Consider the following 287740-nt stretch of genomic DNA (forward strand, 5'->3'; position numbering starts at 1 on the left):
AACTTACCGTTGGCTTAAATCGGTGCTTCGATTTTCCCACATTTGCTCTTGTCTAGCAAAGTTCAAGGACAGCCCCCACATGCTTCGCCTCTCGCTTTAGAAACTGTCCTTGGCTATGTTATTGTAGGTGACGCTCCAGTACGCGTTGATAGTAAGTCGACTGTATCGTATTGTTGTACCACGGACCCGTTGGACTCCGCTGTCCGTAAATTCTGGGAATTAGAGGAGGTGGATGTTCCCTCCATACTAAGCCCGGACACATTGTGTGAGGAGTTTTATACCCGCACTACCACTCGGGATAGTGACGTACGTTACGTAGTTGCTTTACCTTTCAAGGGTGAAGTCGAATCCCTTGGGAACTCGCGTCAAGTAAGTGAACGTCGGTTTTACTGCTTGGAAAGAAAAATGCAGGCTTCTCCACGATTGAAGGTTGCGTATGACAGTGTCATCCTCGAATATTTAGAAAAAGGTTACATCTCACCTACAGATTCTGTGTCTTCGGAAGTTTCGTACTTCATTCCGCATCATGGTGTGATCCGCGATGACAAGATCACTACCAAGCTTCGTGTCGTTCTCGATGGTAGTTGCAAGACTTCTACCCGCGTTTCGCTTAATGATCTCTTGTATGGTGGTCAAAACCTACAAGGGAACTTGTTTAACATTATCGTTAATTTTCGTTTGTTTTTGATCGCTCTTTCCGCAGATATTCGTCAAATGTTTCTCAGCATCGGAATCCGAGAATCGGATCGTCGTTTCCAACGCATTTTGTATCGTTTTTCGCCGAAAGAACCTTTAAAGGTTTATGAGTTCAATCGTGTCGTTTTTGGACTTAAGTCTAGTCCTTTTCATGCTCTGCGCACTATAAAGCAGTTGGCGGAGGATGAGGGTGATTCTTACCCTCAAGCTAAGGAAATTGTAGCTACAGGTCTGTATATGGACGATTTTGTCTATTCCGTTTCCTCGGAAGACCAAGGCATTTCCACCGCCTCAGAAATGATAGGTCTCATGAAAGCTGGTCAATTTGAATTAGTCAAATGGACCAGTAATTCTCAAGTTGTACTAGATTCGATTCCTCCTTCTCATCGCCTACCGGCTGTCAAAGAATTTGACGAGTCTGACCAACATAAAGTACTCGGCTTGTGTTGGTCACCTACTTCAGACCATTTCAGCATGAAGGTGAATACTCCAGCTAAACATTGTACCAAGCGCACAATACTGTCGTGTGTCGCTAAAATATGGGATGTCATGGGATTCGTCGCGCCTGTCGTCCTGTATGCTAAACTTCTCATCACACAGCTCTGGCTGTGTGATTGTGACTGGGATGATACCCCACCTGAAGATATCGTCAGGCTGTGGACTCGCTTTAAAGAAGAGCTACCAGTGCTCAGTCGTATAAAAATCCCACATCACCTAGGTATTGTCGCCGATAGTGTCGTCACTATCTTAGCTTTCGCGGACGCTAGTGAAAAGGCATATGGTGGAGTTATTTACTTCCATGTTCAAAATAGCGATGGTAATACTGTCAACTTCTTAACTGCTAAATCGAAAGTTTCTCCTAAGAAAGTAGTTTCTCTCGCTCGTCTTGAGCTATGTGCTATACTTGTGCTAGCTCAACTCATAAAAAATGTCGTTGTCGCTTGTCAAAACCGCGTTGTTATTCGTAATATATTTGCATTTTCGGATTCTACGGTCGCACTCTGTTGGGTACATTCGTCGCCCCATCGGTGGAACACCTTTGTGGCTAACAGAGTATCTAAAATACATAATGACTTATCTCCACAAAATTTGTATCACGTGTCCGGTACAGACAATCCCGCTGATTGTCTCTCACGCGGACTCACACCTTCTCAAATTATTGATCATCCACTTTGGTTCACTGGTCCTCGGTAGGCTCACTTGGATGTCTCACAGTGGCATGTCGTTCCCTTCAATCCCTCTTCAGTGTCCGAAGCACCTGAAGAGAAGAAACATTCGTTGTTTGCCACACCAAATTTCGTCTTGGAGTAAATTACATCGTGTGGTAATTTACATTTGTCGTTTTACTAAATTGTTACCTCTTAGATATCGCATGTCAGCGTCGGATTACGACTTCGCTGAATTACTCGTTCTTCGCCAACTTCAAACCCATTATTTCTCCGCTGAGATCGTCAGACTCGGGGAAGGCAAGGATTGTAGTCCTTTTATTCGACACTTGAAACCGTTCCTCAAAGACGGACTCATTAGAGTCGGAGGCCGTCTAAGTAACTCTGATTTGAATTATGATAGGAAGTATCCCATCTTGCTTCCAAGTAAGGATCCAATTTTAAATTTGCTTGTCGAATACCATCATAAGGTTAATTGCCACGCAGGTCCTGATTTGCTGATGTCACTCTTACGTCAAAGGTATTGGATACTTTCTGCTAGAAACTTAATTAGAAGTAGAGTACACAAGTGTCTTCCTTGCTTTCGGCTCAGACCAAAGCCAAACTTTCCTGAGATGGCAGATCATCGTTCTTGCCGTGTTGTTCAATCTGCTAAACCGTTCGTCCACACGGGCACGGATTATGCTGGTCCGTTTAAAGTTACCATGTCTCGCGGTCGAGGTGTTCGTTCCACCAAGGCTTACGTGTGTCTGTTCGTCTGCATGACTACACGCGCGGTGCACATAGAACTGGCTGGTGATCTCAGCACAGCTAGTTTTATGGACGCTTTTAAACGGTTTCTTTCCAGGCGTGGCCCGGTTAGTAGAATTTATTCAGACAACGGGACTAACTACATAGGCGCTAAACGCGAACTGTCGGAACTTCATAGATTTCTTTGCTTGAAACATCATAATACTGAATTTGGTCATATGTTAGCTGAAAATCGTATAGATTGGTCGCTCAATGTCCCCACTGCCAGTCATTTCGGCGGCAACTGGGAGGCTAATATCAAAAGTTTAAAGTCGCATTTATATCGTACCATAGGGGATATTGTTCTTTCGTTTGAAGAATTAAGTACCGTGCTTACCCAAGTCGAGTCTGTAATGAATACGAGACCTTTGTGCAGGACACTCTCTAGTGATCCTTCGGAACCACTTGCTTTAACTCCAGCACACTTTTTGAATCTTACGCCTTTAAAATACTTACCGGCGCAAGAAGTAGAGACAAAATCTATCGTGACTAGACACCAGTTGTTAGACAAATTAGTACAATCGTTTTGGAAGCGCTGGAGAAATGGATACCTTCACACATTGCAATCGCGTCGTAAATGGAACACGCCGGTGGATCCAGTCGTTGTCGGCACGGTCGTCGTTCTTAAAACTGATAATTCCCCTCCACTACACTGGCCTTTGGGTGTCGTTGAGGAGGTTTTCCCTGACTCCACCGGAGTGACTCGTGTCGTTCGGGTAAAGACAGCGACTGGATCCTACTTGCGTCCCGTCGTGCGTCTATGCCCGTTGCCCAATCAATAAATTTCAAGCTCGTTATTCAAAATTTTATTAGTATTTAGGTAGATTAGGCAAAATAGGTACTTAGTTTTCATTTTGTTATTTCGTTTCGTATACTTACGTAGTACAATTATCGTATAAATAATTTAGTTTCGTAAATTGCTTCAACTCTTGAAGGCATCCCTTCAACCCCGGGGGGAATGGTTGCGCGGTAATTTTCATACTCATAATTTCTCAATTAGTCGCCACTCGCAAATATTTATATTTATTGATCTCTGGCTCTTACCTTGGGTGTAGCCCTTGAAAATATTGCGTTCTTAATAAGTTTAAGAACACACTTAAGCACATAAATTCTTAATACACTCCACATACTCGCATTTCCTAACACACACAACATAAACAACACTCATTACATAACGCATAATATTCAATTACGTAATATTAGACGTTGAGCGCCGCCATGATTTTGGTTCATTCTTTACATCATAACCTCAACCAACGATTTTGACAACAGCGCATAGACAAGGAACGAATGAGCCAAATGAATGTTGCCAATGTTATCACTACTTAACTTATTTATTTATTTTAATTCATAATTTTATTGTATTTATTTTAATAATATTATTGTTTTATTTTTAATATATATTATTTAAATTGCCGGCGGACGTTAACACGTCAGCTTTCGGCTTTTGCTGAAAACCAGCGCTGAGACTCTGTCCAACAGAGTGACAGCAACATGCTGAGCAAGGGCCTTTTCGCGTGGATGTGACGCATATTTCCCCCACTATTGTGTATTGTCTTCTGTAGTTCTATGTTATTATTAATTCGTTTTTGTTTGTATTATTGTTTGTATTTGTCTATGCGTTATGTCCATGTGAATAAATGTATTTTCTTTCTTTCTTTTCTTTCTTATATTGGTAATTTCACTGGTGTTTGCAATCCTATTCCCTTCCTTTTCCCGCACATACCTCAACGCATTCGTTGGAGCGAGAGGCGACACTAGCGCCCTTGAGTCGTGTGTGCAACATAAAAAATGAAAAAAAAATGACTGACAATCGATATTGAGTGGAAAATTGGTGTGATTTGTGTTGAACTTTATTTGTGGCAGTGCTCCTCGTACAAGAAATCGCCGTAGAAGACAACAGGTACTGTGCTCCTTTCCTTTATACTTTCTTGTTTTGTGTCGCCCGCAGTATGCCGATTTTCCCGTCGCATTTGCAATCACCAGTTTTTTTAAAAATTTCGCATCTTTTTGAACCATATTGCGTTTCCCGCGTAACCACTCTACAAAGATAACAATATAATTAATAAACTTCACATAAACAATCTACTAAATAGTTCGAACAAAGCCTAAACATTTGGTTTAGATAGGTAAACCATTCTTGAGTTATATAATTAACTAACAGTGCAATAGCATTCAGTTTTATACATATATAAATTAAATCTCCTATGTATTTATACTGTTGTTGTCTTTGTCCGCCATATTTTTTGCAAGCAGATGACACAAATATATCACGTGCTTGACACAGATAAATGCTGGAATGATGGCTCCCGGCTGCTGGGAACAGCGACTGATATTTATTGAAGGAACCTGACCAGCTCTTGTTGTGTATGTAGTCCTGGTACTCTCAAATTAAATAGGTGCTTATATTTTAAATGCGGAATTTAATCTCTATTTGTTACGCAATTATTTTAAACAGCTAAACCGATTGTAATTGCACCCTGAAGATGGATATAGGCTATTTATCCGGAAGATGGGAGTAAGATTCGGGACGCAGGTGAAACCGCGACCGCAAGCTAGTTTTCCTATTATTCCAAAGGTATTTATGATCGACTCAAAGATTCCGACGAATCGAGAACCATCTTTTAGGAAGTCAGTTAAAAATAGTCGCCGTAAAATTGTATTACCTACATTAAAAATAATAATCAAACGACTTCTATTAAAATGTCTTCTGCTTTAATTTCAAATCTTATTTAAACTAGGTCACCATAACCCAATTACCAGCAAAACCTATTTAAATCTCAGTGTTGCCACATAAAGAATATCTTCCTAGCGAAGTGGGGAAGTAACCAAGAAATTAGTTTTTAATCCGTAGCTCTAGTTTCACAAACTTGGGGCGGAGACCGCCGTTGCAGTTATCGCAAAAACTGTCATCTAACGTGCACTCATCTATTATGGTCATTTCAGGTTTTTATGATGACTCGGATTTATGGGGGAAACTAATTAATTGCTTTTTAGTAGTATTGTTATAGTTTTGCTAATTATTACCTGTATTTTAAGAAAGAGATTGGATAATCCTACTAATATTGTACACGCTAAATTAATATTATAAGTTTGGATGTTTGGCCCTCTTTTATGCAAAAACTACTTAATGGATTTTGATGAAACTTGGCAGTCATATAGCTTATTTATCAGACTAAAAGTCGAGTTACTTTTTATTCACGTGCGGGCAGTAATTCCTTTGGAATGCGAATGAAACCGCAGGCAGAACCTAGTACACAGCATAAATAGAAATCTGCTCGCCAGACAGCAAGACAAAAGACATTCAAAGGGCTCCTTTCGCATTTTATTTTCAAGCAATTTGTACTCCGAAACACGAGAACAAGACCTCGAGAATCACAACGTAAATCGTCCGACACATTCCACTGATTACATTATTTATCACAATTTATCAACACTCGTACATATATCAAAAAACTTGGGAACTTGTTACGTCGACTTTCAGTAAAACCATATTTTTGATATATTTTTGTAACGCGATATATTTCTGCAAGCATCGCTAACGATATGACTTTTTAAACCTTCAATAAATCAGGTAAATAGGCTAGGGAAAGTTGCTCTACTTGCATTTTTGGAATGTGTATGAAAAGGTGAAATAATACTTCACGCGTCATTTTGTATCGCGTAAAAAGTCTTGAGCACAATAAATGTTTCTTTAATGCGAAAAGAGAATAAATATAGAATTATAATGAAATTATGACAAGCTGTTATTTCTTGTGAAATTGGGGATAACACTGTACCTATTTAGTGAGTAGGTAGACTACCAAAAAAAAACCTTATGGGCGGTCGACTAAAATATTTATTGTATTTCATTACACAGCAATTAAATTGGAAAGTAAGAGAGAAAATAGGTTTATTTGCATGAGAAAGAGAATCAAACAAATTAATATATAAAAATAAATAAACATGAATTGGCAAATATGCTTCACAAACACTAACTAGCCCTCGTTCAGTATTAATTTATTTAATACACAGCAGACCTAACTTTTTATTTTTCCAACCCGATAAGTAGAGCAACTTACCCTCACGTCCGTGGTCGCCGCGGTAGCCATACAGCCAGCGAGTTCTATACTCAACATGTTCTGAATAGCTCTCTCAGGCTATCAGAGCATTCAGAGCAATTATTTCGCGTTTTATATCAAGAGAGTGCTTTTAACCGTGAAAGCATGAACCATGCGAGCGGTTTCTACGCATTATTTAGCTTGTGCATGCTTTTATGTGTGCATGCTTATTGGTTAGGGAGTAGTATTTGTATTTACGAGTACCTAAATAACGTTAGGACTGCTGTAGGTAAATTAGGTACTTGCCTGTTTGTTGTTGTGGCTATTGTATTCAGCATAACATACGGAATCCATGTGTGGTTTTGCGATTAGAGATTGGATATAATGTATATGTAGCTAATGTCAAAATTCAATCTGAAACAACGAAGGGATCTTTTATTGAAATCCGCAGTTACAGTCAGTTTTGACTTACCAGTTACACTAAGAATTTGGAGGTATTATATCAGGCAATGATAGACGAGACACCGTCACCGTGCCCAATTGAATTAGTGAGAACTTCTTTCACAGAAGAAAGGAATCAAATCATGTAAAAATCTACGAAAACCCAAAAAAACTAATTATAAAAACAGTACGCTTTCATTACTTTAAAATTTGATATTTTTCTTAAACAAACTGTTCACCCATTCTTGAAGAACAATCAACAGTTTAGAGCCATCTTCCACTAATTATAATCAATGGAATTTGTTCTCGACAGTACTGAGCGCACCGTAATGAATTCTGAACTCATCAATTCTGCAAATTTCCAATTTGAAGGCGCTGTTGATTGAAAACCCACCTTCCAGTCCTCGGGGAGGGTATTAAGGCTACAGAGCGCGAGAGAAATCAACGACTTGATACCAGTACATTACTTAATAATTTTTAGAAGAAATTTAAGGTTTTATTTTTGAGTGTACAGTTAGTTGTTTTGAGTAGAAGTGTACTGGTGAATTTTCTTGATTAATTGTGGTAGTTTTGAGTTAATTTAAACCCGCGTATTAGCTTGAGATGCAGACATCTTGACCTCTACTGTCACAGTAACTGAATGGTTTCCATAATGAGTTTACATTAATCAAAACTTTTATTTCAAGAAATGTAATTTATATCATTACTTATGTTTTCTTTTAACCGCATTATCCATGCCCTATAAAAAGTATAACCTATACTCATAATAATTATAATATGGAGGATTTTTCTTTTGATTTTTTTGTACTCTAAAGACCCCGAAACTACAGAACCGATTTGAAAAATTCTTTCTCTGTTGGAAAGCTACACTCTTTTCGAGTAACACAGGGTATATATTTTGAGGGCAGTAGTTCCCACGGGATGCAGGTGAAACCGCAGGAAAACGGCTAATAATGTATAACTAGCTTGTATCTTTCATACTTCCACGGGACCCCATAGCCCCCCCCTACCCGGGTGGTCACGAATTAATTCAGTCGCGATAGCAGACTGTCTCAGTCCGTGCTTTTTGTGCCAGCAATTAGACAGCGAACGTCTGACGCTAGTGTTCTGACGTCAGACGCTCTGCGGTCTGTTGCTGAACGAGTCAGAACGTTACGCAAATTAACGGGCTTTAGTGTCAAGTTCAGATGAATTATTTTAGTTGTTAATGGGGGCACTGATATATTGGGATGATTTGTTACTTTAATGTATGTGTTGACGTGAAAACTTAGGTTTTTCTCATGCATTTATCTCTGAAATTAACAAGCACGAAATCATCTGTCTTACCTCTGATCCTTTATAACATTAAAAATGCGAAAGTAACTTGGTATCTATCATGCTTTCAAGCTCAAACTACTGGACTAAACTAAATTTTTGGCACACAGATGGCCCCTCTCCATAAATGAGCTATCTAGCACTGAAAGAATTTTCAAATCGGCCAGTAGTTCCTGAGATTAGGTAAGCGAGTTCAAGCAAACAAACAGATTCTTCAGCTCCATTGTAAAATAGAGATTTCAGATTACAAAATTACTTAAACATTAAATAAAAGTGTTGTGTATGAGTAATTGTACAGTGTCGCTCGCGACTCGGATTGCGAAGGATTAACATTTATTTTCAGATAAAACATAAATACTATTAAAATAAACTCGAGTTCGTTGTTAATCTTGCTGCAGTTAAACGCTTTTTGTTAAGTGTTTTTTATTTTTGATAACAAGCTGAAGTTGTTCTTTTAAATAAAGTATTTAGTTTCGATTCGTTGTTATAAATGCTTTCTCGCCAAACCTACTGAAACGGACCGATATAGGCTATATTTAATAATTTTATCTGGTTACGGTAAGGAGTTCCGAAAACGTGAGAAACAGATAGTATATTATAATTAATTGTAAATTAACAGAAAACTTTACTTCTCCTAATTTGGGAATTGAAAAGACACGATAAACTGAGAATATTTAAACATCAGATTCCTTTGTTTCCTAATACGAAAAACAGTGAAATAACAGCTCTCCACTAAGAATCCTTTCAACTGGCATACAGACACACTTCCTATTTATAACAGGATTATATTATTCATGCATATTTATCATATTTTCGTCTTGTTTCGTATATTCGTCAAAGAGCCACAAACATATTTTGGATATGGCAAACAAAATCTTAAAACGAAGGAATGGGTAACTAGGTTTCAATGGCGTTAAGCGTATTTGATAAAAACCTACATACAAAGGTACTTTACTAGGCAAACCTTTTTTTTGAAGAATGCATGTGCATTTTTTAATAAGAATTAAAAGATTTAAATTAGATAAATTGCTTGTTGTACTGGATAAATAGCCTGAGTTAAATAAGCTATTTAATCTTACATTACATGACATAGGACTCCTAAATCCTCTCATTTTAACACGTCCATTATTTCATAGCTCTCAGTATTGGCATTACGCCAACTGAGTTAGGGGTCCGACAGACTTAATAAATAATGTTTTTCCGACCAGATATTATCAGGATTTCCACTTGGAACTCAACAGTTAAGGATACGACAATTCTCTATGCATGAACTACTTTTATGTTTCCATATACGTATTACTTTTTGAGACTTCTTTTATGAGATAAATGTAAAGGATTGAGGATCGGTTTCTTGGTAAACTGTTGCCTATTTTGTTGTAAATGTTATGAGCATAAATTTGGTTCATTTGGCCAGCCTTTCGATAGTTTACTAAGAACTGTAAGTATAGTTTCGGTAGTATGACAATATTTGTCACAAGTGCATGTAGAAAATCGGTATTGGACGGAATAGTTTAGAATTTTGGGCTCTTATTAAATGGCCTGTATTTAAGAGTCGGTTAAGGCTTTATCTTAGTACAAAAATGTTTGCGATAACCATGCTCAGAGTCTTACCTCTACGTTGAGTGCAGTCAGGCAGAAATACATAATTTAACAGTATACTGCACAATTCTATAGCTAAAATACTTATGAATTTTACCGCTCAAAATATAGTAAAATATCTAGAAGAGGTATGACCGCGGTGTGGGCGTCGGATTAGACAAATACACACCATCTCATCCCCCGGCGCGTCACGAGAAATCAAATCTTACCCCTACTTGTAGTCTGTATGTCGAATACTACCTAAGTCTACAATATGTAAATTCTATAGAAAATAATGATATATTTAAGACTGGCCTTATTGAGGAATGTGTGAGATTTTTCTGGACCATTTGTTTGATGGTTTTGTAATCACATTACCTATCAAGTAGCTATAACTATTTCTGTATGTTTAACGAGCAGGACATACTGAATGATTAGGCATATAATAAGACCTTTGTGAAGTATGATCACAGAATAAAGAGCTTGGGAAATTTCTTCAGAGACTTAAGTTAGACTACATTTCCAATACATTATATAATATTATATTCCCAAAAAACGATTCAACTAATATGTTTCCATATTTTCATATATATATGCCTCAAACAGCTTCAACTAATAATGAAAATTTCTACCAAATCTACCAAACATTTTCGACCAGTGACTTAGCATCAATAGTAAGGCTTCCTCCTACGAGGTCGAGGTTCGTACTGGCAATGTCCCAATATCTCCGGAGCTGAGATGAGGAGCAGCTCAACTGGACAGGATTAAGATCTGAAGAGATATATGTTGTGGAATACTGATGCACTTTGCAGGGTTTTGTAGTTTGGACGGGGGGTTGATGTCATCGGAGATAATTTGAAGATCATATGAAGCTGAGTAACAAAACTTAAACATAATACTTACCCTATTATGTTTTAGTTTTTTACGGATATGCGTTCTTGTACGAGTAATTATGTTAAGTGAACGATTACCGATCCTCAATCCTTCTTTGTGTAATTCACTTAACACATACGCCCGTAGTGTCAGAGTTTTCTCAAATTCCTAATTGTAACAACGGCTGCTACTGAGTAGCTTTACGTGCTCTCTCGGGCACGGGGGTCTAACACCATTAACTTCCGCTTCGACTCACGAATCAAACTCAGGACACTGTGCGCGGCAGTTGCACTAGCTACCATTGTACTCAAAGGGGCAGTTTTTAGCAAGTAGTACCCATTTATTGATCCACGATTTCAATAACGACACTGAAAATAATAATCCGCATATTCATATCAAATTCCAAAACATATTGAAAAAGTATAATGAAAAACTTATTTTTTGGTCCATTCACTGTGTTTTCATGAAAATGGAAATAAAAGTCATATAGTTCGCGAGTTGCAACATACATTTTTCGCATTCCGAAATTTAATATGTTTTAAATTAAAATTCCGTTGAGCTGCATGAAAAGCTGGCCTTTATGAACTAAGATGTGCAAACGTGTGTTATATTTTATTTACTTTACAATGCTTTTTATGAAACTATGTTACTGTCTAGTTACCTACAAATAACATTAACTTTAAAGTTGCTGATAAATTAAGGATGCATCTCTGACGTGCCTAAATCAATTAGTGTTCGCTCATACCAATCTCAATCTGTTCAGTAGTTTTATTATTAAACGGTTTTATTTAGCTTACCCTGTTTGTTTTATTTATTCTTGGGTCAAATTTAGTAATTCAAATTTAAGTACCTTGCTGTTGTCAGATTGATCTGAAATTTGGTACACACCTTTAATTCCGATGACAATACAATATACTAATATCAATAACATTATAAATCCAAGATGGCCGCCGGTACAAAATGGCGGATTACATATTTTTTCCACAGCCCCCTCAATATGGGTATCAAATGAAAGGGCTACTCAAGTAGAATACTGTCAGCAACCCCAGCGGGGCCCAACAGGGCCAAGGCCTGCCTGGGCTGCGGGATTGTCCTAGTACATAAAAGGCCTACGACGAAACACAACGGTTTTTAGTCAGTAAGAGTCTGGCACTCCCTCACCGCTGCTGACCCATATATAGAATGAGGAATATTCGGTAGGCATTTTCATTAAATACTAAAAACTAGAAAATAAAAAATCGGTAAAAAAACTTTTAAGTTAAACGGTTTTATCTTACGTGCACTGAAAACTAGAAAATAAAAAAAAAAACTGTTACTTACCTATAAACCTACATAGGTGGTCCCGGTCATATTAGACTAAAATAAAAACGTGGGGCCCATTACCTAACTATTGCTGTAATACTTTCTTCTAGAGGTTCTACTTACTATATTTCCACTTACTATAATCGTAACTGGAGATTTTGACAATCAATAATCAGCCGTAGCGGCTTCACCAGCGAACGCCGAGCTCACGATCTACCAAAGTATAAAGATATGCTTTGCCATAGGTAGGATTTCAGAGGGCCCCCACGTTTTTATTTTAGTCTAATATGACCGGGACCACCTATGTAGGTTTATAGGTAAGTAACAGTTTTTTTTTTATTTTCTAGTTTTCAGTGCACGTAAGATAAAACCGTTTAACTTAAAAGTTTTTTTACCGATTTTTTTTATGAAAAAACAAATCCAATTATCAACTCCTAATTACAAACATAATAAGATCTCTCTCTTTTCTTTAATTTTTCCCTCATTCTCACTTTCCATTTCATTCTAAAAGAGTAAAGTAATCAACAAAACTTCGGTTAAGTTATTCGACACCTTCAAAAGACGTTCAACTTCGAGGATCGGTCAATTAAAAGTTTAACTTAACCCGATAGTACTTCACTTAACTTATATACGTCTAATTACTTTTTACTTTTTCTGCGTAAACTTGTGTTTTGAGACTTTGTGCGGTTTTTAGATCAATGTAAAGTCTTAATTTGAGTTTTGATTAATTTACAATGAATAATGATAGAAGAAGATGTGTTAAAATAAACTTAAACTTAGTAAAATTAAAGCGAGATAGCGCACAATGTTCGAAATGTGAGATGTTCAAAAACTGTGTCTTGATACAGTATATCTTTTGTGATGTGAATTGTGTGTTTGTATGGAGCAGTAATCTGGAAAATAATCCTGGTCAGTGATAACTGACGGTTAACCTCAGTATAATGCAATATAAAAGTTCTACATCTTGCATTGAAGAGACGACCTGATGATAAAACACTAGTAGGTTTCCAACTCTTTCCTTTGGATGATCATATTTAATGACCAAACCACAAGTTTATCTTCATTTCCAGCCAAACATTTTCTAGAAAAATCTCAACCAACGACTTCCGGGGACACCTAACAGGGGAGATAAAAGCTACGTTCTTAAATAAAATAGATATTTCTGTGTGTGGTGCCGTGTAAACTTGTATTTAAGTCCGTTCAGACAGTAACGAGGACACTATGAGGGTCTGAGGACATTGGGGGGAGAGGGATGAAGGGGGGAGGTCTTGGGACACATTGACAGCTGCAAGCAGGGGGAAGTGGGAAATATGTGCAAGGAAGTGGATGTGGTATTTTGGAACGTATGATTTTATGCTTGTGCAAAAAGTGTTACTTGGAAGATCATTTTAGATCGAAAGGTAGTTATGGAAGAAGAAGACACGCTGCATCGTATAGCAAAATGAGATAAGAACATGGGAATATAAGTGTCAACGTTATATTTAACCACTTATATTGAAAATTACAACGAGGTAAATTGGTATTTAGGTATCCCTATGTACGCTATAAAGTTTAGCAATTGCAGATTCATAATTGAAGCAAGAAAAATCGTTTCAAAGCGCAATAAAAGTCAAACACAAAATAACAAATTGCTTGCTTGCGTTTTTTACACCGAGAAGTAAAATAATCTGAAAGTAGAGGCTAAAAAACTACAAATCCCTAAGGTTTGTTCAAGGCAGTGGGAACCATTTTCTATATTAATGCAGGTTTTCCAGCTAACAGCTTCTTGGCATAAAATATTTAAAGAACACGTAACACATAAATCTGGGCCTCATTCGTAAAAGTAATCTGACCAAAGTACACTCTTCTTTTTGGTGAGTAACTAAGACAACAAAATTTTGTTCAAATATATTTTCCTCGTAGTTTTTTTTTTTTTCAAAAGACGTAAAATATATAAACCTGACACAAGAACGAAAATTAATTTAATTCAAGACAATACTTTTGACTGTCAATAGACAGCTCCCAAAAACGCCCCCCCTTCACCACTTCCTATGTGTTTTCGCTCAGAGGACAAAGTGGCGCAACAAAATCCCCAGCAACATATGAAAATTGTTTAAAATAATTACAGAAACCCAACAATTTGTAAAATTAAGTATCCACACACAGAAATATGAAACAGTGAAATTATAACTTAGAGAAAAATTATTAATGACTGAAAAAGAGAACCGTTCTCGGTAGCTCAGTAAAAGGACCTAAGAGCAGCCGGTTAACGATGCAAAATTTCTTACTTAAAGAATTTTATAAAATATCCTAAGTAGAAGCTAATTAGGTATCCTTTTATAAAGAGATTTCATATTCTGAGTGTTCTCCCCTAATTGGTAATACCTTTGGGGTTACAGAGTCTGCAAGCAAAAAGCTTAAGCTTGCAAACCTTGCTAATAAAGTAGAAATAGATATTTTACAGCTGTTCTATTAATTATTGCTTTGAATATAACGAAAAAAGATAATATTGTAGAGGTTAACTTACCTGTTGACTCTGTTATACTCGTAAATATATCATTTGAGCATAAAGCAATCCGAGCATAACACTTTTGGGTTCTCTCTCTGATCTATTACTAATCAGGCAGGTGTATGATATTCACATTGCCACAAGAGCAAAAGTTCGAATAAGTAGGTCTGGAGAAGAATACGCAAGAAATTCCAAGGAAGATTTTTAATTGTCGAAGCTTTTACAATGTTCGTATAATAACTAACTATAGAGATCCCACCATAACTGTGTAAAAAGTTAAATACATACAAAGTTCGCAATTATGATTTGCGTACCTCACACCGCCGCTCACAATCTCCCCTTTACAATAAAACTTAACTTTGACAAAATTACATGTTACAAGTAACCATCCAACGCCTTATCTCCCATTCTTCCTACCTCTGGAATCTATAACAATCCTGTGAACAGGTACAGTGAGATATGCCACTACGCTCAGGCGCCGCATTGGTGGCTGTGATTGGATGGGACAGCCTGCTCGTGGCCTCTATATGGCTAACACTTATTTTTGTACTTATACATATTATATTTGTTTGGATAGTTAACTACAAACTAACATTAACTTATATAATATGTACTTGCTTCCCCGTGTTTTCTTAAAGTGCCGAAGATTCTTTCTTAAAAGCGGTGCAACACAATAGGATTAATTTTCTGAATCATGGGTGTATTTCCAAGCTTCCACAACATATAAAAATAACACCCCTACTCGGATATATTTAAGGTGTCTTGTATAGGAATCAAAACCACGACATACCTGCCTATCTTTGAAATAATGAAGTAAGAATCCGACTTAAGGATTCTATTATTCTTTATGCCAAATTTTATTCCTACTAAACTAGCCGTTTTACCGGAAAATCGTAACAAACAAGACCTTTCTGGTACGTATTCTATCTGAGCGAATGAAGTCCCTAAGGATGTGGCTGCAACCACAGGAGGTAGTCGTGCTACATACCTAGTTAGCACTAGAATTTATCTAGGTATATGTAAAACCTTCGGAAGGGCTTGTAGAAAAGAGGGGTCAATTTATAGAGAATTTATAGATAAGAGGATGTCCTTTGTGCAGTGAGCTGTAATGAGGGGCAGTAATGTGCCCTGATTAATTAAAAGACTAATTAGCTATCCTATCAAATAATTATTTATATCGGCTTCTAATATTATCTATACTTCTTAACTAACTACCCTACCCTACCATGTAGGTACCTTAAGGCTCCGAAACTACTGAATCGATTTAAAAAATCCTTTCACTGTTAGAAAGCTACATTCTTCCGGTTTACATAGGCTATACCTCAGAACGAGCAGTAGTTTCTGTAGGACGCGGGTGTCGCCGCTGGAAAACGGCTAGTCACTCACCAACCACGTAGATGACCAGATAAAATATTTAAAAAAATTCTAAAATGCTGTTTTGAAGCATTCAAAAAAGGGATGCTCCTATATAGCAATCAACTTTAATCCTTTTACAGAACAACTCGGAAATATTTACCAAGGCATTGTAATGGCATATTCGCATAACACCCCATGTCTAAATATTCGGGAAAACAACATTTATGTCGGCTCGCGACATATATCGTTGGAAGTGGGACGCGGAACGGTAACAAGGGAGAAACACCATAGTTAGGCATGTCGCCAGTTCAATATTCGAGATTTATGGACAATTTCATTAGAGCTATTCTTGGCTGGATGTTGCACCGAACTGTAATTATTATCTTTGTTATTTTCTGACTGTAAATATTCAGTCTGTTTATCTGACTTCAATAAATGAGTAGGTCTTTTTTATATTTACGTGCGACCAGAAACGCACCCTTTTCTCTCGTTGTAAACAGTCCAATACACGGTACAATGACTTTTCTCTGACATATTCACTCTCCTCCGATTACTATGACGTTTTTTCGTGTAAGTTATGAAAAGTGAAAAGAATAAATATCTCAGACACTACTGAACTTTGTCCATAAAGTATACATAGACTGAGGGCTCTTTATTTCTTCTATCCTGGATCCTTCTACCAGCTTCTGCGACAGTATGTAAATACTTCGAAATGTAACTATCCCCATATACTGCTGAGAAATGATAATAATTTTTTTGTTGCAATTTTTTATGGTGCCGTCGGATAGTAAATAAAATTAATTATTAATTTCTGATAGTTTTTGGATACTATAGATTACTTTCCAAAATGTTCGTATTCTTGTGTTCTAGTTCGGTGTGATAGGCAGCCGCGTTTAGCCGACGCACCGAAGTGAATGCATAATGCATGACGCTACATTTTTACTGTTCGAATGCTGCCACTGTTCCGACCGTTCCGACGGTTCAGACCATTCCGACTTAATGTCAGAATCGCTTAGTTTGTGCTGACGCGAAGTTTTTGTATGAAGGTAGTTTGAAGTTTAATTTGAAGATGCTATAATGAGTTATGTTGGGAGAAAGATGGCGGCTGTTTTTGTATTTGGAACGTTTGGATTTCGGGTGTTTTCGTTGTGAAGTTTTTTTATGTTGTGGGATGTTTTCAGGAGTGTGAATGCTGTTTTTATAGCTTCACGTCCTTTTTCGTCTGATGGTGTATATGTATCCACAAACACCTTTATGTTGATTATGTTTTGAGTGGGTAGGAGGTGAGCTTAGTTGCTTAGTTATATGTACCAAGCCTACGTAAGCCGTCACCTATGCGTTTGCCAAAGTGTATTCAAAAGTTGGATGACATATAAAACTTCCTGTTTTTGTTGTTAATGTTAATTGATAAACCGTCATCATCCAGAGTATAATTAGTAGAGTTACCTACCCAAAAAGTGCTAAGTAAGAAGACACAGAAAAAAGCGATAATACCTCCTTGTACCAACACGGGTATCGAACGGTTTACCAATAGTCACTGAACCAAACATAACAGACAGTACTCCAGTAACTTCCAAACACATTACTATAGTAATTCCTACTGCACAAAACAGGCACACTCTCGTACATACATATACATACACATACATATAACATGTAATATTCAAAGTCCAAGTCCCATATGGCCAGCGGAGTTCGTTACCCCCCCGCGCCTCGTCTCGTACCCCTCGGACACCCGGGCTCTGTACTCGGTATGTTTAATTCTCTTTTTGGAGACTTGCTTTATTGAAAAGTGTTTTTTTTTATGTTTGGGGGTTGGCTATGTTATATTGGTAGATATTTAGTTGTCTGTTCTCATCCATTTTCATCTTTATTTTCAGAATAAATAAAATTCAGTTATATTTTATTCAGACATTTAATTTTCAGTAGTAGCCAGATCAATTATAATGTCCTTGGCTTTTTATAACTTCTTTGCTTTTGTAGATGAGCCTAGTAGATAAGCCTCATTGTTGGACTATCCTTCATCAGAACTTCTTCTGACTACATAAGCTGAGCATTTCATATACAGCACAGAAATTTTTCCCTATAATTTTTAAGTACAATTTTCAATACAGTATTGTGACCACTATTACTATCTACGAAACAATGATCAGTGCTGCTTTACACAGATCATCGTAAACTCCATGCTGTTATGAGCCCCATTCAATCTCCATTGAAATGCACAAAGGGTAAGAAAAGCCATGGAAAAAGATAAACACAGAAGTTTAGTTTTGAACAAGAAATATAAGAAGGTTTACATTCTTAGGTTTTCTCTGCGTAAAATATTGTTTTAAACTACTTAGGCCAAAAATACACATAAGTACCTACTAAAAAGAGGGAATTTATGTAAATCTTACTTCTTGTCATACTAATTTTAGTTTTAATTGATTTAAAGCAGCGGTTTTGATTAATCGGACATTTATCATTATTCAGGTAATTAAACTGAAGCCAGTAGTAACACAACGTTAATATAATTAAACTTTGCCAATAAAATTAATTACACATAGATTTATCAATAACGCCGACTTGTTAATTAGTTTTCAATAGTTTATTGTTATGGTGAAATTAAGTCTATTGTTTTTGTAATTTCAATTCCATTGTTAAAAGTAATTAGCGGGAAAGCGTAAAGTTTAATTAATATAACGATTGATATTATGAATACTTGTAAATAAATATCATTTGTATGGGTTTTCTAATTAACCTGCATAGTGGCACGTGCCTCAAAACGCCATCTAAAATATTCACCTATTATTCTTTGTTGTAGTGCTGGCCACATCAATTATTCCAGCCCGGGACCGCTTCCCGGGATCCCGTGAATGTTTCATACACGCCCCGTGATTGTCCGGACACGGGAACGTAGATTTTGGCATTTTTAACAGTTAATATGGCCATGAAAGGGAAATGTTATGAAATTCTTCGGAACTTTGCCACTGATGAAACACTGAGGCAAAACTTCGGAACATTTTGGACAGTTTTACTCGTAAATGAAAAACTTTGTTGAACACATTAAGTTAAATGGTGACGGGTATTTTTGGAATACGTACATACATAAGTAATGTAAAGGGAGTGAATGACACATTGAGCTATTATACGTAGAATTGTTTCAAGGTCAAAGGTTTCAGTGTTTTATTAAGAAGAAAAAGTACATACTGAGGTAAAAACGACAATAAATGAAGTTTATATTTGTCCCAGATAGGGAAATATTCATGTTATTTTGAGATTACTGATTAGTTTGCAGTCTGTGAGCTCGTAAAAGGTAGTGGGTCAAAATAATGAGAGCTCAGATATTTTTAAAACAAACCGTGCTGTTTTCTTCGCCATATAAAAACTGTATATTTAGATGTTTTGTTACCGCGTGAGTTTAGTGCGTATAAACAACGGCAGGAGATACATGTGCACATCACGCTGGATTCCTAAATCCTATGAATACGGTATGACAGCGCGGAAACGAGGCGCGGGATTGTGAGGTGGGGTCCGAGTGATGGAGGGCAATAGATAGATAGATTCTTTATAATGTACACCAATTTAATGTAAAAAAATAATGTGTCAATGGGCGGTCTTGTCGCTGCTTTTATGGAAGGATTGAGAAGAATTTATAGTTTGAAATAATTACTGTTTGCAGATTTTACTTCAATAACGTAATTGTCTAACTATTCCTCTAGAGAAGTAAAACCAGTTGGTACACTTTAGGTCGTTTATGTTTACTGTTTCCGCAACTTTTTTTAGCCGGTAAGTAACAGACAGATAAAAGAAAGGTCCCTTTTCATTGAAGCTTTGTTAGGGTTATACATATATTGTGGTTGCATATTTAAAACTCATAATAGTTTCAATAAACAAAATAATGCTGATGGAGCAGATAATAAATGGTGTTTTTTTCATTACATATTAATTTTTGTAACCAGATGACATAAAACCCCGCTGTCACAGTCACCCCACCCCACATAACGCAGAGATTTGCGGCAACAAGGGGGGATCACTCGTAAACTAGTTGATACGTCACTCATAAAATATTGAACGACATTTAAATTACGCAGCGCCGCGATATTTTATCGCTAGCGCTGCTGTGGTAGGACAACGGACTTGCTTATGTGGATTGATATATTTTTGAGGATAACATGTGTTTTTGGTATCAAATGGGTCGTATAAATAGATAGCGAAAATATTGTTTTTGGCGCTAAGGACATAAAATTATATGAATACGTGAATTTGGTAAACATCTGAGTTGGCTGTTTATATAAAGGTATTTTTTTAAGATATGCTGAAACATGCTTTGAAATAATTGCTTAATATTAACGACAATGGTAAGACTGCTAATACAGATTGCGAAAGATATTAAGATGACACCCTACATTGGATGTGCTTTTCGATACAGACTCGTAATGACATAGGCGGTCACCCATCTATGTACCAACTTCTATGTGCATTGCTTAACCTTCTGATCGATCGAGACGTGCGGCAAATACTTACCATAAAGCTCGCCTCTTACTAGTTTCTACTTTCTACTGTATTTTAATTTAAAGTGCTTTTTATTGGATGCCAAGAGATGTTTCTGCGGTAGGTACTAGATAAATAACACACATACTTTAAGACACATTTTAGCCACCAAAAAAGGCCACATTGCAACACAAAACCTCAACCATTTCTTTCCAAAATGAGGGACGAGATAGCGGTACATGTTTCGCGTTAATGAGCACAAAAACTGACAAACAGACATAGACAAACTGTTGCTAATACGTTTGGACTTCGCGTGAAGGAAAAAGTATTTTTTTCCGTCCAGGTAAACATTATGGTATTTGATGGAGTATTTTGTTTCTTGTGGACGAATGTCACTTGACATTAAGAATATAAAAATGGAGAAAAAAAAAACAAAATTAATGGAAAACCTACTCATGGAATAATTTTCAGTTTTGAGTACATGAATGCATTTTACATACAAACATTAATTACACTCATTATTTAAAAAATAATGATTAACTTTAATATTATCAGTCGATAATAAATATAAAATGTTCTATAGTTGCATTTATCCAGATTTACTTGTATATTAATTTTATTTCTTGAAATTCATTTATTAAAAATTAATATCAGTAGTTGTTTTATTCAAACAAAAAGGATAACAGGTTTATCTCAGTTTTGCTGGAAAACAGAAATACAACAACAATAATAAAATTGCTCCCTGTTTATCTAGAAAATGAAAATAGTAATTAATTTGATAGCAATTCAAGTAGATTTCCCGTAGCTCAGGATAATTCAATTGTTTTATCTGTATGCAATGATAATTAAAATCAACAAATCCAATACTAAGAAAAAACATTACCCTCCTTCTTTGGCAGTCGGGTAAAAAGGAGTTCTTCGAAAAAATAAATGGGAAAACTTTGTACATACATATATTGCGCTTTCACACGTAAGCTGCTAAACTAATTTAGATGAAACTTAAGGTACGTTTTGAATGCTAGTTGTCGACTGCAACTGCTGCCTGCGACAGCATGAAATCGGTCGCAGCTGCACAACTGGTTTGTATGTAATTACATGAAACCGTTTTGGATCGAAGCGGCAGCAGCACGTGCAGTCGCCCTCAGATATCGACCGATTTCAAGCAGTCACTGCAAGTGCGGTCGGCAGTTGCAGTCGATAGCTAGTTTTCAAAACGCACCTTAAGAGACAAACTGAAACCTGCAAAACAAAATAAAAAACCAAAAACAGCTATTTACACTCAACCCTTAACTTTTACGATCGAAATACAAATAAAAATACATATATAAATCCCGAACAACATGTCATTTACGAAAACTTATAATAAAGAGAGAATATATAACGTCTAGTATACGCAGTGACGTCTTCACTATGCAAATAGGGCACGTTCATATATTATGTAGCGGCCGAGTAATATGACGTGCCCAAATGTATTAGATGAGCCCCTAGCGCTTATGGTGCCCTGGTACTTGGCACTGAATTGCATGCTTGTTATGGCAACCGTTACTTCTGTTAATAAGGAGTGATGGGTGTATGGAAATTCTTGATGTACCCCCTTGAGTGTGTTTAGTGTTTCATGTTTTGTTTAGGGTTTGAAGGGGTTAGGGTGTAGCGCAAAATGCAAAAGCGGTATTCTGGTGACTATCAGTAATGTATCATGAACGAAACTATTACCACAATAAAACAGCAGCAAGCAGCAAGAATAGGAAATCTAATCCAATACATATATATAATCTCAAGCATTCAATACTTGCAATTTTAATCTGTTTTGACGTTATGAGTCACCAGCCTCCACCAGCGGTTTCAACCTCGGTCCGTATGAACTATTCATAGGACCTTCACGCACCTGGCTAAGTAGTACCCTAGATCTTCCTTCGATTCATGGGCACACAACACTGAAAGAATTTTTCAAATCGGACCAGTAGTTCCTAGGATCTTTATCCATATCTAGCCTGGACTCTTGTTTTGTCCTTCTGGATATTTTATTCTAGTTTAATTAATAAATCAATTAGTTGTCCTTCCGCAACTTCAACAGAACATCGCTATATCTATCTGGTCACTATGACACACAGCTTGTGTATGTTGTGTATGTCAGTTTGTCAGTGGAGCAGACAAGATGACGGATAGTCCTGTAGCTATTGATAGCAACTCAAAGCGCTGCCGGCGACGAACTATATAAGCGGAAAAATCAGGTGTAGATGCATGTAAGAATAGAAAGGGTACATTATAAACTTAAATAAAATATTTTTGGAAATATATTTTAGCATAGCTTGTAAAAATTTTTCATCAGTCAGTCTGTATGTCTGGAAACTATGCATTTACACGAAAATATCCGCACCTATTGACCTTTTTATGTGGAAACCCTGATTATATTATACGTTTTTATTACGTGAAGTTGTAGTTCAGAGACCTGGTTTATACAAATCGTTAAGTATATTTATTTCACCTAAAAACTTACATTTATTTCTTACGTTTAAAACCAGAGGTAATCTCCACTACCTATCTTATAAACCACATTTCTTCCAAAATCTTAAACTCCAAAGATAACACACATCCTCACTAAATTACCCAACAACGAACATACAAACTCACAAACAAACAAGCAAGTTTATTACAATACAACAGTCCCGTTATTGATACATTGTAGTCTGCACGACGTGACTTTGCGAAAGCGGCACGATTCACTTAGTTAGCACGGAGTAACAAGTTGTCGCAAGTTGTCACTCGCTCGGGAACAATGGATGTAACTTGCAACTTGCAGTTATTGTAATTAACGTGGTAAGTAGGCGTTCACTTCATACATAACGTTTATAAGTTTCTGTAAGCACAAAACAGTGTTTTTGAATCATAGCAAAACTGATTTTTATGCATTCATATGGCTAATGCACAGAGATATTTTTTTTCTATAGTTTTGTAAGAAATTCGATATTAATAGGAACTATTTATATGAAACTTTTCATTCTCAAAATGTATTAGCACTTCTGCCGGACTACAAGAAACATATCTACTTAGTATTACTTTTTTTTCATAATTTCTACAATTTTCTTTTTACCATTTTAGCGCACAAAATAAGGCCAGTCTCACACTGTCCAACTTGTCTCTAGATATTGATGCATTAGTTGTTCGTAGACTTTGTGAACATACACTTAAATAGAGTGTTTTTATAAACTTTCTACGTAAGAAAATTACTTAAGTTTTATGCACTAATATGAAATACAGAATGTATGTACAATTTTTCAAGAAGGTACAGTAGTGTATTGTAGAACTATTGCACTAACTTTTTAAGAGGCCAAACTTACACTGTTCATTCTCAAAGAAAGTTATCGACTTTCTAACATGGCACTAAAATGTTGCATCAAAACTTCAGTACAATAAAAAAATGTACTTAATTATAAAACTATTTTTAATGTCATTCTTAAAAACCTGTCTAAACATTAACAACTCTACACTTTATCGGCACAGTATCGCATTCGGCATTAGCATCTGTGTGTACGGAACCCGTGTGTAGCCGGCAGAGTGCGAGGGTGCAGGGTGCAGGGTGCAGGGTGCGGGGGACAGGGGGTGCACCTTGCGGGAAATGGAATCTCGTGTGAAGATGGCTTAAGATGCCGTGCTGCTGATGTTGCTGTGTATCGTGTGTTGTGTTGCATTTGGGTGTGTTATGTGGTCTTTTAAAGTAAATATACACACTTACTGTTTTTAATGTGATATTTAAATTGAGAGTGAGATCGCTAGATAGTCTTTATAGTTTGACCAGTGAATCCGGTGTAACTAATGGGCTAGTGTTAATTTTGACAACACCTAGTGCAGAAACTGAACAACAGTATGCTTTATAACTGCTCAATCCTCACCTTACGTACAAACAGGTCATCAAACACATAGAAAATGTCAGACATTCATCAAAGCCCGTCTCAAGTGTAAAATAAATACCTAAACACAGCCTCCGTAAGTCGGCAAAAACTTCCCATAAATATTAACTTTACATTTAGAAATAATAAATTAGAAATAGTCGATACATTCACTCTACTAGGCCTAAACATTGACACACACATAAATTGGAAGTCACACGTCCAGAAAATAAGAGCAAAATTATCCAAATTTTCTTACGCCCTCCGCGAAATCAAAAAAACCACAGACCTCAAAACCGCACTAACAACATATTACGCATATGCTTACGCTTGGCTCAAATATGGTGTTATCCTATGGGGAAACAGTACAGACGCGCCCACGCTATTCACCCTACAAAAAAAACTAATTAGAATATTAGTAAATATTGAAGACACCGACAGTTGCAAACCTTACTTTCAGGAACTCAAAATCTTATCCCTACCCTGCCTCTATATATTTGAAATTTGTAAGTTCGTGCGTATGTACCCGGAATTCTTCACAAAAAGAGAGGACATACAAACAAAAATTTCTTTAAGGCATAAAAATAGGCTAAATTTACCAACGTCGCGTCTAAAAATGCACTCTGATAGTACTTTTGTCATGTCCATTAAAATATATAATAAACTACCGGAAAAAATAAGAAATTTAAATAAAAATACCATTTTTACCAATAAACTAAAAGATTTCCTTATACGCAAATGCTACTATAGTATAAACGAATATCTAAATGAGAAATAAAAACTATACACTATTACACATCTACATACATACTTATATAAACAAATAAAAAAAAAAAAAATGTAAACCGTCCCATTAGAAAACCTAATAATTATATATATATATACACCGCGACTTTTTAGTCGTCTTACAAAGGTGGTCCACTGAATGTATCCGACATAAAATACCACTAGACATGATTATTAATTTTATAGCATTAATTAAGATATTAGGTGCAAAGAAAAATAAATAATACATTAGAAATAAGAAACATCCTGTTAATAATGTTTACGTATTAAACGGTAGAAAGTAGGTACCTTCCCAGCGCTCGAGTCGAGTGATCGTTCCATCTCCATTTTTTACGAGACAAAATATCGTAAGCCAATCTAGCACAGTCCACGTGGACTGTCATCCAATGAGATTCATTCCACGAGCGGCACGACGGCACCGCCAAAGACGACGACGGCACTTTTCAAAGAGTCCACGTGGACTTTGATAAATGCCGCCTTTTACTTAAAAATAGGTTTTAAAGGTCATTCTGTGGCTCAGTTGCCGTCCGAACACCGCAAGTGGAAGTGTGCGCGCACTACCGGTAATCAAGTGTTGTTCGCGATCGCTACGAGTGAATAGGGTATACGTCTTGCATGATGAGTGATAGGAACCGTCGCTACTCGAATATCGAGTACCTACAAATGGTACGCGTGTACGCAATAGCTGGTGACAATTTAAGGGAAGCAAGAAGATTGTACGCTGCGCCTAACAATCTAATAATGTTACGGAACCGAGGAGTGATCAACCCGCACGAAATAAAAATAATAATATTGTGTTGCGCGCGGCGCGTGTGACTGTTGTGCGCCCTGAGCCGCGCGGGGCTACCGGTAACCCAGCGAGCGGTAGGCATTTATCGCGCGCGAGTACAGAGAGTGACAGAGGCCTGATAATAATAGGTACGTCATTGTCAACTTACATCACTTTGTTTTGGTTTTATTACGAAAAATGTTTCTGACGGTCCTAAGCCCGTAAAAGTATGAAGGAAGAATTGGAATTAAGTGTTACAAGTTAAGTAAGAGTGCAAGTTTACAAACTGCTACATAATGAGAACATTAAGATTGCAATAGTAAGAAACTTATTTTGCGCTAGGGTGAATGAACTTTGATAAAGACGCCGCGCCGCGCCGCGCCGCGCCGCTCCATTGATACAAGACTCGGGCCGCGCTCACTACAGGGTGTTTTTATAATCTATGTCATGCGTCATAATAATGAATTTATTTTTATTTTTGAATTATTCAAATGTCATAAATATATATATTTTTTTAATGAACGTGTTCTAGTCATTGGATACATGAAGTGGGCTGCCGTTGTAAGACGACTAAAATGTCACGGTGTATATATAAAAAAAAAAAAAAAAAAAACTTCAAACTACTAACTACATACTTAACTGATGATACTAATGATAATACATAGAATTTAAACACACAGTGCTCTTCCTCCTCTCTCCTACTATTGATTGCTTGTGCCCGACAGGGTCCATAATTGTGACTAATATCTATAACCTACCAACAACCTGTAATACATTATGGTATGCAATAAAGAATTGAGAATTGAGAAAGAATTGAGAATTGAGAATAAGTCTCAACATCTAGGCAAGTCTGAACATCTGTGAAGCGTTGCCAGTCTATTCAGAGTTTCTTTGACGAGCTCTGTGGAGCGACGATGTGTTTTAATTCATAAAGTGGCAGACGCAAAATGATCACTATTCATACTTTTTTGTTGGGTAAAAAATGGTCAGAAGTACCACTAAGTGATGAATTGATTTGTATATTGGTGAAATGAGGCGGAATGTGATGTGGATTATAGTTTTATGTGAATAATTTGTTTGTTTTCAGGAATTGATGCACTCAAATGTTTAATTGTATTTACAAATTCTAAGTTTCCTCTCTTAATGTGTTACCATTACAATCTTTGATAAATCTTTTTAAATAGCTGCATGTTATAACATTCTGAAATTCTTGCTGGAACGGGATTATCTCAGTGATTACTTAATAGCCCATTTATTGAGAACGGTCAGAAGCTACTTTTTGTTCGCGGAGTAGGTCCCACCAGATGCGTGTGAAACCGCAAAAGCCAGTCTACAAGTTTATTGGTAAGAATTCACTATCGCCATGTTCGAGTTCTAAAGGACTATTATCGTAGTCTTATTTAACTACATCGATCTGAAACTTCTGATCTCATTTATTTCGCGAAACTCCAACGAAACGACTGTTTGATATATTTTTTTATTAGTACCGATCTCCGGCGGAAAATCTTTGCGTTGCCATTTGATCTGTGGAGTGTCTGTAGAGTAGCTTATTTATCGTGATCTGTTTGATTTCCATGTATTTTGCTCTGTGGAAGAATTTCGTGAATGCCTCAGTGCGAGTGTATCGGGTTTTTTATACTGTGGTTTGTTTTTTGTAGGTTTTATTTAGTAGCTGTGTAGGTGTTTGAAAAAGGGAAATAATTTTAAATGTCTATTTTAGGACTGCGTTCTTTTTTAAACTCAATTCTAGCATATAAAAAATGCTAAATTGGGCTCCTTTTAAGCGGTTTATCTATTTTTGAAATGAACCTTCTGGAATGACGAGGGAGTTAATAATTGCTTCAAAATGGAAGGATTGCTTAAATATATAAAATATTTCAGTGAAATAATTAGTACAAACACTTTTTCACGAACATCAGTTTCAGAACGACAAAAACCTTCAAAAATACGTAAAACATATGTACTCCCACAGCGGTGAAATAAAATATTCAAAAAACTCAAATAGATTCAATAGCACTCGTGAACAAACGCGCCATCACTTACAAACGGCTATTAAAAGGCTGTCAGTAAACGAAAAACATCCATTGCTGGCTGCAGCTGAGCCCCAAACAATTTGCTAGTAAATAACCCGCAATGTATCGCTAGCACGGAGTTAGGAAAGATTAGATATGCCATAATGTAGTTAGCTCAATCGCCTTCTTGTAGATCAAATGGTGGGCATGACCAAGACGATCAGTTACGAGAAAACTAACGAGGCGTTCGGGTTTTTTATTAATTTATCAACGATTTTTGGTATTACAAAAATGATCGGGTCCAAAGAAGGCGTATAAAGGCGTAAACAGTAACGTTCCTCGTCCCCCGCACACCCGCATTTTGGCGCGCTACTTTCTCATGAGGTATCCGCTGTGGCACCTCCGCTAGTCATTTTGTTCTCCATGGACGCTATGTATAGCAATGTATAGCTATGTATTGCGCTGTGACGTCACTCGTGTATTTATTGTTACGAATCGCTGACAACAGCTATTCGTGATGCCTTGCTTTTTAGTGGATTTTATTTGTCTATGTATTGAAATACCAGCATTACTCCTTCCAGCATCTGGATCAAAACATGCTGCATTACTGCCATGTTTTATACCATGGGTACCGAGCATTTATTCCGTGAAAGATTACATACAAACGTAAAAAATACAAACATACGTTAACTATCCATACATACAAATTCATCGTTTATAATGTGAGATTTATGGCCATAAAATGTAGTAGAGATATAATAAGATACAGTTGTTGATGTTATGACTTCTGTCCCATATAATAATTGAGCGAATAATTGTCATTAAATTGAGTCGGTGTCAAATGAGTTTCTTGGTGGAAACCCCATTAATGTTTTATTTATATACGAGCCTGAAATCAAATACAGGATCAAATGTTTGTGAATTATATTTTGACTAACTTTCTCAAGCAGCATTACTCGATAAACGGGCTATTTAACACTATACTGCAAGAATCTCTCAAATCTGTCCAGTCATCATCTCCCGATGATAAAGGTATTAAATATTACTTCTACAAATAACATACCTGTAAAGTGTAAAGTACCTGTGCCAGAATAAAAAGGAGTAACCGGAATTTCATACTCTCAAATTAGGGCTAATTACTTTTTCCTATCACTTTAAATTTCACCTGATACAGATCAGATACTCAGCCACCAACTATACCCAATACTTCAAACCCTATCTCATATAGTAGAATGTACAGCTCAGAACTTTTCAATTAGTTGTTAATCTTGAAAGTTTGCGACGGATAAAAACTTCGGTCGGCCATTAATGCAAGTTGCTGTCCGGCACGATGCTAAGTTTCTGATAACCAGAGCACACAATGGTATACAATGTACATTGCTCTTATGTACGTGTTGCGGATGAAGTTTGTATTTGGGAGGTTTTGAAATTGACTGGTTTGTATTTTTTTCGAATTTTGTATGTATTTGTATTTTTTTTTGTTTTTTATTTTTTGCGTTTCTAGGGAAACCAAACACCAAATGAAAAAAGTCACATTTGGTATCACTCAATTAACTATTTTGTTTGATAATAATTACAACAACAAAAAAACTTTGAATACGTTTTTTATCAACTTCCCAAAAAGGCGAAATAAACATAGTTGCATCCACAAGTCACCGATTTCTTAAAGAAGTTTTTTTTGCTATTAGTGTTGTAAGATATCGATTTTTATTTCATTCACTCAATTTTATCTCAAAAGAAATACCGATAACTGAGAAATCTAATATATTTTCTATGAACCAAGTCCAAGCCAGCGGTGCTTATCACAAATATTCCGTTGGACGCAACAATTGTTTATATCGTACTGCCCATTCCCTCTGCCTATTACCGACAACGGACCGTTTCCGAGCAATTCCGCGTATTTATATAGTATAGTTAGCGACAGGTTATTGCCCCATTGCCTCCAAGTGCCATTCGGACTTCTTTCGTTAAAGTTAACCCTTGTGTGACGGTTAAGTGAATTTGATAGTTGTTGCTCCATAAGTTTTGGTAATGTGGTATTTCCTGATTGAAATAAGCAGCTGTTATTTCCAAACTACTGTGATTATAAGTCTTTTCTATGTTATACACATAAAATACTTCTACTTTATTCATTTCTTACTAGTCAATGGTAAAACAGTTTCCTTCCATGCTCTCACCCGTTTCCTGTTAGAACCACGTTATCCGCAATCGGAAAAAAATGCCTAGAACTTTCCCCGATAAATAAGGTATCTAACACAAAAATATTTTTTCCTAAAGGATCAGTAAGTAAGTCTTTAGCTTAAAACCCTTAAGCAAATAAACTCGCCAAATAATTTCCAAACATTATCAAAAAAAGGTAACGATTTTCTCAAATCCCTAAATTGTGAGTTTATCTACAACATAGTAGATACAACATGCACACAACAGCGTTGTGTGGCGAGTTGCTCGCGGTAATCCGGTGTAATAGCGACGATACACTCGCGGTCATTATATTGATGTTCAAAGTACCTACTTACTGATTAAGCTGCAACATTGCGAATTAAAATAAGATGTTAAACTGTATATTTCTGTTCGTCAGGGAAAAAACTTGGAACAAAGATAAAGGGTAGGTCATTAAACGAGGTAAATGCTTCGTTAGAATTCTACTTATTAAGTTTATACTAATCATCTTGATCGGATCAGTCTATTCCTGAAAAGCAAGATACTTTTTTATTTTGTGATTTCATTTATGAACATATGGAAAAGCCTATTTTGTACAAAATAATCTATAAAACCTACTTATTTATTTGGGCTGTAAATAACTACATATTATCAAAAAATGCCATAACGTCATATCTATAACTTTTTAACAATCTGAATCATACACTCCTTCACAAAATAAAACCATTCTCCTAAAATTACGTTCCAATACAAATTCAAAAATAGAATAAAAACCTACACCGCTAAACACAAAAATGTTTTTTTTATTGCAACCTTATCATTCTTGCATAAAAATGGAATTAATTGTGAAATAAAATGTTTGCAGGGTAAAATTATTTCTGTGTGGGAAGTGGGTCGTCGGGTGACGTCTATTAGCGCCCAATAAATATTAATTGGCTTGTCTAGACGCTGGAGGGGGAAGGGAAGGGAGGGGAGGGGAAGCTGACATACGGTCGGGGAGGCTGGAGAAAGAATAGGTATGTTCGGAGGATTGGAAAGAAATTGATTGATACCGAAGTAGATAGGCTAAATCTAGGCATTTGTCTAGAAGTGGATGTTATTGATTGTAACGTTAACGATGACAAAGTTTTTTAGTTGCAACATTATTGAGGTATGTATGTATTATGTCAAAGTCAAAGTTTATTGCAAACATAGGTAATAAGTACATAAAGCACTTCTTGCTTCTCATCCCACTTGTCATTGGCAGAATCGTCGAAATTGACATCGACACGGATTGCCATATACAAAAATAGAATAGAATAGAAGACATGATGAAGTATTCTTAATAAAGTGTGCTATGTTTCGCCTGTCAGCATGTAATTCAGGAATAAATGTCAAACAGAGAAATCCAAAACACTATACTTGACACACTATAATCACCTTTTTATATTTTATGTCACAGGTCACATAACTCTTACTTTCATAGTTTCTTTGACAACTTAAATATTGAGATGAGGTTTTTCGTTCAAGCGACGATTTTTGTAGTTTCACTGCAACGCCAGTTTCTCTTATCCGCAATTATTTAAATGAGGCGTGTAAATTCATCTTTCACGTTTAATTATTTATTCGTAATAATGCCTTAATTTATACTCCGATATCAATTAACAAAAATGAATAATGTAAACGTAAATAAGATTGTATTTTAAAATTGTTGTTAAATTTGTTTGTCCGTATATCACATTAATACCACCATTCATTCAATGGACTGCGTAAAAATGAACTTAACAAGTCCTTACGGAGGCGAACGCGTGTGTTTAACAGTTCCAATGGGTTCGCTACAATCTGCGGAGGCACTTGTGAGAGCGGGTGTACGTTGTTATTTTATATAGAAATACGTTTTGAGGTTTAATTGTCTGTGAAGTTGGGTTGGAGTGAGGTAAGAGGGTTTGTGACATGGAGAACAAAGTGACTAGCGGAGGTGCCATAACTGAAAATCGCACATATGTGCGGGGGACGAGGAACGTTATTGTCTTCGCCCTTATAAGCTTTCTTTGTTCCCGACCATTTTTTGTAATACCAGAAATCGTTGACAGCAGCTGTCTCAAAGCCCCGAACGCCTCTTAATTCACTCGTAACTTATCGTTTTGGTATTTCCCAACGTACTAATTCGATCTAGAAAAGGCGCCTGACCTACCTGCATTATAGCATCTCCGCTCATGTTTCCTTACTCCATGGCTTGTGAGGACTGAGGACCGCGGTGGGAGGGGGAGTGCAGGTATTAGGTTGTAAGCGATTGTGACGGTCCGTTATGACGATTTAAGGATTTTATTTTTGGGATATGGGTTTTGGTTGTTACTTATAGCTTTTGTATACGCTTTGTGAATCATATTTATTGATTTTTGCCAAATATATTTTAACACACAAAACAGATTATCCATCACTGTCAAAATGTATTTTTAATTCTCATTCAGGGCCGAATCGGGCGGTACCTTTTATCGCATTAAGCTTAGCTGTATTTTTCTTATTTCCTACATATTTACATATATCCTCTCTAGATACAGGGCTACTCAAAACAGGGTAAAATTAATTATTATCAAGATCTACCATAACTTAGAATCTAACCCATTAATCATTCACGACAGAGTTCAGGATAGTTTAGTCTTGAACTCTCAACCTTTACAGTACCTCAGGGACCAAACAAGACAGCGAACAAACATACAAACATACAAGCCCAAATATGTACACAGCTCATGGTAGTGTTTCAATCGGGTGCAATTACTAGCAAGTTGGGTGTAAACCAAGTTATAATAACTATCAAGGCGGCAGTTTCGACGTAAGTTAAAACGAAGATAAAACTTTAACTATTAAGAAGTTAGTGTTGTGCCACATTGGTACATTGTTGTGAGTCACTGGTTCTAATGTACGTGTGTTTTGTCATATTTACTAATTATCTCATACGTAATAATTATTAAACAAAGTTGCTTTAAAACTTATTTGGTACCTTATTTATAGTGATTATGTATTTGGTCTACATGATATGTTGATTTGATTGGGATTCATAATTACAATATAGTTATCTATTATTTACTTTAGGTACCTTATAATTACATTCAAACTCAATAATTCATTGTTATATTCAATTTTTTTCTATGGCAAATATAACTTTTTTGTTTTTACTTTTTACTTCTTAGTAGCCAATAGTTTTAAGCTTCCGTTCTACTTTCTACCTAATCAAACGAAGAGCAAAGTTCCAAAAAATGTGTTCAATAAAATATCGGTCTGAATATCAGGTACAGTCTCAGACAAAGTCTTGTAGTATTAAGAGAACAGGCAAGTCCCGCGGTGTCAGCGAGTTGCTAACTGCAGCAAGTTGCCGTCGATAATCTGAGAACTGATGCCAGTTGTGTACTTGTGTATTGTTTGTTCGACGGTCGTCAATTGAGGGTTAAACTGTTTGGAGTTTTGAAGATAAAAGGATTGGTTTTGGTATTTCTTAAGCTTAAAGTACTAGCAAATTAGCAATTCAATAAGTAAGTATTTTAAAATGATATCATAGTTTCAATGTTCAAGTGTCCATATTTTCAAACACTGATACGAAGCAATTCTTAAACGTGGTCACCACATTACAACAATAAAACTATTCAGAGAAATCAGAACAATCCAGTTTAAATTCAGCAAACGTAAACAGCATATCCATTCCATTCAAGTGACCATATTTTATTTAAAACAGGAACCTTCCTTTAACCCCAAAACTCCACTTAATCAAAGATATTGAAGATTCCTGGTCACGGTCCAACTCACTTGCCAAAGTATCTGATTACGTTTCAATTCAACCCTGTGAGTGCTCGCGTCGGTCTCGGCGACCACTCGGGAGGCCGACAGCCGACAATGTCGCCGAATGTAGTAGGAATTAGCATTTGTATCGGCGACCGCTAATCCGACGCCGCGACCGATGTCTGTAGCCTAAGTCCTTTAGTTGTCGGCGACGAATGAGAGCTTAATACTGTCGGATGTTACTGTTCTCGGCTTTATTCCTCTGTTACGTAATCGAGTGATTTCAACCGTTTTATTTCCGTAATTAATGATTGTGTTAGTTTTAAAGCAAACATCCCGTCCCATGTAATTAAGCGATTATTGTTCCCAATGAACACAAACACTGGATTTAAATAATCGTTTTGGTGATTGTAATTACCTAGTTGTATACAAAATTGTGCTCTTGTGTTGATTTTGGTCGTTTTCCGTTAATCACTTTAACTATTTCATCATTAAAATTAATACGGATTAAAACTAAAGCAAGCTTTATGTTGTAATCATTATTTACTCGCTTTTTAGTCAACTGCACTTATTACATTTTTCGTTGAGTTTTTACAGTATTTTTCAACAATACACAAAAATACATTTCTACCAAACTTATTCTTGAAACAAAACAAAACCCCATCACTAGATTAAAAAGCCGAAACCCGAAGTCCTCGTTAACCCTCCACTGCAGCGGGTCTGTGAGACCGACACAATGCAATACATTAAAACTTGTCGGCAGTTCGTGTCGGCGTGTCGGAGTGTCGGCAACTTCGAGCTGTAAATAGCTGATTAATATTATAGTTTTCTTTTGTTACAATATCGATATCGTGTTTTCTTTTGTTCGGTGAGACAAAGGAGTTTCTAGTCGAGTGTATTTCGTCGACACTTTATTTAATAAATGGAACTAAAATACAGTTTGTGTATTTGTTTTATGGCAATATTTATATTGATCATTCTGTGGACCAATTAACTTATTGTTTGATGTTAAATGATGAAACTCTCGTGTTGTTATCTCGGAGGCTTTTCAACGTGTTTTTTACTGACGATATATTTACTTTTACTTACTATTTCACCTGATAGTAAGCGATTACAATTATGTTGTAAAATGGAGCACACTTGCTTATCAATCTGTCAACTGGATCCTGGGCTGTAAGAAACACCGATTTTGACAGGGATTTCCACTCCGTCTGTTTGTAGTTTGCAAAATAACTGCACCGATTTAAATGAAATAATTATGCTATGTATAGCTAATAGGTAACTTTTAAAATAAAGCTATGAGATCAACACCTCTTATAAAATAAAAATAAATTATTTAAATTCTTCTAACACTTTAACAAACTAAATTCACCAAACCATTTATACATCAAAGTTAGGGTTATGCTCGCCAATCTGACAGGCAGCAGTGTGAGCCAATTAGCCAGCTATGACGTCACTGTTGATTGATGGCTCAATCCCCCGCAGTGTTGCCACACTCCCGCTGTTTCGCTATCACTATCAAGTGGTATTGCCATGTGAATTGGTTACACTGATTTTTTATTTGCTGAGCCGCGAGTAGCTTTGTATTTTTTTTTATTTGACCACTTTTTTTTGTTTTTGATGGTGAATAGTATTGAGATTTTTTTGGTTAAATACTATAGCTGCACGGATCAATTATTCATTAGGTTAAGCAACGCTTGGTGCGGTTGGTCTGTAGATGGGAAACCATTTGTCATGACGAGTTTTACAGTGTTTCAGAAGCCGGTTTAAATTGGTAGTCATACATAAGGAAATCTGTTATTTACTTTAAAAATTTCTCGTCTTCATATTTTGAGTCGGTTTTACATATGAACATATGAATGATGATGTCCTCCTAGCCGATTATCGGCTACGGCGGCTGTTCTCATGTAAGGAGATTAGCCAACTACGCAGGACATATTAAAGTGCACGAGCATTTGCGCAGACACAGGTGCACTCACTATTCCTTAACTCTCATAGCCCGATGGGACGGTAATCCGACACGACCGGAGAGAGATCAGGCGCAGGACCGACATTTACGTGCTCTCCGATGCACGGGTGTATCAATCACCAGCTTCCAGGCTCCGGGCTGCTTTGTGAAAGTCTTCTAAAACCCACAAAGCGATTTCGGCCCGACTCGGGAATCGAACCCGAGACCTCGTGCTCAGCAGCCGCACTTGCGACAGCTAGACCAACGAGGCAGTCGTACATGAACATATGATATGTATGAAGGAACTACATACATATGTAGCTTTACATCATAGTTCGATAGCAAAGAGCTGTCTCGTCTAGATTGTCACTGGTTCGACACCCGGAATAGGCAACTGTTATAGGCTTTCAATTAGAAATTTCTCAGTAGAATACCCGTGTATATAGAGTGGACAGAGAATGTAGGCGGAAGATATATTCCCAGAATTCGTAACCATGTTTCTATCTGACGTTTTGGGGAAATTCCCCATGCCACACATACTACATATTGGGACAGCTATTTCGAGAATGAAAGCGGATGAAAAATATTGTATTGTTATCGTTTTATACGTACATATGATTCCTTTAAATGTTACTAAAACAGCTAAAGTTTCCTCGTATTGGAATCAAACCCAAACTAAAGTCGAACCCATTATCTAGCTTAATGTATTCTACTACTACAATTATACTATTATCCGATATCTTTATTTCTGTACTAATATGGTAAAGAAAAGACATGTTTTTGTTTGTTTCTACCCTAAAGACTTCGAATCTACTGAACCAATTTTAGAAAAATTCCTTCACTGTTCGAAAGCTACACTTCTTCCGAGTAATTCAGACTATATTTTATCCCGGTACGTGAATAAATTCCTCCAAGACACGACTAAAACCACAAGAAACAGCCATAGTCATTCATATATTCTTGTGTAATTCTCAAGTGGTTTAACTATCACTATGTACAATTCCACCATAGAAATAGTTCCTCATTTATAATAGAAAACAATACGAAGCTGGAGAAATCATCAAAGAGTATAATGAACGGTAGCGATGCGATGTTAATGAGCCCCGCGCTTGTAATGCAGCTGCTAATTGTCAGGAGGGGTCCGCGGGGTGTCAGTAGGGTGTCACGGGGGTGTCAGTGGGGGTACTGGCTTAACAAGTCAATACGGTGTGAGAATTGCTTGTTGCTGCGACTGTTTTGAAGATTTATTTACATTTTATTTAAATGAGTGTTTTGTGGTGCGATCACAGTCGAAAACATTTCAGTAGAGTAGACAATAATCGATAAGATGTACATTATTTCTGCTGCTTTATAATATTCTCACATAGAACGCTGAGGGCTAGTTATTGATAAAGCAATCCCTCACACAAAATTTTATTTTAGAATACCCTGCGGTACATTAGGTATTTGAAGTTTAAATATTTATATGAACTCTTTTTTCTCTGGGGAGCCTCCAAATTTTAACTTCATGAGAAGAATAAAAAATATGAGACTATCAGCGTCTACTCTCGAACTTATATAATAGTACCTAAAAGGTTATTTATTTCATACAAATATTAATCTGAGAGCTATTTAAAAAAAAAACTACTTTTACGGCTTTTATCGCGGTTATATTAATATTACTTAATCCGACAGTTACATTCTATATCACAATAACACTAAAAACCATCATTATATTTGTCAACTCATTAACTAATCCACCTTCAATTAGCACAGTGTCCAACAGTAACTCAATACTAGAGATTACTGGCTCCTAGTCGCCAAGCCCCCAAGCCCCCGAGACCCCCAAGACTCCAAGCCCCCGTGAGTCGGACAGACTCACAACATCGCTAATAAAGCCAGTTCATACAAGTTTATTTCCGTGCTTACTGATCCCGTTAATCCTATTCGCTCCCCCTTGTATGTGCGGGTATTTATGAGATGTAGAGCAATATTTATTATTTACTTTATTGCACTGAGCATACATTATGTTAAAAAGTCGAGCTCAGCCTAGATGGCTTCTCTATCAGGAAACCTTAGAGTGATGAAGAGATTTGGCAGCGAAGGAAACTTCTTCAATAACTATTTTTTTTTGGTGTATTATGTATAATTTGATATAAACCTGGGGATTGGCAGTACCTATAACTTAAAGTAGGTAGATTTAGGCATGGGTTCAGATAGTACTATAACTTTGTCAAAGTAAATATTATTTCGATTTTAATGACAGCTTTTGGCTGCAAGGTCAATGTATCACATTAATATTAAAACAAAATTTTACTTGACTTACTTTTTTCATAGTTTACAAACTTTTATGGCATTCCAGTCAGCTGATCTACTATGAACATAAAATGATCTACCATTTAACTTGTGCCTCTTTAATACACTGTCTAATACATACTTCAACATGTAACAGTTAGAGAAAAAATGAAAAAACTTGTGCAGTAGCAAGTTTGTCGCCAATCGGGGGGTTTTATTTGTTCGCTGAAGAGTCGTTCACTGATATACAGACAAACAGACAGACAGACGGACGGATGGAGGCTGTTTCATTGTAGTGTAGTGGTGGAAATCGAGACTTTTATGTTTGTGGGTTGGACTATAGGGAACACAATAATTATCTTGATTAAAGAACTAAAGATGGATAAGAACGTTAAAAGAGTTTTTTTGTTTAATATTTCATAAGTAACATCATTGTGGTATGTAAAGTATTTAGGTAATATTATAATAAGCATACTCTTAGCGGCACCTTGTACCTACAGCAAAGTTTCACAATATTAAGATTTCCATTTTAGGTATTCCAGTCTTAATGTTAAAACAAAACAAATGTAGCATTGTCTACAATGTTAAAATAATATGCTTTTGCACTAAGCTTCCTTTAAAGAGGAACGAAAATCACCTTACCTTGAGTAGCTCCTGTAAGTTTTCAGGACCAAAATAGTCGTTAACTTTACAACGACGACATTCTCAAAACAATATCAACAGAATGAAACTATTTAACCAAAAGCCTTTGTCGTAGACTCCACTTAGCTACGCTCTCCGCTACGCCGTAGCTTCGTAGAATTTGCTACGGCGCTACGACGCTACGCTGCTACGACGCTACGGTGCTACGGAGCTACGTATAGATAGTTCAACTCAGATTTGCGCGCGGCCCTATGTGTGCGTCGGCTTGTAAATATACAACTTTCATTCGTGTGACAGTGACGTCGTCCGAGCATGACGTGTTCTTATCGCTTTTTGTTATGGGTACAGTCGTTTACGAAAATACTAGTTATTCGCGGAGAAATTATTAAGGAGTCAGATAAAGCGTTTCAAAAAATAAAACGACATTCAAAGCTTCTTATTATTAAATATAGTTTTTCATTATTTTTTCATACGTCTTTTCAAATTGACATTGACAGTATCTAAGAATTGAATACTCCTTAAGTACATATTTTCTAGCTCGGGGTACGTGGACAATAAATAAAAGTGTGGACTAAGAATGTAAAAAGAGGTATAATCTAGTATAATAATGTAAACAAAATGTGTGGGGAATTTTAAAAAGTTATATTGCTTCGCATTATGTCGACCAAAATAACAAAATAATGAAACTCATAAATGAACGTTTAAGTCAAATTGATGAAGGGATGTGGCGTAATACTTGTCGACATGTAGAAAAGAAAAAAGAAGTACACTATAGACATTTTGACATTGGAGTCAGAATTTATAATTATCCTTGGAGAGTAGCGAATCCGAAAATTCATCATTTGATTTTTCAAATAGCGATTCATAATCATTATAAATAAATAAACATTAAATTACGTAATAACTGTTTTTCTTTAAACCCCCGTATACAACACCTAAATAACTGTATTGTACCCGACTGTACCTCTTGTCACGCACACAAAGTTACTGTATATGTACAAGGGTTACCCACACATAAGGCCGCGCGCACAACTGAGTTGAACTTACTATAACTACGTTACCCGTAGCGCTAAGGTTACGAGGTAATTCAATGTGATTTTAGTCTATCGTCTTTCATGAGTATGAAGGTAAATTGTAATTTTGTTATGTTTTGTGTTTAGAACAATAATAGTCGCGTTTTCTTTGATAGGTAAATGTTTGGCTTCTGGATTTTTTTTTTCAAACAAAGTCAAAGTCAAAAACGTTTATTGAAAATAGGCTAGTTTTTAGCACTTTTTCACGTCAAATAATACAAAAAGACAGCACCCCAAAACGCCCCCTTTCAAAATTACTAATATAACGTATTCTGATGTATGAGATACTAAAACTTTTGTAATAATGCAAATTATTTTTGTTACCAAATTCTTTATATTACTAAGGCTACCAAGAAATGGAAAGACTTTCTAAAACTATTGTTTAGCAAATCGCTAGTGATATCCTATAGACTTCTTATCCAGTTGCGCGAAGTAGTTGCTACGGATTGTAATAAAAATATACACGAGCTCAAACCAGTTTCTAAGAACTGGTTTCCGTAAGGGATATATTAGTGTTATTCGGCAGTATATTAAAAATATAACATTTATAGTTGGCGCGCAATATTTCATACTTCAGAGCTCAAGTATTTCACAGGACCAGTTTTATTGTTAACGACTGCAAATATAATAAATTGATAATCATGTTACGATTTAAATACTTGAATTGTCTTGTTTAGAGTAATTTCATTTGTTTTACTCGACTTTTGAAAAGTGCTAGCACCGTCAAATTAAATTTATATGGCTTATCATGTTCAGCTTCATTTAGAATTAGTTTAAATTAATGGCTCCGGTTGAATGATTTAGGTTTTTAAATGCGTATTTGAACATTCGTATACACAAAATTAAGGATTAAATAAGACGAAGAACTGAGTATGACACAACTTACAACACGCATAATAATATTGCATTTTTATAGGGATCATAATATTTATTTAAAATATAGTTCAGTATATTGTTTCTTCCATACATTTAACATCTAATATCTTTTCCAATTTGTGGCCACATCGTCGCGTCGGTCACGTGATCGTATCGTCATCGTATCGTCCCCGCAACATATAAAACTACCCTCCAAGCTCGCTAAGTTCACCTGCAGGAAGCGTGCGTCGTGACGTCACATCCGCCAGATATTTATCATCCGCCGCATTTCTGCGCGAAAGCCTCATAAATATGCAATTTGTTGCAATATGTCCCATAATATAAATAGTCCAAAAAAATAACTATGTATGTGGAAGATTTTTTTAGTCCTTTTTTAAGAAATGAAAAGAGCTTTGTCGGTTGTAATATAATAAAGAAGAATCTTTTTTTTTGGTTTGTTCGTTTGTCTGTGTCTTAAAGGCTCGTACGTACCCTTTTAGGGTACGTACGAGCCTTCGAGCCTTCGAGCTCGGGAATTACTGAATTGATTCGAAAACTTATTTTTTACAATTTGAAAGCTACACCCTTCCCAAGTAACATAGTGTATATTTTGTCGCGGTACAGCCAGTAGACCTTGGGACGCGGGTGAAACCGCAGGAAAACGGCTAGTAGTTTCTAAAAATAAAGTAAAATAGCTTTTGGTTTCGCAATTTTTTTGTAAAAGAGAAATTTGTATGAAACTGGATTTCGTTTCTGAGAATCGAGTGTTTTTGGTCCTATTCTAGTTTTGGGTAACATAGTTATGTCGGATTTTTTTAGCTTATATTTTTCAGAGAAATAAATATTTTTATAGTTTCGCTTTACACTTCATTTAATCTGTTCAAACGTGAATATTACATTAATTTTGTCATGTCTACAAAACTGACTGTTCTAGATATTTAACTGATTTACTTTCGAAGTTATCAAATATGGGACCCCTTTTTAGCTATCTTTAAGAGTATGTTTAAACCACGCGAAATAAAAAAATACAACTACACAAAATAGCAGATCTGACACTTTTGAATTGACAGTTTTGCTATACACCTAAGGCCATTTTCTCTCGCACATAAATCCAACTTATCAAACAGACGTACATACAGAAGCATAATACAAAATTTCACCCAAACACCATCCAGACGAAAATCAGGAAATAATTAAGCACCTTCCCTTTAGTCATGAAAACTGTAACACTTTCGCAAAGTTAGCGAATAAATGATGCAACGTAACGCAGTGATGTCTCATGAACTAGCGCATCCCCCGGCGACGCCTGAATAATTACCAGCTGAATCGTAAAATACAAGGTACGGTTCCGTGGGGTTCTGGTTACAGAGGAAGGAACGGTAACAGAGATGCTATATAGGAAGGTAGGTCAAGCGACTTCTTGTAGGCCAAAGTATGGTAGGCGTGATCAGTTACTTGAGGTAACAGTTGAAAGTTTCTTCTAATCTACAGACAGACATGTGTTGCTGGGGAGTTTGTTGCGCCACTTCTTCCCAGTAAAAACACATAGGAAGTGGTGAAGGTTGAGCGTTTGAGGGCTGTCTTTTGTAAATTTTTGACGTTCAAAAAATGCTGCTTGCATTCCTGTTCCTTCTCAAATCAAAATCAACTAACCTGTCAAAGATAGGTCTTGACTGATTGGGGATTTTATTTTGACCATAATAAACGGATCCCATAGAATTCGTATAAGGGCTTAGCTAGTAACGTTTTCGTCCCCGGAACACCCGCATTTTGTCGCTGTACTTTTTTAAGAGATTTTGCGTTATGACATCTCTGCACATTTTATTCTCCATGGCTATGTCAGAAAGATTCAATTATTCAGAGTGAACGGTTCTCAGTGCAGCTGAGATTTGAGCCTTTATAATATTTTAACAGCTGTTTGGATCGCAGTTCCTGAACGTTTTGTGATCGCTTGATAGTTCACTGTTAGTCTAGTCAGTTATTTCATGTACGAGTATGTTGTGGTTCTCAGTTTTGTTATATCTGACAGCTGGATGTATTGGATTGACGGATAGTATTCATTTAACATTGGCGTACTTTTGTTTTATGACTACAGGGCACTTTCTTTTATTTTATATAGAATGGGCATTGATTAAAGATACTTAAAACAGATTAGCAGATAATTTTGGAAGTTCAAAAAACAGCTTTTCGGACGATGTTTCTCTTATTGTGTTAAAAGTGTCTTCTTCCATGCCTACATTAAAAGAGCCATGCCACAAAAGAGATGCCACATTTAAAGAGTACTTAAAGAACAGTATTTTTACGACCACCAACATTTTCCTCACTAAAGCAACATTATTCGTAAATTAAAACATTCTCCCAGTTAAAATATCAATTCCATTAAAATTGTCAATAGCTCCTTCTCATTCCGCTGCACCACGAAGTTGAATCAAACTTATTTCATTCATTCATTCACTCGTTCATCGTTATCAGTTCATTCGGTGAACTCTTCACAATTGTTCGCTGAATAATTATCATTGAAGTTATGTAATTATTTCGTGTTTTGTGTTATACTAGATTTTTCTCGCGGTTTCAATTGCGTGTTAATGGAACTTTTTCCCGCACCTATATAAAATATAGTCTAATTAACCCGGTGATAGTGTAGTTTCCAGGTAATGATTATTTTTTTTCGGAATAGGTTCAGTAGTTTCGGAGTCTTTTTATATATTTTTTTAATCATGAGTCCCTGTTAGTCCGGGTTAAAAATAATAAATTATGAAACAATATGACAGTGGTATAACAACTAACCCTTAAAAATAACGAGCCTTCTATTATAATGTGTAGCAATATTTTATAGTACTAATCATAAATTGTGGTTTTGATCGTTTGAGTCAATAATTTATATGAATTTACGCGATAATTCATACGAATGTCAATGGATTTGTTGTGCTTTAATTGAATAATGTGAAATACTCAATTGATTAATTTATAAATAATTTATTAGTAATATTTAAGTGTAATAAGTTAATGTTTGTAACATTATTGTAATCTGTTTTATGTTTGGCTTTAAAAATTATTTATATGCAAAGCTTTATTTAAAACCGTTTTCGAATGTCACGTTAATTCACCTTAACTTAGAGAGACCTTTTCCATTCATAAATATTGTTTGCTAAGCTCAAAAAATTTCGTTTCAATGAAAAGAGATACATTTAAAAATCTTCCAAAATACCAGGAAAAAAAGTGACAAATAAATCGGATAACATAGAGCAAGGTAACGCTTTAAATAGAGTCAAAGAGGCTTTGTGAGTCTCTACATTATGTAGAGATGTCTGATATGCTAGAGTTCCCGAGACTTATATTAAAAATGTCTCTACATCTCTATTTGTAGAGTTAGGGGCGCTGTTTGTATAGTTCCGCTGATATTAAAAGGAAATTTGGTCCTTTTGTGAGGACGTTGTGTGAGATTTTTAGCTTTTTATGTATAGTTGTGTTGTAGTGGAGAAGTTTATGGTTGTGTGACTATTATTATGTAATAGGTTACTTGGAATTCTGTTATTGTTGTGACATTTATAATTCTGATAATATAAAACTATGTATCTATAAAACAGCGCTCAATCGATTCTGATGGAACGTATAAGTTAAAAAAAACATATCCCAATTGAGGCCGTATTATAGACAGACAGACAGAAAAACACGCATACTGGTCATAATTTGATTTAATTTTAACACTCGCTTTCAACCTATTTTTTGCATCAACTTTAAAAATGGACCACCTAAACCGTGCATGCAAGATTAAACATCCACTACTTAGTAAATGTCAGTGCTCCTTTACAATTCAAAAGGAAGCAGAAACCTTCAGACGTACAAACATACATACATATGTATGTCAGCACATTATGTTAATATTGGACTACACACGGGTGAGGAGGACACAAAGCTACGCATACGGAATTGTGATTCTACGGACCATGGAGAACTAAATGACGAGAACGGAGATGTCATAATGCAAACAAAATGCGGGTGTTTAGGTGACTAGGATCGTTACTGTCCACGCTGTTATACACCTTCTATTGAACCGGCCGATTATTTTCAAAATAAAATCATCAATCAATCTAAACCAATCTTTGATAAGTTAGTCATTATTTGCCAAGGAATCCGAACGTCTCGTTAGTTTTTATAACTGACTAGAAGTTTTCCAGCGATTTCACCCGCGTCCCATGGGAGCTACTGCCCGCACCGGGATAAAATATAGCCTATGTTACTCGCAGATAATATAGTTTTCTAATGGTGAAAGAATATTTAAAATCGGTCCAGTAGTTTTTGAGTTTATCCATTACAACCAAACAAACAAACAAACAAGGTTTTCCTCTTTATAATATTAGTATAGATCACGCCTAGTGTATGTTGCTTGACCTACAAGAAGGCGCCTGACCTACCTGTCTTATGCCATCTCCACTATCTTTCTTTCTTCCTTGTTACGGACATATTAAGTTCAAGTGACATACGGGCTGGTAGGATAGTGGATGTATAAACCTGTACAACTATATGTGAGTATCGATACCTTATCATGATATTTATTTACAATAAGTCCAATTAATAAAATAACCCTTATATTACATCCAAAATATTTCTGAATGTTCATAGTTCACAAAAAAATTTCGTATCTTAGAATAGTAGACCTAAAATAAAGCTATTCACTCAAAAATAGATGATAATTATTTGTAGTCTTTGTCCCAAATTCAATACCCCTAACGATACAAGAGCGAATATTCCAGAAAGTGTTAGTAAAAAGTAATAATCTCGCATTGTAGTTGGTTTGTATTACAAAAACGGGTCATGGTGTATCTATGTTACAAGTCCCATAAGACGCCACACGCTTTCCATGGCGGTTCATGGTGGTTTGCCGGATTATACTGTCGAATTTTTTGTAGCTGTTTTTGTGTTTGGTTTTTAAGGCGGAGAAATAAATTGTGAATAGTATATTTTTTAAGAATCAATTAGCTGCTAAGTGATCGGACTTGCAACTTATAGTTCTGTATTGTTTCAACTAGACGTGTTCTCGTGGTTTCACCCATGTCCCGTGGGAACTGCTGCTCGTACCGAGATAAATCTAGCCTCTTACTTGGGAAGAGTATGTATAGCTCCTCAACAGTGAAATTTTTTTTTAATCGGTTCCGTAGTTTTAGAGATAAACCATTACAAAAAAAAACATTTTTTTAATCTTTTTCATAAAATCTATATATAGATCACTGTGTCTAGGGCACTATGTTATGTACAGACTCTTGGGCACAGACAAGTAGTGTGACCAACCTCATCACATACATCAATTTAAATTCTCACAAAGTAATAGTAGAATAGTAGATAATACGAGTAACTTCTGAAGGTACCACACTTCCATAAATTGTCAGTAACATAGCAACCTTCTTGCTCAAGTACCCACAAAACCGGCTTCGGCAAACTTTTTATTACATAAAACTTTGGTTCCCTCAGCCTCAGTTGAACAACAGGCCAGCAACATCACTAGCTGTTCAGAATCAAAGAGCATTTCACTCACTTTTGTTATTCAAATCGACCTAAGATTTATTCTTCTTACCATACCGCATTTAAAAACACATGCTGTCATACCCACCCTTATGGCAGTCTCAATAAGGTTGGTTTTTGATTAGCTGGGGTGTGAAGTTAAGTTGGTGAATTCCCTTTTATGAGAAAAAATAGAGATTATATTAATTTCATCTCTTTTGCTGACGAAGGGTCCTATATCCCCAAACATGGCTCTTTTCATACTATCATAGTGGAAATGGATTTGGTAAATTATATTTTTTCGACTGTATACGTTGAGTTTTTACACTGTTTTTCCTGTTGAGATGTTTTTTTGTGTTTCGTTGGTTTTTGGTCTGGATTAGAGTGGGTGCTATTGTTGCTAGGGACTCATGTTTTATAAGAACTCGGTGTGAATGGAATTATTAATATCAGTAAGTGATCTTTGTGGCTTTTGAGCTTTTTATAGCTTGATATTTGAATGATAAAAGTTCTTATAAAAAGGCTAGGTACGTGGTTGAATCTTTTATATCTTCTTGGCACATTTAATTCACAGTGAGTGTAAATAAACAAACGACCCCGTCTGGTATTATAAGGATATTTAAAACCCTATCGAATGAAGTAAAAAATAATATACGAACAACACGTTCCTATTCACGCAGACTCGATCTCATTGAGTTGTAATTTGACATCGGTGCGCAATAGACCGCGGACAGACAGACGGACTGTCCAATATGTGTGTGAGTGCACACTGACCCTCCTCAGACCTCCTCACGAGACCTCAAGGAGGTCCCGATGTATTGACAGAGTAGATAAGCTATAGGCCGTTGTATGTACATCATAGGTTTAAAATTGCGTAATTTAGGTGAAATAAAAAACCTGATTTATATTTCTTTTAATTTATACTTGTATTATGATTTATTCCTGTTATAATGTTGTAAACATGGTGGTGTGCAAGTGTATATAATTCTGTTTTTAATCGGTAGTTTTGAGTGTTACTTGTATGAGTATAAACAATGAGTAAGTATAGGTATGTTCTACATCTACAACCTTCTTGTGTTCCAATTTTTTTCGTTCATAATAAATTCATTTTATAAAGAGAATCTTCAATAGCTTTTATTGACGTGGTACATAGAGTACTTCATAATAAATAATTTTTCTGCGATTTTACATGAAAAATCTAATCTCTTTCATAACATTATAAATGAGTACGTTCGATAATATAGTTCAATATTATTTATTCCACATAATTTCTATCTGAATTTCATAAATCCAAAATATTTTCTAAAATATTCAGTTTCTACGAAATACACTTCAATCGAGTATTTAATAAATTCAGTTTTCTAGAAATGACATAGAATAAATACCAAAATTGTTTAAATTCTTGTAAATATGTAGATTTAATTACTAATACTTTTAAATTACAATGATATTGTACTTCTAGGGTGAGTTGCACCATTTAACTATAACGATAAATCGGCAATTTGACGACTGAAAATGATTCGATTATTGTTATAAGTCAATAGTGCAACTCACCATAAGACTAAATAATGTTACTTTAAAACAATATACGGAAAACAATCCATTGTCATATTTTAAAACACTACTTAGGCATTATATTCCTTTCACTGAAGTACATATAGGTACATACATAAGTCAAACTGTAGTACACAAAGGTATACATACTGAACAAACATACGTACAAACAAGCAGTCGATTTATTCGTGAATACGGAGGAAACACAAAGAAATAGTTCCTACTTTCTGAGCAATTTACCTAATGCTATATGGACAACGCTGACTCTATTCTGACATATTTAACAGAGATGAGACAGAAGGACCATTATTTAACAGTAATTTTTCCACTACAGTATTAACTTTTGTCTTATGTAGCAGTAGGTTTGTCAAGCAGTATTTTATTATTTAACTTTCAATTATCAGGATACGCCTTCCATTATAAATGGAATGATAACTGAGACAAGTAAGTATCTACGACAGACAGACATTCGATGAAAAATTCAGGACCTCAGTACCTCTTTTGAATCATTGCAGCAGTAGTTTATTGCATTAGCATTGTGCAACTTGTTACAAACTATTAAACACATCGGCCTCTAGAGCTCAAACCAATATTTAAATACCAAGAAACCTGGACAATTCTAATACGTTCTCTCATAAATCCTTTCCCCTTGAAGCTAAGACAGATATACCAATCAGAGGAGCTGCACTTAAGTCTTGTTCCTCCTGTCTCCACTCCGTCAGTCCCCAGGGTGCTATGAAGCAGAGGACTGTTCTAGATAATTAATGGCAACGCTGTGGAGACATTAATTTCAGTAAAACACCGCCATTTTGTTAACATCAAAAATATTAATTTTTGTAATGGGTGCTATTGATTTTTTGTTCTGATGTTGCTAGGGAATTTAAGGTTGATATCTAGTGAAAAATGGTGTGCCGGATTTTTTTATTTTGAGTTTTTGTCAGTATTTGTCCTGTATTATTGAAAGGCAACTCCATCCCATATTACCTTCGATAAGTGATCTTTGTAATGTCATAATAATTCATCTTCATACTGAATTATGAGAACAAACAAATTATCCAAGAATGTTGGAAGATAACAGGATAATTTTAAAATAAACTGTTCGAAATAAATCGCTAGATAGATCGATGTTAGGTTTCTGATAATATAATATGTAGTTAGATTGTCGCAAAACTATACTTCTATCTCTCATTTATATCTTCATCCCCTCTCCCCTCGCCCTCCCCCAACAGTTATTACCATAAAGACTGATAAATATCCACATACACGAGCAGATCTGTCGATATTCCTCCCCACTTTGCGTTACATTGCCGCTTGCCAACCGCGCTCCATTCCATATTGTTAGCACGACCAGCAATGTATGCCAATATTTATTATTAGGGAGAAAGGTGCTATTAATATTGTCGGAGTTTGTTTGTGCATCTGAATGATGGGAAATATTAATATACGATGTGTTTTGGGGCTAAGCTGCTATGGATTTATTAGCTCTATGGAGATAATAAGAAAAAATATCTCTATACATATGTATGGTGGGTGTTTGTGTGAACTGCATGATATTAGTGTGACCCACTTCGTAGTGTTGATTATTATCTTTTTTATGATTGTATCAAGTAGTTTTCGTTCGCGGTTTCACTCGCATAACGGAGAAACTTTTCCGATCACGGGGATAAAAAGTTGCTTGTACCTATCTGTCTCAAGGGTACTTATCTGTTTCGGTGCCAAATTCTATCTGGATCAAGGCAGCCATTTAAGCGTGATTGCTTAAAACACAAACAGTTTACACTTTACGGTAAGGACATGACATTAAAATAAAATTGGCACATATTTAAATTTAAATCTGTTGGGAAGATATTCGTACATTGGGTATGATTGTGAACCTTTTCACAGAATGGTAATGTCACAGTACATTAGTGTCGATCTCGGGACAGTTGTGAATACACTCGATGCTGTTGTGATAGATTGGTTTAGTGTCGTCAAACGATTTTTGATGTTGTCCATTTTGGATATCAGGTGATTTAGGGCATTTTAGAATAACATAGTGGGCTTTAAGTCAGTGTTACTTCTGCTAAATCAAACCGACCCAGAACAGATTCTCTAAAATACTTTTCCGAAATATTTATTCACTTTACGATCAGTAATACATAACATGGAATTCCATGTATTGGTAAACTGATTACTACTTCAATATTCAGATTTGTAGACAGATAAAATTACAACCTGAATATCATTAATGACACATAACGATTTCCATCATACAACCACCCCAAAAACGACAGGTTTAGATCGCACCAAACTTTGTCGATAAAACTTCAATCCGATTAAAGGAAACGTCACGATAACACGAGGGGCGCCGGGTGAACAGCTAGTATGTCATAAATACAGACAGCTTATGAATTCGTATCGCGGGTGAACATAGTTCTGACAGTTTTTATGGGTTTATGGCGACGTAGAATGCTGATGTGTGTGTAGAATCACGCAGGAAGGAAAAATCAGCGGAGGTGCTGTTGTAGGTCAAGCTCCTTCTTCTAGGTCAAATTCGTTGTTGACATGACCAAAAAGATCAGCTACGAGTGAACTAACAAGGTTTTTGAGTTCTTTAGGTAGGTACTACAAAAATGGTCGAGTTTAAAGAAAGCGAAGGTAAAAGGGCCAAAACAGAACGTTTCTCGTCCCCCGCTCACCCATATTTTGGCGCGTTACTTAGGCGATTTTTCGCTATGGCAACTCCGCGTGTAATTTTGTTCTCCATGTGTAGGATCGTTTATAGCAAGCCTTGATGGAATGCCATATAAGTTATGGCGTGCATGGTGAATTGTATTAGTGTTAGTGTTTTGTTTTTGCCGGGTTTTGATACAAATGAGTCATTTGATTCAAAAGAAATAAACATTCTGACTGTTGCCTCTCAATATATTTTTGAAAATTTAATGTACGTTCGTAAAAACATTTCTAACTTTGTTCAAATGTCTGATGTTCATAGCATAAATACTAGGAATAAACATAATCTCGCTGTACATGCTACTCGCCTCCACAGAGTAAGCAACTCGTTCATGGGTCAATGTATACGCTTTTACAATAAACTTCCCAAAGCGGTTCGTGACTTACCTATCAGGAAATTTAAAAATCATATAAAATCCAAACTCTTGAAAAAAGGATATTACAAAATATCTGATTATTTAAATGATAAAGAAGCTTGGGAATGAGCTGCTCGCTTAGTGAGTGATATCTTTTTAAATGCCTGTGTATTGTTACTTTTGACATTTAAATATTATTATCATCAGATAACTTTTATTAATGACATTCTTTTTATTGACATTTATATGTTATAATTGTATTTTTTTTTTTTTTAATTTATTATTATTATTGTGAATGTGAGTATCGTGTATGCGAGCAACATTATATATCCTTATAACATAAATACTGTCTGGCGGGTTTGAGTATTTTTAAATGGCCTACGCAAATGTTCTGCAGATCTGGTATCGTCGTGTGACAGGTCGTTGAGCTCCCTAAGATATGGTTGAGCTACACGACGACTGATGCATGCGTGCCGTCTGTTGGGACTGGTCAGCTCCAGCCTGATGTGGCTCTTTCCTCAAAAGGCTATTCCAGACCGCGTACATGGTGACACTCACACATAATTATTTCATTTATAACATGTTTGGACTTTAAAAGAGACTATGACCCTTGAGTTTGTTTCGGCGTTTCTTCTCAGGGATCAGTCAGTTAGGAAATGCCGGCCTCAGCGTTCTTAAAATGACGTGTAAAAGTGATGTAATGTCCAACTTGCAAAATAAACAATTTCATTTCATTTCATTTCATTTCATTTCATTTCATTTGAATCACGGAAGAAATAAAATAAAGTGTCTTTCATATTTGGAAGAATTTTAACAAACTTTAAAATATGGGGTATATGCAATTCAAAGTAACAGACATAGTCCTTAACTACTGAAATCTTATAAAACAAAGCTAAGCAAAGTCTTACAGCTCCTCTGTCTGTCTGTCCACGACAAACCGAAAAACTACTGCACGGATTTTCATTCAGTTTTCACCTATAGCTCGAGTGATGTGTGAATTGGCCGCATATCTGGAGTAAAATGTAATAATGTGTAACCTTACTTTAAACAAACCATATCATTCACACACCATCGTCACAAATAACATAATCTCCAAACCCCAAACCAAATGCAATCAACCGTAAAAAAACCCAGCGTTCTTCCATCAGAACCGCGCAGACAGACATACAAACATACAAACTTACAAACACACTCACGCGATATGTAGGAACATAATGAGTTGGCGCGAACACGCCGCCTCTAATGTAAATTGTCTGCCGTCAATAGCTTGTGACTTTGAGTTTAGTGAGGCAAATGCTTAAGGTGGGAACACACTTGAATGTCTTGGTTTAAACAAATTTAACGTTTTAAAATTATTTGTAGATTTAATTAAAATTAAATGTAATTGCAAGTAGCCAGGATAATGCTTAATTTTTTATGGTTTTGTCTCTCTGTCTCATTTATTAAAATGATTAAGTTGGGAAAGGATATTAAAACAAGATTCTTTCTAACTCATTTTAACCATGACCTGAATAATAGATTGATCAAAAGGTTCACACGAAACCTCAAAAGTTTAAATACGCATTTCCAAGGAGCGGGCCAGTCTTTATTGTTATGGGAAATCATCAAATGACCCCTCCTCCTGTGCATTAGCAGCGTGAGAGAGTGTCAGACTCTTACCGACTAAAACCCGTCATGTTCCTTCTCTCTTGCTCTTTACGTACCAGCGCCGCGGTAGCTCTTTCGAACAATACCGTAGCCCCAGCAGGCTTTGGCCCTGGTAGGCCCCTCCGGGGAAGGGATGGGCCTTATAGAGAACCAGCTTCCACCCGCGGCTTCGCCCGCGTAGAGTTCGGTTATATCGCATTTATAATATTAGTAGGGATCATTGGCACAAGAAACTACAAAGGAAGATTTAGATATTAGTCTTACATGATCAAGGTTATAGACAGACTTCAGTACAAGTATGTAACCATCTTACACCGCCCTTACGAACATAACTTCGTCTAACAAAGGCTACACTTCTCTATAGAAGTGTTCGGAATTAATATTAATTTGCTATTGTGATACGTCGCTGTAAGTTTGTTGTGTCCTAGTTTTCAGTTCAGGATTTTGTTTATTGATTGCGTTTGATTGATATTGTTTCCTTGTCGTTATGAGAATAGATTGATTTGAGCTGTTTTATAGAAGTTTCTAATTGAATCCATGGTGTAGTTTTCGCTTCCTATTTCAATTCATAAGTGTTCCTTAAACATGATTTATATTTTATACTGTAGTCACTTGGTCAGTCAGTTTTGCTTAGTTACCAGTTGTCACGACATTTACCAGGTTTTACACAGACAGTCTAGTATATATCTGTTTTTGACAGCATATTTATAGATTTTTTTAAAGATTGCTATTCCAAATAAACCTCAGATCTCAGTCCGTTTCTGTTTAGTTTTACATGAGCGTAAACTGAAATCAAAACAACAGTGGTATAAACTGAGCTCATTACGCCTTCACATATAAAAAGCACTACAGAGCACCTACCTCGCCTAATTTCCATTGGAAGCGAAGGAAAATACTCCAAATTCTCCTCAGATAACTAAACCAACTGGAGACGCTTATACCGTGCCTTCCCTTACGCCAAAAGAACGAGACTGCTGCACGGATCATACACGTATGTAATTACATAGTTATGTGCATCAAGCATCTGCTTGTGTTTGTAAATTTCATCTTTTGCGTTCGCTTTGATGTGATCGAAAATACCAGAGTGAACTATCACTATTCTTTACGTCGCTGGGGAGTTTGTTGCACCACTTCTTCTTCTGAGCAAAAGCACATAAGGAGGGGTGAAGGCTGGGCGCTTTGAGGTTCAAAAAGTGCTGTTTTGTGGCTAAGTTTGAATCAATGATTATTAGTTTTGAATTGTCTTGACCTATACGCTTACATTTAGATTGAACAAGAGAACAACTTTTCCACATACAGATTGGTGCTTATTGCGTATCCGGTTAATTGAATGCTCCAAGAAATTCCCTCTCTCATGACAGGTGCAGTAACGAGCACTATTGTTTGAGTTGTGCGCGACTCTGCTTACCCCCTTTGAGTATGTTCGCGGATTTACTTGATTCACATTTAAATTTATTTGCCAGGAAAAAATAGCTTCGTGGTTGGTGCTACTGCTTTATGCTGTAGTTTCTTTTGGAATCAGTGAAATAGATTAGGGAGTTGGGTATAAAATTATCAATAAACAAATTGCTATTGTAAGTAATTAGGTATAGTTAGTTTTCATGGGAAAAGTAATTTAGTCAATCGCAGTCTTAAACTGAAGCATTAATAACCTATGAAAACCATTGTTTGAAATAATGAACGTTCCTAACAAAACAATTCAAAATTCACCACAACCCAAAAACCAAGACATTTCCTCTTATTTATTCAAACTCAAACTCAAACTCAAACTCAAAATTTTTTATTTCAAATAGGCCTATGAAAGCTCTTTCGAAACGTCAAAGTTAGGTGCACGGTTCCAAAGAGTTGGTCTCATGGAGAAGAACCGGCAAGAAACTCCATGGACACTCTTTTTAAAAGAAAATAAAAATAATTACAAACATACAGTTTTCTATCTAGTCCTGAGAATGTTATACAATCCAAATTGAGCTAAAAATGTAATAATAAATTATACAAAATAATTTTAGTGCAATCGTTACTGGAAAAATAATTTATACAATTCAAAGAAAAAATATATTGGAAAACCAAGATATTATATAATACAATTTGGGGTCTTGCTGGCTTGGGCTTGGCTGGTCTGGGCGGAGGCACTCCCGTGCCCGTGGTCGCCGGGGAAGCCACATGTGCAGAGAAAAAGAAAAAACAATATTAATTTAACGCCAGGCATCACTGTCATTAATGTAATCCTGAATTTTATAATACGCCTTTTTAATCAAAATGTTTTTAACTACATTCTTAAACTTTTTATCAGTGAGATCAAGGATACATTTAGGTAGCTTGTTATAAAAACGTACACAATTCCCTAAGAACGACTTATTTGTTTTTGTTAGCCTAAACTTGGGAACCACTAATTTATGTTTGTTACGTGTATTTATCTGGTGAATGTCACTTTTAACTGTGAATTTATGGATGTTTTGCGAACAAACATAATATTTTCAAAAATATACAAGGAAGGTAATGTAAGTATATTAATTTCCTTAAAGAATTCTCTAAGAGATTCGCGAGAGCCCATGCCATAGATCGCTCGGATCGCCCTTTTTGCAAAACAAAATTGATTGGACATCAGCCGCTGCCCCCCATAGCAAAATGCCATATGACATCACGCAATGGAAATAGGCGAAGTATACAAGCCTGGCCGTAGCTACATCGGTCAGTTGTCTGATTTTTCTGACTGCAAAAGCAGCAGAACCAAGTCGCCCTGATAGGGAGGATATATGGGGACCCCATTGCAATTTACTGTCAATGGTAATGCCCAGAAATACTGTACTGTTAATTAACTCTAATTTGCTCTTATCGAGCATTATATTTGTTTCAACCGCAGTGACGTTAGGCAAACAGAACTTAAGACATTTAGTCTTGGAAGCGTTTAATAATAAATTGTTGGCTGCGAACCATTTGGAGAGAATTTCTAGGCTTTCATTAATGTGACTAACATTGGGGTTCTTACGCTTAACTTTAAAGACAAGGGAAGTGTCATCCGCAAACAAAATAACATCCGAAATATCAGACAACACAAATGGAAGGTCATTTATATAAGCTAGGAACAGAAATGGACCCAGTATAGAGCCTTGAGGCACGCCCATTTTTACAACTGTCCCCGAAGATGTTGAGCCGCAGACATCCACTTTTTGCTGTCTGTTGGATAAATAAGACCGGACAAGTTCAAGAGATTTCCCACGAATGCCGTAGTGTCGCAGCTTAGAAATGAGTGTATCGTGGTCCACACAATCAAACGCCTTGGAGAGATCACAGAATATACCGACGGCATCCTGCGAACTCTCCCAGGCTTCCAAAATCTGAGTGACTAACCGCGCACTTGCGTCCGTAGTGGACCTACCCTTTGTAAAGCCGAATTGACGGTCGTGCAGTATATCGTTTAAGTTGAAATGGTTTAACATTTGATCAAGCATGATCCTTTCGAATATTTTACTTAGAGCCGGGAGAATAGAAATGGGTCTGTAGTTTGACGGATTTTTCTTACAACCTGACTTAAATATTGGAATTACCTTACTGTGTTTCATCAAGTCAGGAAAGGTGCCTTCATCTATACATGAGTTAAAGATTTGACTGAGTATTGGTGCAATATTGTCAATCACGGAGCTCAGGGCTTTAACAGAGATGCCCCATAAGTCTTCCGTTTTTTTTAAATTAAGGTTTTTGAAAGCTTTTTTTACTGTATTAAAAGTTATGTAATGGAATCCGAAATCCGGTACTTCTTTAGTAAAATTTTGTTTTAGTAATGACTCTGCAAGTGTAGAGGACGAGTTAAGTGATTTAGTAACCTCTACTGGTACATTAGAGAAAAAATTATCAAACGCGTTAGCAACCTGCACATTATCCGACACAGTTGCATCATTAATCGTTAATGATAGTTCAGTATCCCGGACTTTAATTTGACCCGTTTCCGCATTTATTATTTTCCAAACGGTTTTTATTTTATTATCCGATTTAGTTATTCTGTCACTAATTGATTTAGACTTTGCAAGAATACATACACTTTTGAATACCTTAGAGTAGTTCCGTACATGATCATGAAAAGATTTATCAGATGTCATTGATTTTTCTCGATACAGGTTATACAATACATCTCTGCTTATCCTAATCCCTTTTGTACACCATTCGTTGAATTTTAATTTATTGTCGATTTTTAGTTTCTTAATAGGACATGATTTATTAAATTCTAGACAAAGTGTGTTAAATAACTTATTAAATTTAGTATTCGAGTCCTCTGATTTAAAACTACTGCATAATTTATTGACAACATTATTTTTAAAGGTTTCTAAGGTTCTGTCTGTTAATTGTCTGTATTTTATTACTATGTTTGACGGAGTGTTTTTATTAGCAGGAAAGCTAACAAGCTGCCCCAAGTGATCCGATCTCACACCAGCAATAATGGAAGAATGCTGAACCACACAATTTGTAAAAATATTGTCTAAACATGAACTTGAAGATGGTGTAATTCTAGTGGGTTCATTAAACAAATGTTTTAAATTAAATGATTGAAATAGAGACAACAGTTGATATTTATCAGAAGATTCAGAAGATATATCTATGTTAAAGTCACCGCAAATGAAAACTAGTTTATTAGACTTAAAAATCTTCCTAAGTATTTCCTCCATATTTGTAAGAAATAATGAAAAGTTACTTGCTGGTGGTCTATATACACATAAGAATAAATGACTTCCTATTTCTGCACATGCTACCTCGCACAGGCGATCAACAGAGCTCGAAGTAATGTCGCTTCTATCCTTAAATTTTAAATTATTTTTACACAATATCAATGTACCCCCACCCTCTGCAGTTACCCTATTAAATACACTAGCAACCTTGAAATTATTAATATTAAATAACATTTTCTCAGGCTTGAGCCATGTCTCACAAAGACAAAGTATATCTATAGAAAACTTATCAGTTAAAAGTTCAATGTCTAATATTTTGCCAGAAAAACGGTTTACATTCTGATGAAATAGGATGAGGTTATCGCTACGCTTTTCTATTGTCTTAGAATCTAGTTTAAACAATCAATCACAGTATTGTTAGAATAACTAGTCAATACTGGCTCGTCGCTTATCCTACATTTTGTCATATTGTTGGCTATGACAATGTTAATATTATATGCTATCAATGTAGCTATATTATCTTTATATTTATTAGGGAAAAACATACTTTCCCTACTCAAATGAAAACATTTTTCGTCCATTCAAGTCCTGAAAAATATCAACGTCTGGACCTAAAATGGTTCACGCAAGTCCACTCGAGTCCTCGCGAAATACAAGCAGTTTTACTGGAAATGTGTCGCGGGTACAAGCAAGCTATTTGCTGGCACCCCCCGGACCCCGTTCTTCACCCCCCGCCACCCCTTAGTGGCACAGAATAAAGCTGTACAGTTGTGAAGCTACCTCATCATCTCCAGAACCTTTTCCCAACTATGTTACAAGGAGCGCCTGCTATCTGACGGCCTCAACCCAGTTACTTGGGCAACCCGATACCCCTTGGTAACTCGGAAGCCATGTCTGACAACGAGTCACTTACTCTGTCTGTCTCTCTTACTTGTCTGACGCTTCTTCCCGTAACGGCTGCCGAAGAGGTTCACTGTTAGCCAGGACCTACAGTTTAACTTGCCATCCGAAACACAGTACTTGCCTGACCTGGAATCGAACGAACGCCCTCATACTTGAGAGGTTGGTTCTTTACCCACTGTGCCACCACGACGGATGCACACACAAGCATGTGCATCGATGAGCTTTTACCGGCGCTACCGGTGCTGTCAGTACTGAGTGTCGTGCATCGAGCACATACGTGTGTGAGTGACATTGTTACGAACGTTAGTATGAAGCTTCACAACTGTTTACAAGAGAATATATTTAAACTGTGCTAGTGGTGTGACGCTGAAGGAATCGGAATTCCTTTTCCTAGTATTGGTGTATGTGTGTGTGTATGTGCCTATTAAGTTGAAACTTTTGACTTGTCTTCATTGGTGGTTAATTAAAAGTAAGAATTAACTAGTACCTAAGTTTGTTAGAGACAGAGACGGAAGAAGTATTTGCTAGATAATAATGAATTCAATTTAGTTTAATTTGTCGCTTGTGTTCAGTTTCATTAAATAAAGTCGGCTTCTCTCAAATTCTGTCAATATCCTGAGGCTTTTCCAAGCTGAATTGCCGATTGCATAAGATTTAATTTAATGAAAGTCGTAAACAGAGTTTTCGTCAATCAGTACCGTCTTGTGAGAGCTAATAAATCAAATGAGATAATAGTAGAAGAGAGCGGTTGTCAATATCTATACTTCAATACCGATTTGAAAAATATGTTCACTGTTGGAACGTTTCACTATTCCCAAGTAACATAGGCTACATTTTAGCCCAGTATAGGCAATAGCTTCCACAAGATGCGGGTGGAACCACGGGAAAACGGCTAGTAGATAACTATGTTTTCGCACATAGTTATTACCTAAAGGCATGATGGTTGCAATTTAGAATTAATGAATTTATCCCGCCTTAGATACTTACACATGCCTGTACCTGGAAATTTTGTCACGTGCCGTGCATATATTATTATGCCATCTCAACCTTTTCGCGGAAGTCAGCATAATTTACATACATTAAGTCCCCTTATAACAACATTCTAGACTATTCTATACTAATGTAGAACAAACAAGTTAATTTACTATGAATAATAACTATTTCTAATGAACTAAGTTCAGTCAATTGTCTATAACTAAAGTATTTGAAGAGATTTTCTGATTTTAGTTCATAATCTAATAGATTTAGAATAAAGTCTGCGAAATAATTTCTGTATTGTGATAAGTTTTCAAGCTTTTGAAAATTATCGGAGGATTTTGGTTCTTTATAAAACTATTAACGATTTGGTTTTATACAATTGAGATTTTTGAAATTGTATTTTTTGGTACGAATTTTCAATATTTCGCTGAAATAATGAGAGCTTAAATGTTTTATTTGTATAAGCCAAATATTTTAGTAAAACTTATTAATTTATTTCTTCATTTTTATTGTTAATCTGCTGATACAAGTAGTACCTTTTTTATGCTGATATAATAAAGTGGAAATGTTTTTTTCTTGTCTGATTTTAAAATAAATTATCAGAAAGCTAAATTATTCTGGAGTTACATTGGTTACTATGTTATCCGGGTGCGGGCAGTAGTTCTCAGAGGACGTAGCTTATACCGCCAAATCAATAAATACTTACAAATCAATCACAACATTAAATAAATAGGCTATTACACCCACTGTGTTTCGGATGGCACGTTAAACTGTAAGTCCCGGCTGTCATTGAACATTTGACAGTCGTTACGGGTAGTCAGAAGCCAGTTAGTCTGACGCCAGTCAAACCAAGGGGTATTGGGTTGCCCGGGTAACTGGGTTGAGGAGGTCAGATAGGCAGTCGCTTCTTGTAAAGCACTGGTACTCAGCTGAATCCGGTTGGACTGGAAGCCGACCCCAACATAGTTAGGAAAAAGGCTCGAAGGATGATGACACCCACGTCAAGAGTCTCAGTAGAGACAGCCAATAAAATGAGCGTCTCAAGATATCTGCAGTCCTGCACCCGATCTGTTTATTTCCTCAAAACTATAAGAAACATTGAAAAACTTATTCACAAGCTTCTAGCTAGATTTCGTTAAAAACGTGACCTGAATATATATTTTTTTTCTATCGAAATAGGGAGAGGTTAGTATTCAAAGAGTATTTCTGTTATTTCTATTTTGTTCTAGGCTCCATTCGATTCCGATTGGCGGTCCGCAAATATGGTGGCTATTTGAACAAAAATGTGTTATTTGTTTACATAATTGAATATACAATTTTTATTGAATGGGAGAATAGCTTTTTTTGGGGTTTTGTTTGGTAATTTTGCCTAAATAATTTCTGAGGAGAAAATGGTGAAAAAATATTTTTAAGCGAGTCTGTGGTTGTCAGAATATTGAGCATACAAATAATTAAAATATATCCTAAAGACACAAAATAACTATAAGTAGTGAGTAATTTTAGCATAGCGTGATTCGAACAATCCAATACTGACAGTATTGATACTTCACAAAAGCGCTTTTGGTACCAACTTTGACTTCAAAGCAAAACTGCCAGTACTTATCATAATGTTACATTCACACTGCACATTCTTGCACTTCAGTAACCAGATACCATAAAATCAGTAATACACATCCACAGATACCCTCAGAAGCTGTCATAACCCCCAGCTTTCACATAAAAATAACGCAAACGTTAGCAACTTTGTCACTTCCAGTAGAAAACATTGAACTCTGTAGTTTATATAGACCATGGAGAACAAGGTGACAAGAGATGTCATATCGCAAAATCTCCTTAGAAAGTAGCGCGATAACATGCGGATGTTCGGGGGACCAGTAACGTTACTAGCTTCGCCCTTGCATACCTTCTGTGGAATCCGCCCATCAAACAAAAAAAAAACAGATCATTCAAGAAATCAAAATTTAAATCATTCATACAAAAAAATTTACAAAGGACAGCCCTCAAAACACCCAACCTTCACCACTTCTTATGTGTTTTTGCTAGAAAGATGAAGTGGTGCAACAAACTCCCCAGGAACTTTGACAGATTAGTTTTGATTTGATAATGTCTCGTTAGTTCTCGTTAGATCACGCCTACCATACGCTACTTGACCTACAAGAAGACGCCTGACCTACCTTCCGTATGGCATCTCCGCTACCTTTCCATCCTCCTTGATACGTGACAACGATGACTGCTTATGATAATGAGAACCGAACCGGTGACCGGTTAACGATAATTTACGATTTTTCGCTCTTTTGCAGACGGTTTTTGACGAGCTTGTTAGAGTGGAAATGAAATGGTGGAAAATAAAATAGTACTTCATATTTATGTAGTTCGATAGTATTTATTTATTCCAGTTTTGACAAGTTATAGTGAATTGTGAAATCCTATGTTTTTTAAGCCCCTTGTGTTTTAATCGCTGGGATTAAATACAAACAAAACATGCTACGTGATTAATACTTGAGCGGTCTGTTTTGACGAAAAATATTTTAAAATTAAAAAAAAGTACTTCATGTCATAATAATTCAATATAAACGATACTTATTTTGTTTACGTATACGAATAATAGTAGAAATACCAGTTCCTTTCAATAAATATTGCCTGACTAAAACTTCACTTTTTTAATTGCTATAATTTTTTAAAGTATTACATAACAAAGCTACATAATTACAATTCTCATATGAAAAATAACATTTACTTCTACAATTATAGAGCCTTTATATACTTTAAAAATAGGTTGTTCCCCCACATCCCGCCTTATGACCACGCCAATATATCTGGGAACGTATCGAGTTTCAAATTAAAAGCTCAGGTATTAATTACTTTGAGTAATTTATCGTTTTTAATGAGCGCTTCGTTACCTACGGGTGTTCTCTTACGTTGTTAGTTCTTAGTGTTGCCAGCTTTTGTTACATCAGCTGCCGGTAAAATGTTGCCAGGAATATATTTTTAGCATAAATACTGTTGGATGTAAAAATAATATGGTTTAGAGTAGGTTTTACGTGTTCGTTTTTGTTTGTGAGCTGGTATTATCTAAATGGTGGGTTGTTTCTATACGAATATTAAAATTACTTTTGTGGAGATAAAGATTTTTTAAACCAACGTACGGAAGGAAAATTGCTATTTTTAGTTTTTAGTTCATAATGAAGGTATAGGTATTTTTAAGGTTTCACTGTAATATGTAGTCTGTGCCCACAAAGTTTTCAATTGCTAAATAATACAGTAGTCAAAATAACTTGTGTTTTTTTTAACGTACTCACAAACAATAACTTCCAATAACCATAAAAAATAATTTCAAAAAAAGAACAACGCCATTACGTCTAGACGTTTAATCAAAATGGCCGGACAAGATGGCCGCCGCAATTGGCGGGAAGCCGCCATATCTCCCGCTTATTCGAATGTATGTGCGTCTTGTCCCACTTTAGGCATTATTTATGGGCCATGGTACTCCTCAGATTGGCCAATCACATTAGGAACCATCCCTCAAGGACGCTATCACTACGAGTGTGTGTGAATTTTTAACAACGAACAAAAAACCAGGTCAGGTGCAGTGGCTTGCTTTTAGTTATTTAGTTAGAGGAATGGGCTGCTATTTATTTGTTGGTTTTTGTTATTTATTTTTTGGACAAAAGAGGTATGTTTTCGGAGTAGACGTGTGTTGTTTATGGTATGGTCTGTCATACCTAATGACATTAAATCCTATCACATACCTATTAAGTTATGTTATAACGAATGCCACAAAAAATGCAAAATCCTTTCAGTGGCTTATCCACAGGAATTATTTTTAGTTTTAATAGTTTAGTAATCATGTGTAGGTAAAGCACAGATAAAATATATAAGTGTCAATAGCCCCAGCTAGCAATCAAAATAAAGGTTGCTGTTTTTAGCAAAACCTTTAATTGAAAAAGAAAGAATATTTGACAAGGCAAAATGAACCTTATTTTAATCGCAACAAGGTCCATAGATCTTTTTGGTAATCTACGTACATAAGCCAGTATTGATTTTAATGTAATAAGGTTTGACAGACTTTGTATAATATATTTTTTTACATAATCAACTTTGTTCTTAGCGTACCTATATGCAATCGTAACGAGTAAAAATAAACGGTGGGCAACAATTTACACTTTTGAGTATTATAGGTACTCAGAAACGTTCCGTTTTACTATAAAGATATGTGAAATAACAGTGTTATTTAAATTTTATTGTACACTTTCAGTAAAAGTTGTAACCCGGTTTATAGATTTGTTTGTCTGTCTTTTACACGGTGCTCTTAAACCAAGAATACTAAAACGAAGTTTTGTAATATTCGAAAAGAAGTTTGTTACTTTTTGTATGGTTCTTCCGATTTTTAGGGGTAAAGTAAATTGTAAGGAACATTTTAGTATATGTAAAGCCATAAGCCTGTGTCAATGCAGGTTTCCATTTTTTTTGTGAATGCAAAAATTGGCCTCTGTTGGGGCGTAATGCGTAAACAATTAATTTAGAGAGGTTTAGGATAAATTCATAACACACTGTGGTAAGAAACGCAAAACGAAAAAATAATATTCAAGTAAATAATGAAGAACTGTTTTAGGTGAAGTTACTAAATTACACGTGTAATGAATTTACGTAGAAAAATAAACTTGAATTTTAAATCTTAAATTCTGGTAGATTAAAAAATTCGTAAATAACTACTTGTACAACAATATGTCTACAAACAAAACAATAATTATATAAAATCAAAGATAACCTAAGGCACATTACACACGCCGACACAACAAATTGATCCCATTACAACACATTTTCAAAAATAAAATACAAATACAAAAAAATATATATAAGTAATCCGTTTTATTTCACAGCTTCGATTGAGTAATGACTGAGTAAAATAGCGAAAACAACGATGTATTGAAGTATTTTTAAAATAAAATTGGATGCCATTACCATATGTTTTTCTGAGTTGATTGTGAAGCAGTGTTTCAGTCTTTATTTTATTTATCGTCGTGTACAAATATCGTTGGAACACGTTGTGTTGGGAAAGTCGTGTAAAGGTTGAAACGTACAGTTTATCTTCAGTTGTGCTGGTACAATGGCACTTAATTTTGTTAAGCGAGTGGTGAAACATTTGGTGAAGAGTAATGCTATTTTAGGTAACAAAATAGATAGATTATAATTGATTCTTGTGTATTTTACTATGGCTCGCGTGTTAAGACCTGTAAGAAATTAAATAATTTCAAATCTCATACATTTCTTTATAAAGTCTTACCATTAAATCAAAATCAGCAGAAATAGTATTTTCCTTGATATCTGATCATTCATCTTTTCTATAGGAACGAGTTTTGGAGTAAAAGATTTCCCTACTATTAGTAGTATCGCCTAATGTGCATAAGATATCAAGCAGTAGTTAACTAAATTACCACGAAAATTAATATTCTTCGTCTCTACCCTGGCACTAAACTTTGCCCCTAAACCTATGACATTATAACGAGTTCTCCAGAGATAGCAACAGCTCAGACTGACAAACAGAGACACAACAGTAACGCTCCTATTTATGATATCTATGTAATGCGAATGCAAATCTCGTAATTTTTTTACAAAGCCACACAATCATAAACGCAGCGGTTAACTAAGTTATAAAGAAAACAAAATCCTTCTCTAGAAGCTTACTTACAGCCTCTAAATCTATACCGTTAACACGAGTCAACACAGTGATAGGATCAGCACAGACACACAGACAGACAGACTCACAACAGTGACGCGATATATTTATGATATCTGTATAATGGCGGGTGATTGATGGCGCCGATGTCGGCCGAGTCTCGATGATTTAAGGACGTGGCACATTGCAGCAGCACCGCAACAGCACGGCTCCACACCAGCATTTAAGTTGTCATTCAATTTAGGGCATTAAATCGTGTATATTATAATATATTTCGTAATGTCAATATGAAAAAGCCAACGGCGAGCAATCAGCGTGCTTGCCGCTTCCACACAACTCGACTCGCCGCCCGCGTGCTGCAAGCGAGCGGTCCTCATGCTTACAGCGCGCCGACGGCGTGCTAATTGCGCGCCGACTCCGAGCCGGCAGCGAAACAACGTCATTACGTCGTGTTTAATCATAACATCAATCATAATCGTCTTAAAATAATATTGAGTTTGCGGTGACAGCAAGCTTACACCTCGCGGCCGGCGCGCGACCGGCGCGCCAACGGCGAGCGGACGGCGCGCTGACGGCGAGCGGACAGCGCGTGGTTGGCGCGCTGGCAGCTAGCCGTAGTCTTAATTCGAGGCGACGCCGTGCTGCTGCCGTGCTGTTGCCGTGCTGCTATAATGTGCCACAAGCTTTATTCCGCACAGCCAATCGCGGTTTGTTGCAGACCGGAGACTTTTTATCCACTTTCTAGATCTTTTTTGTTTATATTTGATTTCAAATGTGTGAAGGTAAATATACCTACATAAGTAAATGGAGTGGAGTGAATAGGATGGTGTGTTAAAAATAATGACCTTATTTGCCGGATGCGAAAAGTAGGTTATTAAGAACCCAAGCAAAACCGCAAGACCCGTCTAGTTAGTAAATGTCTGTTTTCTATAGCAAAGATAAATAAGAATCTTAATAGTTTAGTATTATTGCAACTGTGTCCATTTTTCAACAGCAGCATCAAAAAAGCGTCTACTAAAATTAAGTACACAATAATGGATGTTATCACGCACAAATCCAATCTGGCCTTAAACATTTTGTATTTATTCAATTTTTATTTCTTATTAGTCGTACCTGATACCAGATTCTCAAAGAAATCACGTAAAAACACTCTTCCTGGACAATATAATTTTATCGCAAACCGTTTTTATTTTGGCCACGTTTCATGCAGATTCTAAATAAACACTGGAAATTACACTCTGGGCTCTCAAGAGAATACTTTAAGAAGTCAATTAAGTTGGATTTCGTTCAAAAATGAGACGTTTCTGCCTTAATCCGTGGTCCCCGAGGGGAGCGTGTCGTGCGTCTGGACACGGCCTTAGGTAATCGCATTTATTGCTGTTTGCTCGCTTTTTGTGTCTAAATGTCTTTAGTCTGTGGATTTTGGGATATTTTGAATGTTTTATGCGGGATTGGACGTGAAAGGTGAAGGAACCTTTAGTGTCGGAATGAAAGAAGGGATCTTTAAGATATTTTGCTTTAGTTATTTTTATATTTTGTTGGTTTGATGTAAATGACAGATATCGTTATTATTGTATATCAACGATCTTTTTAAGGAAGCTTTGAAATAAAGGTAATTTTGTCCTTTTTATTTCAGGACGACTAAAAATGTCACGAACTGAAAGCCTGTCTAAATCTTTTATTACTTCAACAAACTAGGGTCATTTCGCCTGTTCGCGACCATCGCCCAGTTCGCGTCCATTTTGCCGATCTCCTTTAAAAAAACTTCGAAAACAAGATAATTAACACACCAATCAAACGAAAGATCATTACCGCTAATACGTTAATGTATAAGAGGCACGCACAGATAGACAAAAGTTCTGTGCGTCCAACCAATCCTTTTAGAAAAAATAATTAGTCTAGGCTCTTCAACAAGAAAGCGCAAACACGTTGAATTTTAGATAAAAATTAGTGTGCAGCGGCGTGTTTGATGGTAAGTTTTATATTGTTTTATGTGAATTTTAGGATAGATAGCTATTTCTACAGTTTAATGATGAATAAAGGTATAATGTTTTTTATGAATTTGGTAATGTTTTTTATATTTAACGAATAAAATAAGGTGGACGCGAATTACTACATCGAATTTTACAAAACTTCCACTTTGCGTCCACAATGGACGCGAACTAAAACTATCCGCTATACTAATAAACCAAATTGCGTCCACTGTTTTCGTTAAATACTTGCTTATAAAAAATAATTAAAACATGGGTACTGTTTAATATATTAAGATTAAACAGTAAATTTTTTAATTTTTTTTTGTTATTTTAAATTAAAAATCAACATTATCATCATTTAAAATTCACTTTAAAAAAATAAAAATATTTTTTCTCAACATTGGTTTAAGTAACTTAAAATTAGGCAATTAATTTTGCAACTTGAAAAATAAACAGTAATCAGTTCTGTTAATTTTACCCTAAAATCACAGGGAAAGACCCGCGTTGATTATATAGTAAGTTTTTGGCCATATTAAATTAACAAAACAATATAACAATTTTGTCTAAACATACAACTAAAAGAATTGTTGAGTCAATAAATAATCAGACAAGGCATATTCTTTGAATATTTTTTTATCGATTTATTCTTCTCTCGGATATCATTTAATGCTTTCTTTAAGTCTTCTTCTGTGTATGTTGTCTTTTCCTTCTTTTTTCCTGTATCCGAAGAACTTATCTTAAATGAAATTTACTTAACATATTAAGATTAAACAGTAAATTTTTTTATTAAGATATATACGTGGTTATAATTAAATTATAATTTTTCTATTTTTTATTAAGATATATATATATATATATACGTGGTTATAATTAAATTATAATTAAATATTTAAATTATAATTTAATTATAACCACGTATATATCTTAATAAAAAAATTACTGTTTAATCTTATTTTAAGTTACTTAAACCAATGTTGAGAAGAATTATTTTTACTTTTTAAAGTGAATTTTAAATGATGATAATGTTGACTTTTAATAATTAAGTTTATTGTTAAATAAAGAAATTGATCTAATACAATCTTTCTTTATTAATTCTTAAAAAATCACCCCTATATTCCTTTTCTAAGCTACTGGACGCGAACTGGACCATGGGTGGACGCGAATTGGATTTTGTGGACGCAAACTGGGTAAAACGCCTAATTTTGAGGTTTATCGATTTAAATAGAAAACGTAAGATATTTCTAATACAACTGAAAGTTAATCTTAAAATAGAGTATATAAGGAATACATTACACAAATTTGACATGGAAATGAGTGCTGGAGCATTTTTATTATCGCCGTCAAACTTGCCAACTGCACTAAATGGTCGCCAACAGGCGAAATGACCCTACGATTTTTTAGTCGCAAAGTAGCAGATCTACTCACCCCAACTACTAACATAATCGCATTTACATCTATTTGTTAATTCTGTATGTATGTATATATACATATATCTGTGCGATTCGTCTTCCTCGAGGCGATTTGTTCCCATCGCCCTCCCTTCCCGATGTATACAGTATACAGTTTATATCTATTGTGTATTGGCAGATCAATATTACAGCTTCGAAGATATTGAGAACATCTTATAGTTTAGGGAATGGTTAGCAGTCACTTTGTTAACTTGTAACTGGGTTGTGAATTGAGGTGTATAGTAAAGCAAGGTTTCGTCTGTTAATTAGTTTGAATGTGGTAATATGAGTAATTCGATTTCAAGAAATATTTTACTGTTGGATAGACCTTATATAGGGTAGGAATATTTTTTTTTCATTTCCTCGAAGTAGTGGGGATGTCGGTGAAATAGCTGGCGGGTCGTATACTTATTAGAACTGATAGTATCAAACAATTCAAGAAATATTTGCTGAAAGAAGTGTTGATAGATTCTGGGTGAAACAATAATATAGTGTAACGTAGCTGAAGGAATTATTATTGAGAGCAGATTCCCACAAAATATATATTCTGTACTTCAAATACATACACAGATGTCACATTAACTGTGTTAAAAACACCCAAAACAATCAAACTACAGCTCACCATCCCGTCAGCCGTCACCTCATCACCCCGTCACCCGTCACCCGTCACCCGTCACATCAGGATGTCTAATTTCCAGTCCACGAGTTAACTTGCGAGGGAAATCACTAACGATCAGAGAACGGATATTAAACCGAACAATACTCCGGCAGGCATACATCGCGGCTTTTGTACGTGCGTGTCGTGTTACAAGCTGATTCCGACCAGCGATGGGTGACGAAGATTGGAGAACTTACGTAATGAGTAGAGAGGTGATATAAGGGAGAACGTTTGGGGTAGTTATGTTGCGTTTTTTTTTAGGAATTGTTATTTTGATGACTATCTCTCTAACAATCGTGTAACAAATTGATACTATAATAAAGTATGATTTGTGATTACAATCTAGTTGCATGGTCAAAAAACTTTTTCCAATTATGTTCACACACGCTAGGCAGTTAAACGTGACACCCAAAGAACATCAACAGCAAAATATCCTTCATATTTCACAAGAAAACTCCTATTAATTTACCTGAATACCTCATAACGAAGCCCAATTACTTAGAAACATAACAATATATTGCTGAAATGGCTACTAAAGAGCAACAAGACATGGATAGCGTGCCCGGACACGATATCTGCCCGTGAGAACACAAGGTTTATAAATCTTAGTTGTCGTCACGATCTTCTTAATGGTGTAGCATCTGCTAGAAATGATTGCAAATTTTTATTTAGTAGTAAGAAGCTCGGAATACTAACGATTATCATTAAGCTGTAGTCCTGAGGGGCAGCGGGGACAAATGAACAGCGTTTAGTGAAACAGGTGGGTTTAAGATATTTAATAGCACGCTTTTGTTTTTTTTTTCGTTTTAAATGCTGGTTAAGGGGTGGTTTAGTTGTTAGGTTAGACTGTTTGTAAAAATATTTAGAGAAACAGTTGGAAGGGAATGCTTAAAGCCGAAATAACCAAATTAAAGACACTTAGGACTTTCAGCAGCTAATTGATCCGTAAAAAAGATAATTTTGCAATGTAAGTTTCTTTTCATTCCATCACATGACTTATTAACCATCAGGCTTAAATTCAAACACATGTTTCATTCGAGTTTTTGCTTAGTTATTCATCCACGAATTACTGAAAACCGAATTCCACATACAAAAGTCCGTATTTTTTAGTTTTTCTCAGGACAACAAAGCTTTTTCTTGAAGAGCTAAAGATCCATGTCAAAACCGTGCAATGGAGCGGTTATCAAGTTGTAGATAAAATTAAAGTTTTTAAAAGTACTAGGTTTAAAATTGAAAATTGTTTTACACAATAGAACCTACCCTTACAAGCTCTTTACAGGAGTCCTATTTTTCGTTCGCGACGTTCGGGGAGGTAGTTTGTCAGTTAATGGGTTCCGTGAAAGCCGGCGTTTGTCTCATTACGCGATCTGTTTCTGTTGCTAATTGATACATTTGTTTAGACAAATATACTGTTAAGAGGATTGGACGAAAAAACTAGTGTTTTAGATTGTTGCTTATATGTTACTAGCTTAAGAACGCAGTTTCAACCATTAGTGACAAAAACTCCTATTTATGTCTAGTGTCTTCTTCTTATGGCTCCCAGGTCTAAGCTACCTTCCCGTTAATCTTCAGCTAAAACGGTTCAGCTATTTTTAAGTTATAGTGTTACTAAGACGCCTTTCTTAGATTGATGAAAAGTAACCTAGCCTTCCTCAATAAATGGGCTATCTTACCCTGAAAGATTTTTCGAAACATTTCAGTAGTTCCTGAGATTACCGGGTTAAAGCAAACTTACAGTTCAGCTTTATAACATTAGTCAGTAGGTATATGTAAACAAAATAGATCAACTAAATAAACGAAATATTGCATAGTTAACACAATGGCTGAACAGTAAGCTGATTACATGTTTAAATAGAAATTATCTCACGAAGGAGCTAAAATTGTGGCGAATTTAGCTTTTAGTACATAACTAGTTAAATACCACCACGATGGATTCTTAGAATATTACGATTTATTAAATCCCAACAGTAAGCTTGCTGTAGTTGTAAAGTGTAACTACCTATAATGAAAATCCTGCCTAGCCTTTTAAAATAAAGATAAAGATAAATTTATTTGCTTTCCCAATATTCCCGCGACTGCCTATCTGACCTCCTCAACCCAGTTATCCGGGCAACTCGATATTTAACTCGATATTGGTATCTACCTAAGTGTGTCACATTTCCTGGCTTCTAACTACCCGTAACAACAACTGATGAAGTTTAAATGACAACCGGGACCCACCAATTGAACGTGCCTTCCGAAACACTGAGGAACTCATCCAGCGACGAATCTATACTTAATATTATAAAGCTAAAGAGTTTGTTTGTTTGCTTGAACGCAATAATCTCAGGAAGTACTGGTCCGATTTGAAAAATCTTTTCAGTATTAGATAGCCCATTTATCGAGGAAAGCTATAGGCTACTTTCTATCCCGGTTCGTGCAGAGATTCCCACGGGATGGCAGAAGCTAGTGATTAATATGTAGACTCGTCAATCTGCTACTTAACCACGAACTATAAACCTGATTCTAAATAGATTCAAAATGAACCTGCTGTCTCCATTATCCTAGTCTGGCTATTTTTTACTGTAAAATGAGCGAGTGTTCGTGTCGACTCGACAGGAGAAGAATGATACAATCTATCATGCATCCAAGCCGTGATTTGAAGCACTTGTGAAGAAAAATCGGTCACTCAGAATATCATTTTATCTTTTACTGGTCTATATCGAGATGTCCTTGAGAAAATTCTAGAATTTTAGGTCCATTTCATCGTTTTTTTTTGAGATTCTATTCTTGGATGAAAAATACGTTAATGTGTGCGGACAAATTCGCTATTTTTATTCGAAATTATGTGTAATTATACAAGGCAAAAGCGTGCGTCTAAAACCCTAAACATTTTTCAAATCGATCCAGTAGGTACTGCGAGTAACGCGTTCAAACAAAGTCTACAGTTTTATAAAAAGAAGAACCTACATAGACGTATTTTAACACTGTGAAAAGCCACGTGTAACCTTTATTACAATAAAAACGAAACAAATTTTCATACGTTAAAATATTCCATATAAAATCAGCACACATTTTTCTAAAATATTCACTTCACACTCGTGTCTGTACTCAAGGGGTCATCGCCCTGTAATCTTCTGTGCTTACATTAGGATGAGAGTTCAAGGTCATTGACCCTTGCTCGTGAATCTAAGCCTCTAAGTAAGGCTGTATTGCAAACGACGGTAGTGGACAAATGTAAACAGTTTAGATAAAGAATTTCCTTTGGGTTTAAGGGATCAACTATCAGTACATAGTTTGTCTGGTAGGTACTGAAATTGATTCTAAGAAATCTTTTGTCTATTTGGATTGTAGATAATCGTACTTAATCTTAATAACGGTAACTTTAAAATGTAGAAAAATGTCAATTAGTCTATAATTATTTTTTTCAAAATAGTCGATTATTTCACGTTCATAAGGACTGCAAATTGAAAACTTCTGTGACACATTTTCTCAAATCACGTCTTCTTTTGTATCTTCATCTTTTGTATCACATCAAATACCTTATACCTACCACCTACTCCTTTAAAACGAAGTCCAAAGATACACCTAATTACCTCAAAATCCTCACATATTAATTGATAGACATATTACTTGCGCTACTTAGTGTAAACCCTGGCATTCCCTGGAGGGCTGCCAGGACTCAGACTACACTTAGGCTAACTAGCTCTAACGTCTACTGAATACCTTTATTCATTAACGCGGTGTCCTGCGTGAGCGACGAACGCGACGCGACGCGACGCAACACGACGCGACGTAATGCGACGCGATGCTATACGCGACAGATGTCCTACGTGATTTTGGTCATTACTTCTCAAATCATGGAGAAGTTGTGTTACAATTTTGCTTGAAAGTTCATATTTAAAGTACAGACAGCAACAATCTTCCAACTTGTTTGTACTAATAAACGATTTCTTTAATATTTATGTTTTTTTTGTCCCACAACAATCAACGCTTCTGAATAGTTCGCGGTGTCGCGTCTGGTCGCCCTCAAAACAAGTACGCGTTACGTCGCGTCTCGCCGCAGACTGTCACATAGGCCGCATGTAGAGAATTCCTTTGAGTTGATCGCGTTCGTCGCGTTCGCAGCGTCGCGTCGCGTCGCGTTCGTCGCTCACGCAGGACACCGCGTAAGTCTTTGAGTTATCTTTTACACAAAATATGGTCAAATATTGAGTTTTTGAACTTGTGATAACATTAAATAGGTTATGGTTTACCAAAAGAATATAAGATAACATGAGATTTTTCTGAATCTCTCATTTACTCTTTCATGAATTTAAACGAAATTAAAAGCTCTTTTTGTCATTTATCATAGCAATAATTACATGCTAAAAGCAATCTCGAAAAATATTATAAAAAAGAAATATGTTAGATATGTTTGTGTATAACATAAAGGCTCCAAAACTACTGAAACTTTTGGAAAGCTACACTTTATCTAGGTGACATATTTTATCCGGAACGGAAAAGCGGACCACGGAGTGCGGGTCTAACCATTTGTACTTAAACTACACATTTAAAGCCACAACCAATTCACTACAAAATATAATAAAAATAAAAATCTTCACTCATTTGAGATTTCCAACACGTATAAGTTCCTCTTAAGCCCGCAGTCAGCATTGGTAGCTTGCACGGCAATCGTCCGGCTATTAAGCCGGTCCGGTTTAATATCTCCGGCCGTGTCACCGGAGCCGGGCCGGACGGCCGTATGAAGTGCCAATTGGTTTTTAATTCAATCATGATTGATGTACCGGGTGATGCGTTTGTGTGTCTGCGAAGAATAATTACTGGTGATTGATTGGAGATCGGTGATTTGTTTTGTTTGATTCGTGATTTTTTTAATGGCGATAATTTTTCTGACGTTTTATTTTACACATCATCATCTGGCTAGCCATTTCCCAGCCCTTTGGTTAGACTACCCGTGACGACTGCCAAAGATGTTCATAAGACAGCCTGCCCACCAGTTTATCGTGCCTATCGATCCTGATCCGATAGGCTGAAATTAGATCTTTGATTTGGATGTCCGTATAATATTGTTTTATATTATTATTTTCATATTCATTTGGGTCTGGTTACGCGTGTAAATTAATTCTTCATTAGCAACACGAAATCACGCCATGTTGATTTCTGAAAACTTATAAATATTACTTAGCTATTAACACAAGTATTTCAACTAAAGTCTTTCCAAGACAGTTTTATGTGAAAGGTATCGTCGACGAGTTACTAAGTCATTAATAAGTACATAAGCTGCCTACATACTCTTTTGTTTATTAATTGAAGAGGAACTAATACTATTGAAAAGGTTATTATATGTTCATTATATATGTATGAGCATAATCTGTGATCAATAATACCTAATTAGTACATCATATTAAATGGCCAATAATTCACTAAGAATATTATACTGTCGAGCAAATAATCCGAAGCTTGTAAATAATTAGTTTTTCGCGTAATGAGGAAATTGGACGGTTTGATAATAAGTTTCTGGGGCCAATTATAACAACCTTACTTAAGCCAAAACTTAGGTATATAAGTAGAATAATGGGAAAGTTATTATTTTTTTTTGTGGATTTTTAAACTTACCGAAAAATGATACCTATGCACATACTAGGTACACTATACATAAACAATTAGTACATAGTGTATAAAGGATACTTTTTTATAATTTTTTTATCAACTCAAATATCTACTGACCACATTTTATCCTCTACACACTATTTGATAGATTTAAAGCCCTTAAAAATCCCCCAAAATGTACCACAACACATTTCACGTCAATTTACTCTGATACGTAACCCTAAATTGTAGCCCACATAAAGATAAATCCATCTAAAAGCGAATTACTTTGAAGCATCGCATAGATCGCCTCTGAAAACCTTTTTATTTTATTTAAAGGTTAAAAGCTGGTGCGTGCCTCAAATATTAAGAGTACACGCAGATAGAAAACTTTTAGTCGGCCGATAGTTTGCTCGGGTTGAAGCACCCGAGCCGGTATGGAGATGCGTAGTAATATCTGATCGACATAACTTAGTAAAATACGTTCCTATCATAATTTTCTCATATTAATTCCTAGTACATCTTGCATTGTATAATTTTCTCGGATACCTACAACCTACACACATAATATTGTTAAAAGCTTTTTTTTAAAGAATGTCTGTGGAGTGTCTTACCGGTTTTTCTCCATAAAACCTACTCTTTGGAACCGTTCACCTAGCTATCGTCGTTTTTTCAGCACCTGTAATAGGTCTATTGTGAAATAAAAACCTTTGACTAAAAATTATTGAATTCACGATTTTTTAGAAGAAAATTATTAGTTCAACTATCGGAGCAACTATCGGCCGACTGTTTAGTCGTACGTGTGCTACGGTAAGGGGGTGCTTATTGGTGCTGATTGTACATGAAGGTTGCTTATTAAATAGTGAGTAGAATACTTGCGTGAAAATGTGTTAGCCTTTTTCTTTTGGGCGCTCTATTGGTATTTGTAAAGCAATACGGTTATTGAACTAAGTTTTTCAGTGAATATATTCTTTATTTTTATTTATAGTTTTCTGTTATGTAATAATAATGAGGGAAAAATCGTGGCAATTATCCAATAGATAATGTATTTTGACGACGACGGTTAAGATAGTTCAATTAATAATTAATTAGTAAGTGATAAAGCAATCTCATAAACGCTACGATTACAAAATTATTCAATAACCCAATCATGGGCTGTTTGTTTATTAAACGAAAGCAATATATTCGTAATATTGCTGCCTTTAAAACCATTATAAAGTGAAACCTACGTATTTTGTAATATAACATGAAAACGTGGACAAATACAACCAGCGTGTTTATTTATACTACAAAACGTGAATTTGTATTTTATGCTAGAATTCTTGTTTTCGGGAAATTCGTACATTTTGTTCCCTTTATAATTACTGCGAGTGTAGAATAACCAAGTACTCGCATTATGTGTAGTATCGAATATTTCTTGTTTGAACACACAAAATGGCAGTTGCAGTGATTTATCATTTTGAACTTTATTTCAGCTACATAAGTTAACGTTGAATTTTCTGTAACTGTATGTGTTCCTAAAAATCTGTGTATTTACGTAAAATTCTATTTAGGTATTTTTTGTACATTTTTAACAAAATAAAACCATTTTAATGGTAATAATAAACAATGTATCAAATTCAGTAACTGATCAAAAAGAGCAAATTCTATTATATTCTAACAAATATAGCAACAATTTAATGGAATTGTTCAAAGCTAACAATTATTTATTTTATCAATTTCCCGGTAATTAGTTTCAATTGAAATTAAACTAAACTCCTATTATACTTGTATTTCTAATTGCTATATTGCTAGTTTTAATGTCCTGTATATTGTTAGGTATTTTTGTTACACTCTGTATATATTAGCGAAGCCGAAGCCATTCTGAAAATAAGCATATAGTCAAATGATGTACGCGTATATTACTTTGTGATTTGTATTTTACTCTGTAATTAAAACATGTTCTAATAATGTTTAGCAGGAAAATGTTGCCATAACTGAAAACGTTATCAGCTTTTTAGCGAGTTAGGAATGATATCGCCTATCCCTGTCAAAAGGCTTTCAAATCTATATGAGGAATTATAATGTTGATTAATTGAATTACTGTACAATTATTTTGTTCTAGCAGATAACCGCAGTTCCAGCCACATCTCGTAGAGGAACTAGGTACTAGGGAATGCAAATCTCGCGAGATTGGGGCTCCAGCGAGATCTCGCAAGATCATGAATACAATACCGCGAGATCTCGCGAGATTGGTAGATTTGTGTGTGTTTTTTTTTTTCAAATAATCTCTGTGAATATAGCAAGTAGAAAAATAAAAAAAGGAACAAACAAATAAAACAGTTTAATCTTTCTTTTAAAAAGATTAGTTAGCGTCGAAGTATAATAGATTGGTTGTGAAATATTGTCAATACATTGTCCCAAAAAAGCCTTCAATCTACATCTTCTGTCCAAACAGTTAACATTGACCGACAATAATAAAAGAAGTTGTATCATACAATAAAAGCGACTAATTAAATGAGTAGAGCTCTCAACAGTGGAGACGGCTCTGCGCTGGCGCCGCGCCAACACTTCGAGACGAGACCTAATGGAGCTCACTCCATGATATCAACGAATTACGGGATTTAAATGTTAGCAAGGCTTAAACAGTTTTTTGAGTTTGATATAATGAACGATTAAATCCTTGTTGTAAATGGGGAAATAACTCTGCGTGTCACATGGTGGGCACGTGTAGTTTAATCTGCGAAAGGACAGTAGCACATTTTTATCCAGCTGCGGGAAGTAGTTCCCTTGGGCTTGATGAGAGTGGAAATATGGAGAGTGTTAATATAAGTGGTGGTGTTATTACAGTTACAGCCTTTTTATCGTCCCACTACTCCTCTCACACGGAGAAGGATTGAGCGTTAATCACCACCGGTGGTGTTATTAGGTATGAAAAAATCTTCGGTTTTTAATTCAGGATTGAAGGTTGTATTAGAAGATAATCATTTCTGCTGCAAAACAATGTATTTTGATTCACATATATCTACATATTTCCTTACAGAAGATACTAAAATATACTTAAGAGGAATGAACAGCATTTCCTATCACTAAAAATGTACGTCAACAACTTGCTTCAATCAATAAATTAAAAACCAATTCACAGTTATTCTATCTTAACTCTAAAAAGTACTGCCAGGATTTAAAAACTTTTGGCTATCTCACTCCAGGGAAGCGTAGACAATGTCGCTCCATTTTAAAAGGAAATCTTTAAAGATTTCACATTTTCTTACACATACATATAATAAGTATGTTAGTTCGTCCGTGTTTCTGTCACCATTCATTTCTCTTAGAAACGATAAAAGTAATGAGAATGGATTTTGGCACTAATTCAAAAATATACTTTCGTTTTATTTCGTGTTTGGTAAAGAGAAATATATGGAGTAAGTCAGGTGTTATTAAATTGATGACTTGAAGTAGGATTAAAATCTATTTAGACAAAACTAAGATATTTTTTCGTTGGATTTTGAAGAAAATGTACCAAATAAGGGGTGTTCTAGACTTCATACTTTTCTCACTGAGGTTTTCAATAATCACTTTGTAAAACAACGGTTTAGATATTGAATCATGTATATCTTCAACTCCCTTTTTAAAAGTCATAGGTATTGCAAAATAAGCTTTCTTTAGTTCCCAGTTCACTTCGTATAAATGTCATAGGCTCTATCTACATCACAAATATCCAAAATATATTATTTAACTAAAACAAATTCAGTAGGAAACGAGCTCATACAAAATACATGTCTAATAGAAATTTCTTCCCAAAAATCTACTATCCGATATCGTTACAGACATGATATATATAGAGGGTCCCAATTTTGTTCGGATTTCAATATTTCCAATGAATACGTTAGTAGGTACTGAAGTAAATGTTCCACATACTGTGGAAATAATGTCGATTGCTTCAAGTGTATCGACTGGAGACCAGAGACAACTGGGAAAGTAGACTTGTCTGTCGTTACTGGAGATTTAGTTACCTATATCTGTATTTCAAGTCGGAGCGGAGATAAGATTGGATAAAATTGTTGGAGATTTGAAATGATTTGAATTTAGTAACTTAGTCGCTGATATTGTGTTAATTGAGTTAGCTATCCAGTAAATAGTGCTCATTATTTATGACGGACATTATTAAAAACCACTATAGTTTCATGCTTTATAAGAGGCCGTCCCGTATTCTTGAGAAAGATATGGTCACTAGAGCTTGTCTCAAGTTGCTGAAAATGCAGTAAAATACAATGGAGGCAAAGAAAGAAATGGTAACTTAAAGTTATTTTAATGGTCGATACATAATTGGTAATTGTTTTATAACTTTCTTATTTTAACACCAGGTACATAATATGCCAATAAGACAATTAAATACACTCAACTAAATAATACTAAAACCACATTAAAATACACACACAATTTAACAAACCAAAGCGTTAAGTGAAAAAAGTTTAATTTAACCAAGACCCCACAGCCTCCGCGTCTCTGTAACCTCAGATAAATCATCGTCGACTTCATCTAAGTTTAACAATAAAACTCGGGTTATCGCGACATACCGACCGCGGTCACGACTGGTCATTTCAGATTGTTTCAACAGATACTCAAATATTTCGAGGAACGGTGTAAATTGAAATTAGGGGGTCGCAAGCGGTTATTTTGCGCAGTAACTTTGTCTGTTTGGCTTTCACATCGAAAGTGCTGAACCGATTTTAATGCTACCAAATAGGCCAAGAGCCTGAGAAACGATACAGTACATGATTTAATCATCATTATTGTACAAGGAATCCCTTTTTCCAATCTGAGGTAGAGAACCCTCAAATGAATCAGCTTTATTAATTTGCTCTTACAATCTCACAGATTGAATTGTGTTTATTGTTTACCGCAAGAAAACAAATAAACTGTAACACAAGAAAGCTTACCTCATCCAAACAAACTCATTGGATGTAAAAGTTCAGTAAATACATTGAATTCACAGACAATATATTTACAAACAACTTATCCCTCGATTCAGGATAGACTTTTATCGCTTAAACGATATCAATTTGTCACCAAAAGTGTACTCTCCGCACTAAAATAGAACACAATCCCAAATAACTCAACGAACATCCAATACTATTCAATTTTAAAAACTCGCAATACACAACCTTCACCCTTAAGCCCCTAAAAACAAAGTCTGGAATAGATTGTAGGAACTGCAGGTATAAATTTGGCAATTGCGTTCTCTAGACTTTTCTCTTAATAGACTTTATTGCTAAGGTGGTAAGGTTGACAATCGCGCTGATATTTAGGGTCCAGTAGAAATTTGAAGTGCTCGTTATTCGTAGGCGGTGAGCAGTGAAGGGTCCTAGATACTCCCAGTTTGGACGGCAGCCAGGCTCCGGGATGCTCTCGAGATGCCAGTGGCAGCATTACGAGTCACTCTGGTCTGAGTATTGCTACATTTGATGGTCATTTCGACAAACAATGTCGTAATACTGTGGAGTTAGTCCGACTGTGATTGCATTGGCTGAAGATATTACCCGAGGGTTCAGAGTTGGAATACAATTTCGTCTGTTTGTCAAGTTATTGGCTAAATGGCTCTTTGTAGCTTTGTGAAGTGAAGCATAGGTTGTTTGTAACATGTTAATAATTTAATATTGGCCAGGTGAAATCAAATATTACTATATATGGTTCCTAAGGCACTGAAGAGTTAACAAAAATTACCTTAAAATAATATGAAAATAAATTTTAGATCACTTAAAAACTGGCCATTATAGTCGATGTTAAAGTCAAATCATTTACAAGGTTTTACAGACACCTATAAAGGTAAAAAAATAATATGTAGTATTTGGTTGCTCGTAGTCGAATATTGTACCTATGGATTCAGTATAGTTTGTGTAACCATGTATCAAGTTTTAGTTACAAATCCATCACACTCGATGTTTCAATCATCGGTCAATATATCGCTCGGATATGTTGTCTGACTGTATTGCTAGTTAGGTTCTGATAGATATAATAAACAAACGAACAAACATACGGAACGTTGGAGTGATTCAATAAATTCTTTACTAATGTTATTAAAAAAAAACCTTTACTGATTGAATACAAAAAATATAAGTGCTGAACAGTGTAAGCTTATTTCCTTCACTAGTGTTAAAATCTTGGCAGATTAAAGAAAATTGGCTAATAAATTAATTAATTCTTATGAATATCTTAAACTCGGAAACTCCCACTAAGAGTATTCACAAGTAGTATCTAAAAAGTTAGAAAGCCCACAAGCGCCGCTTCCATCGTAACTGCAATATGAAATGTTTTCAACTTAACAACTTGGCAAACAAGTTTTGAACTTAAACTTAGAAGCGAGGATTTATTAAGATTTTTCTGTCGTTCCTACAAGTACTAAGTATGTATTTTTTTGTGAGGAATACGAAAATATAACTTGGTTTCAACTACTTTTTAGAGAAAAATATGTATGTCATTCAAGATTTCTAAAATGTTTTTGCTTTAAAAAATAGAATAGTCAATCATTTTTACAAGTGTATCATCCTCAAACCGTTATCAGTCATACCTGCCGGAATAAATAAATTCTTTATCCATTTGTATAAAATAATACAATAAAGGCAGCAACTGAAAATAATTTTTCATACTGCCTCAGTTCCTGGAAACTCGCATGGCTTTAGTTGACCCGTCATGAATATTTGTGCATATCGAAATTGACGGACGAAAAAATCGCTACAAAAAATCCCAGGGCTCCATAGACAACAACAGAATAATATATTTCTGATACAACGCCTTTTGATCTGAAGTAAGAATAGAATAAATCTATTTTAATGGAGTCTTCAATAGCAGGATTTGAGAAGGTCCCGGAAATTAAAAGGATCATTAATCATGTTTCGCCGCGGCTTGAGAACAAACGCTTTGCTTGAATTGTGAGGACTTCGCTAAGTATCACTTCATTTCAGAAAGATGGCTGTACCTTTGCCGACTGTACCGAGGATATTTTGGGAAATATCAAGAAGGAACCTTTAGTACTTGGGATAATGACCTGTGCTGGCATTACGACTTAAAATTTCTAGACGTGTACATACTTTGATCTTTTTAATTCATGCCACAATACATCTACATAGATCAACTATCAACAAAATAATGACGTAAAGTTTCCAGAGTAGAACAACAAATATCCTCTTTGTATTTTATGCCGCTTATGTAAAAGTTAGTCTGTCTCTTCATAACTAACTATAAAAGTTTATCTTGTTATTTAAAATATACTTGCCACTGCCACCATTATTATTTTTTAAAGAGCCAGCTCACATTATAAAGTCCAATACTTCAATCCAATAACTCCCAAATTACTCGGAAACACAGATATATTTTCACAGCACCACGTTCATCCGCAGGTGACAACTGGCAATACGATGCAATAAAACGAACGCTCGATCACGGAGTAAGGAAAGATAGCGGAGATGCAGTAAGGAAGGTAGGTTAGACGCCATCTTGTAGGTCAATGTAACGTACAGTAAACTGCACATCAGTGGTAACTGTCATGCACCTTAACGCAATAGTAATAAGTACGATTTTCCTATAAAACTGTTACCACTGACCTGAAGTTGACTGTACGACAGGCGTGATCGGTTACTAGAACTAACCAGGTGTTCGTGTTCCTTGTCAAATCAAGACCGAACTGTCAAAGATTAGTCCTGATTGATTGCTGACTTTATATTGAAAATAAGTGTCGGGTTACATAGAAGGCATGTATGGAGCTAGTTCTCGCCCCCGAACACCCGTATTTTGGCGCGCTACTTCCTTAAGAGATTTTGCATTAAGACATCTCCGCTGATCATTTTGTTCTCCCTGCTCCCGATGTTTACGATGCATTTGATGACAGATGTACTGACAGTTGCTACTGTCGTAAACTCGCTAGCAGTTATATTGAACCAGTTAATGCTAGATTTCTGCTTTATGGTGTGAACAGATCTCAAACTGACGTGCTTGAGTATGTGGCCAGACATTTTTACTGACTTCGATAACTGGTCTGGACGCCATCATTGTAGGTACTTAAATGAAGCTAAAAAGTTTGTTTATTTTAATTAGTCTTTCAGTGTTAGATAGCCTATTAATCGAGTAAAGCTAAATTATACTTTTTTTCTGGCGGGTGTAGGTACTAGTTTCCAGTACCGTGTAGTGATACCGTTGGCAGAAGCTAGTTATAAAATGAACCCTAATGTCAGACAAACAGACAGATGAGTGAACTGTACAAATTCAATTTCAATTTCGTGACTATGCTTTGGGAACAGTTAGTCTAGAATGTCATTTAGGCATACTAGTTAGAAACGTGTGGAATTGATTTATTATTCAAGTTCTGTTACACAAATATAGGTCAGTGCTCCAGCCACGGTTTGACTCATAGAATATTTAGACTGCCTGTAGTGGGAAACTAAATATGTTTGTTACCAACTGGTGGCAATTTAGTTTGCTAGTCCGTTTGTACGTATTTACCACTAGAAACTCACCTGTTTTTTTTTTCTTAAGAAAATCTTTAAGTTTTCAATCGGTCTGATGCTAATGCCTGATCTTTGTAATGTGCGTACTACCATTCATACTGATTTATGAGCTCTAACAAACTATCGGCCGACTAAAAGTTTGCAGTGTCTGGTAGAAGTTAGATTGCTACAAAATAAAACCACAAACATCAGTAACTAATGAATTTATTTACATATTCACATATAATTAAATCTGCAACATTGAAATAAGTATAATATACAATATTTCTTACTCACTAGTACAAATATTAGCTTCATTACGAGTCTATCACAACATTCAGTTTCCTTACGTAACGGTTACTGCGCGCGGTCCTTCTTACTCTTATGGCTTTATACATGTGAGTGAGCGAGACGAGAATACTCCTTTCCTGAATTGAACTAAATGGGGCTGCCAATCTGCCGTCTTAGTTATTCCATAATTAAATATACTTTAATGAAGGTATAGCTTTAAGTATTCGTATATTTATAATCTTTCGCTGAATTTATAAGCTCACCTTTGTACATTAAATATTCTACTAATTATATTTTCTTATAATTTACATTTACTATCCCACCAAATTATTGACAGCCAGAATTCCCAAATGTAACTAAATCATTTACTAACCTCCATCATAACGACAATATAAAAAACGCGTCAAAAAGCGTTCACTTCAATTGACGTCACACACTCTCTCATCTTAACCTTATTACCTAACATACGTCCCAATATTCTATCCCCAAATCAGAGATAGAAATTTAACATTAGCTCTATACAAGAAGCGTCAAATTCCTATCTCCAGTAACCAAACCACAGATAGACAAAATATTGGGAACGTATAAATAAACCATAGTAATCGTTGTACCCACTTGTGTGGGTGTTCCGCGCGCAGTGCGTATTAGCGAGTTTAATTGAGTGTGTGCGGCGTCGCGTGCGCCGATCATAACGTGTGCAGCAGCACTGCGCTCGCGCACAGCGATGTTAGCGCGAAGTTGTACGACACTGGAGCACCTGGAAAGAGGCGGTGGTTTAGTGTAGAAGTGATTTATACATGTAGGTAGAGTTTGGTTTAGGTTGACTGTTTTTGGCAATAAAAGCTTAACCTCAATTTTGTTGTAAGAATCTTTGAGAAAAAAGGACATTACGGTGGAACACCCGTTTGGTTAGTTCTTGGGTGTTGATTGGCACATAGGCAATAGTTTTATTGCTTAAATGACTTCACGAGGCGAGCAACTAATGGAAGGTAGTAATTAGGTAGCAACTCTCTATATTTATTTCGAGGGGATCGGTGAGGAGTGATAGCGATTCTGATGGTATCACCAAAAGAAGCTGAGACTGCTGCGAGAGATTTTAAAGACATTATAATATTATGTAGGGCAGTCCACTTCTACTTCAAAGTTACCTGATGAGTCCTCCCCAGTGACGGAGGCAGGATGAGGAGCGTCTTCTCTGATGAGGATGGAGTCCCCCTTCCGCGCGTAGATGTCGTAGATAGTGGCCACGCAGCTCAGAGAGAACTGCCCTGACGGCGGAGGGATCAGCGTGTATCTAGAGAGTGAACAGAAAATTTATTGATAGTGTCAAATAGTGTAAAAGCGTGTTTCACGAAGACACTGGACCCTTTATTGCAAAACTTTCCAAATGAAGATGATGATTATAAATCCTTTGAAAAGGCAGCTGATTGAGACTTTCAAGATATTATTAGCCAGGTTCACATTCAGATGATCAAATTCTTTCTTGACTACAGAAAGCATCTGAAGGCTTTAACGTCCAAATTCACACTATTACTTAGCAAATAGTAGAAAAATAACTTTCCAAGACATGGGGTACAAACCTCAACACCTCCTTATCCTCCTTCTCAGGCTGCTTCTCATACCCGTAGTAGTTGTCCTGGTAGGCCCTGCTGAGGCTGGCGCTGGTGTACGTCAGCCCCATCTTGTAGTGCTCCGCCTCCAGGATCGAGATCTCCAGCCGGCTGAACGCTCCTCGCTCCTTGAAATCCAGATCTGATGTCCTGAACGATACCGTCTCTGCTATCTATTTGGGGAGAAGAAGTGAGGATTCCAAAATTAAAAATCGTTTATTCAAACTTGGCTGCAAAACAGCACTTTTTGAACGTCATGAATTTACAAAATACAGCCCCCAAAATGCCCACCCTTCACCACTTCCTATGTGTTTTGCTGGGAAGAAGAAGTGGCGCAACAAACTCCCCAGCAACACATGTCTGTATGTAGGTTAAAAGATCCTTAAACAATGTTTGATACACAAGCTGTTGAGATGATGACCTATTAAGCCTATATTTCCATATTTATGATGTTACCAGGTCAATCAATTTATATCATAAACTGGAATTTAAATGCATCAGAAAGCTAACTTTGATATAACTTAAAAGATGCCATTAGTAACAGTTGCAAAAACTGTTCATTCACTGTTTGCTTCCACCGTAATGATTTTGATTTTTCGCATTCCATTTCCCCAACTAAGAATCTCAATACAAAACCATTCTCCTTTGTAAACATTTCCGAGCAGAAACGTTGAAAATACCTCCAACTAAAGCCAACATTAATAGGTATCTCGGTGTCCGTAGTTTTTCCACGTAGAAACTTTTATTTTTGTTTCAGTTCGTTGCAAGTTCTAAAACTATTTAGCGTGGTGTGCGGGTGGAGTGTCGCAGCCCGAGGTTTTCGCTGGAGACCACTTTAAAGCCTGGCTTTAAGGCTTAGGGAGTTAGTGCGCATGTGAAGCTTGCCTTCAAGGGTGGCTTATCTGTGTGTCAGTTATTATAGCGGCTACTGCTACTGGATCAACTAATGGAATTTCCAGCTAACTTATGGCCGGCTATTTTGGTGCTGTCAGCTGTCATGGTTGATTAATTTTGATGGTTCTTTCAAGAAACAAATGAACATCATCTAATTGACCAATTTCATCATTAGGTTTCTTTAGAAGTGCACCAAAATGAAACTAGACGTAAAAACTTTTGTTCAATCTCGTTAAAGAAATATTCTAAAAATCTTTTAACAAAAAAACTGTCCGAGAAGCTCTGTAAAAATCTTTTCGCACGTCTGAATTGGTACAAAGATAAAAGTGTAGAAAAAGCAAGTCACTGTCACATATTTCATTCTTCCGTCCGTAATCTAGCTGAAGCCACAGATTTATTTCTGAGAGAAGTGTCTGTATGACATATTGCGAACATTGTCAAGTTACTGATACCACATCTAGAAAGCTTTAGTCTCAACAAAAATAATACAAGTAGGTAGAAAATCTTCGGTCTTTACAAACGAGAGGCATAAGTACGATTACCAAGAAACGCAGCATTAAAGAATACTTGAAATCTCTCCAGATTTTTTCTGTTTGATGTTTTCTGGTAATAATACAGATTTTCAGATTTGTTGAAGTCTGAAATATTTTCAAGCTCCACTTAAGAGCTCAGCGAGGCATTTGTAAAGGTGAAAGAAATTTATTGTTGCGTGATACAAACGAATAAAGAATTATAAAGTTTTCAACGATATTTTAGAACTCTTTGAGTTATTGTTTGGCTAAACTATTTGGTTTATTTTATTGTTTAACATTAGTGAAATAATTTCTATGTATATTTTTTCGCAAAAATACACACATGACCTTTATTTCTACGTCTATTTCCATAGCAACATTATGTAAAGTCCACACAACATAAAGACACAAACAAACATACGGAACATTACGAGATCGTCCCGATACCTGACCGACGGAAGGACACAACAACATCCTTTCTTATTAATGAATAGCAACCCATGAATAATACTCCATTGTTTTTCCTCCATTTTGAATAAAAATACAAGAGGCCAGGGCCCAGGAGCCCGGGGCCCCGTCTCGTTTCACTAAGAGATTTTTTTAATATCCGAAATATGAAGGGTTGGGAGATGGAAGATATTAATGAAATTCCGACCTTGTTTACAGAAGTTTTTTCTAAGAACTGCTCCGTTTCTGGTGTGGAAATGAATCAGTCCACGTGAAATATAGGATATAAAAAGATCATGAATGAATTCCCAAAACATATCGTGCGGGTTTATTTTGTAAAACTATTTATTTTTAACTCGCGTCCCGATGAAATTACTTCCCGCAACTGGATAAAAGGTAGTTTATACGCTTTTCCGATGTTATGAGTTATAGTTATAGCAAAATCAGGTCATCTGTTTCCGCGTGAAAAGTAACAAACACACAAACATGAATATCCAGTCACAATCACCTTTCCTTATAAAAATACTGTGATTAAGAAAAAAAAATTGTTTTGTTTTTACATATCGCTTTGGAATTACACCCATTCCCTGTCACTTTTCAAACCTAGAACGTTCTAGAAGGTCTTACCTTATGATCATCCAAGATCCAGGTGATGTTGGGAGCAGGGTAGGCCTCGTCTACTGAACAGTTCGCTTTCAGTATGTCTCCGCGCGCGTAACTGCCGCGAGAGATGGATAGGTGAGGCGCTCTGAAGGGCGGGTCTGAGTAGGAAAACAAATATATATTATCGCTTCATTATACGTCGTGGTGGTCTAGTGGGTAAGGCCTGTGTCCAGCAGTGGGACGATTAAAAAAGGTGATGGCTCTTCAGTAGGAACTAAAGCACATACATTTACAGTCACTCACACAGTCACATAGTCACATTTAATTTAAAAGACTGTCATTGTCTATTTCAAACCATTAAAAGGGACAACATAACGTTTTGAGTCTATCTAGCGACGATTTATTACTGTGTTTAGTGAATAGTTATGCCAAATTGTTTCGCAGTCATCATTTGCCTTGATACCAATAATAGTACATAATTGGGGATTGACATTGGCATAAATATTTCCTTCAAAATATAAAAAAGAGTCTCTTACCAAAGAAAATATAAAAGTAAAAGTTCTTATATTGAAATCGAATAAACATTTAGAAAAGTATTTTGGCATTTATTTCTAGTAACTAATAAGACTTTAACGACATTCACAAAGTCATGAAATAATTCCCTCTGAAATAATTTTGACGAAACAAAATACGGGCGTAATGTCCTCTCGGCCTTTTCAATATTCCATTTGCGTGAGATTAGAATGAATGATGACAATAATACTACTGTCGGAACTAAAATAGATCGATCAGGAAGCTATCGACTTCACTCCAATACTCGTCAATAATATCTAGAGTTTCTTGTCCTTCAAAGGCTGTATAAACTTATTTAGCTGAAAACAGCTTTGTGTCTCAAAATAATATTATATTACAGTTTAACCGTCAAATCCGTAGCGGACCCCAATCGGGGTCTGAACATCAATGTCACCGTAAGCTCGGTTTAGACCCCAATTGGGGTCTGCGAATCAGTCATATGCTTTCCTAATTATTTACGCTCATATTTATTTTCTTTCCAATCAAACCACATTTGTGAGTACTAAATAAAATAACTAAATAAATTTAAATTATTTTTACGCATTCAAACCTTTCATATTTAGCATCCCGTTAGAAATATACCTTTTTAAAATCCAATCGTAATTACCGGGAATTCTGATCGAACTCGCCATGTTTGTTTACATTAGTTGTTTTTTTAAATTTGAAGACGCATAGACAAGATGGCGACGGTGATAGAAGTTTTGCATCGAATGATCCGATTCGTTAAAATAAAGAATCGATTTAATAATTTTATATTATTTGATATTATAATATTACTAAATTGCACTTTTGTATACTTACCATAATCTGAAAATAAATTAGGAAAAGTAAATTTATTTTGAAAAAAAATGCTAGAAAATCAGTGGTAGAAAATACGTTGTAGCCGGAATAAAATAATCTTCGGTTTTTAGGGTTTCTGAAGACGGCAAATGAAGACTTATTTATTTCTTCGGGTGTTTTATGTGCAGGATGCCTGTAGACCTGCCAAACTTAATGGCGATTCGTTACTTCCAACTTTTTAACTGAGCGGCAAAGCAATTTGACGAGAGCCGTAGTTAGGTGTAGTTATCGCAAAATTTTATGACGATTTTATTGTTTGAAAGGGCAAATAGTTCGTTGTTCATCGAAAGCTGGTCCAAGAAGGAAAGATGGCCGCCGCCGACTTATTTTTAACCGACTTCCCAAAAAGCGGAGGTTCTCAATTCGACCATTTTTTCGTATGTTTGTTACTCAGCCATTTATTTATCGATTTTGATGATTCTTTTTTTGTTTGATAGCGTATACTTCCGAGGTGGTCTCATTATCATCAGGTCAGGATCTGATGATGGAGCCTTGAGAAATCGAGGGCGACTTTCGAAAGTTGCAGAAATACATAGGTTGAAATCTTATCACTCAGGTGTTTGCCTGGTAGCACTATTCAACAGTGAAGGCTTTGAGCTGACCTGATGATGGAGACCAGTGAAGGTCGAGGGAACTCGACAACTGAATATTTAAACTTTCTCGTGTTTGTGCTTATATTATTCGTATTTACGAGGCCTCTGCAACAGTGAAGGAGATGTAGACGAGAGAAGTTCGGTGGTCTCCATCATCAGGTCAGCTCCAAACCTTTACTGTTTCATAGTGTTATCAGACATACATCTGAGTGTCAAGTTATAACCTTATCTATGCTTACAATTTTCGAGAGTTGCCCTCGATTTCTCAAGGTTTCCATCATCAGATCCTGGACCTAATAACAAATATGGGGAATATACCCTTTCGACCAAAAACAAACATCCAAATTGAGAACCACCTCCTTTTTGGGATTCGGTTAAAAATATTTGGTGACTTTAAAATCAATCAATTATTATTATTGTTTCTTATCATCAAATAAGTACATTACTTTGGTAGTTACAAATTGCATTATATTTCAGAACACCAGGCTTACCCTCCGCCGAAACAAAAATCTTAGAATTGTTGAGAAATAATATAAGAATAAATTAAAATTCCGTAATAGGTAATAAAAATTCAATTAAAGTTAAAAATCATTACAAATGACGCAACACCAAAATAAATAAGACATATAAAAATTTAATGCTAAAAACTTTCATAAAACTTAAATATCTTTTTTCTTAACAACAAAAACAAATTGAACCTATAATTTAAAATTAATAAATAAAATTGAAATAAGTTGCTATTAAAAAATAGGTATGTATCTATATATAAAATTGGTATTCGATTATTTATAATAAATATCCGATTTAGGTATCGAATGCACACCGCTGATTGAAAAAAAAAAATACATACTCCATTCCAAAGTCTACTTCTCTTTGATCTTGGAAATTGTTCATTTTTATTGTGTATTTTATGTGCTGATTTTTTAGTTATTGAACATAAATAAGTGCACGAAATGTATTGCAACGGATTGAAAATGTTATAAATATGACGTTTGTGTTGTGTTTGAGAAAGTGATGCGATTATTTATTGGTAAGTTTTCACCAAATTTGAAATGCCTAACTTTTCGATAGACTTAAAAACACCGTAATTATTATCTTTTTCTGAATTAACTGACCCATTTGACCTTTGCACGTTGTTGTCAAATAAGTGAGCTCTAAAGTTATAGTTAAAATACTTCTGATCAGGCATTACGGACTTAGAATTCATGTGTTGAAAGTTAGTACAAATTTTTGACTTCCATGTCGCGATTCAAAATATCCCGCCGAATCAACGGTAAAGTCATATGTCAAAATCTTGTCGAGCAGAGGGGTTAAATAATGTTCTTGTTGGAGGAATTAGGTTTGCAGCAATACTTAATTGTGGACAAAAATATACATAACTTTTAAGTATCTTTGAGTTGAAATAAACCTTAAAAGTTTAAGCTCCGTGAAGCCATTAACCTTCAGCATATCGAACCAAAAAGCCTTCATATTTTTTTTTTAATACATAAAACGAATTATGTCAAACAAATAATAATCTAAATCTTACCAACAACAGTGAGCGGCGCAGACCGTATGTCTGTATGGAAGAGCGGCGCGTCTGCCGACACCTCGCACTGGTAGTCGCCGCTCAGTCGTCTGTTCAGGTTCACTATGCGCACCTGCTGGTGGTCCGACTGCGTCAACTGGGGGAGGACATTGGGGTTTAATAAGGGGCAGTAAGAAACGAGGAGCAAATAAGGTCTACAGACGAGTTATCGGAGGGAGGGTCCAACGATATAAGCAATATGTCTTCCAGGTGGGTAATTAATAGGTAGTAAGGCTCTTCGTTGGTCTTACGCTCAATAGACAAGGCAATAGACGCACAATAAACTATAAAACTTGGTATCAACTTTAAACTGTAGCTAAAACTATAGGTAACAACAAAACTGCATTCTAACACATCGTTATTGATAATAAACCAATACACAATATTGGCTATCTAGATCGCCTTAAAAATGTAATTTGATGAAAGCAAAAGAGCTATGACTTAAGCGAGATTCCTTGAATATGGAAAATAATTTGAATTAAATATGAATTCGAGCTGAAGACAGAAATATTCTGAATGTAAATTTAAATTTGAATGCAAATTCAAAACGCTTTTATATTGCTACTTTTGAAGACTGTTTATCAGACTTTAGTAAATGCCGTAATATTTGAAGGATAGCGCAGAAATAAGCATACCAGAGATATTAAGTTATCACAGTTATTCGACAAGAGATCATTATTTTCAACTTAAAACTTCATAACTACGAACATTACGTGGAATATGATAAATACTGTGAAATGAAATCTACTCTTTTATGTCGGCATTAAGAGTTTCGAATTACTTGAAAATCTTGAAACTTGAAAACCTTTTGATGTAAGTAAGTACAATAGATTTATCGAGCATTGAGTAGTTATTTCAAGTTATAGAATGAAACAATAAAAATCTTTCTTTAAAAGAACGAGCTAAATTCTGTGTATTTTTCTTATCAATCAACAAAAATTCGTTGAAGACAAACATGCAATCTAAGACACTTTGTTGCAATTTGCAACAAATTATTCACACCACAACAATGTCATCTACATACACGTACAAATTATAATCTTCAACTTCACTTACATCAACAGACGCCCCAGGCAATGGAAAGACCATAGTCGGCGGCATCTCTCTTGGCACATATCTATAGAACTCCGTCTCCGCTCGGTACCACCTGATGGAGTACAGAGCTGCATCCTCCAGGTCATAGGAACACCTCAGGATGGCTGACTGCCCCTCGCCGGAAAGGACGGCGCGGGGCACCGAGATGGACAGGTTTCTTAGGGACCACACTCCACCTGCGAAAGAAATTGGGAGTTAGGTTAACTGTGTTTTGGAAAGATAGGTGTTTTTGACCGGATTTTCAAAGGAATGGTTCGTTTTCTGCAATGTAGACACAATAGTTAAATTATTGATATGAACCAGGAAAACTGATACTAAAGTTATTGTTGGAAAAAAATATAAATTGCATCAATATTTTTTTTGACATTGATGGTAACATAAAGTGCTTCGTTGACAAAATTTGTGTGGTTGTGATTTGTATCGGTATTTTTATTTGTGTTATTCCAAAAGGCAACTATAAAAGTGCCATGCTTCCACATCCAATTTGTGATGAAAGGGAACCCGAGCGGCAACTAACTGAGATCAATCACAATTTGCAAGTAACGTTTATTGAAACACACAACGTATTCCTTTCATACGAAAAATATATAAAATGTGTGCCTACTTAATTCTACTTCCTTTCACAAAATTTTGGGTACAGTCGGTACAAAGGAAATATCAGGTTTATAGGTCATAATGTAGCTCGGTTCTGCTGGGACTGGCCTAAAATATTATCGATAAGTAAGCAAGTAATTCTCCACTGAATTCAATTCCAAATACATTTTGTTCTTCATGAAATACATTATTTCATTCTAATAGTACTTCTAGAGAATATATTGTTCTTTACGATATGTTACGAAGATTTAGTAATTGCTAGTTAGTTTTTCTATTATACTTGAAATTAGTCTATTTGTTCGCTAAATGGGTCGAATAAAAACATGTTCTAAGAATGTAAGTAATACAGCTAAGTGGACCATTGTTGTTATTTTAGTATAACAGTAAAACAGAATGGAAAACAATTGGTTTTCATTTTCATTACGGTGTAGTATTTATATAGAACTGATTGGTTGATGGCCAAACTTGGCGCATTAAAGATATTGATAAGATGAGCAGTATTGTTTTATGTCTCGAACAAATCAATATTAATATCTTGGACAGAGCGAATCATAGCTTAGTAGTCTTTAAAGATTGGAAAAATGTTTATAGTTAAATCAACAACCTGAAATATAAAATAAGGACAATTTATTTTAACAAAAAATACCTATCGTTCCATATTCCATGTAGCGGCAGACATTTTTATTTACATTTATCAATGTCATTGCTCAAAAAACCTAAATCCTGATACAAGATCAATTCTTAAATCGTTCAGAATTGCGTACTTGTGAAAGTTAGAGATCTGTTGTCCCAGGAGTGATTCGGAAACAATATGTCTGCGGCGTGGTGGCGTGTGAACATCTCCCTAAGGACTGGTCCAGGAGAATCCCAGGGTTGACAGGAGTCTAGGGCCTCTTGTTTAAGGAGCTATTGAAATACTTGTTGGGGATGAAGCTATTAAGGTGTTAGAACTTTACTGCCAAGTTTGAAACAATTTGTCAAATGTTATGAAGACAAACTATCCGAATCTAAAATAGACCGCTCTAATAAATAACAAACAATAACTCTTGTTACTTTCCGTGAAAAGGGATTAAGAATACACGTACAAGAGCTTCCGTATTTAAATTTTGATAGGCTTGAAATCTGAATAACCAACAAAAATAATTATTTCAAACCCTTATTAAGGTCCACACAGGCACGCGACGAGATCAAATTTGTGACAACCCAGCTTTTTACCCGATACGTTTACCGCAGTTCCTTTAATCCGGACCCTAAAGGTACCTTTTAAAACAATTTTGGCTGGCGTCATATTTCTGGCAACCCTATAAGGGTGGGGACTCAGCTGGGCGGGTGTGGTCACTAATCAGTGGTACCAAGGAATAAGGGAATACAGAAGGCCTGCTAACGAGGAGACAAAAGGGCTTTATCAATCTTGACTGAACGCATTTTTTTAATGTATTTATTTTAAAACATATAACGTATAGCTCAAAATACTTATGTATTTTTCACAAGAAGACCTTAATGGTGCTGGTAAAAATTCTCTCGCTAGACCAACCGACATTCTTGCATGTTTTACGTAAAATGAAAATTCCATTTAACCGGCCACGAAGATCAGGCCTGAGCTTGTGGCGTTGGCAGTTTTGTTTTATATTTTTAGGGTCGGTATTAACTACAGCCAGAGGTCAACACTTGACTTCTTAAGTGAGGTCTAAGGGAAGAGTGGCTCTTCTGTCCCTACCCTCACAGCGGCGTACACCTGTGTCAGGAGGCCATCTCCTTCACCCTTTGAGCAAGATAACACATTGTTTGTGTGTTAGCCGCGATTGTTTTGATTTATGCCTGATACATTGCCGGCATTGTTCGGTGATTGCATTGTGGACAGCCTGCCGACGGAGTAATGGAGTTACGGCTCAATTGAATGCGATGAGCGCGTTATGCAGATTTATTGAATTACGCCCGGGTGGATTAGACAATTTTCATGCTGATTCTGTTACGAATGAGGAATTGGTTTACTTTGGTGTTCTTGTCGACGAAGGAGTCGAATTTGTGACGTTTGATGTTAGAAATTTGTCAATATACGGTAACTAACCCGGAACAACTTAAGGTGATCAAAACGTCATTCTTCATGGTTGATGTTATTACTTATGTTTATCTAATAGCCAAACTTAACAACATATTTGGAACATGGATCAATTAATATTAGTCGCAAAGTATGAACACTAAACCCTTCCCATTTATCATCCTGCCTAAAGTTCCCTCATCAAAAATTCAAATGAGGCTACAAGTCTAGCTTATCGCCTGCCAGAAAAACCATCATATCACCCAAACTAATTACGAACTACCCTCCATTACTTCAAAACAAATACAATTACAGAAGTTTGTCGCTTGCCCTGGATAATTTCCCAAACAATCAATTAAGGTGTGAGCATGCATAATCCTACGGTCATTAGAGGTTGTGTGTTCACAGCTGGGGAAACAGCCGCGTTGTGGTGAGACCCACCCTTAAGGGATGCGGTATTATCTCCGGAGAGTCCGATTGCTTCATTCGATAGGTTTTGTTTGGATATGATTTAAATGGATCCGATGTTAATTTTATCGATTTCGTTGTAAAAGAGCAGAGTATTTTTAATGTGTCCGGAATTATGTTTACTATTAATTTTTAGCGTCTTTTATTTTCTATTACCTTCAAAATGTTGTGTTCCTTATCGTACAACCGCTCGTACATCATTTTTGCTCTTATACTATTTATATACAAATTAGTAAGCCTAATGTATTTATGCGCCTACCAAGAACTAAGTACCTACTCCTTTATTACATCACTCAATATGTCATCGAGATGTCATCAAGAAGGTCACAGTTTATATACTTTCCGTTATCTTACATCATGTCTTTCGAACATTCTGGAACATTCCGAAGGGAGGCAATCATTCCAATGATAAATCAATTCAATAAGGAGGTACTCGGAACAAGGCTGACGGAGTTTTTGCCCGTCTTTGAGAAAGATAGAAAACCTTTTGTAGAACAGAACCAATGTAATCAATCAAGTAGGATTAGAAGAAAATTAAAATTAGTCTATGATCATACTAGCCGATTTCCCGCAATTTCACAGTTGTCCCGTGTCTCGTGGTAACTGCGGGTACTACCGAGATAAAATATAACCTACTCTGAAAAAGTGTACCTTTCCAACACTTAAAGATTTTTTACAAACAAACAAACAAAAAAGATTTCCTCATTATTATACTAGTACATAATTAAGCATATAATACAAAAAAACTTCGTACCTATAGGAAACTAGGTCATATAAAATTCACTAACACACTCAAAGGCATTTCCTTCCATAAAATACCAAAACATAAACCCAAAAACGGTAAAGTTTAACCTCATAATGAAGCCTAGATATTAATAAACCCTAAATGTGTTTCATGCCAACTCCTGAATGCGAGTCGACAGAAACTCCGCCATTTGAACGGACAAACTTTTCGCCTCCGTATTAATGACAGATATAACCGTATGCTTAAATGTAATAGGCAGGGAAATTGTTGTTGATACCTTACTTACAGATAAGGAGTTAGCTAAAAGTTTAGTTAACTTTACATTCAATGTGGAAGAGAATTTAAACGATGAGGGTTTTAAGCAGATTATTAAACGAAGCTAAAGCTAAAAAGTAAGTATTAGTAAAGTCATACAAAACTCTTAAAACTTTGACGTCAAAAAGAAACGTTAGCAAAACACGTAAACATCACACAAAAGGGTACAAAGATCCCTTTAACGCACCACAACGGCTTCATCATAAACATTTATTATTAGCACCAAGAGACACACACCCACACATACTCCATCAATTAGACGCTATTACGTAAATAACGCACCATTTCCAATTAAAATTGCATTAGGAAGCCCATAAAAATCCCATCACACTTCGAGAGCACAAGAAGCCTTTTAAAAAACAGTCCCCTTTCCAGATGTTCCGTCAAATTAACCCACCATGCGCGAAGCTCGTCAAATTGCGCTTTCAGTTGAAGCTAATGAATGTAATAAATGTTGGAGAGTGTTCGTGCGAGCGTCGATGTATAGCGAACATTGAGATAATGACCGCGCCTCCTCGGCAATAACTGGATGGCTTGGTAATAGTCCTATATGTCTCGCTCGCAGGATTGACACGGGGATATTTCAGTAGGAAATGTTCCCCCACTAGTTGGAGGAACAATGAAACGCTTCCATATATATTGTTCACTTTATTTACGTAGTTTATCGATAGGAAATGGCAAAACATTTCTTTTTGTAATTGGTTCAGATAGGGATAAAGAGGAATAACTATTTTTGCGTCAGGAAATGAGACTTCGTTACGCCAATTTGTGATTATAATCATATGTTTTGATACGAATCTAGGAAGAATAAAAAAACCGTCGACAGGCTTGATTTTTTCAAATAAAGAATCACCTTAAACACTTCCATTGACAAGAATTACACCCTCAATCTCCTCTTAGATCTAAACAAATGATGAACACGGTCTCCGCGTTCAATAAGACCGTTTTACGCGTCCGTGTAAACTGCGAGTATCTCGGCTCTCGGAAATGAATGCTCGCGCTCAGCCGTGGGGCCGGGGCTGGGGCTGGGGCTGGGGCCGGGGCCTGGGGCCGGGGGCACGTGAGCCTCTCCGCGACGATTAGACTTACACGCCTGTTAAGTCCTCCTTACTATGTTTTCGAGAGAGTTCCGCTTCATTTGCCGCTTCAAACGATGTTTTGGAGCTCAATTCTGTGAATGTTGGGTGGGATATGATACTCTTGGAGTTGGGAAAAATGATTCAAGGCTTGATTGGGACTTTAATAATGATAGAAACGTTTAGAACGGTTCACAAAAAGGTGATTTTGAAAATAGGACCAAAAAAAACTAAATTGTAGGCACAGTAAAATTTTTTGATTGTAACGCTACATTGAAATATTGTTGGAGTTCATAACAATGGCAACAGAGGCAGTTAGTAGCCAAACTTCTAAAAACAAAACGTTATTCTATTAATTATTCCGGTGGAAATATACGAAGCCAAACATAATTGTAATTGAAACAATGTTACACAAAAACTGACTTCTGTTTGTATCCGGGTCGGTAACTAATTGGGTCGCGGAGAGAAACTTGTCGCTATGGAAAATACTGAGATAACATGTCCTTTGTTTAGATCAACAGATAACTACAATGTACACAAACATGGAAATAATAGACCAATTAGTAACACAGAGCTATTTTTGTCCACCCAATGATGGTAGCTTTAAAAATAGTATCTCGGATGTTTGGGTGCTCGAATGCATCTTTTCTAATTAGGATGTCATTACTATCTATTTTTTTCTATGGACTTAAGTAATTTTTGTTTGACATAGCATAATAAGGTAAATTCGTCATCGTCCATTTAACAGTCCCATGAGCTGTTTTCTCGCGTCTCGTGGGAGCTATTGCCCGTACCGGGATAAAATATAGCCTATGTTATTCGGGAAGAGTGTAGCTTTCCAACAGTGAAAGAATTTTGTAAATAGGTTCAGCAATTTTAGAGTTTATCCATTACAAACAATGATTCATTTTTTTCCTCTTTCTAATATTAGAGGTAGTATATATAGACTTCAGAGCACAGGCCTTTTCTAAAGAAAGAAAGAGCATAATAAGCCTATTATCTGTATAAAACCTGGCAGTAGCTGTAACAATTAGTCCACCCGGTCCATACGGTTGAACCACCCGGGTGTATCCCATTGTCGCCATTCTCCGGACTAATTAGAGCCCGGAGTCCCGGCCCGGGATTTGTTACCGTCACTTGTAATGATGTTGTCAACTTGTTCTTATTTGTTTTGCTGTCACTGTGGATAGTGATTTTAACGTTCTAGTGATTCTTAGTACCATGGCAATATGTTAAATTCTTGTGCAACAGTCAGTTTTTTCCACGGTATAAATTGTCGAATTAATTTAGATTTTGGCATGGAGATAGGTCTGTAGATAGTATCACTAATACGGAGATATGTTTGCGAAGCCATGTTTTATACGGGAAATGTTTCAGGGGATCTACCCTGGGAGAATGTACGATGTCTTCAACAGTACCTTAATAACACGTTGAATGGCAAATCAAGATCAGCAAGCAATTATTTTAAAACTCTTTTAAATTATTTTTTATACATATTGTTTACATGATTGTAATGTGTATTTTTTTCAAGAGAAGAATGAAGCAGTTCTTTACAAATATTTTTTTTATTTATAGAACGTGTACATTTCATCAGGTTCCGCGGTATTACAGCAGATCTGAAAAGGTATTCACGTAAAAATACTACCTACGATGGAAAAAATAATCGGAAAAATTCATTCATTCATTCATATTCTCAAAAGCGAACTTGTATCTCATAATTTGAATTTGGAACTATCGAATGTTCCAGATATTCGAGCTTGCATCGGCTTTTTGCGCTTTTATTTATAAAAAGTGGAATTTTTCCGGCTTTTGAAAATAATGGTACCGTTAGCAATGCAAAATCTGTATTTTAATTAAAATAATTTTTCATCAATCCTGTTCGACATATTTATTATATTCAATTTAGCGTTTATTCTTTACAATTTTGCAGACAATATTTAATTTAACAATATGCTAAATAATAAAACATGGCTTTATGATGTTCAACAATCTGTTCGAGCATTTTCGGTTATATTGTTTTTCAGTTTTTGTATGTATTTTAAATGATCTATCATAAAAGTAAAAGTATTTTTCTATAGAACACTGTAGGTAGGTACCTATTACGCTTAATTTTCATTGTTTTTCAAATTGTTGAACTAATTCGATTATATTTCAGATTTAAACTTTTTGCTAAGGAAACCAAATGACTTTATAAAAGTGTGAAATCAATAACTTGATTATAACAAAAGTCTTTTCAATAAAGAAAGTTAAAATAACTTTCGATTCCAGCAAAAACTCCGACATTAATATGACAAGCCTAACTTACGATATCATGTAAATATTATATTCAAACAGCCAACAATAAAAATAAGCAAATTGTCGTTCAGTATTCAGCAGTCACCACAAAACTGTGATATTTGCTCAAACAATTCCACCAAATCACTTGTTAGGAAAACACGACGAATATACATATTTTTTGTACATATTTTATATGTTTACATAACTTGGTAATGTTATATTTATTCCTTTGGGCAAAGATTATTGATAATATATGAATGCTCGTCTAACCGATGTAACGTAAATATGTGAAAAGGCCACAATACCCGCGGGTAACAAAGAATGTGCCAATCTTTATGTACCCTTTAAGTGTCAAAATCTAGAAGAAAAGATTGTTATAAGAATATTTATATTTAAAGACTGACTGGACCACAATACTGGACGTCTTCAGAAAAGGATATCATTCTATTAGCAGTAGATTTTTTTATACTTTTAAAGGCTCATATCTAGTAGTTTTGCTCGTCAACATTTGAGTACAAAGAATATACTTCATGATAATCAACAAAGCATGAATATATTATCACTCTTAGATTTTTAAACTCACATTAAGAGAGCAAATTCTCTAAAACAATTATTTTTACCACCAATCTCTTTACAAAAATAAAATCACACACACACAAGTATTTATCAGGCATGATCCGCACGTAGATGAAACAGCAAACATGCAAGAACAACATGAACTGAAACACGTGCCAGCAAGACTTCCTCATTCCTGCTAATTAATTTAATTATCCAAGCTAAATTGTGAACAAACTCCACTATGCAGGTGGAATACACCTACACGGAGATACGAGAAAACATCTACTACATTAGCATGAGTAAGATTCATTTAACTTGTGACTTTATGACAGTTTTCTGTATAGGATAAGATGTAAATCTTTCTCACAGACACAAAGTTTACATAAAATACACTGTATTCTAAGTAAGCTGTAACAGAAAACAGATATGATTGTCTAGACAATAATATCAATTTATGTTCAGAACAATATCTGAATTGGCGAACTAATAATAGAACAATTAACACACCACAAACATCTGTTATCACAATGATCGGTAATTAATTTATCTCTCGACAAACTTCCTCTCCACACGAAATTTCCATCAGGTCATCTCAATCATATTTTATTGTTACACCATTAAAATCAACCTTATTGCTAAAACGATTAAGTTCGAATTCTATCGACCTTTGCCTAATTATGTAGGACTCGCTCGTCGTGTGACGTATAGTTAGCAGATTTCAGAAGTTTGCTCATAACATTAATGAACTGTTTAACTTTGGCTAATCTGACCATTGATCTGAAACTGTGTTAGTTTTAACCCTTCGGTTAAAATTTAGGCTAAATTAAACGTTAGTTTAATGAGGATCAGTGAGGGTGGGATTAAGGGTGGTCCTAGGATAGGCCCTTGTGGAACGTATGGATAATATTTGGGAACATTTGTTTAATCTGACAGGATTTAGGTCATTGTTATTTTATTAGGTAGGTACTAGCTTTTGCCCGCAACTTCGTTCGCGTGGAATAGTGACTACCAGCAGATTTTTGATTTGACCAATAGATGGCGCTATATGTCCGGAATAATTTTATTTTTTTTGAAATAAAAACTATCCTATGTCCTTTCTCAAGTTTCAAACTATGTCTGTACCAAATTTCACACAAATCGGTTCAGTAGTTTAGGCGTGAAGAAAAGACAGACAGAAAGACAGAGTTACTTTCGCATTTATAATATTAGGTTGGATATCAACTTCAACGGATCCGGATCTCTATGTAACTAGTTGAATTTTGAAATAAGTTTTACATTACATACAATTTAGCTAGAACAGTTCATCGCTTTATTTCGTTGTTGAATTTATAAGAAACAAAATAACATCGACAGCCAACATAAGAAGAGTCGAAACATGAAAAATACAATAGAAAAAATAAAAATAAGAACACAAATAGCCAAAAACAAATTAAAGAGAATTACAAAACAATAGATTAACATCCAATTACTAACGAAAGAGCAGACGTAAAACAAAACGTTATATTGTGAGGAGATTATTAGACTATTAACGCTTAAGAGCCTTTGTTTAGTAGCAGACATACAGACAAACATACCGATTCTTTTAACAAATTGATTCAGGTATTGTAATCAGATTACTGTATCGATAGAAGGCTTATTGAGCATGAGGAGCTAATCTCGGATAATAATATGTTAGATTGGAGATAATTATAGTAAGGGTAATTTGAGTGATGTAGTATACGGGTTCGATTTAAATTGAAAGATGAGCTAGAGGATTATGGAACATCTCAGTTTAAAAGTTAGGCATATTACGAGTTGCAATAGACTCGTATCTTAGTCTATTGCAACTTGTGTTTCAAAAACTTAATCAAGTATTTCATAGTCTGTAGATGTGGTTTTAATTTTATTTACCTACGGTTAGCTTAGGTTCTCAGTTTGGCCTGTATTTGGCCTGTAATATTTACCGCTCGCAGTTGGCTTTCCTGACAGAAACACTGCCGTAGACAAAAATTTGTTTGGATGCCATTACTTCGTTTACCAAATTTTGATATACAATGAAACCAAGCCTATCTCAGAGAAGATATGTAGATACTCAATGCACTGGTGAGAATTCTATTAATGATAACGTGCAATAGTTAATACTATAATAACACTTGAAACACTCCAGTGCTTTGAAGTATTAAGCATTAATATCAGAGAACTCCACCCAATCATACACAAAGTAATCGATGGGTTTCTCAAAGCCATCGACTTGCTATAGACAGCTAAGCTTGGCTTCAAATTGTACGCATTAGTGCATCTCGTGGCAGATTAACGCTCTATTCAATAGATCTTAAGATCTCGAGATGCTGTGATTGAGAGCCTGTTTAGATGACGGCTTTATGCCTGTTTGATTCGGGATTAGTAACTGCTGAACCCTGTTTGGTTTGTCAAAGGTTTAATATTGAAGCTTGTTGAAACCTATTCAGCGTTCTATTTGTGGTGTTATTCAAATAAATGACTTTGACCTTTCACTTTTAATGTCGTTGGAATGAAGAAATTTTCCTCAACTTTTTTTGTGAGCTGTTTGTGGTGGATTATTTTTGATCAGATTTTGTTTTATGTTTTTAGTGAAGAATTTAGGAGGCTCAAAACAAACATGTTTACATAGTCCATATATTGTTCTGTATTTCGTTCGTTATTCACTTCTACACACATCTCTAAAAATAGTTCTTGTACTATTAAATATTATACGTTAAGATAACATCTGTTTACTAGCTGCATTTTATAGTTTTTACTCTTTTCATACCAAAATTAAAATATGGAATTCTCACTCACATCATAGCTTAGCCACCATAAAAGACTCAACTAAGCACACTAATAGGCATACCTCGTATTAAATAACATTTACAAATAAATGGCACCAAACACAACCCATAAATAATCCTCAAATACAATTACAGTTGGATCCAACAAGGATCCATCTATGCAAACATTCTCCGTCGGCTCGCGTGACGTCACAGTGACGTCATTGCGGTGACGTATCAACAGCGTGTAATTGTAAGCTGCGGGTAACACAGGTGTCATCTTAGTTACTTAATTGGATCTCGTGTTTGACCAGTCTAGTGATGATTGATTGCTGTTTGGGAATTTAATTGATGTTGGCTCATTATGGGTTTGAAATGTTCGTATCTGTTAGGGCAGTTATCTTTTAAATGTGATAGTAGTAAAGTAGATAAATGTGATGTGTGTATTTAGAAACTTTCATAAAACAGTCCCGGGACTGGAAGTTGACGATTGATACACCCGTGAAAGTACGTTAATGTAGGTCCTGCTTGTGATCTCTCTCCGGTCGTGTCGGATCTCCCTCTCATCGGACTATGAGAGTGAAGAAATAGTGAGTGCACCTGTGTCCAAGCAAATGCTTGTGCACTGTAGCCGCAGCAGACGATCGGCTTTTCTACCATCATATCATCTTATTACGTATAAAATCGGCTAAAAAACCCATGAGTATGTTTGCAATGAATAATTTTGACTCATCACCACTTAAAGGATTACTCAATATAAATAACAGCATGCTCAAAAAAATCACTGAACACTTAAAACAATTCCCAGCATGATATATTTCCATACACACGAGTATCAAACACCATGTCCCAGATTCATACACACAGATACATCAAAAGCTTTACGTGAAATACCCTCGAGTGATACAAAACGAAAAATATTAAAACCTATATTTCAAATGGACCGAAAGTCTAGAATTTTGTTTAGTAACCCTGAGTGATGGGATTGCAGGCTCTCCAGATATTACAAACTGTATGTTATGTGCATTGCTGTGTATAGAGGTAGATTCTACTATGTAATGTAAGATCTTGGTTTGAAATGAAATATGAAATGTTCTACAAAGGAGTCTAAGAAATGATACTAGCTCCAAAATTATATTAGTCAAGACTTTTTAACATAGAAATATTCCTAAAATGTTGAGGAAAGGCTGTAATACATTCAGGTACGGATTATGGTCAAATGAAAGCAATGATTATGGTCTTAAAAAATGATTAGGTATTTTGTGCTACTGCTAAGAACCTTTCCAATAAAATTTACAATTAAATCAGTCAATCTAGAAACAATAAATATGTATATTTACATAACTTAGAACTTAAACTTTGCTCAACCCAAGACATTCACACAAAACACTACGCTCAACAGACACACTAACCACTATACCCAAGCCAATCCTGATGTATAACAATAACACTTTCACCCACTCACTCCCACCCATAACTTCCAAAATCCACCAGTTTTTTTTATTGGAGTAGACGTTATAGTAACACTTTAAAAGTAGAACTGCGTACACGTCGGCATCACGCCTTTAATTGCGTCAGTAACGGCCAGTTTTCCAGTATGGCCGGCAGTGGGCCATTGCGAGCCATTCCCGTATTGTTCCCAAACTATGGAATTGCCAATTTCTATTGATGATGCTAACGTAGCTCCTGTCTCTTTCATCGGTTTATAGTAATTCTAGCGACCCGCCCCGGCTTCGCACGGGATAACAAGTTTTTACCCACTATTTAATGTATGTTAGATATAAACCTTTCTCTATAATCACTCTATCTATTTAAAAAATCCGCATGAAAATCGGTTGCGTAGTTTTAAAGATTTAAGCGTACAAAGGGACATAGTAATGTAGGGACATAGGGACGGAAAAAGCGACTATTGTATACTATGCCTATGTAGTGATTTGAATTCGTCTTTTTAAGTGCGTAGCTGTCTGTAGGTCCCTTTGATTGGTTCGTGATAATATATTTTTGGTGGTCTTTAGAAGTGTTTTGTTTGGGTACATCAAAGTGTATGGAGTTTCAAATGTCTCACTTGTACTTCTGTTTTATGCTATCCTGGTGTTATGTGTGATACACTATACCATGGGCGGGCATTTTGGGGGCTGTTTTTTGTTTTTGACATTCAAAAAGTAATGATTTCTCAGCCTAATTTGAATAAACGTTTTTGAGTTTGAGTCATGTAGAATATTTGTCTTTCTATCAGATGTAAAATACATATGTACATCTGTCATGTACGATATTAGTACTTTGTATTGTAAGCTAGCTAAAATAGCAGAACCCATACATTTATAGTTTTCTATGCAATACCGAGAAAAATGTAAGTAAATTAAAACATGCAATGGACTTTTATTGGATTATCCAGTATTGTATTTTTCACCAACTTTCGATGGATTCAATGGAAAAGCGAGTTGTACAGTTTTTTAAATTTTTGGAATCTATTCTGTGTTAGAGCAAGTCAATATGATTTTAAGTCCTTTTGGAAAACAGAAATAGATAGCAGATTTCGATTGGATTACACATATGTTTGATGCAAAAATCAACAGTATTTTCGCCGTTGAACTTTTAATAGCTCAAATGTAAACTGAGTATTATCCGTCAAAATTCCGATTTATCAAAGGGAGTTCGAAATTAGCCAAATTTTAATCCGTCGGCGGAATACTAACAAGGTGGTTAGCAAACAGCCGTGTCGGCAGCTGCTAGTGACGTACCATCCCGGGATTCTGATTTACAAGATTGATAGTTGCGATGTTATCCCGGCCCCGGAGATAGAGGAGTGATTATTTTGCGCTTCAAGTTTGCAATAGATTTATCTTGTTACAGATGATGATGATGTATGTATTATTTATTAGCGAAATAACTATAAACTAGTATTACAAAATCCCAAATAAGAAAACTAAAGACTTTAAAATCGCAACTATGTAAAATTGAAGCCAACTCTACTGCAAAATCGTAATGCAAAAATAAAATAATTAGTGTAGTTACTATAACTATTATAGATAAACATGAATATTCAGTATTGCACACTAAATAGCTAAGATAAGCAACATAGCGAGTGCGGTATAATGGACGGTCTTATCGCGATCACCGATTTATACCAGACAACCTCAGTGTATGCTTGCATTCTGATTCAATTTCCACTATGATAAGAAATTCTTGCGGTTTTCGAGAAAGATTTTTATGCATAATACAGTCATCTCTCTTAAGCTAGAGAGCTCGGCTAGCACGGAGCTGAAGTCAGTTTAATATGGAGTTATGCTGAAAAATGACGTGAGATATATAATACGTACTCTTATAAATTATTTTGAGAAGAGCTTGAAAATAAACTTAGATACTAAAATAGCTTAATTTTAACTTGAATGTTTAAATTAATGTGAGTCGTAAATTAGAAACTCAATAATTCATTAGAAGGTCCATAAATTACTGTTAGACAAACAATTGCGTTAAAATTGTTTTAAAAACATATGAGAAAATAATTATGATATATGGCTGCAAAACAATCCAATGTAAATACAAAACTAAGTACACAACCAAAATGACTTATCAGCACAAACGCGTAAAACAAAGAAACCATACCGTATAATAAACACCCCGCATCCCGGGACAGCCGCCATCCCTACCCGATAGCCATCCAACAATTATCGAACCACTGACGCCTCCCCGGGGACCTAATTCATTGGCGTCTCCGTGATCTGCTGAGCTGTGCCCCAAGATCCCGAGATACGGACCCCGGACCGCGGGATTGCGTTAAGATTGTGGCAGACCTTAATGTGATAGTAACGGATCGACTTTTTTATTTCCACCTTTTATTTTACGAAGGATAGAAGAGGTATTTTGTTTTGGAAGAGTAATGGCGAGGGAGTGTCTGACCCTTTGTTCTTGGTGGCTGAATTTTATACTTGAATCTATTTCGAGTGTAATCTATTATATAAAAATAATAACCAAGTTAAGTGTTGCTTAGTGAAAAATCGGCGTTGAACGTGAAGCAACGAAAGGCATGATATACATAAAATATGTATTTCTTGATACGCTTTCGTGCCACTCATTGAATATGAATTTTAAGATTGTTCTCTATTCGCAAATGAGTAAAGATTATAAAAGAACGCAGATGGCAGACTTTATAGAAAAATTCTTCTGCTCAAAAAATATAATGCAGTCACTACAGAGATTTGTCATCTTAGAAAGAAAGTGGAAATAAATCTATTTGGCTGTTTATCCGCCATACTAATTCATTTGAACCACTCGAGCTGCGACTCACGGCAGCTTTGTATTTGTTCCAAGATTATTGCGTAAGAAAGCAGTAAATCAAGATTCATTATGATAATGCACGTCTATTTGCATAGTAGCAACCCTTCATACAAACCTGGCATTGTCTTTTATTTGAGACAAAGTACACAATTGTCTTGACGCCGACTTTATGGAAGCTAGAGAAGGATCAATTTTATCTTTCTTTGTGATGCAAATCTTCTCATTAGTGGAGAAGCCCGGAATTTGTGGCTTTTGGAACAATTTTAGGTTAAATCTAAAAGAAAATTGGTATTTTTAGGACACAATTTTCTGAATCTGAATAAAGTTTAAAGTAAAGTATTGGAGTCGGGACATTCATCACTTCCTCTTAATGGTAAAATGGATTGCATACATCCGACTGGTGCATTCGATACAATAGGAATTTTGAAAGATTGAAAGCATGAGATCAAAGTCGAAAAACATTATGTTAGAAGACTTAAAGACAATAGACTTAGGACCTAATTTGAAGACGATAAGTTTTATTTTTTCCCATAACAATACATTTTGATATCTTCTATAATTGTTCAACCACCATTACCTTAGCTCTCGCAATACTGATGGAACGTGAAGCACTAAATGCCAAATGAATTCGCCATCAAACGCAAAGCGCGCGCCATTCACAATTTCTATTTCGTCCATAATAAATCCAATTTCTCGGTAGTAGATCCCGGTGAAATTCGACCTAGGCGGAAGATTACGGAACTCCGATTTCTCTAAGCCCTAACGTATTAAGGTTCTGCATAGATTTATAGAGAGCACCTTTCATTTATGGGGCTGTCTACCCTTCCAATGATAAATGTGTTATATTATATGGAGGGTCCTTCGGGAGCTCTATTTGTCGTCTTGCTGTTTGATTAGCCATGAAATTGAAGGTTAAAATCTGTGTGAGCAGAGGCAATATATCGACGAGCGAGCGATCTGCATACGTGCCGAAGTGAAGAGGTGCGCTCATCCGTGTGTGCGTGTGTAACGACACGTGTTGCATGTGTGCGCACGTATTTTATATCGCGTACGAGCGTTTTATACAAATTCTTTAAGGTATTGTGTTGTTACAAAGAGGAAAATTCATTTTGGCGTTCACGATTGCCGAATCGAATTTTCAATCGCATTTGTGTTTGTTTAGGTTGTATCGTTTATTTTCGTTATGCTACGGCTTGTGATCAATCAAGTGATTATAATATCGATGTTTATTAAACATTCCTTAGTATTGACGTAAAGTACCATGACTTTAATCTTACACAACATCAATACATTCCTTCTATAGCAACACCTCTAAAAACCACATCATAGTTATGACAATGATCATCAACAGTAACACAACCATCAGCTTCAAGATAACAACCAGTTAATCCTGGCAGTAGAAACAGAGGTAATCTGTAAAAATCTTAATTTTACAAGGTTTTAGGAGCTAATCCGGCTCCCGTGTAACTGCAGGTACATTATTAATAGCGAAGCGAGGCAGCTCGGCGAGGTCAAGGCTTAATTTATGTATCTTCACGCTTTGTGTACCAGGGGATTAGCAGGAATGCTGGTGTGGTACTGTATTTGTGGACTGGAAGTTTTTGTTGGCATAGGAGTGACGTATAAAAGAAGTAGGCTATACAGTAGGACTCTTCAATAGAATTACCATGTCCCTACAGAAGAACATTATTTTTATCCCTCCGACAGATTAGAAGTTAAACTCTCCGACATTTATTTTTACTGCTACTTATTACATTGTACCCGAATAATTCTTCTTCTTTTCTTTTTTTTCTCATTTTAACATGGGGTAAATGACAGCCATCTATGTCATCCATGTAAAATAAACTAGAAGAACTATACCGCACTCTCGAAATCAGTTTCTCATCTCCAATTAGATTTCCTGCAGCAACTCTTATCTCTTCCCAAGAATCAAACTGCACCACGTCTTCTACCAGACCTGCTTCCAATCCCCAGGGCATATAATGAATAACCGGCGTGTCTCCGGGAGGTCACTGTTGATTTATGTCGCCATTACCCGGACCCTCACCGGCCGGATTATTGAAATGAGAGATTAACGCACCAGTCCACTGCCAGATTTATTGCCAATGTATATTCAATATCTTGGTGATGCATCATTGTATTTGGTTGAGACAAGACGGTTCTGTTGCTAGGCAACGTGGTCGAAGAATCCTGCTTTCAATGGCTTTAGTAGGAAAAGTACCCATTAACTAGCAAAATTACCTATTCATTTTATCTCAAAAGTATGTAGCATTTATAACTGGACTTTGTCCATACATTTTTATCAGTCACCTTTATATTGATTGTTTCATTATTTTATCCATTCTATCTATTGCCGTTTAAGCATTTATTGTAATGAACAAAACTAAATAATCTTAAATTACAACATGAAAATTGTAAAAAAGCCACAAACAACATCTAAAAGAGTAGTCGATACAAATTATTATTCATTGAACACCAAGAAACAGTCGACATTTTTAAAGTCACGTCCAATTTACAGTAGGAAGTGCATTGGACGCCTTCAAGCTTCAGTAGCTCAGTCTATTGCGCGTTACTTTTTAATCAATATATAACAATACTCCGGCATCGCCTTCGGAATTTAATCTCTTCTTTGTGTTCAAGAAAGTGGCCTGAACAACATTTAATAAAAAAAGAAAATGTTAAAGACTCCACTTGAAAATTGGTTACAGAAGTTCCATTACATATAAACTTTATTTAGCTACATTGATCGTTAAATCTGTTCAATAACTAAGATAAGACTCCTTTTAAAAGTCAGGTAACTCGTTTGCCTCAGGAAAGCCTAGGAAAAAAGGTAGATTTTTCATGTACTGTTTAGTCGGAATCAGCCAAAAAGTCAATAAGCCAATAAGTAATCGTAAACTCTTCTTCTTTGAAAAGAGTGTCTGTGGATATTTTTGCCGAGTCTTCTCCATAAGACCAAGATTTTAAAATAAAAATCTTTGACTTTGATATCAGAATTAACAAATCAAGTAAAAAAGCTCATAAATAACGAAGACCAATTGAAATTCCATCAAAAATGCACAGCAAAGATATTCAAATTACAAACTCCGAACTTATGAAGCGCGAAACAGATGAATATGTGAAACGGAACGACAAACTTGGGCTCAAGTGGAGTTGGTCTGCGAGAGTTCGCGTTCTATCAAATATTAAACTCATATTGTAACAAGTTCCTCAGTTCCTCAGGTGGATCGCGTCTGTAGCTTGAGGTTCACTCTTTGTGAATATGTCTTATGCATGTAACATAAGGTATCCTCGTATTGATAAATATGAATGTCAGTTTGTGCATTCGTTTGTGTAAGGCAATTAAAAAGAGTTATAGAAAATATAACTATGTAACTTTTCTAAGTTTCTATGTACTTTCTAAGTATATCTTGGACACCAATGGCTGATAAAAAGGTGAAGGAAAACATCTTGAGGAAACCTGGACTACAAAAGTCTGAAATCACTAACCCGCATTGAGCAAGCGTCATGATCAATGCTCAATCCTTCTCCGTGTGAGAGGATTCCTGTGCCCAGCAGTGGGACGATAAAAATTCTGTAACAGTGTATAGAAAATATAATGGCATAGGTATTAGAAATAATTGTAAGTTATTTTTTAATCAAAGGCTTAAATATATACTTCACAATATAGGCACTAATAGGCAGCTATTTTTTATCTAAACGATTTGAAATTTTGACCCATTCAGCATGATACAGCCTACAATAATGAACCAACGTACAAAACGAGTGGTCCTTCCGCAGAGCTTATTTGTCTTGTCCTCAATATTGGTCGGACGTCGAATCAATCACGCTTGGTCCTTTGAGAGCTGGCAGAGAACTGGCACACCAATCTCTATGAAAAGCCTCTTCTGAAAGGATTTTATGAATGCAGTCATTCATACTGTATTTAAATAGAGGAATTCGATAATTGATATTCATTTTGGGTGGACTACTAAAGTTGTTAAAAAATATAATATAATAAATCTTGCTGAGTTATATAAAATAGAATCGATAACAAAAAAATCCCAATTGAATGAATCAAAAGCCCTTTGTAGTATATAATGTTTTGTGGGACTAATAATTTGTGTGTGGGCTGGAACAAATTGTAAATACTAAAGTACTCATGTAAGCCTTGTTACTCTTTTGAGTTTTTTGGGGATAAATAACTGTATTCTAAAAAATGTTTCAGAATTTTCTGCACACAATAATTTGAACAAAAAATTATATGAACCTTAATAATTTTCCCACATAACTTAAGAGTTATGAATCGATAGAACGAAAGCCCAACTTGAGATACTAAGCCTGCCAATGGAGAAAGTAAGAAAGATCATACGAAATCACCTGATCCCCCACCATCAGAAGATAAATGCAAAACTATTACATTCCCTTCCTAGATCAGAATAGTATCATTTTTCTAAGCCGCACTACGTTATGTTATTTTATCCGCTCTCATAAATAACCTGAGAGCCAACTCACAAAGGTAAAACAGAAAGTATCTTATCTTTGGGGTTATAACCTAGGATGTGTTTTATTACACTTTTGTTGGGAACTTCGTTATCTTTTCCTTTTGTAATAAGATCTTCTAGTTTTAGTTGTTCGTCTTTATCTAGACTTTCGGTAAGTGAATTAGGGTCTGGCTCATAAGAATGGCCTTTTGGACAAATGCCACTTTCAGCTTTCACTATTGTCTTATTTTCATTTAGTCTTGAATCAGTCTTGTGAGCTATTTTATTTTATGATTGTCATTGTAGTGTCCTTCGTAGAATCTCCAAAAAAATATACTTATATCGTACATGACACTTAATATGGAAGACTTCAACCAAACTACGGATTAATAAACTTAACTTGACGCTGAATAAAAAATGAAAACAGATAAAGGAAATAAAACAGACCCACAATCAAATCATTGACATAATATTATTTGTTTACATGTTAAGCTGAAAGTTAAACCACCACCAACAATGACTAACTGACAACCAAATAAAGTTATTCATGTTGTCGACTTAGCAGTTGTTCGACAGCATCCCGAATTCCCAGAGATTGGGGACCAGTATCAGACGCGAATCTCGAACAATTACGATGACAAAATGTTTCACAAGTTTTTTCTTCTGTATTATAAGGGAGGCGTTTAGGGGAACATCGATTCTGTTGGAAAGTTTTTAATGTATGTAAGCTTCGGGATTGTTCGCTTCTTTTATGGGGTGAATGTTTTCTTTGTGTTTAGTTAGAAGCCCATTAGCCTCTGATTTTTCGTGACATGAACTCGGTTTTACGTTGAGTGAATTTTTTATTTCAAAGTTTGTGTATTTTTTGCTTCTTTCTCAGCTAGAAATAGCACGATATTTGAGTAGGTGTTAAAGTATATCATATTAATTTGGCATTCATATTCCCTTTGAACAAAATACTGTAACATCTTTATCAAATCTACATTCCAAGTTAGTCTGTCAAATTAGCATAATAACAAATCAGTATAATAATACTTGGAGCATTAATATTCAATGTATCGAAGTTGGCGTTATCCCCCGACAGATGGCGTGTGATAGTACATGAGCATACCGCGCGGTATTGAGCACTCTTTGAGAAACTTCGAGTACTCTTACATGTTATACTTCGAAACAACTGAGTCGAGCATGTTCGAGATATTGTTCCGAATTGTTTCCAATATCAAATTAGATGTTACTTAGTAAGTCACTTCTTATTGGCTTTAGTACACTCATACACTGCTACTATTTTTAGTACACTCCACATAGTTGTGATAAAAGAATTGATTCAGAAATAGACTTCAAAATATCTATCCTCTATCCTCTAATCAAGGTCTAAACAGTTTAACATTTCAATTAGACCGCTAACCTCCAATAGTTTGGCGGTTTGCCAGACAATTACTGGCTAAGTTGCACATTCCAAACCTTTGAATCAACAATTTACAGAGTGTTTGCGGTGAAAGTCAGCCAAAATTGATAGATGTATTCTACTAAGTAAAAAGAGAACGTTTCAAAATCGTTTTGTGTAATATTGATGACTTTTCAAATAGATCGATATGGTTTATTATTATGGGGCAATTCAACTTTAATAAACGAAGTTTTCTTGGCACAGAAACGTTGCTTAAGAGCAATATGTAATGCTGGTCCCCTTGATTCGTGTAAACCCCTATTTCAGGAAACTAAAATACTTACAATTTTTTCCCTATATATTATCGAGATTGGTCTTTTCGTTAGAAAGCACCCACAATTATTTCAAAAAGTCTCAGAAAACAGTATATTTAGCAAAAGAGATCCTAGTAAGATTCTTGTACCTAAATGCAGAACTACTCTGTACCACAGAAATTGTATGTTCATGTGTGTAAAAATATATAATAAAATACCCCGAACTATTAGAGAACTTCCATTAAGATTATTTAAAGTAAAAATGAAGCAATGGTTGGCACAAAAATGTTATTATACTATTAAGGATTTTTTAGAAAATAAGTAATTAGTTTGTAATTTATATAATTTTGTAATAAATAATAATGTACCTGCCCGAATGGGCCTTAATTATTGTATGCCCAAACGGGCTGATTGTTGTACTGTATGTATATCATTATATCTAACACCTGTAACCAACACAATCAACACAATAAAGATTACTTTACTTTACTTTACTTTACTTCAAATATCTTCTACCTATAATAAAGGCGACTTCATCAAAATCTAGTGAGAAGCTAACGCATATTGATGAATGGCCAACCCAAGTGCCTCCCCGTCGGTACGCTCTATACAAATCCTCAGGCACGACACTCAGCCACTCCATCCATTATAGCCCACCACAGGTGCATAATCTATCACAGTACTTGTTCAATATTAACGGAGTTTTCCCTCACAAGTTTACCTCTGAAAAGGTTCCTCTCTGAACAGTTTACCCAGACCTCCCCAAGGAGGGCAAAATTGAAACTTGTTGTAGTTTGTTAATACGCTCCGCGGAGCTAATAATTTTAGTTGGGGGTGAAAAATTGTGAATAATTTAACAGGGAGGTGGATGAATACGTTTGGTGGAAGTGAAATTTATTCGCTGTGTTAAATTGGCAGCTGAGCTTCTCATTTATTCTTTGTTGAAGATGAAAGGAAGTGCAAGTTTTAGGAAGGTTTAAAATTAGGGAAACTACAAATGCTTACTTGTTGTACTTTATAAAATGGCTATCTGAAAAGGAACAAATCATGAGAAATCAGACGCCCTTAGGTAAAATTGTTGATAAAAAAAAGGCTGATGATGATAATATCTTCACAAAATCAAATCCAAAAATAACGCCTACACCACTAGAGGACAACTTAGCTTCCTAATTACATTACTAACTTCCCATACACGACAGAATGATGGCTTGAACGCAAATATAGAAGCAACACTTGACGCGGGACTGTAAGGAGGGCCCTCGACTTCCCCTCCGTGAAGGTTCAGAGATAACACTCTATTTGTGGAAGTGCTCTCGTGGTTGCACTTTTTATATCCATAGTGTGTTTTACCAAAATAAATCCCTAACTACTTCCTGGTTCTTTGAAGGTTTTTTTTTAATATGTTGCTCTCCTTATGTCATATTCTACATGTTTTGATGACAATTATATACCCACTAGTTTGCGCCAGTGGTGTTATCAAAAGCATCATGTTGGAAGTAGTTTATGCAGCCAAAAAATTAGCTACCTGTAGACCTGTAGACTTTGTCAATTTAGGAGCTATCTAGCACTAAGAAGAATTTATCACATCTGACCAGTAGTACCACCTAAAATTTGGACACAAATTCGGTATTACAATAATACTACAGATTGTATTAAATTTCTGCAAACTGTATCCATGTCCAGCATCTCCCAGTATTGTATGGATTGACCCCTCAATCTTGTTACTGCAAACTACATCGGTAACTGCGGTTTGCCAATTATTCTCCCTGATATCGGAGTTAGATAGCCTGCAATTTGGCACCGATATAGCACCTCTATGTGGCCAGGCCTTATTTGAGGTCTGTATTCAAATTACTATTGCCAAGATCGATCCCATCGACAAGCAACAGTTGAAAATTTGCAGATAACATTTTAGAACAAGGCCTTATTTATGAAGACCTTCAAAATCACAAAAAAATATCAACAAATGTGTAATACTGAATAATTAACTTTCGGATTGACCTTAATGGCTACTCCACGATTGAATCTAAATACAAATCAAATAGACAAAGTACCCAAAACAGACCACGAAACATCAAATTAACTCTCAACGTAGTCAAACCTTTAAACACATACTAACCACGTTTAACCCAGGTTTGGCTGCAAACGGTTAACAAAATTACATTCCCGAACTTTTCGAATCACCGAGTCGTTTTGTAATTGCTTCCAGTTCAGAGCAACGGCTTAACAACCAATTGTATTAATTTGAGGAGATGCTTGCTTCGGCATTCTCATAAAGGCTTTTCGGCAGTTTCGGCTTCCGGGTTTAGAAAGCCTCTTCGATGGTTAACTAAGGATAACGTGGAGTGAGCGCTGGTTTTATATTGACTGTTTTAATTTAGTGAAAGACCTTCTGTCAGCGAAGTTATTCTTGATAAATGCCCGTTAATGACCAGTCGGAAATATCATAGCTAGTATAATATCATAATATCATAACTATAAGTGACAAAATTTCACCCAAATCACGCATCGCTTAAATATTACCTATGTGTAATGTCATAATTGCAGACAATGTACATCTTTAAAACAATTACGTATCAATCTGGTAGAAAAATGTCGTATCCATTTACGTTTTTCGTATCCGTCATATCCATACCAAGGACTTAGAACATTACTGTATATATTTTGATGTTTATCTCACTAAAACTTTCAACCAAGAAATGCTTATTATTAACTTCTGAACTGAACAAAAGAGTACCTACACTGATCCAACTTAACAGATATGTCTCGTTATATCAATCATTACGTCACGAAGTGTAACTAATAATAAGTTACAAACAGACAAAACTAATGACAATCAAAAACTTGAGTAGTTACCATTAAGACAAAGATCAAAGTTACAGTTTATGCATATGTCTGTAATTACCACGAAATCTATAGTTCCTTCACAAAGCAAGATAATATACAACAACGCATTTCTATAGAAATACTCGGTTATGTTGTTACCCTCCTTTACATAGCGAAGTGGAAAACTTCGTCAGGGCAAAGTTATGAACAATAACATCACACAAAACCTGCTCTCCCCTTGAGGCTAAGTACAGGAAAATGAAAACTTCTTTAATATAAAGGTAAACGATAATTAACCATGTTACTCCCGCAAAGATCTTATTGTCATCTGTAAGACGCGAATTCTGAATAGTTCTACTGCAACATACTTAACGACTTGGTAATTAAAATTCAGAACTTCAGGCACGCTTACCTATTCCTGTGCGTTTTTCAACTATTCTGGGATCAGCAGCTAAATACATAGTTACCTACGTAGAGTAAATGCTTATCTGATCTCCTCATCCCAGTTATCTGGGCAACCCAAAGCCCTTTTTATTAAACTCCGGTTGTCAAACCAATCAATGAGAATCAATGGCATAAGATTTGGCTACCCATAGCAACTACTACTAAAGATTTTCCAAAAACAGCCGAGACCGATAATATTATTGGCCGAAAGAATCGCCTACACACAAGAAAAAATGTTATCATCATAATCAATCTCCCATCTTTCTTCAATAAAGCTATTTCCATCAAGGTGTTCATTGTAAACAGCTCAGCAATACTGGGCGCCAACCAAACAGTCATTAGCACACTCGTTAGCGCACACATGATTGTGAGGCTAATCGTCAAATGATCGCAGAAACCAACTCATGGGATAATCATTGGGAATCCTGTATTCATTTGTTAATTTATTACTTAGATGTGGTTATAAGTGTGTGGCTATAAAGCTTAGTAATGATCTAGATACGACTAGCTAGCTCTTTTTTTCGGTTTCGCCCGTTTACCAACATAAAATATATCCATTAGCTGTCACCAGTTATCCAAACCTGGTTTAATTTTTATTGATTCCGACATTAAACCGTAAAGTAAACAAAACCATATTATTATTAGTATATGGTTTTATCTCCTGTGTATAATGTCGCTTTTTTCTATATGAAAAAAACAAGTCACAAATTCAATATCCTATAAGTGAAAAATATTTTGATCGAACAGTTTCCAAATACCCATTACATACACCCACATTCTCTTTATTTTTACTGGCTCGTATGGCAGACATCTTAAATATAAAAATAAATGGTAACCACAACAAATAAGATGAGATTCCCTCACATTCGGTCCGATCGATGTGGCTCATGACCCTGATGCCTCGTTTGTACATTCTCGCAGCTCATTTGTTTTGTGAAAAATGGCCGCCGCCCGCGCCACGTGTTCAACCACAAAATCGAGTTTCCCGTATCTTGTGTGGCGTGACAGACTTTATTAATATGTGTAAGACGTGTTCGCGTTAGATCATTTCTTTTCGTTTTTATTCGTTCTAATTCTATTGGAACCTTTTTTTTGCTTGCTTTGATATTTTTTTAATCTCAAGGCTCATTTTCGGACATAATAAACTAGGGTTCATTTCAAAATCTTAGTTGAACAGGCAGAAAAACGAATGTCACAGTATTGTGTTTAAATCCATTAGGATGACGAGTACAATATTACTTTCCTTACACAGAAACAAAAATCCTGAATTTTTCGTTAAGCTCGGAATCCAATATGGCGTCACCGACACAAGCCACTGTTTTATCCCTTTGTTGAGAAATCAACTATCACATCCATTGTTTCACCTTTTCGTCACGTTTCTATTCAGTGTTGACATGCAATAACAACGAGCCAATCATTTCTATTCAAATACAAGTTGTAATTGCCACAACGTCACGAAGGGTTACTTCGTCATCATTATATATTACTTGGAGTAGCAAGTGAAGCCGGGTCAAATGCTAAATTAATAATTGTAATTGATACGGTATCACTGACTTCAGCCCAATTTTCTAAGAAATACTTTTTGTTATTCCAAAAGAATTTTTCACCGTGTCTCAGTGGAAATACAACTCTGTAGCTATCACGTTAAAGTTCTGTTTCCTGTGCAGAGATGCTGAGACTTATGAATTACATTTTCTGAGTACTTACCTACATTGTGCCGATTTCAAAGTCATTCGCCATTTTATAGGTTGTTTTCAATGGAAGATATTTCCGACGTTTCATTGCCTTTGGTAAATTTGAAATATCATGCTTTTAAGCAAAATCTGCTGAACTTGGGCTTTGAGCTTTATTCATCAATTTTGTTTTGAGGGTGATCGATGCATTAAAGTTGATTATCATTTCAAGGCATTTGCAGTTTGGTTCTTCCGCCAAATTGTTTATTTCAATCCAGAGTTTTACCACAATCTCTTTCTGTTTAATCAAATCAGATCAAAGGACGTATTCAAATGAATTGCATGGGCGATGCTCAAGTGATTTCGCCTCCAATCCAATCCTAGATTGATGGCTAGATATGTAAGGCGTTGGAGACAATGGCTCAAAGAGCCTATTAGCCTTTACCCCTATCTTTACGAGACATATCAAAATAGAATCAGAAGACCAAGTACAGATGGGATTTGCGGTTGGATGGATTGGATTTTGTCAGAATGTATTAGTTGGTTTACACTGTTATCGACCTGTATAAGCCTTAAAAGCTACTTGATCTAAAATATCATTCTCTTAAAAAAATAGTAAAGCTTCATCAGATTTAAATACCGTCTATTATGTGGATGTGCCATTATCGGAACATGTAGAGGTCTTAAGATAGCTAAATAATATTGTTAGTAAAATCCCATGAACAGCTCCCAGGTCGAGCCAAGTGTTATTGGATCTAGAAAATTCTTAATGGGAGTCTTAACTTCAGTAGACGCAGGTAAATGGCTAATAGTCTTTATCAGCATTAGATGAGAAAGCATGGTTTGCAAAAACGAGAAAGTAGTTTTAGAAACTCTTCGAATCTAATATATGTAGGTACTGAGATAGTTTTTGAAATACCTCTTTTAAATATAGTCGTGGACTTTCTGTTAGATAATCTCAGGGTATATGCTTAGCTATTGACATTGATTACAGTGTTGATTGATGTTCAGGTAATGAATCGATGGCGACATGCATAATGCCAACTGTTTACATAGACAGCTCGGCGTCAATGATAGATTTCAACAATTTGCGATGATATACTAACTTAATGAAGAAGATTTATTTCGTTAAATCGAAACGTCACATATGTAAGTCACAATACTGTATCAGAGTATTTGACCATTCTCATATGTTTGTTAACTATTTGGCAATGATGACGTCACAACATTAAGGACCCTTACCTCAAGAAGGTGAGGTAAGCACAAATCCAGTCGTAATAACACTTTCATCTAATTACCAAGTTTCTTAGTTGAAGGAAACTAGATCAGTTTGCACCCTTCCAATTAACCCAATCGCTTCCCGGTCGGTTTAATTTTACCCGTGACAAGCCGATCATTGACGATTATTGCCGAACTGTGACGAATGCTTCTAATTAGTTTTGATGGCTTTCCATTTCTGTTTTTAATTGCATCTTTTGATCGTTTTCTTTGATCTTGATTCCATCTTATTCATCTTTGAATATTTATGTTTCTTATTCTTTTTAAATTGTGTCTACTCTTCCTTATATACCAAGTTTAATTAATAGAAGATCGGAAGTCGGCTACCTACATAGGAGTCGCACTTAAAATGACTCGAATCGACAAAAGTGATCATAAACTCGTTAGTGAAGGAACTTTCAATACCAAGAAATATGCATTCATCTTTGAATTGATCTGTCGATGGCTATAAATATAAACCCAGTCAATATCAACATAATGACGAATCCTTAATTAATTCTCGTTACTATAGCTATCATAACTAAATGAGTTTAATTACAATATTGGTACAAAGCATTCCTGCAATTAGTGGTCTCCTACGAAGTTATTAGCCGATTAGTTACCTCAGGATTCTGCCGTCATTACCTATGTACTTGCTAATTAGACCTATGATAACGCTAATCCGATTCGCTTATTTGCTAATTACTGTGCTTTGAATATAAGGGTTATTAATCTGGTATATAGAGAAGGCTTGACAGATAAAATGATGATGGAGAAGGATTTGGTTGTTTCGGAGAATATTGAGTATCGTCTGTTTATCGATCATGATATACTAGTAGTAGCTGTAAAGCGTTGTATCGAAGTACACAGAAATGTAATCTTTGATCTTTGCAACAAAGTGGAAGTTTAGTGGTAATGCTGTTGGTCTGTTTACTTACTAATATCGGTTTCTGGATTTCGGTTTATTGATCTACATATATGATCAATATGTGCTGCAGCAAAATCTGTTCTAAATTGTATTATGTATTCAGGTATTATAAATACCCATACATTTGTGTTTTATTCTACCCAATTTCACACAAATATAATATTCACTTCACACTTCTTTTGTAAAAAGCCAAAAAGCCGTCTGACCCCATTTTTCAGTTCCAATCTGTCTTTAAAATAAAGAGTGATAATGAAGTTTACGAGCCAACTTTATTCACTCACATAAAATTAATTTTAGGCGTTACAAATTTTGCCAATCTAAGAGAAAGTTGAAAAACAAAAGGAAAAAATTATCTTTTTATAACATAATTAAAAGTTCTCGTGAAAATAAAAGGGGCTCATTACTGTAGTCTTAAAGGGAATGATATAAAAAAACTCAAGTAAGCACTTCAGTGTTTAGATGCCTATTCTTTACAACTTTCGACTCTATATCTACCACAGTAAAGTCCAAAATCGACTTTTCTTTTTGTGAACGTGATTATCGAATGTGTAGCCATACATTGGCTCTTTAGCAGGGGTATCAAAGTTGTCTGTCGGTAGTTACCGCTCGTTGGTGCGCGTGACGAGCGGCTGCTCCTACCGACTACGGCTCGTTGAATGGTAGTCACGTTAGGGAACGATATCATTTGCATGTCTGCACTCGACGCTTTTTATGGGAAACCTTTTTTCTTTTGATTTGTTAACGCTGATCTATCTTTTGTGAGATTTTGTAATTTATGTGATTTCGAGATCTACCTTTATTTAAAAGGTGTGGGGTATTTCAATCCTGTTGCTTCTTTTTTATTGTTAGGAGGAATTCTTTTTACTTTAGACACCTTTCGTTGATTTGGATATTTTACTTTATTCATAGCCAGATCGAGATATTGAATTTTTTATCGTTATTTTTAAAAGGCAATCCATTTAAGCACTGCATATTACGTCAGTAAATAACATAAACGTAAACTGTAACCGTACATTTATCGATACACTTAACTGGCTTAATCAAAAATAACTCTCCGAAACAAAGGACAGAAACCCAAACCCGGTTACAAATAAACCCAATACAATTACGCTATCTATTTCCCTTCAGTGGGGAGCTTATAAGGGCCAATTACTGCCCAATTAATGCTGATACTACAAGCGTTTAGTTAGCCCTATACATCTCGGCCTTTGTTCTAGCGTGTTTTATTGGCGCCCAACGTGGGACCCGATCGGTGTTCACTAATAGTGAAGGTATTTTTCGATTGTTTAGATTTGTTGGGGTTGAGGGTAGTTGTTCATTATGTGTAATGGATGTAGGGTCGCTTTTTATGTTTGTTTTGAAATATTGGTGGTTGGTTTTTTATTTACGTTTTGTAATATACGTAGATACACAGAAAGTACATAAAAGCATAAGAGAGTTTACAAAATTTCACTGAAATTATTGTCAGAAGTATTTTCGTTTATTTTTGTCACTTTTACCGAGACTACAGAACAAATGCTAAACTAACACCAAAAATCTCGCGACTTTATTAATTAGCAAAAGCGCTGAATTACATACATGTAGTTTCAAAAATGAAACATGACAACAATCCAGGACAGAGTACAAAAGATACACAAACAAACAAAACATCCTTACATGACTCTTCTCATACAAGTTAAAATTTTATTTGCCCTTTATTGTAAACTAGAGAAATATTCTCAAAGGCAACTTTATGAGGCTTCGTCGCAAAAGTTTGGTTTGTCAGTAATAGGACACGATGTTCTAAGAAGCGTGTAACTTGAGAGACTGAAAGTTACAAAGGTCACAATTAGGTAAATAATATTACTCTATAATTGACCTTGACATGGTAAAGGTCCCTTCGCAAAAGGGATAAGCGTTGGTGACGTAGATGTACCTATAGATGGTTTACGGATCATTGTAACAAGTTTGTTTTAGCTGACTCTTTAACTATTGTTCATCAGTCTGTATCATTACCATTATTAACTAATTTTTCTACTGCTTACTACACTTCCATCAATCATCTCATTGTTTATGATATAATAATTAGCTACATTCAAGATGAAGACTGTATAAGCAAATTATTTGATAAAACACATCTACTGCTACCCCAAGTGCTACTTCATTAAATCCAAATGACTCTCTTTGAACACCGCAACACGGAACAACAACATCATTAATTTGCACTAAACCCTCAGTCTTAAACAACAAACGAAATAAAAAGCAAACTTCCCTAAATCATAGTTTACGAGCCATCAATCATGTAATTGTAAATGCAGTAAGTTTATACCAACACTTTACGGCTTATAAACTTTAGTATGTTCGTCTTTATAGGCCTGTCGGTTACAGCCCCTAGCGGCCCTTTTAAGGGCCCTGACTTTTGTGGAGCCCTTCGCTCTACGGTTAAGAGTTTCCAATGATAGGAGGAACTTTTTTCGATTGCCGTACTTTCCGGTTTTTTGGTGTCGTTTTAAGGAATTGGTGCGATTTGGGTTGCTGGTGAAAAACTTTTGCGTTTTTGTTTCTAATGTTGAAGGTTTTCCAGTGATAACTATGTTGAGTCTGTTGTTCAGTTACTAGTTATATTGGAAAAGCATAACAATCATATAAATTGCAACATCATTTTTTCAAATAAACTTGCAGCATTCAGAACACGTAAAGAAAAATCTTACTTTCCAAAACGAGCGTACGCAAAAACAATCAAATCCCAAGTTTTAAGCTACACCCGGACCTCCCTCGGACAGTTATCGTTCATAAAACCATTGCATATTCCGTTTCTTTTCAAACCCGACCCAATTTCTCCTCAAAATTCCGTCTAACATTTTTACGTTCATATTGTTCTTCATATCTTCGAAACGTCCGAGTAAAATTATTCTGATCAATGGAGATCAAACGGTTGGTATGGAAATATTTCTGTTCTGCAGTTTGTAGGAAATCAGGCAAATTGAATGCCTCGACTGTACTCTATTTGAAGATGTTTGTTATTCCGATTGGGTCAAATAGTTTGTTATCTAAACAGTTGTGTGTTTTTTCTTTCAACTTGATATCTGAATAATGTAACAGTCTCTCGTTATTACTTTCAGTCGAGACTTCCTTTTGAAAGCTGTATTTTATGTTCAAAGTAAGTTAGGTACAGTATTCGCTTTATGTTACTATTTCTAATTGAATTCTGCTTCTGTTCTTATTAAGTTCTTTGATGTCAAAACAGAACGTTTATCAAACGTTATCTTACCAATTAAAATTCAATAGTAATGCCCTACTTTCCCAACAAAGAAATAAAAATCTATTTCAGAAGCCATAATCTCACATAAGTCAAACAATACAAAGGCTACGAAAATAATCCATTATATTTTGAAAATAAACCACCACGTACTACAAGTATTTCGGAAATAAAGCGATCCATTCACAAGGCGTTTCTATTTGAATGCTCCCGCAAAATAAAAAGTCGAAATAAAGAAATAGTGCCACTAAAAGGATTTACGCGTACAATATTACCAACACGAACGGTAAATTATTATCAAAATAATCCTCTTTAGCCACACAAAAAGAGCGTTGCGAAAGAAATCTGCTTTTATAGCAGAAATGCCTGAGAACGTCTAGGTATGGAGGAATTATTGCGGATCATGATGGCTCGCTTTGATAACGTTGCCTGAATGAGGTTTTTTGGCTTATCTCATTGTAGGTTTTCTTCATTAGATATTATCTTTTTTTTCGATGAAATGTGATTATGACGCGTTGTTATTCAAGATCACCAGCCTCGGACACCACGGCCTGTCGTGCAGCCGCAGTGCGGGCCGTATTGCCCGGCATGCAAACATCAATGACATTATACGTCGGGCTCTTGTTGCCGTCGGGGTACCAGCTGTATTAGAACCAAACGGCTTGGCACGCGACGACGGTAAGAGACCAGACGGCATGTCGTTATTCCCTTGGAAGATGGGTAGGCCTTTAGTATGGGACGCAACCTGTGTCGATACTCTTGCGCCATCACACCTTCCAAGTTCTGCGTGCTGTGCTGCTGCTGCCGCTGCGGCTGCGGAGAACCTCAAGCGGCGGAAATATAGTGGCCTTGTCGGAAACTATATTTTCGAACCGTTTGGGGTTGAAACCCTCGGGTCGTGGGGTCCGAATGCCCACATTCTATTTAAAGATCTCTCAAGGCGGCTGGTTGACGCTTCTCGTGACCAGAAGGCTGGCTATTACCTCGGACAAAGAATCAGCATGGCGATCCAACGAGGTAATGCTGTCAGCCTCTTGGGCACGCTCCCAGTTGACAGCGATGGGGACGAATTTTTTGACGCTTTTTAGTTGTTTGTTTTACTAGGATAGTTTTTGATTTTTATTGTAAATATGTATTGTAAATATCTGTGTAAATAAATAAAACACTTATTTGTAAGTTTTTAATTACAATTTAAAAAAAAAGATCATTTAAATATTTTATTGAGTGAAAGGTCAAATATTCCTCTATAAAATGCATAGGAAGTAAAAAGTTAAAGAGCTAAAAGGAATTGATTGAATTCTGTTCATATTTATATTTATTGAATTCTGTTCATATCTTCATGACCATATTCGAAAATAAAAACCTTAGAATAATAGCCTAAAGCCTATTTATTGAATTCTGTTCATATCTCCATGACCATATTCGAAAATAAAAACCTTAGAATAATAGCCTAAAGCCTATTTATTGAATTCTGTTCATATCTCCATGACCATATTCGAAAATAAAAACCTTAGAATAGTAGCCTAAAATGTGAAGCTACTTTCTAAGGTCAGTTTCACGCTACTCACAATGAGTAAATGGTACGCTATAATTACACATTATTATATAAAGAATAATGGTTATACGGAAGAACCCTATAATCAAACGCCGTTATTTTCCCAAAACATGAAAAAACATACGCCAACAGTATCATGTGTCATAATTACGATTTTCTTTTATGGGGTTAATTAGTGGCATAAAAACAGAATGAGCGAGTATTTCTATTACAATCACATCGTATTTGTGTGTTTACGTTACACCAATTAGTAACGAATACCGGATGAGTCTTGATTTATTCATACACACATAATATTATTATAAAAACCTTTATTATGATGGACCGCAAATATTAAAAATTCTGTGAATTTTAATTTAAAATCTATGTCCGAGCAAAAAGTTATATCATAACAGAAACAGAATGTTCCCAACAAAAAAAATGTTCCTATCAATCACAATCGCGCATAATTTTATTACCCTCCCCACAGTGGAACCCTAAGGGCCATTCGACATTGCGGTCACAGATTTACAATAAAATGAGGAGTATTGCGAGTGAATTCACAAGCGTTTCTTTGTGTAGGTGTTGGGGACAATTCGGCTCGGCACCGGGACGGAATAACAATGGCCAGTCGCCGGCTCCCGAGCGTTATCTCACAAAATTAAAGGGAGTGCCGCAAGGAGCTACACTCGGTCCGCTACTTTTTAAGATTCGCGAAAATAGACTTTTGTTTAAATTTTGAGATCTAAACTTGAGATTGGGTGTTGGTGTTTTTACTTAGTTTGTTTTAATTCAATTGCAAGTTGTTTCTGTGCTGTTGTCTTTTAAGTTTCTAGTATATTGTTCAGTGTTTAATAGTCTTTTTATAAAGCATGACAAAGCTTTGTAAGTTTGATGAAGGTTCTCAAAACAAAAAGTTTTTTAATTGAAACAAAAACGGCTTCAAAAGTTTTACGAATGTTCGATAATCCATCAATACTTTCTGTAAGTGTTATTTTAGTCCTAGAAAGACTAACTATGTTGATGTAATGTTACTACAGTAGTTACATATTTATTAATCACTGAGGGAAAATTTATTATAAATAATCGTGTATGTATAACTTAGCTATCCTAGTCCACTTACTGCATAACGTTGTCACAACAGAAATATGTACAGCTACATACCTGTAAAAATAAGAAAGTCTATTAATTTCATGTTCAACAATTTGTTTTATAATAAAGTTTATCGTAAATCGCTAGTTCACAACAATAAGAGTGAGTCCTGGATTCGTTCACATATTCGCTACAAAATCTCGTATTATATGTATAAAAAAACGAAATAATCTTACAAATAGAAGAAACCAGTGCAAAACAAACATATATAAGTAAAGCGACGAAATTCATCATAAAGACGATATTAACACTCGTGTCGTTTTCATGCTACAGTCGTTCTCGAGAATACCCCTCGACTAGGACAAGAGAAATTACACAAACAATGTGCAGCTTTTACAAAAAATAAGGCTTTGCTCATACAAGGCGGTGTTATTACGTAGATATTATAGTGTAGTTTCTGCAACCTTTAGTAAACTTAGCTTTGAGTTAGCATGTCTCTTTATTTTAGATACGAACAAAACTTAATAACTTGCTTGGTAGAAGTTTGTGAAATGGCGTGCAAAAAATCTTTTGGATTTCGCAGTGTCAGATCAGGTGCTAATGGGCAATTGTAAGAAAAATCACAAACAGACATATGATACTACTATTCCCAATTATTAACTACATAACGTTGAAGCAGTTTCTTCTATTACAATAGTGTCAATTTATTTTCTGAAAAGCAACTATTCTCTCTAGAGTCATCCTTACTTGTTAACATTTTTCTAAACCAAAAAACCGTACATTAACACAAAATATTTTAACAAAAACCTCTAGAAAGACAGAAAAAAGTGCAAGAATTTTCAAGGACCCGTAAAAGGCAGTGCGGAGCAAGAAAAATAGGATAATAATGGTCGGCAGAAGGGCTCTTAAAATCGGTGCGGCGTGAGGCGACTCGCAAAGCCTTCATTTCAGTTTGCTAAGATATAGAACAAGTCCCACTGCCGCGCACCGGGGTATAAACATGTTAATGTTTGTGAGATGATCGCGAGATACGAAATACGTAAATACGCGTGAGTTCTTAACTGAGTTCCATATTACATACGAGTTTATAAATCACTACAAAGAAAATCCTCTTCCGTGTTTCTTTAGGTCTATTTTACTGTTTGTTTTCGGGAAATTCAAAAACGAACAGACAGATTCTGTGTTTTTCCATAGGAATTCATGAGGAAGTTTTTGGTAAAATACCCAAACAAAACCGAGACGGGTCGATAGTATAGTATAACTTACATAGTTCGGTCCAAATGCCGAACTAAAGAGTAATTTTCCTGATGATAACTTTCTGCATTCTCGGGGAAATCAGTCATGCGTGTACCAGGGTAGCATATTAAAGAGGGCTTATTTATGCTACCAAATTATTTTCTTTTCTTTGAACACCTAATATATACTGGTATATTACAACATCATTTGAAAAAGCAGTAGAGAACAAATAAAAAATATTGATTTAAGAGGCAGGCAGATGTCGGAATATTTTTACAGAATATTTCGTTTCAGTAGGTTCAATAATGTTTATAATCCGGCTTTGCTTAGCGCAGTTGTTTGATCGAGAGCGTTTTGTTCCGTAGGGGAGTGGGTTCGAGACCCCGGTCGAGTTCTTTTATGACCTTCTTTTGCGTTTTATAATATCTGTTTTTGTAGAGGTCCTGTACTGTAGGTATTTTTTATTTATGCTCCTAACTACATCTATACCAGACATGATGGTGTTTGTTCAATATATTTTCTGAATAAAATGTGTAAAGTACTTTAACAAAATAGCCTTAAATGCAATAACCATAAATTAAGCGAACCTATCACTTTATTCAGTGACCGCGGTACTTTATCATTAGCTGTTAAATCTATGTTCGTTCCCAAATCAGGGCTCGCAGCCATATTGTTATTTACGTTTATGTGCTTGTCATTTACATCATAATACACATAAAAACCATTGAGAGTAATCCCGGGATCACAGTGAATGCGATCAACATAAACGACCCCGTTACAAAAGCCTGTAAACATTTTATACTGTGGCCACGGAAATTAAGTAATTAATGCGTCCGGCGGCTATCGAGCGACAATAAACGAATATTTCTCAACAATATAAAAATGATATTTCCTGTTCTGGAAATGAGTTTGAGTTGAAACAATGTTCAGTTGAATTTGCTTCCAATAATGGCTGCAATGGATGGTGGCTGAGGAAATTATCAACGTTTAATGTTTGACGGCGAATTTTCAGTTTTTTGTCCCATTTCTGAGTTTTAAACGATGTTAAGTTGAGAATATAAATGAGAAATTTTATCTTCATTCACTGTTAATGATAAATATTGGTTGATAAAGTTATTATTTTATTTGTACAGCAAACCGAACAACAATTCTATTATTAATGAATTTAAAGCAAATTAAATTAGAATAGCCACTCCAGCCTAACCACGTTCAAACTAAATTCAATTGAGAACAAACTTAAATACTAAATAAGTGGCGCAAATACCAATACTTTGCAAACTTCCAGTAATTAAACTTTAACTAGTAAACTCATTAATTTGAGTTCAAATGCCGAGTTACGTTTAACTTTACGTATTGACATACTTAACGAATTTAATTATTAATTTGTGGTTGTGCCCGGCTGATATTTGGGTGGGATGAAACTTGACCAATAATTGAATACTACACGGTTTTGAGAAGTCGAATGGGTAGAGGGTCCAGTCTATTTCAATACAACCCAGTTAATGTTGATCGTTGAAGTTTATTCGTAAATAAGTAACTATCTGCCACACTCAGAGTCAGTTAATGGTTACTTAAGTGGCTCCTTAGTATAGATTTAAAAAAGCTCACTCTCAGAGACACTTAATGATCCGTTACCATCCCTTAATGACAATTAAAGTTAAGTAAAGCAAAACCTTTACTTAACTTTCTAATGATTGATTTTGACATTTATGTTTAAGGTTATAAAAGTAAATAAAATATTTTAAAAAGTCTCAGGAATAGGAATGTTTTAACAATAAAGTAAAGATGAGTGATTTGCTTGACTTTATTGATTTTGTAGACTATACCAGAAGGTTTAGAATAGTGGGGCCAAATAAGAAGCCCAGGAGGAGTAACATTAGAAGTCTATAGGAATATAAAAGGGTATTTTTCTATCAGTGTTCAAGCAGTCACTGGGACAAACTTGGAATGTTATGATCTAGTAGCCCGGTGGCCTGGCAATACCCATGATAGTTTTATTTATAACAGCAGTGCAAGTAAACAAAGACTGAATACTGGTGTGTTAAAAGGGATAATTTTAGGGGACAGCGGGTATGCAGTTAGCAATGTGCTACTGACACCGTTTTTATCGCCAAATTCAACTGCAGAAGAAAACTACAACAGAAGCCAAATAAAATATAATGTGGAATACTGTGGAAAGATGCTTTGGCATTTGGAAAAGAAGGTTTCCTTGTCTCCAACATGGCATGGGCATTAAGATGGATACAGTTGTGGCTGTTATATGTGCTTGTGCGACATTGCATAATATTTCTTTACAGGTTGATGATTTGGTTCCAAAGAACTGGGAATCTCCTCATATTGAGAATGATGATGTTGTCCTGAGTGAAAGGCGTGAAAGCACAACCAACAGCAATGGATTTTTGGTGCGACAATCTATAGTTGATAGATTTTTCTCATAATATAATTTTTAATAAATAAAAATCCATAAAATAAGAGGAATACTTTTTTAATTGTTGAACAAGAGGCTAATTATGTAGTACACAGTTTATTTGACTTCCTCGTTGATCTAGTGGTCGCAAGCGCGGCTGCTGTGCAAGAGGTCTCGGCCGGTCGGAAGTCGGGCCGAAATCGCTTTTTGAGTTTTCTTAAACTTTCACAAAGCAGCCCGTAGTCTGGAAGTTGGTGATTGATTCCTGATTGAACTCCTGTGTTATACTATCTCATGCTGCTTGTTTCTTGGCGACTGACTTGCCATCTGTTATTTAAGATTCCACGATTGGTCTCTTTTTAACTAATTGTGCTAACAAAGCTTTTTCGCCCGCCGTGAAATTAGCCACACGTTTGCGTGGGGCTCTTGTTCCTGAAGACTCCTAAAATGAAACAAGCACAAGTTAAATTCTTCAAATAATATGTGCAGCTACTAATTTACATAGAAACGAAACTTACCATGATAATATGTTAAGATAAAGCTATTTATTTCAGAGCTTATCACACTTTTCCACACACTTTTCTTTCCTGACGGTTAACGGAACAAGAATTTTAAACGTAACTTTGACACTGACAGTACAATATTGACAGTGATAACAGAAAAAAGTTTCCATGTACTTTATATAATTTACATGAAAATAGGTGTTTTTACGTAAAAACGATCCCGAAATTAACAAATTCTTATTTCTATTGTTGATATACAAGGTTTTAATGTATTTAAATAACAGTTTTTGCTACTTAATAATTTCACATTTTAAGGTGCGGCTACACCTTTCGTTTATCGATAAGCATTATCAAAGACAATTTGACGATACTCTGCCCTACGGATACTTAAATCTGTCATTAACTAATGAACCCTTAAATTTCGTCTCTGAGATGTATCGTTCATTAACAGATTTAATGATAATTTGTTAAGGACTCGTTAGGACTAATTTAAGTATCCATTCTGAGTGTGGCAGTATGTGATTTATAATTAAGATTTTTATCTCTGGAAGTTAATATGACTTTTTTGAATTCAAAGGAAAATTTAATTTTGACCTACATCTTTGAACAATATTTATTAAGTAAAAGAACGAGGAATAATTCAGTCAGTATATGTATGTTATTCTGATAATCGTTTGCAATAAACTTTTGCTGCAAAAGGTTAATTGGCTAAAATTACAATCTTTGTTTTTAAATTGTTTCTTGATCATAAAATTCTATGAATTATACAACAATAAAGTAAATAGGTCATTTCTAGAATGCCCACTGGTTTAAGCTATCTAAAACAGTTTTTGAATATTTTTTGAAACTCATCATGGGTGAACACAGTTTTGGCTTGTCTAAGAAAATAAAATTTTCACATTTTGTATCTGAAAATCTATTTTTGTCTATTGTACTCCGAATTTATAATTATGTAACTTTCATATATTAACTTCGTGTGTAAAATAAAACTGGGCTTTCACGATTTTGAAAACTGTTCGTCATGAAACTATAAAAAAAACTAACTCGTGTAAAAAATCGATATCCAATAACAGAAGAACGCGATCATTGAAAGATATTCGATTAACTCGTAAGAAAAGTATTTCGTTATTAATCTCAGGCCGGTTATTAAATTCCTCTAGTTATACAGAACTGTGCTATATAATAATATAGATGTCTAGTGAAGTTGCTTCACTTTCCATTAGCCACTACTTCACTGAAAATTGTGAAGTTTTTCAAAAAGATTATTAAACACTGGCCGTTTTGCGCTGTTTCGCTCGCGTAGCAAGGAAACTACATTTTTATAATATTAGTTTAATGTGATAATTATGACATGGTCATAGCTAAGTACTACCTATACAAAATGTATGTATGTAATACCTATTACAAAACAAAAGTAATTCAAATTATTTTTAAGTATATTCCGCAAAATAGTATTACTTTTAGAAGTTATAAACGCAACATTAATACTTTGTCAGCCTATACGTTTTCTTTTCTAAGGCTAAAGCTATTGTAGAAGAGAAAAATTGATTAACTATGAATGTTCCCCCAAACTACATTAAATGCATTTAAACAAACAAAACTAAAAACGTATAAAACTTATCACATTACGTAGGTAAGTACAAAGTAACGCTACAACAGTTCGGCTTATACATGGTGTTCACAAACGCAGCCCGGGGCTTCACAGGGCGAGTTTATTTGGTCCGGCACGTTATTCAAATTTAATTTTATCGTGACTGGAGTAACAATTAGTAGTGAACTCCGTGGCTTTGTGTGGCAAATTGAAATGTTAGTTAGTGGACATTTAATCACTAGCAGAACGGCAACGGTTTATTTCATTCCAATGAAGAAATTGTCGCTTTTATTGCGTGTTTTCTTTTGAGTGAACTGTTTTTTGAGTCGATCGATTGTGTAAGCAGTCGGTATGTAGTTGTACATATCTACGAGCTACTCTGTGATTTTGAAGGCACGTTGGACAGTGGGTCCTGGCTGTAATTTGTAGGTACAGAGATCATAGACGGTCATTGTGGTCAGAAGCCAGTAAGTCTGTCAACCAGTCTTAACAAGGGAATCAGATTGCCCAGCTAACTATGTAGAGAAAATCATAGGCAGTCACACCACACTGACATTTTTGTGAAAAGGCTGGGCAGATAATGATGTTTTTACGTATTTTAAAAAATATCTCTCTCCATACCTATATTTCGTTATTGAATGTTATGAAGAAGCTAACAGACTCGGGGCCTCTGGGACTAAGATCCTTCCTCGAAATGCCATTTGTAATATAAAATCATTGAGCGTATAACATTGCGTCTAATAATAAAATAATACCGGTATTGGAAACTTCAGATATAGATAATAGCCCTGGGAACCATGAACATATATTTTCAACAAGCAACTAGGTATGCATACTTATATTTATTTGAGCTAAATTAAATAGCTTAATTATCTATATAATAACTGATAAAACGAGATATAAATCTGTCTCATGTAATAATTCTTGTTTATCATGAAATTATATCGACATGTTATGTACCTTAAAATATTGACAGAATTATGGCACACGTATTTAAAATACACCCAAAAATCAAGTAATTTACCGTCAACGTTAAAGCGACGTAACGTCAGTTTGTCATTTACGTCAATTTAATGTTCAATATTAACATATTTGACGTTGTGACGCGGCGTGTGACGTCACGATATCGCAGTAACAAATGGCGGCGATAAATAAATGTATTGTGTTTGTGTGTTTATGTTAATTTGTGTTCGCTTCAGATATTTGGAAGCAAAATCGGGGAAGAATAAATAAGAGTAATCTGAAATATCAGGAAAGTGTCTGTTGTTGCGTAACGATCGACGTAACTGCATTGTTGATGTTTAAATGATTACTTTTGGGAATCGAACCTGTACTACCGATTACTGAAATTGTTTTCAACTGATTTCATTCTGCTTGAAAAAGAAGAGGCCCCTTGTATTCTCCCGTGACATGGCACACAGAAATCAACTTCAAGCAATTTCGTTTGTTCAATAATACTTACATAACATCATCATTATATACTCAGGAATATAACAATAGGTAAATTGCTTATTTGTAAGTCATTACTAAAGTACATAATTAGTTGAACTGGTTTTGATGGAACTTGACAGTACCTAATGTAGCTTATGCCTTACTACATTACTGTCAAGTTTACTTCTTATCCAGATTTTAGAACTGGTTCTTTCCAAAAACCAGTAAAATAACTGGCGGAAGCTAGTTAAAAATAATTAACATCTGCATAGCCTAACTCAAGTATTAATTACACAAGGTTTAGTGCATAAAATCCCAATAACAAAGCTCATACGTCGTTCACAGTACACAGTACGAGCACTCGGCATAATGGCGGCTCTCGCATTATACCGACACGTTCATAAAAATGCAAATTGACTGAATTCTGTTAAAACAACCACTTCAATATATTAATGAGTAGATCAAAATAAAATGTTCGACCAATGTGAGAAAGTTAAGTGATTTTATTAATTGATTTTAGTTTTAATTTAATTGAACGTGGGTTAGGAAGTAATAAAGCATAGTTTTGTGATTAAACTACTCGTATATAGATAATTAAACTGATCATCACAGTTTAGTTATAGTTTGGGGATATAACTTGTTGATATTTGGAGTATTTTGATTAGGAAGGATTCAAAATATTTATTAATCTATGGTTTACTTCAAAAAGTAAATAGAAATGTTTTCCTTTACCTAAGCAAATATTGAAATGTAGAAGAAAGCAGCAAATCAAAAGGAAAATAATCTCAAAATAAAAACAAAAATGCAACTAATTACCGAACATTTTGATGTTACAACGATTTACCGTTCAAAGTTCAAAAACAATTAAAAACGTAAACAACAGAGAGAGAACATTAACTCAAAACTGAAGCAAATTAACAAAGAAAAGTTACAATCTCATATTTTTACCTGCGTTCGCGTAAATTGGAATTCTTAAGAGTTCGCGTACACTGAAAACTTTTAGTCGGCCGATAGTTTTTTGGGGCTCATTCAGACTTACCGCGGCCCTGGCACATAAAAGGCCTACGACGGAACACGACAGTTTTTAGCCAGTAAGAGTCTGACACTCCCTCACCGCTGCTAACCCACAGCGGGAGAGGTAATTTGATGATTTTTGGCGTCGTTAAAAAAGGCTCCTTAATCAGTATGAAGATATTGCAGTATTGCATTAGAAAGATCAGGTACCTATTTAACCGGTATCAGACCGGCTGAAAACTGTGATTGGAATCAAGATTTTCTTTAAAAAAAATGTCAAACGTCGGGTCTACTATCGGTTGACTGTTTAGTCTGCAGTGTACTATTATAGTAATTAAGTTGGAATGTGGTCGATATTCACGCTAATTGATTTGACGATCAATTCTGTTAACTGATGTTATTAACTCGCCTTGTGTTTTGCCTTTTGATTGATCTTTTATTATGTAAATAATGAGTTCATTGAAAACTAGTTTGGCTGGTTTTATTTTGCTAATGTTGCTATAATTAGTTAATAAAGTTGTGTCCATAAGTGAGCAAATACAAACATAGTGAATAATACGCATAGCAATTTACAGTATTTTCATACAATCATTTTTTTTAATACAGAAAATTAGCTTCTATGAGCTGATTTGAGCTACGATTTTTCAGAGTTGACGCATATTCTAGCTCGTGTGAACCTATCATCATTTTATTAAATAACAGCATAATCGAGAACAAACCAGACTTAGCCACATCAATTAAATAAACAACACCATTACGACCTTACAAATACAAGACAATTACTTCAGCCATCACAAAACCATAAAGAAACAATCTCTAGAACTACAAACGGTTTACCAAACGATAGAATTTGTATGAACCTACCGTTGATAGTTTGCGATGAGCCGTAAAACTGAGCTCGGCGAGATAAGACCTGCCCTACCTGATGCAGGATCGATCAACCCAAGCATGTTGAGGATAATCATGTAAAGGTGGATGCAGATTTGTTTGGCCAAATGTGCTGAACGAGCCTAATAAAATTAATTTTAGAAATATATATATTTTTTTTATGAACACAGTTACCTCATCAAATCGTTTGAATCTGAAAGACACGGCGGAAGGAAAGAAAGCCCAGATGGCATTAAGAAGGTAGGTCAGACGCCTTCTTGTAGGCCAAGCGATGTAAGATAGGCGGGATCAGTTACTAGAACTGACGAGGCGTTCGGGATCCTTGTTAAATCAAAACCCATCTCTCAAAGATTGGTCTTGATTGGTTAATGATTTAATTTTGAAAATAATGGGCAAGTGCCATAGAAGGCTTGTAAGGGCGGAGCTAGTAAAAGATTTCTGCGGTGGTTCGGATTCTTCTCAGATATATGTGTATTCACCTTTATAGTGTTATCTGTTTCACGGAAGGAAGTTCATTGATTAGTGCTATCTTTTTGTTGATAGTTCTTTTCTTCCTATCTGGTATTGTTTTGTTTTTTGTTAATTGATGCGCTGCATAAAAGTTTTTTTTTATCATTGTGATCCGTTTGTTTTACGTTATTAGATCGAAAGTCATCTAGTGTGTTTTTTGACAAAAAATGCACATGATTTTATAAAAATATAGGTATTACGTTGTTAAGTAAATTAAGTGATTTTTTTTTCTTACAAAAGAAATGAGGTTGAGTACTTACCGAAACACCTCTCACTGTCATAAAAAATGTTTCTCAAATGAAGTAATTACGAGCGTGAAAGAACCTTTTCCTAGAACTAAACCTCACGGAGCTTAAATATTTAATTACAGTGACTGAAAGGCAATATGTAAATTACTTTCATTTTAAGCTTGTAGAAGCGATTTTGAGATTTTCACAAAAATTTCGCGATCATAATAGTATTATCTTACAGCATGGAAAACAAAATATATGACACGGATTAGGTCTCAGTTCATATTAGGTATAGGTACATTATAATATTATTGGTATATCATGATATGTAGGTACTACGCTGTTACTTAGTAATTACTTATTTAATACATCATTAGCAAAAGGACTACTAATATAGAAAATAATGTTCCAAATAAATAAAAACCCAGTATTATTATCACAAACAGTAGCTCCATATGATATTAAATAATTCGGCGCGGCTAACAGCCGAGCCCGGGCCTATCGGAGCATGTTCTAACGAGAGCGGATCCTCTTACCATCTTATGTATTTATTATATTTTCGGCCGCAAATCCTCCGACGCCACCAAAACAAATATTTTGCTTACATACGCTAATGTACGAGAAATGTTTTAATATGTTATGAATTATATTTCAGCAAACAATGCCGTTTGGGAAAACAGATGATGTTTATTTTAATTATTATGTTTTTGTACGGCTAGATTCATTTCCATGGCTTGGTTCTAGGAATTTCATCATTAGTTCAGTATTTCAGGCCATCTATTATTGCCTTAATAGATAAATACTTAAGATATACAACACATTACATTCACAGTAAAACAGATGTCTGTAAAATATGATACACTAATCCCATTCTTTACGACTCCAAAAACATTAATGATAATGTTTTAACAAAACCATTAAGTATATTTTTTTAAACCGTTTTCTGTTTACACAACATAATTAATGTAACTTATGCAAATTGACCTTTGTGTAATACTAATTAAAGCTTGAACGTTAACCGGCTCGTGTTCACGTGACCGGGAGTTTTTCATTATTACTGGCTTCTGCCTAATCGCGGATTACGTGCTGTTCACTGTTTGTTGTTATGTTAACGGACAAATCTTATTGTTTTATATGTTTGCTGTTTTTATTATAGCTGTGTTGGGATAAGGTATTCGAGTAATGTTTTGTCCTAAGAGAGATAACGGCGAACATATTCACGTTACAAATACCTACTTACATACATAATTATTAGGAGTAGGTACATAATCAATATGATAAATAAATAATAAAAGCTTTATATCTACGTAATAATCCTGTAAGAATCACTGAAAACATAACTCAGCATTCAAATTGATTCAAAGTGACCTTTGATTCAACCATCCCCGCCTACTTTACACAAAACGCTCTTAACAATTGCTTTCTTACCGAAATTCAAGTAAAAAATACATTCCGCAAACGTCTAATTTCAACAATAATAAGTCTTTTGATAAATTACAATCTGGTGTCCCCCACCAAGACGTTGTTATTCCGACAAAAATACAGAAACGCTGGAGAAAAGCCAATTTGTACTGTAACGAACTGTTTCAGCCCCCCTGAGGCCTGCGGGGCGAGGTGGGGCGACGAGGGAAGCCGCGGGGCGGGTGGGGAGGGTGTGTAAAATATACGCTCGCAGTAATGGCAATATGTTGGTGATAATTAGGTCGAGAATAAGCTCCTGTTGTGTCATATTTTAGCTGCAAATAGCGGATGAAATATTTAAAAAGTTGGATTACTGTTTTTGCACACCTGTGACTTTTTATTTTAAGTATGGGTATTAATGTTTGAGGTGATGTCGTAAATGTGTGTTATGGGGTTGAGGTTTTCCTTTTTTAATTAGGGCATGTTTTAGAAGATTGAAAAACTTTTTCTACTAATAGAATTGAGAATTCAATACCTATGAAAATGTGGTGATGAACTGTAGGTACTACATTCTGACAAATAAATTCTTTCTTCTTTCTTTCTTTCTAAGTAAAAGAAAACGCTTCCTAAATGCAAGCATAAAAATAATATTTCCAAAAGCAATATCTTTAGAACTAAAATACTCGGGGACCAGCATTTGAAAAACATCGCCATTTGAATACGCAGGTTCAACGACATTGAAGTTCCGATAAAAAGTTTTCACATCACCACGGTGTGATTCACTTACACCATGAAACTTTGTGACTTTATGCAGTTTATATTGTGGAGTTTATACTACGGTGGAAAATGGGTAAACTTGCTACTAGTTGTATGCCGCGGTTACACCAGTGTCTTGTGGGAAGTAGTTCGTGCACTCAGATGCAAGGTAGTCGTCAACCATCTCCAGGAACCATCTCTGTACTATCTCTTCCATCCTAATTAATTTTGCCACTACATAACAAAGTCACAAACAGATTAAGCATTAATATGTATAGGTATCCCAGGGTGCTTATCTATTTCAACAAATGTCTAAACATAATCTGACTAGGCTTACTCTTATTAATATATTTTTGCCAATTATCAGACAAATAAGAGACACAAAAAAACGTCAAATAAAAGTAATCTAAGTAGCTACTACATACATTCTTATCAGCCACCATATGATATTCAGTCTTTTCTAGCCATAACAATCAACACCCTCCACCTTCACATTCTGCTCACATGACCTCAATTTTTTTTATTTAATATCAGAATAGTCAGAATAGTCAGAACGTAAGATTTCCCTCCGTCTGCGGCACCGCGACTAAGTAATGTAATAGTGGACGCGCACATAAATCACATTGCTGAGACAACGCTGATGCAGTTGCAGATGCCACGCCTGCAAGATGCAATGTGCGCCAACCTTGCCAGGATACTATTAATAATACCTTGGTTGGTTTATATTTTCTATGGGGTTTATTTAAAAAGAAGGCATTGTCATTGTCAATTTTAGTTTTAACTAGCTTCTATCTGTGATGACCAATCGCATCTAAGCTACTTCCAACTATTTTACAGTGTTATACAGTAGGTGGCGTCTGTATAACACTGTAAAATCGTGTAATAACGAAATATAACCTTTTTGATTGTGATTTGACACGGCCATTGCATTGGCTGAGTCGATTTTTTTGAATGGCTCTCAGGGTACAAATGCACACCAGATTGAAATTGAGAAAGCTCAAAACATGCAAAAGTACAAAATCAAAACCCAAACCAGAAACTCATTTTCAGCAGTTGTGCATTATATGAATACTACATGTACCACAAAATAACAGCGTTCAGCACATAATATCGAAAATGATAGGCCACCAAATAAGGACAAACAAAACTAAACGGCAAACATCGCGAAAACCGAACAATGTTATTTTGAAAAGAAATTTTGCTGTAGAAGACAGCACATGTCGGAAAACGTGAGGGAACTTGAATATTTAGCAGCTGATAGTGATCGCTTACCATTGAAAACGAAACGAAAGAATTTGCTGATATCAATGTAATTGAATTGTATCTAAATGTAGAATATTTAAAGGTTACTAAGAATATACGTTTCAAATGGTTTAATAAAAGTGCCTCCAGGCAAGCTGAAAGGAAAAGTTGAGTTTGAAACACATAGGTAATCATCTAGTTAGTGATAATAATCTAGTCCATGTCCCACAAAAGCACAACAAATTAAGTATGTAGTATTACTGATAATGTAGATTTATCTGCAGTACAATCAGCAACAATACAAGTACCATCCGCAATCAAACGACTAGCGACACACAGCGAAGTCGGAACACCGCATCCTGTGCCTCAGACTGCTGACAATTACCTTTCCATTCCCACTTTATTATAGCGTTTTCCTGGTCTTTTGTAAATACAAATATAGCGCAGTTTTTGTGGCGGCAAATGGCTGTATTCAGAGCATTGGGCCATATCTCCTGAATCTTCGTTTGACCTCACATAAAAGGCTTCCTCGACTTGTTTGGCTGATCACAATATTGTATCTTTGATAGCGTTGTCACTGTATGGGGATTGAGAGAATGTCCACCTGCTAAGGATTTTTAGAGACAGGTATAAATTACCCCAACTTTTGGTGGTAATAATTTGATATTTTTTTACGATATACCACTTTAGTCAATCATAACGCAAGATAAACTTTTCTGAAATGAAACATATACAAAACCAGTTTTCGTTTATATCGTCAGTAAGTTAACCTTCTAGTATGATATTTATTGTTTCTGTTGCCAAGGAAGCATTTTTGGCATTCCAATATCGCAATTCTCCGTATTATTGTTAACAAATTAAGCGTCCGGGAGCCGAACCCGAGCCCAAGATAAATGTCGTACTGTGTCGCCCAATCGTGCAGAAGTTAAATGTAATAAGAAACTTTGATACCTTTGCACAAGTTATGGTTATAACGCCGAGGAAATAACACAAAAATAAAGGTTTTCTTTTTCGTAAATATTTTAGGGCAACATCGGGGAAACTAGAAGTTGTGGGTAAAACAAATTATAGGCGTATCGACTTAGGTAGCCGCCGGTAACTTTTTAATATGAAAGAATGGAGGGAAACACCTCTCTTGGCAAAAGCACTTATAACTATCTGACTTCATGCTCTATCAACGTTACATAGCTTTTTATTTAAAGAAACTCTCCGAGGCATTTACTTTGAAAAACAATTTTATTTTCGCTATGTAATTAGTGCAATTTTAGTTTGCTATGAAAATTATCTTTGTTACATTAATTGTACAGTACCTACACATTACATTTTCAAAAGTAAAGAGGCATTTTTCCAGCGACCACACAGGAAAGTACAGGTAGAACCGGCAAGCCACGAAAAGTGCTAAACTGTGTCGCAGCGGCAGCAAGCCAGTTAAACAACAAAAGTGAAAACAAACTTCGCCGCTGGGGTACACTCGTACCCGGGACGGGGCGATGGGGCGGACGGGGCGGACCAATACCTGTGTAATCGGGGAATTTTATTAAAACCCTAACAATCCAGGCGGGCATTTCGGGCGTTTCCTCTGCTTTTTATTAAAAACTCCAATTGCTATAAATTACGGGGCCAGCCACTTCGCGGAACGACTTTCAAACCGACTTTTGTTTGACCCGACTTCAAGTTGAAATCGTTTTAAGAGCATCAATGAAAAATCAAGTTGCTAAAGTTTTTGATTTAAATCGACGGATGTTCGAGCCCACAAAGGGTCCGATAATGTTGAGGGAGATTTTGTTCCTTTCTCTTGGGCTCGAGTACAATGCTTTGTGGAATGCATCAAATGAATCAATCATGAACTTTTCCGGTTCTATAAAGGCGGATTTTTTACAGCCGGTAAAATCCCGTAATGTGAAAAGGAATTGAGCATTTTATCTTTGTTCCCAATTGGGTCATAATCAATGTTAGTTTCTTTACCTTTCTATCACGAACATCAAAATCTAAAACTGTACACAACAGCTCATTTATGATCGAAGTTAAGTAAACGCACACATTACCGTCACTGCGGCGACAAACGACGCATCAGTCGCGTTGAGTCCACACGGTAACACAGTTACTATGATTGTGCTCTGATTGTTACCGGGTTGTTACCGAGTTGTTACCGGATTACCTGCAGGATTACCGGCTACTACTGATGACGGATATATTTACATTAACCGAATTTGAGCATGATTCGTAGGCTCATTACGTATGCTGATTTGTGTGAAAATGATCTAAATAATAATATCACTAAACGATTTTAGTCATATGCCTAATTATATGCCTCAGTGAAACATGTTTTTATAAAAATGGTATGCAATGTTTCTGGGTTAAAAATATCTATTTCCCGTAGTTGAAACTTTAGTAATATTTTTTTATTTAGTAACGATAGATAACAGCTACTATGTTACAAGTATTGTAACAAAAACTCGATCAATCTAATCTGAATCACAATCACAATACCGCAAAAGAAAGCATTACATAAGCAGACATCTGGCAACCCTACAATAGTGACGTCAGCTCGGCCGCAAATACGTCATTATCAGCCGACTAATCCTCACTAACCGGCGGATAGCGGCCGGATCGCTCGGAAAAGATTACATTTTAACGGCCGGTTAGACAGACAACGACGGATAGTTCATGTTGATGGAGATTTATTTAACTGTCGGGTGTCCAGTGTGCGGTGAAGGACCGGCTTGTTCGAAGGTCTAGTTTATGTATACTGTTTGTTTATTGGTCTGATTTGCATGAGTATCTCTTATTCATCGATGGAAAGTTCGAAAATGATGTTGATTTGATTTCTTGAAAATTATACCAGTCAGTATTCACGGCATCTTCATTGGTAGTTTTAATAGCGCCTTCATCATTTAGGTAATTACTATAGTGCGAAAGGCTGTTCCGTGGCTTCTCAAACAGTCAAGAAATAGTCACCAAAATAAACAGCAATTTTCGAACTTTGCTAGAAATAAACTTGCTACACAGGAAGCATTTCCCAAGAATTTCAAGTGATCCTTCTGCAGTTTTCACGAAGTAATAGACTCGACCAGAATTAGACGTCCGTGTAATTATATAGACGCTGTTTCACGAACCAATACCGCCCCCGCGTCTGTCCTCCCCCCCGTACCTCTCGCTCAAGTAATTTGTTTTGCGGACGCTACGGAAGATTTCAGCACGGTACAGCAGCCTTGTTTTTGTTGAAACCTTTTAACAAATATTTTTTGCAAACATTTTGTGAGGAAAAATGAGGTGGAGAGATTTAATGGAAGGGTTAATAATATGTCGTTCGGTTACTTTGCTTTTGTTGTATTTTGTTCGTTATAGATTTTTGTGTCGGATTGGTTAAAAAAAAAGTCGTGGTGGCCTAGTGGGTAAAGGACCAACCTCTCAAGTATGAGGGCGCGGGTTCGATCCCAGGTCAGGCAAGTACCAATGCAACTTTTCTAAGTTTGTATGTACTTTCTAAGTATATCTTAGATACCATTGACTGTGTTTCGGATGGCACGTTAAACTGTAGGTCCCGGCTGTCATTGAACATCCTTGGCAGTCGTTACAGGTAGTCAGAAGCCAGTAAGTCTGACACCAGTCTAACCAAGGGGTATCGGGTTGCCCGGGTAACTGGGTTGAGGAGGTCAGATAGGCAGTCGCTTCTTGTAAAGCACTGGTACTCAGCTGAATCCGGTTAGACTGGAAGCCGACCCCAACATGATTGGGAAAAGGCTCGGAGGATGATGATTGGTTAAAGTCACTGAATAAGACCATGCAAATTTTTTTAAGCTACTGCTTAAAACTAAACGCAAACTTCAATCGAGAGACTATAAAAGGTCACCCATAAAGAACTCCGTCTTCTAAATTACATGAATGAATTTAACGTTCTCAATCTACATATTCATTCGTCTTTATCTGAAGTACGTCTTACCAATAAGCGCACATCTCACTCGCAAGCTAACTTGGAGTAAATTGTCGTGACCTTTCCACAATTTTTAAATACCAGCTATTTATTTTTGTTCTGTGAGAAGCGTTCAAAAGAACTTTGTTAACGACCACATGAATATTTCATCTGAGACGGCACAGCCTCCCAACTTACCAAGTTACACTTTATTACACGGAACCCTTGACTGAACAAGTTACGCAGTTTTTTTATCTCGAATGTACTGAATTATTCATCGCTCTAGTACTTGCTAAGCACTTGATAAAAGTATGGATCTCTGGAATCTTTTGTACTTTTGTGTTATTAAATCTTCTTTTTTAAGTTATGAGGCAGTTCAACTTTCTCGTATGCTGGTTAGTATTCTTGTTCGGTCGTTATTTGAGGATTGTTTTTCTGTTCTCAGACAAACTAATCTCTGTAGTTTCTTTTTCTAAAGCTCGAGTTCTAGTAGAGTGAAAATCCACTAAAGTAAATTAAGTGCAACGTGCATTAACGCAGTGACCTACTGACCTCACAATTCTCGCAAATGACGGATTCGGAGAAATGTACCAACTGTTAACACTTGAGAAATATTTCAAACAACTCGAGTTACTCGAGAGAAATCCTTCTTAGAAGCCGATACGAAAGAAGCTCAACATTTAATTTGGCAAAAGTGGTAAGTTTAGTTCCCATGGAGATGAAATCCAAATCCCGATCCAAATGTCAGTTAATCACTTAAAAGCAGATGATGATTGTGAAGCTAACAGTGATAAGTTGTACGAGCACATTGTTATTATCGCGCTATTATGCGTATATTATTAGGATGTAGGGTAATTACAAGTCAACAGTGAGCGCAATGTTATGCCACTAATAGTGGCGCGGAGTAAATACAACACAATATAGGACAACGCCAGTGACTGTATATTATTGTGATCGTGGATTCACTTCACTATTATGTGCTAGTATATTATAATGTGGTATATTGTGTGTGTGATATAATTAATATGAATATCAGTGTCCAAAAATATGCTTTATGCATTTACAAATGAGACCTGACCATGAGAGAAAAGCGAAGTTTTTACTAATTGTTAACTGCAAGCTATGAAATTCAACATAAATGGCGTAGTAATGACCAATTAATGTTTTAGAGCAAACTATTGCAAACGCAACAGAGATTAATAGCCGCAGTCACATCTGGTCAGCTATTACTGTAGCAATATAGCAAAACAACAGAGCGAATAGCAATAGTTCTGAAAGCGCCATTACTTCCACAAACGGTGCAGCCAAAGGAAATAAAAATAAACATCCTGCCGAGATATTTAGTCGTTGCCAACAACCGAACACTGCGCAGATAGATACAGAATGTCCACTCCATCTGAATGCACGAGTGCAATCGAATTAGGATAATGTTTTCGTGAATCTATAGACGTTGTTAATAGTTAAAGCAAGACAGAAGAACAGTGATTTATTGAAGTGATGTTGTTTCGATAGTCTAGTTCATTCATTTTGAAAGAGGTTGAAATAAAATAAGCTCTACATTAAAGTCGGCTGTAGACAACATTTCTTTGTAGGTATTTAAAATAGATTCATTCACACGCAGTTGAAATTTCGTCATCAATATTTTTTTTTTAATCCCAAAGAAGGTGATGATAGTGAATGTTACATATGATTATGTAGATTTTGTACCATAAACATTTTAACCGTTATTAACTGACTTGTATCTGACGTTCTGGATCTTCTGAATCCAATCTGTTGAGGAACTGCAGTTCTAGATTTACTTGTGTTCAAAGTTACCAGTTCATTTTCATTGTTATTACTCGGTTAATTATGAAAAGTACGGAATCGTGTATTTGGACAGCATATTTTGGGAGTTCCTACATTTTACTGTTGATGTTGGCTTTTGTTTTTGTTCGCTCAAATTAATTATTATTTGAAATTCCGAATTAGTTCGAGAAATTATCAACTTACGAATCACATTTCATTGTAAGCGTTATCGTTTTCAATTTTAATAATCAAAAAACGAACACGTTTTGTTCTATTCTGATACATATATTTTGTTCATTTTCTATTTATTTATAAAGAGATACCCAGCAGGTATATTACATCAACCGTGCAAAAAATAAATGATTACTGGAAAAATCACGGGGAAATCTGCAGTTTCATATTATCAACCATTTTATTCTACCATTAGCAATATGAAAGTCCTTATCAATCTCCGTGTAGATTATAATATTACTGATCTGCATTCATCTTGATATACCTACATTCTACAGAGAGCATCCAATCACATCGGCCTATACAAACATAATAACATCTTCACGTCTATTAACCACGTAATTAATCCACAGGTTGATACGTGAGAATTAATACGATACTCTATGGACGGGCACAATGACGTCATCGATGGCTCTATTGATCACCATTACATAAAGGCTTCGTGCGAGACTGATGTGTGCCTTACTGATGGATTATGTCACATCATTGGGGAAATAATCATTTATGCCTATACTGTCACACGTAATGAATTATTATTCAGAGCTTATTAAAACCTGTAAGAAGTATGAGTCGTGGTCAATAAAAGTAATGTTCCAAAAGTGGACGAAGTGGAACAAATTAATTTGCGGCAACTTTATAATTTTTCAGCAAATATTTTGATCGCCAATTTAGATCTCATGAATTTTGTGGCAACAGGCAGAAACTTTGGACAGATTACTAATTTGGTTTGAGTAGACAATAACAGAGTAGGTACTACAGATATAGAGGTAGACTTTCATAAAGGTAAGGCAAATACTTTAGTCATGTTAATCAATTCGAATAAACGGAATAAGGACTAATTTATCTAGATACGAGACAAAATATTGTTTTCAATTTGTGTTGTTGAATTGGACAGCAAAAATAAATAAATGCAAAGTGGAACAAATATAACAAAATAGAAAATATGAACATGGAGCACTCGTTTAAAGTTAGAATAGCCTAAATATTTGAGTCAGTAGCGTTCGGCTGGTCGGGGCCGGCTGTTAATAATTAAACGCCAGTCGCAAACTGACACTTGTTGCCAACATTGACGTAAAATGCGGAAGAAGACGCTTATGAATATTTTAATGAATTTTACTAAACGTTTTTAAGCAATTTTGCAGCTCAGGTGAATGATGTAACGTCGACGCAGACGGGACTTTTAAAGTTGATTGAAATTTAGATTAAGGTAAAAAGAGCATGCAGCACGCGTATAAGGTCTCTTTGATAAACTTCAGAAACCGTGAGCACTCGACTGTAACGTATTAAAGGTTGCCAAAAGGTATCATAAGTAAAATCTTTGAACCCCTTTATAAAATACAGTCTCAATAAAACATGGTCTATTACATTATCAACGTAATCCAGGGCTAGGGGCGGGGTGCGGGGGGAGGGGACGTTAATTATGAGTGCGAAAGTTCTGGCGCCGCGAGTTGGGCAAGTTTCGCCACACTTCATAGCGACGCTTTAATTATATGGATTGAAAGGTAGCTGGCGGAGGTGAGAGCTAGGCGCTTACTTAGATGTGTTTTATACTGGAATAAGGTTGGAAAGTTTAAACTAGTGCTAACTTTCTTCCATCAAGCATTATTTATTACAAAGATTATTTTTGGATTCCGCAGCATAAAAAGCTGTATTAAGGCTATTTAAGACTTGCTATTGTATGTCTTCACAAAGATACGATTTTAAACGCGGGTATCCCCTCTTCACATTCAAAGAAAAAAGTCCAAAATTTATAAGAAAAACTCGAAGACTCCGACAAAGGAAGTAACGATGTCAAAGTCTCCGTACGGTAAGCATCGATATAATTGGTCGTTAAAATGCTCGTCCTTTGTTCAGGACACAGCCGGGTGACGCCAGGGTGACGCCCGGGTGTCGGCTGGGGTAAGCTCCTTGATGCCCAGAAGGAAAGAGACGAGGAAATGATGAAAAGGAACATGATTAGAGAGCGATTAGATTTAAAGGTATTGATGGAGATAAAGGTGTTATTGGAGGTCCTATTGATGAAGATATAGATGTAGACCTCTTGGCAAGACTCTACTCTACTGATCAGCCTGAATAAATCCATAGAAAATATACAAAATACATCCAAAAACAGAAGAGTATACTAAGAATCAACAATTCACAAAAACTTTATTGAATCCTCAACGTTATATACCTACCTATACATACAACCAGTACTTTCTTGCCAATTTAAATTCAACAGCCGTACCAAAAATAATAACTCTTTCCGAGCAAGATATTACCGCAAAATATTATCCCAACGATGTGAAGACTTAAATGAATTGAAATTCGTCAGTGAGCCGTCGCGATGATTGCCGCGGAGGCCACAGGCGCGAGTACGAAGATACACGAATGTAGTTGAGAAGCTTGCTGTAATGCCAACAAGGAATGTGGTGCAAGATGTAGGTAGAAGCGACTGTTTTGAGGGTTACCTTTTTTAGAACGTAATGGTGTTTGCGTCTGGTGTGATGAGAAGTACTTCGATAGGGTTCTATGTTTTATCATGGCTTGAAAAGTGAAACATTTTGTACACATTGCTAAATTAGTTTCAATACATAACCCATTTAAAGGAGTGAACCTCTTGATTTCAAAAGTAGTGAAATATAATGAATGCGATAAGAGAACACAAACACCTAAAGGATGATTCTTAATATTCGTGTTAGGGGAACAAACACTTCTAACACAAAACTTCCTATAAGGTGTGTGTAAATTATTGTACATGTGTGTAAATTCTTGTACATGTGTGTAGATTCTAGTACATGACGTGTGAAAATTTTCTGTAAATTAAAGTGAATCGCTGTCGCCTGTTCCTTGCACTCTGGCCTGGCAGCCGAGCTCTCCGTCGGAAATAATAACGTATATCTTTTCGATGTTAAGTTCCGACTTGTCAGCAAATTAAGTCGTCTCTTAATGTATACCTGGAGATGTTGTGTTTGTTTTACTTTCAGCTCTTTCATTAGGATTACATTTGTTTCTACAATTGTTTGCATGTTTGTTGGAGAAAGCTTTCATGTTGGTTCTAGACGAAAATCTTCGTTCTTGATTTTGGGTTTCAGGAAAATTAACATTCCTGCTTTGATCTCTGATACATTTTCCTTGTAATAAGACTCAAGTACTAACCACTTCTAAAGTAAATTAATTTGAATCGCTGGAAATGTCCAGCATAATCTGCCAGGGATTTATTCAATCAAATACCCAGACTCTAGTTCAGAAGATTCCTAGACAGTTATTGTATTATTCACAATAGTCTACACTTTGTACTACTAAACTTGAATAATATCTAAAATGGTCACATCGCAATATAACAGAACAATAACAGTGAGACAGTCTGTCAAGTTGTGCTGATTTACTGCTGTGAGGCACACGAGGCCGTCACGTCACAAGCATGACGTGGAATAGTCTCAGCAGGTGGGTCCAATCCCTTGAAGAAGGATTTATGTATTCAGATAAGCAAGTGACTGGCCTACATGTTAATTCCTAAAAGCTGTATATTTCAACAAAAGAGCTGAGTTATCCAACAAATGTCACAATATAAAACCAGAATAACAATACTCTAAAACAAAGTTAGTACTCAAACAACATCGTCTATATAATTGTGTGAGGGAGCTTGTAAACACAGTAAAACATCGGCCCTTCAGGTCGTCATTAATCGCCGCGTTAATTGACACCCGGGCTAATTGCCAGCCTTTTTATTGAAACCAGCGGACACGCCCCTGCCCGCCTTAATGCCACAGGGTCCCACCATAAACCCTGCGGAACACCATTTAGAACTTTGTCCAAATTAACTCCAATATTATTTTAGGCCACGTTTAATTGTATGTAATTGTGACTTGGAATGGACAAAGGTTGACGGTTAATTAGTTCCATTCCGTGTGTGTGTCCAAATTGCTGATAGCAGCCATCACAGGCCCTGGAGCGCTCCGGGGTGTTCCAGAACTTTCCAACGTTATGTTTTTAAACAAAAATGTTGGACAAGAGATTATTTCACGGATGACGTACCTCGAGATCAAATCAGTGTTCTGAAGACAAAGGCTAACATTGAGACAGTGGAATGTTCAGACGAATTGTCAAATTGGACGGGAAATTGATGCGCAAAATTCAGATTACGAATTAGCAAGCCAAAGATTTTATTGTTCTACTCAAAAGTCAGAAGAAGATCAAAGATAAAGCTATCTAAAAATTCAATCTGCGAATTCCACGAGCTCTTTAAATGAAAGCAAAGTTCAATCATTTTGATTGCGCACAATAAAAACTCAAATGCCAATCTTAAGTCAATGAATTTATAATCGTTTAATGGGAATGCTAAGTTGTCACAACAAACATTAAACATTGAAGCTAAATCCAATTTCAAGCAATTGGAAAAAATACTCGATGAACAATTTGTTTCTGTTTACGCTTCAACTAGACTCAAAGACGCGTGTGTACTCGTAAATAAATTAATGTTTGCGATTAAGTAATGGTTGTACTTTATTACTGTGTTTTATTGCTAAGAAGAGCTTTACATATATTTCATGTTTGTAAATATATTCTCCATGATTAAATTTTGACCGTCACAAGAGTAAATTGCTACCTCGACAGTAATAAAATGAATAATTCAAAAACTTGAAACACTAAACATGGTACAAATTAATGTTTTTATTGCTGAAATAAAAATGTGATTCGTAATAAAACACTCAATTCGAGCTTTCCAACTTTACAACGTTTCATTAAATATCAATACACACGTACTTACAACGAAACGTTAACAAAAGAACGATGACAAAAATAAACGCTGACGTAAAATACAATACCTAAGCACTGGCACACAGTGGTGAACCACACAAAAGCAATCAAAACACTAAAAGTAGTCCAAAACATTTATTCAAGTGTAAAAAAGAAAAGAAAGACGCCATTGTTGGGAAGGTACCACTGGAAGCCGATACCAGCCGTCACAGACGTTCACAAGTAAATTAAAACCGTCCATTCTGGAATCATAACTCGGTTGACAATCGAATTGACGAAAACAATCGCTTTGGTGCCATTGTCCGGTCCACAATGCACTGGCTACAAACTGCGACGGGGAAAAACGTTCTAAATGCATTTGGTCTCCCTCGCCCCCCCTCGGCCCGGGGGTGGGGCGATCCGTTCAACCCGAACGTTTACCGTCGGTTGAGAAATAGCGCTTTTAGTGGCATTCGGAGTGGATTCGCGCGTGAAGGCGACAAAAGCTGGCAATTTCGGGCGCGACACAACAATAACACGCTGGAGATGTGCCGTGGCGTGGAGGTGGCGTCATGTGAGCGTGGAGGTGGCGTGACGTGAGAATAGCGATACGACTTTGTTCTTAATTGTCGTTTTATTTCGAAAGGATTTGGTGTAAACTTTGTTTTGTTAGTCGCATGATACGAGTTCTTAAGAAATGGGAGACATTATTATTATTTCAATCTCAGTCACAATATTAAAACCAGAAGCATATACGTGTATTATATCATTAACAAATACATTTACGACACGGAGCAATAATAATTACATTATCGTCATGAATGCCCCTTTCACATCATAATAACATCCAATCTAAAGTCCGTTAATCAATTTCGCACCATTACGTCGCCATGAATAGAAAATATAGTAACAAAATTAATTTACCCCCTCTCTCCCCCCTCCCTAGCTCCCGACGCGTTCATTTTCCTATTATTTCATACTAAGAAAACAGCCGCCGCTTTGTGTTCCGACTGAGCGAGCAGACCGTCTTGTCCACAAGTAATATTGTGTGGACCACTTCAGAGTTATGTACTCCTAGTACTGAAATTATTAAATTGTTAGCTCGAGAGACAGTTACACTAGTTTAGGACTGAGATTATTTATAGGTACAATAGGGAAGGCACTATGTCTTTTTGATCAGTACATTAGATGCTTAGTATCGAAATGAACGATGAAAATATAATAGCTTATTTCTGGTGAATTGTGAAGCGATACCAGGCTGCCACAAAACGTAAGACGTAAACATTTCACTAGCTGCCAAAAATATCTGAAGGATGATTCCTTACGTCACAAGTTTCCGTCCGAATGCATCGCACTTCACGCGACACGTTATTCCGAACAAATTGATTCGGCAGGAATTATCGGCGCGAGACGCGACGGCGCGGAATTCCGGACGACACGGCATTGTAAGGATAGTCACGTAACGCACTGATTATTTGACGACACGATCTGCCGCGGCAAAACAACGCTCCTTCGCTTTAAGTAGCTCATGTTATGCTCTCGGATTACCAAGTGATATCGGGCCCCTATCGATTACGTAAACAGTGCATAAATGTGTTGCTAAGTTCTGTGCCTTCTTACTTGAATAATACAGTTGTGAGATAAGACAGGTTAACACGAAGTATCATCGTTAGAGTAAATTAAAACCGTCCCATTCCAACTTCAGATACCATTGAGCAGTGATGCCTGTCGGCAGGCTGGCAACATTAAATTTCTCGCGGCGTCCATACTGGCAACATTGTCCTTGACAAAAACTACTTAAAATTAACATCGTTCCGTTACTTTTACGACGACTTTTACAGCTCATCGTCTCGGAATACTTAATTTTCTCGTCAAAAGTTGACGGATCCATTTGGTTTCGTTACTTTTTTATATTCCCGCGGGATTACGGCGGGATCCGGGACTGTGCTTACGTCATAAAATACACACATTAAGATTAAGAAGATTGATGCTAGTTTTTCATGGTAACTGCGTGAAAAGGACCACTAGAACGTAATCTCTGTAATACAGCGTTGTTGTGAAAGGCCGTATAGAACATGATACACTACTTTTACGCTCGGCGGGTGGAAGGGTACGAAACCGTATTGTAGGCCCATAATGGTAAAAATATCAACTAGTCTAGCTTATACGCCTGCATTGTCTCGCAATTGACTCAGAGCCTCTTTTATAGCAGAGGAAAAAGTTTGGCCTAATGTTATGTATCAGGATTTTCAGCTTTAAGTTTTACAAATGTTCTGCTGAAATTGCAGCTTTATGTGTCCACGTACTTTTGTATCGTGATAAATAGTTTAAATCTGATAGCTTCGAATAACCCGAATCGCTGTGAAATTACAATGGATACAAAGAAATATACTTAATAAACGTTGGAAAACAATTTCGTTCGATAAAATAAATTATCGAGTGGCCGTATGTCCCATAATTACACAGCACAGCTGCAATAATTCCAATTCAATATGGAAACCATTTTGATGCAATGTTGATTTTCAAAATAATTGATAAAACGTTTATTTCTGTTGTGTGTTCATTTAAAATAGCGTGTTTATTAAATCGTGTTTGTTTTACGATTCTTTCAGAGAATTACATTGTTTTGTAATGGAATGAACGCGTTTATATAGAGAGGATTGTGACTGCATTTCAAAATAATGTTTTCATTACGAGTAGGATTCACTTTATTTATTAACTAGTTTCACCTGCGTCCCGTAGGAACCACTTCGCGCACCCGGTTGAAATAGTAACTATGGTACGATGCATTCAATAATATAGGTATACTGTGAATTTTGAGATTTTAAAAGAGTGCGCGGTTTCCAGAAAAGCCAGTGAAACCGCAGCGAACAGCTAGCTATTTCATACAATGATGATTAATTGTAATACAAATTAGAATTTGGTTCATGCTATTTCACACGATTGCATAACAAACCGTTAGAGTAACTTGACTAACTTTGCATTTAAAATGTATAAAATTATTTTTTATGCTGTACGTATTTTCCGTTCTCAGAATACGGAAGCGAATAGAAAGTAATATTCTAATGTTAATGAAATGTTTCTTCTTAGAATAACCGGCTACTTACAACGTATTCAGGACATACCCAGCTCAAAACAAAGACTCAGTAAAGGCTTAATTGCAAGCAATTCCTACTGTTATACATGCTAATGTAGGTTTGTGTATTTATCCGCTTTAGCTTTTTAACCGACTTCCCGAAAAGGAGGTGGTTCTCAATTCTTTGGGATATTTTTTATTGGTAAATACTGCTTAGGTGTAACTTGAATATGTATTTTTGTATGTATGACAAAACTGAGAGATGATATTATAAACTTTTTATGCTTTTGAACGTCTGAAGTTATTCCTTTCTGATGCGGATTATGATCATGCGGTTTTTGTGCTTATTATGCTAGTTTCCAAAAACATATGCTGAAATTTACCAAAATGGTATTTCCTTCATTTATTTGAAAAAAAAAAAAAAACTTTTTACAATATTTTTCATAATTAAAATCGCAATATTCTGTTACACAGATTTACCTGACGCTACAATACCTCGAGGTGCGTTCACACGCCGGCAATTAGGGCGTGCACACACGTTGTTAGCACTACGCGAACTAATTGCCTCAGCGTCTTGTTACGTGCGGTTTTCTCAAATAATGCCGTCTAACTACTTTTATGAACAGAAGTGTTATTCACTGGGAAAATTGTTTACTTAAGGTGTTTGAAAATTGAACTAATGGCACGAAAATATTTGCGGAGTTTGTGTCTTGTTAGTGATCAATTGAGTATAGTTTTCGTAGTTTATTTCGGATTATCTGACACCGAAAACTAGTATTACATACCAACTGTATAGTTTTTTCGTAAATACTCAGCTGCACATGAAATTAATCTAATAGATATTACGATATCTAAGACAGCAGAATATCCCAGTTTATAACCCAGTTTTCAAAGGAGCTTATTGTTATCTAAATTTTCGACTCATAATCCTACATAATGAAACTAAATACTTTCAACAATTAGCAGAAACTAAGACAATTAGAGCGTGTTCACACGTTGTTAGCGCCGCGAGCTAATTGTGTCGCATTCACTCAGGTTTCTTGCTGTACTAGTGCACTGGTGCAGTGTGACACAGACTCGTAATGATGTGGGGTGCGAATTTAATATCCTAATATTTAAATTCGATATGAATTAGCCTATCACTAGATACTCTTTTAATGTAAAGTCAATGAGTAGTCAGAAATTCTATGAGTTTTAATCCAGAGTCTGTCTTTTACAGGTACATAAGCAGTTTCATGAAAAGCCTAAAGGTAAGTAAGCGATACCTATCCAAAGTACATTCTCCTAACTCTAAACAGGAATATTCTACCGTTCACTTTAATGTCTCGTTATTATGTTACTTCTAGCCTGCCGTATAGTGTGAAAGTGTAAAATTCTGTCAATATTTCCGCGCGCACAATACCGACGCCACCGTAAAGCAATTTGCTGCGGTGTGCGGTACGGTACGGGTATATGCGGCACGGTACGGTACGGTGCGGTACGGTGCGTTGCGGTGCGGTTTCTACGGAGCCTAATTGACTTGTTTTCTTACTAGCTTGAGACTGTGTCTAGGGCTTTTAGAATATGTGCTCATTTGTTTATGAAACTGGGAGATTGTTGTTGTTGTTTTTAAATGACGTATATTGTGGGATTGTTCGGAGAAGTTACCACGGTCCTGTACATGAAGGAAAATTTACACAAAGGTTTTAATTAGACTTACATATCATGATTTGTCACCAAAAAAGAAGGTATATTGTGGTTATGATATAAAGTAGGTAATACATGATGAAGTAATCAATCATGAAGCTCTTTTACCGTGTCATTATAATTTTAAGCCACAGGGTATTGAAGCACCTCGTAGAAATATTTTCTCTTTAAAAAGGTATTAAGTGACGACCTAACAATCGATCGTACTTTTACTTTACACAAACACTTCCTTTGTAAAAAACTTAGTAATTACCCATAAATTGATAAACTACGTAACTGAACACTACAGTAATTGAATATTCCGCATTATTATTATGGTTTCCGTTACAAGTATCCGCCACCTTCTACAAGATACAAAATGCAAATGTGGAGCCATTTCTCTCGAGCTCGCGTCGAGTACTGGCGCGGGGACTGGCGCGAGCACTGGCGCGAGCCACTCGACTGCCGCTGGCCTGTGTGTGGCAGCCCTAAATCGCGGCTTCAAATGATCGTTAGTGTTGATGTATAACCTTAGTACAAGTGTGCAGTTGACAGTACATGCGGACTTTTATTGTGGTGTGTGGGGTTCAAAAGTACTTTTTAAATTAATATCAATTATAAATTTTGGCGATTGATTAGAACGTGTCGTAGAGGGATAGCACGGTTTTTATATAGTTGATCACTAATACATAAGTTTTCTTTATTTTATAATAGTGTTTGATTTTTCAGATGACACATTAATTTGTATGACAAAAGCTACTTATAGGTATGCTTTACATTAATATTTTCACTTGTACTAAATCTTTACAAGAATATACAAACACACATAACACACTTAAGTTTTTTTATAAGTATTGAAATATTACAACAATAAACAGTGTATCATATGATATTCTGAGCGGGTATTATTGAGCTCTCGGTGTGATGTCGGAATCAAATCTCCCGTGACAGGTCTCACACAGCCTCATCTAAAATTCTCGTCTAAAACCAGATTCAAAAAATGCATTTTCTATTTCCACGTCAGTAATCCGTTGATGCGATGTCGACACAACTCTCGGGAGTGTCGACGTGTCGCAGTGTCGCAGTGTCGGATCTCTAGAGACGACGCTTGTTAAGTTAAAATTTCAGACACCGCTAGAGTTGGGAAAAAGTGTCCTTTGTGTTTGGTTGGTTCGTGTTAATATTAGATATGTTTGCGAAAGTTTCGATAAACTTGCAGTGTTCGGTGCAAGAGGGTTTAGTTATTAATCGCGTGTTGGTCTGAGAACGGCTACTGGTGTACATAACATACATGCATAGTTCGTGAGTTTAAACTTAGGTAATTCTTGGGAAGTTTAAGTTATTAAAGAAAATTAAGACGTAGCCTTTGGTTTGGTAATATAATCAAACGACAACCAATTTACTGTTTTTCATGGACTTACTACTTACATTACGTTTAGGTTTTGTGACTTTTGTTTTCATTTGCCTCCTTCGTTGCAATATTAGTTGACCTACTTTTTGGGTCTATAAAAGTCGACAACTGTCTTGTGTGGTTAGACAAAACGAACAAAGAGCTAGAACAAGGACATAAGCATTCTTCCGCAGCTGCTTATAGTACTGAAATGTATTATTTTCAATGTGAACAAACACGTCTTTCTTTCATCTCTTTTTCCTGATACACGGGATTATAAGAAGCATCCGTTCTTTAAGTTTAACCCACCTTCAAGAAAAGACTCTTATGTATCACTCATTAAAACCAATTACACAAATGAACAGAGAGCTACAACAGGCTATTAGGATGCAGTGACTGGAAGCCGCGACCCTCAGGAATGAAATCAAGTGCATAAGCGGAGCGCTCGCCTGAAAACATCTGATTTCCCTGAAGACACACGCTTACCGACTAGTGCCGCCCCGCGGGGTTGCTCGAAGCTAAACACTCGGCAATTACTTCAGTCGGGTGGTGCAGGATCTTTGAGTTAATGTCGTTACAGATACTTAATAGGGGGAATCAGTATTTGCAGAAATTCAAATATTTTGGCCAAATTACATTATAATACATAGTTGCTAAATGGTATTGCTATTCAATAGCTTTATGCATCGTACGAAAATATAAATAATACTGAAATCTTCACCTTTTTCTCCCGCATCCCCTGTGGAATCTCTGCACGAACCTGGATAAACCTGGATATAAATGGGCTATCTGACACTGTAAGAATTGTTGAAATCGCACCAGTAGTTCCTGAGATTAGCCCGTACAAGCAAACAAACTATTCAGCTTTATAATGTTACTATAGATATACCTACCTGTGATTTTATGTAGCTAAACGTTTTTTATGCCAAGTCCGAACTCGCTCGTTTTCCCACAGTTTGTCTAGTTTTTATCTGGCATGCCAACTCAGATGTAAGTTAATCGTCTATAAATTCAAACTCGTAAAGTTTCAAGTACTTTTGTAAAAGTAACTAAATCTTAATACATTAGCAAAATGTTTTATTCAGAACTTGGAGCAGTCCATTGTGTAACTTTTATAAAGATTTTAATAAAAATTTAATGAAATAGTTTGAAGTGACAGTCTCATGGACTCGTTATTATTCAGAATTATATGCTGAGACTGTTCAAAGTTTAGCTTTCATGCTTTAGCAGATTATGAATTTTAAGCTTCTATTAAATAATTGTCTTTTACTTATCTTAATAACTACACAAACTATTTCTATTCAATTGAACCTACATGTATGAAAGTCAATGGTAAAGGCGGTTCTAGAAACATATAAAACAAACACACGTATTCGTTTCCACAGTCGCATAGAGCACATTGCACAGAGCTACAAAGTAACACAAAGGACAACAAACAACCTCCGCCTCGTTCCACAGACTATATAACACAATTTGGGAGTAGAGCCGGCAGACCGGAAGCGCGGCCAACACTACAATCCCATAAATAGGAGCGCAGGTGACTTCCGGTAGCGCCGCAATGCTCCACGTACTAATTATTTAGTCTAGAATTTAGACTTTGCGTTGTGACAAAATGCTAATGTGGCGTTGTTATGTTGTGTAGACATTCTGATAGTTGCGCGATTAATGTGATATTCGCACTGTTATTTATTATGTAGGTGAAATGCTTGCACATGATTAACAATCATAAGTATGCATATGGTGGGAAATATATAAGTAGTTAAGTAAGTGTAGAATGCACGAATAATGTGATAAGACCATAACATGTTATGTACGCCAAACTTCCAAAACACATGTTCCGAAAAACAACATCAAACAAGACATAGATAGCACCAAAAACAATTCTTAAAAATGTCCTCGAACAAACGACAAATAAAACTTAGGAATATTCCCCACAGCGCTCGCAGCTAGACTGAAACATTCAGGCACAGCCGAGAATTGATTCCGAGCGTTTGGCTCAACTTTATTCGTAACGAAGCCTTTTGAATAAGTCATGGTTAAAAATTCAAAAGTGTCAAGTGCTGCTCCGTGTGCCGATATCTGAGGAGGGGGGAAGAGGGAGGCTAGGCTTGAGAATTCTGATCGCGTTCAACCTGTTTTAGAGGAGAACAAAGTTGGGAGACATCTAAATAATGATGCAGAGGGAAATAAAGATTTTGAAGATAAAGCAGAGAGCGTGAAATGGTTGAGCGCGAAGTGGAGCAACGGAGTTGAAAATCAAATGAGTGTCGACCTGTTGCGGGTGACACTCTAATTGGAGCATAAATAATATTCATAGTGAGTTCAACTTTATAATAAATAGTTGTGTATTTGGAGATCCAAACCTCTCGATATAAATAGACTGACTACACATGACGCAATAGCTACAAATAATTTTGTTCTACACTCGATCAAACCTAACCACGACAGTAATTTAGGTCTTGTCTCAAGTTTTCTGGAACCACCTGCTCCATGTCTTGTACGTGTAGACTCCAGACTCCCGGGAATGTATTTTATTAGCCTAAAAAATCTATTTTAGGAATACCCTGGTATATAAGTCGAGACTTTGCCTTCCTTTCTTTGAGACACTTTTTTAAGTTTAGCCTTTTTTACAGCCTGATATATTTAGTTCCTATTTTTAACCGACTTCTTTGTGAACAACATATTACATACCTACATATAATTTTGCGTTACTGAAAAATGGTATTTATTACGATACCTAGGTATAAACAACGTTATTCTTCATTTACTGTGATGTGTGTTCACTACAATACTTTTCAAGTCAAGCGTTAAACTCATTAGAAATAATAATAATTGAAGCTTACATACAAAAGTCACCTTCATTGTCATTATCTTATTCCATCTCACTGCAATCACGATATTATTTATCTTACAACTTCATAGCGAGTAGATTCTCAGCCACCTGTAGCATGTTCTCACAAACAAACGTAATTGATCACTCTTTTGCACAGTTGGTATACCCCAGTAACATTTGGTCAATGAACTCAACCCACTTACCTTTCATATGCATTCGCTCTTTAATTAATAGCTGCTTCATAATTACTATGTCATCATCTGCCTATCCTTTGCCCAACTATGTTGTGGTCGGCTTCCAGTCTACATAACTCGTTGTACTAGATCATCTACCTGACCTTCTCTGTCCAGTACTCGGGTAACCCGATATCCTTTGCAAAGACAACATTTACATGCCTCCCGAATCGCGAAGGAACTCAATATTATAGGGTCACCCATCCAAACGTTGCTTAGCCCCATTATTAATTGATCTTACCATCGCCAACTTACCTACGAGCATCTGACCAGCCCTTCACATGCAATAGCCCTTTAATTAATAGTTGATGTTGCATTTGTTTAATTTATTAACTTAGTAAAATCAGTTTATATCATAATTTTCATCTCATATAACTTCCTAGTATAACTTCTATAATTTTCTCAAAGTCAACCCATAATATATTGTAAACACTTTTTTTTTAAAGAGTTTCTATGGAGTTTCTTGCGGGTTCATCTCCATGGGACCAATTCTTTGAAACCGCGCAACTAGCTTGACGTTTCTCAAGCACCTGTAATAGGTCTATATGAAACAATAACTTTTAGCTTTGACTTTGAGTTAGCCCTTAATAACGTGGTAACAATAAATGATAATTATTCTGTATTATTGGTCTATTTGTCAAAGCTTAGTCATAACCGCTTGAGACGCTAATTGATTAGCCTGAGCGTGTAGCGTGTATGTTGCACGTTCCAGCGGTCGTGTGTGCGGCGTGACAGCAAGACTAATTGCTTGCCCGACGGTAAAGTACCAGACTGCAGGACTAAACAGTCGCCCAACAGTTGACTTGATGGTTAGAAAAATACAATTTATTTAAGATTATACACATATTTACATTAAACTTAAAACAAAAAACTTATATATATGCAACTAAAAACTATAATAATAATTATGAAATGGGAGAGGAGATTGTATTTATTTATAGATAATAAGTTTGTTTATATTATGAATGTAAATATTTCAATATGTTATTAATTAATGAATAATTTAATTACATATAATAATGTAATATTTTATCAATAAAAAATACATAAAAAATAAAGAAATCCTGATTCCAATAAAAGTTTTCAATATGTCTGGTACCGGCTTAATACCTCTGACCTTTGTTATGATAACTACCATTCATCTTCATTCTGGTTTATAAGCCCAAACAAACTATCGGCCGACTAAAAGTTTTCCGTGTGTAGGTACTGTAAAGCGGTGTGTGAAGAGAGATAGAAAACTTTTATCTGAAGTGTTCTGTCTAGACGTTTGTGTGTTGTTTTCTTAATTGCTGTTTTGTTGTCGATACTGTGATAAAAACGAGTGTATTGTAAGCGATTGGAGATTGAAAGGAAATTGCTTTTAAAGAAAAAACCTTGTGCTTTATATCTGGTGTTTGTTTTTGCTATGATTTTATAATTACACTGTGTGCTTTTAGATTTTAGTATTTCTTACTTATTAACTATAACATCAATACATACTACAATACACAAAGATACTCAAAGTTTTTTGTCCTATCACCCATTAAATAAAACTAAATGAATCTGTGGTTTCGGTCATACGTCTCATATGACATCACAATCAAACTATCCTCCTGAAACATCGACACTTACATGATCAATCTGTGCATTGTGATATACAAACATAGACATTGTACACAATATAGTTCATGTCGGCTTTACCCAGTAACGTTACTGACACTCATTTGATGAGAAACTTCATTCCTAAACTCCAAGCCAGGAAATGGAGAATTGCTCGTGTACGCAACAATGACGTCAGCGTATGAAGATTTCATGTTCAGCTCAGCAATTATGTCAGTATGTCGGAGCTCGTTCGTGTAATAAGTTTCAGAGAATCAGAAGAAAACAACAGGCAAAGCGGTGCGTGGCGCGATGTATCACGGCATTAACAACATTCCCGGCATTGCCGCCATCGCTGAGCGCGCTCTGTGCCACATTGTACTGCCATTGTGCCAAATAATAACACGCCTAGCGTTTACACCTTTCAACTGAAATTATTACAAGAGCCAACGAAATGTACCAACGACAAGATTCCAAACAATTGTTCAGACTCCGTACGCGTGAACAATGCACAATGCTACATTTGCACTCTCAAACTACAATTTTCAACCTTATTTGTACAGCTGAAAGGCTTTGTTGAATGCAAATAGAGATTTATGTTGGTACAGCTCTGGAATCGAGTTTGAAATTTGAAATTGTGGACTTTATAGCTGTTAGAATAAAGCCGAGAATGGGTTTCGGCAGCGTACAGATTGTCTGCTTTGTCATAAGAATGCAGACTGAAACGAGTGAATTCTAAGTAGGGTATTATGGACTTTATGATCATTGCAATACAGCACATTACGACAAAAGGAAATAATGCTGTGGTGTATTTGCGTGCATTCCAAATTTGGAAATGTCATCTCTATTGTGTGTCATTATAAGGTTGAAAATTAATTAGTTTGAAGCGAATGCAGGCGTTGTTCCGTGCGACAGTTTGGCAAACTACCGGGTGCTAGCACTGTGGAGCACGCATTTGCATGCGTGTGCACAGAATTCGAGCAAATTGTGCTTTAATATATCGTGTGTTGTCTTATTCCGGAGATTAAGTGGTATGTGGGAATGCCGCGATTATTTATAGCGTGTTTTGGGCGTAATTTCGGTTAAAATTGTCCCAATTTTGCGTGCTAATACGGCGTTGAGGGGAAAAGTGTGTGTTTAACATATTGCCTTGTTTCCACTGAGTTATGGGACGAGGGGATGCGGCTTTTTATATGCGTTATATACGACTTGGTACATTATCATTACAGAAGCTAAGAATTTTTTTGATGTTGAATGACGGAATTAAGTAAGTCACTGTTGAAAAATCTCGAGTAACGCATTTTCTTTATTTCCACATAAAAAAACTGTAGGTACATAAGATAAATCTTACATACCCAGAAATCCTTGATCTTATATTCTCAAGGTGCGAAATATCTGAACCCCCGTAGGTGCAGGGTGCAGGATGCGAGGCTCGCAGCGTCACTCCGGCAGGAATGTTTCACATTCGTATCATAACTCACGCGAGCGAGCGACTGACAGACACGCTTACAATTTATATTGCAGTATCATTTTAGCAGTTTGGAATAAGTCATTTATTTTATACAAATATCATTAAGACATATCTATACGATGAAAATCGTATTTTTTTTATGAACGGTAGTAAACTTATTCATTTTTCTTTCTGGTTTTATTGATGTTTTATCTGTACGAACTGCGCTTCCTCTGGGTATATAAAATCACATAAGGCCTATTTACAGTACCTTATCCTCATAGTCTCACCCAAGCTCACAAACATCCACATTACACTAGTGTTAAATATTAATGTGTGGTTGTGTGCGTCAGACCGGCGGGACCACATGTCCGCTCTTATAGTGTTTACCTTTCATCCCGATCTGTGACAATACATTGCGTATACATTACGTGCCAAAACAAATAAACATATCCCTGATATATCTCAGAAACAATTACCTACGCGTAGAAAACAAAATACAAAAGTAGTAGTAGGGAGTGTGTAACTAAAATACCAAGACGACCAACACCTTAGTCTGCCCGTGACCATGGATGCTGTAAAGAATTTGAAATGTCGGGATTAAATAATATTAATATAACCGCTATAAAATCAGTAAAAGTAGTTTTATTAAGATGTCTAATATTCGCGTAAGCATCAGAAATCAGAAAACAAAAACACTTAAAGTAGAGTTCGAAGGCAAAATGGATTTTTCTTGTAAAAGAAATGGCTGGAAATCATAATTGTAATAGTAGTAATATTCTCGTGGAGTGTTCAAACGAGTTATTAGACGTTATTAGCTCTGAGAGGTAAAAAGATTACCGAGTCAACAGGTTGTGGGCGACTCCATTTACTCTCAATGTGTTCCGCTGTTCACAACGTTTATCAATGATTTCATTTTTCAAATGTTATTGAGGTTTGGATTGTTTTTCAGTTGATAAATGAACCGGTTAACGCTTTTTATTATTTTAAACTGACTTCATGTAGACACATGCTCGTCTGTATTTTGTCGGGAAATTAATATTTAAATATTATGTAAAAAAAAGTATGAAGGTTTTCCCCACATATCAGAAACCTACCGTAGTGTTAAGTTTCCCACATTTTACGTTGTTTCACAAAATAAACAGCGGAGAAATCCGATTTGTGTAAAATATCAGAGGTCGCTTCTATTCAAATATTTTTCACTCTAATTGGAATTTCATATGCGCGATTAATTTCTCTGGAGTTTTACATGAAAATACATATGTTGTTTTGGAAAAGGTTTTTTCCTTAAAGTAAAAGCTACTACTACACTTACTTGGTATTTCCATATTTCTTGGAAGTTTTTTTGTATGGCCAATGTTCAGCGGTATAGCGGGCCATGGTTATATTATTGACCATAATAACACGCACTTCACCAGAGCTAAAATATCCCCATATTATTATTGCATTCATTTTCTAAAAGCAAGTACTGAATTTTATTTCAATTCATGAGGGTTCTACAATACGCCTTACTTAACTACCCACCATGCGAGATAATCATTTGCCTTGAGTTCAAAACCGAGTTCTATCATTAATCATATACCCACTAAGATAATTTTAATTCTTGTTTCTCTAAATCCACATTTTAGTAATTCAGGCCCCACTTACAGTTAATAAGGCCCACTTAACCTCAAGAGGTACCGCGGCTTCGCTCAATTTCTCTTCATATAAATCTCAATTAAGGCGACGTGGCTACATTAGTCACTATTAGTGCCAAGTACCAGGCAGAGGCACTATTATATCATCATTGATTATTATATAACGCATCTGCTCTGAGAAGGCGGTTGTAGACCGATTTTCATATTTGACTGGCCTGTTGGTACTTACTGGCTGTTTAAGACCTGATATTTGGTCGGTTTTTTCTCGTTTTTAATTATCAAAAAGAACATCGCTTAGAAATATGATGTCTTTCACTCGCAAGCTGTTAATGAGCGTCAAATTAATTGAAGTACCTACTCACTCCGGTGATTACTTAGGACTCGAAATAAAAATCTAATGTCAACTCAACTTGAGGAAAAAGACGACAAACTTTCTTCCCATTTACTGCGACGTTCAAAATGAATCAAGTTGAGAAAATACAAGAGAATCAGATCGTTGGTACAATTCGTTACGGTATTGACGGAGCCCTTATTTTTATCCCAAACACTGCGTCGAATGCTGATCATAGTGTTGACACAAATTAAATCGCATGAGCGTTGCGCGGCGCGATGTCCGCAAACAGCATTACGCGCCTCCCCGCGCCGGGACGCGCGTGAGGGGGGGACGCGACTTATTGTGTAACTTGTCGCGCGGATTAGTCGCGGTCGCGTTACACAAGTTCGACACGCGTCATGTGTAAACGGCCTAATTTCCTTAATTATAGAAGTTTCGTGTTTGATTCGCATGCTGATGTGGATCAAAGGGTATGGATGTTTGTGTGAGTTTCAAGTTGTATGTCACTTAGGAGGTTTTTATTTAATTGTCGATATAACTACGCTATTCACTTATTTTCTATTAATTACATATGCAGTAGCAATCTATGTTACCTTGATTTTCCATCGTTAAGTAAACTTATGACAGGTACTTACTACAAACGTATATCAACATACCACCAAGTATACATCATGGAATATATGTACAATATTATTTGTGCAACTGCGAGCAGTCGCGAGTTGCACGAGGACACATCGCCTGCACTCTATACTTCGTCCGCTAATGTATCTGTGTTTGTACACAAACTCTTTTAGCGACGGTACATGCGTCCGGAATACAAGACTATCATGGAACCAATGTATTTGATGCTATATTTCTGTACTTTAGTAAAAATAAGAAGTAACTTGGTTTGGGTGTAGAAAGTTGCAGATTTTTACGTAAAGATTTTTAACTGTCCTAAGTACTACAGCATTTTTGTCTGCATATAACACAAAAAATGCCACAAACAATATGTAAAAAATATTCGTTGTCCTATTTTGTTAATTTGTAGATATTATTTTCTCTTATCACAGGATATTTTAATCATCAATACGACAAAATAAATTCTCAACAATTGGTGTAAAACAGACAACTATTAATCCAATCCCAAAACCCCAACAAGATTTAAAACAAAACAAGAACGAAAACATACAGCTGTCAACAAAAATAAACGCTCGCTCGGCGCAGCCAGGGGTTCTAAATCAGTGTCCGGAGCGTGGTAATCCTGCGATGCATCACGCGGGCCTGATGATTGATAGCCCTGGCCATCGATTAGCCATCAGTCCTCGATGCTTCAGATACCCAACGGTGTTTTGCTAACAGGGAGCTTTTGTTTTCGAAGGTTGAAAACCCCTGGATTTGAATGGAATTGGATCTTGAATGACGTTTATGTAAAAAGTCTGTTTCAACTAAATTTTCATTCTTTAATGTTTCATCTGTCAGAAGTTGATGACAAAATTGTTGAAGCTAGTTGTTGCGTACAAAAACGTCAAAATAAATAACCCGTCCTCTGAGGCGTAACTCGCACAAACAAACAAACCTCTCGGCTCAGCTATATAGGTATATATCACACGGGTACATATGATACCTGTATGTACGTATAAAACCACATTTAAAATTCAACACAAAAAGCAAAAAGGTTCAAATAACTCGTTTACAAAAATCCTTCGCTTGGGAATTAAATAGCGAATTAATTTGTCTGTGAGCAAAATCCTCTGGTGCGTGAGAAACGTAATAAAATCACCAACTTGTGGTCGGCATAGGTAACATTATTTGGTCATTTTGGTTTCGTGACGGAATAAGAGTAAGGGTTCTGCAGTCTTCACACATATCATTACTGAAATTATATTTTTTTGATACCTTAATCGTAGTAACTATTATTGTGATCTGTGCCTTAATCTAGAACATGTGTTCGTAAGTGAATCAGCTTGAAAAGCTAACATAGCTAAACACTTTTCATAACATTATGGTGTCAATATTCATAAATGGATTCTTCATACAAAGTTGTCACTTGGAATCCACAGCAAAGGTTTTTAGGTGATAGATCAGATCGTTATAGAGAGACTCGTAAAGTTAACATATAACTTGGTCCCTTAGCTGCTGATCTCTAAAACGGTACAATCTGTAAACAGAACCCTTTTAATGCAATAAAGTGGAGACTTTCCTGCAATCAACGCACTCAGCCGATTCAGAAGGACGCACACAACAACATCACGGACCCCAGGTAACGCCGTCCAAGGCCGATTGTCAGCCGCGGCGGCTGGTCTCATATAAGGAGATCAGCCAGCTGTGCAGAACATATTATATAATTTATTATTGAGAAATAAAAAATAAGTGATATCGGTACCGTAACCATATTATTTTTAATACATGTATTTATTCAGATTTGCCTTTTACAGAGCTGCGCTTGCAAATGCAAAACCTAATATGTTTAGAGCTAATACTTGAAACAAATAAATCAGATTGAAATATACGCAATTAGCAGGACTAAACTAATTAATGACATTCGACAAAATGGCTGACTATGATGAATAATTACCGCACCAGTTATGAGATATTATAATAAAATCTATTTCGATCTAATATTGAATCGCAGTGGAATATCATTGTAAATAGTGAGCAAATTGTTGCTATTTGTACACTAAGTCTAATTGTTTAAATAAAATGTTTATTAACCGTTTGAGTTCTATAACTTTATGTAAATAAGCAAAGCTTTGAATAGCTTGTTCTGCAATGTAACAAAGTAAGTTTTAGTATTCAACAATACATGCGCTTAATTAAATGTTCAATTTTAAATTTAATTAAAGAATAACACATTACATATTTACCTAAAAGATGTTAATGTATGTGTCACCGTAAGATTACAAACATCGTTAGATTACAATCTATCTCGGGAGATTGTAAACTGTCGAATTATTGTGAACCGTAACATCTGATTGCAATTTAACGCATTACTTTTCGCTATATTATAACCCACCCAAAACAATAATGTGAAAGACTGCCAAGTTCGATAACATGGAAATGCTTCGCCTATAAAATAAGTGAGATCTGAATAAGTACCAAGTTCCATAGTTACATATACCTCAGTTCAAAATAGTTACTTTTTAATGATGCTACTTGGCAAGTTTTCACAAACCTTGTTATAAACCTACTAAACGCAATGAATCAAGTATTTAATTTTCTATTAAAACTTGCCAAGTAACATCATTAAAAAGTAACTATTTTGAACTGAGGTATATGTAACTATGGAACTTGGTACTTATTCAGATCTCACTTATTTTATAGGCGAAGCATTTCCATGTTATCGAACTTGGCAGTCTTTCACATTATTGTTTTGGGTGGGATTTCATTTATTTTTGTAAGGTTGATTATTGTATTTTTTTCTTATGATTAAATTAGTTAAGGAAATGTCTCATTTATACTATCTTTCAGATTTATGCTTCTTACAAAGAAATGAACTACATTAACTAAATGGACTAGATTTACCAACTGACTGACATGACATGTTATCATATATTATGTTCGTGGATCAAAGTTACACATTCGTTATTTTCGAAACTGATGCACACTTGGTCGTTTTCAGATCAGATTTTTACTTTACTTTGACTTAATACAAACCTTTGTAACGAATTTCAGATCGGTACGACCATTCGAAGATATATTATATAAATATAGATAAATTTATTTCGTTTTAGTTCCTTAGGGGTATAAATTTACGCCGGGTATAAAACACCTTCATTATTTTGAAACCGACTCACACTTGGCCATTTTCAGATTTTTCCCTTTACCTTGACATAAAGACCTACCTCCATGCCAAATTTCAAGTCAATACGACCACTGGAAGTGGTCTAGGTTTTTGATGAGTGAGTCAGTCAGTCAGTCAGTCAGTCAGTGAGTGTATAGTAAAAATAGCGATTTTCTGACGTCAATATCTCAAGACCTACAATAGGTATATTAATGAAATTTTGTATTTTAGATAAGTGAGGGGGTCTCAACAGATACTAGAAATTTGGTATGCGTAAATAAAATAGATTTTGAGTTATAGGGGGGTCGAATTTGGCCCGAAATGGTTCGTGTAATATAACCCACGGCCGGTGTGTCGCTTTTTTTGCTCGAACTTGGCGGACACACTGCCGTGTGTCTAGATCTATCGATGAGAAATTGTCAAATTGTCAACTGTCCGAAAGCTCTCCCTGATTGGTCAGTCTTTTTGTAAGATCGACCAATAATCCGTTCTGTTCCCATTGAGTTCCCGTAGAGTTAGGAATGAAATAGAGGTGTCAGTTAAATAAAATAAATGCTCTTCAAAAATTCTTCAAGGATTTATTATTTAGTACGAGTATGTAATTAATATTCCTGACATATGGAGAGAACAAATTGTAACGAAATATTTATTCTTCAAACACAAATTTAAATTGGAAACATATTGATTTCTGACACTTACGCGAATATCAGACATTTAAATAAAACTACTTTTACGGATTTTATCGCGGTTATATTATATTATTTAATCCCGACGTTTAAAACCGACCGCGATAAAATCCGTAAAAGTAGTTTTATTTAAATGAAACTGGAAAATTATAAGAAACTTTTATAAAAAAAAAAAAACAAAACAATTAGGTAGTTTGTCTTCAAACACAAATTCATTCCTAACTCTACGGGAACTCCATGGCAACAGAACGGCTGGTCGTGATTGGTCGATCTTACAAAAAGACTGACTAATCAGGGAGAGCTTTCGGACAGTTGACAATTTGACAATTTATCATCGATAGATTATAATGTAGCAAAAAATAATGCGATAAATTGCAATCAGATGTTACGGTTCACAATAATTCGACAGTTTACAATCTCTCGAGATAGATTGTAATCTAACGATGTTTGTAATCTTACGGTGACATATATACTTACTGTCTAATGGGTTATTATTGTGGCTGCGCTTTTAACTAGCCCTATTCACTCTTGTCTAGCTTCAATAATCTTTCAATCCAATGGAGTGTATTGGAGTGATGTAGGCAAAATAAAAGAGAACTGTTCAAGTCAACAATCCGTGTAATAATGTAATAATCTAGTGTGTGCAGTTACAAATATAGGGTTAGGCGAGCTGCACACTACACCTTCCCCCTTTTCAAAAAAAAAATGATATTATTACATAATTCTTTTTTTTTTTATTTACTTAAACTCAATTAATACAATGATATTATTATTATTTTTTTTTTTTACTTAGGCTAAATTAATACAGAATATTATTAGACTTCATACTTTACAAACAAATCCAATAAAACTAAAATTAAACGACATTTTAAGTTACAAACTTTTTTGTATTATTTTTATGAATTATATATGCTTTATTATCCCTTAAAATTTTAACATTTGGTGAAACATCCTCTATGACTTTGTATGGTCCTAAATAAATCTTATCTAACTTATCTCCTACTTGATTTTTAATTAATACTAAATCTCCTTTCTTATATATTACTGAATTAATAGTTTTATCAAAATTCATTTTTCTTATTTTTTTATTAAATAACAAGTTGTTTCTTGCTTCAGCTTGTGCTCTTTGAAGTCTATACTTTAGTTCTAAAGGATAAGAATCAGGATTATATAAAGGATCAACATATGAATTTTGTTCTATGTTAGATGGTAGATTACAATGTTTACCAAATACTAATTCAAATGGAGTGTATTTTGTCTCAGAGTGGACTGTAGTATTAAATGAAAAGCACCAGAATGGAAGCCAACCGCTCCAATCTGTTTTATTATTATCACACTGAATCCTTAGATAAGCTCCTAAAACCTTATGAGTATTTTCCAAACCTCCAAGAGTCTCATGATGGTAAGCTGTTGAATGCAGTTTTGTTATATGCAATAAATTGCAAATTTCAGTAAATACTGATGACATAAATTCTGTTCCCTGGTCTGTTATTATTTCTGTAGGGATACCATATCTAAGAATAAAATTATTTACAAATGATCGTGCTACTGAAACTGTATCCTTCTTTTCTAAAGGGTAAGCTTCAACATATTTAGTCAGATCACATTGTAATGTCAAAATATATTTATAATTAAAATTGTCTACATCTAATGGACCCATTAAATCTAAACTAACTCTCTCAAAAGCAGTGGATGCCGTGGATGTGATAATCATTGGCTCTTTCGTATGTCGATTGGAATGCTTTTGAATCTGACAATTTTTACATTTCTTTACATATTCTGATACGTCATTAGTCATTCCTGGCCAATAATAATACTTCCTAATATTATTTAACATTCTGTTTACCCCCGCGTGGCCACTGGTGGGTAACAGATGGAAGTCATTTAAGATCACAGTCTTTGTATCTTTGTCAGTAATTCTTGTCACATCTTTAATAACAAGTAACTTGGGGAAACCATCCAAATGACTCATTTCCTTTATAAAATTGTTTACAAATCGTTCATATTGCTTATTTTTAATTATTACGAGTTCGTTTATTTTGATTTGCTTGCAAAGACGTTGTAATTCTCTCGTTAACACACTTACGGTAGACAACGATTGAGAAATAATAAAAATTGCTGACTTTTCAGGCACGAATTTGCAGTTACCATTATCACTATTAAAATGTTTTAATTTTTCTATCTGTTTAAGTGTATTTTGATTACAAAATAGAATCAATTCAATGCTGTCAATAGGTCGTTTGAGGATTTCCACTACTTTAGGTTGATCAGGCCTTGAAGTAGAGGATACCTCCGTAGTCATGTCATTGTTAACACAGTCAGTACGTAACCTACGAGCCTGTGCTCTTGTTATGACCGATACTACATGCTGTTGCATTTCCTTTAAACTGTTGGATGTAATAGGTATCCGGCTCAATGCATCTGCAGCTGCGTTGTGCCGTCCTGGGACATAACTGATTTCAAAATCGTACTCCTCAAGATATAATCTAAACTTAGTTAAACGGCTTGAAGGATCGGTCATATTAAATAAGTAAATCAATGGCTTGTGGTCAGTTTTTATATAAAACTTTTTCCCATATAAATAAGGTCTAAAATGTCGAACAGCCCAAACAATAGCAAGTAATTCTAACTCAATCACAGGGTATCGCGTCTCAGCTGGTTTCAAGTTACGGCTGGCATATGCAACTACCTTGCCATTACTATTAGACAGTACGGCGCCTAATCCAAGTTTTGATGCGTCAGTTTGTAACGTAAAATTATTTTTGTCACTAAAGTCTGGATAGTCAAGTACAGTCGGACTAATGAGTATATCTTTTAACTTATTAAATGCTCTCTCGCATTCATCACTCCACACAAACGGTACGTTTTTCTTACATAACGCATTCAAAGGATAGGCTATTTCCGCAAAATTTGGAATAAAACGCCTATAATAGTTAGCGAACGCAACAAACCTCTTGACTTCGTCTACATTCTGTGGGACAGGGTATTTTTGCAGGCATGATACTTTTGATGGTTCGGGAAATATACCTTCTGAAGTGATTTTGTGACCTAAATAAACTATCTCCTTACGCAAAAATTCACATTTTAATGGATTTAACTTCAAATTTACTTTTCGTAAACATTCCAAAATTTTTATGAGGTTCTTGTTATGCGTTTCAAGACAGTTACCTACAACAATACAATCGTCTTGGTAAAGGAAACATGATTTGTAATTTAACCCTGACATCGCTATAGTCATAAGACGTGCAAAGGCACTTGGAGATGTCTTTAATCCCATTGGACATCGTTTCATTTGATACTGCCTATCTGTTGTGAATGCAGTATATTTTCTAGATTTTTCATCTAATGACAGCTGATAATATCCTTGACTGAGATCTAATTTTGAAAAATAAATGTTGTTTGATAGCGAATCTAGGATCTCAGTGATGTTAGGTAACGGAAACTTATCATCTTTTATCCTATTATTGAGTTGGCGATAATCTACTACAAGTCTCCATTTCCTTTCTCCTGACCTATCTGTCTTTTAGGTACTAATAAAATAGGACTTGACCACTCTGAAATAGATTCTTCTATGATATCATTTTTAATCATTTCATCTATTTGTTTTTGTACCTCGCCTTTCAACTCTTTTGGCAATCGATAAGGCTTGACATATGATGGAGACGCGTCTTCCTTTAGTTGGATTGAATGCTCTATTAAATTAGTTGTTGTGAGCGTATCTCCTGGTAAGTGAAAACATCTGCATACTTGGCACATATTTTCTCAATGCTTATTTGCTCTTCTTTATTCAGATATGCATGTAGTTGCAAAGTAGCGAGCAAAGTTCTAACTCTATCAACAGATAAACAATCGTCATCAAACTTACAAACATAAAAGTTATCTAGACAACTATCAGTTAATTCTGAAGTGTTTATACTAACTGAACTATCTGTTGTATTTAATATCCTAACAGGAATAAATCCATTATGTGGCTTCGATATTACTCCCGCTGTGTACACTCCTTTATGAACTTCTCTTGACAAAATGACGCAATCACAATTTTGTGACGTCGGGATGTGTTTGATGACTTCGCAACGGGGTGGAATTATAAACGTATTTTTGTTAACATTAACACTAACAGACTCGTTTTGGGATTCTAAAGTCAGTGTACCATCTTTGTAATTTAATACTGCGTTATATTGTTCGAAAAAATCCTGACCGAGTATCCCCTCTGCGGCGCAAGATAAATGTTCAAAAATGTGAAATTTATGATTAAAATTCACATTGTTAATTGTAATATTTAAATAAATATATCCCATAGACTCTAAATTACCACTAATTCCTTTTATAACTATCTTATCCTGTTCTACCAAATTCAATAACTGCCTATGTCGCGACAACCATTCATACTTCAGTACACATAAGCTAGCCCCACTATCGATTAACAAACTAAGATCAATATTACTATCGTTAAGTTGACAATTAACTACACAAAAATTGTTATAACTAAAAATAGAATGAGTACACTGTTTAGGTACGAAAAAACTCTAAATTGTCATTATTATTTGCGACATCATTGCGCAAGTTGTCTTGGCCATTGGACTCTTGCGTGTTATGCTGAACACGCTGATAACGCATCGGACGGCCGCGAAAATGCTGACGCTGGCGCTGACCGCCTGAGTGTTTGCCGCGATTTACGCTATGTGAAGTTCCTTGACCTGTGCTATTTTCATAACAATTATAATTACGATTATAATTATTCTTGGTGTTATAAAAATGCCTATCTCCTCGGCCTCGGAATCCTCTGCTGTTTCCGCGTTTAACATTGTGGTTGGCTCTAAATTGCATAACCTGCTCTTGTGGGTGGAGAGACATAGACTGCTCGTCTACCGCAGCTGTAATAGCTTCAGATAAGGACGCAAACTGTCGCGAGGCAATGATAGTGCTGAGCCGTTTGTCGGTCAAACCATCGCTAAACCTTTTAATTGCAGTCCTTTCATTGAGAGGACGCAATACCTCATATGCATCGCGCTTCTCGTTAGCCTGAGCAATCGTCAAATTTACGAACAACTCCTCGATCTCAGACCCAAATTTTTCTATAGTCCTGCGACCTTGAGTAGCTCTAAATAATTGGGTTTGTAATGCTACCGCCGATTTTTTCGGTAACAAATAAAAGCGAATATCTCCTACCAAACTTTCAATGTCAGCATACGTAGTTTTAAGGCGCAGTTTTGCACTAGGAGAGAGACGTGTTTTTAATACGAAGTCTATTAATTTACTTCTACTGTCGTCATTGATGAGCGAACTATAAAGAAGAATACCATCGATAAGTTGGTTTGTCACCTGCTCCTGGCCATTCATTACCGGCAACAGGGAAATTGCAGTTTTAATATCAAATGACTCTGACATTTTTGTAACACAGATAGAATATTCTATCAAATCTCTATCGTTAGTTTGACTACTACTATCTCTCAAAGAAAATAAGCTCTTTATTTTCGTAAAATTATGTCGTATCTCATCAATCAATATTTGGCAAATGTCACAAGATTCTTTATCTAGCTTCTGATCTTTAACTTCTTGATTCAGTTGAGTCAAAATACACTCCAATTTACTATATTCTTTTTCAGCATCTTCTAGTTTCTTAAAACCTAAATTTCCTGTACGTCCATTTGGACCAAGTTTTATTACATATTCTCTTAAATATTTTAACTTAGCATGTAAATCTCGCAATTGTTGTGACATAATTTCCTCAAACTGAATATAAAGTACTTATGCATGACCTTAATAATAACATTTTAAAACAGCGCTTTATAACAAATAACGCAAAAAAAAAATACAAAAGTGGAGAAAAACTTACATTGCAGTAGGCACGTATTTACTGTCAACGTATATGCAGGTCATGACGTCTCACGTAGCGCGGGTGAATAAACTCCTCAGCATTGGACTCGAACTGACTCCCAGCTGCTCCTCACTGGACCCGTACAATTTATCTCCCGGCGCCCTGCATATCCTCTCATCATAAGGCTTGAGCATTCTCCCGGCTCCCGGCAGCTACATCCTTTTCTGTCTTCTTGTATTGTTTTCATCGCTTCGTCCAAATCTTCTGTGAGAGTTTTTTTTTCTGTAGTCGAAAGTCTTCTGTAGCTTGAAAATCTTCTGTAGCTTGAAAATCTTCTGTAGTTTGAAAATCTTGCCTTTCTTATTTCTCGTCGCCACAAACTTCTATTCTTCGTAATTGTATTTCTTCATATTTATTCAGCTACTTTCGTATTTTACACATGTTGCAAAATTTTAACTGCTGGCTAAGGGTCGCCATGTATTGGAGTGATGTAGGCAAAATAAAAGAGAACTGTTCAAGTCAACAATCCGTGTAATAATGTAATAATCTAGTGTGTGCAGTTACAAATATAGGGTTAGGCGAGCTGCACACTACAGGAGTACTACCTTAATGAGAATGTTTCCATAATAAAATTAATTACTATAAAAACATTATCCTCACTTATAAGAAACACAAGTTTATCGAGACTTATTGAAAATAATAATATATGCTAACGTTTAACAGCCTTACTTATAAAAATCAACAAATCATCTTCTAAGCATTGTTTTAAGTAATTACTACTTAAAGCCTTAAGTAGTGATTAAATTATTTTGACCTATAAACGTTGCTTAAGCATGTCTTAAGTAATGAACAGATAATGACATAAAAACATACTAATTTCTCAACACTACCGGAATGTTGGTAGCTTAAAAAAATATTTGTCATCAAAACGTTGTGTAATGGCAACAATGGCATCCGTAAAATATAAAATTAAAAAGTTGAGCTGTCAATAAACCGGAAATGAAAAATCAGCTGGTAAGAATCCAGCCATTTTGATAATTAGCGGGTTAAACAAGGGTGTGAGGCTACTTAATTTGACAGCTCATTTAAGACATTGCTAAGAAAATGATTTATTTCAGCCACGTTTATAAGTAAGATTTTTTCTTAAACAACTCTTAAGTATAACTTATTATTTTATAAGTAAGGCTGTATATGTTTTGCTTCTACGATAACACGGCTCAATCGTTTCATACGTTTTGTTTTTGTTTTAAGACCATTACAAATTAATATTTAATGTCGGTAAAAGTCTCGACACGCTAGTAGATTAATAAAAAATAGGTACTTATTTATTAGGTATAAAAAGTTTATTTAAATAAACCCCTTTTACTCTGTACTCTCTTACTTCTAAAATCGTATTCTCATTTGTAAGACTCGGCTGAGTGCTTTTATTTCTTAAGACTGATCTCACGAGTGCTTCACAATAGCGCGATGTTTAGCGAAGACTTATGTTTAGACGGCTCTTAGCACTACAGCCTATGCCTCGTGTTCAACTGAATAATTTAATAGACATTGCGTACTAAATATCAATAATTCTAGCTGCGTATTTAGTACCAACAATAAAATCATTGTTTTGTACTTACATAATATCTACAACAATAAGAAAAATAAAGTTTCTGTTATTTCTGCCTCACTGACTCAAACATACTAACTGTTATTAAATACCTGCAGTACCAAGACAATCAACAAACTCATTCAATAATTGTTTAATTCCCCAAACGTAACAAAAACTTAAAAATATTGAAACTAACGAAGTTCTATTAGGTTCAAACAGCGAGTATTAACCAAAGCTTTAGAACCGCGAGATAGTATTATTATCGGCGGGTCAACCATAACATTATGATAATCACGAGAACAAAGCACTCCCGAGAGAAATTAATGTTATCGCAGATGACTCAGTAACTCGTGCAATATGCTATTTCTTGCATTTACGTCATACAGTATCACCACACCCCTTTTTGCTGCTAATAACTTTGCTATTAGAATCTGCTAATAACTTTGCTTTGCATCAAAATTGGTGCTCTTGAAATCTTTATAGTAAAAAAAAAAAATACTGGATGAGAAGACTTGACGAGCCAAATAAATATTATGTAAAACTCGTCCATATATCAGGTTCAAATGAGGTCTAGAATAACTAGTAGAGGCTGGTAATCAGCAACCTCCTTACCTCCCAGACTTCAGAACCGGCCAAACAAGCAACAAATTGAACCAAATAAAAAGGGCAATTTATTAAATTATCGAAGTAACCTGAGCCACGTGGGCCTAAGGGTCCACAAACTAAAGTTAATGAATGGAAGGGAAACAAAAGAAGGTCCATTACGGGCAGACACCATAAATATGGAGGTTTTATTGAGGCAGGCCCTCGTATGTGTCCATTTAGTAACGTTACGACATATCATCCTACGGGATTATGAGCTCCTAGAATTATGCATCAGCGTTTTTAAGGTACAAAAGGATTTATGTATTTTCTAGGTTCGTAATGGACCGTCTAATGGATTTGAAAATCAATAATTAATTCTGACCATGCTGTCCAATAAAGAAACACAAGAGAACCAAATACGAATCATTCTGTTCTTTTTTTAATTGTATTTGTCGGTCGCCGCAGAATACGAGTACTGCTGAGAAAATATTACAACAGTGTCTCAATAATTATACTTAGCTATAAAACAATAATGTCTGTATCCATAGAAACAGTCAAAATTTCAACTTCTAAACAGCAGTAGACTGTGGTCAACTCGCCAGAGTTCCTCTTATTAATATAAGGCGAAACTTGTTAATGATGATCTCGGAGTAGCCATCGTAATTTGAACCTTATGACCCTCGTAACAGAGGTCGAGGGGCACACATATCACTCGAACATGGACTCATTAACATAATAACTTGAATATCACATTAATGTGCTGCTAACTTCAGTCTAAGGTCGATGTATCTACTGGGAGAAGACTCGAAGGTCCACTCTAAATTTTATCCTAAAAGTATGATAAAATAAGTGTAGTTTAGGGACTTGATATTTTTTCGTATCGTGTTTAGATTAATTTGGCAAAACAGCAAAATAAGAAATCATATTTTTATGACTTCAGGAAAAGTTAACGGGACCATTATATTTTGCAAACTATACTTCCTAGTGTTTCTATCTCTATTTGGCATTTCCGTCTAGATCCAGTTTAGGGATTAATCTGAACCGAAGCGTCCAATTAAAGCCGTCTGTAATTGAAGTAATATTAGCATTCAGTTCACGAGCCTCCCCCCCCACTCTAACGGCACTTCACAAACTTATACATATCTCAAGCGACATTTGACGGTATCATGGTGTTTGGAAGAAACTTCCCGGTTCCCCTTAAAGGGGGTGTTTTCAACGTTATAAGGAAATATAAGAATGTCTGTTATTCTTGAAAGTTGCTAGTAGCGTTTTATGAAACAATAAACATTTTAAGTTTTGCTATTGGAGATGAAAACAGACTTCTGAGATGTCACAAACAAGATAATGACCTTACAATGATACGTCAAAAGTGGAGAAACTTTACAATGCTGATTTGTATTCAAAAACTTGTACAGTCATTGTTTCTAGTTAGTTATTCAGAGTTTTGAGCAAAACTATTGAATTTTTTAAACTATCTTTGACTTTTCACTTAACCCCAAAGTTATAGAAGTTCTTCTCAAGTCACCATCCATCCTTTCCACAAACAGAATTAACATAAAGTTGGCGAAGATTAGCGAATACGTCAACAAAATTAATATCATCCTGGATGGGTGTAATTGCATCAGGCCCTACACCGCTTGCCGGACGTCTCAACAATTTGAGAAGCTTTTAAGGTATCCTCGCAAGTTACTCTGAAGTACTGGAGTATGGAGTGGATAATGGGAGGGACCACGCCACCTCTCGAACATCTAAGGGGTTCAATGGCTTACAAGATGGTGGACAATTAGGATTTAGGTCTTGAAAAAAGGTTCCCCATTCTTTTATGTGCAGGTTTTTATTTTGAGCAATTTTTAGTGCTTCTACCTTTTAAAAGTGCTAAAAACATTGGCTATATACTTTAACCATTTTAAGCTGATTGAATCTACTTTCTCTTAAAAATGATAACGCGAGTATGGACGTATTGGATTCTATACGGAGAAATGTTAATAAGAACGGATTCGAAACAATTACATTAATGTATTCCGACACTTGAACTCCGTATCGAACATCGTTCTAGAATAAAGACCTAAGTGGTTTGAGTTTCTCATTAACATCTGAATGGCTACTGCACAGTCATTGTTATTTTGTTCTAAAATATAGAAACTAAAGAATTGCAGCAGCATGGTGTATTGTTTGCCAAAACTGGTGATTACTTTAATTTCTCTTGAGAGTCTAAGTTGGGCTGTTGCCAGTCTGAATGAATGTCCTTTCTTTAACTTTATTAGATGGAATTAAATATTATCATAAAAAATGGCATTTTATTTTATTTTCTGTTAAGCTCTTTGGGGAATAAAAATAAGCGCATTGAACTCAAGACATTTAACTACACTGCGTATGTAGAACAATTATATTATGTAGTATCATATAGAGAGTAGGAACAGCAATTCCGAAACATATCCATTTCTACGTTCACTAACATCGTACAAAATCACTTCCACAATGGTACTGTACCGTGTTAAACGAACCAATAACCGACCAGGGCTGGTCGCTTCTAGTCTGTTATTGAAGTCCGTGTAATCGCTCTGCGCTAATGAATAGATTATAACGAGTGTTTATCCCGACGAGCGCCGAATATTAACCGCGGATTACCGGCGAGCACCGGCGCGAACCGGCGCAAACCGGCGGGATCCGGCCCAATCCGAACACGTTTTACCAAAAGAGTTGCTCTTTCTTTTCTAAACGGTTTAAGTAAAATAGGTAATACCCTTAAGAGCCTCGTTTCTAAAAGGGTCAGCTCCGTTTTCTGTTTGATTTTCTCAAAAGCTATTTTCTTCTGTGTACTCTTTAAAATTAGGAATATTTTTGTAATGTTTTGAGGGTGAGGGAAGTTCCGAAATTCGCTAATCATTGGTAAACATTGTTGATTGTACTTATGTATATACTAGCCGTTTTCCCGCGGTTTCACCCGCGTCCCGTGGGAGCAACTGCCCGCACCGGGATAACATATTATAGCCTATGTTACTCGCAAATAATATAGCTTTCTAATGGTGATAGAATATTTAAAATCGGTCCAGTAGTTTTTGAGTTTATCCATTACAACCAAACAAACAAAGTTTTCCTCTTTCTAATATTAATATAGATTACGCTCAGGAGTAAACCAATAATGAGTTAGGTACGTTTTTGGTCGTGGAATTTATTTATACTTCACAATTTTCAGTATGAAATGAGACCTTTTCCTACCATTGAGACAGAATTTCAAAATTTATAGGTTATAGTATTTATAATTAGTAGTATAGCTTGAAGTTGGAATATTTAGCCCCTCTAGTACTTAGTCTAGTCAAGTACAAAGTAAAGATCTATTATAAAACACTATTAATTTCGTCCCACGTTGTTACTATAAATAGCTGTGGTATTTTCCAACAAAACCTCTTATAATGAATAGTAGTAAGCTTGGTGTAATTATATTTTTGTGCGGGTAAGTGCTGGACTAAGTCTCAACAGATGAATACTAATGAGATGCCCTGGCGGCGCCCGTAATACTGATAGACGACCTGCAGTCTTAGTATGTTTTAAAGCGTAGGGCTATGTTTAACCAACTTACCGAAAAAGGAGGTGTTGTTTGTGTTTGCCTATGTTTACCAATATGCTAATTTCTCGATAGGAAGGAGTAACTATTAGATAACTCTTTTGTGACACCTTTTATGTAACTACATATAATATTGATGTACGGTGTAATTTTATTTAACGAACTTATCGCAGGGCTCCATAATATTATCTACAAGCTTAATCTGCAGAAAGTTGAAATAATTTATTGTGCGTAAAACATAGGCCTATAATACAAGTCTTCTACAGCTGATAATACAATTACTTGATCCATACGTTATCATTAAAGTCAGTGCTCATAAAGTGCTGAACTTAATATAATGTTGTTCGTGTATTACATAAATCAGCACGCGGCGGTTACACGCTACAAACCGCTGTCTAACTTCATTATATCTTACATTTACTCACAATATACAAATATTCATTTCATACGAACCTTTGATCAGCTGTCTTAAAAACACAAAAATAAATTAATTCTTCGATCTTTTCTCAAATTAATTATCTTGAAAAATATTAATTAGCACACTTCGTCAGCTTTGTAGAGTAGGTTATAAATTTTAATTTTAAGACTTTTACTTGTACTAAAATAAATAAATCTGAGATTTTTAGTAATTAAAATATTAGGTGCCTAATTTTATATTTCTAAGCTATTAATAACAGTAACTGTTGGAGATTTTTACACGATATAAAACAACCTATAACATATTTTAAATAGTTTCGTAAGAACCATCTTAAAATTAAATAAACGTCATTCGTGAAACGTAAGTGTTGCGCAAATAGTCGGCATTAGAGTCCCGGGATCCCGGTGCTCTCGTCCCGGGACTGCGGGGCCTTCATAAAAATACGGGCTAAGTTTATTATCGGGCGGGATTGGCGCAAGCTCCGTATTTGTCACGGTAAAGTGCTAGTGTTGTGCGCGTTTATTTACGTCTCGGTTTAAGAGTAGTCATACGAGAAGGTACTTCTTTGCTTTATCACAGGTTTATTGCTTTATTAGCGAGAAGTACGTACTTTATTGTAGGATTAACCAATTTTGAAAAATATAGGCTTTGTGATATAGATAGAATTTATTTATTATTTTTTGTATTAAAGTGATTTATGCAGTTAGTATGTTGTTGTATGGTTATGCAGTTTTAGATTGTAAAGGACATTGCCACCCGTTGGGCCCCTTATTTGTGATAGAGTGTCAAGAATATTTTATTATTAAAAATCAAGTCCTAATTTTATAAAACTTACTATTTTTTTTCAGAATTTCTTGTACCCTAGCATTGAAAAACATAATTAATATTTATTTTATTGAATCTAAGCTAGTTCCGCCATTAAAACTTAACCTGAATGTTGCCAGGTAGACGACAGACTATCTCATTTAAATGAACGAGGTGATCGATTGAAAATATCGATGTAATATATAGCATTTTTCTCTTATATCAAAATGTACAAGTATATATATTAAGTATGCACTCGTAAATAGTAAACAAGAAAAGAAGAAAGAAAAGCTGTTTATAACTGTTGAACAAACAATAAAATATCAACACTAACAAAAGTCACCACTAAACTATATCTATAAAACGGTTACACCTAACACCATACATGGAATACAACAATAACACAATAATTAGTAAATGATATTATTTATAACAAATCGATTTAGGAAATCGATTAACAAAATATTTAACATGGTAACATCTACTCGGAACGCGAGTCTATCTGTCAAATCAATACGTCATTCAAATTGTTTTCGTGCCGGTTGTTATGTTATGCGTAGAGTTGAATTTATTCCTCCGTATTTGCTTCTGATCGTTACAATTTGCGTAAAAACTGTCGAGCTGATCGTTTTCGTGCCTCCAGTGGTTTTTTTTTTAGATATTGGACTCTTTTCTTAATGATAAGTGAGCACATTGACTCGTGAGCATTGGACTCTTGTTTTTAGTGATATTGTTGTTTTACCGGAAAATGTCTGCACCTGGTAGAAGTCGAGTAAACTACTCTTTGTCTCGCCGGTGTGTTAATTGCTCTTTACGTATAGCGCCTAATCTGCGTAGACGTTAAATTGAAGAAATAGATGAACCAATGCTTATCCTTCTAAGATCCTGGGTAACACCTACATTGGTAAGTTTGTTTTATTATGTTTGTGGATTTCACACGTCTCTAAACTGTCTAAACTACCTTACATTTTATTTTGTCATTTTTTCCAGATATCTTCTGATGATATCCTGTGTGTGAAATGTTTTGTATTATTACAAAACCAGACAGCATCTAACTCAAATCTGTCACTTGTATCCCCTGCTCGTGGACACCTAAACATATGCTACGCATGTGGCTTGTCAATAGCAAGTCGCAGAACTCATAGAGTCAGTCAAGATAGTTCCTCAAAGGAATGTTATACTAAGATGGACACCAGCACATCACGTAAGTGTTTATTCTTATTTATTTAAACTTAATGTATGAATGCATATGTATGTGTGTTGAACTAATTAAATATTAATGAATATCAAGTATCTAAATATAATATTTTTTTATTAGGTGTTGCATTTGGAACGAGTTTGTGTTCCTTGTTGGGCGGCTGCATCAAGACAAGTCCGGAGGCAACCCGTTGCTGGCAGTAGCCAACACACTGTGGAGTCTGCACCGGAGACTGGTATCATGGATGGAAACATAATTACAGATATGATGATTCCTGTACCACCACCACTGCCACCGCTTTAATGATATAAGCGCTCCAGCACAATTTCTAGACAACATATTCCTTGAAGAATAAATGTCTATTATTTTAATTGGTTGTGTTTTTTCTTATTAAACATCTGTATAGCATTTACTATATTTTAAACTCCTTTATAATTAAGCCCTTTCTAAAATAAACTACAGCTAATCATAGATGGCACAGCGATTTTACGATGTCGCTTGCAGGAGATGCTGTCATATATGTCATACATACTCGTATATACTAGGTACCTACCAGTTTGCCAACAATCTTGGGGTCGGCTTTTAGTCTAACCGATGCCGCTGAATACAGTATTGCTCAAAGAGTGATTGCCCATCTGACCTCCACACCCGATACACTGGGTTATAACATGTTACCTCTTGGTAAGTGGTTGTCACACTTGCTGGATTCTAGCTACTCATAACAAGTATAAATAATGCACCCAGAATCAGCAGTTTAAATGTAAGTACTAGCAGCCACCCAGCTGAAGTTTGTAATGGATGGTCACCCAAGTGCAATCTGACCAAGTAGCTTAACTTAAGATATCTCCTTGTGGTTGTTGTAACGTAGCCACATGCTCCTCCAACCAATTTAGCCCTAAGTATATTTATTTCTACTGGTGCCAGCAAAACCTACTTCCGCTGACTGCAAGATAAACAGTTTAACATATTATTTAGCAAGAAAAGATGATATCTGATGTTTTTATTTCATTTGGGAATCAATATTAATACTAAAAATATTTTATTGTTTTAACGCAAATTGTTTTTGAAAAAATATTGTCTAATAACCTCAATTTCTTCATCAGAAAAAATTCAATAATTCTCGGATACTAGGGTGAAAAATTATAAATTGTTTTCAGGGTCTGAAAAGGTAATTGTCGTTCTTCAAAATAAAGTTAAAACCACCATGGCACGCAATTTTTTTCTGGGGGCCCAAATCTCCTAACAAAACGGGCATTCTCCTTTAAACAAAACATAGGTATTTTTTTAAACAAAATTGTAATTAAGTATTAACATCAGGGCAACATAATTCAACAATAATACGAGAGATAATTATTTATTCCATTAAACTATACTTACTGTAAATGAAAACGTAAACGATGTTTAAATCAAATAAATTGAATTTGAACACAGCTATAAAATTTTAATTAATTTGCCGAGAGAACAATTATTATTTCGCAGTTGTGAAATAAACTTTTAATCGAATTGTTAAAGATTGCTTGTAATTACGTTTCCGATTTATACGAGGACTGCTGAGTAACTACCTTAGCATCGAGTTATTTTAACATTAAACGATTGTTATTTTTGGCGTCTTGTTATTTTCGTCTGAAGTTTGTTTTTATTTATACAGTCCTTTCTTCAGGGATTCTTCGAATAAAAGTAATCGGTGTAAACAGTCATAAACCACGTACCAAGCATTGTTTGAGTTGTAATTACAAAAACATAGTCTTGAAAGAAAACCCAAAAACTCTGTCAGATTTCGACATCGTATCCAACGTCTTAACAGGTTGCTATCACAAACCCGTACAGACAAACAGTGATAATGAAATAACCCATCTAATATAAATCTCAACTGTATGACATTACACACACACACACATACAGAGCTTGCATAAACCCCTGCGCTCACTTGACTAGAGAAACTTTATAAATGAGCCGTGCAGCGCCCGATAATGAATGGAGCTTTTTATTTTCATAAACCAGCGCCATTTTTATTTGTTAAATTTTATCTTTTTTGAGACGGGGCCATAAGGGCAGCGTGTGAAGTTTTTAATTAATTTCTCTACATGTACTTTTTAATTCTGCATTAATTTAATTTTAATTTAGTAGTCCGCCTGATGAAGTAGATTTTGAGTCTTTATCTGCGAGGGTAAATTGTTTTGCCTTATTTATTTATTTCAATGTTTCAATGGCCAGCTCAGCAGCCGTCTCGTTATATCTTGATGAAATTATGAAGACACAAAAGAAAGCCACCTTCATTAAAACTGTCTCAATTTGAGCACCTCCATTGTCAAACCGCTAACAAAACAAAAATAAGTGTGTCCCGGTGACCGCGCGCCTCGTGGCCACACAAACCTTTTTATTACCCGAGGTGCTCGTTAGAGATCTTTCCATGCAACAATTACTCAGATATTCTCGCTCCATTCGTTTCTTTGGCATTATTTTTCATCCCTTTCTTGTTTTTATTGCGCCACGCTCCGTTTGCCGCGCTGCCAGCGTTCAATGTATTTTGATTAAGGAGCTTAGCGAAGCAGTCACTTGTGATCGCGCAATGTATTGGTGACGAGGGCGACACGGGATAATCTCGTTAATTAGTCCGCGTGACTCTAATAATCATTAATTCAAAGGGAACTGCGCTTAATGTTATATATTCTTTGTTGGGAAGAGTAGCAGGTATTGATGATGTCTTTTTTCTGATAAAACGTATTAATATGGATAAAGTACGTATTTTCATAGCCTTCCCTCGGGCGTATTGTTAGCGCATCAGAGGTTGAGTTTAAAATAAATCGGGGATAAGCCGTGTTAGTGTGGTAGGTCAGTTCTATTGTGGTTTTGTAGTGCACTTATTATCTTTTAAACGAAACTGAAAATACATTCAAAGATCTTTTCCCGTGAGGTTTGTCACCTGTGAAAGACATAATTAGGTTACTTCAAAATCATTTTCAAATAATGATTACTTAAAAACAATCTTGTGTCTACTCTAAAAATATTCATTAGTTATATTAAAACAACTGTTTGTGTTGACCCGACCTTAGCTAGTTACATCCCCGGCTGTTCTCAGGCGACATAATGTCACGTAGGACACAAGAAAGGTCGCGAGGTCAGTATCGTACAGTCGAGAGCTTCCTTCATCTCGTATACGTAATTAACCGTTTTTTGCCGACCAACTGAGTGCCATAAATTACCCAGCCACGCGACCCGGTAATGAAATGTACGCCGGTAATGAAAAAAAAAAACCAAATTTATACCCTGCTGGGGAGATTTATGTGTTCCGCTGATCCGGGTGGGGAAGGGTTGAATGCTCATGGAGTTCTCGTCGTGTTGAAAGAATCCTGATAATGGGAGCTGGAATAAAATGTGGTGATTGTTTTATCTTTGGGAATAATTTATCTCAATCTAATGTACAGACGCTAACAAGTCAATCTAACATTAACCTGTAGGTACCACTTTGAGATAAAGTTAAAAATCTATTGAATAATTATGACATTAAGGCAGGTTGATGTGCTATCGTATATACACTATGTAGTATTAAAGACATCAAAAAGTATTTGATTAGACTCTGGAAGCTTTCTTATGTAAAACTAAAATTGAGAAAAAACATTTCATAACGTTTTACATTTTAGAATTACATTAAGAATTCAATTTTCTAGATTGAATCGTAACTAGTTCCACCCCTTGAAACAACATAGTTTGAAGTGACAAGCACTGGAATATAATTATATTGAAAACCTAAGTAAGTAATAAAAGTTGGTCGAGCTCAAACGGAAATATTTTTGTTTCATCTCCAATGAGCAAGTTCTTCAATCTAACTTCAAGCTGTTCAATTCCAATTGAATTAATATCGATTTCAAGTTATTACTTTTGTGTGGGTTTTTTTCAAGTTTACACGTAGATAGGAACTACTTTCTGATTTGTTCACGATGGATCTATGTACTTATTGTACTGTAGGTATATCGCAGTTTGACCCGTGTTCCGGGGGTGCTTTTTCCCGCATCCAGGTAAAATATAGCAAGCAATGCCAACGGTAATACTTTACAATTTTGTTTTTAACAGTAAAGTCCACGGTTGAATTTAGAAATCTAACTACTACATAAAGGAGTACATGAGGGAATACAAAACGGTATACTTGAGGCAGGAAATAGGGGAAGAATATTAGGGGTGTACATAGGGGCGGTACTTAAGTGAGTATATTAAAGGTGTATATTGGGCGAGTACATAAGTGAGTATATTAGGGGTGTACATAGGGGAAGAACATAAGTGAGTATATTAGGGGTGTACATAGGGGAAGTACATAAGTGAGTATATTAGGGGTGCACATAGGGGAAGTAAATAAGTGAGTATATTAGGGTGTACATAGGGGAAATACATAAGTGAGTATATTAGGGGTGCACAAAGGGGATATAGGTACATAAGTGAGTATATTAGGGGTGCACATAGGGGAAGTACATAAGTGAGTATATTAGGGGTGTTCATAAGGGGGAAATAATTAAGAAAGTATATAACGTTACAAACTTGCACACTGACCTTTCATTGTCTGTTGTTGTAGATAGAATTAACTTTTTTTTTTCTATGAGCCAAAGTTGCCTGGTGTAAAGGAATAAATAAACGATTGTTTGAATTCACCGTAATACAATACTAGGAATCAAAATGCCAGCAAGTGACAGGAGAAGTTGCTAATACGTGTGTTTGTTCCCGATGTGACGAACAAACAGATCGCCGAGCGACTCAGAACTTCGAGCGATCTGTAGCATGTTGTATGTAGATGACTTCATAATTGTGTTCTGATAACTTTAGCTTTGTATGTCGATGTTATATGACTTTGAACAGTTAGGCGATTTGGCCCTTTGGCAATGCTGCATTGATTTATTTTTTGACTTTTGCCTTTAAACTTTTGATTTATTATTTTTTGGCGTATGTTTAGCTTTGGTTTCATTAGGATCAATTTTTGAAGGTCGTTTTCCTTACCTCGTCCTTTAACCTTGAGTAAGGTCGTTTTCCTGTAACAGTTTATCCTAGCTACAGACCTGTCTCAAAGCTGATCATCTCTAACTCAATATTTTCCTCATAAAATCCGCAGCTTCCTAAAAACATCATGAATAACTCAGTTCGCGTATTCTTTCAGAGCCCTTTGAAGGTCATCTCGCAGTAAATATGAGTTTCCTTGTCGTTTGCATACGTTTTACAGCTCGCACAAAAACATTTTTATGTGCCGACGTAAAATGTTTGGATATAACAAGCCTTTTATGATATCCTGCTATATTAAGTGTATATTAGAATTCTTGCTCGGCTTGTTAGGCGGGTAGAGATCATAATGTTATGAAACTCTCAATGTATGCATGTTGTATTAAACGATATTTTTATTATAGCCATCATTTGAATATAATGATTATATTCTATAATGCTTCAAGCGATTGTTACAGCACTTGCATGGGTTTCTATTACTCAATGAGCGTATCAAACAGAACAGAAGTAAGTCTTCGCCAAAGATTTTTATTAAATATGCCTATAACAAAGCCTTTTGCATAAAATTTGTACTATTATGACAAAGTAATTCAAAAACTCAATAGCTTACAAGAGATGCCGAAGACGTATAAAACAGACAATAGATTTAAACCCACTTTTCAGTACAAAAGGTTGTTTCTCCAAAAATAACAAACCTCTTCGTAAATAAAGCTCGAGGGAATGTTAATGCCCAAAAGGGCGCATACTGAGAGGTTTATTGGCTTGTCTGTCTGTCTGTCCCGAGCACTTCCGATGCGATTACAATACTAATCAAAGTAACTTCATGAGACATAGATCATCGATATAAAGAGACGCGTCAATGCCTTCAACCGGACTATTTTGTACCTACGCCTCATGGAATTGAAATCGATCGGACAATTTATAAAGCCATTATGCTAGCAATTTCACATAATCTTGTAGGTACGAGCATGATTCTTTAGGCATTTAACGAAACATAAGGTTTAGTTGACTCCATAATGTCACGGTCGGCAACAAACAAACAGTAAAATAACCATACATTAAGTCATAATTGTTTATTAAAGTAGAGTACAGAAATTAAAGATAAGACAGAAAAGAAGCACATTATCGATTGAGAACTTAAAAAGGCAGTATTTACAGCTAAGCGTGGCAACACTGATTGTGGTACAACACGGCGGGGAACACACCGCCGGAATCAGAAGTAGTTGCGCTAATGAGCGCGAATCAGCCGCCGCTTGTGTTTGAGCGCTAATCAGCCGAGAGGGACGCAACGCCGTAGCCTTTCTGATCTAGTCATATGGTTGGAAAGGTTACAAGCCTAATCCTTATACTTACTTATAAATATGTTTAATGTTAAAGATACATAGTTTGCATAATGTTAAAGTAATGAGGGCTTCCAAAAATATCTGCAACTTGTCTGATTTTCAAAGATTAATAAAACCACATACGTTTTGAATTAAGTGTAGTCGATAATGTCCTCAGAGAGTTAAGGTTAAAAAGTTGAGGCACATTAAACTTTTGTAGTCGCTACATATCGGTCCAAATAAGCAATTAATGACACAATAGCTAAGTTACATTTTAAAGTAGCTTGTCAAAAACAAGTGACGATTAAACTATCTGATCTCCAACTTTAATAGTTTTCCAAAAAGCTGTCGTCTGCAAACAAAGTGAGTGGTTTGCGTACCTGTGTTAAGGGCTGTCAATATTAAAGGCACTCAGTCGCCGAGCTGTGAGCAAACACTGCGAGTGTGTATCATCCCTAATAATATTTGCGCGTCCGCCACCGGCTGCAATTACCGAACTAGTGTCAACTTAATCAACAGCCGGCTATTACTCACGTGTGAGTGTGTGTCATGTGTGTGTTTGTGAGTGTGTGTGTGTGCTGGGAATTCAATCTGCTCGTATCATGTTATTATCTCCTAGACTCAGTACGTTAACTGCATCGTGCTAAAAATCGCCTCTAGTTTTGTATAAGTTCAAGTTTTTCGGCACAATCTGTGTGTAATATTTGTTTACTGTTATAATATGTAATATTTGTTATACATAAAAGATAAATTCTGTAGAAAGAGTTATGGTTTTTTCTTTTTGTATTAAAGCACTAAACGATAACTATTCACATTAAACATAGCTGCTATCCAATAAAATGTTACGAAGCTTAGTATTATTAACTATGTACTGGAATTCATTAAGAGTTTTAGTGTTCAAATTAATTACAACTTCAGCTGATACCTGCAAACTTCGAAACCAATACAACGACACTAAGTGGGACAAATTGCGACGTACTTATTTAAATTGTACCAAATTATAACCTGAGAGCTCTGTAACCGAACACTGGTCGGTAATGAACTACCGCTGTCGGTAAAATACCGCACTGGATTGAAACAAATAACCGAATGGTTTGATGGAGCGCGACCGACGCCGGGCGGCATCGCTAGCCAATTACTGAAGCCACAGCAGATAAAATGAATTGTTTAAACGATTTAATGTGTGAGAGGATATTTTATTCGGGTCATTTGTTAAATAAGTAGTTCAAATTATAAATAAAGCGGACTCGTGTAATTGGACGAAATATTTTTGTATTAATTGCTTGAAGTGCAGTGTCGTTGAGTATTTCATAATTCCGATGTATTTATTTCTTCGAATTAACAATAAATATGATAAATTCTTATTACAGTTTATATAATCGAATTAACTTTTACAGATTTCATTACACAAAGTATTATAATAACGTTTATGGATTTATTTATGTAATTTGTAATTTTTGTTCTACCATTAATTCATCATTTATTAGAAGCAGTAAAACAACATTTAACACAAAGCATCTATTTCCCCTCGATCACATCCGCGGAACATAAATTAAATTCTAAAACGTGACTTATTTATCGTTGAATGTTGCAGTATACACTCAAATTGGAATTGTTCGCGAAAACTTTTCGATAACGACCTTTAAATCAATCAAGTGAACACAAACGAATTCTTAACGTTTAATTCATCGCGTTTTAAAGTGCGTTCCCATTGCCTTGAGACTCAGACAACAACAGAAATCAATTGACTGAGCATTATTTTTAAAAAGAAACTTGAAGCTAACAACAGAATTCAGGACCTCGTGTCCTCAACAATTATAGAGTTCTAGCTATTTACTTATCAGAAGCAGTCATTATTAAGCAAATCCCCTTATGCAAATGGCATTATTATTTTGAAATCTAAACGTAAGCACTGCAAAATTATTCTACCTTTGTTTTCATTTAACGCTCGCATAGTAAAACCCCACCTTAACATTCCGAGTCAAAATATTGAGATTGACGGGCCGTCAGTAATTTGCGCGGTTATTGTGTACAAATCTAAATTATAACGTTTAATTGAAAGCCTTTGTCATAACGATTGTTATCGAGAATCGATTAGAGTCGGGCGACTGTTTAATGTGTTTAGGGATCGATTTAACTGCTTCCTAACTTCTACTGTCATTTGGAAATGACATTAAAGACTTTGATTCGACTATTATACTGTCATTAATTTAAATTGTTTCTATTGTTTTAGGTACACACATTTATTTAAAACGAAACTTCTAAGCTTCAAGGAATATGGTGAAAAACCTTGATAATATTTTAACAGCAATAAATTAAACCGTTAACAAAATAGGTTGTAAATCTGGGCACATGAATAATGTATCTTCTTGGTTCGTGTAAAACTCCTTACGTTTAACTAGAAGTATGTGGCGTTAATTAAAACTAGTCGGCGAGCATACCTGCGCTCCGAGAGATCGCGCCGCGAAAAACTTTGCAAGTTAGCTAATTAACTGTACCGCGATTATTTATACTCGAATACTTACAACCAGTTTGTGTGAACTGGGAATCATTTCAAATGTGTATGATAAATTACGTTTAAGTTCATTTCATTTAGGTGCGGTTACAATTAAAAATATTTAAGTAAGGAAGAAAAGTAGCGAAATATTTTGAGTGATGAGGGAGCAATGAACCAGGGGTCCACTGCAACTTACATATATTTTCTTTAATGCCTTTATGTTTTACATATTTTTTCAAAAGTTTTTGGTCAGCAGTGTTCAGCTTTTTAAAATTCACTGAATATGGAAAAAAAATAACTTAGAAGATGTTTCTGTCATATTGCAAAATCATTTACGGCATTTCCGCTATTGTAAGCAGCCATTAAGTATGTAGGAAATATATTTGCAATGTAAGTAAGAACATAAGATATGTTGATGCTGATTGTTTGTATTTCATCTCGTGACGATGATGAATTCACTCGCTTGGTTCACCCCGCAGGCTCACGCATAACAATTACGATTGCTTGGGCTAATGGGATCTTTACGGTAATGCATTCTGGTGAAACAATTAGCCGTATCAATATTGAAACTTGATCGTTCTATTCGTTTTTAATAAACATACGAATTATAACTAAACTATGAGCCTCCAGTGTAAATTCATGGTTCATAAATGTTCATCTGTTTAATTTGATATTAAATAAACCCAAATTAACCAACATTTAAAATTAATCCTTCAATAATAAAGCTGAATTGTGAGGTAATCGTCATCAATTATATCTAGCTCCTAACATTATGAAACTATTTCAATTTTACGTTCAAAATAAAAAAATTGGACTGTTTTTTGTTACTTCTCTAAATGTTAATGAAAATACATGGAACCAACTACATATTTCTTGGATAAAATTACATTTTACTTATGTCTCTACTAAATGAAAGAGAATTAATAATCCCCAACAGCATCAACGACTAAAAAAGGCCACTACTAAAAGGACCCAATGGATGAGTAGGTTTTAGGTAGATAAATTTGTATTTTTGTATTTAATCAACACATTGTCATAGTATAAGTCCATTTTAAAGCTAACGTATTTTCAATGAAAGCTGAATAAATCTAAACATTTATTCATAAAGGACCATGTCATCAATAAGATTATGATCTTTTCCTATTCCCTAATTATATAAATTGAACATATTCAATAGACACAGTTCCAGGCTAATATGACAATATACTACATTAGTTCAGTAACGCACTTAGTAAAATGAAGTCGGTTCATATCGGCGTGGGTAGGCGGCCATTTGTCAATAGTTATGGGCAATAACACCGCGTTAGTTATAGACCGGGCTCATCATCGCTTCGGTAATACTATCCAAGACATTTAGATGTAATAAACTAGCTCATTGTCTGAGAAACAATCTTACTAAGGTACTCTAAATGTTTGATTAAGTTTACAATACCTCTTGATAGTACGGATTTCCCTGCCTTATTCTAATCTGACGTGGAAGCCAACAGACCAACTCCCTCGCACAATAACCCCAAAAGAAAGTTTATTTATCACTACAAGTTGTAAGAAACTCAATCTAAAGCAACAACCTTATCTGCCTTTTTACAAACCCCCTGTTTTTCCTCCGCGCCGACCGCCCAAACTTTATAATACGAACTGCAGAAATTTACATAAACACCAAAACACCACTATTACTGGCAAAGGAGCAACTGAGCAAAAGAACGACTGAACGAGCTCAGCCTGACAGATACGATCAATCTCATTCATTTAAGTTCAGCATTCATTGCCGCTTTGATCCCGACAACTCGTCTCCAGATGTCGAGCGTTTTTTTAATTGTCTCCTCACTAGTGTTGTTAACGATACGGGATTTTGAATAAAAGAACAACGGGACTTTCTGTTTTATTTTGCTGAGAGCACGGGATTCTCTCTCGTGACATTTTTGTTGTTGTTTGGTAAACTAATCTTGTTATACACGGGAATTTCAGTATTTGCTAGATATTCGCTTTGTGCTGTGTTTATAATTAGAAGGATTAATGGATAGACCCATAATTATTATGTTTGGACGGTTGTAGCACTAATCAACACATGCTCTGAAGAGCTTTAGAGTATTAACTGTAGATTCGGACTGATTATGTTGAATAAATCAGAGACCTGTAAAATTATTTAATACATCCAATGTATATTACCTATGAATAATTACATTTACATAAAATGGAAAATATTAATGAATTGATTATGCAAAAATATAACAAAAGAAAATGTTACATCGAAAACGGACACAAAGGCACATCACTATTATCATGGAGCGTCTTTTCGCAACACTAATTAGATTGTTTACGAAACAAAAGGCGAACGCATTCCCTTTGTCGTCTCCCGTGAAGTTTTTACGAATAGTTGGAGAAACGTCTCACTAAAGATTGTATCTTCGGCAATGCTCGGCATTCTTCGGATATCTTCGGCGATAAAAAAGTGGAACGCCAGACCTTATTAGAAGTTTGGGAGGATGTTGATCCGTGAAGTTAGTATGTTTGTTTGGAAGAAATAAAGGAAGGCTAATAAAATAGAGATGGCTTCGTGAATCTAAACAGAACTGAGATAAGCTGAGATACGCAATCATCTCAAGTGGGGTGGATACTGCTAGGACTATTCTATATAAACGTTTTTGGGTCTTTTTCATGCTTTGGATAGCATTATTAACAGTATATCCTCTATAACCGCAAACTTGTCAGATTCTAACCTGGAACATTAACGTTTAGCAATAACCTAGTTGATGCACGGGCTCTGGTCACGTACTCCGAGCACGTTGCACCGTCTCATGCTAATGTGTTTACTGCAATTTGAGAAGTTAGAACAGCAATAAAGAGCAGATGATCAGTTAATAGCTGCATGAGGTCACCAAGACCTCATACTGTGAATCAAGTTCACCGACAGCATAAACGTCCGTTTTTCTTATAACAATTGTTGACATTGAAAATGTAATGAAAAAAAAATCAAACATCCGAATTGACAACCTCCTCGCTTTTTGGAAAGTCAGTTTTTTTAAGAAAACTGGCGATTAAATGATCGGCTTGTGTCTTCTAAAGCTTTAAACAGACTGGACATTCTAATGTACGCCTACACCTACATGGTTTTACACGCGTCGCGAAGTGGGAGTCGCAACGCGTGGCATTTTATTCGCAGGGCGAGGCGAGGCGTTACGCGTAGAAACTCCTCGTCTGTACTAGGCTTTATAATTCGAGAGCTAGCTTGAAAATCTGAAGTAAATTGGCATTTTTCTATAGAGAAATTAATCAGAATTCTGAATGAAAAGCCTCAGTATTGGGCCGTAACACATTTCGGTTACAATAGAATTACCGCCAACAGTTCAGAATTGAGTTTTAAGACTTAAAACAAGAGCTGGAAGCAAAAAGAAAAATAGAAACAATTAATTTAGCGAGTTCCCACAAATGCTAGGAAACTGAAAGTTGCTTTCATTTGAAACTTGTCTAAAGTTACTTTTGAAGTTTAATTATTTGTGAACTGATCTGTGCCTGGATACTGAAACCTGAGGTTATTCTGTGAAGACCTTGATGGTCGACATACGTGCAGTTGACACTTTATCCATGAAGAAGCTGAGCTCTCTGTGGCTAAGATGAGGTGCAAAGTCGAGAAACTGCGAGAGAAGCGAATATTCTATGAGCTGCTTCTGGAGTGCAGATGTGACAACGTAATCCAGTGTGACTGACTGCAGACGCTTCCAGTGACATATCGCCGACAGTAGCTCTGTGATCATAGCTCATTATTTCGTTTTGTATTCCTTTTGGTATGTTCAGTGACCAGTAGAATCTATGTACCTACTTTTATTTTTATTATTAAGGTTTATTGAATATTGCGAAATCATAGTTATTTTTGGAGTCGCATGGCAGTGTTTAAGTATGAGATTTCTAGTGATTTAAATCCACGTACTTACTAAAATAGAAATAACTGTTACTTTGTTCCGAGTTTTTATTGATTGAATCAGCAGACGCTGTCCATTATAAGATAAAAATAGCATATTCAAAAATAAATCACTCCAATTTAGTATGAATAATAAATTAATATTTGTCTGAAGATAGAAGTTTCCTTGAACTGAGTTTGAAATAACTACGATTATATCGAGACGTGCCTGATCGGAAGTCTACAAATTAATTAGTAGATTAGTTCATTAAAATTATGTAACTGTTGGTAGCTGGCTGTCTCTGTAATATTATATTAATAAAGACGTCATCTAACTACCCACAGATTTAGAAACTACTTCATTTAAATGAGGTAAGAAAATGTACCTCTAGAGGTTTTTCCCCGCTGATCATTCGCAGAACTTAATTACATTCACTAACAGGACGCTAAATAATTAAACGGTAAAGAAAATCTCAAAGAAATAAAATTCAAGTATAATCTCTGTTTTAGTGAAAGACCAACTTACACTGGTCCTGTCTGAGCTAGAACCACGGCTAGGCTAAGCTGAGCCGTCGTGTAAGTGGGACATAACTCAATTAAGTTGGGTTATTTTTGTTAAGAAAAGTTAATTTGTTTCTGGTACATATTTACTCGTACCTTGTGTTTTACTTTCACCTAGCCAAGATTAAATAACTTATTCTCAAGCTAAGTTTACAAGAGAGGAAGATTTCCCAGAAATATGAAATACTAGATGGTTTATTGCGGATTTTGTTATCATAAAACTGTCCTACATATTTTCCGGGGTATCTGTACATACTTACCAATATTAATATGTTGCTATTTAGATCGCCAAGAGAATACAGAAATAGGTAACAATAATTCTTTGGCTTTGATATAAGTCAGAGTTGGAAATATACAGTAGCCTAAATGTATATTTATTTAACTGGTTCCAAAATTGTTATTTCCAAACCAATAAACACAGGTATGTACCATGAAAACATAATGAAAAATATAACTGACGTTTCGAATTGAATAGAAATAATAACAAAAAGTGCGCACAACTCGCCGTAGTCTATATATAGCGAATAAATATTGAAATAAATATGTTATCGTGTGAAAGTTTTAATGAATTCAGTGTTTGACCCGTGCTCAACTGCGCATGCGTCACTTTATATGTTTTGTACAACGCTCAATTTCACACATCGATGTATTTGATGGAGATAAATAGGTAGGGTTTTTTATTATTAATTTTAATTGTTTAAATACACCTAAATAATTAGTTTAAATTACATAAGATGATAGCTCATAATATAAGCATCATTAACCGAGTGCAATTTCACTTATATCAATCTCGATTATTAAGCAGCCACACTTCTGCTTTGACATAGCCCTAATAGGTAAACTAAATTACTCCAAGTGCACAATTGAAAAAGTTCATCTTATAACTCCTGAACAAGAATAAGCCACATAAAATAATTCCCCTTATCCTCCCAATCCTGTATCCTTATGTGTGGCCATTCACAAAAACAAGAGACGAGTGTATCTCATCGAGTGAAGTCGGCCGAGTAATACCGCGGCACGGAGTAAGGAAAGTAGCGGAGATGCCATAATGCAGGTAGATCAGGCACCTTCTTCTAGCTCAAATTCGTATGGTGACCATGACCAAAACGATCAGTTACGATCAAATTAACGAGGCGTTAGGGTTCTTTGGGACATCTGTCGACGATTTTTGCTATTAAAAAATGTGCTCGGGTCCAAAGAAAACGTCTAAAGGCGAAAACAGTAACGTTCCTTTTGCCTCGCTCACCCGCATTTTTTTGCGCTACTTTCTTCGGAGAGTTTTTGCTATGGCACCTCCACTAGTCATTTCATTCTCCATGTACCTCGGCTATTCGTCTGCCGTATCACTGGCTCGGCATTCGGCATTCGGCTCACGTGTCCCCGCACTCACGCCGCTCGGCCTCCGCGCAGTTTTTCGCCAACCTGTCTTGACTGAGTAAATAGATACTGCGTGCTCGGTTCATATTTTTTTTATGATGAGTGTTAGAAAATATTTTGTGATACTAAAGATAGTAATGATCCTTACCATAATACCTACCTGTCATTATATTCTCAGTTCAGAGTCTTACTTATAAAATAAAATTGAAATTTCAATTTTGATTTTGATTTATCTATCATCATTAGAAATTTCGACTCATGAGCAATATGAGCATATTGACCACGAGATAAACTCGTAGCGTTTACCGAAATCTTGCGAAACAATTTTAATCAAACAGTAGTGTAGCGGACGCAAGTAATACAATATCACTTCGGTTCACAACCCTTTGAGCGGCCACAACATCATAACGCTAGGGGCCTTCTACACTGACCACTGAGACCGCTCAGATTAATGCTTTGTTTGAAGCGACTTTATAAGACGAAGATGGGTTCATTGAAAATGCTTTTTGTTTATTTGAAAGGAAATTGTACTGTGCATATTCTAGTAGTCCTAACCGTAGGAAGCCTAGTTTGTAAGTTGAATAATAATATTGACGTGATGATGAAGGCTCATTGTATCTTAGACAGTGACAAAGCATTACAAACAAAAGAAACTTAACAATACGACTTAGAATAATGTAGCTACAATATAGGTACTATGTGCAGTAATGACTAAATATCAAACAAACAATAGGAAGTACTTACCTAAGTTCTAGTCTAGCGTATTACTGGCGACACAGTGACACGTGAACAAGGTCCCTAACTATCCGAAGTGGAGCACATAGTTGCTCTACTTCGACATAAACAAACTATTTGCGCGCACAACTGAAAGTAACGCCCAAATAGAGCAACTTGCCATCACGGCGACTGTTAAAAACTTTGCGAGACACACAGCCGGGCTTTTAGCTTTATTTGTTTGTTTGTCGCAAATTATTATTATATGTGGCGCTAGTCCCACTGTTCGTAATTATGGCACATATTTTGTGAGGATTTTGTTAGAAGTTTTAGCTGTGTGGGAGTTTATTGTTGTGAAATAGCTGCAGTACCCATAAATATGAAAGTGTGGGAAGCAATCGAGAGAAACAGATAGCTGACATGACGTTACATCAATATGAAGCTTGTTATCCGAGAGGAACTCGCAATCCACCGGTATATTACATTTACTTCGGGAATGTTCATTATCATAAGCTAGGTGGAAATTCAGGATATGGTTCCTTTAATCAAATTCCAAAAAAGAAAGAGATTCTATGACACTAATTCAGCCTGAATTAGTGTCGAAACTTTGAAGAATTGAATGATGGAACTCCAAAATATATCGATTTCAAATTGTGACAGTAATAAAGTCTGACAACATCGAGACTACCATGAGACTGCATAACAACGTTACGGCTGTACTGTAAGGCAGTATGATACGCGGCCGATACGCGGCGATGCTCGGCCGATATGGGGGGATACAGCGCTGATACGGTACAATCTAATCAGTGAGACGCGAGTCGCTACTCAGAGCGCGGGAACTCACGTGATTGCCTCTAATACATAGGGTTACAATATCTATGGCTGTGTTGTTGACAAATATGAACTAGATACATTTCTTGACTTTTGTAACACACCACATTGTATTAGACGCAATCGGATTGAGTTCACTTGTAAGCCAGTCTACAGGAAATGTCATATGTAGGTTAATTGATTCATATTTCTAACACTTCAAGAGTGAAACAGTTGAATTTGGCAAAAAATTGCACTGAAACTTGATCCTTGTAGAATAATAAGATTAGCATCTCTTCAAAACTGCGTTTGAAAAAGGAAGTCCTTTTTATGCAAATATATCACAACACCCCGCAGAGATGCAACCTCATAATTCAAACGTACATGGTGCTCACACGTCGGTGCCAGCCATTCACGGCGCGACTCAGCCGAGCCCCGGCGACACTCGCAGTAATAAAACTCGCACTTCCTACGAGTTGCGAGGGCTTGTTCCCAGTTCCTCCAGAAATTCCTTCCCAACGAGTCCAAAGCGAAATACACCAACTCTTTAAAAATAATAAATCCTTCTGCCTAGTTTGCTAACATTTTGCTAACGATACACACAATTTGTTGGAGCCATGTTGAAGGAATTTGAAGGTATATTTTAATTTATTTATTTTGTTCTACAAAATTTTGGACCCAAGTGGAAGAAATGTATAAAAACTTTGCTAACAGAAAACAATGGGTTTGGAGTAGATGGGAACAAGCCTGCGCGAGTCGCGCGTGCTGGCTCGCTGTCGCCCGTTTGTCACGATTGTCGCACATTAGCGGGCGACAAGTAATCGCGTTTCGTCGCCTCGACTGCCAAAACGCACTGTGAATGGGAGATTCACATATATGGAGATTTCCATATACATATGCTAGGTTTTGTGACTGCAAGCATTTAAAGATAAAGTTGAGATTATTTCTTTTTATTCGACTGTTTTAGAAAAAAAAACAAACCAACAGATATATTTTAAGTACGATTAGGTACTTGAAACTAAAAATATCTACGTAGATTGGGCTTGAAAATACCTTTAGAGAAAAATCAGATTGATTTTCTTGAAAATAACTTCAAACAGTTAGCTTACGAAACATTTTAAAGAAATTATAACCTAGTGTTAGTATATCAGACGTTTCCCCAAACACGAGCACATAAGTCTGAACTGCAACTCGCGAGTGCAGCGCTGCACATGAGCTGTGTGACGTCACGGCGCATATATTGTGAATGTGCAACTGCAACAACTTCAGTAAACTATGTTGGGGTATTTTTAGTATATGACTGTGGTTTGGTTTTACGAGAGTAAAGTCTGGACATAATTTGAGCGTTGTCTTTGTGTTAGTGAATAAGTTTAGGTGGAGTTTTAAGTAAATGATTAAATTCGCCACAGCTTCCTAAAATGACTTTGTAATGACCACAGATAAAAGTACCTACGTATAAGCACCAAGTAAGTACATTAGACTGTTGAATTAAAAGTGATTCAAAACTTCTGATAAGTGTGTTTAAATTGAAATTAAAGTTGCGTATCGAAAAACTCATCCGCAGCGCTATCAGCGAGGATCGTTCCCAAAAGGCTGGCTACATTGCATTGAATGGCAAGAAAAATCTTAAGATGATTGCAATGCTCAGATAAAACAACGGACATAAAAGGACACGCTTATTCCCGGTAGCTTCACTCGTCTTTTACGACATCCGCAGACCACAAACAAACATGAGCACAAAGCCGCATTCTAACAGATGCACACAGATGCAACACTGCACATAGATGCAACACTGCACACAGATGCAACACTGCACTAAATTGCACTCGCGCATCAATTGTTTAGTAGCCGCGGTCAGCTGATCAAAGTTGCATCGGCTCGGTGCAGCTGAGCGCTACGGTATGCATGCCGCCAACAATATTCTACAATACTACCGACATATTTTTGCAGAATATTAGAGAGGGTAGTTTTTTGAAAACGAATTTGTAGTGTCCGACATTCCTTTAAAAAAATTAAATTATAAATTTAAAAAAACCTCCGACCCAAAAAAAGTACGCAATAATTATGACAGAAGGTAAAAACGCTGAACCCTATAAAAAAGCATAAAATAACTTTTAACACTACGTAAGGACCAACTAAAGCATGTCAGACTAAACTATATTTTGTCGTGTCGGGGGACCGCTCTAATTTATTACTTTAGATACGTGTTTTTTTTATACGAATGTTGTAATTAGGTAGGTATCATTTAATTTATGTAAGTATTTTTGAAGGTAAAAAGCGGTCCCCCGACATGTCAAAATTTTGTTTAGTCTGACATGCTTTAGTTGGTCCTTACGTAGTGTTAAAAGTTATTTTATGCTTTTTTATAGGGTTCAGCGTTTTTACCTTCTGTCATAATTATTGCGTACTTTTTTTGGGTCGGAGGTTTTTTTAAATTTATAATTTAATTTTATTTCATGCTTTTTGAAGGATCTCCTTAATTTTTCCTTCTTTCGTTTAATTTCTTTTATCTTAAGATGGGGTCGCTATATGCGATCTCAGCCAAAGGAAGCTGTTTAACAATCCTCATGACAAACTGGCTCTGGGAGAATTGCACAGATTGAGAAACAATAAAGATTAACCTTTGGTCATTCTAGATTTTCAGTAAAAATATAAATCGGTTTATCCGTTTCATTCCGGCATTCCAGGGTTTCATCCGCCACATCCCATTTCCAGCATCAGGTTCTCGTTAATCAGAAACATGAAGAGAACTCGTCAAGACAAATTCAACGAGCCCAAACTCGATGGGTTTCCTAAAAGGCAGTTCAGGGTTACGTCTCCTACCTTCGTGCCCTACCAGCAGACCAGCTCAGTGGTTCCAGAAGACATTAGTGTTTCAAATTTCAGATCCCACATATGCTTGCAAGTAAACTGAGCGTGTAACATTCCTATCACACCTAACAATCGAGCTGATGACCTTGAAGACCTGAACCGATTTCCACCAAACATAGCTAAGAACACTCCCGACTGCCATACCTTTTAAACAAAAAAAACCGCATTGTAATCGGATCATCCGTTTGGGAGCTACGATGCCACATACACACACACACACACACACACACACACACACACACACACAGACACGTCAAACTTATAACACCCCGTCGTTTTTGCGTCGGGGGTTAAAAACTGGGAAATGTTTTCTACGTTAACCGCTGTTGGTGCATGAATTATGTGAGTGAAGAACCGCAATAATTTGTGTCTGTCTGTCTGTTTGTATACTGATTTTTAAACTTGAAATATATCCACATGTTATAATTTTTATACCACGCTTCGTTATAACCCATCTTCAAAACAACTGAACCGACTAATGACAATTTGTATGGAGATAATATATCAATTTATATCAATGAAGGAGGTACCATTTTTATTCGAGTATAGGATGTAATTGGATACAGAGGAAAACAGATTGAGTTCTTAAATAAAATATCTATTTTCGTTTTTGGATTCCCAATGGATGCTTATTAGGATATTTCCAATTTTAGTTATATTCGCAGTAATAATTCAGCGTTGAAAGGTTAATTCTATGAATCGGCTAAAATCGGTTATTCTAAACAAATAAATAACGTTTAGCTAGCCGTGCCGACAGCCGACCAACATGTCTGTGCGCCACGATAGCAGGTTTGTGCTCAAAGCGATATTCATTCACAAACGTATTAACTATTACTGCAACGTTGAATTTACACTACAACATACATGAATAGTTTCTATTGGAATGGATTTATCAATAGAGAAATAATTTTTCAAATAGTTTAGTCTGTGGTGTTTGGGTACTCTTATTCGTCAGACTTTCTTCTATAACCTATGAAAATATGGGAATTAGAGCAAATTATATTAATATTATGTTTCAGAAAATACCTACCACGTGTAGCTAAACAAAGTGAATACTAACCAAGGTATTATATTTATCTAAGGTATTGTATCTTACCGAGTATTTCCTCGTACATGATACTGTTATTAACGTTGATTCATATAAACTAAGCAATATTGTTAAAGGTAGGTTCAACAACAACAGATCTTCGTGGGTAACTTTCCGTCCGCATATTGTTTCCGTTCAGGCTTCCCGAAAGTAAATTGTTTCTTTCATATTGACTCACAACATACCTGGAACAAAACGAAAAACATATATTAAGAACAAATAAACAGTTATATCAATACATGTAGGTACACTTCTTAGGTATTTCAAAAGACGCTTTGATAAAAACAAGTAGAAAAACCAATAGCAGTATGTAGATGCTGATATTTTATACGAGAAAAGCAATCCAGTATCAGAAATGGAGCAAACACGCGAATATTGATACTTTGTACTAAAACATCGGTATATGAGAAGTAGAGAGATAACAAGACAGACAGCGCGACGGGAATAGATTGAAGTGGCGGAGATACGCGCCACACAGCTCAACATGTACTCCCGCCACGGAGGAACGAAACATGAGTGGAGGTGCCGTAAAACAGGTAGGTCAGGCGCCTTCTTGCAGGCCTAGAAACATTCGGTGGGCATGATTAGTAACTAAGACTAACGAAGCGTTCATCAAATCAAGTCGAAACTGACAAAGATTAGTCTTTATTAATTGGTGATTTTTTTTTAATGAGTAGGTTCTGAAGAAAGCCTATGACGACTAAACTCGAACCTCGAACACCCGCATTTTGGTGCGCTATTTTCTAAGGAGATTTTGCGTTATGACATCTCCGCTAGTGATTTTGTTTTCCGTGATTCCGACTGAACAACTTTGTGCTCGAATACTGACTCTTTGTGGTTTATAGCTTTATATGTTATCTAGGACTTTATATAACTGTGAAATGAGTGTAAAATCGTAGCCAATAGTAACCAATTTCAATGAATGTATTAAAGCTGCTTTTAATTTTACACATTTTCAATTAAACCACATTTTAAAAGCTTTGCACTAATATTACAATGATTTTATATTGTAAAATATTAAGTAACTACGTATAAAAGAATCTGCTACTTGTCCCGAGGGAATGTAACGCAGGGATGGGATTGTAGATTTAATGGACAGAAAAATTGAAATTGTGTTTTTTCGTGTGGAATTCATTTGGTCTTTTTTATAGCTCGTCTCTTATATCTTAATTTGATTAATTTGCCTCGTGTTCAACTATTGACCATAAAAATATTTTTAAAATAGAGACAGCATTAAGAAATCATGATATCGATTGTCTATTTTCAGCACTCCTTCTATTTATACTTTCCTAATCCGCTTCTGTCTAAACATTGAAATGCTTCTGAACTTTTAATTCAACCATAATTTAGTTTTAAGGATAAACCTACGCCCTATCCTCTATATAATTAGTCTGCACGCCTTAAAACGAATTTAAAAATAAACTGACGTGATTGATAGAATTTTCAAGCCATATAGATTCGTAGACTCCCATCACCAGGCTACCCAGATGACGTCACTGGTCCCGGCTGTCCACGAGAATGAACGTGTTTTGTTTATCTCCGTGCACGGCTCATAAACTCTCTACTAGCGTTGTTTTATGTGTAGCCGGGTGCTGCAGAGTGGAAGCTCAAGTGTTCCTGACGCTTTTATTACATTTGCAAAAGATTCGAGTGTATCATCAGACCATTAAATCCTGCTAACGGGAAACGACTCGTTTTCTAAACGGTCAGTTTTTGGACGTTTTTGGACGTTCTATAGACGATGTTAGAATTGATGACTTAATCCGCCTTGTTCTCGTAGCTGCCATTTAGTTCTAGGTACTCTACAGTTCAGTAATTCCTCGCCCGCTCTCAACAGATAACAAAAATATGCTTCGACACACATGCCGCTGTAGCCTCAACTCTTATTAACTCTCGGATAACATAATAGTCTTTTAAGTACCCTCCTGTGGGAGACTCCACTATTACCCCAGTTACCCCCTCACTCCCCACTTCCCCACTAAGTGAACACTGTCACCCAAATGGTAACATTGTAATCGACAGCGATATTTACTGACTGAAAGACTACACAATAGATCTTTTAAGATCACCGTGACCAAAACGCTTTCATGGACCCTCCCTACCTCTCTCTGCAAATACGGACACATCTACCTGACGATACGACTGAAGTAGATTGTCATAAGCCACACAAATCCCTCCAATATTTTGACATTTTATTTCACTTATATTTCGGTAGTGAAATACCGCTTCGCAATAAAATCGATTGAGCTGAGGCAGTGCTGTGCGTAGGAACAATACACTTTGTATTAAAATGTATAAAAGATACGCCGAACCAGTATATTATTACGTGTACGTGATTTTGCGTTTTGTTCACTACAAGATAATAAAATATCTAGTCTGGTACCTATGTAAAAGATATCTATGAGTTAAACATTGGCTTTTGTAGGCTTTTACTATCGATACCAACTAGATACGTATACAAATCTACGTATATGATCAGAGCCACCCGCAAACAACCCACAAACTAAACCCATTTACAAGAAAGTAAATTAAAAAAGAAACTATTCTGGGCGAGCACACAGTGATTGACACGTTAACCCTTCAGTGTACACAAGTCGCGGTCAAAAGGGCCAGAAGCAACCCTCGGCAGATGAGATGTGTGTCTGTCAGACCGTCAGACGCCTTCAGTCCGACAATGGCATTGTGTCGGACTGTTTGCGCTCTGTGTGGACACAGCCCCGCTTTGTGCCCATAGTTCGGCGGTCGCTACTTTTGTCACTTTTACATTTCGAATGAATAAAATATAACTCGCTGTGAAGTAGAATTGTTTTTTTTTTTTGGTATATTTGTGTTTGTAACGCTCGCATGAAATTCAAATGTTTTATTTGTTGCTTCATTAGTTGTGTGTTTGAGCTGACATTCAGCAATTGGTTAGCTTTTGAGGTATGAAAATAAAACTGTTCATTGTTCGAAAACGTATCGTTTATTCAGCGTTCAATCGTAGCTATAGAGCAGTTTCCAAGGGACCTTAAATCACAAATGTTTCTGGAAAATAGTGCCTAAACTAGTGAAGTTTACAGGCGATCATAAATAACATAGTTAGATGAGGCAGTGAGTCCACCTGGTCCCGAGGGCGAGTGCTCAGCATCCGAGCTTCTCAAGATACTTAACAGTTAAGCTTGTTATGTCAACCAACTTTAAACTTGTAATACTTCCGCCGGGATTAAAAGATAAACTTTGTCCGAAATTGTTTTCTATTAACCCGTTTATAAAGTTGTGTTATCTTACTGAAGTTAGCTGGAGGAAGCTCTATCTCTCTCTATCTCTCTCTCGTGTCATAAACTATTTGTGCAAGTTCAGCCAATTGAGAGATTAAAACTTTCATGCAGCGCCTGATCCGTAGTAAGCTCCAGAAACCTTTCGTAACTAAATAAAGAATCTAGATTTATACTACCTAGTTTCAATTACGACTAATATGTCAAATGAAAAGAACCAACTACAAATATTTGGTCTTGGTCTTCTCAACACTAACAAAGAACTTTATCTCCAAAAGCAATATCTAACAACTATCTCGACAAATTGATATGTATTGGCAAAACTACGCGATGTTTACTGTCAAAGCTGACCACAGCATGTACACAAATAATCAGAGCAATCATGTCAATACAGCTAACAATGTTCCCGCGACAGGCGAGCGCGCCCGCGGCATTGTGCGAGCGTGAGCGCGGTCTGACAGACGCCGGATCTCCGCGACACGCACCCAGCACCTACCGTGGAGAACAAAATCACTACCGGAGATGTCATAACACAGAATCTCCTAATAAAGTAGCGTGTCAACATGCGGGTGCGAGGGAATCAGAAACTTTGCTAACTCTGAATTCATATAGGTACCTTCTTTGGAACCCCCATATATTTTTTAAACCAAATCACCAATCAATAAAGACTAATCTTCAACAGATTTGTCCTGATTTAACAAGGAACGACGAACGTAGTTCTAGTAATTGATCACGCCTACCGCACGTTACTTGCCCTACAAGAAGGCGCCTGACCTACCTAAATTATGGCATCTCCACAAATCTTTACTGCCTCCGTGGCAACTACACACACATGCACAACTACTGTGTAACTATACAGTGTTGTTGTTTGTATGTGTGTATCGAAGTCAGTACTGTTAGCAAATAAACACTTGTGGAATGTAATGGCTGTGAGTATCGGTACCTTTGCCTCTGGTCTTATTCTAACTAACCGCATTATCCATAGACTCTTAAGATTCAGTAGACAATACATCACTAGCTGGCCAGAGTTATGAGGTAAATCGAAAAATAAAAATACTGTAACATTGGCATGTAATTTAATTATATTATTTTAAATCAACAAGACTCTCATACTACATGATTCGTATAATTTTAATGTTGATCTGTTAAACGTAACAACAACTGTGCTATTAAAATATAATTTCATTGCAATTGATTTAATTTGGCATGTTCAGAGAAATATGTTTAACTGTATGAAGCAATTAACAAGTCATCGGTTAAGGGAGATTAACTGTAATTGTCGAGGTTTATGTCATTATACTGTTGACTATTAAAACATCTGGTTTTGTTTAAACTTTGGTTGAATAAATAATTTGGAAATATCACATAAGTAACTTATTACATATATAGAGACATGTTTTATATTTTTAACAGCTACCACTAAAAGCATTTTATTTATTTTTAATTGCATTATACTAGATACAAACTTCATAAAGCTCTCAAACACAAATATATTTGACATGTTCAATTCAAATATGTTATCAAATAATGTTCACAAACACAGCAGACTTCATTTTTAATTCTGTTTGAATCATAACGATTTGAAACAGATTTTAGTGCAATGAATATTTGATTACATCGCTAATGTACGAAACAGAGAGCTCGCTACAACTCACGTCTTTAACCAATTCAATTGTGAACAGAAACTATCGCGAGAGAAACTCGCTCTGAGCAGCGCCGAGCTCAACTTCTTACAATTACAATAATAAATTGACTTAAATAACATCTCTCAAATATTCTCAAACCAACATCATTCACTTCTATACAACATCATTTAGTCCAACATTGTTGTTAATGTTCCCAACACCAGCCGACTACGGCCCCTACGCCGTAGCCGCGTAGCGCCGTAGCGTCGTAGCGTCGTAGCCGCGTAGCAGCCTACGGCGTAACGGTTATAAGGGTTGTGCCATTATTATGATAATGGGCGCTATTATGGCAGATATCATTATCTTAGAGAAAGTGACTGAGATCTTAGGGGATGGGGTTAATTTATTAATTTACTCGGGACCACTTAGATAATTATTTTCAATTTGGCTGCTAGAAAATGTAAAGTGATGTTTTACAGCCATTCCGCTGAATGTTCCGACAAATTGACTTAAAACTTAATGCCACGAATATTTTAATGTCCAAAATCTGTCTTTGCTAAGTGAAAAGTATTCGACTCGCTTAATGAGATTTTTTGTTTTAATTAAAATCTCTAGAATAATTATTTGAAGCCTTTACGTTGTATAATTACATCAGCGCTGGCAATTAAATATAAAATATCCTGTTTAAGTAGCATTCATCAAAATATTATTGCTTTATTGCTATTGATGAAAATAATTAATTTAATTAGTATCAATGTTTCCACTATTTTAAGTTATATCTTTGTTCATGATATTTCCATTGGCCACACACTGAATATAAAAAAAAAATCTAGAACTTCAGAGAGTACTACCTATCTACCTCTTCATTCTTTTATTACTGAAAAATTAATTAACGATTCCTAGATATAATACTTATATGGATTAAACCTAAATATAATTTCGTATCGACAGCTAGGCATGAAGAAACCGTGACTTGAAAGTTGTGCGAAACTTATCAATAATGACAAAAACTATAACAAGGATCTCCACTCACGCAGCGCTCACAACAACCAGCGTGATTGACGCCGCACCCACAACTACTCACAACTTATGACATACAGTCAGCAGGAGTCAGCAGGACTCAGCAGGACCCACTAGCCGACGGTGACAAATTGCGGCAACTTCGCGAGGCCCCCGGGACCTCCAAACTTTGTTCGTGCGAGTCCCGCAGGCCTCGCGAGCTGTTCGCGAGGTGTTTGCCTTGTCTGCGAGTCCTGACTCGGCCGTCACTCACACATGCCTCAGGGAATTGTGTTTTTCTTAGCACAAGTTGTTCAACTAATTGTTGACAGACGCCGGCTGCTCAATAGTTCGCCCACTGGGAGTTAGTGTGAGATCCGCTTAGCATTGTCTCTGTTGATGTTGTGATTGGCTTCTAGCATATAGTATAAACTGTTCACGTGAATATAGTCCGTCAAACCCCAGTTGCAGAGCAATATAAGTCTTTATTATTATAAGCTTATTTTATTCGAAGGCTCTTACAAAATCGTTCAACCATTCTAATAAAAGGATAAAAAGCTAATTTTATGAAAATATTGAATCGGGCTACTTTGTAAATCATTTTATAAAAGTGGATTATTTTTTAACAAAAACGGTTATCTCAGGCTCTAGTATTACAGTTACAATACAAATGTAGAAGATGAATACTTTTCCAATACGACTGATGCAGTAATACTAAAATGTTTTATTAAGAGAACCGTTGTGATATTTATATTTATATTCAGTCCATCATTGTTAGTTTATGATTATGGAAAGCTTTTATTAAATAACATAAAATGATAATATCTGTTGTACTCGTCTCTTGTGAAATATTTTATGAACGTGAATGTTGTTTGATTAACTGCACTTCAATAGTTAATTTAAGATTTTCCGAACGAAATTAAAGTAAAAGCTGTTATCTACTTTTCATAAAATTGAAAAATCCCATTGTCACCAACATTTTTTGAGCAATATGGAGGAAAACAAAATACTGCACTAACACCAAATAAAAAATTAGGGTAAAGGCCAGACTAATGAAAATGAGTGAATTTTAATTACACCTCCTTTAGTCTATTTTCGTGTAACAAAATAAATCAATACTTTGAAAATAAGGTATTTTCCTCAAAACATGCTTCAAGTAAATACAATAACTATTATTTATTAACCTAAATACAACAGCCAATCGGAGCATGTTCGCAAAATTAAATCATTCCAGAAGAGTGAACTTGTAACTTACGCAGTCATCGAAAATATTCAACAGTTTCAACGAGTTGTAATTGTTGTAATTAACGCTGCGATTCATTAGTTGCTATTAGTGCAGGAACTTATTTTGCATCATCATAATCCTGCCCTTATCCCACTTTTTATTTGTGGTCGGCGCAGCATGTTTTCTTCTTCCATACTCTTATGTCTGCCGTCATCTCACAAGTAACGTTCTTTCTGGCCATGTCAACTTTCACACAATCCATTCATTTTTACCAGATGTTAATTAGTTTCGTGTTGTCCCTAACATCAATTTGTAACAGAATAAATAAAGCAAAAGTGTCCACTGTAAAGCAGCGATGCTTTCACTTTTACTCGCGATTAAACAATGTAAACAAACGCATTACTTCGGCGCGATTCATTAAATTAATTGCAAAGCAGCACTTTCCAGCATCTTACATTTCTTTGCGATCGATGACGTCACGAAATACAGCCTGAAGAAGTTTGTAATCTTTAGACTTTACTAATTTGTTGCCAGAAGCCAGGCTACTCATCAGGTACCTAATATATTCTGCAACTTGGCCCCAATGGGGGACTTCATTAGTTATTTCTGACCGCGACCTTATCCGATACAACAGTTTTTTGTTTCACCTTTCTTTAAGCAAAGATTTATTTTGTTATTGACGTTCACAGACGACGCAGAATATATTTTGATCGCGACTCGGTAACACAGCACAGGAGAACAATCTCTTAAGCCCCGCGACTAACGAGCTGTGGATCGGTAACGTTGCATAACAAATGTATACTAAACAAATATTAATTAAGGAAGCCTCAGCATTCCGCCGCGGTCGCCATGGCAACCGACAAGCAAAGTAATCCAACTTTAAATGATCGAGTACAGTCAACGCAGAAAACCAATCTCGAGCGAGCGAAGTGGAAATTATTCGCTTTGTCAATCCACAGATTAGTTTTAAGAGGTCCTAAACACGAGTTAGTCGATTCCGAAAGGTAATTAGTTTAATTCGAACGATTTGTTAGGCGAGGTCCGACCGCAAGCGAGCGTGCGGGAAACAGATTTGATTGAGACCTTTTAGTGGCAATTAGATTGGTAATTAATGAACGTCGGGTCGTTAGAGGGATGTTACGTAACAACTTAGTACGTCGGGCGTGACGGAGGTGTGACGTGCGGGACACAGCTGCGAGCCGCGGCTGAGCCAGGTGACGCCGGCACATTGTGATAAAGGCATTACATCGCTCACACTACAGTTAGCCAACCTTTTGTGCGCGCCGCCTCCGCATTTGTATAGTTAAAACATTTTCTATAGAAGTTTAGAAGGGGAACTATAATATGCAATAACATTGTTATTTTTTTCGAAGCGACCTTTACTTCTATCAAAAAATGTCGATAGAGTATATTGATTTGAAAATATAAATTAAACGGATTCATTTAATGACCAACACAACATATAGGATATTTGAATACGACTTCTTGCCATTTATAAAATGTTGTAAATAAAGTGAAATATTAATTGATAACGTAATCAATGCCTCTATTGTTTTAACCCGCTAGTCGCTCATAATGGGGCCTCCCCACACACAGCACTCGAGTGCTCAGCTCGCGCGCGGAACTCACTCGATACAAAACTTAGCAGTTCGGAGCAACTAATTATTACATTCGCGGCGATGTTGCATGCAGCTGCACCGCGATGCACTTGTGGGAGATTCCTCAATATTACTGACAGACGTGAACTTTGGCTGAACTATTTATACCAAATAGTTTGTATTCGGTACAAGTATATGCACAGTTTAGAGTTGATTTAATAAAAAATATAGGTAGAATAACCTAACTAAAACTAATAAACGAACTAACCTTTTCCCGTAGGAACTCCTGCCCGTACCGGAATAAAATATATGTTTATGGCATTCTGGAATATAGTAGCTATCTATCAGTGAAATAATTATGGAAATCCGACCAGCAGCGGTTCCAAAGATTACCCCGTATATAGAAACTTACATACCATACTTCTTTATAACATTAGTAGGTATAGATTTCCCGCGAGCTGTGCGACCTCGCCTCATCTAATTTACTCGCTTGCTTCTAAACAAAGTAATCCTGCAGAGCCTGCGCCGAACATTACTTAAGTGATTTTTTACTAAACGAGCCGAAACACTTTGATTTTCCTTAAATTTATCACCTATGGAAAATACGCCTTCATTTAGCTAAAATACTTTTTTAATAAAGTTAGAAAACAAAGCAAAAAATCTGTAATAATGTAATGTTAAAAGTAATGATTTTTACAATCGAATAATTGAATGAACAGCCATTAATAAAAGACTTTAGTTCCATACAACAATACTGACTGCCGGAGGGCAATATAACCATCAGCATATAATAGTATCAGCCTGTAGTGTGCTTATAACTGACTCCGGATTTCTATTATACCCATAAGTTTTATGATGATTTTAATGTTTTCTTTTTTCAATAAGAGACGTATTCGCTCTGTGAGATGCTTGTATTGACGGTGATGTGGGCACAATGCACAGTGGGCACGGCGGGCACGCTAATTGTATGGCGAGTGACCGCGTGACGTCACGGCGCCAATCGATCACGGCGCGCGCGGTAATGACAAGTCCTTTATAACAAAGATCCTATTATCAGCCGCCTTTTGTAACCGAAGCCCTCTGAAATATTGTTTGGCGACACTTTTTACAAAAATTCTAAATGATCGAGCGTCATTTTTTATCTGTGGCGATCCGCCCGCCTTTGTGACGTATATAGATAGATTATCGACGGAGAGCGGCTCTGACGTCGTAACTTAACTTTGTACCTATTATTAGCAAACCAGCCAGATGCAGCAAGCTCTATTTTGGACCAAACATACCTGCAACAAAGAAAAATCGCCATTAATAAGTGTTTTTGAACCTGATTTCTAAGTTCAAAGCCACAGCTCAATTATTGTAAACACACAAGTATTTCTGATTTCTTGAATGTAAAACAAGAACCCAGTATTGAAAGCCAGATCTCTAGAAACAATAACATACATATTCCTTACATAAAACTATCTGTGTGACACACAGACACTGTGACACACGATCACCCTGTGTGCCTGTGTGTCACACGACACGAGAACATAACTTATTGTATCGGCAACAATGAACTGTCGATATTGTGCGAATATTTCTCGCTCGTAAACACATAATGTAACGAATTTACGGCTAAATGTGTTAGTCTCGGCTTTTAACGCGTTTTCTTAAAACTCTTCATAAATATCGGCTCTTTTGTGTGTAATATGTTATAGCTCTCGGAATAATGGCTCGCGAGTACATCGCGCGCTTTGTGTGCGCAGTGCTCATCCAAGTGTTTAGTTAACCGTCAATGGATATAAAGTGCGTCTCAAGATGATATATTTTCACGTCATTGTACAGTTTTGTGTACGTACTCTAACTAAAGATAATTGCTTATCAGTATTGAAATGTATTGGCATATTATCATAAAAACTATTGATCGTTGGTATTGGCAGTTGAATATCGGGTTCTAATCCTGCCCCGCGGGTTCGCTCGTAATGAAAGTGCGACAGCAGTGAGCTGGCTAATCGCCACGTATCGTTGGCACGGACGTCGAACCGCCGACCATTTGGCGCGGCGCTCTAACTACTGCGCCACTTTATTTATCGATAAACAGACAAAACGCTGTGTTAATACTCTTATATGGTCATTTATCATTTGTCAGTCGAACACTCAGTGCAATTTCACATAAAAACTATGATCTAAACGAGTATGTATAGTGTTTTTAGGAATAACAATCAATATGTAAAGCGTTGTGTGTCAGCGTGTGTAATGTTCAGAGCGTTATTCTGGGAATTAGTCGAGTGCGATGTTTTGTACTGCGGCGTCAAAAACTTGCGTCGCTTTTAACGAATTTATTTATTTTATTTTATTTATAAGTAGATATGTAAAGTTCCATGTAGTTTATCAGTTTGTAACACCCATAATACAAGCTAATAAATAACTTTCCATGGGCTAACCGACCTAAGTGAAGATGTAGCGATATATATAAAGATTAGGGTCGTCTATTGTGCAAACAAATCCACGTTAAACGATATTTTGTAATTTGGTTCCCAATTTTACAAAAAGTTTTAAAAGATCGTTGATGCATTGTTAGAAGTATTTCTAAATACTCCATAATCTTCTTGAAAAGGAAGGATCTGCACATATTCATTTGTAGAAGTTATCAATTTGTTTCGCGAGGTAGGCATTGTGAGTCAGTGGCCGGTGCGCGCCTGTGAGCGCGGTAAGTGGTTTTAAATGTTATCCGCGTCGTTCGCGAGGGTTTTCACAAAAATACCGAAAGTGAACGCTCTGCTGTTGTTTGTTTTATTTGTTAATTCGTTTTTGTTTTGCCGTGAGTGCTGAAGTTCCTACAGAAGCGATGGAGATTGAAATAACATGATTCTTTTGACGAACGTTTATAGAGTAACAAGCTTCGCCCGCCTCGAGGTCGGTTATATCGCGTTTCCAAGAACTCTTCTAAAGTCCGCTATAAAAACTATTCTATGTTCTTTCTCAAGGTTAACTCTATTTCTGTACCAAATTTTATTAAAATCAGTTCCCGACAGTAGTAACAGACAGACAGAGTTACTTTCGCATTTATAATATTAGTAGGGAAGGGGTGCCTTGAAGTAGCTGCCACTACCAGTTTCAAGCATCGTTGTTCACCCCACATCGAGTGATAGTTAAAGGCACTAATATTCGTCAGAATAGAATTCTGAAACTAGCGATGATAGTAGCTTTAGAGGCATTCCACGAAGAGAATAGATGCAACCGATATAAGACCTCTTATCTTATTCCAGCAACTGTGTGTGTTATCCACCACTGGTACACAGAAATTGTACGAATAGTTAACCTAAAATTTCACTGACAACTCTACCAATTTTGAATCTAGATACCAAATTAAAATAGTTACACCAATCAAACTGAAATAATATACCTATTTTTTTAAACTTTCTATTCGAACTTACAAAGCATGGTTTTAAACCTATCAGTCTTCCTAAAATCTGGTCTATTTGCCTTCCTAAAGTCACAACAGCACAGCAAAAGGCTCATAACTCGAGTGTTGTGTAGTGAAGTGTGTCGATATGTCCCGTCCCTGGCGTAGTGCTGTCCCGGGCTGTCACCGCGGACACGCGAATCAATCGAGTGGTAACCGCGGCGGTTTGTCCCGTCTCTACTGAGAGCTCGTTCATATGTCCGTGTGTTCATACAGGCTTCACAATAAGTACTGTGTGCAGCTTCCAATTTGATTTCAAATGGAGTTGTTTGTTGAGCTATCCGATTAGACGATAATTGGACTATATATTTATTTATTAATGCTAAAAAGTGGTTCAGGTATGACCGACACAGTAGATGTATGAAGGTTGATGTAGGTAAATAATAAGTCACATAAAATATTGAGAGTTTGTGAACAATGATGATGAAAGGAAGTCTGTAAAAGGTTTCATCAAAATCCATCTGTACCATGTAACGTAACTGACAAATTAATCAACAAGACTTAAAACTACTTATTTGATATAATTATGAAAAATCACTGAAGACATACCCAGACACAACGACAAAAGCGGTGTAAGTACATGAGTTAGAACAAACTGCTCTATTAACTGCGCTCAGCACATGTTCAACTACACAGCGACAGTAACAAGTGGACAGTCCTCGCCCCGCGGGTGGGGCGAGGGGGGGCGAGGTGGGGCAGGGTGGGGGCGGCTCATTATCTGTGTATTGTCGCGACAGATGGACGGTGTCGCGCGCACTTGTACGAGAGCTGCTCTAAGTAGGAGGTCCATATAAATCTTGTGTTGTATGATGAACTTGCACACACTTATGTCTATGTTTTGTCCTCGATATTTTCGAATTTCCAAAAATCTAGCAGTAGTGATGTCGTGATGTTTCAGCAACTGAGCGTCTTACTGTTCATTTAAATACGAACCGGTTTTTATTGCATTACAAATAGCACAAATGACCTATGATTTTGGAGAACTCAGTTTAATGCGCATCATAATAATGTACACAATTTTCCCTTCTCCCGTACATTAAGTAGCAGCTTAGTGACCTCAACACCTACATATTGAACACCACAGCTGTTCGCATTCAACGCCATTACCGGACATTAGGCGCTCGCGCGGCTCCGGTATGAGTCCGGCACGAGTCCGGCACGACCCCGACACGAGTCCGGCACGACCCCAGTCCGGCCCCGGTCCAGCCCCGGCACTATCTCATAACGTATGTAGAGTAGAATAGCATTATTGATGGGCGCGTGTTCTATGCGTTTATGTTCAACTTTTGTCATTCTGTGAAGACCATTTTGGGTTCAAACGACCGTTTATTGTATGCTAAGGTGATCGTTTATGACGGCGTTTTAAATAGCTGTATATTTAGGCTATAAGCATAATTCATGTGCAATATCACTGTAATATTTAGCAACCAGTTTTTCCAATATTGCATGTACATGTTTGAAAAATTCGGAAGTTTGGATTCTAATTCAATTTAAATGGGGCGACAAAAAGTGGTTATCTCCAATACAAGGCAGAAAAAAAGACGCAAAATAATTTCTAACGTAGCTAATTACACGTAACATCCAATACTATAAACTAGCAACACAGATAGCGTGCATCTGCACCGCGCATGTAGCTGGAGCATGTTAGGATGCGCATGTGACAAGTGACAAGAGCATGGGGGTGGGTGTTTTGCTTTAGTACATGCGTGAGTCGCTGGACCCGCACGTTTTTCAAATGCATGTAACCTTCGCCTGTGCCTCTTCACGCGCAAGCTACTTTCACCGTGTAGATGCACCCTTACAATGAGCTTATTGCGCGTCACGCCGCTAATGTCGGCGATGTACGCCAGAGAGATTTGCACACAGATTCAGTACACTGTGGTACACTACTCAAACTATACCTATAGTCACTAGTATTAGATGCAGCTGTATTCACTATCTGAGCAAATTAAGTCACGGTTCGAAACAGAGAAACACTGATAACCCACAAAAGCAAGCAACTGAAAGGAATTCACCAGTTTGAACATAAGCGATCGATTTATGCATAGACTGGTAATCGCTTTTCGGGAGCAGTAAAGGCTTCGCGGCAATCAAATTGCACTCGTATAGAAACCTCGATACACTGTCTGGACGCAGAAACTACCACGTTAAGAGTATAATCTAGTCTGTTTGAGCTTAACGCGTGTCCCGATATGTTGTCACGCGAGTGTACTCCAGCGACCCCTGAACTATCTGTGTTCCAATAACATGCCGGCTAGTGTAATTATCGCGTCGGTCACACTCGACTGACTCCGACATCGGTAATGTCTACGCATGAAAAATATATTTGATGTGGAGTAAATGTCAACCACACATGGACAAACTTGTCATTATCAAGCTGTTGATATTTGATATTGATTGTATTTATCTAGTCTGAATCAGGGTGTTTTACCGTCAAATTAGAAATCAATAGCCTTTTTTTGGGTTGAATATTTTGAGTTATAACAACGAATGAAAGGTACAATATCTGCACTCGGCCTGACCTCGACCAAAAAGCCATCTATTCAGATGAAGTACTCGCCCCTGGTCGCGCCGTGAATGTCGAGCTTTAGCATTATACACAATCAAGTGGAACCTTGTCCAACTCACTTATTGAGCACAAAAACTTGCGCCAACTGTAATAAATTCAATATATTCGTACACAGACAAGGTACTACAATAACAATGCCCGCTAAAATAAGGCACATTTGTAAAAGTTTCACTACTCAACTATTCTATCCAATTTCTATGAAATGGAATAAAAAATATTCGGCAGAGAGGCAGATGTCGGCGGAGTGTTTGTCTGTTTGTGTTCGGGATTCAATGGAATATTATGATTAGCTTTGTTTCATTATAAGTCAATTGATTTGGGATTCTTCATAAAATATTAGCTACATTTGTTTTTTCAGTACAACTTATGTAATCGAGAAAGTGAGTTCGTAGTAATGTTTTACTTACTTATTACTTCTTCATGTATAAATGAACTCATTGATATACAAAACTATGATGACGATAAAATTAAAATTATGATGAAAATTATGATGACGTATGAATATATAGCATCAATACCACAGAGTCATGAAACAGTGATCGAGTTGTTATCACACTGCATATTCACGCGACTATAGTCTCGCGCCGTGATCACTCTGTGGCCGAGAGCGTTTCAACATGTTATGTATGCAGCTCGCGTACACATGGAATTGTTAATACACAGTATTGCCACTCATATTCATTCCTTCAACGAATTCTATTATCTACACACTTTTACGAATTAAATTACATGCTGACGTTGTTTTGACAAAATGGCTTACAAGATAATACAATCTTAATAATTCTATTCAATCTAATAATAATATTATTATATTTCTTATCAAATAGAGTACATTAACATGTACCTACGTGATTAGTTTGCTACGACTCACGAACCGCTACGGCGTAGCGCCTACGCTTGCTACGCTTTCGTAGGCATGATTGTCCGTAACAGAGATGAGAATTATTATTGGAACCAAAGCTTTATTGAATATCAGAATAATATCTTGTTATCAGATAATAGATAGATTCAGTTAATAGGTTCGTTAGCAAGTAAACAAACTCATTTTACCGTATCAACTCACATTAATAATATATTAATTGGTCAGTCGAAGCTAATTAATTAGTGTTTAGCGGAAGGATATAAAGACAATAATATCGACTAAGCTCACTCATCATTCTGAGAATAGTTAATTAAGTAGGTACTTATTATAATCTTATCCTTAAGCCAAAAAATACAAATAAAAATCGGTAAAAAAACTTTTAAGTTAAACGGTTTTATCTTGTGTGCACTGAAAACTAGAAAATAAAAAAAACTGTTACTTACCTATAAACCTACATAGGTGGCCCCGGTCATATTAGACTAAAATAAAAACGTGGGGCCTATTACCTAACTATTGCTGTAATACTTTCTTCTAGAGGTATAATAGGTGTGGATTTCTACTTACTATAATCGTAACTGGAGATTTTGACAATCAATAATCAGCCGTAGCGGCTTCACTAGCGAACGCCGAGCTCACGATCTACCAAAGTATAAAGATATGCTTTGCCATAGGTAGGATTTCAGAGGCCCCCCACGTTTTTATTTTAGTCTAATATGACCGGGGCCACCTATGTAGGTTTATAGGTAAGTAACAGTTTTTTTTATTTTCTAGTTTTCAGTGCACACAAGATAAAACCGTTTAACTTAAAAGTTTTTACCGATTTTTTAGTTTTAGTATTTAATGAAAATGCCTACCAAATATTCCTCATTCTATATATGGGTCAGCAGCGGTGAGGGAGTGCCAGACTCTTACTGACTAAAAACCGTTGTGTTTCGTCGTAGGCCTTTTATGTACTAGGACAATCCGGCAGCCCAGGCAGGCCTTGGCCCTGTTGGGCCCCGCTGGGGTTGCTGACAGTATTCTACTTGAGTAGCCCTTTCATTTGATACCCATATTGAGGGGGTTGTGGAAAAAATATGTTATCCGCCATTTTGTACCGGCGGCCATCTTGGATTTACAATGTTATTGATATTAGTATATTGTATTGTCATCGGAATTAAAGGTGTGTACCAAATTTCAGATCAATGTGACAACAGCAAGGTACTTAAATTTGAATTACTAAATTTGACCCAAGAATAAATAATAAAACAAACAGGGTAAGCTAAATAAAACCGTTTAAAAACTAGCGTCTCTTCTAAACTCGGAAACAGAGACAAATCAAAAATAATTAACTTGTAATTTCCCGTAGAACAAGCAGACTCATCTTTTATTATTTTGTAGTTAATATTTAAGGTAAACAACAATAATTTTGGAATATTATGTAAGGAATTTTGTGCCTTGTTTATTTGATGTGAATAAATGAACTATTACTATCTCGGGCACAGTGTTGCCCCGCGGCGTCGCTCGTGCGTCGTGTTCGAGCGCTGTGAAGTTCGCCGCTCGTACTACAGCGAGGACCTTACTCAACAGCACTCTGGTCAAGTGGGGGCGCTTTCAGTTTTATTTTATTTCTGTTGATAAATATACCTGCTGTTACAGTACTAGAGGTTACATCGAAGCTGATTTTGATTGGACAATATTGATGATGTGGTTAAGAGAGATATTGATATATGAATGCTAATTTATACCGCGAGAATTAACGAGATGTCTTTCGGAACTAACGTTAAAACACGGTTCTTAATATTTAATATCATGGTTTTTCGCAAAGTAACGCCTGATTCCATAATTCATCTGATTGACTTCATTCTATTTAACATTCAGAATTCATATATGTAACTCAATTTAATCATTAAATTGCACTGCACTGATCTATTCCGATGAAGTAGGAACAGTTCCGGTAGTGTCGCTGTTAGTCGCGTACCTGTTCCGATACGGTGGGAACACGCGTGATTATGTCGCTCCTTCGGCAACAGGTGAGATGCGCCGATATCACTTATACACGAGCTCAGGCAATTTGCACATAAATTCAAAGGCAAAGTAGATTTTTTAAGATACAGTAAATGCAAATGTCCTGTTATATTTCGTCTATAAATGCGGCGAATGTGATTAAAAACAGGCTGCCTGTCCACGTCAAACGTTTTGTAGGACGTGTAAATTGCACTATTTCTGTCAGTGTTCTATTTTATTTTCCTCCCACAAAAAATCGGTCATCCATTATCGGACTTGGGCGAACAGAACCTTGTACTGACAACATATCTTAGTGGCAGTTTAATCTACACCTTCATAATGTTGCATCAGTAGGTAAGAGATTCTCGGAATATTTCATGAAGTAGTTCACGAGGCTGAGTCACAGCTAAACTAATAATATTATAGAAATACTAACTTGTATCTTAGTCTATCTATAGTTTGTAAGAAACTTTTTCTTTTACTAAGAGACCTAATCATACGTTCGGGCGTACGGAGTAAGTTCAAACGAGTGTATCATCATGAAGACAACAAATCGAATCTAGACAAAAACTAGTTCAATGTAACTACTTCAGTAGCGAGTAGTTCACGTGTAGTTCAGTCCCGAAGCGAGAGATACAACAGCCGCGTAATCTACCAAATATCACAAAAAGCCGAACATCGCCCACATTTTTGAGCACAAAGTAATTGTAAAAGAGCAACATTGTGGTCTCCGCAGTTTCGTGATTACAGTATTTTGGTATTCTGCCCGCCTTTGCAACTGACAGCTTTTATATTAGCTATCACGTGTGTGCATGTGTGAGTGCTCTGTGTGTCTGTGTGCGTGACGTGCTCACAACTGAGTGTTGTTGTGTTTAGCATATTTAGTCGAGAGCGGGGTAAGAGGGGGAATGATGGGCCATTCCATCATTGGTATCATTATGACAGCCGTGAAATTATCGGATTAAACATTTCGTTATATGTCTTTACTGAACTGGTGCAAACATTCAACAATTAATGCAAGATGTAACCACACAAACTAAAAATACCCATTTCGTTTCTGGCAGATTGTTTTTTGCCGAAGCTAAAACTTGGCTACCGGCTGTGATGATGTTCTGTCATTTGTTTGGTATTCAATTTAAAATAATGAGTATCAGTTATCTAAATATAGCATCCCTCCCCCCTCGCACCGCAGCGCCCTCTCTCCTGTCGGCGCTACAAATTGCTGTGACGTGAAGGTCATCATATCAGACATTATTATAATTTACATTTTCCACAATATCGAAAAGTTGAATCGTTGTTCTAGTTTCAATGAGCAATCTGTTTCAGTAAGACTGGTATCGATGACATAAAAGGCAAAGATTCAGCAAAAACCTGATATTTGTTTTACTGTAGCTGTAAAAGAACAAAGTTCGACATTTATAGTTTCTCCATTTTGACACAGATTTCTCATTCGGTGAAAGCGAAATGTAATATTGAAACAGATAGCGCCTATCTGTAATAAGATCTGTGACTCGCTGCCGAACAGTTCGCCTGCCTTAGAAGAAAAGCGCTCAATACGTGAACAGTCTCTTCTTGAATAACTACAAGTCTCTTGTTATAACATCAAAAGGCTAATAATAGTCAGAAATATAAATATTATGTTAGTAAGGTTTGGAATTCGGATCTCTTTTGTTAAGTCTCTTCGAGGCTAAATGCTGTAATGGCCCACATTTTAGGGCCGATCACAATTCCCTTAAAAAATCGACGAAACTTTGAAAATAATATCATGTCAGATTACTTGAATTATGTTTTTTATTCGCTATTGTTTGCTTATGAATAGAAATATCCCGAAAAAAGCTGTACCAAAAGTGATTTGAGATCTTGTTCGTATCCAGCAGCGACAATGTAAAGTTCCAAGTAATAATAGTTCCTTACAGCACATTGAGTATTATACCCTGAGCTCGCCTTGTGAGCCTCCGCGACCCAATTAGCCGACACTGTCTCACAGAGAACAACGCGCGTAATTAGCAAATACTATTACGACGTGATCAACGCTAGGCCATACAACGCAGCTCAATTCATTTCCAACTACTTATATAATAAGCTACAGGAGTCTGTACAAATACCTGATAATGTAACCCGATTTGCATAGTCATATTAGTTCATTTATTTTTGTAAGTGCAATAGCTGGGTTTAATTGTAATGTTCCATCGTCATACTTTGACACACCTTTGTCAATTATCTTGCTATATATAATATTACGTAGATACTCGTAATACAGACGTTAAAGGTTCAAGTTTCGGCTATGTATACGGAACATGTCACCTGTGGCACCGATTGTGACGCACGTATGAAGATACACAAAAGCCCACACACTTAGTTCTAACAGCTTTCTTCTTTAATTGTAAATCGCACAAATAATACTCATGTATAGTATGATTCGCAAATGTTACATTTAGAACCCGTATTATTAGAGACTCTAAAATATTTCACTTTTACAAAAAAAAAACCTTGGAAAAAGCAGCCAAACTGAGGACCGTTTTTGAAAGTCCATGAAAAATAAAGTTGGGCAATTTCCAATGATAGGCTAGGTATGAGTGAAACAGGGTCGGCGCACATTTCACGAGCGCGCGTGCGAGCGACGTTAACGTCATTAATATAGAGAATGAGGCAAACTTTGCTCCTACAGAACATGCTGCCCTGGTATGTACTCAGCGTGTACCAGGCGAGCAGGAACACGCTGGAGGTTGATATGCGACTTTAATGAACACGGAAAATGTGTTTGTTATTCGGTTACTTTAGTGCAGTTCGACGATTCTGTGATTAGCTAATAATTTGTTTAATTTGATTTCTTGTCTGTCTTTTTATGCGTTGTTTAATTTTACTGAAATGTTTTCCCCACAAACAAACAGATTTGTAAACAACAGCAAGATGTTTGTAAGCCAAATATTTTGTGACTAAGCAAACGCCGTGATCCACTCGAGTATGTCTCACAAACACGGAGGTACCAGGAGTGCAGAAGTAATCGAGAGGTAAGCTCTCAAGTCATCGCTGTATTGATTCCCGCGTTGTTCGGCTGAGTACTCGGGTAGTGTTGGTTTAGGCTTCGACACGACTATTTATTTGCTATATTGAATTCTGGCATTCGTGTGAATATTGTAACGAGCCGAGTTACGCCAGTAATGCTATTTTGGCTTACAAGAATTCGAGTCTTTTCTTTGCCTTGTAAAGTAATATTCAATGAGACCAATCGAAGTGCTGGTATGTTAAACATGTCCTTCGAAACACGGGGAAATCGTGTTAAGTATGATATAGTACAAATATGTAGCTTAGGTAAATAAAGGTCTAACTGTCTGCAGATATCGCTATAGAGTCAGGAAAAGTATAAAGAGTGCGTAGAACCACAGCACCACAGTACCTACTTAGCGTTACATATCTAAGGGAAAGACACATTTGGGAGCTCCCAGCTTCCATGCTCAGGTAATACACATAACTTGAAGTTACCAAGTAATAACATAACTTACGCGTAGACCAACTTACCCGTAATACGAGAGAGGAACAATAACCGCGGTTGTCATGGCAACCCGCGCGTCTATATGTGAATTATCTAAAGAAATAAATAGCGTGAATACAGCCCGAGGCTGTTGCTAACTTAATCAAACAACTTTGTACAGAAGCCGGGTGTCTCGCGTTAGTAGGTAGTAGAGTGTGCCTTAATGTAATACCATTCATCATACAAGTTCTCAAGTAATTTCAGTGTCTATTTAAAAATACTCTTAACAGAATTAGAGGTACGTAAACAATAAGTATCGATTGTGCAAAACGAAAATAAGGTAAAGTATGTAATAGAATGTAGATGCAATCTAACAATAAAACGCCCATACATCTCGGTAGGTGTAAATAAATAAGCGCCGCGTGAATGTGCTCCGGAGGGCGCAGTTTACATCCCTTATCGCCGAGGTCTCTCTCTACACCTTACACTTTACGCACTATACTCTGTAACGTTACTGAACCTTTCATCATTTGTTACGCGTTCAGATTAGCTGGAATTGTTTTTACTACACTTTGAATTTAGCCCAGTTTTGAGATAATATTCCATTCGGTTCGGGTAATCGAGAGGTAGTCCTTTGAAATTCAGTCGATATGTGGGGTTATAATCATTCAAAACGTTTAAGAGGCAGTATAACCACTCATAGGTACTCGATTTCCTCATGTTTGGGATAAATTGCAGAAACGTACACAAAGCCGCTGAGTATAGGTACACGTATGAGAAAAAACAAGTATTGAACCTGGAATACAAACCTTAATCATTTCATAGTTGAAATTCTGTGTTTCATGAACGTATACATCTATTGATTGTCTAACTAGAAATAAAATTTTGTCATAAGCTCCAAATGGTATAAAATTACCTATGTCAAATTCCTATCTCTGGTTAGCAAAACAACAGATGTATTGAATATTGGAGACGGTTTTAAATAATACAGACTACAGCGAGTATAATCGTATACATTACAAGTATACGTGTGTGTGTCGCGATACTATGAACAATATTTGCCAAGCGCCACTCTCAGTAATAACACGTGTAAGTGCGCTCTCACCGCTGATGCACACTGTCCAGCATCGCTGCCCGACACCGCCCCCTGTCCGGCAGCGTCCAGCACTGTCCGGCAGTGGGGGGACCGCACGTGCTGTTTATTTGATATGGTCAACAGTTTGCTATCCAATTACAATAATCGACATAGTTTCGTCTCAAAACTGCAGATTAAAGGAGATAATCTGTGTATTTGTCAGAAATCTTTAAATTCTTATAATAATATCTTCTTCTTCTTAGCGTTTATCCCGTCTTGTGACGGGGTCCGCTTTCCGTATCTTCTTCTTCCACTTCGCTCTATCCTGGACATCTTCCTCTTTGAGTTCGCAGATTTCCATGTCTTTCTTTACGACACTCAACCACCGCAGTTTTGGCCTGCCTCTGCGCCTTTGACCGGGTATATCGAGATTGAGTGTCGCATTGCCGATGTACTCAGGTGGTCTCCTTTTAACATGTCCGTACCATCGCAGCCGTTTTTCTTGTATTTTGTCGGCGACATCGCGTACTCCAAGGCTACCGCGTACGTACTCGTTACGGATCTTATCCAGCCTCGTTACTCCGCACATCCACCGCAACATCTTCATCTCGGCAACTTGGATGGTACTGACATGCTTTTTTGTTACGGCCCATGTCTCGCTTCCATAAATGAGAACTGGTCTTATGACAGACTTGTAAATAATCCCTTTCAGTTTAATGGGCATTCGACTGTCGCAGGTAACTCCTGTAAGCTCGCGCCACTTAAGCCAGGCGGCTGATATTCGGTTCTGAATGTTATTTTCCAGGCTTCCGGATTTGGCAATTATGCTACCCAGGTATTTATACTCTTCGCACTGTTGAACTACTTGTCCATCAACCACTATAGGGTCAGTACGGGGGATAGGCACATTGCACTCCATATACTGGGTCTTCGAAACGCTCAGAACTAGGCCACCTGCCTGCAACTGCCTCTTCCATGCCTCCAGAGCGTCTTCCAGAGCCTCACGAGTCGTTGTACAGATTGCTGCTACATCATCCGCGTATACAAAAGTCCACGATGCTTTCTGTTGAGCATCCTCGGTGAGCGTGTCCAGCACGAGGCTGAATAAGAATGGGCTCAAAACCGAACCCTGATGAACCCCTTCTGTGACAAGGATGGATTTTGTCACTCCTACATTAGTTCCTATGAACGAACGAACATTCCTGTACATGTCGGCAATTACTGAGACGTATGCTTCTGGGACATTTCGTCTCCTGAGACTCCACCAAATGGTACTTCGAGGCACACAATCAAAAGCCTTTTCCATGTCAAGAAATGCGATATATAGGGGCTGGATCTTTGCTCTGTATTCTTCTGCGATCATGGTCATTGCAAACGTTGGGTCAATGGTTGAAATGCCTGGTACGAAGCCATACTGGTTTTTGGAGAGTGAGCATTCCATACGCAACCGGGTATCTATCACTCTCTCGTACAACTTCATGGTGTGGCACATCAATTTAATACCCCTGTAGCTGTTACACTCATACCGGCTTCCCTTGCCTTTATAGAGAGGGACTATTGTACTCATCCTCCAAGCATCTGGTGTGCATGTGGCTTCCAGTAGCAACTTGCTAAAAAAGTTTGCCAGTGTTATAACTCCTGCATTACCCAAACACTTCCATACCTCTATAGGAATGCCATCTGGACCCATCGCCTTTTTATTTGCCATTTTTCTCAGCGAGTCTTTAACCTCCTGAGGTGTTATTGGTGGTACAAGGCCCAGATTTTTGCTCGCCTCTGGCAAGGAGGTCGTAGTGGAACGGTTTGTGTTAAGCAAGTGGTTATAATATTGGTACCATGTTTCTAAGATATCACTGTCATGGTATAGTAGTGTTCCATCTTGGCTCTTCACTATTTTAGATTTTGCTATATCTTTGGTAGCCAGGTTCTGCATCTTTGCCAGTTTAAAGATAAGCTTTTGGCCATTTTTGGTCTCGAGGGAGTCGTAAAGTTCCTTGTTAGCCTTTGATCTTTCAACAGCAACCACTTTTTTGGCTTCGTTTCTTCTTTCCTTATAGTACTCTCTATCAGCATCAGTCTTGGTAGACTGCCAAGTCTTAAACGCTTCTTTCTTTACTCTGAGCGCTTCTTGCACTGGTTCCGTCCACCACCACGTTTCCCTTGGTATCCGCTTCCCACCTTTCGTTCGCCCAAGAACTTTATTGGCTGCTGCAAGAATCTTTGCCTGTAGTTGCAACCAGATCGTGTTAACGTCATTGTCATCATCTGGAATCTTGAGATCCTTAAGTTCGTCACAGAATTCCTCCATCTTTTCACCCTTCAGAGACCACCATTTGGTCAGCTCTGGGTCCTTCTCCACTCTCGGTGTTGTTCTGGATCTAAAATTTACGTCCATGACGACAAGACGATGTTGCGGTGCTACACATTCCCCTGGAATTACTTTACAGTTTTTAACCCTCCCAATGAGATCTCTATTCAAAAGCAGATAGTCGATCTGTGAGCAGCATGTGCCACTTTTGTAGGTGATCAAATGTTCCGGCTTTTTAATAAAAAATGTATTAACGATGGCAAGATCATGGGACATGGCATATTGCATAATTGATTTACCCTCCTCGTTGGTGGTGCCATATCCGTGTCCTCCATGTACTCGCTCACATGGTCTATACTCCACTCCAACATGACCATTCAAATCAGTACCCAGAACAGTGATTTCGTTTCTGGGTATTTCTTGTAGTACCTCGTCTAGGAGGTTCCAGAATAGGTCCTTTTCAACTGTAGTACAACCTGATTGCGGGGCATAAGCGGCAATAATATTGACCACTTCGCCATGCACGAGAACTTTGACACTCATGGCCCTGTCACCAAATCGCTTAACTTCAATGGCGAAATTAAATTAATTCAAATTCTTATAATAATATAATAATAATAATATCGCATGGTTTTATAACAAACTATACAAAATAAAACAAACTCGTATTGAATTGATTGGAACAGCCGGCGACGAGGAAAAACCCCAACCGAACACAAGTGAAGGTGAAACGATTCAACATAACCCTCGGAGCAGTGCGCTGTAACCTTTACTCGTTTGATGTTTATGGCAAATACGCTGCGACTTAACTATTCCGTAGTCCTTTAGTCCCGGGACTCACGGGCCCCGGGACTGCCGGGACTCGCGGGACTCACCGACTGCCAACTCTATATCATTAGGGATTAGTTGCCGCCTCTTTCACACCTTTGTGGTCAGCTAACCATTCTATGTACTTCAGTTTGGTAATAGTCAACAACTACTATTCTGCGGTCCGAAGCTATGAACTTATGACTTGTCGGACAGAAAAATACGACATCAAGCAAAATAATAATGTATGTTTATTAGCTTCTTAGTACCGAAAACACTAACCTTGATGAAACACGAAGCAACATAATTTGTACACAGATTACATTACCTAGCAGAAATTAGTTCAGCTGCCTCATCTGTCTATGTGTCCATGTGAGTGAACATGGAATACTGAATATTGTACAAAGGGAGATAATTTTTTTACTCGATGCTATCTAGTGCTTGATCACTGCTTTCCTTTTAGTTAGGTAGTGAGTAAGTGGAAATCGGGATGTTGCAGTCGTGGCTGGAATATAACCGGACCGTAACTAAGACGGAACATAACGGACATTCCAGGGTTCAAGTACCTGACTACCTCCAGTGCACCTACCGTAGTGCACCTACCCTAAGTGCACCTACCTACGCGTCTGTCTACCTACGTGCCTGTTTCTACCTACTAGACTACCTACCACTAAACCTAAACGTTACAAAATGTAAAAATATCTGTGCTGTAATTGATTCGATTGTTTACGATGAAGCTTCAGTTTGTTTTGCTCGCGTGGTGAGCAGCTTCGCTAGTTATCGCCTGATTCAATGAATACGATTTACATTCGATCAACACACGGATTATTGTTTTAATAACGCGGACTATTTCCAACGTGAGCCGAGAGTGATCATAACATTGTCGTCTGTGAGTACTGACTATATACTGTATATATAATGTATTTATTTAACTACGTACATATATGAATGTCACTGAAGTATATCTCCGTACATATCACGCTGTGATATAGCCCCTATTTACGCAATTTGGTCTTATTTTCAATATATTGGTGAAAGATTCTGGTTCTTTCTTAATACATGAAAACAGCCGTGAGCCACGCGTGGACAAGAGATTACCTTCTGTCTCAGTTCCTGAGAACAATACAGAGGAGATATCGTACACTTAGTGCTGGCTGTACTCGGCTGGGGACACAAAACTTGTGTGTCTTGTAGGTCGGGAGAGACCCGCAGCTTTCATAAAACTTGTAGCGAGTGCGGCCGCCGCTTAATAATTCATCCAGTGTACTCGGGGAGGCACACATTAGTGGAACTATTCTCTCTCGTGAACCCTCACCGCGAATTTTATAAATATATAAATACTTAAACGGACCAAATGGATTTCATGTTGTGAAGGAATTTGGTCGCCTTCTGAACACAAATGTATGTTTCTACATAGGTTAGTGTGTCCTCATCCGACTAGGGGTAGGTCAGTGCTGTTTAGTGTAGTAGTGTAGCGTTTGTAGCATTTTGCGTTATTTCTTGCGGCTGATGAAAGTCACTTCTAGTTCATACATTTCTAGTTCTTGTTATTTTGCATTGTTTAATCCTATTCCTAGCTGATTATAATAATGTTAACCTAATCTTTGAAGAGAGTATACATGAAGTTTCTTACCGGTTGTTTTTCATGGTAATAACTTTTTGGAACTAGAGGTTTTATTCGAGCTAAAGCCTTCTTTATAAAGATTGTATTTTATAATAATATTTAAATAAATTCTACTTGTTCAGTAAAATGCCATTAAACTTTCCACTCTCGTAATTGTGTACTTTTTCTTGTTTGTAACTTTTAATCTCCTGAGTATAATTAAAATAATTCGGAAATCACAAGAGGTGTAATTAAAATGGAAGCAAAACAAACAGACTCAAGTGGATGACAATTGGAAGCGCCGCTCGAGCAACGCCAAGCAGTATGCGCCACGATATAGAGCGCTAGTACATCTTAGACAAATAGGAGATCTATGACAATAATTTACACCTGCCTATATAAACTATTTACTTTGACTTCAATGCAACGGATATTGACGTCAATGTATAGTTTGTTGTTTCTATGAATATGCAGATAAGACAATAGTCCTCTGACTATCTCTCTTGCCGGCCACGGTTAACGGCCTGGTATTCTAAAAAAAAAACACTTTTAAGTAGTTATTTTTTTACAGTTTTAGTTACAACTTAACAAAAATGCAGAAATTACTAAGAGGTTTTTTCCTATTTACTTTCTAACATGTGGTCTTCTACATAAATTCCTACGCCTTTATTTCTACATATGTATCAGGCGCTCTATAGCAAGTGTACATACTCAGTGCGTCAGTGGACGCTGAGAGCTCTCGGCATCCCCTCGCAGTCATCAAAGTTTCGCCATAATTGTCGACAACAATAATTTAAATAAATTAAACAACAAGTGTTTCAAACAAAAGGTAAAGCCTTCAGACGACAACATACTAACTTTATTATTACCAGTACTTAGCAACAAATCGAAGTTTAAGAATCACACAGTAACAAGTATACACAGTCTAAATATAGGGCGGTGTATGTTTGTGAGTGATCTTGACTATCAGAGGGTACATTACAAGTTGTTGCTGTTACTGACACAGTCTCGAGAAGATCCCTAACGTTGAACTCCTGTCAGGTAGCTCTCTACGTGTGCGTGTGTGTGTGTCACGTCACTATGTGACGAGGATATTAATGTATTCGACGCTAACTAACCGATGTACATGACAACACGTTGTAAGCAGTTCAACAGAAGTTCTACTTCACACAATTACTTGATTTAGGAAGAAAAGGCAAAATGATTTTTGAAACATACAATATTTTTTAAAATTGTTTTCCTAAACATACAAATTAATCGGCATTTGGTAATTTTGGTTTACTTGTCGGTTTTTTTGGATAGTTCACGAAGAGCATACTTAGCTTAGTAGTGTCAGTATTTGTGAGCAATGTAAACATCCGAGTGGCTCTCATCCTTTAGACACCTACAATACTAGTAGTACTGCTAATTACTGGCAGTAAAACAAATCCTGACAGTGGAAGCACGTGAGACGACGGCAATAAAACGCAGTAATGGCGGTATTGATTAGTGCCACATTACGCCGCTAGAGGTCATTACTGAATTACTGAGTGAACCTCACCCACGGAGTAAGGAAAGATGAGCGGAGATGCCATAATGCAAGTAGGTCAGGCGCCTTCTTCTAGTTCAAATACGAACGGTGGACATGACCAAAACTATCAGCTACAAGGGAATTAACGAGGCGTTCGGATTCTTTGAGACATCTGTCATAAATTTTTGGTATTACAAAAAATGGTCGGGTCCAAAGAAAGCGGATTAGGGCGAAATTAGTAACGTTCTTCATCCCCTGCTCACCCGCATGTTGGCGCGTTACTTTTTTAGACAATTTTTCGTTAAGGCACCTCCACTAGTTATTTTGTTCTCCATGAGCTCACTCCACTGTACACGCGTGTGGGCTTTTATGAACATAATTATTTAGTATTTAATGATGATAGCCTAATGGTAGGCTCGATGGAAGCTAGGTAAACTGATATCGTAAATACTGATCGCCTAATGGCTCATTTGGACACTAATTCTCCAAATAAAATAGTTTATTGGTGTAGATTATACTTCACAACTTTGTCAGTTCACGAGAGTTTTAAAGTACGGGAAAGTGAACAAGTGAGTTACAAAATGTGCGTCCAGTGAAGTCCAGTGGGAGTCCCCAGTTCACCCGTCACGAGCTGTCAACAGTCGCGAGCTGTCAGTCTGTCGCTTCACACCTTTTTGTTACTGACTGTTTGTTCCCTGATGTTCTATAACCCCGTGATCTGTATGCCTCTAGAGCGGCGATGCCAGGGCTGTCGAAGGACTTCCAACGAATTGTTTGCCTCTATATTACTGTACTTGTAATAGGTTTAAAATACTGTCGACTGCTAGGTCTCATTTCCAGAGCATTCTTAACGTCATTATTATATCTTACATATATGCTTTATAACATATATTAATCCTTGTAATCTTGCTTTTTGGTTTTATAGAAAACAACAGTTTACCTTGTTATTTTTAATTCAGAAGAGACGAGTGAATGTTTTCACGTTATTCTTGTATTTTACTTGTGTAGTACTTGTAGTGTGGTTTGACTCTATTTGATTTAAGGAATGGACTCACTCCTACACACAAAATACTCTCATAACATGAAGTATACAGAAATAGAGGCTAGCAGGCGGCATGTAGGCGTTTACATATAAAAGTGTTCACGTGTATGTCACAAACGCTTCAACAGTTATGTATGGTTACGCGGGAAACGCAATATGGTTCGGAAAGAGGCGACAATTTTTGAAAAAAACTGTTGATTACAAAAACGACGGGAAGGTCGGCATACTGCGTGCGACACAAAACAAGAAAGTATGCCTAAAGGAAAGGAGCACAGTACCTGTTGTCTTCTACGGCGATTTCTTGTACGAGGAGCACTGCCACAAATACAGTTCAACACAAATCACACCAGTTTTCCACTCAATATCGATTTTGCGCAACCAATGTATCTGTGTGACATGACAGATATTTATGACAATAATTATAAGTTTAAAATTATTTTTGATTTGAAATACAATGATCCTGTACTTTCTAAAGAAACAAAATATTATGTCGTCGAAGTAACAGTCGAGTGTACCTATACTGTTAATTAAAAAGCTTATTAACATTTGATGCAATGTATTATTGTAGATCACGGTACACAGTTTGCACCAACTGACGTGTGGTATCGCTTGTCGTTAGGTTCACATCTCCCGCACGTTCTTATTTCCTGGTACCCGCCGCCACCGCCGCGCGCTGATTACATCCTCTTCGTCTGTCTGTCTGTCTGTTTGTACAGCAACTCAGCTCGCATCAACACCACTGGGACAAAAACCCTTATACACTCGGAATTTTGATACTACACAGAAATCTGAAGCAGCGATTCTAAGAAAAACTTTTTGAAACCTTTCCCAACCCTCCAAGAACACTGAAGTCTTGTGAAGTGTCCTGAAGATCCTTCAGTTTGTATTTACGTTAACTTATCTACGTGTTTGAAGCTATTTCATTTAGCAAAGAGAAACTTTTGCCTGTCAGATTGTTAACGCAATATGTTTTACATTTCAAAGTTATTAATAATTCTGCTGTTTAGAGGCTTTCAAAAGCTACATAGGTAAATATCATTGACTTAAAACACATTAGTAGGTTCCACGCTTGTACAAGGTTACTTAGCTTGTATATTAAGACATAACATACAAATAAATATTAATTGCGAATGTTCCACTCTCGCAAAGTTATGTTAATGTCGCGAGCATGCGCGCGTCGACACTCGCGACACTCCGCGAGTCACATCCAGTCGACACAAAGTGCGATATAACACGTAACAGAGGTTCGTTTTACGTGTTTAACACATTACATAGACTACAAGTCAGTATTGAATTCAACTTGTTTGTCACGCCATATCTTCTTAACGGCGAAAGCTAAACGTTCGGTACAGATCGAAAGCTGCTGAAGATTTTTTATTAACTGTTTAACCGGTTACGTGAAACAATTCCATTTCAAAACATGCGTTGAACTATAAAAAATCTAGTTTTAGGATCTGCAATACCGTAAATCGCGTTCACCATGAGACAGGGGTGCAGTCCGGCTCCGTGTCACCGTGTCACCGACGCGTAATGTAAGCGCTTGTACGCGCATGTTCGCGTAATTGTACCGCCACTCGATATTAGATCACGAGATCCATTGAAACTTGTGTAGGTGCCGGGAATCTATACTATTGTTTGTTTGTTTTTTGAACGCGCTAATCTCAGGAAGTGCTAATCTGATTTGAAAAATTATTTCAGTGTTAGAGAACCTGATTATAGAGGAAAGCTGTATGCTACTTTTTATCCGGGTTCGTTCAGAGGCTCCCACGGGATGCGGGTGAAATTGCTGGCAGAAGCCAGTAAAAGATAATTCAGACGTTTTTACAACAGTAAGGACAAATCAAAGGTTTCGGCTTTTACATTCTATTTCTCTTAGTTGCAACTGATTAGTTGTCCTTATTCCAACACTAACACATTGAATTCAGAACATAATATATACTGGGTGCATAAGAACGTGTAACCCCTTGCTCCGCGGAGCGCCCGCGGCGAGTATCAATATGCAGAGCGTTGTGTGTGAACTATGCACAACTGTCGAACATGGCCGACATGAGTGCAACACAGCGACCGACAACTGACACTCATGGTCGACATACTGAATAATATCAGCTGCTGTCCATTGTGGGATCACTTAATAACTTTTTTTTGAGTTTGAGAAAAGTTATTATATGCAAGCATTTCAGTGCTTTCTTTGTCTTGCAAAGATGATTGGAGCGTACCACCTGCTTGGAATCCCACCACAGAAACTATTAAATCTAAATCCAAGCCCAAAACTGCTAGACCTAAGGATACAGTGAGCTCGTTTTGCGTGAATTGGATTGTCAATAATCAAGAAAATGTAGGGTACCTAGTTGTTTGTAACTAAAGTGTCAAGACAACCACCCCCTTAGTTTCCCCTTGACCATGGATGCTGTAAAGGATCCGAAACGTCGGGATTAAAAAATAATAATATAACCGCGATAAAATCCGTAAAACTAGTTTTACTTAAATGTCTTGATGATAATTGGCACGGGTGCTCACTTGTACCGTTTGGTCACATCCTCTGAACGCGATGTTTCTTTGCTCAGATTTTTCTTAGCCACGAAAATGTTATTTGAAGTGTCTGTGTAGTGTAGATGTGTGTCACGTAGACACAGACTCGTGTAAGGGCGTGTGCACACGAGCTGAGACAAATTAGTGCGCGCAGTCCGGTCGCGTTACTCACGGTCGGCGGCCGCTGTCGTATATTTATTGGATATTTTCTCACACTTGCCCGACACGTGGATATAATGTATATCTGCGCTTGTCGTATTGTGCGGAGTGCGACACTAATAGTACATTTGTACCGAGTGTCGCGTCCCGAGAGCTCGGCTAACTGTTTGTATTGTTCGCAGATTGTCTATTGACTACGAGTTTAATGTGAACAAATAAATGTTCTTGAAAATTTCTTGTACTTTTAAAGTCATTACAAAAACGTGCTTAGTATTATTAGTTCAGTGGGTTTTTACAGGCAACTCCGCGCGTGTACTTGAGCTCACTACAATCGAGTGCTTACAATCATTGTGTAGTTAATTAGCGGCCGCGAGCCTTTTGTTTCACATTCATTCTGCTGTACTTTGAAGTTCACTCAGAGAACAACCACTACGCTAGCCTGGTACAGACTACACACAGACATTTTTAATTAATTTGTTCACTTTGTAGTTGTCGACCTCGAGTAGGTCACTTACGTGCGTGTCTTGAGGACAAGTCAACTACTAATTAATTGTAAAAACACCTCGATATACTACATATATGTGACTAACTCTTGCACCGAGTGAGGTATGTACTGAGCAGTAAATAAATAGATAGTGCACTTTGGAGAAGAGTTAATTTACGAAGAGGTTTGAATACAAACAGCGCGAGGAAACAGCGCGGCTTTGTAAATGAACTGGCGCGCACTACCTGACTACTTATTACTCTTTGTAAGACAGACTTGCTCTGAAGCTTATAATTATAACGTGGAACAGAAGCTTGACTAAATAAAGCCCACATATAAAACCACTAGTTTTAATTACTCAAATACGGCGAGTGACGCGCGGGACTGTGTCAAGAGCCTTTGTCGCAGACTAACCAAATGCAGAAGGTCCGTCACACGGAGTGAGGAAACATGAGCGGAGATGCCTAATGCAGGTAGGTCAGGCGCCTTCTTCTAGCTCAAATTCTTACGATGGGCATGATCAAAACGAACAGTTACGTGTGAACTAACGAGGCGTCAAAGATTTTTGTAACGTTCCTCATCCCCCACTCTCCTGAATGTATGGCACGTCCGCTAGTCATTTTATTCTCAATGATCCGCCATCACCGCGCGTATTTGTACCACTGCACTACAGTAGACTCAGACTGTGGCGCGCTTTGGATGACGCTGTGGCCTCTTGATTACAGACCACAGAACACGTAGTCTTCTGTCCGTCCTGTTGTCAGCAAGTATTTTTGGTATCGTTCAGTATAAAATACGCAGCTGATGACTGTAGACCAAATCCCATCACACAGACTATAGACGTTTTGATAGATTACACTAGTTGTTGCACTCGACAACACTAGACTTTAACTGTATTGATACTGTAGCAGCGAACCGAAGTAAGACGTCACTGTCGATCTTAATTAACTTCTCAAAACTACTAAAACGTTTTCCACATTTTTCCGTCACGTTATAGACTTCCCGCCGAAAGTTCACGATCTAGTTGCTTTGTTTTCTCTCTGTAGGCAATGTGTATGGTGCGACGATATTAAGAAAAAAACAGTAAAAGGAAAGTTATGGTTATATACTAATTTTTCAACCAAAATAAGACTTAAAGTCTTGTTGAAAATGTATTACTAATTGTAACAACTTTTAAAACATTTCAAATCATTTATTTTGCCACACATATAAATAAGAACACAAAGTATACAAAAAAGAAGTGTGGCAAGGGGCATATCTCAGTATAAAAACAGCTCTGAGAAATAGTGTGGCAAGCCTTTTACTTTTGTTGAATATCATGATTTGAGTACATTTATGAAATCATTTCTTTACGGTGTCTATAAGTACCAGTCACATGTGTGCAGACTGTCTACAAGAGTGAGTTTACTGCAGTCATGTGCTTCACACACTCGTCGGTCACATTATATCTAATGACCAGGGACCTTTTATGGACACCGTGATCCCTTCCGCGGGGGTTACCGAGCGGGAGGGGAGGGGGTGAGGAGTGAGGGGTCAGGGTGCGGGGCTTAACGCGTTATGCTAATAATGCAGGCGTTAATTGTCCGCGAATCATTCGCCATTGCCTTCCGGGACTTAATAAATATCTAACATGCAATAAGTAGGTAATACCCGCTGTGACATATCAGTACATAGTATAAAACAAAGTTGCTTTTTCTGTCTCTACGTCCCAATATCCCTATGTCCTTTTGTACGCTTAAATCTTCAAAACTTCATTACTGATTTTCATGCGGTTTTTTTTTATAGATAGAGTAATTAAAGAGGAAGGTTTTTGTGTATAATAACATACATTAAATAGTGGGGTAATACTGTTATCACGTGTGGAGCCGGGACGAGTCGATAGTTTATTATTTTAATATATCTGGTATGTTTGTTTCATAAATAATGTGTAATTGGCGGTGATTACGATTGATTTACTTCAGTGCAAATAATACACGTTATGACGTCGCGGTCGCTTCATTTGATAAACTCTGCTCGTTTATAGCCATGTCAACAATAGTCGACTAACATCCCGGAACACTGATAAACTCTTATTATCATTCATAATGATGCTAATTGCTTATTTTTGCACGAACAAACATTGGACATTAGAATAAATAAAAAGACTAGTCAGTGTGACTAAAGTGTGTGTGTAGGAGTGTGTGTGGAAGAGCTCGTGGCTAAGTCAAAGCCGCGCGAATCGATCGATCATAAGGTTAAGCAACGCTTGGCGCGGTCGGTCCGTGGATGGGTGACCATCTTGTTATAATGAGTTCTTCCGTGTTTCGGATGGCACGATAAACTGTAGGTCCCGGCTGCCATTTAAACATCTTTGGTAGTCGTTACGGGTAGTCAGAAGCCAGAAAGTCTGACAACCAGTCTTACCAAGGGGTATCGGGTTGCCCAGGTAACTGGGTTAAGGAGGTCAGATAGGCAGTCGCTCCTTGTAAAACCCTGGTACTCAGCTGCATCCGGTTAGACTGGAAGCCGACCCCAACATAGTGGGGAAAAGGCTAGGCAGATGAGATGATAGTCAGTGTGACCGAAAAGTCTGTAGATCAAAAAATCACACAGAAAGCTTCTACTCAGAATAAAACATGTATACGACACTCAATATGTTTAACCAACTTCAAAAACGGAGGTTCTCAATTTGACCTATATGTATGTTTATTTATGTGCGATAATTTTACGTTTGGCTAATCGAAATCGGTGATTTTGATGGCGTTTTGAACATAGTAGCTATTGTTGATTGAGGAGAAGGTTCTAGTTATTTCATTGAAGTTTTTTTATGTTTTAAGAAGATCACGAGAAAATTGAAGGTATCCTGGTTGCTATTGAGCTATGCACATTGAGAATGCACATTGCTGTATTCTATTACTTTAAGTGTCGGGCAAGGTCATAGTTCCGTCAGCTGTGGTCTATAGGAGATAACGTTTGTACAATAGTTGCTATTAGGTATATACGTATGTGTTGTGTATTGTAAATAAGAACCGACAATAACGTTACACTTCTATCGTTGTGCAGCTTCATCTCGTTTAGCTGCGAGATGTTATTTATAGCGGGATGCTGCGGCTCCACTCGTCTAACTTGTTTGTGATGGATCTCGAAATAAAAGGGTCCTCAAGTAATGTTCTTGAGGTTCATAATCTGTCTTTATATAATAATGTATCTACATTTAAATAAGTACAAGGAACTAGTACGCGTTCAATCCTTGTGAAACACATTATTAACAGTCAATTGTCCAGCAACAGTGAGATCGCTTGCTATTCATTGATTAATTCAGCTGATGTTTGCAGAGGGGGTTCAGTGAAACGCGAAGATTTCTCAGAAAATTAAAATATCACAGAAATATTGCGAACATCGCTAAGTCGAGCCATTCACGTTAGTGTCCATTCAAACGAACTCAAACGTTATTCCGGCGCACATTCGCTTTCAAGTTTATTTTAGTTTTTATCTCAAGACTTATTCAATAAACGTTATTTAATTTGTTTACTCTACTGAGTTAGAACATATTTTTATCCCGATAGTTTTCTTTCAATACGTCTTGTTTCCAGGGAAAGTGGCACAGGTCTTGTATAATCTCGTAATAATCTTATCATGGAGGTTTAAGTAACATTTCTCATTCTCATTTCAATATTTTACACAGCTAATCTAATCAACATTCTCTATAAAACTTTGTCATCTACTATAGTTTTACTAAGTACATGGGATCAGCATTCAGTTTGTAACTGTGCACCATTGCATTACGTGGAGCGACTTCCAAGTTGACACTAATGCTTAGATAAGTACCGGCTAACCGATGCCCTCTGATAACACGCTGATAACACAGTAACAGTTAGACAAGTGATCATGTTTGTTCCACATTTGCTTCTCTGTGCAGTGAGCAGCTGGTGACGTCACGAGGCCTGCAGCTACATATGCATAACATGATAATACCGCCGCGTGCGACACTTGACACTACTGACACTAGTGTCGCTATTGTTAAGTCTGAGTCACTGGTCAGGGATTCAATCATAACTTTAAGAAACAAGGTGCTTAAAGAAAGCCAGTGTATTTTGGAGTACGTTATCATCATCTGCCTAGCCTTTCCACAACTATTTTGGGTTCGGCTTCCAGACTAACTAGATGCAGCTGAGTTCCAATATTTAACAAAGAACGACTGTCTACGTAACGACTGCCAAAGACGTTGCAATATGTACTTCCAATGTATGTCAAATGATTGTTACTTTGTTAAAGGAGTTTATTTAAAGTACGACTTATTGCAAGTCAAGTTCTTGAAAACGTAAAACTCGTAACAACTACAGACATGTGGCCTATATCGTTATACGAGCTATTGTTTGGAAGCTTCCCCGAGCATTCCTTCTTGACATGATCTAGTATCAAGTCTCAGCACGCGAGCACACGTCGGTACTAACTTATGATACGATGTGACAGTGAATGACACGACTAAGTTTAAAGTGACTCCACACGCGCCGCCATCAAACCACACAAATCACACTAATTATAGTTTGTGAACACGCGACACACACACATACACACAACAGTTGAAGCACTAATCAGTAAGTACAGCTGATACTGCGCCGATATGTTCCCGACACATACAGACAGACGCCGGGAGGGACATCGCGGTCAAGTGAACACGCACTACCGTAATACTAACACAATCATTTATGTAAAGTGACGAATTTACGAACAATATCACAGTTAAAATACATCTGTCTGGTATTCATATTGTCGCCTTCGACATTTTTTGACACAATTCAAGATTTCTTAAATTGTTGACCAAAATTAATTCCACCGCCAATATCTAGCCATGTAATCATTGTATGCTTATAAGGCATGACATATTGATACTTGAATATTTTATTAAGATCTGTAACTTACATATGCCCACAGTAAAGATACTTTGACTTTGACTGTAGACTACCCTCGCGGGTGATACTAACCAAGTATTTTAGCGAATAAATAACATCTCACTTGAGTGAGCACAAACAAATTCAATTTGAACAACATGTTGTTAGTAAATCAAGTGCGAAATTAGCAGTTTAATTAAAACTGCGGTCAGCGGCGCACCGCGCACTCCCGACTCGCGGTGTTCGCCACTGCTATACACCACCACTTCATCATACACTAGCATGTGTCACTGTGTGTGTGTGTGTGTGTGTTGTACTCTTAATGTGTCCAGAGAAGGTGACAACTACAGCTAACTAGTCTGCTCGTGACCATGTATGCTGTAAAGGATCCGAAGGTCGGGATTAAATAATAATAACCGCGATAAAATCCGTAAAAGTAGTTTTATTTAAATAGAAAGAAAGAAAATATGTTTATTCCCCACGCGAAATCTTATATTCGCGTGTTAGAAATCAACTTGTTACAACTATGTAAAAAATTACGTGTAACACTGTATAGCAAAATATCTCAAATTAAAATGTATGTATAATATTTGTGCGTGTAATACAGTAATGAATAAATATTGAAACGGTTTTCAGTTGAACACGTCCTTACATCGTCGGTCATCATTTGAATAAACCGAGAGACTCGTTTTAATTATAAACCGTTGTAAAGGAATTATAATTTAACAACGTTAACATAATAATTGCGCCGCCATAAATTAATTTAAAGAGATAACCGGCTCCGGCGCTCAGCACTTACATTACTCATTTGTCACAAGCACGACAACTTGCGTGTAATTAGTGTACAACACACACTACACACAATACACGCTACACACGCAGCACACGTACCGTCTAGCAGGAACAGCAGCCGGAAGATCAGGTGGCAAATCCGTTTCATCTTGATCATCTGGCGACACTTAGTGAACTACTGGCGACACTTACAGAACTACACAAGTACCGGCTACACGCGAACTACAACTACACGCGTATTGTCCGACTGCGGGAGGTAGGTATGCGAGCACACGAGTCAACTGTTCACAAAGTTGCAACGCGAGAGTCGCGCGCCGCGACTAGGAGCCGGCCATCGTAGCGCGTAGCGGCGTAGCGTGCGCTCGGCGCGCTGTCCCTCGCGGTACTGAGCCTGCTACGGCGTAGCGCTACGAGATTGCTCATTATGCCGGAGTGAGTGAGGCAACGTATTCACTACATTATTTCGTTTAATAAAGTTCCCGCGGCGTGTATGCAGATGCGTTAACATAATGTTATGGAATTTTAGAGTCGCGCGAGACGCTGCAAAATTAAACGCAGCCCGCGACACCGCACCGCGTCGACAACCATTAAAACAGGATAAGCCTTATCTAATTTATTTGTACGTGAGAGCTGCTGAATTATTGAATCAGCGAGACATCTCGCGACATGACGGTGTCGCGACACTCGAGCGGTGTCAGACACGAGTGTCGGCCAGCCTGATCTTCAGATAAGCGCGTGACGAGCTGCTCACAAAAACGATCATTAGCGTTACAGCGCCGGACGAATTACTTCTAGCATTTGCGCTTAATTGTACAAATTGGAGTATTATCTGTGCCATGAATACCCGCCAGCCCCGCGGGGGTGCTCAGCTAACCCTCTGAGAGTATATAAGGGGAAACAAATCATTGTGTATTTATAGCCGCAAACAGAATTAGTGTCCCGTTGACTTACATCAAAATACACCTACATTATGTTGATATTAATTGTACATATTACAAATAAACCGGCCAAGTGCGAGTCGGACTCGCGCACCGAGGGTTCCGTACAAATCCTGTATAGATAAAAAGTGAGTCTCGGGCCAACCGTTCAGTTTAGAACAATCATAGTTATGGTAATTTCGTGAGAGTCAAAGTAGTTAATATTTTTTATTTTATAATATAACTAAAATAGTAGGCCAGTACCTTGTAAAAGTTATTTTATTAAAGTTATTTATATATTATTTATACACAACATTTTATAGTCATCTTTCAGAAATTTGATTGAAAATAACTAATTATGTCTTAAAGGTCATTGGGCATATCTGACCCGCTTTGTAAAAAGTGGCGGACATGAATCAAAGTAGTTTTAAATTGTGGAGAATTGTATGACGTTTCTTTGAATACAAATATTTTATTAAAATTCCATGGAGACGAATGTCCAGGATTGTTTGAAAAATATAAAAGACAAGCAGTTTCAGAGGATTGTATAGGTTGCAATGCTAGTTTTTATTGTTAAAGACTTTTCATAAAGAAGGAAGATGCCAATTCGGATGACCAGGATCTGATGAGGATCTGGAAACCCTGAGAAATCGATTGCAACTCTTGAATATTGTAGGCACGCATCGAGTCATAACCAGATATGTGAGTGTATTTTTGAGGGTACTGGTAAACAGTGAAGGTTTGGAGCTGATTTGATTATGGAGACTACAGAGAGTCGAGGGAACTCCTGAACGGTATGTTACAACTACCACGTGCTTGGACTTATCTTATTCGTATTGGCGAAGACTTTCCACATAGATAGGTTTGACTGCCATTGTGGGATCGATAGCAAAGATCAGATATAGTTATGGGAACTCCTTTACAATTTATAACGTAACCTTGTGTTGGAGCTTATTTTAGGTGATGAGAATTCACTACTAACTTGGGTTAAAGCAGCCATTGCAGGAATGGGATCTTTTATTTTTGAGGGATTAATCACCTAACGAGCCCCAGTTTCAGGTTTTTTTCGAAACCGCCTGACGACTTGTAGCTGTCGAATTGTAACAACGACTTCTAGAGAGTAGGATTCGGGTCTGCTGGCTTTACGTTTCTAGAGCCTTGACAAAAGTGTAATTCTGTCCCTTTCTTGGTTTTATAAAATCGGCTTTATTTTATTTTGTAGCATTTTGCACACAAATCTAACTTCAAACATATAAAAAAGCAACAAGAAAACAAAAGGAAGCAATAAAGATGTTAGGTGCATCGGTCTAGAAGTCGGTGTCTAGAGGATGCATCTATATTTATTTAACCACCGAGATCTAGACCGATGCATATAAACAGTTTTCTTGTTGTTTTTAGAAGTGTGAAGTGAAAAGTTCTCGTCAATACGAATAATATAAGCCCAAACACAACCGTAAAACATACCGTTAGTGAGTTATCTCGACTTTCTCACGTCTCCATCATCAGGTAAGCTCTAGACCTTCACTGTTTGATAGAATCACCAGACATACATCTGAGAATCAAGTTTTAATCCTATGTATGCCTACAATTTCTGATAGTTGCCCTCGATTTCTCAGGATTTCCTTCATCAGACCCTGACCTGATGACAATGGAAATAGAAGGTGAGTATACTCTTTCACTACAAAGAAATGATTTCTCAAATCCGTCAAACGTGGTCGTTTAAATTCTCCATTGAAATGAGGAAAATATTTGATGTTTACACCTGATTTGCTCTAGATTCCCATGGTTCACATTGATGCGACTAATGCCATAGTAAATCAGAGCCTTTATCATTATACTGTGCTATATTTCGTTCGTATCCGCCGTGAGTATGGTTTCCATACTAAGGTGCCCAATGACCTTTGAATGATTTAAAATTTTTCACAGTTTAGAGGCAATTATATTTAAGAAGTGTTTGATATGAATTTCACTTTTTATTCAAAACTTTAATATATCTACGCGTTCATGTGAAAAAGGGTAGGTAGTAAGTTTATAATAATTAATAAAATATTTAATGTCATGTAAGCAAAAATAATATTTTCATATTTTATGTAACTTCAAATTTATCATTTTCGCAATTTTTCCTTTATCTGTACTACATAAGGTTGCTTCGTGCCGAATTTCAAGATTCTGAGTTCACGGGAAGTACCTTGTAGGTTTTGATTCCCTAGCGTGTGACGGAAATTCGTCTAAGGTTTCGGTAAAACTGCTGTATCTTTTGATCGCTTTAACTTAGAAGTTTGATTTTTTCATTGCTTAAAGGGACAATAGACCTAGGTATTTGGTATAAATTTCAATTTGGTACCTTTATTCGTTCGTGAGAAATAAGGTAGTAAGTTTCATTTTATTAAAATATTTTTATTCTGTTATATAACTAAAAAAATTAGATTTTCGCAATTTTTCCTATATTTGCATTATATGACAATGCTTCATGCCAAATTTCAAGATTCTGAGTTTACGGGAAGTACCCTGTAGGTTTTGATTCCTTTGCGAGTGTCGAAATTTTGTTGAAAATATCGACATAATCGGTTGTATGTTTTGATTGGCTTGGCTTAGAAGTTTGATATTTTCACAGCTTAAAGGGGCAATAGACTCGAGTATTTCATGTGAATTTCAGCTTGATACGTCCACGCGTTCTTAAGATAAAGGGTCTTGACAGACAGACAGACAGACAGACAGACAGACAGACGGACAACAAAGTGATCCTATAAGGGTTCCGTTTTTTCCTTTCGAGGTACGGAACCCTAAAATGGCATATTTTCCACCCGCGGGTAACATGTTGGCACATGTCGGCGCTGCGTGGTCACACACCTCACTCGCACGAACACTCGGGCGCTTGCTTTTGTATAAATATTTACAGTTCGAGGTAAAACCTATTGGATTTTATTGTCAACAAGCGAAAGCGATATCAATTAACGGCTCATCAATTGTTTTGTGTCAATGCTTACTTTGACATACATGTATGTGCACCTGATACTCAGGAGGGTGAGAGACGATCAGATATTGCTGTTAGTCAATACGTACCTAGCGATATGGTATTATTACTGCGAAACCTTTCTAGATTTTGATAGGGTGTTTCCTGAAATTTCCCTCACTCATATCGAAAAGACTACGAAGATCTTCGGTTGTGGAAGCAACCAGGGCAACAGCGCTTATTGGAGTGTAGCTAGTGTTGGCAACAGCCAGCAGGACAGCGGCAGTAAGTCATTATTATGTGGCGCGTCATTAGATGCGCGCGATAGCAGATAATGTTAATTACATCGTGTTACGAGCCGCAGTACACTCGCGATACTAACACATACCTAGCCTATGTTACACGCGTTGTTATACCTCACACGCCTTCAAATATGTGCAGTAAACTAATTAAAATGAACTAAATAGTCTGCTGTACTCTAATATAATGATAGAGCTGGACACAGATCAAAAGAACCAAAATGCTAACATAAAGGATGGATGAACACAGTAGGATGATGATGACTATAATACAAGTATTTACGCTGCCATATTTTGTCAGTGACACTGCAAACAAACAATATGAATAGTAAGTATTGAGGATAGTTGAGAAATAAAGCATTGTATTGAGCACAAGTTTGCAAATGATTAAATTATAAAAGTGTTCGCGACGGGGCGCTGAGCGGTGCTAACTTGAACCACATTGACATGCAGTGCGCGACGGCGAGGCGAGGCGAGGCGATGCGATGCAATACGAGGCGACGCGAGGCGAGGTGTGGCGATGCGATACGAGGCGAGGCGACGCGTCTCTGGATTCGGCATTGTTTACATGTAGATTGTAGGACTTTAGTTGACCACGTAGTCGTGTAGTTGCGTGATTTTTATTATGAGATGAAAAATACGTTGTGAGTCGTCAGTCGATGTATGTGCAGATTAGTTTGATTTTAATAAAGATATAAATAATCTTATCATGTCAATTTATTCTTATGATAATATAATACTTCTTAAGAACCTGTATCACAAATTACCTTAATAGTTGCCTATGTATCAATTTATTAATACTCAACACGCTGGTTATCATCATTCTGAAGGAAATTTAATATTTCCCTATCGCCCAGCCTGTGTAACAACGGAACTTATAGTATTTATATACCTATCACTTTAGTTAGTATAAGCCAGTCAGCCGATCAATGTATCTGCTGTAGGTGTACATCTTTACTAATAAGGATTATTCTGTAGGCCAGTGTTAGAAAGTTCCACAGAGGCATATTTCCCCGAGCAGTGAGACACAGTGCGTGCGAGGTGACCGGGTTGCAGTGAGTGCAGCTCTTTGTAGTTTATTTAGTTAGTTCACAAACACTGCGGAAATAGTGCGGTCTCATCACTACAGCGCGAACATTTCGCGGGAATTTTTTGGTGCTGCGCCCATACTGTGTGGCCGCCAGTGTTTCGTGTGCGTTGGGCGAATGCACGCGACACTAGCGATATAATCACTAATATATAAACTGCATTCTCAAATAGCTGACGTAAATACTTACTTTAGAATTCTCGAATAAATAGTTAGTGACGGTAAATAGCTCTCAAAATACAGCTGATAGCTTTCTCCATCACCTCGCAGTTATAGTTTAAGACGTTGCTCTCATTACAACTGATAAACATATAGGTATCTTGCAACAAAGGTTTTATAGAACAATAGTTAGTATGTTTGCTTAACGCGGGCGGTAAAAAGAGAACGGCCAGTTTCCTCGCTCTACAAGAACACGAGCTATAAACACTGTTCTTCTGTTGTTCAACACTTTACTAAACGCTAGGTACCCCCCCCCTGTCCTCCCCTCGCCCCCTCCCGGCCCCAGAGGCCGCAGCCGCTCATAAAGTTGGGGATAAACAGAAAAACACTCGCTTTTATTTGTTTATAATACATTATTCGCGTAGATCGTATCCGCTGGCTTCACTGCAAACAGCGCTGGATTTTTTATGCCTTAAACGTGACCGAACATGAGTAACTTTCATTCGGAGGCCTCTAACACGATGCTGTTCACTCGCCTCCCAGTAGCAGCTGTGTCGCTGTGTTTCACGTCCACTGTGCCATGCGAGAGAACCGAGCGTTGTATAAGACGAACACACCGAGCAATGGAAAGCGTCCACGGGCCGCAGTCGAGTGTCACCCGCCGCGCTGGTCGGCTGCTCATATAAACAGCTCATTATGATAAAGGCCCGCGTTCGACGTATGCCAATCAAACGGGTAAACATTGATCTGCGCGGGCGACTGTACGCGTCGCCGCCTAATTTGTACCGAGCCGCGTACACTGGCCCCCGCAAGTGCGCTCGTTAGCTGATTAGTTTATCGAGTTACAATCAGTGCCGTCATTTTTTGGGACATTCTCACGTTAATTAGAGTTGGCTGACCTGATTATTATGTCGCCACTTATTACTGGACTCTCTGATTCGATGAGATAATACATTTGGAGCGTACTCAAAGTATAGAATTACATAAATTTAGATTAAGCATCATAGCTGCTTGTGCCAAGATAATTTTGTAACGAGCGATCGTTTCTACATGACTTTCCAGACATTGACGCCTTTAAGAGGTAAAATAACAACCGGCCACATAACATATAGTTATCACATAACATACACCGTTGTAAATCTGTGTGTTGTTGGTGCAGTTTGCGCCGCTGGGATCCGACAACAAACTGATTAAGTGAATCTAATATTATGCAGATTTTGAGTATAATATCGTTGGGCAGCGGATCGACTCGTCACACACCGACGTGCGGTAAGTAGCCCTAAACGGTTTCATAACGTCCGGATCACGAGCGCGCGTAAACACGCCGGTGCCAGCAACCAGCTGCACGTGACCCTCCGCTGCCTTCTCAATCGGTCACGTCAGGGGTCTAGCTAAACTGGTCGATTTGTAGCAGATATAAGTTGACACGTGAAGCACATAGAGCGATACAGTGGCAGGGCTCCAGATATCCTGGTAACACGTCTATCGTAACGTGAGCTGAGCTGTCCACTGAACCCTTGCAGCTCGAGGGTCTAGCTGCAGTGGTGGTTCCACGTTTTAAATTATTGAATATCTGCGCGTCTTAAGAAATAGCTATTAAGCTCGGCTGTTGATTCAGTTAAATTGTGTTTGTGCGGAGTTTTTCTCGTCGTTTATAATGTAAGGGGCGCACGTGATGTCACGCCGTCGCCTCCACAGACACCTTAACTCATAATTAGATCTGTGGCTAGCTTTGATCCGCATGCGGTTCTAGCTAATATTTTTGGCCAATAAATCACTAGGTTAAAACAGTGTCTAATATCACAAATTATTTTTAATTGATGCAAGTTTCCCTGCAATTAACTCGTGAAACCTTAAAAGTGATTTTCTTATAAATAAGTATATCGAGTGGAGTCGGCGTGAGAGTACCTTTGTGTACCTACAGGTAACAATGTGGTGAGAGCGCGTGCGCGTGTCACTGTGTGCGTGATAGTGTGAGTACACACACACACAGAGCCACAACGCAGGCGACGCAGAAGCACGTAACTATTATAGTAATCTGTGGTAGCACCACACATACAGGGAATAAATCAACATTCTCGAATGTCACAAAATACTCTACTTACCTACAGCTACTTATTATGATTTCGTAAAAAAACTGTACTTAGTTCTGAAAAAAATTCTATGAAGACTTCATACCTAGTTTGTGACCAATTACTAAAGAGCTTAAGAACAGAGCAATCTGATAAGTCTGAGCTATGGTAATCAATCGTTGCATATCTCAAATAAACGGCTTGCCTTTCATCATTGACGATTGAACTACAGAAGGCATTATTATAGTAAACAGTGGCTTTCCTTAATCGATCAATGTCTTGTTGGTGAAAATAGTACTGAGACGATGTACGCATTTATAAGTGAGCACAATCAGTAAGACAATATCATTAGTCAGTATGTCGGAGTAGTCCTACTGCGGTGTGTTCTGCTGTGGCTTCACGTTCAACTTAATTAGCATACACTAGGAGTTACAGAGCTTCTCACCGGCGCTACTTATTAACTTCGCGTAAAATACTCAGAAATTCTATTTGGCGAGCTCGTGACTACAGTCGCCGTACTTAGCTAACTCGTGTGGAGTCAGTAGCACAGTGGCGCGTGTCACAGTAATGAGCGAGTGTCGGCGCGAGTGTGTCGCTGACAGCGCGACACCCGACACGTCATGTCACGACACGACACCAACAGATACTACCGGAATTATTGGAATACTCAACTACAATATCTATGAATAATGATTTCACTTCCAGTTAGATATACCCACCAAAAACATTAAATGTAAAAAAATGCCAAGTCTCTCGATGCAGTCTTTCCATCGTAAAAAGTTTTGAGATCTCATAGAAGCCAAGTCCTATTCAAAATATTTTGTAGTTATAAATCAACATTTAGTAATTGTATCAATAGTTTTCTTTATATTATAATTACAGTGACTTGGCAATGAGCACAAGAAGAAACAAATAAAACGGCATATTTGGATTTAATTTTCTTTTGGTTTATCCGTGTCGTCCCAACCGAATTTCGGCAACGGCAGTCAGTCTTAGTGTACTCTCGATTCATTTACTTTCTTAAGCGATGGTCCGTAAGGTATTCTTAGTTATTGTATTGGAGCATGTAGTCGGTAGTGACCATCATGATTCACACATAACAAATAATCTGATCACTGGTCTCGTCAGAATATTTGCACATAATTCCAGGCAGCAAGCAGCTTTTAATTTGTGCTCATTGCCAAGTCACTATAATTATAATATAAAGAAAACTATTGATACAATTACTAAATGTTGATTTATAACTACAAAATATTTTGAATAGGACTTGGCTTCTATGAGATCTCAAAACTTTTTACGATGGAAATACTGCATCGAGAGACTTGGCATTTTTTGACATTTAATGTTTTTGGTGGGATCTCATTTATTTTTTGTAAGTGTATTTCTTTCTTTTTTTTCATGTTCCATTACACTATATTTACAATTACTACTATAACAATATATTAATAGGGCTTAAACTTATATATATATTTATATATATATATACATATATATGCATATATATATATATATATGTATAATAAATAACTAACAAACTAAATAGAACTAAACTAACTAACAAATAACTAACTAAATAAATATATATCTACTAAGTTACAAACTATAACTAGCTAAACTAAATAACATGTAAAGTTCTCCGAATATCAATTATCACTACAATATTTTTTAGTTTCGAAATGGTTTTTCATAGACAGATGGCGCTATCAAATAAAATTTATCGAATTATTTTGAAGTACTACTTAGACTGCGCTTTATAACGAAACCATAGCGCGATTCAGACAGGTACAACGCCATCTATCAAGCGCGCATACAATATTTATCGCAATACAATGGAGTTTTAGCTTTATTAATTTAATGAATTATGAACTTTATGTATTAATTTGTATTAATGATAGTCTATGTATTACATTTATATTATTCTTTTCTATTCTATGTATGTATTCATCCAATTGAATAAGTACTTAAACAACGAACAAAGTTAACAATGCAGTCAAAATCCATACATAATGTTCTTGCCAAACCGCAAATATAAAATTGTTTTCTATGGCATATTATTTTTTAATGTTTTTATAATTTTTCCTTTATATGTGGCTAATGACCTATCTTGGTGCAAAATTTGAAGTTTCTAAGTCTGCTAGAAGTACCTTAGATTTTTGATGATCTGTCAGTGAATCAGTGAGTCAGTGAGTCAGTGAGTGACAAAATGGTGTAACTTTGATCGACCGTAACTCCTAAACTATCAATTCAATTGGCATGTAATTTCGAACTTAAGCTTGTTCTAATGCCTACTATTATTCACCGAAAACCTAAACTCCTAGCTTTGTCCACGTCGAAGATATAGGAGGGGCGAAATAGCCGCGAATCGCTTCGAGAAAAGAGGTTACGGCCGTGCCCGTTTTGCTCGAGACTTGGCTGGGGCACTGCCGTGCCCCCAGAATGACATTTTGTTCTTTACACACACTAAGATAATCAAGTAAATTGTGTTAAAATCAGTCCACCTATATTATGATCGAATGTATTGTCACTCGCAACAGTTGAGTGTAAGAGCAGCTGCACTTCACTTGCCAACTGATGTCGAAGTGTTGACAGCGGCGCGCTGCGGCGTCACTCCGGCTGTCAGAGACGCGCCACACGAGTGTCGCCGGTGTCGACACTCGCGCCGACACTCGACAGACTCGTGCAGCTCATTCCACTCGCACGTGGGTGATTGCTGCGGAAGCGTGGACGATGACGTTTTACTTGTTGATCACATGTCTCCAAATAACGCTATTAAAACTCAGTGACAAACATAATGCTCTGCCCAGTCACAAACCTTTATTGATTGGTTTAAAAGAAAGTGGCGTTGTTATATTTTAAATATTTATTAAAATATAGATACATGTACCTACGTTTGTAGTGTAATAGGAATCCTGTATGTATAATCAAATAGTATTCTAGGAAACAATCTCATCGATATGATAACAAGTATGGATGCAAGCGTGAACACGTGGCGTGTAACTCAGACACAGCGTGGTGCGATAACACGGCGACAAAGCGACCGCCGATACCGTGGGGTGACGAGCGACGCCGCAAATTGCTCCCAGTTCCCGGAAGCTGCGTCTTGCTCATCTGCACATGTGTTCCTTATTCATGCGCGTGTCGAGCGCCCTAATCAATGCATTGTAATCATCACGCCGGCGCCGCCCGAGTGGATGCGGCGCGTGTGTGGCGCGCGTGTGGCGCTCGTGTGGTGCATGTGTAGCGCGCGTGTGGCGCTTTGTCACCCGAGCGTCAAAGCGTCGCTAGTTGGACAGCTGCGGACGTGTTCACGGCTGTTGTGTTGTGTTTAGCTTTGAGGTGGCTGTGTTCGCTGTGCGGCTTTTTGATCCGGAATAGCTTTCTCTCTCGGTGTCGTTTGTTTGTGTACAAACCATTTTAGGCACATTCATATCCAGGATTAGGATATTAGTATACAAATCTTGCTGTAAATATTCCTGAAAAGTGTCTTACCAAAATATTTGATTTTATTTATACTGTGAATGTAATAAAGAAAATGCATGATTTTCTTTAGGGACTTGTATCGTCGTCCACACACAATAATTGTGTGTAGGTACACAAAAAGTCACTAGAGACTTGAAACAAACATGTTTAATAATTGTCACATTGGTAAAGTATTTATATTCGGCAGTGCGCGGCGCGGGCGAGAGGAGATTACGTAGACGGATTACTGTTGATTTTACTTAAAGCCCACAATAAATGCAATCGCAGCGAAATGTGCAATAAACGTGGACTTTGTACGATTGCTCAATTAATTGTTCGAGTGTTATCGGACGACGAGCGATTAACACGTGTCATACGATGAGATCCTTTCTGAATGATTCGTTTATTCAATGCACAATACACACTACCTTACTTACAGTAGTCACCTCAGATCACAGGGTGAAGCCACATTTGTTGATATACTTAGTGCAACTAAACCATCCATTTGAATAACGGAAATAGCATGAATTGAAACTGATAGTTATCTGTTAGCCCGTCACAGTGTGGCATCAGTGTCGGCTATGTGCCGCTGTATCGCGTGTAGTTCGCGTGTGTTCGCGCAATCTTTTGTTATCCATAAAGACTACAGTTACAGTTCAATGCATCCGTTCTGTTTGTCCATTCGATTGTCGGATTATTTCGTGGATGTCCCTCCCCCCACCCGCGACCCCCTCGCACCCCCTCGCACCCGCGCTATTGGCCGGTCGGATTAACATGTGTATTTTAATTTGTCGAGCGTCGATCTCGCGATAACGCGCGTCAACAGCCCGCGGCACATCGCGATATCGCGCGACCCATTTATTGTTTTCCCGATTTAATTAAAACAATAAGCGGGCGCCATCGCTGCGACTCCAACAGTTTTGTGTTGACTGACCAGCGCCCACTGCGACCCACTGGTAAGTGATAGTACTTGAGCGTCACGCGTGCCACCAACAACGTTAAGTGATTCCAATTGACGTGTAACGATTAATGTATTGGAATACTTGAGGCGTGTGAAGACAGGGGGAGGGGTGTCAATGGCGAGGGATCGCGGCGCTCAATGGCGCGGCTTTGCGCGGATATTGATGGCGGCACATTATCAGCGGCGACAGTTTTTGTGTCGCGCGACGTTACCGCAGAGCCCTCACATTCACTCCTCCACGGCTCGGCTCAGCCAGCCCGGCTCACAGGCTCACAGGCTCACAGGCTCACTGCCGATGCGCTAATGACGCATCATTTCCGAGACACGAGATGTCCTACATAACATATGTGATTCCTGCTTTGTAATTTGACAACTATGAAATAAACATGTCACAAGCCAAAATTGAAAGCGGTCAAATTGACTTGTGACTGTGAAAATAGGAAAAACTAATTTTGAGTAAGTAAAGTGTTTCTCGTCAAAGTAATCCAAATGATTCTTCCAGATGAACACTAAGTATTCTTCTATAAGAGCTCCTATTAAATCAAAATGTATGTATGTATGTAGGTGTTTTGGCCGGCATGTGTATGTGTCCCACTCATGCAAATCCTCCGACCTTCAGCGCCGTGCTCCTCCTCCGGCAGTAAACTAGTCTCACAGATAATGATCTCTCATGTTTACGACGATCCTGTACGCACACCTGAAAACAATTTTTTCGGAAAATTGTACCCAAAAGTACGAAATATTATACAAAATATAAGTTAGTGTTATTTGAGAGGTAGAGGTGTTAAAATCAATCTTACGAGTGATACATTTTAGAATGTTATTTTGACTGATAGAAAAGAACAGGGATTTGAACTTATCTGTAGAGAACATTATTCTCGGGAGCTGTGACTGGCGATCCGCTCGCGTCGTCTGCACATCGTCGATACGTGAGTGAGTCAACTGGGCGCGACAGTTTAGTCACTCACTGAATAGCCGGTGCAGGCTCCGAGCTCGACGGACAGACGGACGGACGGGCAGGCAGGAGGCAGGAGGCGGCAGATTTATAGAGCATCAGCACCGCAGCGCCGATAAGCCAACACCTGTCACCCGAGCGGAACTGCGCGAACTATACAGCCTTCATTCAGCTCACACATTACCCTTATATACTCCGCAATAATACCTATGTATGTAGTCATCAGAAGCGTGAGTGTCTACACTACAGTGTCAGCTTCGCGTCTGACATCGGGTTGTAACTGCGACGGCAGCAGTAAGTGCTTGCCTTACAGTATTTATTTCCAAATGATGGCGCGGTAGCGGGAGTCGTCTAGTTCCAATACAATAATTAACTTTAACCACACTTGTGTTCGAAGAAATTGCAACTAGAAATATAATTTCTATTACCAAATGAAGAAGCAGATTGAAAGCGGTGACATACATTACTCTGTTCCAGATGCCCAATTCATTAAAGAAAGCGTTTTTCATTCAAATGATTAGCATTCATCAGGCAGTGATTGCCGCTCTCAGCAATTCCCCGCAGATGAGTGGCAGGTCCGCACAGCTGATCCCGCACACACACACACACACACAGACAGGCTCGGCGCATCCATCACGTCAGTACCCGCGGGGCTGTGGGGTGACTGCACCCGATGGCGGCGTACAACAGTTTTTATTTTAAAACACGACGATATTCATACGTTTCACGTTATTACATTATCTTGCAAGAATTTCCATTTCATTCACATGCACTTGACGACTGGAAATCACAATTATATTTTTACTAAAAAAACAGAACCGTGAAGCTTTACAACTAGAAGTTATTTATACTATTTAATTTAATTGAAAGTTAATTTTAACAATAAATAACCCAGTGACTACCAGAGGATGGCCATCGCAGAGGTGGTAAGCCCTCGAACAGGTGGTGTGACCACCTGGACGCCTGCAAACCTGACTGGTGGGAACACTAAAAAGGTCGAGAAGTGTGGAGACATAATGGAGGGCCTTAGCCTAGCAGTGGGACAATACAGGCTAAGAAAAATAATTGCCAACGTATGTAGCATATTTTATGTATTGAATGTGTAAAAATGTCAATATTAGATAAACAAAATCTAAACATAAAGAATTATAATTTAAATTCCTTAGCTATTTTCAATGTATTACGAGTGTGCCGACAACAGTGTTGCCAGATGTGCGTGCACGAATTAACAGCCTCCAAAGAACGACCCTGCGTATCATATTTTTCTTTGGAGGCTGTTAATTCGTGCACGCACATCTGGCAACACAGCCTGGCAACACTGACGGAGTGGCCACATTACCGCTAATACAACATCACGATAGCTCTCATCACTACGACGACTCAGCAATTACCATTTGCATAATTTTTTGTTCAACGTCATCCATTACTTACCGTATTCTAATGCTTTGACCTTACAAAGTTGTGGCACCACAAGCTTCTATAGGCCCTCAATATCTCAGCAAATGTGTTTCGTCTCCAGTTAATTTGTCAGTTAAAGTATAAGATTGCTTAGTGCTTGCTGTGAGACGTCGGTGACAATGTGCAAGTAGGTACGCGGGTGTCGGCGGGTCGCTCGGAGCGCCTCGTGTGTATTGTCCGGCAAGTCGCGCTTGTTTGTGCCGGCTCCGGCTACACTGGCCGCCGTGGCCGTTGCTCATCGACCAGCACGAGCTGAGCCGCGTTTTGTAACCTCTTCTTTGTAACGTCTTCCGTCGGAGCGGAACGTTTAGTAACATTGCACTTACATTATTATCATTAGCCGCTATCGCAGACCTCATCTTCAGCTGCTAATCACTGATCTCTTGGAAGTGCAGAGCTTGTTCCCGTTGTAAGAGATTTACAATCGGACCCTATTCTGAGCAGGACATGGTATGAGGACAATCAAGAATCAGAAGAAGTCATCATCACCATCGTCATCGTCATCATCATGATAATCGTCATCGTCATCATGATCGCCGTCATCATCATAAAGAAAAATCGAACAAGTTCAAATACCTCAGAATCTTCTAGAAGTTTAATGCGTTGGCCAGCCGACCTAAAATATACCAAACAATCATACTCATGATCTTCATCATAGTCACCATCGTGATCGTCGTCGTCATCCAGTACTGCCAACTGTACACTGTACTGTATTTGTAAAACCTGTCAATACTTCTAAGTATCTGCTTATTTGACAACAGCAAAGAAAAATAAACTTTTTAAAACAAAACAAGTGTGTTAAAAGTGTTCGTCTGCTATACATGTACACACTTCCTCTGCCATACAACAATGTTCGCTGCTCTGACTCCAACAATAATAATATGTACAAGTTCAAGTGGCTCTCAGTACAAAGCTCACAAACTTGCCATCGCTAAGCAGGGTATAGGATAAAAGGCTAATTACTAGGGGGAAACATTTCGCCCATTCTCCTATTTGCTGAACATTATTGGGTAGTTTCTTTTTTTAAAGTAGTACATGTAACGCCAGCTATCAATCCGGTGAGCGGGAGCAGTGAGCGGCAGTAGATGCGAGAGTTGTTAGTATCCCGCGAGCGACACGCGTGCTCGCAGCGCTCGCTACACAATTAACTAACAACAACTATTCACAATCGCCGCATTGTTCAGCGGCACAAGTTTGCCGGCTTTTTGTGCCCTGAAAATAAAATCTTTTGTGAGAACTTATTTCACAGTGGGTAAAACATTCCGCATCGGAGTTTTTGTTCCTTAGGTCCGCAGCCGGGCGGCTCGGTCCGGCCAGCGACTCTCTGCCGATAAAAAATTCCCTCTCAGACGGACAACATTATGTTTCGATAAAAAGATAATCTGGTGGGTAGCGGGCGCGGGGAGAGGGGCGCGGGGGGGGAAGCGGGATGCCGCATAAATACATCGTTTATTTTTCATACGCAAAAAGCTACAGACGTATTTTTTATCCGCTTAGAGGAAAAATCCGTAAACACGGTAACGTAAGCCGGTGGCAGAACATAAAAGAGCCCAAAGCATATCGACTCCCGCCTTAATCTGCCATAAACAATCGCTACGAACAAAACCTCGCAATAGTAAATTTCACGAAAAGTCATCCGACGGAATAATGGCTGAATTCTCCGATCGTGTCTCCAGTGCGCCGCGAAACCCGACTCTAACTCCGCGGCTCGAGGGTCGAGAGTCGCGTACGGTCGCGCGCGGGCTGGCCGGGTGTCCGCGCGCGTCTGCCACGCCACATGCACTCGTGTGTCGCACACATAGGGGCGGGTTCCGCGTGCGCGCCGCTAGTAAGATGTGACTCGCCGTTTAATCTGGCTCTGTTATTTTTCCGGTAATACATCAAAGTGGCGACTTTCTACGGCAAATTGTATCAAAGTCGCTGATGTATGGAGGTGGCTCCAGTCCCGCGCGCCATGAAGCCGCCTCCACACTCGGTCTGCCCTGTGGCGATGCCTGCTTGTCTACCACTGATGATTTTAACAGATGACTAAGGCCCGGTTTCACTGGTTAATTATATAGTGTCAGTTACTTATTTGATAGTTGATGCATAGGCTGCTTATAATTTCTGACAGATATTACTTTCCCAAACCTGTGTTTATTTGTCAAATAAGTTCCCGATAGGCTATCAGAGACTTTATCAGTGACCGCTGTAACTGGCCATAAATGTATGTGTTTACTGAACTTAATTTGAATCACGTATATCCATGTAGTTTCTGTTCGGAGTTGTGCATCTGTATCGCGTGCACTGTGGCGCCTCGGCCGACAGATTTATACGTACTCAGCGACATTAAGAGGAAATATGCGACACGCGCGAGCCCCGGCGACACAACCACTTGTGATATCAACTATTATAGTAATATCACCGCTACAAACACTTTCAGCTTGTATTTCCAACAATGTCGTCCTACAGCTCATCAATAATTAGTGATCGTGTCGATGAGTGGCGATGTTCGGCGACACTTCGACGTCACCAAGTTGAAGCTAGTGAAGTCAGACTACAGCGCTACTGTGAGCTCGATGTGCCTTCAGTAGGAGGGTACTCTTTACAGCGATGCGGCACGATACAGTGCGATGCAGTGCCATGCGATGCGGTACGGTACGGCACGGTACGATACGGGGCGGTAAACTGAGTGCGAGGAATCCGGTTTCCGTCGTCACGTGAAATGAACACTTCTGTGCACGTGAGAGGTTTTTCCGTTCGCTCGTTAGCGCCAAACGGGATTGTACCGAGTGCACGCTCACATGCGCACACACACACACTAATGAGCTCGTACATGCGGTTACTACAATGGTTTTTTAACAACTAAGTACGTACGACTAATTGAACTTGGAATAGAACAGACAGTTGCACATGATCAGCATTATCATTAGGAACATCCCAGTGGATGATGCTCTCACTCGGTACGATGAGCTCGCATTGCCTGACCTCCTTCCAGTCGTAGAGAGACTTGTCATGAGCTGCGATGCTTGCGTGGCAGTCTCTAAACAAGCCAAAGCAAGCCAAGCCAAGCTACTCACACGACTACTATGCGATGATAGCATACATAATGCAGTACTAGCTTCATTGGTCCACTGAGTCTGTGGCACTGACACTCCTCTCGTACAAGTTAACAATCAAAGGCGGCTCATTTACATTATTGTTCCATCTGAAAGTCAATCGCTTTGTGTTACCTTCCTCCAGACGTACAGCTCTACTTGCTCTCGTTTGATCAGACGACTCTAATCGAGTACTTCTATCGTTTGTGAAGTTACCTATCGGAACACTGAGTTATAACTAAACAAAGGCAAGTATGTTGTCGGTGTCGCTCGGCCACAGCGGTTAGTTCAGTTCTCACGGGCTAAGTGAAAGATGTTTATTTCCTTGCTGATCACTCGGCCTATGCGAGTGTCGAGCGGAAGCGATTGATCGCGCGATACCTGCCCGGTGCGGCACAAAGGTAAATGCCCTTTTTAAGGCGCTTAATGTCTACAAAAACCCACGTGCGTCAGACAAATGACCGACAAGAAAAAATATATTACGAGTTACCTCCATTTGGCGGAGCTGGGTCGCCCCCGCCCGCCGAGCACTCCACGCGCGGCACCGCGCAGTGTGCGGGACTCCTACTCCTCAACTAGCTTTCATTTCAAATATCGAATATTTACTTACGAAAACATAAAATGAATTTTATAGAAAAGAACCCTATTTTTTCGTTTCTGGAAGGCCAGGATATTACAGAGAAAGTTACGGAAAATGTAGTAGAGGGACGTAAGGCGGGCAAGTACTCAGGGTATGACGCGCTTGTGTTGTTCGCAGTGTGGTGAAGTCATGCTGTGACACTTGTCAGTAGGTATATGTGGTTGATGTGAATGCCGCGCACATGATGTCGCACAGTGCACCAAGTCGTGTCACAAACAAATAACCCGTGGTACATCAAATTTAAATCGGCTCCAAACTTCTCTCCCCACCCTCACCCTTGTTTTCAAACAAAACGACGGAGCTGCAAAGAATTCCGCCTCCCTTGCGTCCTCCTGCAAGAAGATTGTCTTCGCATGAAACAATAACACCAATTAACATAAAGTAACTGAGAGTGCTAACTCAGTATGATTGAGACAACAAGTCACTGACATGACACACTACATTTCTGAACTGTCAGATTTACACCTAACTTGATGTCTAAAATTATTCCCTGAGTCGTCACGTAGCTCTACCAATAACATAACATCACTTTTTGGCTTTAAACCTTTTTGGAATACCTACATTCAAATAAAACAAAATTAGGTACCATTACAATTTTGTATAAGAACTCGTTTCTGTGACTGAAAATTATGAAACATTAGGGAGGCATCTTGAAAGTAAACTGCAACTAGACAAGTAAGTAATGTAGTCGTGTTGGAGTGATGGCCGGCTCGTGCGCCGCCGCGCCGTGCGGAGCGGTTCCCAGCGAGTGCTTCATAAATATTTGACGCCACGCGCGTATCGGCGCACCGCGGTCGCCGCCCATGCCGATACTATTGCGTTTTTTATTCGCGACTATTCAGTTTGTTTTACGAATATTTGCAATCTCGTTCCTGCTGTAGAATGGAAAAGTTACACGCGGTAATCCGCGGAACTTTCAGTTTGCCAAGAGTAAACCGAGACAGTATTTAGACTGTGGCACAGCGAGCGATCTGATTGCGCCTACGGTACGTACGTGTATCTCCATTTGCAGTCATCAATCAGCAATCGATGTGAGAGTAGTTCGATTTAAAGAAGCGCTTCCCGGGAGCGCGGCGCCGGCGGTGAGGAGGCGGGGCAGGGGCACGTGTCATATTTGTCAACGTCTCGCGAACATTGGCCGCCCATTTGTTACTGTTTTTTACGGAAAGCGATGTTTTCCTGTGGCAGTTCAGTACCTGCACAGACTGGCCACACGTGACAATAATTATACGTAGTGGTCACTGGTGTTGGTATCTGACTCCTCAGCTAGTAGGATCTTCGCGCCAGCACAGGTGCCTGTAGTATCCACAGGTTGGACTAATTCAATGAAGTATGTAAGTCATGTACATCTTACTGACAGTAATGACTTACATACTCGTATGTACAAGGCATCATAGGCTTCTGTGAACATCTAAGTTACGAGAGTGAAAACACGACGAACTGTGGGTGCCATCAGCAACAGCATCATGAGTAGTAGTGACAACGGATCCTGCTGCATATCTCTAAACTTGTAATTTCTATGCTGATAACACTTAATATTTATTTAATGAGACATCAAAGCCGATCAATTAGTATCTGGTTTACACATTAGAGGCAAACTATATAAATGACTGCCGTAATTATAAGTTTTCATTGTTTTAAGAGAATTGCTTGAACACTATGCGGCTATTGGTGAGTATTTATTTACATAATATTAAACATTTTTGAACTGAATTACTGTAAAACTAAATTGTGGTGATATCGCGGCAGGTAATCGTGTCACTGGCGGTGCTGGCGAGCGTCAGCGCGCACCCGCACTCCGGCGAGGCCCGCGTGCACTGGCCGACAGACCAACCCGGCGATGTCGGCTACACTCACCCCGCAAGACACCATCCCTCCGCTCACGACCAACACAAACATTCACGCGGCGACGATGACGACAGTCACTCAGTTCACGATAATGACGAGAGCCATTCAGGCGGCCACAGCGACGACAGCCGGTCAGACGATAACCACGATAAGCAATATGGTGGCGATAACGACGACCACCACTCAGGTGCCGATAACGATGACAATTTGTCCGACCATAACATTGATGAAGATCAATCAGAAGATAATAATGACAGACCCCGAGGTGATTCTAACGGTCCTCAAGGAGACATTGAAGGTCCTCGAAATTATATTCACGATCCTCGACATGGTATCGGCAGGCCAACAGGTCATGATGGCGAACCCCGACGTGATGTAAGAGGACCCAGAAGAGACATCTACGGACATGGAGGTAATATCGACGGACCCCAAAATGACGTTGACGGACCCCAAAATGATATCGAAGGACCCCAAAATGATGTCGAAGGACCTCAAAATGATGTCGACGGACCCCAAAATGATGTCGAAGGACCTCAAAATGATGTCGAAGGACCCCAAAATGATGTCGAAGGACCTCAAAATGATGTCGACGGAAGCGAAAATGAAGGTGTGAATGATGACAATGGTGAGAATCAATCCGAGAATGATGATAATGGTAGCCATGGTTACGACGCGCATCCCTGAGACTACCGCAAGGGCCTCTCCGTTCGTCTCGATTTGTATTTACTTCTTCAGTCAATATTTGTATGTTTTTGATAAATAAAAATTGATTACATAACAAAGTCATATTTATGTTATTAGTTTAATCCATTTTGGATCAACTCTCACTGTCGGGCCGTTTAGTAGATAAACATGATTATGAAACCACTGAAAAAACTGGTCATGTCAAAGGTTCCTGCCAAGGTTTGCAAGGGCATACATTTGCTGAGCACTCGCACCACGAACTGTAGGCGCACTTAGCTCGATATACACTTGCATCCCACGCACATCCACTGACTGAGACACTTTCACGTTCCTTGCTTTATTGCAGGGCTCATCTACAATATCACAGGAACTTCTTAGACATTTTACATAAGCTCAGTCATTATTAATGCACTATGAGAATTTTGTCACTTCAGATATATTTAGCACACAGAGTTAAGTAACTCCACTATAAATATTTATGTACCTAAGAGGGTATAATTAATTGTGATTGCTGTTAGGGTTTTTTGCAGTAGCAACACTGCACCGCTTGTGACAAATAATTAAATAAAAACTAAATAATTGTAGAGCGTAGCTCCACCGAGCGTCACCGAGCGCCGAGCCCCGCGCCGCCGCTTCCTTTTATTCATTACGTGGAACAATGGAAACGTTCTCAGCCTTATCTCGTCCAATAAGATTTCTACAAAAAAGACTCTTCAAAAAGAAGTGGCGGAGGCCGATAATTACATCCCGTGGGAGCAGCCCGCGCCCGGGCGCTGGCGTGGCGCTCGCGTGGCGTTGGCGTGGCGCTGGCGTGACGCGGCACTAAGCTCATTATATTGCGCAACACCCGCGATGCACCGGCGGTGCAGTGTGCGCACTTCCCACACAGCCCGCACGGTAAGGGTCGGCGCACACGAGCCGCCGCGCTGAGTTTTTCAGTTTGCGTATTCAATTTAGCGTCGTCCGGCTTCGTTAGTTAGTCTGTTTGGCGTCGCGTAACTCGGTAAATGGCATCTTGTTTAGCTCCCCGTGGATTTGAATAATAAAACTTTTTGACTGGGTGAAAAGAAAACTCCGCGGCGCCATATTTGCTGAATAAATGAATTGATTCAATGAACCTGACAAAACAGCATGATAATGGATGCGAGCAACGCTCACTCTAGTCTGTAATCCTGAAAGGAAAGGTAAGAGGGTATTCTATCGGTAACATAGTTGTTCTCGTTCTGGTGACTCTCCACTACTTAGGTTAGTCTCCGCCATGACTCCGCCCAGGTCGAGATAAACTAACAAGACTAGCAATGCTCGTCCACTCATGGATGTTCCGTAGCCAATATCTCTTACTCTAAAATTTGCCACCATTATCATTAGTTGCTACATTTGGTATTTATCGTTTCTCACTACATGACTAAGATAGGCAACTTTAATGTGTGATGATTTTCTGCCACATTTCCGGGCATGGCCGGCGCGTTGGAATACCTTTACTAATTTATACAGGATTACTTGTAAGGAGACTGCATCCTTTCATGAGGTGATAGTTTATGTCAATACGGAAAATTTGACCATGGTATACACTGGTCAAAAGTTAACCCTTTTCAAGATAATGCTATCACCTCATGAAAGGATGCGGTCTACTTACAAGTAACCCTGTATATTTGTACACAGACTTATATTAAAACATCTACAAGTGAGTTATACATACGTTTAATTGATTTATAACATACAAAGTATAGAGTATCGAGTGGTACGCACCCACATTATGTATATCGAATCGATTCACCATCCTACACAATTCAAACTGTGGTCTGTTTGTCTGTCTGCCGGCTTGCACACTCAAAATACTGAACTAAAGTCCCGACAGAGGCTATTTGTCTGTGCAAGCAATTCCTTCAGAAATGCTACGAACAGCAACATGTTATAGACACGGACTAGTAAAGGCCCGTGCTTATAGGATATCTACGTGTAAGTGTAAAATGCCTCCCTAGCTAAGAAATATGTAAGTTGATATAGACAAGGTGTTGACGACAGTGTGGCTAATACGTCTGTAGCAGGACGTGTAGTAGTGCAGCGGGGGTGCTGAGGGGCGGCGGGCAGGGGGTTGCGCGACACCCGCGCCACATATGCAACGAGCCTGAAGCCTGATTGAGCTCAAACACGATCCCCCCCCCTCGCCTCGTGCACTCTCGCCCGCATCGCGCCGGCCACGCGCTCTCTGAGATCCCTCGCGATGCCGATGATTGCCGGAACTTTGCTGCATCTACGAACCGCTCGTTGCTGATGACACAACACAATACCACACACTGATTAACGTCAGTTTCAGTTCACACATTAGGAGATCGCACTCTCTCCGACTTGTGAAGACGATGCTGAGGGCACCGAGGCGGAGGCTAGTGGCGGCGATTACTGGTGACGAGATAAAACCTGCAAAGTCCACCAATGATTCAAGTTTTACAATTAAAAGTTGACGAGTGACGCGGAGCGAGCGCGCGCGGACGCGGCATCCTCACCTCGCCCTACTATCTGAGCTCTACTGTATCATTTACTAATCAATACTAAATTATATAGAACATAAATTCTTTCGACAAGCATAGATGATTTTCTAGATGCATTTATTTGTTGGGAAGCAGAAGACGCGGGGTGTTAGGTGCTCTTTAGATGCTGCAGCGTGGCTGTGGAGATGGCGTGGCAGTGGAGTTTGCGCGGTTCGCACACTTTGAAACACTTCGGTAAGCGTCGTTGATTAAAAAACTTCATCAACGCATCTCTTTTTAGTTTTCCACGGTGAGCGCCTTCTTCCTGTTAAACTTTGCTAATAAAAACTTGTTCCGAGTGTTGTGTGTCAGCCGCACGCGCGTGCGAGCGCTGTGTGAGTGCCGCACGCGTCCTGTCGGGTGCTCTAACACAGTCGAACATAACATTCGAGCATGTTATATGTAGTTCAGCATGGAGGCAATCACAGAAAAGGAATTCGCAAAACATTGAACCATTTAAAGAATAATTAAGTAAGATATACTTTCTCTCAGTAAGATACTCTTTCATTTCTGGCGGCTAAAGGATCTACAGTTCGATGAAGGACCGTCCGCGTTGGGAAACATTTGAAATAAATTAGAGTGAGTTTCGTCATTATTGTGATCCCGCAGGATCCGCATCAAATCCACGGGAATGGTACGTGGCGAGTACTCACTCGCACGCGCTTGAGCACGACGCACTCGCACTCGCACTGGTCGCGTGCTCGACTCGGACTATTACATTATTATGAAATGTTCGTCCGTCGAGTTATTATGCTAATGCGACTGGATAGTGAACAGAAGTCCCGCCGAGCCCTTTTGTGAACGGAACAAATTGTTTTATATTCCGTGGAAATTGGCGTCGAGAAGGCTCTTGCTCGGCAGGGGAGGGTCACCCCCCCCCGTCCCTCCCCCGGCTCCGTGGCGGCGGATACTGACTGTGAACTCACTGATGACAGTTTTATGAACTCGACATTTACATTTAAATTGAAAGTTAGGTTTTGGATGAACTAAGACTAAAAAACCTTTATTCTACATAATACATGCAGCACGTGCAGGCACGGTCCCAGCCTGAGATTCCGATTGGTGGTGTTAGGGGGGCAGGGGGAGTCTTATAAATGTTCCATACTAATCACATGCAGATGAGTAGGAACCAGTCTTCTACAAGACCTACGCGACTAAGCGACCTGCCATATTGAAAAAATGATATTAAAACACTCGCATTGACACTCCCTCACACGACTATGAAGGTTTTGTTAGCACAAAAGACGTTTGTGCAGGCAACAACAAGCCATTTCGGGACACATTTCATTCAAAACGCAGTAATCACAATATGACCTTGAGGCAAAGTTTACCTGCCCTGTACACACCGGGTGGGTGGGCGGGGGATTTTTTGACGTTTCGTAAAAGATATCGAAACAAAAGTAGTGTCAAAAGAAGCGTCTCAGCGAGGGCTATCCAATAGTATATAATTATAAGTAAGTTTAGACTAAAATTTAAAAGTTATGGTCGAAAAACTGTTTTTTTTTTAATCAAGTAATAATGTAAAAAAACTTTTAATGAAACACCTGCAGTAGTCTTACCTTCTTAGCAAACACAACATCTAGAACCAGGTCTTCTGAACTCTACGCCGCTGAAGCCAAAACTCATGAATTCTCAATATATTTTCTGTAATCGAACAATCTGTAACCTATCTCTGTCCAACAAAAATTTTCAGAAACCTAACTTTGTACAACCTATCTTTGTAACGGGTGATTTTTTAAGAGGTATAGGATTTCAAAATATTTGAAAAAATTGATGAAATCTTTATTGGAATCGATAGAACGGTCAATATAATTTAATGTTTGAAGGCGATTTCATGCAAATGCTGGCCGCGGCTCCGGTTTAGATGGCCCATTCGCAAGGCCTAATTTCGGCACTCTCTCTAACATATCAGCCGGTATATTACGAATAAATGCTTCAATATTGGCTCCCAGTGCGTCAATCGTTGCTGACTCCACAAGAAATAGTCCAAAGGCATTAGATCACACGATCTAGGCGGCCAATTGACGAGCCCAAAACGTGAGATAAACTGTTCAGCGAAGCCTGCTCTCAATTAGGCCATTGTTTCGCATGCCGTGTGGCATGTGGCACCGTCTTGTTGATACCACATGTCAGGCATGTCCAATTCTTCCATTTTGGGCAAAAAAAAATCGCCAATCATCACACGGTAACGCTTGCCATTCACAGTAACGTTTCGGCCATTGTCGTCTTTGATAGTAAAATTCTATAATTTGCAAGCGTTGTTCGTTCATAAGTTGATTCATGGTTAAATTATAGACCATACTGAACAAGTTTGACAATGACACAAGACACGATTCACGCATGATCTGCCATGTTTTTGGCAGATCACGCGTTGCCAAAAAGATACCAGCAAAAAAATCACCCGTTACAACCTAACTTTGTACAACGTAACATAGAACAACCAATCTTTGCACAACCTAACTTAGAACAACCAATCTTTGTACAACCTAACTTAGAACAACCTATCTTTGTACAACCTAACTTTGTACAACGTAACTTAGAACAACCTATCTTTGTACAACCTAACTTTGTACAACGTAACATAGAACAACCTAACTTTGTACAACGTAACTTAGAACAACCTATCTTCGTACAACCTAACTTAGAACAACCAATCTTTGTACAACCTAACTTAGAACAACCAATCTTTGTACAACCTATCTTTGCACAACCTAACTTTGTACAACCTAACTTAGAACAACCAATCTTTGTACAACCTAACTTAGAACAACCTATCTTTGTACAACCTATCTTTGTACAACCTATCTTTGTAAAACCTAATTTTTTACAACCTAACTTTGTGAAAACTAATTTTGTACAACCTAACTTTGTATAACCTATCTTCGTACAACCTAACTTAGAACAACCTATCTTTGTACAACCTAACTTTGTGAAACCTAATTTTGTACAACCTAACTTTGTACAACCTAACTTACTGCATCTTAACTTTGTGCAAGGTCAAAGTCAAACTTGTACCATATGTACTTCCTTAAGTACCCCTTTTATGAACTTCTAAAATGTAATCTCTTAGCTTCTCAAATCCATATTATTCTGTACTCTCCTCAAATACTTCTTATATGTACTGCTTCTGCCATATGTGTGTGTCCTACACTGGGAGGAGTTGTGTCCTACGTTTTGAGAGGTTTTACGAATTGAGAGAAAGGTCACCATCATCAGATCATCATTGCTCAGGGTTAGGTTAGGTTTGCTCAGGGTTAGGTTAGGTTTGCTCAGGGTTAGGTTAGGTTTGCTCAGGGTTAGGTTAGGTTTGCTCAGGGTTAGGTTAGGTTTGCTCAGGGTTAGGTTAGGTTTGCTCAGGGGTTGGGTTAGGGTTGCTCAGGGTTGGGTTAGGTTGGTTGGGTTGGTTGGGTTGGGTTGGGTTGGGTTGGGTTGGGTTAGGTGGGATTGGGTTGGTTAGGTTGAGTTAGGTTAGGTTAGGTTGGGTTGGGTTAGGTTAGGTGGGATGGGTTAGGTTAGGTTAGGTTGGGATTGGGTTGGGATTAGGTTAGGTTGGGATTCAGGTTAGGTTGGGTTGGGTTGGGTTAGGTTGGGATTGGGTTGGGTTGGGTTCAGGTTAGGTTAGGTTGGGATTGGTTAGGTTAGGATTGGGTTGGGTTAGGTTGGTTAGGTTAGGTTAGGTTGGGATTAGGTTAGGTTAGGTTAGGTTAGTTAGGTTAGGTTAGGTTGGGATTGGGTTAGGTTGGGTTGGGTTGGGTTAGGTTAGGTTGGTTAGGTTAGGTTAGGTTGGGTTGGGATTTAGGTTGGTTAGGTTAGGATTAGGTTAGGTTAGGTTAGGTTGGGTTAGGTTAGGTTAGGTTGGGTTAGGTTAGGTTAGGTTAGGTTAGGTTAGGTTAGGTTAGGTTAGGTTAGGTTAGGTTAGGTTAGGTTAGGTTAGGTTAGGTTAGGTTAGGTTAGGTTAGGTTAGGTTAGGTTAGGTTAGGTTAGGTTAGGTTTTAAAATGCACCCGCCATCTTGGGTACTGCCGTGTACCTCTGACGTTATCAGAGACTTTTATATCCTATCTGGTTCTGTGCTTCATGGCATTTTGTTATGAAGAGAAACGCCTCAACTCAGTCTGACGCGTTTCTCGCCACTACAATTGCAGATTTGTTCTGCATAGGCTATGAAGTGCTCTCTCGTCTTTTGTCTGCGACGAGCCCATAGCTTCGCCGAGTGTCACGTTTTATCAATCATTTGAGCGAGGTTGAATCTTTTAGTTTCAAACATTGGACACTGGAACAGTATGTGCTGGACAGTTTCCTCAGCCGCAGGGTCGCAGACACATGAGGCTCTCCCGACACCTGAAGCGGTACAGGTATTGGGAGAACCCCGTGGCCCGTAAAGATGTTAGTTAAAATTCCCCGCGGCTGTATTTTCCGCACCAAGCGATATGCCTCCCTCGCGTCCGGGAAGAACACTCTCGTGACGGAGGCCGTCTCGCCGTTTTGTATCTTTGGTTCCATTCGTCAAGAGAGTCTCCACGAAGTTCACTCCTGACGAATGAGACCGAGCACCGGTCATAGTCAGGCTGCCTCCGGCTCGAGAGTGCTGCTTCTTTGCTAGCTCGTCGGCGCGCTCGTTGCCATCGATGCCGGCGTGGGCCTTGATCCAGAACAAGGTCACAGCTTTGCCAGGGTCAAGGCCACGCTGAGGTTTCGGCGCGCTCGATTGCGAGGGAGTGCATAGACCCGGATTGGTTACAGTCTGCAAGGCCGCCCGCGAGTCACTATAAATGCCGCAGCTCTCCGCTCCGCTGTTCAGGGCTTCGCTAGTGGCCCTGCATATGGCCAGAAGTTCAGCCTGGTAGACTGTGCAGTACGCTGGCAGGCTCAGTTTTCGGCTCCGCAGTTCGGTCTGGTTGTCCCATATGGACAACGCAGCACCGACTTTGCCCTGGAACTTGCTGCCGTCTGTGAAAATTCTGAGCGACTGCACGTTGTGTTGGTCTACCAGGCTTCGGTCATCTAGACACCTGAAGTTCAGGTCCATACGCAAGGCGGGGTGTGGTAGCTCTGCAAATCCAACCACCCGCTCAACCTCCCGGTCTCCCAGCACTAGCCGGGTTGACCCTTTGCGAGCCTCATATAGGCCGGCTGCTTCCTTGACGCGTAGGTCCAAGGTAGTAACCCGGCGAGTAGTAGGCCGAGTTTAGGAGACGGTGCGGTAGGATTTGCAGATCTTCTGTGCGAATCCCCGCTGGACGGTGTTTAGGAGCTTGCGGACACAAATTTTTTGAGCGGCGGGCGACCATGCGGCCGCAGCATAAAGGATGACGGGCTCCACTGCTGCCGTGTAAATTGCGCGGATGACGTCGGGGTGCAGTCCCCAGCTTATTTTTGCTGCTCGTTGGAGTTGCTTCGCGATATTTAGGGCCTTCCTACAGACGTTGGCGACGTGGGTGTTAAAGGTCAGCTTATCGTCTATAGTCAGGCCCAAGATCTTTATTTCGCGAGACATGCCAATGTCGACCCCGCCCATGCGCAGAAGTGGGGTGTCATGCTTCAGCTTGTTCGTCAGCAGCATTGCGCAAGTCTTGTGTGGCGCGACTTGAGTTTGTTCCTGATGCCCCACCCCGAACAAATTCGAGGGCGGCATTGGCATGTCGCTGCACCTCCAGCGCAGTATCCCCGGCAAACAGCAGAACCACGTCATCGGCAAACGCCTGGCACACAACCCCGCGGTCATGTAAGTTCTTGAGGAGGGGATCTAGGAGGACGTTCCATAGTATCGGCCCGCTGATCGAGCCTTGGACGCAACCCTTTTGTGTGTTTCTACAATGTTCGACTCCGGCATACCTTAGTCGCACACATCTGTCGCCAAGGTAGCTGTCGAGTAGCCGCCTAATGTTGACCGGACACTTTTCCTCCGCCAGTCGGACCTTTATGGCTGGCCACCAGGCGCTGTCGAAGGCGCCCTCTATATCCAGCGAGACAATGGTGACCAACTTTTTGTTCTTGATTTCAACCTTTATTTGGTTCACTAGATTATAGAGGGCGTCCTCGGTGCTCCTCTGGGGCATGAAGCCGTACTGGCGGGTACTCAGCCTCGGTACTAGGTGCCACTGGAGCCTCGTGACAACCATCTTCTCCAGGACCTTTCCTAACACGGGCAGGAGCCCGATCGGCCTATACGATTTGGCGTTTGTGTAGTTGTCCTTGCCCAGCTTCCTCAGTACCACAACTGTGGCTTCTTTCCACTTCTTGGGGAAGTGGCCCAGACTGAGGCATTTGTTGGCCAGGGCAAGGAACGCCTCGGGGTCCTGGAGAATTGCCTGGCGACAGATGTCCGCGGTGAGACCGTCCGCGCCTGGCGCCTTTTTGGGGTTAAAGGAGGACACTGCTGTTATGAGCTCATGCGGAGTAAAAGGCGGGTCATGTTCTTCATCATGATCCGGGTCGTTTACCCGCATGGCTAAACGTCGGATGTCCTTTTGTTCTTCAGTGTCCTCTTCTTCCAGGTCCTGCGGATAAAGGTCTCAGCCAGGTGCGATGCGGATTCTGCCGGAGTCAGATATACACCACTTCTAATTAGGGTTGCGTCTTCGTGCCGTGTTGCGGTACGCCCTATCACCCTGTAAATGCCCTCCCACATCCCCTCCCTATCCTGCTTTGTGCAGAACTCCGTCCAGCTCCTCGTTTGGGCTATCATGGCTTCTGTTTCATATTTATCTTTGTGTTGCAGGTACTCTTCGACGACGATCTGCCTTCGGACTGGAGCGGCGCAGCGGACTCTTCTCTTCCTGGTGGTGACCTCCTTCTTCAGGCTTTCGAGCTCCTGGGACCACCACGGCAAGGTAATTTTTCCAAGTTTTCTTTTCGGTATAGTTCCTGGCATGACTTTTCTATTAATTCTAAATATTTATTTATGGTTTTTCTAAATTTTGACTATTTTCAATTTCTTCAAATTTTGTCTGATTTATATTTTCTTCTATTTTAAACTGGGCCAGTTTCTCACGAAACTGGACCCAGTTCTACTTTTATTAAAAGTCCTAGTAGTTGATTTTATTGCTGTGCCTAAAGATTTTTCAAGTTTATCCTAAATTTTATGCCGTTATGGTCCGAGCTCGTCAGTCCCTCGTCTACCTCCCAGCCTTCAACCAGGCAGAGAAGATCCGCCGAGCATGCCGTCACGTCGACGTGACTGCAGTATCTCCTGCCCCCTCGGATGGTGTCAAAAGTGGGCAGGGTGCCGCTGTTGAGTACCTGCAACTCCAGCTCGTCCAGTGTGGAGCATAGCTCCTCCCCCCTGCTGTCCTCCGTAAGGCTCCCCCACCATGAGCTTTTCGCGTTAAAGTCGCCTCCGATGAGAAGGTGGCGACTTCCCAGCTCCGCCTGACCGCTCTGAGGTGCTCCAGGTACGAGTCCATGGGCTTGTCCGGTTCGAAGTACACCGATGCCGCTGCGATCTCCCAGGCTTGGGTCCGGATCCTCACCACGACGATGTTATGGGTGGTGAGTTCTGGGCACTGTATGACGTCGAGGTCGTGGTCGAACACTGCAATGGCAGCTTTACAGTGCCCTCTCCTCCTCCGAAGCCTGGTAGATTCGCGCCCCGGTAGCTCCGCATTCTCCGGACAGAGCCCACGTAAGGCTCTTGGATGAGAGCGAACGACGCCTTCGACCGTGAAGCGGCCTCAAGCAGCTCGGCGGTCGCCAGCTGCTTTCTCTGAAGGTTGGCCTGCAGAACTTTGTATGACCTGGTGTCCACCGCGGCGCCCTCAGCAGTATCCGATTTTTGACCTCGCCAATGCGTCCCATCTGCGTCTCACCGGGCAGTCCGGGCTGAACGCATTATGCGTCGTTCCTCCAGCCCGGCTCTAGTGCAGTTACAACAGGATGGGGGCGCATTGGCTTTCGCTTCTGGGCAAGAATTGCGTAAATGAGGGCCACCGCAGTGGCTGCAGGCTTCTTCTTTTTCTGTGCAAAGGCGTCTGCCGTGCCCATATCCTAAGCATAGGGAGCATTGAACCAGGGGGATTGGTCTTCCACCTGATCCGCTGCATATCTATATACGGCAGACGCCCCTGTCAATCTGCTCCAGAGGGTGGGGGAGACTCTCGCAACAATGTGGCACATCAGCTGGTTCCGAGCCCTTTTTCTATATTTTATTATGACGCGGTCATCCTCAGCCGCAAGGTCGGCGAAGAGCTTGGTGTTCTGCGTCCTCAGGGCTTTCGTGACGTCCTCGTCGGTGTTGTAGCTGAGGACGTCCCTGAGGATAATGAGCGGGTCTAGGTTTGCTGCGTCCTGGACGGTCAGCTGTTGACCGGCCGACCTAAGCTTTTCCCGGACCCTGCTCCGCTCCTCCTCGTCCCTGCAGCTGATGACGACCTTGCTGTCCTTAGCCTTCCTGACCCTGTCAATGCGGTAACCACCTTCTTTGGCGTTAATAGCAGTGCGGATTTTATCCAGCACCTGCTCGCCAGTTTCTTGTTTATCGTTGGAGGCGACCACAACCGAGTGTAGTGTTGGTCGCGGTGATGCTGCGAGCGGCTTTGGTGCCGCCAACACTCCCGCGTATGTGGTCGCCTCCAACGCTGTCGTGTGTTTGGACAGACTTTGTTGGAGTTCCTCCATTTTTTCGGCGTTCTCCTTCACAAGCCTACTGTGGTCCGCCAGTGAGGAGAGCAGCTGGGAGTACTCTTGACTGCAACGTTCCGGTGGCACCGCATCGACAGTGGCTGGCTGCTCCTTTTTTGAGGATATAAGGCCCCTCCCCTTGTCCGCTTCCCCATCCCTCACCATGCGATAGAGGGTGTCAATAGCCAGGGTGACATCCTCCTTGATGTCGGTCCGGAGGTTCCGGCTTTGGCCAAGAGCAATCTTGGCCTTAGTCACCAAATTTCTGGCTTCTTGCACCCTGCTGACGGAGGCTGGGGGTTTTGGGGCCTCTGCCGCCAGCGGGTTTTCTGGAGCTGGTGACACGCTCTTTAGTGTTGTGATCTTTTTAGGTTTCACTGGGGCGGCAGGTGCCGAGCTGGGCAAGGGGGTTTGGCTGGACTCCAACACCTCGATGCTCCTCCTGACGTTTGTGTTTGTCGGCTGAGCCGGACTCACGTTTGAAGAAATGCCAGGAGAAGCATCTTGGGCTGGAGGAGCAGTCTTCCTGTTAACGGGCGTTCGGATTCCAAACATTATTCGAGTTTGTTTGCTGGCAAGGACAAAGACAATTTTTGAGATGGATGGCGGCGTCCGAGCAGCTAGCTGTGTGGGCACCTTAGCAGGGCTACTCTTCTTGCTAGGAAGAAGGGTCCAAAGGGCCCTGGTTAGCCTGGATACTTCACGAAGCTAATTGCCGTCGCGTGCTCGTCCTTGTGCAATGCACCGTCCAGTGTATAGGGCTGGAAGGTGCTGTCAATAGTTTCAAAGTAAAATCAAAACGGATCAAAAGATCTAATAATGTTTTGTGGTGATTGTATAGGTTTTAAAATAGTTTGTTAAAACAGTCAAATATATTAGAAAAATAAAATAATAAAATAAATAGGCATAGATAAAAAAGTACAAATTAAAATTTCGGTCACAGTTGACTAGAGTAGATAAGGGCAGCCAGAAAGGCTGTGGGTTCAAATTTTTAGAATAAAATCTAAGTGCAGCGGTCAATAGACACGTTACACTGCGTGTGAAAAGATAACTTATGTTGGGGACTTCGCCGGTCAACTGATTGGTCAAAATGTTTTGATAACTTTTCTTGGATAAAACAGTATTCAACCTACGCTAAAACCGCTTAGTTTGAGTAAAAGAGCCTAGATTGAAGCGAATTTTATGTTATCTGAGTCAGGAGACTACTGTGATGCCAAATCCGTCAAAAAATAATTTTCAAAGATTTTGTCCCAAAGTCACACCCTTTCCTATAGTAAATTTTTGATGCTCTTAATTGCGACTAAAGGGCGGGTGGGTGGGGCATTTTTTGACGTTTGGTGCGGCGTAGAGGGACGTGCGATACGTCAAAAGACGCGTCTCGGCGAGCCCTAGCCAGCTGTCCAGAAACTAGAATAGGCTTTCCTAGAAATTTTGAAAATTTTGCTAGAAAAACTGTAAAATTTAGTGTTTTTTAATAGAAAATATTTAATTTCGACGTCCAAACCTACCCAAAATCGTGCAAAATGCAGTCAGGAAGACAGGTCGGAGTGGTAAGTATTTAATAAAATTTTTACAATGAAAAAATCTAGTCAGAATTTTGATAAATAATTAATTTTGTGTTTTTTACAGGTCGAGAAGGGTGGGGGTGTCAAAAAATCGGGTCACACCGCTTCGATGTCGCGTTTGAAGGGTTATCGCGTGCTTACAAGCCTGTTGTAGCTATTATACGCAAAACCGCATCAAAATCGGTCTCCTTTTGAAAAGTTATCAGGAGTACTAGTGTTTTATAGGGCCTTAGGTGGATTTCGGGCGTCTACTATTTGTATGGAAACGGATGTTTCGCGAATTTTTGACGTTTGGTGCGGCGTAGAGGGACGTGCGATACGTCAAAAGACGCGTCTCGGCGAGCCAGCTGTCCAGAAACTAGAATAGGCTTTCCTAGAAATTTTGAAAATTTTGCTAGAAAAACTGTAAAATTTAGTGTTTTTAATAGAAAATATTTAATTTCGACGTCCAAACCTACCCAAAATCGTGCAAAATGCAGTCAGGAAGACAGGTCGGAGTGGTAAGTATTTAATAAAATTTTACAATGAAAAATCTAGTCAGAATTTTGATAAATAATTAATTTTGTGTTTTACAGGTCGAGAAGGGTGGGGTGTCAAAAATCGGGTCACACCGCTTCGATGTCGCGTTTGAAGGGTTATCGCGTGCTTACAAGCCTGTTGTAGCTATTATACGCAAAAACCGCATCAAAATCGGTCTCCTTTGAAAAAGTTATCAGGAGTACTAGTGTTTTATAGGGCCTTAGGTGGATTTCGGGCGTCTACTATTTGTATGGAAACGGATGTTTCGCGAATTTTTGACGTTTGGTGCGGCGTAGAGGGACGTGCGATACGTCAAAAGACGCGTCTCGGCGAGCCTAGCCAGCTGTCCAGAAACTAGAATAGGCTTTCCTAGAAATTTTGAAAATTTTGCTAGAAAAACTGTAAAATTTAGTGTTTTTAATAGAAAATATTTAATTTCGACGTCCAAACCTACCCAAAATCGTGCAAAATGCAGTCAGGAAGACAGGTCGGAGTGGTAAGTATTTAATAAAATTTTTACAATGAAAAATCTAGTCAGAATTTTGATAAATAATTAATTTTGTGTTTTACAGGTCGAGAAGGGTGGGGGTGTCAAAAAATCGGGTCACACCGCTTCGATGTCGCGTTTGAAGGGTTATCGCGTGCTTACAAGCCTGTTGTAGCTATTATACGCAAAAAACCGCATCAAAATCGGTCTCCTTTTGAAAAAGTTATCAGGAGTACTAGTGTTTTATAGGGCCTTAGGTGGATTTCGGGCGTCTACTATTTGTATGGAAACGGATGTTTCGCGAATTTTTTGACGTTTGGTGCGGCGTAGAGGGACGTGCGATACGTCAAAAGACGCGTCTCGGCGAGCCCTAGCCAGCTGTCCAGAAACTAGAATAGGCTTTCCTAGAAATTTTGAAAATTTTGCTAGAAAAACTGTAAAATTTAGTGTTTTTTAATAGAAAATATTTAATTTCGACGTCCAAACCTACCCAAAATCGTGCAAAATGCAGTCAGGAAGACAGGTCGGAGTGGTAAGTATTTAATAAAATTTTTACAATGAAAAATCTAGTCAGAATTTTGATAAATAATTAATTTTGTGTTTTTACAGGTCGAGAAGGGTGGGGGTGTCAAAAAATCGGGTCACACCGCTTCGATGTCGCGTTTGAAGGGTTATCGCGTGCTTACAAGCCTGTTGTAGCTATTATACGCAAAAAACCGCATCAAAATCGGTCTCCTTTTGAAAAAGTTATCAGGAGTACTAGTGTTTTTATAGGGCCTTAGGTGGATTTCGGGCGTCTACTATTTGTATGGAAACGGATGTTTCGCGAATTTTTTGACGTTTGGTGCGGCGTAGAGGGACGTGCGATACGTCAAAAGACGCGTCTCGGCGAGCCTAGCCAGCTGTCCAGAAACTAGAATAGGCTTTCCTAGAAATTTTGAAAATTTTGCTAGAAAAACTGTAAAATTTAGTGTTTTTTAATAGAAAATATTTAATTTCGACGTCCAAACCTACCCAAAATCGTGCAAAATGCAGTCAGGAAGACAGGTCGGAGTGGTAAGTATTTAATAAAATTTTTACAATGAAAAAATCTAGTCAGAATTTTGATAAATAATTAATTTTGTGTTTTTTACAGGTCGAGAAGGGTGGGGGTGTCAAAAAATCGGGTCACACCGCTTCGATGTCGCGTTTGAAGGGTTATCGCGTGCTTACAAGCCTGTTGTAGCTATTATACGCAAAAAACCGCATCAAAATCGGTCTCCTTTTGAAAAAGTTATCAGAATTACTAGTGTTTTATAGGGCCTTAGGTGGATTTCGGGCGTCTACTATTTGTATGGAAACGGATGTTTCGCGAATTTTGACGTTTGGTGCGGCGTAGAGGGACGTGCGATACGTCAAAAGACGCGTCTCGGCGAGCCTAGCCAGCTGTCCAGAAACTAGAATAGGCTTTCCTAGAAATTTTGAAAATTTTGCTAGAAAAACTGTAAAATTTAGTGTTTTTTAATAGAAAATATTTAATTTCGACGTCCAAACCTACCCAAAATCGTGCAAAATGCAGTCAGGAAGACAGGTCGGAGTGGTAAGTATTTAATAAAATTTTACAATGAAAAAATCTAGTCAGAATTTTGATAAATAATTAATTTTGTGTTTTACAGGTCGAGAAGGGTGGGGTGTCAAAAATCGGGTCACACCGCTTCGATGTCGCGTTTGAAGGGTTATCGCGTGCTTACAAGCCTGTTGTAGCTATTATACGCAAAAACCGCATCAAAATCGGTCTCCTTTGAAAAAGTTATCAGGAGTACTAGTGTTTTATAGGGCCTTAGGTGGATTTCGGGCGTCTACTATTTGTATGGAAACGGATGTTTCGCGAATTTTGACGTTTGGTGCGGCGTAGAGGGACGTGCGATACGTCAAAAGACGCGTCTCGGCGAGCCTAGCCAGCTGTCCAGAAACTAGAATAGGCTTTCCTAGAAATTTTGAAAATTTTGCTAGAAAAACTGTAAAATTTAGTGTTTTTAATAGAAAATATTTAATTTCGACGTCCAAACCTACCAAAATCGTGCAAAATGCAGTCAGGAAGACAGGTCGGGTGGTAAGTATTTAATAAAATTTTACAATGAAAAATCTAGTCAGAATTTTGATAAATAATTAATTTTGTGTTTTACAGGTCGAGAAGGGTGGGGTGTCAAAAATCGGGTCACACCGCTTCGATGTCGCGTTTGAAGGGTTATCGCGTGCTTACAAGCCTGTTGTAGCTATTATACGCAAAACCGCATCAAAATCGGTCTCCTTTTGAAAAGTTATCAGGAGTACTAGTGTTTTATAGGGCCTTAGGTGGATTTCGGGCGTCTACTATTTGTATGGAAACGGATGTTTCGCGAATTTTGGACGTTTGGTGCGGCGTAGAGGGACGTGCGATACGTCAAAAGACGCGTCTCGGCGAGCCTAGCCAGCTGTCCAGAAACTAGAATAGGCTTTCCTAGAAATTTTGAAAATTTTGCTAGAAAAACTGTAAAATTTAGTGTTTTTAATAGAAAATATTTAATTTCGACGTCCAAACCTACAAAATCGTGCAAAATGCAGTCAGGAAGACAGGTCGGAGTGGTAAGTATTTAATAAAATTTTTACAATGAAAAATCTAGTCAGAATTTTGATAAATAATTAATTTTGTGTTTTACAGGTCGAGAGGGTGGGGTGTCAAAAATCGGGTCACACCGCTTCGATGTCGCGTTTGAAGGGTTATCGCGTGCTTACAAGCCTGTTGTAGCTATTATACGCAAAAACCGCATCAAAATCGGTCTCCTTTTGAAAAGTTATCAGGAGTACTAGTGTTTTATAGGGCCTTAGGTGGATTTCGGGCGTCTACTATTTGTATGGAAACGGATGTTTCGCGAATTTTTGACGTTTGGTGCGGCGTAGAGGGACGTGCGATACGTCAAAGACGCGTCTCGGCGAGCCCTAGCCAGCTGTCCAGAAACTAGAATAGGCTTTCCTAGAAATTTTGAAAATTTTGCTAGAAAAACTGTAAAATTTAGTGTTTTTAATAGAAAATATTTAATTTCGACGTCCAAACCTACCCAAAATCGTGCAAAATGCAGTCAGGAAGACAGGTCGAAGTGGTAAGTATTTAATAAAATTTTTACAATGAAAAAATCTAGTCAGAATTTTGATAAATAATTAATTTTGTGTTTTTACAGGTCGAGAAGGGTGGGGTGTCAAAAATCGGGTCACACCGCTTCGATGTCGCGTTTGAAGGGTTATCGCGTGCTTACAAGCCTGTTGTAGCTATTATACGCAAAAACCGCATCAAAATCGGTCTCCTTTTGAAAAGTTATCAGAATTACTAGTGTTTTATAGGGCCTTAGGTGGATTTCGGGCGTCTACTATTTGTATGGAAACGGATGTTTCGCGAATTTTTGACGTTTGGTGCGGCGTAGAGGGACGTGCGATACGTCAAAGACGCGTCTCGGCGAGCCCTAGCCAGCTGTCCAGAAACTAGAATAGGCTTTCCTAGAAATTTTGAAAATTTTGCTAGAAAAACTGTAAAATTTAGTGTTTTTAATAGAAAATATTTAATTTCGACGTCCAAACCTACCCAAAATCGTGCAAAATGCAGTCAGGAAGACAGGTCGGGTGGTAAGTATTTAATAAAATTTTACAATGAAAAATCTAGTCAGAATTTTGATAAATAATTAATTTTGTGTTTTTACAGGTCGAGAAGTGGGGGTGTCAAAATCGGGTCACACCGCTTCGATGTCGCGTTTGAAGGGTTATCGCGTGCTTACAAGCCTGTTGTAGCTATTATACGCAAAACCGCATCAAAATCGGTCTCCTTTTGAAAAAGTTATCAGGATTACTAGTGTTTTTAGGGCCTTAGGTGGATTTCGGGCGTCTACTATTTGTATGGAAACGGATGTTTCGCGAATTTTTGACGTTTGGTGCGGCGTAGAGGGACGTGCGATACGTCAAAAGACGCGTCTCGGCGAGCCCTAGCCAGCTGTCCAGAAACTAGAATAGGCTTTCCTAGAAATTTTGAAAATTTTGCTAGAAAACTGTAAAATTTAGTGTTTTTAATAGAAAATATTTAATTTCGACGTCCAAACCTACCCAAAATCGTGCAAAATGCAGTCAGGAAGACAGGTCGGAGTGGTAAGTATTTAATAAAATTTTTACAATGAAAAATCTAGTCAGAATTTTGATAAATAATTAATTTTGTGTTTTACAGGTCGAGAGGGTGGGGGTGTCAAAAATCGGGTCACACCGCTTCGATGTCGCGTTTGAAGGGTTATCGCGTGCTTACAAGCCTGTTGTAGCTATTATACGCAAAAACCGCATCAAAATCGGTCTCCTTTTGAAAAAGTTATCAAGTACTAGTGTTTTATAGGGCCTTAGGTGGATTTCGGGCGTCTACTATTTGTATGGAAACGGATGTTTCGCGAATTTTGACGTTTGGTGCGGCGTAGAGGGACGTGCGATACGTCAAAGACGCGTCTCGGCGAGCCCTAGCCAGCTGTCCAGAAACTAGAATAGGCTTTCCTAGAAATTTTGAAAATTTTGCTAGAAAAACTGTAAAATTTAGTGTTTTTAATAGAAAATATTTAATTTCGACGTCCAAACCTACCCAAAATCGTGCAAAATGCAGTCAGGAAGACAGGTCGAGTGGTAAGTATTTAATAAAATTTTTACAATGAAAAATCTAGTCAGAATTTTGATAAATAATTAATTTTGTGTTTTTACAGGTCGAGAAGGGTGGGGTGTCAAAAATCGGGTCACACCGCTTCGATGTCGCGTTTGAAGGGTTATCGCGTGCTTACAAGCCTGTTGTAGCTATTATACGCAAAAACCGCATCAAAATCGGTCTCCTTTTGAAAAAGTTATCAGGATTACTAGTGTTTTATAGGGCCTTAGGTGGATTTCGGGCGTCTACTATTTGTATGGAAACGGATGTTTCGCGAATTTTTGACGTTTGGTGCGGCGTAGAGGGACGTGCGATACGTCAAAGACGCGTCTCGGCGAGCCTAGCCAGCTGTCCAGAAACTAGAATAGGCTTTCCTAGAAATTTTGAAAATTTTGCTAGAAAAACTGTAAAATTTAGTGTTTTTAATAGAAAATATTTAATTTCGACGTCAAAACCTACAAAATCGTGCAAAATGCAGTCAGGAAGACAGGTCGGAGTGGTAAGTATTTAATAAAATTTTACAATGAAAAAATCTAGTCAGAATTTTGATAAATAATTAATTTTGTGTTTTACAGGTCGAGATTGGGGGTGTCAAAATCGGGTCACACCGCTTCGATGTCGCGTTTGAAGGGTTATCGCGTGCTTACAAGCCTGTTGTAGCTATTATACGCAAAAACCGCATCAAAATCGGTCTCCTTTTGAAAAAGTTATCAGGAGTACTAGTGTTTTATAGGGCCTTAGGTGGATTTCGGGCGTCTACTATTTGTATGGAAACGGATGTTTCGCGAATTTTGACGTTTGGTGCGGCGTAGAGGGACGTGCGATACGTCAAAAGACGTCTCGGCGAGCCCTAGCCAGCTGTCCAGAAACTAGAATAGGCTTTCCTAGAAATTTTGAAAATTTTGCTAGAAAAACTGTAAAATTTAGTGTTTTTAATAGAAAATATTTAATTTCGACGTCCAAACCTACCAAAATCGTGCAAAATGCAGTCAGGAAGACAGGTCGGAGTGGTAAGTATTTAATAAAATTTTACAATGAAAAATCTAGTCAAATTTTGATAAATAATTAATTTTGTGTTTTACAGGTCGAGAAGGGTGGGGGTGTCAAAAATCGGGTCACACCGCTTCGATGTCGCGTTTGAAGGGTTATCGCGTGCTTACAAGCCTGTTGTAGCTATTATACGCAAAAACCGCATCAAAATCGGTCTCCTTTTGAAAAAGTTATCAGGAGTACTAGTGTTTTATAGGGCCTTAGGTGGATTTCGGGCGTCTACTATTTGTATGGAAACGGATGTTTCGCGAATTTTGACGTTTGGTGCGGCGTAGAGGGACGTGCGATACGTCAAAGACGCGTCTCGGCGAGCCTAGCCAGCTGTCCAGAAACTAGAATAGGCTTTCCTAGAAATTTTGAAAATTTTGCTAGAAAAACTGTAAAATTTAGTGTTTTAATAGAAAATATTTAATTTCGACGTCCAAACCTACAAAAATCGTGCAAAATGCAGTCAGGAAGACAGGTCGAGTGGTAAGTATTTAATAAAATTTTACAATGAAAAAATCTAGTCAGAATTTTGATAAATAATTAATTTTGTGTTTTACACAGGTCGAGAAGGGTGGGGGTGTCAAAATCGGGTCACACCGCTTCGATGTCGCGTTTGAAGGGTTATCGCGTGCTTACAAGCCTGTTGTAGCTATTATACGCAAAAACCGCATCAAAATCGGTCTCCTTTTGAAAAGTTATCAGGAGTACTAGTGTTTTATAGGGCCTTAGGTGGATTTCGGGCGTCTACTATTTGTATGGAAACGGATGTTTCGCGAATTTTTGACGTTTGGTGCGGCGTAGAGGGACGTGCGATACGTCAAAGACGCGTCTCGGCGAGCCAGCCAGCTGTCCAGAAACTAGAATAGGCTTTCCTAGAAATTTTGAAAATTTTGCTAGAAAACTGTAAAATTTAGTGTTTTTAATAGAAAATATTTAATTTCGACGTCCAAACCTACCAAAATCGTGCAAAATGCAGTCAGGAAGACAGGTCGGAGTGGTAAGTATTTAATAAAATTTTTACAATGAAAAATCTAGTCAGAATTTTGATAAATAATTAATTTTGTGTTTTTACAGGTCGAGAAGGGTGGGGTGTGTCAAAAATCGGGTCACACCGCTTCGATGTCGCGTTTGAAGGGTTATCGCGTGCTTACAAGCCTGTTGTAGCTATTATACGCAAAAACCGCATCAAAATCGGTCTCCTTTTGAAAAAGTTATCAGGAGTACTAGTGTTTTATAGGGCCTTAGGTGGATTTCGGGCGTCTACTATTTGTATGGAAACGGATGTTTCGCGAATTTTTGACGTTTGGTGCGGCGTAGAGGACGTGCGATACGTCAAAGACGCGTCTCAGCGAGCCTAGCCAGCTGTCCAGAAACTAGAATAGGCTTTCCTAGAAATTTTGAAAATTTTGCTAGAAAAACTGTAAAATTTAGTGTTTTTAATAGAAAATATTTAATTTCGACGTCCAAACCTACAAAATCGTGCAAAATGCAGTCAGGAAGACAGGTCGGAGTGGTAAGTATTTAATAAAATTTTACAATGAAAAATCTAGTCAGAATTTTGATAAATAATTAATTTTGTGTTTTACAGGTCGAGAAGGGTGGGGGTGTCAAAAATCGGGTCACACCGCTTCGATGTCGCGTTTGAAGGGTTATCGCGTGCTTACAAGCCTGTTGTAGCTATTACGCAAAAACCGCATCAAAATCGGTCTCCTTTTGAAAAAGTTATCAGGGTACTAGTGTTTTATAGGGCCTTAGGTGGATTTCGGGCGTCTACTATTTGTATGGAAACGGATGTTTCGCGAATTTTTGACGTTTGGTGCGGCGTAGAGGGACGTGCGATACGTCAAAAGACGTCTCGGCGAGCCCTAGCCAGCTGTCCAGAAACTAGAATAGGCTTTCCTAGAAATTTTGAAAATTTTGCTAGAAAAACTGTAAAATTTAGTGTTTTTAATAGAAAATATTTAATTTCGACGTCAAACCTACCCAAAATCGTGCAAAATGCAGTCAGGAAGACAGGTCGGAGTGGTAAGTATTTAATAAAATTTTACAATGAAAAATCTAGTCAAATTTTGATAAATAATTAATTTTGTGTTTTACAGGTCGAGAAGGGTGGGGGTGTCAAAAAATCGGGTCACACCGCTTCGATGTCGCGTTTGAAGGGTTATCGCGTGCTTACAAGCCTGTTGTAGCTATTATACGCAAAAAACCGCATCAAAATCGGTCTCCTTTTGAAAAGTTATCAGGGTACTAGTGTTTTATAGGGCCTTAGGTGGATTTCGGGCGTCTACTATTTGTATGGAAACGGATGTTTCGCGAATTTTTGACGTTTGGTGCGGCGTAGAGGGACGTGCGATACGTCAAAAGACGCGTCTCGGCGAGCTAGCCAGCTGTCCAGAAACTAGAATAGGCTTTCCTAGAAATTTTGAAAATTTTGCTAGAAAAACTGTAAAATTTAGTGTTTTTTAATAGAAAATATTTAATTTCGACGTCCAAACCTACCCAAAATCGTGCAAAATGCAGTCAGGAAGACAGGTCGGAGTGGTAAGTATTTAATAAAATTTTTACAATGAAAAAATCTAGTCAGAATTTTGATAAATAATTAATTTTGTGTTTTACAGGTCGAGAAGGGGGGGTGTCAAAATCGGGTCACACCGCTTCGATGTCGCGTTTGAAGGGTTATCGCGTGCTTACAAGCCTGTTGTAGCTATTATACGCAAAAACCGCATCAAAATCGGTCTCCTTTTGAAAAGTTATCAGGAGTACTAGTGTTTTTATAGGGCCTTAGGTGGATTTCGGGCGTCTACTATTTGTATGGAAACGGATGTTTCGCGAATTTTTGACGTTTGGTGCGGCGTAGAGGGACGTGCGATACGTCAAAGACGCGTCTCAGCGAGCCTAGCCAGCTGTCCAGAAACTAGAATAGGCTTTCCTAGAAATTTTGAAAATTTTGCTAGAAAAACTGTAAAATTTAGTGTTTTTAATAGAAAATATTTAATTTCGACGTCCAAACCTACCCAAAATCGTGCAAAATGCAGTCAGGAAGACAGGTCGGGTGGTAAGTATTTAATAAAATTTTTACAATGAAAAAATCTAGTCAAATTTTGATAAATAATTAATTTTGTGTTTTTTACAGGTCGAGAAGGGTGGGGGTGTCAAAAAATCGGGTCACACCGCTTCGATGTCGCGTTTGAAGGGTTATCGCGTGCTTACAAGCCTGTTGTAGCTATTATACGCAAAAAACCGCATCAAAATCGGTCTCCTTTTGAAAAAGTTATCAGGAGTACTAGTGTTTTATAGGGCCTTAGGTGGATTTCGGGCGTCTACTATTTGTATGGAAACGGATGTTTCGCGAATTTTGACGTTTGGTGCGGCGTAGAGGACGTGCGATACGTCAAAAGACGCGTCTCGGCGAGCCCTAGCCAGCTGTCCAGAAACTAGAATAGGCTTTCCTAGAAATTTTGAAAATTTTGCTAGAAAAACTGTAAAATTTAGTGTTTTTTAATAGAAAATATTTAATTTCGACGTCCAAACCTACAAATCGCAAAATGCAGTCAGGAAGACAGGTCGGAGTGGTAAGTATTTAATAAAATTTTTACAATGAAAAATCTAGTCAGAATTTTGATAAATAATTAATTTTGTGTTTTTACAGGTCGAGAAGGGTGGGGTGTCAAAATCGGGTCACACCGCTTCGATGTCGCGTTTGAAGGGTTATCGCGTGCTTACAAGCCTGTTGTAGCTATTATACGCAAAAACCGCATCAAAATCGGTCTCCTTTTGAAAAGTTATCAGGGTACTAGTGTTTTATAGGGCCTTAGGTGGATTTCGGGCGTCTACTATTTGTATGGAAACGGATGTTTCGCGAATTTTTGACGTTTGGTGCGGCGTAGAGGGACGTGCGATACGTCAAAAGACGCGTCTCGGCGAGCCTAGCCAGCTGTCCAGAAACTAGAATAGGCTTTCCTAGAAATTTTGAAAATTTTGCTAGAAAAACTGTAAAATTTAGTGTTTTTAATAGAAAATATTTAATTTCGACGTCCAAACCTACCCAAAATCGTGCAAAATGCAGTCAGGAAGACAGGTCGGAGTGGTAAGTATTTAATAAAATTTTTACAATGAAAAATCTAGTCAGAATTTTGATAAATAATTAATTTTGTGTTTTACAGGTCGAGAAGGGTGGGGTGTCAAAAATCGGGTCACACCGCTTCGATGTCGCGTTTGAAGGGTTATCGCGTGCTTACAAGCCTGTTGTAGCTATTATACGCAAAAACCGCATCAAAATCGGTCTCCTTTTGAAAAAGTTATCAGGAGTACTAGTGTTTTATAGGGCCTTAGGTGGATTTCGGGCGTCTACTATTTGTATGGAAACGGATGTTTCGCGAATTTTGACGTTTGGTGCGGCGTAGAGGGACGTGCGATACGTCAAAAGACGCGTCTCGGCGAGCCTAGCCAGCTGTCCAGAAACTAGAATAGGCTTTCCTAGAAATTTTGAAAATTTTGCTAGAAAAACTGTAAAATTTAGTGTTTTTAATAGAAAATATTTAATTTCGACGTCCAAACCTACCCAAAATCGTGCAAAATGCAGTCAGGAAGACAGGTCGAGGTGGTAAGTATTTAATAAAATTTTTACAATGAAAAAATCTAGTCAGAATTTTGATAAATAATTAATTTTGTGTTTTACAGGTCGAGAGGGTGGGGTGTCAAAAATCGGGTCACACCGCTTCGATGTCGCGTTTGAGGGTTATCGCGTGCTTACAAGCCTGTTGTAGCTATTATACGCAAAACCGCATCAAAATCGGTCTCCTTTTGAAAAAGTTATCAGGAGTACTAGTGTTTTATAGGGCCTTAGGTGGATTTCGGGCGTCTACTATTTGTATGGAAACGGATGTTTCGCGAATTTTGACGTTTGGTGCGGCGTAGAGGACGTGCGATACGTCAAAGACGCGTCTCGGCGAGCCCTAGCCAGCTGTCCAGAAACTAGAATAGGCTTTCCTAGAAATTTTGAAAATTTTGCTAGAAAAACTAAAATTTAGTGTTTTTAATAGAAAATATTTAATTTCGACGTCCAAACCTACAAAATCGTGCAAAATGCAGTCAGGAAGACAGGTCGGGTGGTAAGTATTTAATAAAATTTTACAATGAAAAATCTAGTCAGAATTTTGATAAATAATTAATTTTGTGTTTTACAGGTCGAGAAGGTTGGGGGTGTCAAAATCGGGTCACACCGCTTCGATGTCGCGTTTGAAGGGTTATCGCGTGCTTACAAGCCTGTTGTAGCTATTATACGCAAAACCGCATCAAAATCGGTCTCCTTTTGAAAAGTTATCAGGAGTACTAGTGTTTTATAGGGCCTTAGGTGGATTTCGGGCGTCTACTATTTGTATGGAAACGGATGTTTCGCGAATTTTTGACGTTTGGTGCGGCGTAGAGGACGTGCGATACGTCAAAAGACGCGTCTCGGCGTGCCTAGCCAGCTGTCCAGAAACTAGAATAGGCTTTCAGAAATTTTGAAAATTTTGCTAGAAAAACTGTAAAATTTAGTGTTTTTAATAGAAAATATTTAATTTCGACGTCCAACCTACAAAATCGTGCAAAATGCAGTCAGGAGAGACAGGTCGGAGTGGTAAGTTATTTAATAAAATTTTTTAATGAAAAATCTAGTCAGAATTTTGATAAATAATTAATTTTGTGTTTTTACAGGTCGAGAAGTGGGGGTGTCAAAAATCGGGTCACACCGCTTCGATGTCGCGTTTGAAGGGGTTATCGCGTGCTTGAAGCCTGTTGTAGCTATTATACGCAAAAACCGCATCAAAATCGGTCTCCTTTGAAAAGTTATCAGGAGTACTAGTGTTTTTATAGGGCCTTAGGTGGATTTCGGGCGTCTACTTTGTATGGAAACGGATGTTTCGCGAATTTTTGACGTTTGGTGCGGCGTAGAGGACGTGCGATACGTCAAAGACGCGTCTCTAGCCAGCTGTCCAGAAACTAGAATAGGCTTTCCTAGAAATTTTGAAAATTTTGCTAGAAAAACTGTAAAATTTAGTGTTTTTAATAGAAAATATTTAATTTCGACGTCCAAACCTACCCAAAATCGTGCAAAATGCAGTCAGGAAGACAGGTCAGGTGGTAAGTATTTAATAAAATTTTTACAATGAAAAAATCTAGTCAGAATTTTGATAAATAATTAATTTTGTGTTTTACAGGTCGAGAAGGGTGGGGTGTCAAAAATCGGGTCACACCGCTTGATGTCGCGTTTGAAGGGTTATCGCGTGCTTACAAGCCTGTTGTAGCTATTATACGCAAAAACCATCAAAATCGGTCTCCTTTTGAAAAGTTATCAGAATTTAGTGTTTTATAGGGCCTTAGGTGGGATTGGGCGTCTACTATTTGTATGGAAACGGATGTTTCGCGGTTTTGACGTTTGGTGCGGCGTAGAGGGACGTGCGATACGTCAAAAGACGCGTCTCGGCGAATTAGCCAGCTGTCCAGAAACTAGAATAGGCTTTCCTAGAAATTTTGAAAATTTGCTAGAAAAACTGTAAAATTTAGTGTTTTTTAATAGAAAATATTTAATTTCGACGTCCAAACCTACCAAAATCGTGCAAAATGCAGTCAGGAGAAGGTCAGGTTGGTAAGTATTTAATAAAATTTTTACAATGAAAAATCTAGTCAAATTTTGATAAATAATTAATTTGTGTTTTACAGGTCGAGAAGGGTGGGGTGTCAAAATCGGGTCACACCGCTTCGATGTCGCGTTTGAAGGGTTATCGCGTGCTTACAAGCCTGTTGTAGCTATTATACATAAAAAACCGCATCAAAATCGGTCTCCTTTTGAAAAAGTTATCGGGTTAGAGTTAGGTTAGGTTAGGTT

At 37.4% G+C, this 287740-nt stretch overlaps 4 protein-coding genes and 1 long non-coding RNA gene across 5 annotated transcripts in view; 3 read left to right on the plus strand and 2 right to left on the minus strand.

The window, feature by feature from the left end:
- Positions 1–2007, plus strand: part of LOC126056487 (uncharacterized) — a 3739-nt gene extending 1732 nt beyond the window's left edge. The window contains exons 2-4 of the mRNA XM_064041887.1: positions 128–580; positions 704–1513; positions 1943–2007. Of these exons, the coding sequence (XP_063897957.1) occupies positions 128–580; positions 704–1513; positions 1943–2007 (1328 nt within the window). The remainder of the gene's footprint in view (positions 1–127; positions 581–703; positions 1514–1942) is intronic.
- An 80976-nt stretch (positions 2008–82983) lies between these two features.
- LOC110379328 (uncharacterized) lies at positions 82984–241266 on the minus strand. The gene is made up of 7 exons (XM_021338962.3): positions 240970–241266; positions 91755–91969; positions 90660–90795; positions 87150–87283; positions 84640–84842; positions 84208–84353; positions 82984–83816 (listed from the first exon to the last, which is right to left on the minus strand). The coding sequence occupies exons 1-7, from the start codon at positions 241025–241027 to the stop codon at positions 83746–83748; spliced, it is 963 nt and encodes a 320-aa protein (XP_021194637.2). The 5' UTR covers positions 241028–241266; the 3' UTR covers positions 82984–83745.
- On the minus strand, positions 172859–174975 carry LOC126055967 (uncharacterized). The gene has a single exon (XM_049846946.2). It carries the CDS (start codon positions 174281–174283, stop codon positions 173072–173074), a length of 1212 nt encoding a protein of 403 aa, XP_049702903.2. The 5' UTR covers positions 174284–174975; the 3' UTR covers positions 172859–173071.
- Positions 181393–182912, plus strand: LOC135118826 (uncharacterized). The gene is made up of 3 exons (XR_010277808.1): positions 181393–182247; positions 182334–182547; positions 182662–182912. It is a non-coding gene; the product is annotated as an uncharacterized LOC135118826 (long non-coding RNA).
- A 19201-nt stretch (positions 241267–260467) lies between the features above and the next one.
- LOC110379326 (uncharacterized protein DDB_G0290685) lies at positions 260468–261537 on the plus strand. The gene is made up of 2 exons (XM_021338960.3): positions 260468–260578; positions 260657–261537. Exons 1-2 carry the CDS (start codon positions 260567–260569, stop codon positions 261437–261439), a joined length of 795 nt encoding a protein of 264 aa, XP_021194635.3. The 5' UTR covers positions 260468–260566; the 3' UTR covers positions 261440–261537.
- Positions 261538–287740: the final 26203 nt, after the last annotated feature.

This window comes from Helicoverpa armigera, chromosome 26 (genome assembly GCF_030705265.1).
Source record: "Helicoverpa armigera isolate CAAS_96S chromosome 26, ASM3070526v1, whole genome shotgun sequence".
Classification (NCBI taxonomy): domain Eukaryota; kingdom Metazoa; phylum Arthropoda; class Insecta; order Lepidoptera; family Noctuidae; genus Helicoverpa; species Helicoverpa armigera.

Coding starts and splice junctions, on each gene's coding strand:
- LOC126055967 (XM_049846946.2), bottom strand. CDS start 174,283: ATGTCACAACAATTGCGAGATTTACATGCTAAGTTAAAATATTTAAGA.
- LOC110379328 (XM_021338962.3), bottom strand. CDS start 241,027: ATGATCAAGATGAAACGGATTTGCCACCTGATCTTCCGGCTGCTGTTC. Junction 90,796..91,754: donor TGCCTGGGGCGTCTGTTGAT/GTAAGTGAAGTT, acceptor GTCCTCCCCCAG/TTGACGCAGTCGGACCACCA. Junction 84,354..84,639: donor GAGGATAAGGAGGTGTTGAG/GTTTGTACCCCA, acceptor TTCACTCTCTAG/ATACACGCTGATCCCTCCGC.